At 36.5% G+C, this 243879-nt stretch overlaps 4 protein-coding genes across 7 annotated transcripts; 2 read left to right on the forward strand and 2 right to left on the reverse strand.

Moving 5' to 3' along the window:
• Positions 1-5050: 5050 nt before the first annotated feature.
• IntS6 (integrator complex subunit 6) lies at positions 5051-34763 on the reverse strand. Of its 2 annotated transcripts, XM_069505928.1 has the most exons (17): positions 34489-34763; positions 34313-34390; positions 33639-33878; positions 30798-30978; positions 25342-25556; positions 24768-24947; positions 22304-22456; positions 21311-21541; positions 20026-20220; positions 19325-19534; positions 18493-18693; positions 17136-17453; positions 16641-16746; positions 15577-15776; positions 13423-13518; positions 10411-10537; positions 5051-9494 (listed from the first exon to the last, which is right to left on the reverse strand). In XM_069505928.1, exons 1-17 carry the CDS (start codon positions 34603-34605, stop codon positions 9271-9273), a joined length of 3072 nt encoding a protein of 1023 aa, XP_069362029.1. In that variant the 5' UTR covers positions 34606-34763; the 3' UTR covers positions 5051-9270. The 2 variants fall into 2 exon arrangements, with proteins under 2 accessions (XP_069362029.1, XP_034832393.1); XM_034976502.2 differs by lacking the exon at positions 13423-13518.
• A 4906-nt stretch (positions 34764-39669) lies between these two features.
• On the forward strand, positions 39670-51210 carry Snup (snurportin-1). The gene is made up of 8 exons (XM_034976513.2): positions 39670-40034; positions 41075-41168; positions 41893-42063; positions 43166-43357; positions 44227-44357; positions 45662-45810; positions 46182-46549; positions 49705-51210. The coding sequence occupies exons 1-8, from the start codon at positions 39877-39879 to the stop codon at positions 49795-49797; spliced, it is 1356 nt and encodes a 451-aa protein (XP_034832404.1). The 5' UTR covers positions 39670-39876; the 3' UTR covers positions 49798-51210.
• A 70220-nt stretch (positions 51211-121430) lies between these two features.
• LOC117991355 (uncharacterized) lies at positions 121431-229905 on the forward strand. 3 transcript variants are annotated; one of them, XM_069506355.1, is made up of 6 exons: positions 194081-194173; positions 201957-202195; positions 216776-216942; positions 220791-220924; positions 221943-222125; positions 223423-229905. In XM_069506355.1, exons 2-6 carry the CDS (start codon positions 202130-202132, stop codon positions 223539-223541), a joined length of 669 nt encoding a protein of 222 aa, XP_069362456.1. In that variant the 5' UTR covers positions 194081-194173; positions 201957-202129; the 3' UTR covers positions 223542-229905. The 3 variants fall into 3 exon arrangements, with proteins under 3 accessions (XP_069362450.1, XP_069362456.1, XP_034834824.1); XM_034978933.2 differs by having other exon boundaries at positions 194087-194180; XM_069506349.1 differs by lacking the exons at positions 194081-194173; positions 201957-202195 and adding an exon at positions 121431-121781.
• LOC117991218 (uncharacterized) lies at positions 229864-234773 on the reverse strand. The gene is made up of 4 exons (XM_034978774.2): positions 234599-234773; positions 232650-233109; positions 231960-232093; positions 229864-230741 (listed from the first exon to the last, which is right to left on the reverse strand). The coding sequence occupies exons 1-4, from the start codon at positions 234624-234626 to the stop codon at positions 230602-230604; spliced, it is 762 nt and encodes a 253-aa protein (XP_034834665.1). The 5' UTR covers positions 234627-234773; the 3' UTR covers positions 229864-230601.
• Positions 234774-243879: the final 9106 nt, after the last annotated feature.

A 243879-nucleotide genomic window follows, 5' to 3' on the forward strand; every position in this document is an offset into this window, starting at 1 on the left:
ATTATCGCCGCCCATAAACATTTGCAGCACCAGAGGAATTGCCAATGCGTAGCCGCTCCTTCAGGAATTTGTGTATTAATTATCTAGAGCAATAAACAAATAATATGCAAATAATACATATATATTTATATAAATAAAAGGAACCTGGCTAACGTCGACTAAATACGTGAGTAAAGCCGCTGACAGATATTATATATAATGGAAATCACTCACGATAGTTTAAACGTTAAAATAAAAAGGAAAAGCTGACTGACTGATTGATCTATCAACGCATAGCTCAAACTACTAGACGGATCGTAAGATTTTTTACGCCTTTATTAACTGTACCCGTAGTACAAGATTTTACGTCTCACCAAACCAAACCAAATTCGAGAGTCGAAATACTTCCGCGTTACAGTAAACTGGATCTTAAGTGCCTTGTTTTAAAGCTCAAGTTTATCTACACTTCTACAGCCAGCGCTCCAAGCGGAAACATTGCGAAATTAAAATCAGTGGCATTGAATATTTGACTTCAATTCAAGGCTGTTTAAGTCCATTTTACTGTAACGCGGAAGTATTTCGACTCTCGAATTTGGTTTCGTTTGGTGAGACGTAAAATCTTGTACTACGGGTACTGTTATCTCCCAAAGCAACCATGATCCAAACAAACGGTCCCCCCTGTTTTGGAGACAATAAGCAAAAAAACTTTCAGCTTCTATTAAATAAGGAAGGTCTGGCACGCGCTGGCTCTCTTTCTCTCTCTATCTATAGTCTATAGCTATATAATGGTCCCTCAATCATTCGAAACACGTCTGTCTAAAATCGAGTAAACGTCCACGGATGTAAAAAACAAATTGAAGCATTTTATTTCCTTTGTTCTCATTCCGATCGGCGACGAGCCACGTCAATGTGCCATTCGTAGCGGATGCGTGTGAATCCCCGAACGCGATGAAATATCAGTAAGACCATTTTCCGTCAACGCGCACCGGTTTGATGTTGGTATTTTTGAAGCCCGACAGCGCTATAATTTCATTTGACGCGCAGCAGCTGAAGAATCATTTGATTCTAGGTAAAGGATCTTTTAAGTAGGTACCAACTATTTAATACTAGATGATACCCGCGACTTCGTCCGCGTGGATTTAGGTTTTTAAAAATCCCGTGGGAACTCTTTAATTTTCCAGGATCAAAAGTAGTCTATGTAATACCGGGATGCAAGATCTCTATACCAAATTTCATCAAAATCGGTTAAACGGATGGGCCGTGAAAAGCTAGCAGACAGACAGACAGACAGACAGACAGATACACTTTTACATTTATAATATTGAGAAGGTATAGATAGAATGGATGTACAAGACTCAAAAGGCAAGCACTCGTATTTTTCAGAAAGTTTCAACATCAATGTTAATATTATTGTTATGTAAGCACCCGTGTTTTTCAGAAGGTTTCGACATCAATGTTAATATTATTGTTATGTAAGCACCCGTGTTTTTCAGAAGGTTTCGACATCAATGTTAATATTATTGTTATGTAAGCACCCGTGTTTTTCAGAAGGTTTCGACATCAATGTTAATATTATTGTTATGTAAGCACCCGTGTTTTTCAGAAGGTTTCGACATCAATGCTCAAAACAGAAGTGCTTATTAAGTCTTGTAACCCTTGTTAACAACATTTCAACTCATCGCCAGCCCACTAGTGAGCACGGATATTTTCTCACAATGACAATGAGAAGGTAGGTCATGGTCTACCACGCTGGTCAAGTCAGTTTCGCAAATTTCAATCACCTTTAAAACACTATAGAGAACTCTTAGGCATGCAGATATCCTCACGATGTTTTCCTTCTCCTTTAAAAAATGGAAATTAACATACCTACCTACTTCCTAGAAAATATTACCTAAGTATTAGTATAAATTCCACAGGGTCTATAAACTAGGTAAGTATTAGAGAAAAAGAAGTGTATCTCAATCCCACTATCTTCTTATAAGTAGATTTTATAAATCAAGTTTTGATGAGCACTAGAGCGTTAAGACCAAAAGCTAGCAGGTTGGAAGAGCGAGCATTCACCCCAGATTCACCCCCAGATGTAACCGAAGCGAAATACTTACGAAGCTTTGAATCGTTTACTATATTTTCTGTAAAAGTGAAAAGCTTTAAACTGCAGTATTTTGGTAACAAAATTATTAGATAAATAGATGCCCACGACTTCGGCCGGCGCTTTGATTTTGCGGGATAAAAGTTACCTAGGTATGTCAATTTTCGAGATGCAAGCTACCTCTGTACCAAATTTCATACAAATCGGTTAAAAGGGTGGGCCTTTAAGAATCCCGTGGGAACTCTTTGATTTTCTGGAATAAAAAGTAGCCTATTATATTTCCTTCCCCGGGATGAGCTAACTCTGTACCCAATTTCATCAAAATGTCTTAAACTGTCGGGCCGCGAAATCGACTCTAATAAAAATTAGCACTTTAAACATCATATTTTACAAACGGATCTAGAAATCAAAAAATGATGTTCCCACATCCACAGTATTTTTAAAAGACCTATTCAACGATACCCCACACTATGGGGTAGACCAGAAAAAAAATTCATCCCCACTTTACATGTAAAGGAGCTACCTACCCTAAAAAAAAATATCACAATTTTATTTCACCATTTTGTCGGCGTGATTAATATATTTTATACCCATGCCAAATTACAGATTTATAGTACTTATAGTCTCTGAGATTAGCCGAGGACGGACGGACGGACAGACGGATGGACATGGCGAAACTATAAGGGTTACTTGTTTACTACGGAACCCTAAAGACGAGAAATCTACTTAGATGTAATCATCATCACGACCCATTGCCAGCCCACTAGTAAGTACGGGTCCTCTCTAAAAATGAGAAGGATTTAGGCCACAGTTCACCACGCTGCACGCTGGGGAAGTGAGTATTGGTAAACTTCACAAGTAGGAATCCTTTGAGAACATTATGGAGAACTTTTTATAGATTGATATCTGCGTGCTGCATTCAGGTGAAAAGGGACTAGGTATTTCTGACTAGAAAAAACTGAAAGTTGGAAAGGTCTAGTTTGAATCAAAGTGCCTCCATTTTGCATCTGACATGTTTCGTACGCGTCGGTGCTGAAAAAAATAACTTTTTAACTGTACCAAAGTTGAAAAATGGTTTTCAGTAAGGTTCAAGAGGTAAATACTTAAAATAAATGTAGGTACCTACCCATGCACACATAACGCCACATCCCGAAGCACACGTCATCAAGCCGAAATCTCTTTCTAAAGGTCGATGTATATATTCAGCCGGCTACTGTACCTACTCACTCCTTAGGTTCCTACACAGTCACCATTATTCAAGATAGGTATACCTATTTCAATCAACCTAGCAATGTATTAAAGCGTGAGGGCCCTAATTCAATGAATATGAATCTCTAAAGATAAGTAAAGTTAGGCCAGAATACTCTATAGCCGTTCCCAAATCCCTACCAAGAGCTCAAATCAGCCGATAACAACACAATTTTATTGTTAGTCTCCTCGTAGCCTAGACATTAATTTATTCAAGACGTAACTGAAAGCTGGTCCTGTTTCACGTAATAACATTTTCTGGTCCACGAGCTGAGACAAATTGCCTTCGGCGTAAATGAGTTACGAAATAACTAGCGATTAAGTAAGATACAAGTGTATTAAAGGTATACCTAATTGACTGGGTTAAAAATATAATAAGACGTTGTTTTGCTGGAAAATGTTTGGAACTGGCTGATCGTTTAAATCCTGGTCATTTCTAAATTTTAAATCGAGTCGTTTAAATTAATTATCTACCTATAGTCCGCGACAGGTCGAGATTGCAATCGGGGAAGGAACGCCCCGCACAGCCCCAGCGCTAACCCGGTGCGGGCGAGCGCGGGTGTGCGGGGCGTCTCCCCGCCTCATAGTAAAGGTTCATTCTATCTCATACCTACAAGTTAGGTACCTACATACCCAAATACAACGATCATTATAACGGAAGTTTTGGAGATAACTGAGAAGGCAGGTATGGCATCAGTTGTACTCGTTTCCTATTTAGATACTTGTAACTTTTAAGTAACTGTGAAGTTGCCAACGCTCGAATACACGCTAATGATGCTCACTTAGTGCGCATAGCATAGCGTTCGAATAGGCAATTAAGGTCAGGCCACGAAAATAAAATGGAGAAGATAGTAGAGTCGGTATAATGCTTTGGTACGTATTAATCGGTTGATAAAATTTATTTATAGGTAGGTAGTGGGTACCTACTTAGTAACGGTTCATCAATTAATTACAAAATCGGTTGTTTATTGCTGTATTTAGACAAAACTTTTTAAGATTCATTTTTATTAAATCACCAATAAGGAAATTTTGGCAGAACCCCAATACAAAAACTGTGAACTTGCTATGAGCATGGAGCTTGGATTACTGAGCTATGGATGCTTATAGTCCTACCATGTCAACCTTCATTACGTCGCGTAAACGGATTTTGAAGAAACTTGACTGAAATTGTTATTCGTAGAAATAAAGATACCTACTTGATTATCGAAAAATGCCTAAAGACACGTACACACGTACCTACTCACACACTTCACTCTGCTGTCTACTTGCATGACAAGTGGTTAACCGCCGTCAATAAAAGTGAAATGGATTGCACAAGTTTTACCTTTATCTTTAATCTTGGATGTATGAATCTAATTTGGGCAACCTCCTATTTTTAGTTTAACGCTAACCGTGACGTAACCGCCCGTCATGCAACTGGACTTTAGAGATGTGCCACGTATACGCAAAGTCTCCGTATTCATCTCCCTGCGGGAAAACATAGCATTAGATTTAGACCTGTCAATTTAGTAATTTGACTCATAGATTGTGTACAACAGAATTACCCTGATTGGCCGACGTTTGAACTGAGTTTAAAAAAGGCACTATACCGTGTTTAAAGGAGAAACCACACCTACTAGCTAAGCGGTTCATATTTTCTAAGAAAAATCGTCAAAAAACCAATTTCTTCCTCAGTTAAATAAAGTTATCTTAGCGATTAGAAAAGCGGCCCTAAAATGAATAAAACACAAAATCAAAAATCCAATAAGGATCATAATTTATTTTATAAAATGATATTTACACTTTACAATTGACCAAACGACCTTTAGCGTGACGAAGTATTCATACTATCGAACCATTAAAATAATCTGACCACATAAAATAAAACTAGCAATTCTATATAATAAAATTGGCTAATTGTGATTATTTATATTATAAACAAACCTCTCTTATTTCTGCTAAATTAATACTATTTTACTGATAGAGTCAGATCCTGCAATACTAGATCATACTAAAGGTCGTACTAGTGACGCATAAAAGCGTCCTACACAAAATCATTTCATTGGTAAGTAATAATAATAAAATCTAATATTTACAAGTAACTATTTTATTATTTACATTTTTCACAATTCTCCAGTCATTTTTTATGAATAAAGTTATATACAATGAAATTCTAAAACCAAGCGGCCACCAGCAATAAAATTTGCAGAAGTTAGGTCTGGAAATCAATTCAGTTTATACACTTGTTGCAAGTCAACATCTCCAAGTTTTGTATACTATAGCCTATCCGCGGAAAGAAGTTAGTATGGCGCTCTCTGTTACGTACAAATAATAGAGCCAAAAATCTCAGTGGGCGTTAACCATTTTGAGTCGGCAACCAATCACAAACATGTTTTCAAAAAATACGAAACTCAATTCGAAAATATATATCGGATAGGGTATGAAACTTGCATAAATTGACACCGACATGACAGCTGACAGCTAACTTCCGCAAGTTTTATTGCTCGTGGACACAGCATAGAACTCATATTGCTATAAATTATCTACATTTTAATGTGAAAATAATGTAATAATAAAAACGAATATAGGCCAAGAGACACTAAGCAATTCTTAGGAATCGAATATAAAAATAATATTATGATAGTCAGGGTATCCATTTCAGTGTAATAGATGCCTAAGAAATCTTGTGACTGTATCTAAAAATTCTACACCTTAATATTTGATGAACAAAGCTTCAGCCAAACTAAGGCAAAACCCGCAAGGGACAAGTAAGGTTCATGAGAGTTTACATATTGCCAACGTTGGTAGAATAACGATAAACACTTTAACGTCAAAGTAAATTGGACCTTAAGGGCGCCTTCAAATTTGCCGCAAAGTGCCGCGCGTATGCAACACGCCTGCGCTACTTAGTTAATCGATATAAATAAAAACTGCAGCGCTGCGGCCGCGCGTCAGTACATCGATCAAAATTATATGGATTTACAAAGCAGCGCTGCAGCCGCGCTGCCTCCGCGCAACCACTGCGGCAAATTTGAAGGCACCCTAACAGCCCTGTTTTAAAGCTCAAGTTTGTCCATACACCGGAAATCTTTCTAATAAAATCTACTGAATGACTCAAGGAACTATAGGTCCATTTTACTCTGACATTGTTGGGGTTTGACGCTCGAATGAGGGAACTCTCGGTTTGATCCTGAATCGACGATAATATGACAAATCCTAAGTTACTCAATCACGCAAAAACTACTGGACGAATTTGGAATGGAGATAGATTATACCCTGGATTAAAACATAGGCTACTTTTTATCCCGGAAAATCAAAGAGTTCCTGCGAGACTTTGAAAAATGTAAATTCACGCGGACGAAGTCGCGGGCATCAGCTAGTTTTATGATATGGGTGACGTGAAATCAAAGAAAAATAGGCTACCTATCGTCAAATGTGCTTCAATAGCTCAACAGGTGAAGGAGTGGACTGAAAACCGAAAGGTCGACGGTTCAAACCTCGCCCGTTGCACTATTGTCGTACCTACTCCTAGCACAAGCTTGACGCTTAGTTGGAGAGGAAAGGGGAATATTAGTCATTTAACATAAAATGTATGTATAATGTAATATAATGTATTATGTAATATGACGTTTTGTAACAAGTTCTTCTGTCGTGAACTATGCTCGAAAGGCCAGAATGACTACCTACTAACGCTCCACAGTTCGTTGACGCAAACAGTATCGCTCCCCGATCTCGCGCTGAAGTAACTTAGTTTGATCGTAGCTTTAAAGTCGAACTAAATAAAACTAAAGAATAGAAATACATACAACGAATGCAATCTAAATGCCTCAAAACTTGGTAACGTGCAACAGTGCCGCAGTAAAGCGATGAAGAAAAAACTTAACTAAATATAAGATCACATTAGAAAACATGTCAGTTTAATCAAATTTATAATCAATCCATTGTATAATATCGTTAACAAGACAAAAGATCGTGGTCGCCGACAAAACAGGACTTTCTATATTGTTTTTCCTATATCATTGACAAAGTTGAAGACACCAAATTTGATCTCTAGTGTGGACATGCTTTAAAATTTCATTTATAACTTAAATTTTTTAAGAATAATTTCATGCCAATGTTTTCAATTTAATCAATATAATCATAATAATAAGTTGGTATTTTCGCTAAGAGAACAAAACTGTCAATAATATACTAGAAACTTTTATTAATCTATACTAAATTATGTTATTTTATTTAATTATTGTTACAAAGCAAAAAGAAAACAATGGGAATCATTAAGGTGCATTTACATATTCGCCCGAGAGAGATACGAGTGACGAGCCGGGGCTCGAGCTACATGTTGACATATTCGTCTCAAGTCTCCTGTCGTTTTACACTCGTTTTGGCATACGCACTTACACGCGCGCTACATTTCGCACTTCACGAACACTCTACGCTCGTACGAGATGCCCGTGTGACAAAGGGCACGCGTATACGCGCGTACAATAACGCGTTTCTGACACTGATCTAACGGCACTCTAACTGGTGCGACGAGTCGCGATGGCGACTACGTACAATGTACGTCGTACATGCACGGTTATATATTTTAATACAAACAAAAAAGATTGACATAATTATGACAAGATATTATAGAGACATTTGAAAACCAAAATATTGACAGCACTACAGCAATATTGACACATATCTGGATTCTGGATATTTCAAAAATTTTGCATTAGCAAATTTAACGATAGTTTAACTAAGTATCTATAATTTATTTAAAGTCACATTGGCCCAATGCGTTCGGCAAGTTCCTTCCACTGAGTAAACGCAGAATAGCGCCAAGATTCTTTAGGGCCAATTTCACCAATATGAAATAAACTTTATACCCAGGATATAGTCGTAAGTTACTCTCAGATAACCAAATTTTAATTTCACCAAATACTTAACCTAAAAATAAATAAGATATAGATAACGAACTTACTCCTTGGATTAAATCAAACAAAATGACGTCGTACTCGTAACCATGGTAACGGTAGACAAGTAACGGCAGTATGAATAAATCGGTGAAACATATTGTAAGTTGTCCAAGAGTAAATGGAGCAGTTAGTTTCATTCTCGGCATAATTATTCTCGGATAACGCCGTCATTTGTGAAATTGGGCCTTGTGTGTGGGAAATGTTATAATATGTAAACTCGGGATAGTTTGCTGAGGGCAGCCCACCCGAGTTGGATTCGGCGTTCCACTTCTCTCATTTGGCTTTGCTTATCTAGGGTCATTTATTGACCTAAGAAAACATATTCGTCTTCCTAGTCAACCTGCCCAACCTGCTGGCCTTGGTAAATTTATGATCTATATCTGTGTTTTGACACATAAATTTAGTCTTTCCTATGTTCATTCTTGGTCCAACAGCCTGTTCGAGCATTGTCCGCAGTTTTTCAGATTATTTGGCGAAGAGAACGATGTTATCGGCGAAACGGTGGCTAAAATACGGATAAAGGATGATTTATGCTAACACGTGGCGGGCATGAGCCGTGCCACGTACGAGGCGCGGACGAGGTGGACACGGCACGGTGAAGCATAAACTGCTTCATATAAAATGTTCTTGATGTTTTGAATCCGTGCCTCGTACGTGGCACGGCTCGTGCCCGCCACGTGTTGGCATAAAACATCCCTTAATCATCCCTAAACCTCGGATTTTAATCAAGACAAGCCCAAGATAAGGGTAAATAAACAAAAAAATACACGACTTAAAAATTCTATACTGTATAATTTATTTATCCCTGGGACTTAATTAAGTCGAAAAGACGGGGTATTTCTCGATTTAAACTTCACGTCACGGGTTTAATGAATCCAGAAATCATTAAGTAAAAATTACAACCAACAAGTTCATACGCTTCAATATTATGTTGTACTGCATAAAAAAAACACACGACTATCATGTCAATTTACGTTTCAAATAGTTTAAAAGAAATGTACAATTTCACATACGCCACTAGCTATGGTTGTTCGTATTTCTGTAAAACGAATTCATCCTAGTCATACTAACTGAGGCACTGTTACCGTTCTTCTCTAGGCCCGCTAAGAAGTCCTCGAGCAACTGTGCCAGAGCTTTCCTCTTGAAGCGTAACGATTCACTAATAACATCACGTATCACTTCCTTCTTAATATCCACGGTACCTTGCAATTGTTTTAAGATTTCAAACAGTTTCGTGTAATCTGTAAACAAGAAAAAATCAACTGCATTGACTGTAAAAACCTGTAATCTTCTATCTTCTATAATATAAAAAGGAATCACTAAATGTGTTGCTCATCGCAAATCTCGAGAACAGCTGAACCGATTTCGCTAATTCTTTTTTTATAATATTCCTTGAAGTACGAGGATGGTTTTTTAATCGACTGTTAGGCGGAACGAAGTTCGCCAGGGCAGCTAGTTTTAAATAGATTTTTTTTTAGAGTGTAACATTTCATAAGAACTAGTTTATGCTCGCGACTTCGTCCGTGTGGACAACACAAATTTCAAACCCCTATTTCACACCCTTAGGGGTTGAGTTTTCAAAAATCCTTCCTTAGAGGATGCCTACGTTATAATAGCTATCTGCATGCCAAATTTCAGCCCGATCCGTCCAGTAGTTTGAGCTGTGCGTTGATAGATCAATCAGTCAGTCACCTTTCCTTTTATATATTTATTAGAATTAGATTAGAATAGCTTATGCTCGCGACTTCGTCCGCGTAGACTACAGAAAATTTCAAAACCCTATTTTACCCCGAGGCTTGGACTTTCAAAAATCCTTTCTTAGCGGACGCCTACTACGTTATAATAGCTATCTGCATGCCAAATTTCAGCCCGATCCGTCCAGTAGTTTGAGCTGTGCGTTGATAGATCAGTCAGAGCTACGGGTTCCAAAAGGGATCGTGGTAAGGGTATCGACACCCTGCCCGACACCCCTACACTTTAAAAAAGGAACCCTCATAGAATCACTTCGTTGTCTGTCTGTCTGTCCGTATGTCGTGTCTGTCAAGAAAACCTATAGGGTACTTCCGGTTGATATAGAAACGTGAAATTTGGCAGGTAGGTATCCGAAAACCGAGAATTTTAAAGTTTTCAATCCAAAAATTCCAATTGTTTCCTTACCTTTGCCCGGCCTTCGAACGGCACGGTACACTTCAGCTCGAACAGTGAGGTTGTGCTTCTTAATGTCAGTCAGTTCTTTGCGCGAAGGCTCAGGCGGCTGCAGCACAGGCGGTTCTTGTCTCTCGCTCTGAAAATTAACGAATGATTCACTTTTTAAAACAACCACTTATAACTATTACATTGTATGTGTATTCTTATATTAGTATCTTCGAATATTTATATTATTTGAAGTGTCAAACTTTTGAGTGAGATTTCTTTATTGTTCTACTTGTTTTTCATGTATAGTCCGCGACCGAGATAGCAATCAGGGAGGTAATGCCCCGCACCAACTCGGTGCGGGCGAGCCCGGGTGACGTGCAGGTGTGCAGGGCGTCCCCCCCGCCTCATACCCCGATTGCTATCTCGGCCTGTCACGTACTATAATAATTTTGCTGTGGATACAAATAAAAACGGTGTAGACGTTGGCCTCTTTGTGGACAAATCGAGGGTTCCCGGGCCTCTAACCTCTAACTTTTCGGAGTTTTAAACAATTAAATATCACTTCATTTAACAATGAAGGAAAACAGTGAAGAAACCTACAACCCTTAGAGTTCTACATAATGTTCTCAAAAGTGTGCGAAGTCCGATAATCCACACATGGTCAGCGTGGCGGACCCTTTTACTTAATAAGTTAGTAGTGACCGGCGCGGCGATGTGTTGATGATGATGATGACCAATAAAGATAGAGCCAAACAAAATATTATATTACACTATACGATTGTATTTATAATACGATTTTATAAGACGATTCTGCAAAAGAAGGCCCAATTAGTTCATTCAGTATAGATTTAATCAGGACTAGTGTGCATATTACAAGCGAAGTTTCTTTTCTCTTATCTAAGCTGAAGTTGTAAATGAGTGTAATATTGGCCCAGTCAGATATTCAAGAGGTTTTTAAGTTCTTTCTATACCTCTGAATATTTCATCACTATCTTAATTTTTACTACTTACCTTAAATTCTCGCAACTTCATACGCGTGAAACAAGATATAATTTGTATAACTTGATCACAAACCGGCCAAGTGCGAGTCAGACTCGCGCACTGAAGGTTCCGTACTACAATCGTATTTTATAGATATTTTGCACGATAAATGAAAAACCATTATGCCTAAAAACTAGCTTATGCTCGCGACTTCGTCTGCGTGGACTACACATATTTCAAACCCCTATTTCACCCCCATAGGGGTTGAAATTTGAAAAATCCTTTCTTAGCAGATGCCTTTTTTTATTTTTATTCACATACAAGTTAGCCCTTGACTGCAATCTCACCTGGTGGTAAGTGATGATGCAGTCTAAGATGATAGCGGGCTAACCTGGAAGGGGTATGGCAGTTTTTAGTAAACCTATACCTCTTTGGTTTCTACACGGCATCGTACCGGAACGCTAAATCGCTTGGCGGCACGGCTTTGCCGGTAGGGTGGTAACTAGCCACGGCCGAAGCCTCCCACCAGACCAGACCAGAAATTTAGAAATTGTAAAATTCCAAACCCCTGCTAGGAATCGAACCCGGGACCTCCCACTAATAAGACCACAGCGCTCACCACTGCGCCAGGGAGGTCGCTACGTCATAAGAGCAACCTGCATGCCAAATTTCAGCCCGATCCGTCCAGTAGTTTGAGCTGTGCGTTGACAGATCAGTCAGTCAGTCAGTCAGTCACCTTTTCCTTTTATATATTTTAAAAATAAATAAAAATCTGTTTTAGAATGTACAAGTAAAGCCCTTTCATATGATACCCCACTTGGTATAGTAATCTTACTCTGAAAGTTGAAAATAGCAATATTTGTTCATGACCACAATTTAATTTTTTTTGTGTGATGGAACCACAAATTCACGTTTTTCAGATTTTTACCCGAATGTCTGCTATACAGACAGACAGACAGACCACAAAGTGATCCTATAAGGGTTCCGTTTTTCCTTTTGAGGTACGGAACCCTAAAAAACTAATTTTGTCTTCATATCTTCATATATTTCTGTGCGTGTAAAAAGGGGTGGATAAAACGTTGACGGATGACAGAAGTTAGTGGAAGAATGAGACATGTTGTGCTGACCCCACGTATCGTGGGATAAGGTAAGGAAGAAATTATATTTTGTGAACATTAGGGTAAAGGATCGAAAATTGGTGTATGGGATCATCTATTAAAATAAAAGACTGGATCGCTGACACTTATAATAATAAATCATAAGGAGAGGTGGGTGTGTAGACTACCACAAACTCACACAACTTTCCTTTCCTTGTTTTTCCGATCAAATAGTAAGGAATCAGCCTCAAGAAATAAAATAGTGCATAGAATCGTATCTTAAAATAAAAGACGGAATCGCTGAAACTTATAATTAAAAATCATAAAGAGAGGTGGATGTAGACTACCACACAAACTCACACAGCTTCCATTTCCTTGTACTTCCGCTCAAAGAGTAAGGAATCAGCATCAAGGGATAAAATGGTGCATGGGATCATCTATTAAAATAAAAGATTAAATATCTGAAACTTATAATAAATCATGAGAAAAGGGGATTTAGACTACCACGACGTTAATCGAGCTCAAAGGGTAAGGAATCAATCAACCTCAAGGGATAAAACAACATGGAATCGTCACTAAAAATAAAAGCGCTGAAACTCATAACAAATCATAAGGAGAGGTGGAAGTATAGTCAGCGACACATCGAGATGACAATCGGGGTATGAGGCAGGGGGACGCCTCGCACACCCGCGCGCAACCCGCACTCGTCCGCACCGGGTTAGCGCGGGGGCTGTGGGGGGCGTTCCCTCCCCGACTGCCATTTCGATCTGTCGCGTACTGATTGCCACGTAAATTCACACCTTTTCCTTTTTCACTACTGTTTCCTTTTTCTTCCGATCAAAGAGCAAGGAATCTGCTGCAAGGAATAAACTAGTGCATAGGAAAGACAGGACCTCTGAAACTCAATAAGTCATAAGAAGAGGGGAATTCAGACTACCACATAAATTCACACTACCTTTCGTTTCCTTTTCCTTCCGCTCGAAGAGTAGTCGTTTTCAGCCGCGATGTCCTGTATGATGGCCTTGATCTGCAGCTCCTGCGAGTCTGCCAGCTGGCGGGAGGCAGGCAAGAAAATCGGACTCTTAAAATCGTCAAGATTTCAGAGTCTACTTAATTTTAAGGTAGGAAATAAGATCGTGGTAAAGTGGTTCCCTGCTTAGCCAGGGAAGAGAAACGCATAGGCCAATTTCCAGGTCAAAAGATAAGAAAATCTGACTCTTAAATCCGTGAGGCTGGCAGTCTACTTCATTTTTAAGAGGTGAATAAGATCGAGGTAACTGCTAAACGAGCGGAGAGAATTTTGGAGTGCAAGAAGCAAGGTCAATAGTTAAAAAACCGAACTCTGTTAAAGCCATGACGATTTCAAAGTCTACTTAATTTTAAGTGTCGGAATAAAATTGTAGTAAACTGCTAAGAGAATCGCAGACTTTGAAGTAAGAGAAGCCAGGTCAAAAAGGTAGAAAATTAATGCTCTTAAAATCGTGAAACCTACTTCACTTTTAAGAGACAGAAACGATCGTGGCAAAAAGAGAAGAGAGAGACAGGGAAGGGAAGCAAAATTAAAGGGTAAGAAATTCGGACTCTTAAAACCGTGAAGATTTCAAAGTCAGCCTAATTTTAAAAGTATTGTAGCGTCACATCGATATGACTAGGATAAACGGTCACGGTAATATACTAACCAGGGAAAAGATTCGCATATATTTTGCAGTAAGAGGAGTACCTGGCATCAAAACGTACAAAAATCGGACTCGTTTTGAAACCGTGAGGAAGTCAGAAGAGATCGCCATTCACAGTGTAAGTCGTCACACAACGTCAAACTATAGCCAGGTAGATTTGGCATGCATTACTGTCGTTGTGCCAATTAAAGGTTTAATTAAAGCGGCTACACACGACCCTAAAATCACTGGCGATATCGAGACAGTGAAATCGGGGCTGAATCGGCGATAAAATTGTCTCTACTCTACACACGTCCTTGCCTGTCAGTACGTAACCGACCGTGCTACAGACTGCTCGTTTTTCCGAAATGCCGCCGACGCTCTCAAAACAGCAGAAAATAGGAATTGTCTTGGCACTTACTACGGTGCCACCTAACCAGAGACGAAAAAGGAGGATCTGGGTTAAAAACTGGTTAATGAAACGCCATGAATTAAGCCACATGAACGTCATGAGACATTTAGAAGCAGATGATTTCAGAAACTTTTTAAGAATGGATATTGAGTGTTTTGAAGAGCTCCTCAATATGGTGACACCATTTATACAGAAACAGGATACCGTAATGCGAGAATCCATGAGTCCGAGAGAACGACTTACAGTTACTTTACGTTTCCTAGCAACTGGACAAAGCTATGAAGATTTGAAATTCAGTGCCATAATATCGCCGCAACTTATGTCGACAATGATTCCAGAGACATGTTGTGCTATCTATAATTGTTTGAAACACTTTATTAACCGCAAGCACGTCGTATTGCCGCAGCGCTCGAGCGCAGACTGCGCAAAAATCAGTCCTGATTTCGCTACACACGTCCTGACAACTCTCCCTGAGCCGATAATCGTCCCTGAATCGTGAGCTCGCCCGTAGCGATTTAGGGACGAAAAAAATCGGGTACGATTTGCCTACACACCAGGCGACTTATGATATGATCTAGGGTCCTCCCCACCGCTGTCCCGATATTGCCAGTGATTTTAGGGTCGTGTGTAGCCGCTTTTAAACGCATTTGGCCTGCACTACGCGACGCGACGCGACGCTACGCAGCAGCGTCTTGCTTCATACAAACTCACATAAACTATATTTGCCCGCTCAAGTGCGTTGACACCTTAAGTAATATTAATTTCTCTAGTGGATAGGGGGTTATCCATACTAATATTATAAATGCGAAAGTGTGTCTGTCTGTCTGTCTGTCTGTCTGTCTGCTAGCCTTTCACAGCCTATCCGTTCAACCGATTTTGCCGAAATTTGGTACAGTGATAGCTTTCATCCCGGGGAAGGACATGGGCTACATTTTATCCCGGAAAATCAAAGAGTTCCCACGGGATTATTAAAAACCCAAATCCACACGGACGAAGTCGCGGGCATCATCTAGTCTCTTATAAAGTGGCGGATGGTAGTCACCTTCCGCTTCTTCTTCCGTGCGCGCGCGGAGTAGTTGTTCTCGGCCGCGACGCCCTGGATGATGGCGTTGATCTGCAGCTCCTGCGAGTCGGCGGCGGGAGGCGCGGGCGCGGGCGGCGGCGCTGGCGCGGGCACCGCGGCCGCCTCGCCCGGCGGGGACGGCGACCGCGGCATTTTGCTGCACATCGTTGTGTAGGCATCTGTCCAAATCAAATCATCATCAACATCATCATCAATTACTAGTAAATATTCTACCTAACTTAAATAAATAAATAAGCCTTTTATTGACTGAGAACCAATACACACTTACATTATTGCACATACGTACTACTTACCTACTTAGTTGAAACACAATTTAGGTTATTTGCTTAATTCCTTATTTTTAAACTTTCTATGACTTTTCAAATACACGATTTAATTATTAAATAGACGTTTTACCTCATTAATACCTACATCAAAATATTAGAGTAGAACATTGTAACAATAATTAGGTACAATGTATTTATAATTATAAATAGTGTAATCCTACCTAACTTAACTAAAATATTTTATATACTACCTAATCTATTTTCAAAACATCAGTACGCTTATTATAAATACGAAAGTATGTTCGTTTGTTGGTTTATTGGTTTGTCCTTCAATCACGTCGCAACGGTGCAACGGATTGACGTGATTTTTTGCATGGGTATATATAAAGACCTGGAGAGTGCATTGGCTACTTTTTAAACCGGAAAATCAAAGATTTCCCACAGGATTTTTAAAAACCTAATACCACACGGACGAAGTCGCGGGCATCAGCTAGATTTATATAAAGGTTAAATAGAATTTTAGCGGAAACGGAATTAACAGTTTTTATTTATAGCCGTCCTTTGTCCTTATTAACTAAACGAGGCTCTTAATTGTTATTTCTGTGGAGACTTGTATACCTAGTGCTTTTCTCCAATTTGCAAGGAAACAAAATTTTGGCAAATGTGATACTTTTTACGTCATCTATCAATAATCTGATTGGTCGGCTGAATATGCACATAGACCGAAAGAAGGGTAGCTAAAAAAAAGATACAAACCTCCATTGAGAAATGGTTTGACGACGGGCGGGAGGTTGGTGGGCGCAGCGGGCTGTGGAGTCGAAACTGGTGTAGACGGCCCGCCAGTATCCACGTTTGGAGGTTCCTGGAATTAAGTATCCCCAATGAATCACTACCCATATTATAAATGCGAAAATGTGCTTGTTTGTTGGTTTGTCCTTCAATCACGCCGCAACGGAGCAACGACATGATTTTTTGCGTGAGTATATTTAAAGACCTGGAGAATGACATAGGTTATTCTTATCCTGGAAAATCGAAGAGTTCCCACGGGATTTTTAAAAATGTAAATCCACGCAGACGAGTCGCGGACATCAGCTAGTATTTTATCAATGATTAGATGGTACATGTACCCGCGATCCTGTTGGAGATTTCTCGATAAATCCCGTGGGAGCGCTTTGATTCACAGTTATTTTTTATGGATTCTTAAAAGCTGTAGGGGGCTGTAGTGAACCATGAAATATAGAGAAACCTTACCTCAGGCGGTCTTCCCGAAGGTAAATCGGAAGGTACAGGTGCGAGAGGGGACGCAGGTCTTCGTGCCATCGCGGGCGACAGAGGCGCTGTAGGCGGAGGTGACGCCACCGAAGAAGTGGTGGGCAAATGTGGTGGGGTCGGCGGCACAGGTGGCGTCGAGGGCCTCCGCGCGACTATGTGGTGGGGTAACGGGCCCGCTTTTCTTTTGGGAGGTGCGGCTCGAGGGATTTCGGAACCTCTCTTCCCTCCGGCGCCTGCGCCGCCGCTTCCTCGTACTGCCCCTAGCGGGTCTATATCGGCTTCGTCGACCATCATTCTCTGCAAATATATGAACATAACATTAGATTATAAATTATATTTGACTAACGCATTAAGTGACAGTTCCTGAGATTAAGAAACTAAAAGGGGAGAGAGAGGAGTTCACATATAGTCTTGTATGAAATTAATTATCTGTAATATTAAATTTAAGAGACATTTCACCGTGATTAATAGCCTCATCTGGTGACATGGCTGGCTCATTTTTTGCGCAACGGGTCATCCTGGTTGTCCAGCGCGCAGTATTCTTGGCACCATTCCACGTGGGCATGATTTGTATAGTAATTAGATAAGACTAGCTTTTATTTTTATTTAAAAAAAATTATTATGCGATGTCACTAATCCTTCGGCGATATTAGGTCCAATCGTAAAGTATGCGTACCGAAGCTTCATAATAATTTACACGTAAAAGTTAGGCAAAGCAAAAGCAAGTCCTATTGGGGAGACATGAACTTTAGGCATGTGTCCTCTAGATTTGTAGTTAGCCTTATGCACCAACATGCAAATGTGACAACCTATGATATGACATAGGGGAATTTTTGTGTGACAATAGAAAACAATGGTAGGGTAAGAATGAAAGATATTTCTTAGTAATGAATCAGTACCCTTATTATAAATGCGAAAGAGTGTTTGTTTGTTGGTTTATTGGTTTGTCCTTCAATCACATCGCAACGGATTAACGTGATTTTTGCACGGGTATAGATAATGACCTGGAGAGTGACATAGGCTACTTTTGGTCCCGGAAAATCAAAGGGTTTCCACGGGATTTTAAAAACCTAACTCCACGCGGACGAAGTCGCGGGGATCAGCTAGTCTAAATATATAAAAGGAAAAGATGACTGACTGATCCTATCAAAGCACAGCTCAAACTACTGGACAGATCAGGCTGAAATTTGGCATGCAGATAGCTATTATGACGTAGGCATCCCCTAAGAAAGGCTTTTTGAAAAATCAACCCCTAAGGGGTGAAATAGGGGCTTAAAATTTGTGTAGTCCAAACGTACGAAGTCGGGAGCATAAGCTAGTAATTAATAGTCATTACCTTGTCGATCTTAAAGGGGTTGCCGAACATGTGCTGCCGCACTGGCTGGGACTCTATCTCGCGCAGCTGCGGCGTCATGCGCTTGAGGTACTCCTGGTAGTTGCCCATCTGGGCCACCGCCATAGAGTGAGCGCTGTCCTCGTCCACCAGCCGAGTGTATGCGAGGTTCGGCTGAAGGAAGTTCGAGCGCATTCGCACCACCTGGAAACCCATATTAAAATGTGTACGTTTATATCCTCCTAAGGCCTGTATCACTTTCTGTTGACAGCAACAGAAAGTGTCAACCGAACCAGCACCTCGATTGCGGTAGAATGACAGCTACAATGTCACGATCGCATTCATCTCTGATTGGTTGATGCTCGCTTACTATTGGCTACAATGTATTGTTGCAACAAGGATACCATAAAATCAGCCAATCACAACGATTGCCATTGTAATGATGATTGATGCAGTTTTCCCGCAATCGAGGTGCTGTGGTAAATTAAACTACCTGACGATACAAAAGCACTTGTAAAAATTTACTTGCATAAAAATATATTCTATTCTATCCTATCCTATCCTATCCTCTTCTATTATATTCTAGTCTATTGTATTCTATTCTATTCTATTCTAGTCTAAAGAAGGTAACAAAACTGACCGCGACCGAACTGACATTGAATTAAAAGTACGTAATAACAGCTATTACAAACTAAAATCGTGTTCTAGGAAGCTGTCAAAATTAGTATGACGATGGATATTAAGTTGCAAGCAAAAACGAGTCCCCACAATCTGCGAAAATGTTTGTTCGGAATGGCTCGTCTAGTATGTAGTACTACATAGAGATCGTATTTACCTGATCCAATAGATCTCTCCTCTGTACATCGAAAGGGTTCCTGTAGGTGTGCGCTTGGTTCTTATGGCGACCGCGCGACAGGCCTACGACGAAGCCTCCGAACTCGTTCAACTGGTCCCGAAGAGCTGTGAACTTGTCCTGAAGACACGGATGTGTTGTCAAGTCCTTTTTGAGCGGCGAACGAGGCATTACACGAACGCTTTCTGCCACCTGAAATGTTCAAATGAATGGCATAATAAACTAGATGATGCCCGCGACTTCGTCCACGTGGATTTAGGTTTTTCAAAATCCCGTGGGAACTCTTTAATTTTCCGGGATAAAAAGTAGCCTATGTCCTTCCCCGGGATATAAGCTAACTCTGTACCAAATTTCATCAAAATCGGTTGAACGGTTGGGCCGTGAAAAGCTAGCAGACAGACAGACAGACAGACAGACAGACTTCGTCCGCGTGGAATTATGTTTTTTTAAAATCCCGTGGGAACTCTTTGATTTTCCGGGATAAAAAGTAGCCTACTCTCTCTCACACTCTCTCGTCACTCTCCAGGTCTTTATCTATACCCACGCAAAAAAATCACGTCAATCCGTAGCACCGTTGCGACGTGATTGGAGTACAAACCAACCAACAAACCAACAAACAAACACACTTTCGCATTTATATAAGGGTACGGATTAAAACACAGTACATTAATGTGTGAAATTACCTTTTGGCTGTTCGCACTGGAAGCTTTATTGATGACATCAGCACAAAGTTTCTCGAATTCTATCTTGGCCTGGTTCTTCAGTCTTTTCAAGTAGTTCAGTACGGAGAAACTCAAAGAATTATCCTGTGTGTCGGGAATCAAACTCTGGACAAGCGGAGCCGATGCACCCATTTTTGTTAGCGCCCGACGAAGTGGCTGAAAAAGATTTATTTTTACATACAGTTTTTCGTTTAAATTCAGCAAGAACCACCTCCTTTTTGGAAGTCGGTTAAAAATAGTAAACAATTTTCTAAAAACCCTACTGAAAAATCGCAATCAAGAATGAAAATGCCTGATCTTGACTTGAGCCGAATTTCTTAGAGTGGAAACGCATCGTCATCTTCATTTCAGTGGAAATGCACTCTAAGTCTAAAGTGTACGGCATGACTCAGCCTTAATTTATGATTAGCATCACTATAAGTTGCGTTTCCACTGAAGCCAAAATAAGTGGAGCGGAAACATATCTCGCCATCTGTGAGCAATAATAATCTGATAGCTCTCTTGTTTTCTTGCTACAAATTGTCTCCTCTCCGCTTGTCTCCACTTTAATGAAAACGAACGCTTAGATTTATTCTCAATCCGCTTACTATCAATTGGATTTCAGTGCACTTATAAATTGCTGAGCTAATGAGACATTATTAAAATGTAAATCGCCTTGTGAATGCGGCTTTGGCTTATCTCTGGCTAATCAGGAAGCGTATGCATTTTCTCATTAAGTTACAGTATTTGTTATTTTTGAATGGCGCGAAAATATCTCAGAAAATCATAGCGCGTCCGTCCGCTATGGGTTGTTGGCTACGCGCCATGTTTTATATACAAGGTTGGAATTGGAACCTTCTTTTAAAAGTAATAGAACTATATAAGTCCGTGGCCGCCATTTTAGTGACGTCAGCACTAGACTGAAGTTTCGAGCTGATGGTATATTTTTATTTCAGCTGACGTCAAAATGACGTCATTTCGATGTTAATGAGACATTGTTCCAGCGCAATAGCAATTTGCGGAACTAATACCTATGATAGAAGACTCCGCTCTTCCGATGCTCTTCCATAGCAATGTGGCTAATTCCATTGTACACAATCTCTAAACTAAACTAAAATGGCACGTCTATATCTATTGCTGTCCCTTTCATAATGTTGCTTGCGGAAAAGGATGGCACTAAATTTAGACCTGTTAATTTAGTTTAGTTTAGAGATTGTGTACAAGAGAATCGGCCCCAATATCAATAGAAATAAACATAAAAACCTACGGTAACGTAATACGACGGCATCCGATCCAAGTACGCCTGAAAGGCCTGCTTCCACTCCGGCGTGGGCTTGCAACGGTGCACTTTGAACAAGTCGTCCAGCAGCGGTAACAGCACAGGATAGTTATATGGTAACACGAACAGGTTCACGCAAGTCAGATTCGTAGACGCTTTCAGGTAGCCGAAGGGGTGACTCACTTCGGAGTTCTTACAACCACTGTTAGCTACGAAGACCTGGGAAATAAGAGTTGGTTCATTTATAAAACTTTGTATTAGTTAAAGTCGTTTGTATATTGTCATTCCGTTGAAATTGATAACAGATTTGCGGGCTACTACTTCGAATCGAGTTGAAATTTTGCAAACACGAGTGGATTGGATTTATACACGTATTATTTATGTTTTATACATTACACATGAATTTATATACGCTGGACCTGCAATTTTTGAAAATTGAAATGAGCCTAAAAATCTATTATCAATTTCGATGGAATAAACAAATCAAGCTAGTAAAAACCTTTTAATAAGACGAAGAAACATTATTATCACAGGCCAATAAAAATCAGTTCCGAGCAAAGCAGAGGTTTCTGAGTCTACTTGAGTGAAATTGCACTTGTCCATCTGTCATAACTTCTGAGTTTTTTTTTGTTTTTTTTTTTTATTTATTTGAAAGTAATCAACAGCGTAAATACATAATTATTATTTAAATTTAAATCTAGGTATAACAGAAGGCCAAAAGAGATTACTTAAAATTATAATTGAAACTATTTTAACAAAATAGATTTAGAATAAATGTAGGTATATACAATAATAAAATTACAACAGTGTGTGTATGCTTGTGTGTGTGTATGTATGCGTGTGTTTGTGTATGCCAGCTTGTATGTGTCGAAAGGTAGGTTCTCGATCACCATGGGCTCTTGGCTTGTGCATGTGAACTTCACTATGGGATGGGCTAAACGAGGCGACCGCAATAAGAAATGACGATGAGGAATAGCATACCTGCCAGCAGCTGGTGGGTTGTTTCCTCGCCAGTATGAACTGCGTCAAGGGACTGGGCTCCAGCTCGTATTTGTCGAAAGGTAGGTTGTCTATCACCATGGGCTCTTGGCTTGTGCATGTGAACTTCACTACGGGATGGGCTGAACGAGGCGGCTGCAATAAAATATGAAATGTGTTTACGAACAGGAAATTTTAGGGTAAAGGCATATAACCGTAGAGTCGATGCAGCATGACCTGTCTTTTTTGAATAAACCATAAAATCGTTCCCCACGACTGCGGCTTATTTTTGGTTAAATTTTATTTGATCGTCATAGCATGAATTGGAGTGACAACAACATGTACATAGGTATAAAAGCCCTTAAATAAATATAGAAAAAAACAAGTCTGAAATGTTAGAGAATATTCTAACATTGTGGGTAATTCTGTTACACACAATTTCTGAACTATATTTATTTGACCAGGCTAAATCTAGTTCTATCCTTTCTTGTTATTCTTCTTCTTTTTTGATTATATAGAACAGAGTTATAGGTGGACCAGAATCTCATGAAAAATACGGAAATGAAATTCCAAAGTTAGCAACACTGTACTCTGTGAATATCCTATGTACAGCGTGACTAGGCTCTCTTGGCACGTGAATGACATTTACAGGGGGGGCGCTGTTGGAGAACAATGACTTAGAATATTCAAACAAGAACAAAGGGGACACTTGACGGCAACGTTAGTTCCGATTTTCGCCACGCGCCAAGATAGCCTTGTAGCACTGTATATACCTACTCTTGCCTAGACCACAGATAGCACCATACAGAAGGCTTACTCCGTAAAGACATTTGAATAAATGGCGACTCTTGTTATTTCAATTGTTGGACCAAAAGGTTTGTATGCATAGTACGCGACAGGTCGAGATGGCAATCGGGGAGGGAACCACCCCGCACACCCGCACAGCCCCCGCATTAACCCAGTGCGAGAGAACGCGGGTAACGTGCAGGTTTGCGGGGCGTCCCCCCGCCTCATACCTCGATTACCATCTCGACCTGTCGAGGACTATACCTACATAATATAGTGTCTAGGATCACGTGACGATGTCAGCCCAGCCTGCCTAAACTATATACTATTTCAGAGCCAACGAGGTGTCAACCAATAGGAAAGATAGTGACTATCGCAGTATAGAATATGATGAATTTTTGGTTATAGAGGTGATATATTTATACTTATAAATATAGAATATGCAACAAGGATACCAGTGATTATAATAATTGTAATATAAATTAAATATTTTCCTTAGTCTGCCACAAAAAAACCTTGCAGTAGATAGCTGATATGAAAAACACATGAGTGCTACAGACCTCCTTATTAACATAACAATTAAATTTATGTAAATTTATGTCAGCTCTTTTAAATGAAGGACACGAATGAAATGGAGGATACTCAGCAGATTTAAGAGGCAACTATCTAAATATATAAAAGAAAAAGGTGACTGACTGATCTATCAACTCACAGCTGAAACTACTGGACGGATTGGGCTGAAATTTGGCTTGCAGATAGCTATTATGACGTTGGCATCCGATAAGAAGGGATTTTTGAAAATTCAACCCTAAGGGAGTAAAATAGGGGGTTGAAATTTATGTAGTTGCGAGCATAAGCTAGTCACTATATAAACGTTCATCGTCCGTTAGTTTGTTTAAGGCTAGAGGAACTTTAGTTCACGTCAAATCGCGGGAGCGGACGCTGTAGCGTAGTTATCCATCAAACGAATGAACACGTAGGTATACAACTTGCGCGCGATTCTACACGAACATTAAGTTACTCGCACCCTGGACTTTTTCGTGAACTAAGTGAACGTTTTTATCATGTGCATGTTATCGACGTAATATATATTCTACGAATTTTAAGAAAAGTTTCCCTAGCGTCCTAGCGCACCCCATAAAACGCAGTTTGGATTGAATACTAGGCAATCAAACTCAATCGTTTGTAGACATGTACAAGAAACACGTCTTAGAAATCAAACCCAATGTAATAAAATAATAAAATTGTTAATAGGTATTTGCTCTAATTTTAGCGTTGGAATTGTACATCTCCCTAAAACTGTGTCATAAAAAATTTAAAAACACTACGTAATTTAACACACCTTCCATTAATATACCTATTAGATGTTGTTCAGATTATACTCTAGGATCTAGATTAACTATAGTATTAAAACGAGTTACGATTTTTATATTCCTAACCTAAGGTTAAGGTCGTAAAATTAACTTGCAATATTAAATACTAGCGGATACCCGGCGTGTGCTACGCAAAAAAAAATTTTAAAAAATCTATTATTTTCCTCACCATCTTCTCATTATTGCCTTTCTAATGAAAACAGTTTCTTTCAATTTGGTACCCCATCGTGTTAGAATGGCAATCTCGTACCGGACAGCGCAGAATACCGTTTACAAAAAACACAAAAATACAATAATTATTATCTTACCAATATTTGGGCATTAGGGTCAGGCCGAAACGACTCTGGTATCGGCCAGAAACCAACGGCGAACCCCTTCTGCGCCACCGTCCGCGGCACGTAGATAAGACGCCTACAAGAGTGCCAAGCTTGCGGTGCGCTCGAGGCTTGGTTCGGCATGCCGGTCTGATAAGGACCTCCGTTCCAACGCTACAAAACCAGACAATAATGAATGACAGACAATAATAAACAAAATAAACAAAGAATGTTTTCGTGTTTTACGTAGGTTTAATAATTTTAAACCTACGTAAAACACGAAAACATTCTTACTCCAGAACAAGAATGTTTAGATGTTTCGCGATATACGATGTCGAATGCAGTTGGTCGATTACGGAAAAGCTCGTTAAAACAATCACAATTGTCATGGTTGGCTGGTTTTATGGTATTTTTGCTGCAACTGAAGCCGCCTGCGATAATAATGATCATCATCATCATGATCAACCCATCACCCACTACAGAGCGCGGGTCTCCTCTCAGAGTGAGAAGGGTTTTTGCTTTTGGCAGTCCGGACTCACCCTTAGATCTTAAACCTAAAAGTACGTACCCCGTTTCTTTCACCATCCCCGTCCAAGTCTTTGTCAGCGTCCGGGTTGATATCATCTACTTGTTCACCGCCGTCCCTGGTGGTCCCACCGTCTATGCTCGGTGGGTCGGGACCTATCTTCTCGAAGTTGATCACGACCCCGCTTTGTACCTTCTGTACAAGACTGTCGATGCACTGCATCAGCATCCGATGTGATGTGATGCAATAGGAACGACCTAGGGGCAAAAATATAGGGCTATAATTTCGACCCTTTTTGTCTTTCTTTTGTAATATTTAGTCATTTATTAGGGTTTCGTACCTCAAAAGGAAGAAAGGAAACCTTATAGGATCACTTTGTTGTCTGTCTGTCAAGAAACCTACAGGGTACTTCCCGTTGGCCTAGAATCATGAAATTTGGCAGGTAGGTAGGTCTTATAGCAGACATAAGGGGAAAAATCTGAAAACCGTGAATTTGTGGTTACATCACACATATAAAAATTAAATTGTGGTCATGAACTAATAATTACTGTTTTCAATTTTCAAAGTTAGATAACTATATCAAGTGGGGTATCATATGAAAGGGCTTCACTTGTGCATTCTAAAACAGATTTTTATGCATTATAGTTTTTGATTTAACGTGCAAAATGTCGAAAAAATACGACTGTAGTACGGAACCCTCGGTGCGCACTTGGCCGGTTTTTTTTTGAGATACGGAACCCTAAAATGGCGGTTTGCCTCGTCAATGTACGGTTGAACCAATTTTATCATCTAATCTTAGGTCAATGTTAAAAATTAAAAAAAAAAACAGAAAATTCACTCTGTCCTAAAATATGAATAAAAGATTTTTGATTTATTAATTCTTATGGCATGAAGACGAGATTAGAAATTAATATTATTATTTTTATAAAAAGAATATTAGTCATATTAAATGACTAATATTCCCCTTTCCTCTCCAACTAAGCGTCAGGCTTGTGCTAGGAGTAGGTACAACAATAGTGCAACGGGCGGGGTTTGAACCGTCGACCTTTCGGTTTTCAGTTCACTCCTTTACCGGTTGAGCTATTGAGGCTCTAATATAAATAAAATCAGCGGTAGGTACCTGATTTAATTCGTCAAACATGATTTCTAGTTCATGAATGATGATGGGGCCGATTCTCTTGTACACAATCTCTAAACTCAAGTAAAATGACACGCCTAAATCTATTGCTATCCCTGTATCCCATAATGTTGCTTGCAGAAAAGGAGAGCACTAGATTTAGACCTGTTAATTTAGTTTAGTTTAGAGCTTGTGTACAAGAGAATTGGCCCCATTATACGAGTTAAATGATAATATACACTTAAGATTTCTCGATATTTTGTTCTAAAACGAATAGTGAAATAAACACTTGAAGGTTAACGCGCGTAAAATAAGAATAACATTACTGCACACATTATCAAGTATCAACGAGAATGCCACTCAAAAAAACTTGCCCAACTGGTTTCAAAAGGGCCTAAATGTCACCCTTATTTACAGAAGAGTCTATTAGCATTATATATTTAACTCATAAAACTTTCAAGATATCACCTAAGATTTCAAACTTTATGTAGGTTCCATACATTTTAATGAGTTAGTTATGTAGGTATCATGTATGTAATGTAAATACATTATATAAGATTTACTTCATCATCATGATCAACCCATCACCGGCTCACTACAGAGCGCGGGTCTCCTCTCAGAGTAAGAAGGGTTTTGGCCATAGTCTACCACGCTAGCCATGTGCGGATTGGTAGACTTCACACAGCTTTGAGAACATTATGGAGAACTCTCAGGCATGTAGGTTTCCTCACGATATTTTCCTTCACCGTTAAAGCAAGTGATATTTAATTAATTAAAACGCACATAACTCCGAAAAGTTCGAGGTGCGTGCCCGGGATCGAACCCCCGACCTCCGATTAGAAGGCGGACGTCCTAACCACTAGGCTATCACAGCTTCTTACTATTCAGATTTACGTACTACCTTGAAAAGTTGTAAGCTTCACTATAAGAAAGTTATCTGTTGTTATTAGTTATGATAAAAATATTATGTAGGTACCTATTGCTCATACAGTCAAAATATTTTTCATCATAGTTTATTGACATTTACTGCTTAATTATTAATGATAGCCGAGAAATAAGCATTGAATTATTATGTAACTAGCTGACCCGCCCCGGCTTCGCTCGGGTGGAGTATTTCGGACTGGGAGTGTCATCGTGAAGCCGTTGCTTGATACCTAAAATATCAATTCACTATCAGAAATTCTAAAATCCCCACGATTTAGGACTTTAGTACTTTGCAGCATCAGGATTGAGGAGTTAGGATCCGAAGTTCAATGATGTAGCCTATGCTTGGTACCTAAATTATTTTTGCATCATCCGCAGTTACTGAAACATTATAGTTTAGGAGTGCTGTACCCTACATCATCAGGGTTGAGGAGTTGGGACTTGAAGTCTGAGAATAAAGTCGTTGCTTGGTACCTACAATATGAATTCACTATGAACACTTCCTGAATCTTGATAACTCAGGCGGGCAGTAACCCTGCAGCATCAGGATTTAGGAGTTGAATCCAGAATTTTTTATGTGACCACCACGAAAACTTTTTTTGTTAATTTAAAAAAATAATTGCAAATCGGTCCAGAAACCTCGAAAAAATCGATGTAGAAAAAAGAACCACCTCCTTTTTGACAGTCGGTTAAAAACCGATGACCTTGAAATATTTACGGAACAATCTTTAAAATATCCCCTTTCTAACAAAAAAAGAATGAATGAAATCGGACTACGCGTTAATGAATTACAACTCAGTATACATTTTAACTTTCATCCCCTCTCCTACGGGAACCATGCTGAATTTCGGGATAAAAAGTATCCTATATTCTTCCTCATAGTATGACCTCAAATCGTACCAAGTTTCATTGGAATCCATTCAGTAGTTTCAGCGTGATGTGCAGCCGTGATACAGACAGACAGACAGACAGACAGACAGACAGACAGACAGACAGACAGACAGATAGACAGACAGACAGACAGATAGACAGACCAAAATGAAAAAAATTACAGTTTTGGGTTCAGTATCGATTATAGAGTGCCCTCGAAAAAAAAATTTCAAATATCTTCAATGTACAGAATTTGACCTGTTACAGTTTTATTATAAGTATTGATAGGTATAATTAAGTGGTAGGTATAAGTATTATATAGTAGGTATAAGTAAAGTGTAATATGATAACCGAGAAGTAGCTATAGTTGAGTCGTTATGAACGTGCGAACTGAGTCATAAATCATTAATCGTAGAATTATGAGAATGCAGCAGAAGTCGTTATCGATAAAGGGATGCCGTTCGGACACAGGTAGCTAGGGTATGTGGTAGGGTAGGTAGGGTAGCTAGGTATCGACAAATCTTTTTTCTACTGTTACATACAGCACCAGAGCATCCGGTTCCAGTTCCATAAGGCCTGTAAGTGCGAGCGAGAGGTTAAAAATGATTTATGACTCAGTTCGCGAGTTTATAATGGCTCAACTATAGCGTATGGGATGTGAAAGGCTGAAGACAGAAATAGCTGGCAGCTAATGCTAGTTTCAAGAGAAGAGTGAATAGGCATCTTTTAGGCAACCATGCTCCAAATTAGATCTCATCATTGCTTTCCTCAAGGCATGACTGTTCTCAAGCGCAGGCCTATTTACTGGTGAAGACGCAGAATTGTCATCAAATAAAACTAAAAAAACCGGCCAAGTACGAATCAGACTCGCGCACTGAGGGTTCTGTACTACAATCGTATTTTATAGACATTTGAAACGATAAATCAAAAATTACTTACTAGATCTCGTTCAAACCAATATGTACCTACATCATATATTTTTTTGTTTTATCATTCTCTTATTTTAGAAGTTACGAGGGGGGGGGGACATTTTACAACTTTGGAAGAGTCTCTCGCGCAAAGGCCTATCCATAGATACACCCCACACGTATGGGTTTGATGAAAAAAAAAATTGAGTTTCAGTTCTAAGTATGGGGAACTCCCAAAATTTATTGTTTTTTTTTTCTTTTTGTGTGAAAATCTTAATGCGGTTGACAGAATACATCTACTTACCAAGTTTTAACAGTATAGCTCTTGTAGTTTCGGAAAAAAGTGGCTGTGACATACGGATGTACAGACAGACAGACACGACGAATCTATAAGGGTTCCGTTTTTTGCCATTTGGCTACGGAACCCTAAAAATCAGCCAAGTGTGAGTCTGACTCGCACACGAAGGGTTCCGTACCATCCGTACAAGAAATAACACTTTAATTTTTATTTTTTTATTTTCATGGCGGCCACTTTAAAAATTTAATTATTTGTAGTTACAGCGGCAAATACACATTCTTTTAAAATTCCAACTCTTTACCTTTACGGTTCACGAGATACAGCCAGTCAGCTGACAGACAGCGGAGTCCTACACTGGAATTCATAGTTAATATTGGGGCTTCTTTTGGGGACCATTCAGATGACGTGTGGTGTGTCATATTCAACCTTTATGCAATGCATAGAGGTTGACTATGACACAACACAAAATATGTCACACGAATGGTCCTCTAAAGGAGCCCCTATCTTGACTTAGAATTCTAGTGTTAGTATAGAGTCACAATTACGCAGATTCTGTTGTCTTTCTCTAAACTAAATTTAGAGTAAACAAGGAACCCTTATAGTTTCGCCATGTCCGTCCGTCCGTCTGTCTGTCCGTCCGTCCGTCCATCCGTCCTCGGTTTATCTCAGAGACTATTAGTGCTAGAAATCTGTAATTTGGCATGGGTATAAATATTAATCACGCCGACAAAGTGGTGAAATAAAATTTTGATAAATATTTTTTCTTAGGGTAGCTCCCCTACATGTAAAGTGGGGATGAACTTTTTTTTTCTCGTCTACCCCTTAGTGTGGGGTATCGTTGAATAGGTCTTTTATTTAATTACTAGATCCGTTTGTAAAATATGATGTTTTTTTTTATTAGAGTCACGTGTTCCCCCCCCTACTACATGGTAGTATATAGGAACGTGAAAAAATTCACAGCAGTAAGTAGTATATATAATCAATTTTAAAGGAAAACTATCATGGCTAAGTAGGATTCACAGGTTAAGGAGTTACATCTGTTTTTCGAGGATTGTGACTACGGAACCCTACACTGCGCGTGGCCCGCCACGCACTTGGCCGGTTTTTCTTTTTAATATTGCTAAAACACACAACATAAATAATGCACGCTACAAATTTAAACAATGGGCTCGTGACCTCGTGACCGAAAGCTAAAGTCACGAGGTTTGACAACTCTTAATTAAATTAAAAACTGTCAAACTGTGTCTGTCCTTTTCATATTACATTAGTAAGAACAGTATGCGAATACTCTAAAATTTAGTTGTACTCAGAATCAGTACCATTGGCAACCTTCGTATACCTACGGAACCCGAAAAAGTATTGAGTTCTTTTAATTACTTACCTCCTGTGACCTCACACATAGCATCAATTGGCGAGGAGTCGGATGGTACCAGACCGGTATCTCTCTCCACAGCTGGAGTACCAGCTAATCTCAGCACCAATGAGAACAGCCTTTGATCCCATCGAAATGGCTCCCTGGTTAGCTCTGAACCAGGGATTGGGCAGTTCATTGGAAGGTTGAACTAGGAAAAAAAGAAAGAAAAATTATATTACATAAAATAAAGGTAAAAAACAAGTCAAGTGCGAGTCGGACTCACACAAGAACAGTTACAAGAAATAAGACTTATTTTTTGTACGTATGTACACCGATGTTTTCGAGGTTTCTGAACCGATTTGCAATTTTTTTTATCAATAGAGTAAGTTGCCGTGGTGGTCCCATAAAAATACCTGGATCCAACTCTTTAATCCTGTTGCTACAGGGTTACTGCACGCCTAAGTTATCAAGATTCAGAAAGTGTTCATAGTGAATTAATATTGTAGGTTAAGTCCGGCTCCTCAACCCTGATGATGTAGGGTACAGCACTCCTAGACTATAGTGATTCAGGAACTGCGGATGACGCAATATTATTTTTGGTGCCAAGCATAGACTACACCATTGAACTTGGGATCCTAACTCCTCAATACTGGTGCTGCAAGGTACTGAACTCCTAAGCCGTGGGGATTCGGGAATTTCTGATGGTGAATTGATATTTTAGGTATCAAGCATCAGCTTCGTGATTACATTTCAAATCTGAACTCAAACTTGATGATGAAGGGTACACCACTCCTAAACCATAGAGATTCAGGAACTGTTTGTTCCTGGTGAAATAATATTGTACATGCCAAGCATTTCGTTTATTAATGCTCGCCCGACTTCATACATACATACTTACAAGTGTAGAAACAAAAAAATGTTTTTTACTTTGTAGTGGTTTTTGGTTGGAAAGTCTGTTTTTAATATATATATTTTTATTTAATTTTTTCATGACATTTGTTTTTATAACAGCAATATAAATAATACACATTCTATGAAAATTTTGACTCTCTTAAGACCTTTTGAACTTTTTGACCTCTTTTGACCTATTAAGGCTGGCTTTACCTATTAATCCAACACACCTAATTTCTCCTTTCCCCAAATATTACCTGGTGGAGATTGCTTTAAGCAATAAAGCCGCCTTTGCATACAATTGTTTTAATTTATAGTTTCTTGTTTTGTCTTGGTTTTTTCTTGTTTTGTTTGCAATAAAATCTTCTAGAAGTCTGCCAAGAAGTCCGACAGACAGACAGATGGACGGACAGCAAAGACTTAGTAATAGGATCTCATAGGAGGCTTAATAATGGGACCCCATTGGCACCCTTTGGGTACGGAACCATAAAAAATTTACGATACAGGGTGTACTAATAAGAAAGATCAATTTAAATAACTCTGAATGAGTAGTTAAAAAATTTACTAGGGAATATTAGGTAAATATGTTTTAACTAATATGAAAAATTTTACTTATTGGCCTTATTCCAATACCTATAATTTACCTAAAGTAATTTTGAGATTTATTTGTAGTTTCCACAAAAATCCTACTTAACACATATCCAAATGGGATGTAAGATAAGATACGGCTGATGAGTGGAGTACATGTTACATGTAACTAGTTTGTTTATCTAGTTAACAGTTAAAAAATAGAGGTAAAGTGTGTTAGTTTGGATGTAGCGGGTAATCTCCAGAACTAGAATGATCTGATTCCGAAAACTATATTTTATTGATAGTAACTAGTACTACCTACTTTATCCCAGCACACTGAATGATAAATAGTGACAAGTCGCAGGAAAAAGCAACATAGTTGTATATATTTCGCAAAATAAGTAGGTACACATAATCCATACTTCTATACTATTATAAATGCAAAAGTGTGTGTCTGTCTGCTACCTTTTCACGGCCCATCCGTTCAAACAATTTTGACGAAATTTGGCACAGACATAGCTTGCATCCCGGGGAAGGACATAGGGTACTTTTATTCTGGAAAATCAAATAGTCCTCACAGGATTTTTTAAAACCTAAATCCACGTGGACGAACTCGCGGGGATCATGAATTTAGTCGAAATTTTATTTAAGTAATTATAATTTACTTAAGTTACTTAACTATTTTTTGTGTGGTTCAAATGAAAAACTTTCTATTTTACAATTATCAGTTTCATAATATTAAAGAGTATGTACCTACTCACTTAATTATTTATTAGAGTAGATTTTATTTTTATTTATCCTACAAATAAAATGATTTCTTTTTATGGACATACTAACATGAAAAAATTACTAATACTTAAAATATCTAAATATATAAAAGGAAAAGGTGACTGACTGACTGACTGACTGACTGACTGATCTATCAACGCACAGCTCAAACCACTGGACTTTGACATGCAGATAGCTATTATGACGTAGGCATCCGCTATGAAAGGATTTTTGAAAATTCAGCCCCTAAGGGGGTGAAATAGAGGGTTGAAATTTCTGTAGTCCACGCGGACAAAGTCGCGAGCATAAGCTAGTCATGAATAAAAAGAAAATTGAGCACAAAATAATATAATCAAGAATAAATAGAACTAAAACTTAAGTACTATTTTAATCATTCCAATAAGAATTTATAATTAATATTGTTTCATATAAATACTATCAAGGTACCTAAGTAATTATACAGAATGATCTGGGAGCCCACTGTGTTACTATCCCAAAAAAACTACTATAATGGGAAGGGGCCACAACCCACAGCAAGGAGAAATATAATGCAGAGAATGTAATAAGTAATATTTAGTAGTATCTGTTAAAAAAGAGAAGGTAGGTACCACACCAAGTTATAACTTATAAAATACTTACTTCCTCCTGGATACCAGCATTACTGGACAATTTTCCTCCGTCAGTAATCACCACTATAACCGATGGTTCAAGGTAAAATGGGCATCTCCCTTGTCCATAAGTGTCTATGCCGGTTTGCATGCGATTAATATTGAGCACATCAAATGCATGCTTTAAAGCAGCACCCATTGTTGTCAATCCAAGGCACTGCAGGTTCTTCAATTCATTGATAAAAGTTGCTAAATTCTCTTTCCAACCAGCCTGCAAAAACCATAATGAAAATATCACACAACATAAATGTACTAATTATAATGTCATGTGTATATTATAATAGCTGTTCCACTAATTTAATAAATGTATTAACATTATCAAACGAAATGAAACTACAATCGCATTCCTGTGCACTCATCCTCAATTCATATTTCCCCCCAATTCGCCATTTCATTATGTACGTCCCTCGACCAATGAGCGCGCGACGAGAGCGCAGTCGCGACTCGCGAGCGATATCGCGAAGGCAGCGGTTCGTCCTGTTTACGTCGTGTATTCTTTCAATGAATTTTTACTTTTAACGTATGTTATGTTATGGATTACAGATTAGTGCATCTTGTAAATACTTCACAGGACCGACTTACACAGCTGCCTATCCAAATACTACGAGTATATCTCCAAAAACGTGTTCAATCTGATATACTAACCTTGATGTTCGCGGGTGGCTCTTCGAAAGTTAGAAGCATATATCTATCGCCTCTGCTTTCAGGAGATCGTTGCCGAACCTACGAAATAATATCAATAAATTCCACACACTTAACACGCGATAAACAAATCGATCACAAAACGAGGCGGTTTGAGGAGTCGATGACACTGCACGTACCTTTACGAACGTTTCCACAGCGCCCTTGGCTACATCGAGCAACGTTGGGCGTCCGCCCAAATAAGCTCTTTGGTTCATAGAAGCTGATGTATCTATTAAAAAGACTATAATAGTCATCTTGAAAAATTTCCTAAATATCCTTATAAATACATTAAAATATGCGCACGCTATTATGAACAAGAACAAAAATGGCTGCTACATTGTACGCAGACTCGCAAGAATGCGACCGTCCGACAGCCGCTTCGACGAGCAGCTGAACAAGCTACGCCACGAAGACTCCAAAGTACCACGTGACCTAATCATATGTTCGGTTATTCTCGGCTAGTTCTCGGCGTCCAATAGAAAAACGCTCGGCAAAGATCGTAGGTAGCGATAATATTGCTACATAAAGGAACCCGATGTCCCTAAAAATAAATATACATAAACTCAATAATAATGATTATTAAGCTGCTAGTACAAGGTATGACACCAATTAAAACATAATCTTGTTTTGCACTAACTTATGAAATAATCGAAGTGCGAGTTGTGCTGTTTAGGAATTAGTTTTAAAGTCACATAATATTTTTTTTAAATAACTAACTATATACGATTAGTTATAATATTAATCAATGGCATATAATATTATGATCAATAATAATATTATATTATTTGATGTTTAAATTATTAATAAAATATAGGTACAATATATTATAAAGAATACTCTGGGTCCAATTAGTTACTTACTTCTCCTATGTCCATAGTTTTTGTTTATTTTTACCTAGGTACATGATTAAACTTTTTACTATAGGTATTTATATATTTTTATGCACACTTCAGAATGTCTTGCTACGGTACTGCATCAAACATAGATAGGTACTTTGTTAATTATGCTTACCTACATGATTAAGTCATCATCGTTTGTCACCATATTCTATCGCATCGCTTTTGGGAAAAAATATTTTATAGTAACACTGATACCAAAGTGATGACGACATATTAAAATATTATATGAGTTTTAGGAATAATTCTTCTTTTAACTTGATAATCAAGAATATAATTATTTTTTTTGTATTTACTTACAAAAGAAACATTAAACAGGTGCATCTAAAGTCTTATGCACCTAATTTGCAATACTACTACGCAATGCATGTTTGATAAACAATGCCGCAGGGCAATGCGCGGGAGATTTAAAAAGTACCTACTAATAATTAGAACAGCTATTATTCAGGATAAAGGTAATCACGAGTAAGAACGATACTTATTCTGGTGAAAAATAAAAAAAGATTCATAATTTTTTAAACCTTACCAAACTTTAGAATCGTTGATATCTAGGACGTCAGATCCATCTAATCATGCATGAAGAGGTTAGCCCTAGAACTTATGTTTATAGTTTAGTCTGAAACTCAATCTGGATTATGAAAGGATGGATTAGTTTAGTTTATTTTCATCACCTTTTTAGCGTGCCGTACCTCAAAGGTTACTCTCAAAAGGAACTCTTATAGGATCACGTCTTCACCGTCTGTCTGTCTGTCAAGATACCCGTCCACGGTCCAGGGAATCAAAACCTATATAGGGTACCTACCTATATACTTACCGTTTGCAAATAGCAATGCCTTAATAGCACAAGTAAAGGGAAAAATCCAAAAACGAAGAATTTGTGGTTACCTACATCACAAATATTTTTTTTCAAAAGTGTTGTCTTGTACACGACGGTACGGACTACGGAACCCCTTCAGTGCGAGTCCGACTCGCACTTGAACGTGGTTTTTTATTTTACTCAAGCAGGTAGGTATTTATATTGTTCTGATTAATTATTTGGAGCTGAATTAATTTGGAATTAATTTGGAAAAAACTATGAGGTGAAACCATTACGTTCGGACTACCTACTAAAAATCGTAATGCTTTTCAGGGATCCGCGCCCGAAGGGTGCTAACGGGACCCTATGACTAAGCCTCCTGCTCTGCTGTTAGTCTGTCCGTCCGTCCATCTGTCTGTCAGCGGGCTGTATTCCGTGAACCGTATCACATCGGCGTAAATTTTAATAGGAAGGTACTAACAGAGTTTAGAGCCTCAATAGCTCAACCGGTATAGGAGTGGACTGAAAACCGAGAGGTCGACGGTTCAAACCCCGCCCGTTGCACTATTGTCGTACCTACTCCTAGCACAAGCCTGACGCTTAATTGGAGAGGAAAGGGGATTATTAGTCATTTAACATGACTAATATTCTTTTGTTGAAATTTTCACAAAATGTGTAATTCAAAATAGCCACCATGAAATTTTTTTTATTTACCTAAACTGGTTTTCCTTGTACGGTGGTACGGCACCGATCGTGTGCGAGTCTAACTCGCACTTGGCTGTTTTTAGGGTTCCGTACCTCAAAAGGAAAAACGGAACCCTTATAGGATCACTTGGTTGTCTGTCTGTCTGTCTGTCAAGAAACCTACAGGGTACTTCCTGTTGACCTAGAATCATGAAATTTGGCAGGTAGGTAGACCTTATAGCTGACATTTGGGGAAAAATCAGATAACCGTGAATTTAGGGTTAGATCACACAAAAAAAAATTAAATTGTGGTCATGAACTAATAATTAGTATTTTCAACTTTCGAAGTGAGTGACTATATCAAGTGGGGTATCATATGAAAGGTCTTTACCTGTACATTCTAAAACAGATTTTTATTTATTTTTATGCATCATAGTTTTTGAATTATCGTGCAAAATGTCGAAAAAATACGACTGTAGTACGGAACCCTCATTGCGCGAGCCTGACTCGCACTTGGCCGGTTTTTTTAAATTATAGAGTCTCGATGCTCTATTTCACTTTAGCTTTTTCCCATTGAAGAAATCCATAATGATATTAAAAATATGTGGTTGTATGTTTATACTTTATCTGTTCCCTTTTCACGGCCGGCCCATCTATAAAACCGATTTTAATTAAACTTAGTACAGAGATAGTTTGCACGCTGGAGGAGTATTTAATAATCTACTTTTTGTTCCGAAAAATCGAAGAGAAAAGGATTTTTGAAAACCTAAATCTAGACGGATGAAATCGTAGGCATCAACTCATTGTTATGATTTTAAAATTATCTTCAGACAAATGTCCTACATCGTTTTTCTATGTGCGACACGACATCGACAGTGTAGAGTGCTATACAAGTATCCTGTAAGTAATCAAATTCTAGAAAGTCGATTATCAATACTAATTACTAAAAAGAAGTATCTACCTACCTACCTAGAATATGTAAATCCACGTCTTACCTACAGTTAACCTCGAGATAAGTAAAATTTATTTTAGTGCTTAGCTATAAATATTAAAATACTTTGCATTACAGCTATACTATCTACTGAAGGTACCTAATCATCAATTAATGATGACCACTAACCACTAAGCTTATGATCGAACATCCCTGTTGCACACACCTTGCATTGCTGTTGCATTTACGCGCATGTCTAATCGCATGCGCTGTGGGTTAAACCTACCTACAAGCCCTTATTCATTATTATTAATGAAATACCTATAAACAAAAATAGAAAATATAAATTATAACTTATGATACGGATTGACATGGAATATGGAATACATCAATACTAACTAGTCCGCAACAGGTCGAGATAGCAATCGGGGTATAAGGCGGAGAGACGCCCCACACGTCGTCCGCGCTCGCCCGCACTGGCTTAGCGCGGGGGCTATGCGGGTGTGCGGGGCGTTCCTCCACCGATTGCCATCTCGACCTGTCGCGCACTATAAGTAGGTATAGTTACCTAAATTCATTTCATATAATTAGGGTTCCGTACCTCAAAGGAAAAAACGGAACCCTTATAGGATCACTTTGTTGTCTGTCTGTCTGTCTGTCTGTCGGTCTGTCAAGAAAACTACAGGGTACTTCCCGTTGACCTAGAATCATGAAATTTGGCAGGTAGGTAGGTCTTATAGCAGAAATTAGGGGAAAAATCTGAAAACCGTGAATTTGTGGTTACATCACACAAAAAAATTAAATTGTGGTCATTAATTTAAAACAAGTATTTTCAATTTTCGAAGTAATAGATAACCACCTATATCGAGTGGGATATCATAATAGGAAAGGGCTTAACCTGTGCATTCTAAAACAGATTTTTATTTATTTTTATGAATCATAGTTTTTGAATTATCGTGCAAAATGTGAAAAAATACGACTGTAGAACGGAACCCTCGTTGCGCGAGCGTGACTCGCACTTGTCCGGTTTTTATTATGGTAAGTTACCTAGTTAGGTATGTAAATTAATTTTATAGTCCATAATTGATAATTTTAATTAGGTATCTTTTCGGGATATTTCGCAATTTTACTTTATATAATATAATAGGAAAAGCTGCCCGACTGCCTGACTGATCTACCGAAGCACAGCTCAAACTTGCTGTGGTGTGCTACTGTGACATAAACATCCGCTAAAAAAGGATTATTGTAAATTCAACATCTAAGGGAGTAAAATAGCGGTTTGAAATTTGTGTAGTCCACGCGGATTTCAGGTACCTATACTACTATCTGGTTTATTATGCATTTGACTTGTGTACCGTACCTGTTGTGGATCCTTGAACGAATGTGTGTTTCAGTGGACTAGGCATAGTAATCTTAAAATTACAGAGTGATCTTTGCTTATTGCTCATAATTTTCTTAGTTTGACTGTGTCATTCTTATCCTATTATTATATTAAGTACCTATATTATTTATATTTATTTTTTAATCAAGTAATAAAGATACGGGAATAATAATAAACGCTTATAAATTTACCCTTGATTTGAGTAAAAATTTTTGTACTGGCAATCGAATATGCCAGTGGCCTCGCGGCGAACGTTTCAGAACCAAAGAGTATATATATAATCAAAACTGTCGAGTTGTTGCTGCAGGGATGTTACAACTGCCAAAAAGTATCGATATAATTTTAAATGTATTAATATCGATTTCAATTTATAATTAACAAAAAATACCGATATATCGTTACCATTTTGAAGAATATAGATGAGTGACATAACATTGCATGCTAATAGGCAGAATTTGGCGTTTTCGACACCTTCATATTTCATGTAGATACTTCGAACTATTTCAAATTGATGAATTATTTCAATTTAAAAAATGTTGATTTATCGGAAACAAAAAATCGATACATTGATATTTTTTCAAGGACTATAGAATGTCAAGTGTCAACTGTCACTGGAACCACGGAACAGTCAACTGCAGTCAACGTCAAATAAATAGGGCGCCGGTTGGGTTCCGGTTTGTGATTAAATTTTTCGTCGGTGATTAACATTGAAATTTGAAACAGGGGATTGATAATATTAAAGGAAGAATTTATATAATTTTCCAGTTATAAACTTATAACAATAAAAATTGGTCTTGATTATAATTGTACATCTAAACATAATAACACTACATAAAAATGGAAGACGACTTGGAAATTTTGGAAAAAGCGCTTTCAAATCTCGATGCTACAGAATCAAAAGAAGAGAAAAGTGATTTCGAAGGCCTTTATAAGAACTGGGGAAAAACAGGGAGTCAAGAAGAACGGAGAGCTCAGTTATTGGAGACCCAAAAAGGGTAATATATTACCTAGTTTAAATTTTGTAAACGAGATAGATTTCCGTCATACCTAGTTCACAGCAAAGTTTTAATGTTCTATTAACTTTAAACCTATGCTGTTAAAAAGTTAATGGAATTCAATTCAAGAGATAGATTTCCGTCATACTTAGTTCACAGCAAAGTTTTAATGTTCTATTAACTTTGAACCTATGCTGTTAAAAAGTTAATGGAATTCAATTCAATGGACATTTAACACAAGCTGTCTAGTGTAGATACTGAAAAGTATCTACTACACAACATGGCACAAGCCTTATATTAACACACAGGCTGATGCGTTACCTTTGCGTTACACTAACTATAGGTACGGTGGTACTGATTCTGAGCGTAAATAAAATTCAGAGCATTCGCATCTCTTTCCTACCAATGTAAGAAGAAAAGGACAGACAAACCTAATTTAATTTAGAACTGTCAAACCTTTACTTTACCTGCCTGTCACAAGCCTATTGTTTAAATTTGTAGCACTCACTAAAATTTAGTCTTGAATTTAACATTCATGTTTCACCCTTTTTAGCAATACAAAAACTAGATTGTGATCGTGACTTCGTGGGTTTCGACAGCGTGGGTTTAGGTTTTTAAAAATCCCATGGGAACTCTTTGATTGTACGAAATAAAAAGTAGCCTATGTCCTTCCCCAGGATCCAAGCTATCTCTGTATCAAATTTTGTCAAAATTGGTTGAATGGATAGGCTGTGAAAGGTTAGCATACAGCATTTATCATATTATTATTGATAATAAGATGCAGGTACTCTAAATTTAAAAACAAGAGAATCGACACCAGGTCTCATTAGTTAGTAACTAATCCACAGTGCACTACTAGCAGCCTACTTTTCATAAGGTAGTTTTTACTAAATAGGCAAGTGGCAGAAATATAACTTGCACTACTATTAAATAATAATATATTTAAGTTTATGGAGAAGACTTATATCCTTACCATGTCTATTCCATTTGCCACAGCCATATAAACCATGTCTAATGTATAATTTTTGTGACCATTGCAGTAACCGAAATAGCAAAATAGATAGATTCCGTGGTATTCTTGAACTTGTTAATGCTGTTGAAGACAACAGTAAACTATTCAAACCATACAAAAAGGTAAGTTCATGGTGTTATTATTCCAGCTATATTTTGTACACACAACATTTTGTACACAAATCTCAATGCTCTTAGTCTGGCAATCTGCACTTCGCGACCGTGGTGGATATGGCCAAACCCTTCTCATTCTGAGAGGAGACCCGTACTCAGAAGTGAGCCGGTGATGACTCTTAGCCTAGCAAGACTATTTTAACCAAAAATAGAATAGTATCAGAACAAATCTGTGAAAATTTGGCAGAGCTGCTGAATCCACATGTATATAGTTTCCCAGAATCATTACTATTCAGTGCTACAGATTCCAAACTAATAAAATGAACAGGTCTAAAGTATTCTGTCTATATATTTTCAATTAATTTGTGTAAATCTGGATGAGTATGAATAACAATTACCTGTGACAGTTCATCAACAAAACGTCGGCGCTTCGATGTCACTGGCAGGCGTCCAATGTTAGACATTTGATGTTAGATAGCCCTAAGGTTACTAGTTTTCTTTGATTTCATGTCACCATAGCTTAATATTTGACGTAATCATCAATTCACTCCATTTCACTCCGTATGGCTAACTGCTGTACACAATCTCTAAAACTAAATTGACATCTAAATCTGATGCTGTCCTTTCTCCCAGGGAGCATTATAAAAGGAATAGCAATATATTTTGACCTGTCATTTCGCTTAAGTTTAAAGATTATGTTCCACTATATCTCACATTTCTTTAACTTTTTCAGGTTCCCTATAGACCAAACATATATGTCGCTGGCTTCCATAAAACGTGCCTCACCTACAGTAATGTATTGATGTTGTCAGAATGGATGATTGAGAAGCCTAGTGATTTTGCACAGAATTGGTATGTGGTGCCCTGTCCAAAGGGTGTGAGGGTTCTTGTTGTTGCCAATAATGTAAGTTGAAACTGTATTTTTGTAGATTGATCTTTAAATAACATTAAATCTGTTGATGTTTTTCTGTAGTCTGCAGATTCAAATGAGCTGGTGAACAATAATGGTGTAATTGCACAAAATTAAATTTTAGATCAGGAGCAAAACACAGGATGTAAGGTGTAGAAACATTACTGTACTTGTACCGTTTTGATTGAAATCATGAACTTTAAACTCAGTTTTAGTTCAGTTTTAGGTTAGATTTGTATTATAGTGATCAGTCATGAAGTTTTAGGCTTAAGTTTAGGCTATTTTGCTTGAAAATAAGTTCAGATTTGTATGCATATAGTATGCGAATAAGTATTTTTATTAGAAACAAAATTATATTGTTTTGGGCACCAGCTCCTCAAATGCTTACTTGAATGGTCTTGACGACCTCCCTGGCGCAGTGGTAAGCGCTGTGGTCTTATTAGCGGAAGGTCCTGGGTTCGATTCCAGGCGGGGATTTGGAATTTTATAATTTCTAAATTTCTGGTCTGGTCTGGTGGGAGGCTTCGGCCGTGGCTAGTTACCACCCTACCAGCAAAGCCGTGCCGCCAAGCGGTTTAGCGTTCCGGTACGATGCCGTGTAGAAACCAAAGGGGCATGGGTTTATTAAAAACTGCCATACTCCTTCCAGGTTAGCCCGCTTTCATCTTAGACAGCATCGTCACTTACCACCAGGTGAGATTGCAGTCAAGGGCTAACTTGTATCTGACCAAAAAAAAAAAAAGTAATTTTTTTTTAAATTCAGATACAAGTTAGCCCTTGACTGCAATCTCACCTGGTGAAATGAAATGAAATGAAATGAAATCATTTAATTTTGCTAAATGTGAGTAGTAAATGATCGTACATATATAGATGGTCCCTTTTACATTTGCCGGTGCCTTTTACATTTTGGTGGTAAGTGATGATGCAGTCTAAGATAGAAGGAGGGCTAACCTGGAAGCTAGCCTATGCTATTCTTCAGGTCAAACTATATCCACGCAAAAAATTTCGTTGATCCGTTTCTCCGTTGCAGCATGATTGAGGGATAAACCATCAAACACTTTCTCATTATACTCAGATCCAATATTGTATGTTCCAGGGCAACACAAAATTCTACACAAAGTATGGCCATTTCAAATTTGATCGCTACACAGGCTTGCCAGGAGGCAACCCTTACAATTTTTACCGTAAAAATTGTTGTGTACTAGATTGCTTCTATCATGAGCAATCCAACACTTTGCACCTCTTGGATCTGCTTGCTTGGAATAATCAACCCATGACAGATGGAGAGGTAAGTAAATAAGTATTACATAAAATGTATTAATTTGATAGCAACCACTGCTGTTCTTTTTTCACACAAGTTGAAAGAAAGAGATGGTATGAACAAACTAAAAATAGTTTACTTTAATTTGAATTGAAAGTTAAAGCTTTGGTCACATTGAGGCGAATTCATTCACATTAAAATATATTCAGTCGCTAATGTTAGTATGCGTATCGCCGAGAACAAGTTATCTCGTTGAAGCAATCGTCCTGATTGAATTAGTTCTCGCATCCCACGTACAATAAGAGAATTTGAGCCACATATACATAATATTGAGGCCAATTCTTGCACAATCTCTAAACTAATCTGATAGATCTAAATGTATTAGTATTCCTATCATAATGCTCCCTGCCGACAAGGATAGCACTAGATTTAGACCTGTCAATTAAGTTTATGTTAGAGACTATCACATCGATTCTCTTGTACACAATCTGTAAACTAAATTAACAAGTCCATTCTAAATAATATCTGTCCCGGCTGTACTCACGTGTTTAGTCGACGTTAGCCTGACTAGTTTCGAACCCATCCGGGGTCCTTTTTCAAGAGAGTATTTTTTGAGGGGAGGGAGTTTTGACTGCGGGCCGCGCGTGCCGCTGCCGTAGAGCCCGTTGTACGTTGTGAGTACAGCCGGGACAGATATTATTTAGAATGGAAATCACTCACGGTAGTTTAAACGCTAAATTAACAGGTCTAAATCTAGTGCTATCCTTTTCTGCTTTTTAGTATGAAAAGGATAGCAATAGATTTAGACGTGCCATTTTAGTTTAGTTTAGAGATTGTGTACAACGGAATTAGCCACTGTACAACAGAATTAGCCACAGTATCAACGTTTATTGTAGACTGAATTTCGCCAATACTGGATGAAGACTCAGCTGGAGGATTTTCCTGACACAAAAACGATCAGCAAGAAAAACAAAGTTATAATTAAAATTCTTCCCATGATGCCCTGCACGACACATTATATTAGCTAGTAAGTATTATGCATTAATCAAGCTTACATTAGGAATTAGGGACAAAGGGGAATATTTAGAGTGGTAAAATATTAATATTAATATTTCATCATCACTTCCCATCAGGTGTGATTGTGGTCAAGCGTATACCTATAATGAAAACAAAAAAAAATTGCTTGGTGTATTATTTGCACTAATATGGCTTCCCCTAACAGTTTAATGTCCCTAGATTTTCCCATGTCTTCAGCGAAATAAACATTATTATTAGTGTTATCAGTAGGTAATGCTGCTCGCAAACTAATCCTACCGAGCTGCTAGAAATTTTTAGTCTAAAAACAGTAGCTTTAATACCTGAGAAAGAAAACCAGAAGAGTTCGAATTTTTAAAAACTTTTCACCAGACGAATTTGCTAGGATGGTGGTGTTAAATAACTATTTTTTTACGCTTCTCTTATTTATTTCTGTATATTAATGTAAAATAAACAATGTTAAAATAATTAACGATTTTATTTTAAGATTGTAATTGAAAGTTTAGTGATAATATTAACTAGAAGTTTTTCTAAAAAACATTCCAATCCACAATCAAGTCAAAATTGGGATATTATTATGAACAATCTATACTTCTATACTAATATTATAAAGAGGTAATGGGGCCGATTCTCTTGTACACAATCTCTAAACTAAACTAAATTAACAGTTCTAAATCTAGTGCTATCCTAGTGCTAGTTTTCCGCAAGCAATCCTATGAAAGGGATAGCACTAGATTTAGACGTGCCATTTTAGTTTAGTTTAGAGATTGTGCACAACGGAATTAGCCACATAGTTGTTAAGTTTGTTTGTAGGGGGTAATCTCTGGAATTACTGAACCGATTTTGAAAATCCTTTCACCAATAGAAAGCTATATTATTCCTGAGTGACATAGGCTATATTAGATACTCGCGGGCGAAGCCGCGGGGATCAGCTAGTTATTATATATGACTGTTAAATGACATGTTGCATCACAAAGAAATATTCAGGATATAATCAGGATATTATTTTGATTGCGGGTTTGGAAAGGGATTGGAACGTTTTCAGAAAATAATGTCCAAGTGTTAACATTTTATCTCAGATAGGTATTGCATTGTATATAAGTCCCGCAAATTGCTATTGTGCTGGAACCATGTCTCAATAACATCGAAATGACGTTATTTTGATGTCAGCCGTCTCAACGCGCATTAGCAATTTGTGGGACTTACGTAATTACGGGATTTTTAAATACAGCTAAAGTTTTACTCAACTACTTTTATTACTCCATAATGGTTATAAAGGTTTGGTTATTTTCACAGTTTGTTAAGCACATACCCACTCTTTGAGAACAATGTTCCGCCGCTGGACGGCTTATTGTTCTACCACAAGAGGGCGCACTACGTGGCGGGTGAGACGCCGCTAGTGGGCTGGCTGTTCCCTTACATGGTACCTGAGGTGCTTGGTGAAGGTTAGTCCATACTTTACTTCATTACTAGATGATGGTCTGAGAAAAATGTTCCGCCGCTGGACGGTTTATTGTTTTACCACAAGAGGGCGCACTACGTGACGGGAGAGACGCCGCTAGTGGGCTGGCTGTTCCCATATATGTTACCTGAGGTGCTTGGTGAAGGTTAGTCTATACTTTATTTATTACTCAATGACAGCTTGAGAACACGATGTTGCCGCTCGACAGCTTGTTGTTCTACTACAAGCTATTTTTACAAGCTGCACCTCGTTTTTGCTTTCATTTTCATGTCATACTAGTTTTGACTACTTCATAGAACATGGTTTTTGTTTAAAACATCCCTTCTAGCATCCAATCTAATTTCTTTATTACAGATATCACAATGCATCCCGGATACATCGCAGAGAAACCGGCTGATTATGTGAATCAAGCAGACTTTATACAGAAGTTCGAGGCCAAGTTTGCCAAGAAAAACAAACGTCGGAGCTCCAGTGCCATGGAAACGGATAGCACTAAAGGCAGCACCAAAGACCTAACACAAATGGGGAAGAGTGAGAAGAATAAAGCTGTAGAAACAAATGACAAAAACGCTGCGGCAAAGACAGACGAAATAAATGAGAATAAGACTATGGAAACAGATAACAGTAACAGTGGTGAGAAGAGAGAGGAGAAGGAGGATAAAGTTATAGAGATAGATAACAAAGAAGGCGAGCAGAAAAGCAGGGAAGAAAAGAAGAGTAAGGTATATACATCATATATTTAATACATAATCCGTACTAATATTATAAATGCGAAAATGTAGGTATCTGTCTATCTCCTAGCTTTTCACAGCGCAGTTTTTGAGTTTCCATGTGATTTTTATTTCATCCCATATACAGATATAGGCTACTTATCCCGGAAGATCGAAAAGTTAGGATTTTTTAAACCTAAATCTACGCGGATCAAGTCGCGGGCAATCCTCTAATCCTAATCCTAATCTATAATATAAAAATGAATCACTAAATGTGTTGCTCATCGCAAATCTCGAGAACAGCTGAACCGATTTCGCTAATTCTTTTTTTATAATATTCCTTGAGGATGGACGAGAAAAATTTAAAAAATTTAAATCGACTGTTAGGCAGAACGAAGTTCGCCAGGGCAGCTGGTAATATTATAAATGTGAAAGTGTGGATGTTTGTATGTTTGGATGTTTGTTACTCAATCACGCAAAAACGGCTGAACGGATTTGGATGAAATTTGGAATGGAGATAGAATATACCCTGGATTAACAGATAGGCTAATTTTTATCCCGGAAAATCAAAGAGTTCCCACGGGAGCAAATTCCACGCGGACGAAGTCGCGGGCATCAGCTAGTGATTCATAATAATTAAATCGATGACATCATTCCCATATTGAGTACTGAACTACAGAATAAAAATACAGCGTGAACTAAACTACAAAATCAATCGAAGACTGAAATATCGTATGCATATTTATTATATATTGCGTACATCTATGTTTCTTGCTTCAATGAATAGTAATATGTTCTACTCGAGTGAATCGGTAACAAGGTCATCGCAAGAGGAACGAGTTATAGCGTGCAAACAATAGGCTACTTGACAATTTTTTTAAGTTGGTCTTAAATGGTTAATATTTGTCCTATTATATCAAAAAAATTAACACTATATTTTTTTGCGCCCTAAAAACCGTAAAACTTTAATTTATAAAAATATTTTTCTTAGACAGGTGAAAACACTGTCGGCCATGTTTGGCCGATAGATTATCTGTGCTCTGACGTCATGCATTTGTAAACAACAGCATAACCACAGAGTACATTATATATACTGAGCATAACCTACCAAAGTTTAATAAACATGACTTCTATACTAGTTTACATGAAAAATATAGTAATTATCGTTATTGCATCATCCGAGAATGTAAAAAACGCATCGATAAAGACCACAGGAAAGTTGTGGATTAGAGTGCCCAGTGAAATAAATATACGTAACACGCAAAGACTTGCTTAAAGGGATCCTATATGACTAACGACTTCAACCCAAATTTATTTTTGCAAAGATCACTTTGCTGTAAGTCTTACTTAATAACTTATTCAATTTATAAAGAGAAAACGATATTTTTTTACGTTTACTATGAGTTTTTAGAAATATATAAAAACTAGCTTATGCTCGTGACTTCGCCCGCGTGGACTTCATAAATTTCAAACCTCCATTTAACCCACTCAGAGGTGGAATTTCAAAAAATCCTTTCCTAGTGGATACCTTCTCTTTACCTACAAAGAACACACTCACCAAATTTCATGTATCTAGGCCCAGCTGTTTAGATGTTTAGGCTGTGCGTTGATATATAAGTTAGTCAGGACTCTAAATTTTATATATATGGATACTACGTTAGTCCCCGCGTGACATAGGAATGACATTTCTTTGTTTACATATTTAGTGACGTCACATCATGGCTGACAGCGTTTTCTGCGTTTCAAATAAAAATAAAAATTGTATTTTTTTAAATTGGATTTATATATCCATCCTGCGTTTTTAATAATTGTTATTGATATATTTCGTTGTTTTAAGCAAAATACTATATAAATAATCATTTATTGGACGAAATTAGATATGAGTCAAGTAGCCTATACTAGCTGATTTTGAGGACTGAACTACTTCAGTGCGTCCGTCGTCGTTCTAGAAGCCCAGATTTTCAGGTCTGTTAGCAAGAACTGGCACGTTTACAGTACTCAAACAAACGTTATTTTAGATTCAGATTCAGATTTATTTATTCATTTTATTATGAAGCATGTTTAAAAAACTGATTATTATTATTTTCTGAATCTCTGTAAATCTAATTTTTAATCCTTTATAAAAAGATAACTTCCATCACTGTTTTTATTGTGATGCATGAAATAGCAAAAAACTTTAGAGTACACTATGTATTTCATAAGTTTGTCTTCTTATTATTCTTCCAGATCCAATTTTTTAAGAAAACATTTATTCTAATAAACATCTATCGGTTAACTGACGGATGGGTTTAAAAAAAACACGCTGTATTTCATAATAGTAGTAATATCAAAACAATAGCTTTCTCTGTCACGCTGATAGGCTTGGCTGTGTGCGAGAGAGACAGAGAGACTTCATGATGCGTATGCCTTGCGACCATAATACCTTGCACTTATTCACAGTTACTATTATAAGCGCAATGTGTGGAATTACAACTCTACTCGAATGGAATAAGGTCGATATTAAGTCTTCTAAAAAAAAACCGGGCTGAATTGAGAACCACCTCCTTTTTTGAAGTCAGTTAAAAACAAAAACCGACCCCAAAAAATATTATTATGGAACTATATTAACTCTTGTATACATAATATAATCGGTAATAAATTAAATTATTTTTCAATTTTTAGTGTTTGTGTAACGAAGTCGGTTTTTATTTTTTTTGTAATAGAATAGAATAGAATAGAATGTTTTTTTATTCATGTAAACTTTTTAAAAGTGCTTATGAATAGTCAGGTTTAATTTACCATAAAAAAAAAAAAATTTTATTTCACAATTTTTAGTGGCCCCATGGAATTATGCTATGACTGGTTAAAAATCTACTGTTTACTAAGCTATTACACTGATCGCGAGCAATTTACTCTTATCCGTTGAGGAGTTCCAGTATCTATCTTCGAAGATGTTCATCAGATCTTCACCAAATTGAAATGGGACCAACTTTGAAGTATACCCTTTCAAACAAAAAAAGAATTTTCAAAATCGGTCCAGGCGTTTTCGAGTAATCGGGGAACATACATTAAAAAAAAAAAGATTCCGACGAATTGAGAACCTCCTCCTTTTTTTGAAGTCTGTTAAAAAATAGTCCAGGATCGGGGAAGTAATTGAAATATATTTTATGTTTTTTTTATTATTACAGAATACGAGTAAGAGCGAAGAGAAGGCAGCAAGGAGCGTGTCAATGGACGCCGATGAAGAGAAAACGGATGCCGCTGAACTAGTGAATAAGTAAACGTTAAAACTATTATTAATATAATGCATACAAAGTAACAATAGAGACGCCATATTTGTTCTATCTGACAACTGTCATTAATATTGATAAGTAGGTATTGTTAGCAAGAAAAGTATTTTGCATAGAAAACATTTTTTTTAATATGAAGAAGAATTTCAAAAATTTAATATGTTGAAGATTTAATCATTTTCGTTCGAGATTAATTCTTTTCTAAATTTTTTTTGCTAACCCTGCCTAAACGTATCATGTTGACCGTTATAACGTCACAATATGGCGGCCACGATTTCCCCTTCTTACTTTGTATGCGTTATACTCTGTTGTTTTTTGTAATAAATTAATATAAGAGCCTTAAAGTTTGTAAACTCTAGAACACCGATCTCACATCCAACGGTCTAGTTCTGTATTCACTATCATCAATCTTTCTTAAATAGTCGCGTATTTGACCACTAAGGTCAACTATTTTTGTACGTGCATATTTTGTAAGAGATAGCTGTTTTGTTGAGCATTGTTGTTGAGATGACATTGATTGACAGAGACAACGCTCTACAAAGTCAAAATCTCATTCTAAAGGTTGATGTACATTATTTTCTGCCGCGTTCTGTACATTGACTTTGTCCAGAATTTACTTAGAGATAAAACGAGACATCTCACATGAAAGCACTGACGTCTTATACAAGTACGTTGGACTAAATCTAAATCTGTCGCGTTTTTAACTTTACTTTAACTTTGCTGTTATAAGACACAGTTAAAAATTTATATTTCTGACAAACCAAAGTCATAGTACGCTTTATAGATCATCTCAGACAAGAACATAATATTATTAAAATTTGAAAGTTCTCATTGGTGCTTATATTTTGTTTTGGTTGGGTAATTTCGATTATCATAATGTGACTATTAGAGCTGCTTTGATAGCCTTGCAGAGTTAGCATTCGTGTTATACACTTATGTTGAGTCATTATACTGTATAGTGGGCTATAAAGCTCTCTTTGTACTATGCGTCACATGGGAGTGTTCGTATAGTACCTAGAACCTAGGTAGGTATACATTCCGAAAAATTTTGTTGATTGGATTTTTTCGGTTAAATTTACCTGTGTGCTAGTGCATATTACTTTGATCTAAAAATAAAAAAATGAAAACTTTTCTGTGATTTTTGTATCGATGTGAAGGTCAACGCAAAATAGGGGGATTACTGTTCGAACATTGCGTTTTCCGCTAGTGAAAATTATTTTTTGCATATGTACCTAATTTTAGTAAGTCATCTGTTGATGTTGATTGTAAGTTAAAGTGGTATGAAACTAAGATAACTACTTACAACCGCAGCATGGTCCGCAGTAAGTTGAACCCATAATCGATAACAATAGGTACCTACTTAGGTACATTTTTTAAAATAAAAAATATAAGTAATTTCAAGATTTCGATGTTTTTTAATTAGGTACCCCCCTCCTCGCTCTCACTTCAATTCTTTAGATCATAATTATTGTATAAAGGAGTGCTTAGACACTCTCACTAAGGTAACTTGTTACGAGTGCCGTCACCTTACCCCGAACCATTACTATAGTACGCGACAGGTCGAGATGGCAATCGGGGTATGAGGCGGGGGACGCCCCGCACATCCGCACGTCACGGGTCCGCGCTATCCCGCACCGCTTAGCCCGGGCTGTGCGGGGCGTCTCCACCTCGATTGCCATCTCGACTCGTCGCGTAGGTACTATAGATACTATCTACTTACAAATATGTCTATGACAACTAGATATACACGATTCACCTTTATCTATACACTAGCTGACCCGCCCCGGCTTCGCTCGGGTGGAGTATTTCGGACTGGGAGTGTCATCGTGAAGCCGTTGCTTGATACCTAAAATATCAATTCACTATCAGAAATTCTAAAATCCCCACGATTTAGGACTTTAGTACTTTGCAGCATCAGGATTGAAGAGTTAGGATCCGATGTTCAATGATGTAGCCTATGCTTGGTACCTAAATTGATTTTGCATCATCCGCAGTTCCTGAAACATTATAGTTTAGGGTGCTGTACCCTACATCCTCAGGGTTGAGGAGTTGGGACTTGAAGTCTGAGAATAAAATCGTTGCTTGGTACCTACAATATGAATTCACTATGAACACTTCCTGAATCTTGATAACTCAGGCGGGCAGTAACCCTGCAGCATCAGGATTAAGGAGTTGAATCCAGAATTTTTTATGTGACCACCACGAAAACTTTTTTTGTTGATTTAAAAAAAAATGCAAATCGGTCCAGAAACCTCGAAAAATCGATGTAGAAAAAAGAACCACCTCCTTTTTGACAGTCGGTTAAAAACCGATGACCTTGAAATATTTACGGAACAATCTTTAAAATATCCCCTTTCTAACAAAAAAAGAATGAATGAAATCGGACTACGCGTTAATGAATTACAACTCAGTATACATTTTAACTTTCATCCCCTCTCCTACGGGAACCATGCTGAATTTCGGGATAAAAAGTATCCTATATTCTTCCTCATAGTATGACCTCAAATCGTACCAAGTTTCATTGGAATCCATTCAGTAGTTTCAGCGTGATGCGCGGCCGTGATACAGACAGACAGACAGACAGACAAAAATGAAAAAAATTACAGTTTTGGGTTCAGTATCGATTATAGAGTGCCCTCGAAAAAAAAAATTCAAAATATCTTCAATGTACAGAATTTGACCTGTTACAGTTTTATTATAAGTATTGATGATTGATTTGGGATCATAGAAACCATAGAGATGAAACGGTCTCACTATAGATAAAGCAAAAGGCCAAACAATATGAAAATAGTTATTAAGTATTAACCATCGTTTTACTACCCGTCGTCACATCCTTTAGCTTATAAGATAAAAATTCGGACGGTTATTTGCAGATCATAAATCAGACGGTATTTTCATGAGATGTGAATATTAGGGAAGAATCGTAAACCCGACCTTGTACCTACCTATAACATGTAAGTATAAAGTAAGTACGTAATAGGTACGTATCGATACAGGTCTTAGACTTTTAATGCAGATAGCTACCTAATTTGCACAAGAAATTGGAAACACATTAGGTACATACATAGTTTACTAATATAGGCAACGATCTTCAGATAAAATCATAACCTAATGAATTATTACCTACCTATATTTTTTTTTTACCGGGCTACGGCACAGCCAAAAGGAAGGGTTATGATTCTGCATCTATGTATGTATGTTTGTTTGTATCTATGTGTGTTCCACTGTAGCGGCTAAACTACTGAGTCGATTTTGACGAATGAGGTGTCAATTGGTTTGTTGTTAAGGTTCGGGTGAAATAGACTACATTTTACACAAATAAAATCGGTCTGACGGATGTTACATCCAAAAAAGTGGCCGACTATAGATATAATTTTTTTTTTTTGTTATTATACAATAAGGGTACGAGTGGGATATCAAATCTAGGAGAAAAATACTCAGTTCATAAATGTAAATATAGTGTACTATTAATATATACCAAGCGATAGAAACCCAAGTTAATATAATATTTTAGCGTTTCAAATCAAATCAAATCAAATGGTTTATTCAAAATAGGTAATGAATTACACTTTTTTCAAGTCCGTTGTTGCATTTGTAAGATAATATACCTAGTGGTGATAATTTTTAGTAGCTTTATTAAGAAGATTGTAGTCTGGTTTTAGTTTTCAACTTTTTGTGATAGGTATAAGTACCTAGGCTTACGATTGACGAGAATCATGCCTGTATTTTTGTATTTGTATTTATTTCGATTTAGACTCATTACAAGCGATTACGAAAGTCAGATCGGCATAGAACAATACAATAATAAAATGATTGTACAAAAATGGCATATTATAATCTAGATAAGTAATACTAGTTAAAGATGGCATAAAAATTATAAAGCCTGGGAAACAGAACAATGATGAGGTCTAGGTTGGAGTGCGCTTGCCTAGAAGATGCTATTTTACTATAGGCAAAAAACTGTTTTTTTTTCTATTACAATTTAGCCCTTGATGCAGTCTAAGATAAAGCGAGCTAACTTGTAAGAGATAGGTATTTTAGTTTTCGGCCCATCCGTTAAACCGATTTCGACGAAATTTGGTACAGAGATAGCTTGCATCCAGGGGAAGGACATAGGCTATCAAAGAGTTCCCACGGGATTTTAAAAACCTAAATCCTCGAGGACGATGTCGCGGGCATCATCTAGTAGATAATAATTAAGTATGTAGGATAGAAAAAATGGATATTCGAAAGCTAATAAATAGGTCCCGAACTAATAACAAAAGTAAGTATTTATCTAAAACTAACCGAGTAAAAAGATCAATCTGACGATAGTAATAGGTAGGTACCTACTCGTAGCTAGGCTCTTTTAACGGCGGACTCTTTCTGAATCACTAATGAGCGCCGTATATTTTCCTCAATTTTTCCAATTATGGCTCATATCTGGCACTAACTAGTTAGGGTCGCTAAGGAATCGTTTATTATTAGGGAAAGAAAAAGGGTCAATGGAAAAATGAGTGAACTTTTTGATCCGTAATAATTATAAATGTTAGTACCTAGGACCTAGGTACTAACATTTATAATTATTACGGATTTATATACACTAAATTTACAATTATATATGTTATATATAATACAATTATACAATAACATTTATAATTATTATTAAGAACCTAGGTCCTAGGTTCTTAATAACTTACAATCGTATAAGTTTTCGCTTGCTGGATTGAGTGTGATTTTGATGAGTAAGTAATACGTAAGCATTTTTTGGTATTATGGAAAATAATATTTGTATAAACTATCATACCTACCTCTATTTTGTAACTAAGTATGAGTAAGCGAAATGCAATAAGAACGTTTCCCAGCGTTAAAAAAAAGGGCAGATAATTTGATAATCAGTGGGGTCCCAAGGTACTAAAATGGTGACCTCGCGCTGGAAAGCGTAATGCTGACCTAGGTACCCCCAACTTGGTGGTGGGAACGACATCAAACGAACCGTTGGGAGCCGCTGGATTGAGGCGGCGCAAGACCATGGCATGTGGAAGTCCCTACAATACATGATATCTATATGTCCAGCAATAGACCTCTACTGGTTGACGATGATAATGATATTCTATATAGCTATTCGATTTCTTACATCGCGTTACAATAATATTTTAGCCAAGTTTGAAATTACTTTCAAACTCATTCGTGTAGCCTTCTGTTTAGGTAGTCATGAGCTTGTTGGACGCGACGCATCCCTAATGGTAATATTACACCTACCGAGTAGTGAAGCGAGACAGTAAAATGTCACTCGGCCGAGACAGTGCTGTGGTGGCCGTTTATATGTATTTCGAAATTGCGCCGAGCATTTGTAAGTGTTTATACCAACCGAGTACTCGGCCGAGGACACTGACTCGCCACTGTACTCGTTAGGTGTAATCGTACCATAAGTCTGCGGCCCAGGTTCGAGCGGGTGCGTCTTGCGGGGTGGCAAGCGTGTCGAACATATTATTTACAAGAAATTGGAAGGAAGACGCTCGGACGCGTCCTAATTGAGAGCAGTGAGAGAGTATGGCATCGCGCCCGCTGACCGCCCCGCAGGTCGCACCCGCTCCCACCTGGGCCGCAGACTCACTCCTAAGCACTGCGGGCGTTGGCCCACATAAAGCAATAATTAGATCTGAGTGTATACCTTGTTCCTACCGCTAATGATAGTTTAATCGATTTGTGGGTTACATACATATTGGAGGCACAGTAGGAAGAAATACTAGGTACTTATACATTGTTTACATTGTTAACAGACGGAAACACGTGTAAAAAGAAAAACTATAACCAAAAGCAAAAGGTAGGTAGATAATATAACCACCCCAAACATTTGTTTTCCATTTTTGTTCTCCAAACGATAAGTTTGCTACAGCCTACAGCTTCTTAAATATCCCTAAAGGCCTGAACACACAAAGTGCGACGGATATGAGTTATGACACGCACGTAACTTGCAAGGCAGGACGTCATAAGAATTACGAGCTTACCATTTTTTAGCAAATCACAGTACGCGGCAGAAAATAATGTACATCGACCTTTAGAAAGAGATAGCGATTTGTAGAGCATTATCTCTGTCGCTGAGGCCGACAAAATGTCACTTAGGTATGAGTGACAGAGACAAAGTTTTACAAATCCGAAATGTCATTCTAAACTAAAGGCCGATGTACATTATTTTCTGCCGCGTACTGTAAAGCTCCATACTACGTTTTTATCTGGCGGTAAGTAATGATACAGTCTAAGATGGATGCGCTAATTTAGAAAGGGTAGGTGTGGCAGTTTTGTTAAACCCATACCTTCTTGGTTTCTACGTGACATCGTACTGGAACAGTAAACGCTTGGCGGGCGGCATGACTTGGCTGGTGAGGTAGTAACTAGCCACGGCTGAAGCCTCTCTCCAGATCAGACCAGAGACAATTGCCCCTGCCAGGAACCATCCACTATAAGACCACAGTGCTCAACACATGTGCCAAGGACGTTGTCATAAGGTTGTCAACCAATAATTATTGTTTTACAAGGAACTTGAATGGGCAATAGCGACAGTGCACGATTTTCTACCTATTATTATTGGAGGGAACCTGCGCGCGCTTCGCACTGTGTGCCTCACGAAGTAGGTAAGATGTGCTCTGTGCTTGTTTCACGATTTTCAATTTCATTGCGTTACCGTGACCGCACTGTGTTAGCTTTGTGTGTCAAAGCCTTAAACACAGATAAGTGTTCAGTAGGTACGCTTATAGCCACTATGCCTAAAGTTTTTCAGACTAATATTACAAATATTTACTAAGCTCTCAACTTAACTCTTCTGAACCTCCTAGGCTCATACTGTAGGTAATTTCTTTTTAGGAGTTCCGTACCCGAAGGGTGTCAACGGTGAACCTAATAATGCTAATTCAGCCGTGCGAAAATCCGCAACTTGGTAGCTGGCGTGATCTTTATTTGACTGATAAGTCTTTATAATGGTCCGTGATTGATAGCTCGATCTACACTCGCCATGCAGTGACACTGTGTAGGTAACGTGACTTAACATCAGTTCATAGTATCAGGCTTACGCACAACAGACGGAAACGTTTAAGTGCGGAAACCAGCCCAGAATGAAGAAGAAGTATCAGGCTTAATCTTCAGCCTCGGTTTTGTGCTTTGGTGTTCCAATATACCTAGCATAGCAGGGTATTAGATGAGCATCTGTGATATTAACATGTGGGACGATGATAACAATAGAAAACTATATGCCTACCTACCTACCACACAACAACTTATTGTTCTTAGGTAGCTGCTACGGAACAAAGAATCGGCTTCATCAATTATCTCAAACCATGACCGACCCAATACTGAGCACGGGTCTCCTCTCACCAGTCACCACGCTGGCCATGTGCGGGTTGGCAGACTTTACATAACTTGAGATTTTTGTGAACTCTCAGACATGCAGGCTTCCTCACGATGTTTTACTTCACCGTTAAAGTAAGTGTTCATAACTCCAAAAAGTTAGAGGTGCGTGCTCGGAATCGACCTTCGATCCCTCGAACAGGGGGCCGCTATTATCACTATACCTATTACTTTATTACTTATGTTAGAATTATATTATCCATGTAATACGAATATTGGGAATTTTTCCGGCTAGGCTGCGTGGATATTTTCCTTTGGAATTGGTAGCACAGCAAGAGTCATTAAACAATACAATATAATTAATTGTCTCACAAAGCACTTTCTCTAACGACCGCTGTTACTGCAGAGTTCTTGCAAAACAAAGTTACTTAACATGGCTTTTGAGTAAAACGTAAAATAGTAAGTGGGTATTCTTTCGTATTTTTATTCCTACTCAGTAAATAAGTTGTTGCTCTATTTTTCTAATTTTTCTGTTTTAATACGAATGAGTTATTTTATTACGGATAAAAGTATCCGAAAGCTGTACCTGTGAGTCTCGTTAAAATAAATTCAGCTGTTTCGAAAACTATTCCGGCAAACAGACAAACAAACATTTTAAAAACAGGTGTTTAGATTTTATTAATCATAAAATATGTAATAGTAATTGGTGTCGAAGGCAGGTTTTGTATATATGTGCAAATAACCATGCCTCTTCTCACTTCTGTATCTTTCTTCAGGATTTCAATACTACAATAGACTAAATTCTTATTTTACAAAATTTTATAGATATAGGTAGATAAACGTGGATAAAGAGATAATTAACTGTATTTAGTGATTTTTTTCTATTTAACTTATCTAAATATATAAAAGGAAAAGTTGACTGACTGACTGACTGATCTATCAACGCACAGCTCAAACTACAGGACGGATCGGGCTTAAATTTGGTGTGCAGATACGAGTATTATGACGTAGGCATCCGCTAAGAAAGGATTTTTAAAAATTCAACCCCTAAGGGGTGAAATAGGGGTTTGAAATTTGTTTAGTCCACCCGGACTAAGTAGCGAGCACAAGCTAGTGTATCATAATTAGAAAAAATGTATAGGTACTTACGCAAGGCGTTGGAAAAAGCTCATTAAATACCAATTAATAAATTTCCAGATAAGAGAAAAGTCGACCAATTCCATGGGGACGAGTAGATCCCTTGTTTAATACCCTAGATTACTGCACCATTATCAACTCGGCTCGCAAAGCCGACTGAAGTAAAATGAAGGAAATTTTATCTTAATTGATAACGTATAAATATGGACTAAATTGAGGTACCCTATACCTACCTATTTGAGCACCGACTGAGAATACTTTTCAATATTACATTTCCAGGTATTAAACCAGCTTTTTATTCAAATTATGCAGATTTTGTAAACTTTAGCAAAAAATAATAATGCAGTCTTCATGATAAGTGGTCCGCTTGTGAGCGAACAAAAAATTTTAATGATACACATACTTAAATTAAAAATGCTCGCTAGAGAAATACTTGAGATAAAACTTAGACTATATTTAAAAATACCGAGAGATGGTTGGGGACTACTTTACTACAACTATAATAATATAATACTTACCTAACCAAAAGTTTAGTGACAGATTATGACTTTGTGAGGCCCGAGTCGCAACCTGATTAAATAACTAGCAATTGGTAGTTTAGTAGTTCTCTTCTTGTTAATAACTTGGCTAAAATGAACTGCTTTCACCAGGGCTAGGGGTAAGACGAGCAAAGCTATGTAAATAATGCATTTCTATTGGTGAGTTCTCAAGTTTCACACTAATCGCTTCTTCCTAGGTGTAAAGGCCGTGATTACCTACTTTGTTAAGCTCTAATATTTTCTAACTTTAAAAAATGCTTCATTAAATTAATAAGCAGTTTTTTATTTCCTGAAAAATTCTGTCGGTGTTGTAGGGTTTTAGAAATCAATAAAATACGTATAGGAAAAGTACCAGTTGACAACATAATTAAGTACGTATTTATTGAACATCAAGTGATAATAATAAATTAAAGACAGTAAACGTTGTTAAGTGCTTCAGAGACATCCGGCTCCCTTGTTCATTAGCCCACATTACCACAAAGCCCTAATGTCTCGCGAGGATTTAGTGTGGAATTAGGTGCAAGTCTAAATTTACATAGGTACCTACTATGTGGAATTGCAAATTAAAATATAGCAAACTGAATGATCTTATTTGTTTAGTGCAAAAATATGCCAAGTCAAGTGCAAGCGTCGTGGCAATCATGCAAGACTGAAGGCAATGATGAGGTCTAGGTTGGAACACGCTTGCTTATTTAAGATTCCTGTTGTACTAAAGACAAAAAGTTAGACCTATTCGTCAATCGTCGTTGTCACCAATCGATATCTTCTGCTGAACATACTTAGGTCTCCTATAGCGACTTCCACACACCGCGGTCTTGCTCAGCCTGGATTCAGCGGCTCCCTGCAACTCTTCTGATGTCGTCTGACCAACTACTACAGGGTCTACCAACGGAATGCTGCGCTTTCCGTTGCGAGGTCGCCATCCCATGAGAAATGAGATCGACTTCATCATGTCGAGCAAGCGGTATCCAATGGTGTCTCTGTGATCAACAGAGCCCTTTAATCTAGCCAACAAGCAAAACTCCAGTGTAGGTAGGTATATACGTAAAGTTTGCGTTTTTATAGTAATAGTGCAAAGTTCGTCTTATCAATTAAAATTAATCTACCGTAGAACGTTCAACTGAAGCTAAATTCATCTAAGTACCAAGTTGAAATGAGGCACTCAACTCCGGGTTCAGCAAACTTCTTGTTCAAACAACTTGAATTCTTGAGTTAAAGAAATTAGAAAGTGAAGGATTATTTGCACAGCTAATAGATAGGAAATACAAGCAGAATTACAAAGTGTTGCCTGATTTAAAATAACTAGGCAAGGCTCCGTGTTTTTGATCTATACCAATATCATAAAATATGCGAAAGTGTGTTTGTTTGTTTGTTTGTCCTTCCTTCACGCACTAAGCAACCAATAGACTTGATTTTTGGCATGGAGATAGTTGAAAGGACGGAGAGCAACATAGGCTATTGTAGTTTTTATCCCAGAAAATAAAAGAGTTCCCGAAAGTTCGGCCGAAATCTTTCATCTTAATGATCTTTATACTGCAAATAAATTAGGGTATGAGTCGGGGGGACGCTCCGCATACCCGCACCAGCGCTCGTGCTGTGCGGGTGCCGGGCGTCCCCATACCGACTGCTACGTCAACCTGTCGCGCATTACACCTAGGTATACTTACTAATCGGAAATATTATGAGCAAGCTTATCTCTTGCTTTCAAAATTCACAAAAAAGCACAAACTACGACAATTTTAAGTTCCTAATAGGTTCAACTTTTTGATATAAAAAGATTCCTATCTAAACGTTTGGTAAAAGCTGCATTACAATCGGAACAATGGATCTCAAGTTATAAAGCAAACGTCTACTTTTCCCAAATGTAGAGGGAAAAAACAAAGAGCATTTTGGTTTATTGTCACAGTAATTTTAGTCATTTAAAACTTCGGTTTGGACTTTGGAAAGATAAATTCATTAGACACAGATATCGTGAAAAGGGAGCCGTGTACCAGCGGCGGACTAAGCCCGTCGGAGGCCCAGGGCGGCATCAATACTCTCTAGTTCTCTATTGTTTATATATTTTTAGGGTTCCGTACCTCAAAAGGATAAAAGCAACCCTTATAGGATCACTTTGTTGTCTGTCTCTCTGTCTGTCAAGAAACCTATAGGTTACTTCCCGTTGACCTAGAATCATGAAATTTGGCAGGAAGGTAGGTATTATAGCAGACATGAGGGGAAAAATCTGAAAACCGTGAATTTGTATATTATATAAATATTGCTATTTTCAACTATCAAAGTAAGATTACTATACCAAGTGGGGTATCATATAAAAAGGCTTTACTTGTACATTCAAAAACAGATTTTTATTTATTTTTAGGCATAATGCTTTTTGATTTATCGTGCAAAATGTCTATAAAATACGATTGTAGTAAGTACGGAGCCCTCAGTGCGCGAGTCTGACTCGCACTTGGCCGGTTTTTTTCATGAATTTGACCTCCAGCTCCAGCGGCACTTCATGAATTAAAATTTCATTTTAAAATTAGGCAGAGCAATTCTTTAATTCTACAGAAATATTCTTATAGAACTCATGACTTTTGGGGCCTCCAACTCCAATGTAACTCATATTTACTGACATATTTGAGATTACACTAAAGGACTTGCTAAGGTTTAAACTTTAAAGGCCCTCTAGACCAGAGGCCCGAGGCGGACGGGCGGAGGAGGCGTCCTCCCGCCCTTAGTCCACCACTGCGGTGTACTTATACAATTCACTGGATAGATCAGTCAGCTTTATGCAGGCGATTCTGAAGAACTTATTAATTCAGATCAAACTTTTTGAAATACTTTGTCATTGTCACAAAGAAATTTGAACTCGGTTGGTTCAATAATCCCATCGTTTTATGATTGCCACCAAAAATATCGTGGTTCAAATTTCAAACAATGGTACTGTTACTACAGACAAGGCTATAACTACCTACCTAGGTACTACAAACAAAGTTGTAATTGTGAAAATCATTAATTCAGTACAGTACAAGATTTTATTTCACATTTATTAGTTAGTTTAGTGCCAACGTCGAAAAGGTATCGTACCATTATCAACCAATCACGTAGCAAAACTGGAAACGTTTGTAAAAGGTCGATGTGATAAAACGTACTCTTTACCTGAGATTATTCGACATTTACTAAATCCTTTATTCTTATATCGTTACTCCCAACTTGACCCTCGGGATTTCGAATCCATTTTATTTTTGTTACCTTCCTATTTGTTAAATAAACACGTTGACGTATAAATTCTATAAATTGCCATTAAATTGCCAATAAAATGCGTCTTTAAACATTTTAAATATTTCCAAAAAACCAAAAGTGCGTTAGTTTGACTATTGGTATTTTAAAAATTTTATGTGTTTTTTTACACTTAGATAAACAGCTGTGTTTAAAAAAAGCGGTGATAGCCTATAGTTGTTAAAACGTCCGCTTCCTATTCGGGAGGTCGGGGGTTCGATCAAGGGCACCTGCCTCTAACTTTTCGGGGCTAGGTGTGTTTTAAGCAATTACCTATATGTCTCTTGCTTTAACGGTGAAGGAAAACATCTATAGGAAAACTGCATGCCTGAGAGTTCTTCATAATGTTCTCAAAGGTGTGTGAAGTTTACCAATCTGCACTTGGCCGTACACCCACGCGTCACCCGCGCTATCCCGCACCGGGTTAGCGCGGGGGCTGTGCGGGTGTGCGGGGCGACTCCACCCCGATTGCCTTTTTGACCTGTCGCGTACTGTAGGTAGACTGTGCGTAAGACCTGAAATCGAGGTCTTATTAACGGTATTAGAAAAAAAAACCCATTATATTACCTATGTTTCAATTTAAATGGAGAAACAGTTTTCTATTTCAATGAGCTTGACAGCTGGATGTCTGTGCTGTTTCATTTCGATTACAGAGCTACGTGGCGATTCTATTGTATTGGATGCGCCTCTATTATCTAAATCTATAAAAGGAAAAGCTGACTGACTGACTGACTGACTGACAGGCTGACTGACTGATCGATCAACGCACACGCTGAAATTTGGCATGCAGATAACTTTTTTTTTTTTAAAGAACATTAGCCATGTTAAGTGACTAATATTCCCATTTTACCTCTCCAACTAAGCGTGAAGCTTGTGCTAGGAGTAGGTACGACAATAGTGCAACGGGCGGGGTTTGAACCGTCGACCTTTCGGTTTTCAGTCCACTCCTTTACCAGTTGAGCTATTGAGGCTCTATTATGACATAGACATCCGCTAAGAAAGGATTTTTGAAAATTCAACCCCTAAAGGGGTTGAAATTCGCGAGCGTAAGCTAGCGATTCATAAAAACTCTAATCTGGTTATCAAATGGGTGAAGATCGTTCTTATCTTGTATCTCGTGCTGTTAGTATCTGTCCATGTTCCTCGTTAATTAATACAAAAAATATCCAATACAACAAATAGCTACAATCGAAGAGTGGAAATATAAAGAGAAATATTTTGCGCTTATTATTTTTCTGGTTCCAGGTATCCAATATATTGCATTAGTGACGGGTCGCGGCACACATTGGTATCTCCTCCACACAGCTATATACCTTCCTGTTGTTACATCTAGTTCTGATAAGAATATAATATTCTAGTACCTAACACGTAGTCTATGATTGTGATTTAGTTTATTTTGTGCGTCATACATAGGACTAGTTGCAACAACATGTATCTACTTATCTTGATGATTAAGCAACGTACACCGAAGTCAGCGAGTAACTGTGTGGGAGACCAATCCTCCACTGTTGGTCCCAGTTATTATCGCTAAGTGTAACGATGTCTCATACAAATTAGGAATTAATATGAACGAGCGGAACCCGCAAGCATCTAACGTCGGGCGACGGTTTTCTGCATACATAAACTCGATACGCGCGCGTTCGCTGATCCCTAAATCAAAAACGATCCCGAATCAAAACGGTCTTAGCGAAGTTGCTCTGCAGCGCCGCCAAACTACCGAGGGCGCGTGCGACGGTTTCTGGATCATTCGACGCGCGGCGCTAGTGCTGGAGTCGCTAGGCTGCAGAGCTGCAATTTTTTATCAAACCTAAAAAGTTACCCCTTAATAAAAGTAGGTAAGTGAAAACGTAGTCACATATTATGTAAATAGAGAACAAAATAAAGTTCAAAACTAAAACCCGACTACGATCCTCTTTATAAACGCTGAAATATTGTGAAATTGTATTTCTGTCGCTTGGTATATCATAATTATCAATCAATCAATCTTCCCAAGAGCGCGCCACCGCACACTGCCTTTCTCATCCACCTACTTCCCGCTACCTTCTTTAGGTCGTCCAGCGGGTTGGAGGTCGTCCCACACTGCGCTTACCGATACGCGATCTCCACTCCAGAACACGTCTGCGCCAGTGACCATCGGTTCTGCGGCGGACTTGGCCTGCCCACTGCCACTTCTGCTGGCTAATTCGTTGAGCTATGTCAGTCAATTTGGTTCTCCGACGGATTTCCTCGTTACGGATTTTGCCCCTGAGAGAGACACCCAACGGAATAATATACTTACTATATTTATTTTTAATGAACTCAGAATTTTCTCCTCTTTCATTTGACATCCCACTCGATATACTTAATAGCAATAAAAATTTTTGGAGAACCCCACTTTTTGATGTAACATCCGTCCGTCCGCTAAATTTTTTTTCGTATAAAATGTAGCCTTATGTCACCCAGACCATAACAACGAATCAATTGACACCTCATTCATTCAAATCGGCCAAATAATTTAGGCGCTACGGTGGAACACACAAAATCTGATACAAATTGTGGATACAAACATACATACATAGACTACTAAAATCAAAACCTTTCCCTTTGGCTTAACCGTAGGCTGGTAAAAACAATGATCTATAGTGGAATAGTTCCTCCAACACTACGCGTGCATGCCAGGAGTAGGCCACTAGTTTGTAATAAAGTAAAATGAGGTGAGTGGCTGCACAGATTTGTTTCTATATCGCCGGATTAGGCTGTCTCTACAGTAAGCTTTCTTCGAACCCCAGATAAGCGGGAAAGAAATGAGTCTCCCTCTGCGTCGTATTGGTCATTGCTGAGGGTGTGACTCCTTTCTATTAATTACATTACGAGGGTTCCAAACGCGCCCTGTTCTACTACTGTCTGGTACTTTAGAATTATAACCTACTAACCTAAGTTATACAGGGAACTAGCATAAAGACAATATGAAAACCTCCAAATCCCACATTAAGTATAGGTATAAAAAGTAGGCACTAAATAAAAGTTAAAGAGCTTTTAATGCGTCGAGTTTGTGCGAGCGCGATAAAGTAAATCTTGATAGACGCGGAGCGAAGACCTTCTCTCATCCGCCAGTGAGAAAATTGTACCATTCATCATGCCCAGATGTCTCTCCTTATAGAAATTATTTCCAGAATTATATTATCTCGACTAGGAAAAAGTATTACTTAAAAGAAACCTTTAAACCTTCCATCGTATAAGGCATCGCCCTAACTTTTTTAAAAAGAATAAATATAAAGATAAATAATAATTATTATAAAACTTCAAATAGGCAATGTTCACACAATTTTATTTTATAACTAGGTTATGCTCGCGACTTCGTCTGCTGTGACTACACTTTCAAACCCTTATTTCACCCCCCCGTAGACGTTGAATTTTCAAAAATCCTTTCTTATATAATAGCTATCTGCATGCCAAATTTCAGCCCGATCCGTCCAGTAGTTTGAGCTGTGCGTTGATAGATCAGTCAGTCACCTTTTCCTTTTATATATTTAGAACATCTAAATATATAAAAGGAAAAGGTGAGCGAAGTAGTAAAGACAAATTCGTACACTTGTGTGCGTGAGCGACACAATACTACAGTACGCGCCAGAAAATAATGTACATCGGCATTTAGAATGACATTTCGGCTTTGTAGAGCGTTGTCTCTGTTACTCATACCTATTTACCTACAAAACAGCTATCTCTTTCTAAAGGTCGATGTGCATTATTTTCTGCCGCGTACTGTACCACAGAATATATAATAGTCTGTACCTACTCGTACTACATAGATATTGGCGCGGAGTCTTCCCACAGTAATACGTAGAGACCTACGACTTTTTGTTTTGAATGTGCTTTGAGCTTTGAAGCTACGACGTAGCTTAAAGTAAAAAGCGTCGCGTAGTTACGAGTACATAGCTAGCTAATTCTGAGCAATATTTCATCACGATCAGCCCATTATCGGCCCACTACTAAGAACGGTCTGCCATACTGGTCAAGTGCGGATGACAGACTTCACACACCTTTGAGAACATTATGTAGAACTAACCCTAAAAATAGTTTTACATGGCTAGTAAGGAATGCGGTACTCTTTATTTAAATTGCTATAATTTTTTATTGCTACATAGTTTTTTACAGTTTTTTTTAATTTAGGTGAGTAGGACACGTACATTACATATTTCACGATAAAGTTGTTTTAAAAGTAAGGGAAAGACTCCATCTTAGTTTACCGCTGTTATATTAATAGAGTCATTAAAATAATAGTTACCCACTACCTATAATACTATATTGCAGAGATCGAGGGCAAGCTGGTCCCTTGTTTATTACCCTAGATATGCTCCGCCCTCTAGCCGACTGGGACCTCAAGCCATCGAGATGGTAGGAAAATCTAATCTGGCCCTCATTAGACCCCACAAATTGAAATAAAGCTCCAACCTTACGAAGTATAGTATGTGTTAATTGTAGCTACAGGGTCTACATAGTGTTAATGCAGTTTTTACATAATTTCGTTGCATGTATTTTATTTTATTATTTTAACAGTATTTATATAAATATTTTCTTTTTATAAAAGGTTCATACTTATCATGGTTTTTCTCGAGAACATCAATACAGACACAGTTTAATTTTCAATTGAATATTAATCAATCTAAATGCTATGCTTTCTACTTTAAATAGAATCTAAAAACCGGCCAAGTGCGAGTCAGGCTCGCCCACCGAGGGTCCCGTACTACAGTCGTATTTTTCCAACATTTTGCACGATAATTCAAAAACTATGTCTTTCTTAAAATCTGTTTTAGAATGCACAGGTGAAGACCTTTCATATGATATCCCACTTGATATAGTAATCTTACTTCTAAAACTGAAAATACTAATTATTAGTTCATGACCACAATTTAATTTTTTTTGTGGGATGTAACCACAAATTCACGGTTTTCAGATTTTTCCCCGAATGTCTGCTATAAGACCTCCCTACCTGCCAAATTTCATGATTCTAGGTCAACGGGAAGTACCCTGTAGGTTTCTTGACAGACCGACAGACAGACAGACACAACAAAGTGATCCTATAAGGGTTCCGTTTCTCCTTTTGAGGTGCGGAACCCTAAAAATAGCGACAATGAGAACAGTAATATGTACAGTTTTTACAGCGGGATTACAAGGCGCAAACATTTCAGCACTGAGTGCCGCTTTAAGCCTTGGGTTTTTAATCTCTCCCGAGGGAAACTGTCGCGGTGCAGCTGTCACATCTAGTTGAAACAGGCGCATATATTATTTTAAACGAGATAGATGTTTGTTCACAAACAAGATGGTGATGGTGTAGTGTATTCTTACATATTGTAATATTTTGTGATTTGAAAAGATGTGTTTCTTGCCAGCTCTACTCAGTGGAATCTGTATTCTGAAACGGTGGTAGAATCACAGACGTAGCATAGGAGAGGCTAGTTGTCCTACCTTTTTTTTCTTGGGGGGGAGCAAAAAATCCCTACAGACTTCTGCCTGCTAGCAGGGTGTGCCCGTTCGTACTGACCGTTCGTATTACTTCGTGCTGGCTTCCTAAATTTCTAGCTTCTTCTTTTTCCCTCTCTTCTCTTCTTATCATTCTGGCGCTCAGCATTTGGCTATATCGTTGCCAGGCGTCTTCGCTCGACAGTAGTTGTCCTACCTGAAATAAGTAAATTTTGATTTTGATTTCAAGTAAGTAGGTACGGAGCAGAAAATACAAATGTTATACCTAACGACAATAATTTTTGTAACAGGAGTTTTAAATCTAAATTGAAATTTAAAAATGTGACTGTATTTTATTTTATTTATTAGGTTAACTTACGGCTACTTTAGCATTTAAACTACCGTGAGTGATTTCCATTATAAATAATATCTATCCCGGCTGTACTCACGTGTCTAGTCGACGTTAGCCCGACTAGTTTCGAACCCATCCGAGGTCTTTTTTCAAGGGAGTCAGTTCGCGCACGCGCCGCGGCTGTCAGGTCTACGGGCGGCGTCGCGCCGCGCGGCCCGCAGTCACAGCCGCGGCGCGTGCGTAATAATATGTATTTATTACGGCTACTTACACTAATACATTAAAAAAAATACTTATGCTGAACATATAACTTACTAAATGTATTCGCCATTTACAACACAACATTTACAAAAATATGTTACAAAACTGCAGTAGCAGACATAAGCCCTCGGCATCTACCTAACTACGGGGCGACCTTCAAAAGGCGCAAAAGCTGCACAAGGTGCTTGTAATTTAATTAAATAGACGAATTCATAGCGAAACGAAATTACATTTCAAGAAAAAGGCTATCTGTTAGAAATCACGAAACAATATATTCTTGTCGGGACGTCTTTTTGACGTAAATTGGTGTTTCATCAGAATCCATACTAATATTATAAATGCGAAAGTGTGTCTGTCTGTCTGTCTGTCTGCTAGCCTCTCACAGCTCAACCGTTCAACCGATTTTGACGAAATTTGGTACAGAGATAGCTTGCATCCCGGGGAAGGACATAGGCATATATAGACATTTTATCCCGGAAAATCAAAGAGTTCCCATGGGATTTTTAAAAACCTAAATCCACGCGGATGAAGTCGCGGGCATCATCTAGTATTTTTATAAACAATTGACGCTCAAAGCAAATTTTTATTGGTATGGAGGTGGCTTTAAGAGAAAAAGACCTTCACCGTGTTAGTAGGTACACACCTATTTTACCACACGCTTCAACAGACGAACGCGACGATAAGGTTGAGAATTGAGATCTACCTGATAAACAATGAATAACGACTGCCGATAAATCTTTCAAACATCATCCAATAGCTTTTATCTAGCCGGGGAGAGCAGATAGGATTCGTACAGAGGGAGCATTCGTACAGCAGTCATATTCTAAACTATAGGACATGTTGACGATTTGTGTTTGTGTGTATGTGAGGGCCGCCCATGTGCATAGGCTAACAGCAATGCGTAGTGGCAGTGGTGGCATGCAACCGTCAGCTTTTTTGGAATAAGTCGAGATATTTATTACTTTTGTCTTTATATGACTTAGAGTAAAGTGTACGAATCCTACCTGCTCTCCCCTAGGTACTGACTGTATACAAATACCTATGGATTGGGTTTTGTCATAAAAAGAAAGCACTCGATTCCGAGAGAAAAGTTGTGGACGACGACCTAGCTTAGCGGATAGAGTGTCTTTCTCGCTATATATAAATAAATGTACTTGCACATTCACTTTCAAGCTTTATTGCTCTACTAGCTGATGCCCGCGACTTTGTCCGCGTGGATTTACGTTTTTCAAAATCCCTCGGGAACTCTTTTATTTTCTGGGATAAAAAGTAGCCTATGTGTTAATCCAGGTTATAATCTATCTCCATTCCAAATTTTAGCCAAATCCGTCCAGTAGTTTTTGCGTGAAGGAGTAACAAACATACACACACACACACACACATACAAACTTTCGCTTTAATAATATTAGTTGGGATATATAGCCCACAACATAAATTGAAATGCATTGGTAGGTATACTATTGGTATATTATATTTATTTATTATTTATATACAAGCCAATGATGTCATGTAAAATAGTATGAGATCTTTATACAGGAATAGAAAGGTAGGTATTACATCATCATCACTAACCCATTGCCGGCCCACTACTGAGCACAGGTATCTCTGTCAGAATACGAAGGAATACATAGTTATAATTATTATATTAAGTACTTAGTTTTTAAAGACTAAGAGGTGGAGTGTAGAGTTGGCATAAAATATCATACACGATATTATTTTGCCGCCTGTCGCTTGTCGATTGGCCGAACCCTCAAAATGTTTAAAGGTGTGGTTCTTGTAGTATCCGATTAGCTTTATTTTCTGAAATATACCTGTGTTTTATTTACAGACCTGTCATAATATTACAGACCGATACGAGACGAGCTTATGTATGGCTTATATTTTTTCCGCTGAATGAATACAAATCCGTCCACGCTGTCGACGCCAGATCCCGTTGACTAAATTATTCCGACCCATAGGGAATTGACTTCGGAGTGGAAAAATATTCCTATTCCATTTTTGTACGACATACAATACGCTGTACCGTGGTTAATTCATCCAAGGCTGTAATGTAGCCTGTGTAGTTTACTGCTCGCGACTTTGCAGGCTTAAAGAATTTTTTATATAAACACTTACCTAAGTGCTTTTGAATTGTCACTGAATCTACTATTTCACTGGTTTGGAATGCTCATGCGCAGTTTGCGCTTTCCTGATTAAGATGAATTCGAAAATTGTTATTAGCTAACGACTTATTTAATAACTAGCTTATGCTCGCGACTTCGTCCGTGTGGACTACTCAAATTTCAAACCCCTATTTCACCCCCTTAGGGGTTGAATTTTCAAAAATCCTTTCTTAGCGAATGCCTACGTCATAATAGCTATCTACATGCCAAATTATTTCAGCCCAATCCGTCCAGTAGTTTGAGTTGTGCGTTAATAGATCAGTCAGTCAGTCAATCAGTCAGTCAGTCAGTCACCTTTTCCTTTTATATATTAAGATTTACCTACGTAAAATATGGTTCCAATAAGTGGTACATTGCGGTCCGACCAAGGAAGTTTTAATTATGAGTTTAAATACAGTAAGTAGTTGTATAATAATGCACATAAATATTAAATCCCCTATTCTGCAAGTTTCACAAACTAGGTAGGTACTTACTATTTAGTATTTTTGCGTACAGATCTAATTTTTAACACGTTTTTATTCATTAAATATTCATACCTGTACAGATATCATAAATTATTGATGCAATTTCTAGCTCAACGGTTGAAGGGTAAGATCATAAATCAAAAGTAGGCACCTATCTATATAAGTAAATCGTCACAAGGGTTACTGAGTTCAATATTAAAGGATCAATCGCATATAATCAGATTCACAGTTCAGCCTAGTTTTGATATTGACTAGTGAAACATTAAATTATACACACACATAGTACCTACAACTGGACAGATTCTTTCTGAAAATCAGGTCTTAGAGCCGATTTCACCAAACGTCGAGGACGAAATTGAGCGAAATGACAGTTTATGTATTGAAATTGAAAACCTTCCAAATATCAAAATTACTTTCGGATATGACTTATTTTACGTTGGTGAAATCGGCCCTTAAGAGTCGTATGCGGAAGGATCTGGGACCCCATCACATCTTTTGAAAACTCTTTCACTTATATTATGATTAATGGAAGGGTTCTTGACCCTCAGCAATAAGGAATACGACGCATTGTGCGATGGACAAAAAGTACAAGTCAACCAACGCGAAGCAACGATGGATGCAGCGCGCCTACTAAGTATTGTAGGTATCTATGAAATGGAAACCTGGCTGTATAATGTAAAGCATTTTTTTTTTCAAGTGTACGTTCTCTTGAATATTCAAATATTAAACTGTAACTCACCTTCTATTTTAACAATAATATTTCTATCCCAACGGCGAAATCTAGAACAATTCTTTTTAAAACAAACTTTTCTCAAACTGGGGTCATAGACTTGAACTTATATAAGTATACTTACTTAACTCTACCATGACAATATGGAATGAAGACAAAGAGTTCCATACACGTAAATGAAATAGCCACGACAAAATAGTGATGAAAACCTACCCAGTGCCTTGGTCTTGCGATCTCTATCGGTAAGTACTTAATAAAATAAATGAGGTTGGCGAGAAAAATGGCTTGATTGTAACTTGTAAGAAATTAAATTTTACAGGTGGAGCAAAAAAAACTGAAAGACAACTGTAATTGTAAGAAGACTGTAATTGAACAATTTTGATCGAAATCACGAACTTTTGCATCTAATTTTTGCAGAGTTTAAGTAGTTTTATAATGTTTTATTCGGAATGATCTAAATCACGAATTTTTGGCAGTTTTAGGCCCGATTGCTTGAAAATAAGTACAGATTTTTATTCAGTGGGCAAGAAACGTATGGATGAAAAAAAGAATTTTGATCAAAATGTACTTAATTACACCCTTTCGTCAGCTCCTCAAATTACATCGAAAAGTTCCTGAGAACATTCGTGACTTGCCAAAATACATTCTATAAAACTACAGTAAAAAGTTATAGAAACAGGAACTAGTTAAAACACAAAGGAAAATAGAATAATATTAACGACGTCAGAGCTGTTGAATTTATTAACACAAGGTTCTCTATCTGTATTAAAGCTATAAAGACAATCGTGTTTTGTCACGTGACATGCGGGCTGCGGTGCTGCGGCTGCCAGCTTAATAGGTTACCTATTGTATCTATGTGAATTGTGAAGTACACTATTAATTTCTTTTATTTCTATACTACCAGACGTTTTCCGCGAATTAATCCACGTGGCACTGAAAACGTCATGATTAAACACCTAGAGGTGTCAGCACATTCCCGATACTCCATACAAGCGAACTGATATTTAATTACTTCTTACTACTACCGGAACACCAGCCCGTCTGCACATGATTTGTGTGTGTTGTGATGGTACCGGAAGGTCTGAGGTCTGAGCGAAGTAAATCGAGTGGGATAAGCACAAAGCTTATCAGAGCTTCTCGCTTGCGTGCCAACAAGGTGAGAACAGAACCTAGTGACGTTAGTGGCTAGTGCGTCAGTGCCAGTAGCCGTGCCATTACGTTGCGGGCGACGATAAATTGGGGGAGTGAGTATCGCTTTTTTACCTAGTAATATTATATTAGTGTTTTGTACCTCTAGCCTCAGAGCGTTGTCATATTAATAGATCACCAACCAATATCCTGAAAAAAAGGCTCAGTCTGACTCATGTATCAAGTTCGTCAATTATTCTTTTTGTTATTCTGCCTGTCTATAACGTTACTAGCTGATGCACACGACTTTGACCGCGTGGATTTAGGTTTTCAAAAATATCGTGGGACGCTTCACTTTTCCTTTAAAAAGTAGCCTATGTCAGGTCTTTAAATTTACCCATGTAAAAAATTACGGCAATCCCTTGCTCCGTTGCGGTGTGATTGAAGGACAAACCGCTAAACAAACACACTTTCGCATTTATATAAGTATATCCGTAAAATCTAAACCCATTGAAATATATTCTTTTGAGAAAACTAAACGAGGTTATTAGTGACGGCAAAACTGATTTTCATTAAAAACTATAGTTTTCAGCTTTAATTTCCCAAACGGTAAAAGCGAAGTACCTACATTAGTAATACTAGGTCGTTACTGAAACAATTAGTCCGCTAGAGCAAAGCTAATTCCTTGCAATAACAAAATTAACTTCTTTAGCATCGAAAATTTGATAAGTTCTTTCTTGGAAATCATATCTCATCTACTTTACTAAGAAGTTACAGTTAGTTTCTGTATAATTCCGTTGATATTAATTATATTTCATCCTTCTTTGGTGTAGTTTTTCTCGTTACTTCATCGGGCAGGACGATAATTTATTCTCTTCTAGGGGGTATTTTAAAGATTTTTACATATACATTTATTATTTATTTTAAAAAGAATAATGGATGTCAAGTAATAATAAGCTATTTAAGCTATGGGCAATAGTCAATGACAAAAGATGATGTTTTTCTTCCTATGTAGGTACTTAATAATAATTAAGACATGAAACCACCCCACTGGATAGACAGACTGTAGTATTGTACTAGTCGCATTAAGCCCTGACTACAATAGGCACAAGACTGTGGATTACCTATAGAAATTCCTGAGACCTACATCCAGCAAGGGACTAAAGATTCCGACGAATCCGACAACCTCCTCCATTTTTGAAGTTGGTTAAAAAGACAATAATGATGATGATAATAGATGTTATATATTACGGTACGGTATTCGACATTTATAGGTTACTAGCTTATGCTCGCGACTTCATCCGCGTGGACTACACAAATTTCAAACCCCTATTTTACGCCCTTAGGGGTTGAATTTTCAAAAATCCTTTCTTAATGGATGTCTACGTCATAATAGCTATCTGCATGCTAAAATTCAGGGCGATCCGTTCAGTAGTGTGAGCTGTGCGTTTATAGATCAGTCAGTCAGTCAGTCAGTCAGCTTTTCCTTTTGTATATTTAGACTAGATGGTGGTCTCAACTTGGTCCGCGTTGATAATATATAATTTAAAAGTTTTTTAAACACCGCGGGAACTGCTTTTACGGGATAAAAAGTCGATATCAGTAGCCGCATTTCTTTAAAAAAATCTCTCCGCTCTTCTCGTTAATCACGCGATGCCTCAAAGGCGACATTTAAGACGATTTATTTAAAGCTACACAGCGCAAAACGGCTATATTTCATAACGTGATAACAGGGGGTTTCCTCGGTTATCGAAGAAATGAAATTATTCCGCTATAAATTTGAAATTATTTGCCCATTTTTTATACAGTCTATTGTAAATATAAGCTGCTAATATTGAAGGCAAAAAATACTGCACTATCAAAAAAACTAGCTACCTACTACATATTTCAAAATCGCACACTGATTATGAAAGTACTGTACCTAGTACTGAAAATGACTATTTAGGTAATTCGAGATAAGTATAGGTAAGTAGGTATCAATGTAAGCGGTAGAGTCCTAGTTTTTAAAACGTCAGCCTTCCTATTATTATATTCGGGAGGTCTGGGAGGTGCTTGCTAGGGATCTACAGATTCCGAGCACGCACCTCCCAGACCTTCTACCTTTTGGGAGTAATGGAAACCACCATGGGGAAACCTAGGCCTGAGAGTTCTCTATAATGTTCTCAGAAAGGTGTGTGAAATCTGCAAATCTGCACTTGGCGAGCGTGGCATTCCATGGCCTAAATCCTTTTCATTCTGAGGAGAGTAGTAGTCCGTTCTAAGTAGTAGGCCAGTGGTGGGCGGATAATGAGGAGGTGTTATATATTATTTATGAATGTTATTTACATCCCTCGCTCCCCCCTCATTAAGGCAGGTCCTAAAACTTTGCATAAAATATCCTGCGATGGCTTCACAAAAAGTTTTTTTTTTGCATGGCTGAGCAGAGCTGAAATAAATGAACCAATTTCGAAAGTAATCCTTTAACACTTCGGTAAATTTCGGCATACTAATTTATCTTTGCGAGAGGAGTAAATAAAAAAATCCACGCTGCGAAAAAGTGAAACTTCTAATTTTATTTTGTAAAAGTGAAGCGAAAATGCAAAAATTTACCACATTTTAGCCATTTCAGAGTTGGAAGAGTAATTAAGAATGCAAAATAATAAAGACAAAGTGACTTGCTAAATAGCAGTTGCGAAATTCACAGGAACCCCTAATTCTTTGAAGCAACTTTAAATTAGGTATACATATATATATGAAGTATTTTTGTATACCTACAATCTATACAGCTATATAGGCACATACAGCGAAAGAAAAGCAGACAAAATAAAGGCAAGTAGGTAATTAATTTCTTCTTAAATAAAGAATTAGGGTACGCCTTTAATTTTCTTAAGTGGACCAAAAAATAAATTTCCGAAAATATGAAACTTTTAATTTTCATAATATTTTTATTGACTGCGTAAGTATAATTAACATCTGATAATGTTTTAGATATCGGTACTGTTTATTGCAATAATTGTAGCTGCCTAACAATACAGAAGTAAGCACATTGTCATTTTGAATATTAAAAATCTATTTAGAAACTCATCTATCACTAGTCAAATCTCATTTAGATTGGACCTTCTTTCTATTTACTTAGAAGTGTGACCTAAAATCTCTGACAAAAGACATTCGTTTTTAACGACTGCCTGAGTTTATTTGGAAAATGCCCGCAATTTCATTAGTGTAACAGAAGATTGTTAGATATTAACCCTCCACTCACTAACTCCGCCCTTCGTGCACTGCGAACCACAGAAATATATTATTTCCTTTTCGTTTTATAACTTTTGTATCTCATGATTCATTTTATACCTATACTAGTTTATGCTCGCGACTTCGTCCGCGTGGACTACACAAATTTCAAACCACTGTTTCACCGTCTTAGGAATTGAATGTTCAAAAATACTTTCTTAGTGGATGCCTACGTCATAATAGCTATCTGCATGCCAAATTTCAGCCCGAGCCTGTCCAGTAGTTTGAGCTGTGCGTTGATAGATCAGTCAGTCAGTCAGTCAGTCACCTTTGCCTCTTAAATATTTAGATTTAGATTAGATGCTATAATTAGTCAAAGACCAAAACGTGATCTAAGAGTGTCTAAGAGAAACTTTCAGTTCTTCAGCAAATTAAAACACCAGATTAGATAATAGTTCCGGAGGGTGTTTTATTAGACTACTTTGTTCGCCATAAAGTCAAGACAGGTTAAGAAGGCTTCTGCGCTCCCACCCCACATCCCACAGCCTGAGAATGTTATGACTGGAACGACACTACCATGGGACCTTACGTGCGCAAACCTAGGAATGCTAGTGTTTGGCAGGCACTATTACTATACACAGCAGTCAGCACGTGGCGGACGCGGGCCGTGCCACGTACGACGCGCGGATGAGGCACGGATCGAAACATCGAAGCAGTTTATGCTTCACCGTGTGACGTTGCACGCCTTTTGTTGGCATAAATCACCCCTAAGACTATAAGGTTCTTTCGGATTTGATTTTAGAATAATTAATTATTTAACAGCCAAGACACATCTTCTTCGTATCTTTGTTAAAATAAATCACTGCGATATTTCAACAAAGATACTCTGTCATTGACAAAAAAATTCTGTTCATTCTACTGACAGTTCTACATTGTTGGAGTCACATGCACGCAATGCTCGGAGAAATGTAGTTTTAGGCTATTCATCATAATAGACAGAAGCTGGCATAACGCCAACAAAGAAATCTTTTTGCTATCAGAATTTAACCACTTGCAAAAAAGTTTTCGGAACAGAAAATGATGAATTGTATTTATCTGCCTACTTATGTATTATCTTTATATTCAAGGTAATTGGAAATAAAAGTAGTTGCTTAGTCATAAGAAGACAACAGGGCAAATAAATACTAAAGTTATATTAAAACCTACTTAGGTATATTATTAGTAGTAGTACTAATTAATAATGCTCGCGACTTAGTCGATGTGAATTTAGGTTTTTTAATCCCATGGGAACTCTTAGCTAGAAATAATTACGCATGTCCTTCACCAGGATGTAAACTATCTCTCAACTGAATTTCGTCGAAATCGGTTAAACGGTGAGGTACTGTGAAAAGCTACTAGATAGACAGACACAGACACACACTTTCTCATTATAATAGGCTACTTGACAATTTTTTTAAGTTGGTCTTAAATGGTTAATATTTGTCCTATTATATCAAAAAAATTAACACTATATTTTTTTGCGCCCTAAAAACCGTAAAACTTTAATTTAAAAAAATATTTTTCTTAGACAGGTGAAAACACTGTCGGCCATGTTTGGCCGATAGATTATCTGTGCTCTGACGTCATGCATTTGTAAACAACAGTATAACCACAGGGTTATGCTGTTGTTTACAAATGCATGACGTCAGAGCACAGATAATCTATCGGCCAAACATGGCCGACAGTGTTTTCACCTGTCTAAGAAAAATATTTTTTTAAATTAAAGTTTTACGGTTTTTAGGGCGCAAAAAAATATAGTGTTAATTTTTTTGATATAATAGGACAAATATTAACCATTTAAGACCAACTTAAAAAAATTGTCAAGTAGCCTATTGTACGCATTATTAAATTTTATGTAGGTATACATAGATGGTTTATGTAATTCATGGATGAGCAATATACCTACCTAATATCATGGAAACAATCTATTTTATGGCAGGACATGGAATTTAAGACGGATGATCATTTTTTTTTGGGGGGTAACGGGGTGCACTAACATCTTAACACCCCAAATGTCAACCTCACCTGCACGCGGTGCCCACTGCGAATCAGCGAACGAGGATATGACGACCGAAGAATGGCGGGATAACCATTTCAAATGGCTTGGCTTTAAATAGCACAGACCAGAGACGGGCAGCAGCGTCACTGGTGCGAAATGGCCTACAGCCCTGCGCTGACCAACCCGCCTGCCCAGCGTGGTCAGTATGGGCATTACTTCTAATGAGCAGCGCCAACAGACAAAGGCCCCCAGTTCCCGGCAGCCCTGCTATTCCCGATTACGGTAAGGTGGTGGGGAGCGAGTGGATGAGGAAGGCTGAGGACCGTGTTTGGTGGCGTGCTCTTGGAAAGGCCTATGTCCAGCAGTGGACGCAAACAGGCTGATGGATTGGATCATTTTTTAGCCTTGTAATATGTAATCTACTCAATAGGTGCATATACTGTCGGACACCCGTGACTTCGCATGTATTATTCTGTTGGTATTTATTTTCCAACAAACTTAAAACTATAAAGCACCTATAAACTATGCCATAGCTATCAACTACTAAAACTACTAACTATTGTTAAATAAAATATATAATACAATAAATTAAGAACTAAATTGCCTAATTACTTATAACCTACTAAGTACTTGTAAAGTTATATATATATATATAAATATATATATTGTTTTTTTTTAAAGATTATTAGCCATATTAAATGACTAATATTCCCCTTTCCTCTCCAATTAAGCGTCAGGCTTGTGCTAGGAGTAGGTACGACAATAGTGCAACGGGCGGGGTTTGAACCGTCGACCTTTCGGTTTTCAGTCCACTCCTATACCGGTTGAGCTATTGAGGCTCTAAAATCTACATTACATTATAATATCGTAATTAGTCACTACACCAGAGCGACACTTAATTACTTCACCAGGTATACTCATCAACTAACAAATATAATCATCAACGAAAGACGTTTTGGCCTATAGACGTAATGTAATCCTCTGTCTACTAACGTTCGGGCCTGATGAAGTTATGCGGTTTCGATTCCCGAGCTCCAAAGTAGGATTACAAATACAATTTTTAAAATAGGCTTATCAAAAACCCGACCTGCAATTTAGACAAGTAACAAAAACAGAGCACTCAATTCAGAGAAGCGGGGTCGATGGCAGCTTAGCGGGGAACAGCCTAATCCCGCGATATAAGAATAAATCTACGCATCCACTCCATTCAACTTTATTGCGAACGCCAGAAGAATTTTAATGGAAACACGTAAATTACTTTTGCATTCCTCAAGTTTTGAATAGACTATGGCCTAAGGCCTAAAGAGCTTCCGAGACGGTCAAGCGGCTTGACGTCAAGCCAGACTAGATAGACTATGGCCAAATCCTTCTCACTCTGAGTGGAGACCCGTACTCTGTAGTGAGCCGTCGCCCAGAGATAAAACTAGCGGGAACACGCGCATGACATTTCGCTTATGTGCCTTTTCGAACTATTAGCGCCAAATCCGCGCGGACAAAAAAAAAAAATTCTACGCGCGATTTACCACTAGATTTGTCCCTGGCCTGGCAATCTCTTTATTATTGGTGTCATGAGAATGACATCGTGTATCGCAGTGCCCAACATGCAGCTTATTTGCAAGTCAATTTCAGTTTACAGTGCACTTGCCAGTCACCAGGGCAGGGATAGATCCAGCGTTTAAATTAAGAATGTGGGATGCAGGATGTGGCTATGTTTATACCACGTTGGGGGTATTTTCAGTGAAAGTTTTTTGGGCGCAACCCCTAAGGGAGTAAAATAGGGGTTTGAAATTTATGTAGTTCACGCGGACGAAGTCGCGGGAAAAGCTAGTAAAATAATGATTTATCCCAAAACAAAGTCATGAACTCTTGTTTGCGAAGAGAAGTTTCCTTCTTGAAGAATTGCATTCTCAATGCAACGGAAGACTGCAATCTCTGTTTTCGAAAACAGCTACTCTATTAAGAGTTGCATTAGCAGTATCTGTAGTAAAATAGTTGTATAAAATCCATAAAGATATTGTCTTTGTCGTCAACCGATAGATGTCTGCTGTACTTACATAAATTCTTGTAGGGATTTCTATACGCCATGGTTTTGCGCTGTCTGGATCCAATTTGGCTCCCCCGTCACCTCAGTTTTGTCTACCCCTAGTAGATAGAGTGTGCCAACACTGCGAACTTACCGTGCCAGCACCTTGGGACCCTAACGTCTATCAGATCTTCGAACTACATGCTAAACCCCCTGCCATTTCAGTAACGCAACCCGTTAGGCTACGTCAGTTACTCTGGATCTTCTACGAATCTCTTCATTTCTGATTTGATTAGAGAGACTCCGAGCATAGCTCTCTCCAGTGTTCGCTGAGTGACTTTGAGCTCTCTTATAAGGCCCATAGTTAACGACCACATCTCGATCCCTGTGTCCTAGAGATTTTTCGCAACCCCTGCTTCGCTGTAATTGCTGCACCGTAGCGGGGTCGCCAAGGACTAAAAGCCTTGACCTTGTATCGTTCCCTATACAAGGCTTTGCTTGTAATGATAGCGTTGTTGTTCATCGTACGGTTAGACAGGTCGCACCGGTGTCGCTACTGCTCGACACCAGCCTGCGCCATTTTTTCAGTCTAAGCAATACGAAATAGTCATACCGCCATTTGTAGTTTGCCAGAGCCTCGTTTTTGTATTAGTACGGGTTGCCAAAGGTGAAGTAATCTACTTACTCGATCCAGCATGATCTAATATGAACCATCCCTATACTCGAAATAATTGTATAGGTAAGTAGTTCAGAATCTAATTAAACGTACCGGCAGCGTGAAAGTCGTTCCATAGCAAATAAATAAGTTCCAATCAAGGGTGGCTCCAGTGATCCGGAGCTCTCCTTCATTAACTCTGCCTTGTTCGCGATCAGCTCAGGAAATTAAGTTGAATAAATAATCCTCAGATATTTAATGGTTTGTTTGTATGGTTTTATGTACCGTGAGTTCGTTAAATTGGCGTTGCTAATGAACGTAAATAAATAATGATTTTTAGCTGCATTATCCTTTTGAAAATAAGTACGTGTTATTCAACGCCTCTCAAGGATATCACAAATTGCAAAATAAGTGCAATGTGCAAAAATAGAAATAATTTATTTAAAATTTATTTAATTAATAAAACGAATCTAAACAATTGAACATAAAATAGAAATTAAGTATCTGACCGAAAAATCGAAAAATATTTCATAAAAAATTACAAAAGTTAACAGGTCTCTCTTTTTTACATCATTGCACGGGTAAAGTTGATCCGTAATTGTGTGTCATCTTTTCCCCGTAAATAAGAGCTGACAAAATTCGAATTAAACCCTGATTTGAACGTTAGCATTTTTTGCCAAAAATCTAGTAAGTAGGTATTACAAACACGTTCCGCGGAGCGAGCCCGAGGTCTTAGTCAAGGTATTTAGTTAACTACGTGACCTGAAAATTTGCGACAGATTTCAGGAGCTACTCGAATTTGTAATTGTGCTGCTTTCAGCTTGGCACTAGATATTTGATTGGTACGGTCTATGACCTACAAAAAAATTGGTAAGTAAAATAGTTTTATCACCTGACTTATCTGTGTTCTTATTTTTTTATAATTTATTTTATTTAATGTCCATTTTTTACCAACGATTTATTTTTTCACACAGGGCTGATTTTGAAGTTGCCAGATAGTATTTTGCTGACGATAAATTTATTTACTATTTAACAGTTTTTGTGGTTGGTTAAGGTCAAATAGTGGTAGAGTCGTCACAGACTTCAACACAGTTTGAAATGCAGATTCTAATGAAAAGAAGCAAAGTAGTCAAGCAACTTGATGAGAAGTTATTAAAAAATTCGGCACTGCAACGCTATTTTGAATGATCTTCATTAGATACCTATTATAAAAGTCAGTATTTCAGAATGGATAACAGTAATAATTTGTCATAAAAATCTGCGTAGGCGAAAAAAAGATTACACCATAACACACCATCGATCATGTTGAGAATGATTGAACCGTATACTTAGAGTAATCTATTACCATAAAATATTATATGTGTAAATAAGTTTTTAGTCTCAATAATAATAATGTAAGATAGCGAGGTATATATGTATATAGTAAGCTGTGATAGCCTAGTGGTTAGGACGTCCGCCTTCTAATCGGAGGTCGGGGGTTCGATCCCGGGCACTCACCTCCAACTTTTCGGAGTTATGTGCGTTTTAGTTAATTCAATATCACTTACTTTAACGGTGAAGGAAAACATCGTGAGGAAACCTGCATGCCTGAGAGTTCTCCATAATGTTCTCAAAGGTGTGTGAAGTCTACCAATCCGCACATGGCCAGCGTGGTAGGCTATGGCCAAAACCCTTCTCACTCTGAGAGGAGACCCGTGCTCTGTAGTGAGCCGGTGATGGGTTGATCATGATGATGATGATAAATAAGTAATCCGAATTTAAGTTACCCTTTCTCAATGCCTCGGACTCGAAGACTACCTACGTGCCGACTACTATTACCTGCAACATCTGATAGTAATCGTTGAACAGCTCTACTTGAACGAAATCGTATTCAAGACGTACTTGCTCAAGTATACCTACTTAAGACAGGTCATGAGGCCCCCATTGTATTAGTATCTCATAAAAAGTTCACCATAAATTGATTGTGAATGAGTCACGTTCTCCAGGGTTTAAGAGTTTTGTACTTTATTTATTTTCTCACTAAAAAATTTCTTTGTAACATTTTTATGTATAAATATAGTGATAAGTATAAGAATAAAATCGTATTTCATAAATACAAATATGTTTTTATAGAAAAGCCCGCGGCATACACCCATTTATTACTCGGAAAATCTGCTTAACCGTAATCGGGATTTTGTGTGTAGAAAAGATCTTTTTTGGGATATCTAGCAGTGAGACGTTCAAACTACGTGATCGTGTGAATTTTATCAGCTATAATATGATGCATGGGTTGGAATCCGGGTGGGTCGAGGGAGCCTTAGATCTCGATAAATCATACTATTAGGTACATAAACTTGTGCAAAGGGCGTTTTCGTACATACATTGATAACACTTAGTTTAGTATGTGAGATTCAGAGGCTTAGGGGCTTGACGATATTATAAAGGTAGTATATTCTTAATTATTATCAAAATTAAATTAGACTGCGCATCAAATAGTTGGAATTTATTCCTGTTTTCACTAATAGATATCTAGAGTTACTTTCGGTAAAGTTAGCTAAACTGTGCGAAGAACTACGTAGCCGGAGTAAGTCAGCTATTATTTACAAGATAAACACTGCCCAACTTTCGATTTCAGATATTAAGTTTCGATACTAGGTAAACAGAGGCAATAATATTTGGTAAGGAGTTACCAAGAATATTGCAATACCGAAGATGAACAGCAATGCACCTCTCGAGGCCACTTCGGATAAAATGGGCTTTAAACACTGCGGTATCATTTTAAAAGGTGTGTTTTATACTTGGACGATTTAACCTATATATAACGAAATTATATTAATATATATATTATAAATATTATAAATATATTAATTATATTTATAATTATATAACGAAATTTTCATTTAAAATTTCGATAGTGAAAATGTGCTTATTAATGACTTATATTATTATATAATGTAGTAGGTAGTTAGTATAAAAATATAATATTATGTAGGTAGGCTCGGCCAGTGAACTATCCAATAAAGTCAGTTGTCTCCTAATGGTGGTTTGATTAACACCTACCTTTACATGGTGTCAGGTGTGGGGTGTGTGCTAGTAAAAGTGATGTGATACACTCGGAAGAAGTTAAAAATAATAAATAATGGCTAACGATAGTCGTGGGGAAGCCATTTGTGCGGCGATACAACAACCCGCACCATTGCGGCAAGAGGGCAACCTCGCCACTAATTGGAGAGAGTGGAAACATGCATTTGATTATTTCTTGATCGCCACGGGCAAGGAGACAGCAAGTATTAAAGAAAAATATGGGCTATTTATGCATTGTTTGGGCCAATATGGCCGAGAAATTCTTGAAGAACTCGATGTCTCGGAGCAAGAAAAAGATTACGAAACGTTATGTAAAAAGTATAGTGAGTACTGCGATCCAAAGAAAAACGTCAACTATGAAAGACATACTTTTTTCGAAACTTACCAGAACGAACATAATTTCGACAAATACTTGGGATTATTGAAAAAACTAAGTAAAAATTGTGAATTTGGATCTTTGAAAAGCAGTCTTATTTTAACGCAATTAATACGTGGGTTAAAAGATACGCAAATGAAAGAAAAATTACTAGCAAGATCGTCGATCACATTAGAAGAGGCCAGTACATGGTGTCGAGCGGCGGAGCGAGCAAGCAAGCAGGCGGCGGCGTGCGCGTCGCGCGGTCCCGCGGTCCCCGCCGCGCTCGAGCGGCTGCAGCGCGGCGCGCCGCGGCCCCGCAGGCCTCCCGCTGCTGGCGCCGGCCGGCCAGATCCCGCGGGCGGCGGGAGTGCAGGTTGGCGAGGCCGGCAGCGGAGCGCGGCAACATCTTCATATCGTTTCTTCAATGATAGTGTTTGTGAGAAGTGTAACTTGCGCCATAGTAAGAATATACGGTGCCCCGGGTTTTCAGGAAAGTGTTTTAGGTGTAATATGGTAGGTCACAGAGCACGATTTTGTACCGTGAAGTTTACGCGGGAGGTCGTCGAGGAGCCCGACTTTGAAGAGGAGCGATGGGAAGATGAGTGCAGCTGAACGGTGAGCTACTTATGTCAAATATTTCTATCGAAGCTTCGAATAAAATGTGCGATTCATGGTGCGAGACTATAGAAGTGGACGGGGTTTGTGTACAATTTAAATTAGACAGTGGCGCGGAAGCATCCGTGATGTCTTTGAGTTCCTATGAAAAAGCCGGATTCGATAAAATAAAACTAATTAAGTGCAATACTGTTTTACGTGAAATTAGCAAAAATAAGTTGCCTGTAATTGGATATTTTAATGGATTATTAAAATTTAAAGAACAAGTTTGCAATGAAAAAATTTATGTTTTAAATAATAACTGTAATAATTTATTAGGTTTGAAGGCATGTATAACTCTAAAATTAATTGCACGATTGAATCAAGTGTCTCTTGACCTCAAAAAGTATGAGTCAATATTTGAAGGAATAGGTTGTTTACCTACGGTGTGTAAAATAGTTGTCGACAAAACAGTATTGCCCGTTGTAAGTGCCTCGCGGAAAATACCAATGAAAATGCGGCCTCGTTTAAAAGAGGAATTGGAGAATATGGTCAAATTAAATATTATAAAAAAGGAAGATGAGCCCACGGATTGGGTCTCTAATATTGTTATTGTAGAAAAACCGGATAAAAAACTTCGCCTCTGTTTAGATCCGCGAAATTTAAACCAAGCCATTAAACGTAGCCATTTTCAGTTACCCACTCTAGACGAAATGGCGAGTAATCTGTCCGGAGCGAAATACTTTTCAAAATGCGATGCGAAAAAACGGGTTTTGGATGATAAGACTAGACGAAAGTAGTTCTAAATTATGTACTTTTTCAACGCCATATGGAAGATATAGATTTTTACGAATGCCATTTGGAATTAACTGTGCTCCAGAGATATTCCATAACGAAATGGATAAGATATTTAAAATGGAAGGTGTCGAAGTATTCATTGATGACATTCTAATATGGGGGCGGACCAAAGAAGAGCACGATATCAGGTTAAAAGAAGTTATGAAAAGAGCAGTAAATAGCGGTATTAAATTCAATAAAAATAAATGTGTGTTTAGTGCTAGCCAGGTTACTTTTTTGGGTCATATTTTCAGCTCAAAAGGCATTTCACCCGATAAAAACAGGATAAGTGCTATAGAAAATATGCAAAAACCGGCTGACAAAAAAGGTTTGGAGCGGTTTTTAGGGGTCACCAATTATTTGTCCAGATTTATACCAAGGTACTCGGAATTATCCGCACCTTTGCGCGAGTTGCTAGGTCAGAATAATAATTTTGAGTGGTCGGACTACCACGACCGGGCATTTAATTTATTAAAGGCAAAAATTAGTAGTGCGCCAGTGCTAAAATACTATAACCCCGAGGAAGCCGTCACCGTGTCGGTGGACGCGAGCGCGCGCGGGCTGGGCGCGTGCCTGCTGCAAGGCGGCCGGCCGGTGGCGTACGCGGCACGCACGCTCACCGCCACGGAGCAGCGCTGGGCGCAGATCGAGAAGGAATTACTTGCAATCGTCTTTGGATGCACGCGCTTCCACCAGTACATTTATGGCCATGATAACGTTACTGTTGAAAGTGACCATAAGCCACTCGAGGCCATATTTAAAAAATCATTAAATGAGGCACCGGCTCGCTTACAAAGAATGCTATTGAAATTGCAACAGTATTGTATCAAAATTCAGTATAAACCTGGTAAAATGTTATTTATAGCTGACACATTATCCCGGGCGGCGACAGAACAGGGAACCGATGAAGATGTTTGCAAAGAGGTTATGATACATTTAAATACTTTGTATGACAATGTAGAAGCCACACCAGAGATGTTAAACAAGATAAGAGAAGAAACTGGAAAAGATGGGACTTTAACGGCGGTCGGATTATACTACAAAAATGGTTGGCCGGATAATAAGAGGGATACGGATATTGCGGTGCGACAGTACTGGATGGTTCGTAGTGAGCTTCATCGGGTAAAGGGAATTCTTTTCAGGAATAATCGGGTTGTGATCCCGACTTCGCTTCGAAAAGACATGCTCAAGCGTATTCACGAGGGCCACATGGGGGTAGAGAAATGTCAGCGTCGTGCGCGTGACGTCATGTGGTGGCCCGGGATGAGCACGGACATCCAGCACACGGTACAGGCCTGCGACACGTGCCAGCGCCACCGCGCGGCCAACCCCCGCGAGCCGCTGCAGCCGCATCCCGTGCCGGATCTACCGTGGGAAGTACTAGCGGCAGACATATTTGAATTGAGAGATAAATACTATTTAGTTGTAGTAGATTACTATTCTAAATTTGTCGAAGTTCTGGCGCTACCTAATATGATGAGTTCGAGTGTTATTAATGTTTTGAAAGATATATTTAGTAGATTTGGAATTCCGTCAATTTTGAAAACCGATAACGCCGGCCAATTTTCCTCGGAACAATTCAAATCTTTTACCAATACTTGGGGTTTCACACATGTTACGAGTTCACCGTTATATCCCCGGTCTAACGGTCTCGCTGAACGGAACGTACGAACTATAAAAGATCTCATGCGCAAGTCATATGAAAGTGGAGAAGACTGGAAACTCGCACTACTTAATTTTCGAAATACACCACTTTCTGGAGAAAAGTGGTCACCGGCACAGTTATTAATGAGTCGTCGATTAAACACTCGTTTACCTTCTAGCACTTCTCAGCTAAAACCTAAAGCAGTGAGCCCGCAAGCAATGCTCGATAAACGCTCACAAAGGATAGCCCAGTATAAATCGTATTACGACAGAGGAACCAAAAATTTAATTCCATTATCTGAAAATGAGCCAGTCAGAATGAGACAAAATAATGAATGGGTCAAGTCTCGTGTTTTACGTCCGGCTCAAGGAAACCGATCTTATTGGGTACAAACTGAAAATGGTGCTGTTTACAGGCGTAATCGACAACATATAATGAAAGTACCAAGCCAAGGCAATGTTGCTAATCATACAAACATGTCTTCTGGTATCGATTGGGACCATTTAAATTCAGGGTCAACGGGCAGTACCAATACAGAAACAGAAAAAGGGCCGCAAACGGCACGGCCACCGCAACTATCGCACGCACCTAAAGTAACAAGTAGCGGTCGAATTGTGCGTCCGCCGGCTCGATTTGATGAGGAATTCGATTATTAGTTATTTACGAAACCTGTTCAATGCTTCTATTTTATTTCATGATATTATATTACTACTTATTAATTGTTAAGCTAAATTTAGATAAAATTAATGTCACTTATAGGTATTATAAAAATATCTCAATAAGTGTTATAATAATATAATGTATTCATTATAATAAGCATGCCTAAACAATTATATAGGTATAGATAGGTATTCTAAAATTGGAAGGGAGATAATAAGGTATATCAATAATAATTTTATAATTTACAATGCAATTGAAATGAACTAACAGCTTTAATAATATTATGAATGTATATTATGTCTAGGATATCAAATGTATTTCATACTTGTTCTATAAGGAGGGAGATGTAGTAGGTAGTTAGTATAAAAATATAATATTATGTAGGTAGGCTCGGCCAGTGAACTATCCAATAAAGTCAGTTGTCTCCTAATGGTGGTTTGATTAACACCTACCTTTACATATAATACAAAATAAACCTGACCGCGCAAAAGCCTACCAAACATAATTAGTAGGTATATCAATCAATAAAATGTTTTTTTCTTTCCAATCAATCATTTATTTATTGCACATTGGGTTTACATGGTAATTCCAATATGGTGTACTCTTTGTCCAAAAAAATTAAATGTAAGTTATTAAATATAACACGTATTGCCCTTACAAATTAGCAATGCAAAAATTTTCTCAATACCTGCCGCTTTTACCCCACAGCAAAATTCCATAAGACAGATATGATACTATGAAAATAAATTAGTAAACACACACGGTGGCCTATTCTATTTTTAACACGTCATTATTTACCATTAGGTTAATGTTATGTACATTCTTGGCGATTTAATACATAAATTTTATACATTTCGCGCCTATCACTAAAATTGCGTTGCTTTAATTTTTTTTTAAATGTATTAAGTACGTGAAATCACAGAAATCGACCAGTTTTATTATAAGTATAGGTAGCGAAAAAATTGTCGTAATTAATAATAACTATTCTTTACTTGACTTGAAGACGGTAATTTAGTCGTTAATAATAAAGAAAATGTTTTCATCGATATCGATAATCGAACCGCAATCACTATCGTACTACTACGTAATTTCATGCTGTTCACGCGTATTCAAATTTTAACCTAATTTGTATGTATCGAGGGTTGCAATTGTTTAGAAAAAACAAAATATAGCTCGTGAGGAGTGTGACTCGTTTCTACCGAATTATTACGTACTCAATTACTGAATCGGTAAAGTTCTCGATTGTTATTTTATTATAATAATTTATGTAATTTAATTAATAGAAAGCGTTTATTACACCAAAAATACTTACTTATGAAATGAAATTCCATCTTTTTGTAAATTTGATGTGTTTGATTTGTTCTTGCACTCACTAACGGCACAAACAGGCATTTTTCACCCAGCGTGTAAGACGTCGTCACACATCGAAAACGATTCTGACAATGACAAAATCGATTCCGCAAACAGTGTTTATAAACGCAGTGGATTAAAAATCCATTACTATTGACAGAGGGGAATAATCATGCGAGGCGCGTCCTTAGGTTAAATCGTCCAAGGTTTTATAAGACAAAACACATCTTTAGGGACTTCATATTCAAATGTGTACAACAGAACTACCGGTAAAGCTATTATTAACATTTGTTTCACCTTTGCTCTGTTATTATTAGGCAGAAATTTATTTATGCGTAAAACTTTTGTTCCAATGCACAAAGTTTAAACCTTGTCAAGTCAAAATTCTGCAAATTATTCGTGTATCTATTTAAAAAGAAAAAAGTATTGATGATATTTTCATTAGAATTAAAAGTTCAGCCAAAAATTTCCTTAGATTAGCGGTGTTTAAAAGGAAATACATAGGTACATAATATGAAATGTGTTTGATTTAATGGTCAAGAGAAAAGTAAAGACGTGAGTAGGACATTTGAGTCAAATCAAAATAAAGGGCACGTATGACGTATTATGGCATCGAACAAAAGATCCACAAAGTGTTCCTCAAACAATCACTTCCATTTTAGCTCGTGTATGATTTCATATAAACCTTTTTTCGTGAGTGGAATACTTAATATATTTAGTTACTAAATACAAAAGCTAAGACCTTATGTAAGAGATTAGGTATGTTCCGCAACTCTCCGAAAATTTACAATACCTACAGCGTTTCTTCTTTTCATATTTTCTGTGGAAAAAGAACTTTTTGTTATTTTTCAGAATTATAACAAGTGGCCTAAGAGCCACCGCGTGCCAGACCTTCTTTATTTTATAAATGAAATCTTATGTTAAATACAAGACCATAAGACAATCTCAAGTACCTAGTGCCTATACTGAAGTTAACTGGCGTTTTATGTAAAATTGTGTTCTAAATTTTAAACAGTGTGAAAAAATTAGTAACTAGAAAATGCTAAGGGAATATAAAGGGATAAAAAGTACATTTGCCCGTCTCCGGGCAAGGTACATAGATAGCTTGCAAGCTATCTCTGTACCAAACGTCAAAATCGGTTAAACGGTTGGGCCGTGAAAAGATAGAAGACAAACAGGCACACTTTCAAATTCATATTAGTAGTCGCGTGGATTTAGGTTTTTAAAAATCCCGTAGGGACTCTCTGATTTTCGGGGATAAAAAGCAGCCTATGTGTTAATCTATCTCATTCCAAATTTCAGCTAAATTCATCCAGTAGTTTTTGCGTTAAAGAGTAACAAACATACACACATACACATACAAACTTTCGGCTTTATAATATTAATTTAAATTCATATTAGTGATGTGATGGATAAACTCAGAGAAAAATAAATTTTAATCGCGTTCGCTCCCTTGCAGTTAGTTTTATTAAAAGGAGCGTGTGAAGTGGAATTAAAGTGGAAGTAGGCACTGAAGACAGTATTGTCTTTTATTTTTCCCCCGCCCATTCCACGTAATTAAACTGTCCAAGGGTGCCCTATCTCGACTCAACCCATAACCATACACCGAAGTACCAACACATTTAAGTTCTAACAGTTCTGATAAAGATAATTGACATCAACGTAGATTATACCTACATTCTAATGGAAAGCTCTGGCCAATGAATTCTTTAACGCTCATACTTCAGTTAAATAATTCGTTGGCCAGATCTCGTTTCTCGTTTTTTTTTCTTATTACTTTTCCCTGAATTTTCTCTCCCCCAGTCGAGTTTTTTTGTTATTCTTATGTTTATTCTATCTGTGAAAACTTGTCATTAGCTTTAATCTTCTTCTGTTTTTACCTATTCATTTTTTCATATTAGCTGTAAGTTTTCCTGTTAAATAAAATAAAATAAAATAAATAATTTCCTAGATAAAATAAATTAGTTTTGTATTTTGGAACAATGTAATCACATCCAATTGCATAGCATTATAAAGAAACTACGTTCGCATGGACTTAGGTTTTCTAAGAACCCCGGGGCTGCTCTTTGATTTTCCGTGACAAAAAGTACTTATACTAAGTCCGTTTCAGGGTGAAAACTATCTCGGTACCAAATATCAAAATCAATTAAGCGGATAGACCATGAAAAGATAACAGACAGACATACATATACACTTTCGTATTAATACTTGTATAGCTGAGTGCATTAAAAAGTTCATACGTACTTTGAATTAAGTACCTATAATAAAAAGGGTTAAATGAAAATACCTAATAGGTATGTACAATGAAGTACAGTACGCGGCCAAAAGTAATGAACATCGATCTTTAGAAGGAGACAGCAGATTTGTAGAGCACTGTCTCGGTCGTTGGCTGACAAAGCGTCATATGGGTATGAGTGACAGAGACAACACTCTAAAAATATGAAAGGTCATTCTAAAGGCCGATGTTCATCACTTTCGGCCGCGTACTGTAGTAGATCTATCTTGTATGCACTATCATATATCTGCATCTCTGCAGTCTCTGCATATATCGAAAAAGAATTCGGTATAATAATATTCTGGTTATTATGATCAGAATAATAAGCATGAAATAAAGTCACCTACTTCTCCTGCTCAGCATAAAAGTGCAGCGAGCGGAAATACGATGTAAATAAAAATTTATAGGTTTATGTAAATTGCGACCGTTACTTTTGATGACGTCAAGCGTAGATGGAGAGAAAAAGAATTGTGCTTCAAGTCTTATAAGACAACGAGGTAGGTAGCTGGTGAAATCAAAGAGAATGTAATATTATATTAGAGTGTAATATTATTTTTATAAACTATACTTTATGAAATTATTCAATTAAATACCTACCCGTAGCGTGCCTATAAAAATACGACAGGTCGAAATGGCAATCGGGGTATGAGACGGGGGAGGTGAACCCCGCACATCACCCGCACTCGCATGCTGTGCGGGTGTGCGGGGCGTTCTCTCCCCGATTGCTATCTCGACGCGTGGCAGACTATATGTCTAGGTATTTATTTGAGACATTTTAGATTAATCGAATATACCATATCATTGAATATACCTATGACGCAATTTCGCCGTTATATCGATACTGCAACATCTTGAAAAAAGAGACACAATAGAACTAAAATAATAATGAGGGCAATAATATTAGATTATCTCAATATTAGATTAGGTACTGACTCGTCAATGGGCAGCTTAAATTCTTGGACCTAGAAACCTCTTTTCTTCTAATATCATTGCCTAGAAAGCTAAAATTTTACACAGAGGTTCCCTTTATACCTAATGTTGAGATGGAATTTGGCCAGATTTTTAGAATTTCCCACAGAAGTGAAGCCGCGGCTGATCGCTAGTGAAAGTAATTGGCTATCGTGTTGTAGAGAAAGTCAATGTTCTAAAAATAATTTACCGTAAAAGTTGTTCATTATTGCTCACTGAGGTTCTTAAAACTCCTGATACTTACAAAGATTTTGTTGAAAAGTTTGATCTAATTGAATTAATAGGATCTTTGTTAAAAGTTAGCGGAACTTTGATTAATTTTATTTGAAATCCCATTATTTTTCAGGAAAAAAATTAAGAACGAGTATAGCCCTTGGGCTTCTTGGCGCGACTTCTATTTAGGTACACTAAGATTAAGGCAACGGAAAAATCTATACCTGTAGCGGAATTACCTGAATGATTTTCACTCATGTTTTTGTGTCTGCTTCGTTTTTTGTGAAAACAATTTATTTATTTAATTATTCAGATACAAGTTAGCCCTTGACTGCAATCTCACTTGGTGGTAATGTGATGATGCAGTCTAAGATGGAAGTGGGCTAACCTGGAAGGGGTAGGTACCTATATGGCAGTTTTTATGCCAATAAACTAATATGCCAATTTCAACTATAAAGTTACAGTACCTAGGTATAGTACGCGACAGGTTGAGATAGCAATCGGGTATGAGGCGCGGGGGCCCCCACACCTGCAGGCTCGCCCGCACCGGGTTAACGCGGGGCCTGTGCGAGTGTGCGGGGCGTCCCCTCCCCGATTGCCATCTCGACCTGTCACGTACTATAGACGGCTTCGTCAAACCTCTGTATGTAATGATACCTATCCTTACTCTTTTTTCTCCTCTGTGCTTTACCAAACGTCCGTAAAAACTTGAAACTCAAAAGAAATGACAGCAATGGCTGCAATTTGTATTCACAAAGAAAGAACATTTGCAGATAGAACTAATAGCCGACGGCACTAATTGTAGATTCTGAGAGTGTTTCCTATCACCCCCAGCTGGGCGGAACTATTCACTTTGTAATCTGTTTAACTCCTATCTAACGATGTTTGAACAAGTTTGTTCAAGTCTTTTAATCCCTCGCTGGAAGTCGGAAAATGATTTTATTTGTTATCACCGACATTTATTGTACCTACCTACGGTTAGGTACAATATGGGTACAGTATATGTCGGTGTTTGTAATACTTCAGTTCGTCATTTAATATTTTATTGAAATAAAACTTTTCATTGGGTGTTTGGGATAGTCATCTCTCTCGCAAAAGGTGAAACGACTAAGGAACAAACGTGGTAATAAAACGCCACTCAATGGCTGGGCAGCGCGTTTGTCACCCATGTGGTTAAGCGAGACAGAGTTTAAAGATGTAGAAGTTTTAAAATAAATGTGCAAGTTTCGCGTCTCAGTTATTCCACAACACTTTGAGGTAATTTTGTTTTCTCTCTGTACTTAGATAGTGCATAAGTATATCCATCCTTGCATCACAATTCACAATCTTACAAATGCGAATGTGTCTGTCTACTAGCTTTTCACGGCTCATCCGTCCCTCGGAAGGACATAGGCTACCTATACTTTTATCCCAGAAAATCAAAGAGTTCCCACGGGCTTTGTAAAAACCTAAATAAACACGCGGATGAAGTTGCGGGCATCATGTATTCACTACAGAGATACGTTGTGTCCTGGAAAAAAAATAGGTCACTTTTTATCCCGGAAAATTAAAGAATTCCAGTGGGAAGTGGCAGGCATAATTACCAGATGATGATGATTTTGTTAAAAACCCAATTTGATTTGGGGTGGTATAACTGAGCAAATTGTTACGAAATGTCAGCCAATATCAATATACCGGAACGTAAATATCACTTTGTGAGCACTGCTAAGAATGCCATCCCTCGCCGCACCCAGTATCGACACAGCAAACACGACGCGCATAAATATGCATACGTTCCTCCCTGAACGGCAGCGATCAAGAATCTATAAAAGCATGCTACTCGACAGCAGCAAAACGTTTGCTCTGTTTGCAAATGACACAAGTAAACTGCTCTTTTACTCTGCACTTTCATGTTATTTACTGTCTTTGACCTCGGATTTTTTTGACTAAGTAATTCATTAAAATATGGAACGTTAAGTAGGTGCTTGACCGAGTGCTTTCAGCTTTAGAACTGCGAAAATTTAATCAATGGGCCTTATCGTTTTCCAGTTGTCCTTGCCTGAGATACAAGTTATCTTTGTATCTTTCATCAAAATCGGTTAGAAGGATGGGCCGTGAAAAGCAAGCAGGCAGTCAGACAGATCTATAATATTATGTAGAAATCACTTCTTGAATAGGAAGCTCTAAGAAATCTCTGTTTAGAGATAAGCATTTCCAATGTGACTTAATTTATTATTACTTTGTAACTACAATTTTCACCATCATCAACCCATTGCCGGCTCATTATTATCGGCTCATCTCAGAGTGAGAAGGGCCTTGGCCATAGTCTACCCCGCTAACCAAGTGCGGATTGGCTGACGGAACTACAATTTTGGTACATGAAAAGTAAAAATAAAATAAATGAATAGAAGTATGGATGTGGATCTTTAAAAAAAGCTTAAAATCATATTTTGATGATTCCCGTGTAAATTAGATCGTTGAGAAGAGTTGTCTTGTTGAGAAACTGTGGAGAATTTTTAATTTGTATAATATATTGTGTGTGTGTGTGTGTGAAATATTGGGCGTGAAAGATTTAACTGAGTAGTTTTTAATTGGGTCTCTGGAAAACCAAAAATGTTATAAGTAAGTACTCGCAATAGAATCGAGTTGAAAGGAAATGAATTTGAAAACGAAACTTAGCATTCAGTATATTTTATGCAGAGAATTTTGGATCATTTTTTGTTAGTCTTTAAGAACTGTTTTCTGTTGTTTGATTTTCGCTCATGAAGCTACAAAATAATGTAAGAATTACTGCTGTAATAAAGTTTCACAGTTGAAACTGAACTACTTATTTTGTTGACCATGACCCATAAGTCTCGAAACATTATTCCTTGTTACATGTAGGGTACCTTTCTACCTACTAGTACTAGCTAAGGCAACCTAAGTCCGAGCCAAGGGCTTCAAGCCCAAGACCTAAGTACAAAATGTACAAACTGATATTTCTTGAAAAACTTTCCAAAAGTTTTTACAATTTTTTGGCTTCGTCTTTCATTCTCGCATGATATTATTATTATCATCGCAATGTAGGTAAGTATGTGCCATGTGGCCATGCCATAAGATGATGATTTATCAAGATTTCTCATAAATACACATAAGAAGGCGCGATCTATTGATAATCATGGAATAAGTTTAGTGATACTAATTACGCTTTACGTCATGAAAAACAAAATTATACCAAAAGAAGATATTATTTAGGGTTGTTTTTAAGGTTCCGTACCCGAAGAGTGCCAACGAGACTCTATTACCTAATACCTACTACGTCTCCACTGTCAGTCCATCCGTCCATCCGTCCGTCCGTCTGTCTGTCAGCGGGGTCAAGTGCGAATCGGGGTGTCCGACTCGCACTTGACTGATTTTCTGGTAAGAAGGAGAGAAGAAGAGTGCAGCACATTCATGTAGGAAGAATATTTTATTGATGTGATGCAAGACATGAAGTACCTACACGCTTTGATCATTACCTACTTGATGATGACAACTACTTATGACTATTTTGATCAACTACAAGAGTTTCAAACATGCAATGCATTGAGAAGATACCCTCTACAAACTCAGCTAAGTATACCTACACTGGGAAACCTCGCTTTGTTCGGTTAATTAAGTCTGAGGATAATTTTTATTGTAATAATATGTTCATTATCACAACCCATCGTCAGCTCACTACTGAGAATCAGTCTCCTGTCAGAATGAAAAGGACTTAGGCCATAATCCACCACGCTCCCGAAGACTTCACACACTTTTGAGAACTGTTATGAAGAGCTCTCTCAGGCATGCAGGTTCCCTCACGATGTTTTCCTACACATTAATTAGGTGACTGATATATTTTAATTTCTTAAAACGCACATAACTCCGAAAAGTTGGAGATGCATGCCCGGGATTAAAACCACCTGGATAGGAGCCTGACGTTTTTACCACTATCACGACTTGTATTATAAATTATAATATCTTGTTACAATAAGAAAATAATCGCCAGCGGACACTTCATAAGCGACAATTTGAAGCAGAATAATTCTGAATGGTTGGTATTGAATGGCGTAGCGCGTAGCTCGTAGCCAGTCCGCGCTCGCGGTTCGAAAGCGCCGCCCGCATTTTCTTACATTCCTACTCTTAGGACTTCTTCGACTTGGAATTCTCCGGTCAGAATTCCGTTAGAGTTTTCTTTAGTTTTAAGATACTTTGTGTTCAATTCCGTCACTTTACTTAGCGATTTGTGACTTTCCGCTAAAGCTTTCCTGCCGAAAAGCAAGTAAGTGTTAACTGCTAATTGAATTAATAAGTTTTGTTTTCCTGTTGTTTTTGTTAAGCTTTTTTCGTAGCTCTATTTAAATAATATTTGCTATCTTGATTTTTTACAATACCGACGATTTTCCCGTTTGTTAGAGCTTTGATTGCCTACATAGGTATATAAAGTATATAGTTGCAAAATTTCAGAGAGTTTCTTTTACCTACTTTTACAATACGGATATAGGTACCTACTGGTTTCCATTTGTGACTTTTCGTATAGTTTTCGCAGCAAACATGAATGTTCAATGCGGTTTATTCCATTATGATCACCTAGGGGTGATTTAAAATAGAATCAAAACATAATATCAAATGAATATTATCATTTGAAAGATCAACGTAGCAGTAGATCGGTCAGTGTTTAAGCTATAGCTTATATTATGAAACAAGATGTTCTTGAATTTCAAGGAAAGTACTCTTCAATATAAACATGTTTTTAATATAAAGAATTTTAAGTCTTTTAAATTTAAAGATTGTTAAATATTAAATTAAAGTGTTCTTAAACTTTATGATGTTCTTGAAGACTTGTTTGAATATGGAAATATTTGCCGCATATTAAATAGCGTTTCCACTTGTCTTACAACAATAATAATTGTATAAGTACATCTACGGCAAGCTCTCATATTTTGAAATGATTACATAATTTATGACTTTTCTAAAATTTATTTTGCCTAAATGCAGTGTGTTTATTTTATTGTTTGTACTAGTTTTAGCAATATTAGCTCATTTCGTAAAATTCGATTTTTAAAAAACGATTTTTTATTTTCTTGGACAAAAAATACTTCGAGGTGAATTTAGGTTTTTAAAATCGGAACTCTTTGATTTTACGGGGCAGAAAGTAATATCGTTCTGTCTCCATTGTTCCCCGGGGTGCAAACTATCTCGGCACCACTTTTTGTCAAAGTTGATTAAACGGATGAGACGTGAAAAGCTAGCAGACAGACAGAACACTTTGGCATTTATAATATAATTAGTACGGATTATACCTGTGTGTATTTCAGCATTACATGAATAAAAAGCAATAATGTTTTTAACTTGAATGTGCTTAGGTTAGAAAATAAACTAAAACCCACATCGTTACATGCGATTTCGTTCGCCTGGAATTCAATTAACATTCCTACCCTTTTTACCCTTTTGTGGAGGAATTTTTAAAAATCCTGTCTTGGTTATTACTCACATAGTTTAAAAAGTCGTTTTATATTTTTTGTAAGTTTTCTTAGTTCTTTCACATCATAATATTCATTGACTAAAATTACTTTGCCCTAAAAGTCTAAAAAAAGGACTGCATTGCACTTTTTTCTGCAATAAGTATGCATGCATATTTGAAAAAAAAAAATAAACCACCAATCTGTATTATATTTTAACGTAAATACTTAGTTTTTAGGTTGTACTTTAGTTACAGAAGACAATTTTGCTTTTGTTATAAGAATCCCTACTATAATAAATTATGAATTCTATTTAAAACCTAAATCGTTTGCGTGCACAGTGCACACACATCACGCAAAAGCTCTGAAGCGTTGGCAATTTTTGACAAATAACAACGTTGCTAAGTAATACATCGCGACAGATTAGGTACAGATTGGATTGATTATTTATTAATTTCTGCTGTAAATATTCAACTTTTTTATCAAAATATGTCCATTATAAATTCCGAACAAATGTATCGCTTGGGCTGAATTTCACGCTTCGAAAGCGAAGAAACGAGAGCTTGCTACAATCACTGGCAACAAATATATAAACAAAACTATCAGCATTAATGAAGCCCACCGTCAAATAACAGACTTTAATCAGTCCTGAGGGAAATATTCGTTCGAACACGGCTATAGTCAATATTTGCGAGTTATAAAAGCGGCAGGCTTCACTACCTTCCTAAAAATCATATAGGATATTTTTACTGTTTACAAAAGAGAATAGGTTAGTACGTGTGTTCACGCATAAAGAAATTTTTAAAAAAAACCCCAACTTCAATAACTAATAGTTACCTAAACACGTACAAAAAACAATTATTTATTATGTACATACTTACAAGAGTAAAGTTAGTTTAATACTATAATAATATTTTTTTGAATCGATGCCAATAAGGTGCCAATGTGGAGTCATAAAAAAGGTATCGGTCAATTACAGTATTGACTATGGCACAACTAACAGCAAAACCTACCCTCCAATGGACGCCATGTACTTATGGCTCACGTTTAGCCTTGCGAAGTAGCGCCTTGAAGAACAACAGCAACAATGCCTTCCTGAAAACCTTTCTTCCGAGTTTTTTGTTTTGTTTGAAGATGCAAGATTTACAATGGATAAAGTCTAGTTCTTTATGTCTCAGTTTTTCCATCCGTAGCGTACCTACAACGAATACAAATTTCTCGCATAGGTACCTACCTACCTAGTACCTAGCCTACGTCCTACATATATGCATTCAACGTAAATGTCAAAGTTGAAGCCAGTGAACAATAAACTCACATCTCAAAGATGATTAAAAATCACATCTGAATAATGAACGGATCAAAAATTATACTTATTCCACATCTTTTGAGATATGATACGGAAATTATGGCATTCTAAAACTCTCTAAAAATACACTAATGTCAAGGCAGTACCTACCTACTACAAAGATTAGAAGAAGTAAACTAAATCATATTAAAAGCCATTAAATAAACATTACACGAATAACAAAATACCCATCTTATCTATTCCATCTTATCTATCATACTAGATCATTCATTATTATTATTAACGTGTGTTATAACTATTGTCAAGGGCACACATTAGATACATATATATCGATGTCGCATTGGAACAAAACAATACAATCTATTGTTCCAATACGATGGACTTACCTGTCTCTTACCTCCCTTGGCTACAGGGTGAATAAATGGTTACCATAAATTAAATTACGAATCGATATACTTAGTCTCATATTAAGAGTTATGAAGACACGCTGCGCAAGTCTGTGGCATATGGAAATCCGTATAAGTAATGTATGACTATTGGTTGACTTTGATGATATTGATGACGCTGCGTAACGCTATGTTTCGACCGACAACCTTAATGAGGCGGCAGGCAACGGGTGAAGACTGTTTAGTGGAGCTCTCTCAAAAGCCCAATATCCAGTATTGAACGCAAACGGTCCGATGGATGTATAACTGAGTTGGTGCGCGAACATGACAGTTCAAGAGTCACATGAAGTTTTCTATATTGCTGCCCTAATTAGTAAGGTTCCATAGGGAGAATCCGTATGGCGAGACGTTAGTAAAGCAAACTGTGTAAGAACTATAACTTTCTGACTTAAGCTCACTAGTCGTACAATTAAGTTGATGACAACGCGTTCCATTAATTAGATCGCTTTAGTTTTAGTCTGTAATTATAACTGCTCATTTTGAGACAACTTAACTAATACTTTCGTTTAATTAAAACTTTTATATGTTTACTCGCATTATGGCGGCGTTTTTGGTTTGTTCTTGAACGCTCTTTGCCTTTCGTGCCCAACAATTCTATCTACAAATTTTCTCAAACAAGTAAGAGGGTAAACTGGCAAATATTGGACAAATTACATTTGTTTTTTTTCAAACAAAAATGGCGAGCAAACGAACAGGCAGGTCACCTGACGTCACCGACGATTTCCGCCACCCATGAACATTTGCAAGAATTTCCAGGGGAACCATCAATGCGTTGGCGGCCTTTCAGGAATTGATTGGTCGGCCACTTGAATAACCCCATTATTAACTATAATATACTTAGTTCCTATTCTAAACAATTCCCGAGATTTGAAGCCAGTAAATACAAAAGAGGTTGATAGTTATAATATAGTCACAACTCTAACAAATTCTTAAGACGACTTAAGTAAACACATTTTCATTAATTATGGTAATTTGGAAGTTTTTCATTTCAAACCAAAAATAATGTTTCCTTTAACGATTTCATACGAGCTTCCTTAATCATTAACCACTTAAGAATTACAAAAATAACATCTGCTCATTGGATAGCAGAGCGATGAACTTACCTAACACCTAACACGTCGGGAAAACATGAATTATATTTGCCTGCATGGTTCCTTATCACGAACGGATGACGTCAATCTTTTTATTTCGGTAAAATTCCTTGTTTACTATTTTGGAACATTATCATGAAAATATTATTATAAAAATCTATACATGTAAAAAGACTTGTCCTGATTGACTTACAGATCTGTCAACGCACAGCTAAAACCGCTATTTAAAAACCTTTAAGTTTTGATATTAGGTTACCTATTTTTACAACGCAGGCGATCATCATAGTATTTTTTTTTATGTTCACAAACATACACAAATTCGCACGAATCTGGAACGGGATTGCAGATAACACAAAATGAGTGACACGTTTACGATTATCAACTGAACACGTGATTTATTGTATCGTTAAATATCTAACAGCCGTATTCAGAGTCGCTAATCGTTACTTAAGATTGAGTTAAAACGAGACAGATTTATGTGAGAGATATAGCTCTGTCTCGTTTTAACTAAACTTAAGTAACGATTAAGCCACCCTGAGTACGGCTGTAAGGGGTTATAATGTGTCCCATTGTTATAAAACAAGACACAAAAATAACAGTTTTTAATTCTTCTAAATCAAAAAGGCATGTAGACTTAGTTCCGTTATAAACTGGTACTCAGAATCAGCAAAATAAAACATAGAATAACATAGAATGTGAGCTGATGAAACCTCGTTTAGAATATAATTTTAGCATGACATTGCACAATAAAAATTCCATTCCCAACGCGCACGTATTACTGGGATGTAATTCCAGATAACAAAATGAGTGGTACATTTACATTTCAACTGTAGAGTGGTTAAGTTCTGTCTTTAATGGATTATCCTCGTCGCAAACCTCAAAGAAAAATTATAGCACTTTTTCAAAGAAAATCCTGTTTACAAGGAAACGATGAAATTAAATAATTGGGCAAGACGTGTTTTCTTTTATTCGAGTCTCTTGCCATTTTTATTTTACTTCGTTATCTTTCGATTATGTTCAATTCAGTAGCTCAGTTTTTGTACGAAAAATAAATTAGGCCTGTTATTACAACCCTAATTTTATTACAGCCCGGATTAGGGTGGATACACGTTGGACTGTTGACGTACCGTGCTTATGATACTAACGGACACGATGAAATATGGACGAAACATATACATTATTGTACGCCAAGGTGCTAGAATGGCGACCTCGCACCGGAAGACGCAGCGTTGGAAGACCCCCACTAGGTGGACGGACGACATCAGACGAGTCGCAGGGAGCCGCTGGATCCAGGCGGCGGAAGACCGTGGCGTGTGGAAGTCCCTACAAGAGACCTATGTCCAGCAGTGGACGTCTATTGGTTGATGATGATGATGATGATGATGATGATGATGTACGCGATGTTCTCCCAAAGCCGTGTAATCGAACAGGTCATATCAGAGAGCAAGTGCACAAAATATGTACCCATGCCATGCTCATGCTCCGTCTACATTAACAACTAGCTGATGCCCACGAATTCTTCCACGTGGATAACGTCAATCCGTTGCTCCGTTATGACGTGATTGCAGGACAAACTATTCAACAAATACACTTATACGTACGGCCCTGCACATGCACGGCGTATTTACAGCCGGCCTTTGGTTTTGAATGAATCACCGTAGACCGTGCCGCACCCTTGCGTCGTCTGATGGGCACATACAGTGCCCGTAAATCGTTTTGGCGGTTATGTGAAATGGGCTAATTCCTGCGCAAATGACTACTTAGGTTTCAAAGGGGAGTTGTGCGGGGATTTACTGGAGATTACGCTTCGCACGACCTTATAACATTACGCACACATAGACTGTAAATACAGTCATTGATGTGCTAAAAAATAATACAGTACGCGGCAGAAAGTAATGTACAACGACATTGAGAAGGAGATAGCAGATTTGTAGAGCATTGTCTCTGTCGTTGAGACCGATAAAACGTCATATAGGTGACAGAGACAACGCTCTACATAGCCGAAATATCATTCTAAAGGCCAAAGTACATTACTTTCTGCCGCGTACGTTGACTCTACCGCCAAAAAGATTTACGGGCAGTGTTACTAATGACAGTTGCTTAGACGCACGGTCGACTAGTCGCCCAGGAATTAAGCAATTTATATGGAAATCGCAATGTGTATGCACATAAAGTTGCGGCGACTGCGTGCGTATACACATTACACACGGTGACTTCCATATAAATTCCAGATTCTGGCGATCCCCGTCGACCAAGTTGCCGGGCTCTACAGTGCGACAAGGCTATCTTAGCGCGTGGCGAAAATCGGAACTAACGGTGCCGTCAAGTGTCCCATTTGTTCTTGTTTGAATATTCTAAGCCTTTGTTCTCCAACAGCGCCGCCGTGTCAATGTCATTGAAGTGCCAAGAGAGCCTTGTCGCACTGTAGAGCTATTACGCACGGTCGACTAGTCGCCCGGCAACTCAGTCGACAGCGACCGTTAACCACGGCACGGCTCGTCTCAACCAGGGTATAGCATAGATTATCTCTTAAAGTTTTTTAACGTGATTTATCTATTTCCATCCTGAATATTGAGCAACTAATCTTTCTAAGATTAGAAAATAAACGTAGAATATTGGTTTGAGAAAAGTGTCGCCTCGTTAATATTTCAGCCATGACATTACCCAATAAAAATTCTGTTCGCGGAGTGAACGTGTTACCCACGGAATGTACCTACTCAATTTAAGATAGCACGAAACGAGTGGCACATTACGTTTCAACTCACTTTAACCTAACACGCGGTTAATTTCCTCTCTTGATGGTTGTATCAATTTATTAATTTTTATTTAGAAATCTCTTTTGCACACACACACACACACACACAGGTAAAAAAATACAAGATACAATACACAAAATGGTGCAAATACGACCTTATGCTAAAGCTCTCTTACAGACAACCTTTCAAGCAATTCATTGTATAATAACACCGCAAAGTGAAATTGGCTAAATTTTTTATACGGTCGCTATTTAGCGACCTATAAAATCTATTTTTAAGAAATAAAAACGGCCAAGTGCGCACCTACGTACCTACCTCAATTATTGAAATTGTCAGACATTCAACGTGATCCTATAAGGTTTCCTTTTTTCCTTTTGAGTTAAGAAACCCTAAAAACGATGGTGTAAAATTTTGAAATATCTTTTAATATGGATTTTTATATAAAATATAATAAATCCATAATTTACTGTTTACTAAAAGGTACATTAAAAAGCCAAAACGAGTTTATACTTATTTGAAAAAAAAACCAAAAATAGCGTGCGTTAACACCTAACGTATTGTTATTTGTTAGCGCCGATTGATAGCGAGCCTGCTTTTCCATATTTTACTTTTGTTTACATCCAACCCGAATGCTATGCGTAGACCCAGACTCTCGGGCGGTCGATTGTACTATGTTACTACGCATCGCACTATGCTACGTACGTAGCAATAGCATATTATTATTATCAACATAGTGTGAATGAAAACTGCAGTCTGACTCATAAGTTGCTATGCAGTTGAAGCTTAGCGGACTCATGACTCCTTCAAACTGCCCGTATATGGCCGCTCTTAGAGCAGAAAATGTAGTGTTTTAATAACTCTCATACAGATGTGGAGAAAATTGTGGGTGTAATGCACTTTGCTCCTTTTCTTTTTCATATTACCCGAACGACCCCTTTGGGATAAATATTTCACTATTATGCAAACTCTAGTAATAACTTTTATAAAATTGACGAAAAGGTATATCTATGAGTATGCTTACTCAAAAAACTTCAGTCGTCTAACCCGACCTTGCATTTACTTGGAATTCAATTTGGTTGAAGTAAAATTCATGCAAATATAGGGGAGGAAAAATCTTCGACATTCAATCTCTACTAGATCACTCACGTTGACAAATTTTATTTCCTACGAAAATGGATAAGCTAAAAATCTTTTCGCCTTTTCCAAACAACACTGAGGAGAAGTATTATCATTATGACTCAAAAAAAGAAAGTTTTACTTTTAAAAAATTAACACATTAAAAAAAACTTAAATAACGTCCAGAATAATGAGAACGATAACCTCAACAAAACATTACAATTTCTATGATAATAGGTACCTACTTTGCTTATTTTTACAATAGTATAAACATGAGCTCTGATCTTATTGCCAATACCTAATAGGTTTTGAACCATTCTTGAGTGCTATAATATCTGGTCCATTATTGCAAATCGCTGAACTATAGGTCTTGAAAAATATATATAAGCGATTTATTTAAGCAGAGTGGCGTAGCGATTTAAGCTATACAATACTAGAATATTATTAAAAAGAAAATGGCATGTATTTTGGCATTGACCTAACTGCAGGCATGCCAGTTTTAAAACTTTGCTGCAACAAAATTTCACAAATAAAACCATAGAGCAACTTCAGCAAATTCTGTCACAGTTTTGGCCGAAACGACATTCCAAAGGCAAAGTGTTCTATAGACAAATATTACTTTTTCCGCTTTATACTACTTACACCCGATAAAAAAACGCTAAATTTAGTTTGTTCTAATAAACATGCAATAATGAAAATAGTATATTATCTACATACATTTAGCTATGATATTATTATCGTGCAGTAAGTAACGATGCAGTCATGATCACGACTGTAGTACGGAACCCTCACTGCGCGAGCCTGACTCGCACTTGGCCGGTTTTTTCTTCTTCTGATTTATATTCTGTTGCGAATTAATTAAAAAAAGATTTTTTAGCAAAATGTCCATTGCAATGACCTTAGTATAATCAGCCTTACCTTAGTATAATACCAGGGTATAAAACTTAATATAATCAGTCTATTACAGCCCATTATTCCCAAGGTCTACTTAATACTAAATTATTATTATTACCATCCGATTTAGACCCTTGTAAAAGCTGAGTGAGAATATCTTTCAGGTCATTGCAATAGAAATTTTGATTGATCATTATTAAGTAATATATAAGCGATACAACGTAAATGGAAGTTATAATAATTGTGCGGTACGAAGTCTGTTTCGTGTTAAACTCGGTTTCAATTATATTATCTGCGAAAAATTAATCAACGAAAGTAGCTTTTGCGTAAGGGCGTGACGTTGGATTAAAGGGTTGATTACTAAACGATGCGTACCTAATTAATCACTTTGCTAGTGTATTAATCTGAGCCATTAGTTAATATTGCTAAATTTATATTACGAACTGCTACAATTTGGCTTAGTTGGGAAGCTGGTCTTTATGTACTGTCTCACTGAACATCTAATTTTTTATGATGGGACCAGCTGGCCCACCTCGGTTACGCTCTAGTCGAATTTTTGAAAATCAGTAGGGAGTTAGAATTTCCAAATATCTTGATATACTTCAAAGCTCAATAGTATGCCAATTTTGAATAAAAGTTTAACTATAACTTGAAGAAAAATGATAAACTTTCATACAATGCTTTCAACTCATATTTAACTCTCTTGGGGGTGTACGTAGCCTATGTCATAAAAGAAATCTACAGTCAAAATTTCAAGTTTCTAACCCCAGTCGTTTATAGATCAGTCAGTCAGGGCAAGTCTTTATATTACGTACCTATTTACAATGTAATTATGTATGTAGGTACTTACTATGTATGTATGTAATTGGTTAGTTACTATCTCACAGGCCAATCTATGCTGCTAAGCTTCATTTTAGTTTTCCTGTCAGTAAAAACCTCTAAGCTTAGTCTTATACAAAAAAATAAGGGCTTCTAAAATGAAAAGTCGGTGATATTAAGAAAAGGGTCTGGAGATAATATTCATGCTGCTGCATTGCGGATAGTCCAGTCCATAAATCTTGTAAATTCTTTCGAGACAACTATGTTTTCTTAAGTCGCATCCCTTACTGCTACCTAGTCTCAGAATATGTTATAGGACGTGAGTGAGAGTATCCAATATGTTAAATCCGGGGCTTTTAGATTCATATTCTTATGTATATCCAAGAATTATAAAATGCTTAGATATAAAGGACACATCGGTGAAATACTCGTATGTACATATTAATATTTGCATTTGGGCGCTCAAAGAACTTCGGCGAACTATTTTCATTGAACAGCTGCTGTTGACATCAGTAATTTTTCTATACGTGTTTCTCGCCATAGCGCAACTGCATATTTGTTTTTAAAGTCTACAAAATATTCGAAAATATGACGTATTATGCCATCAGAAGCGAATTAAAAGTAAACATTCAGTTGTGTGCCGAATGATAATTATTATCGAGCCTGACACTGATTCGGGGAATGAAAATAAGAGTAGTGTGGTCTAATGGCGACCCAAGTCGATAACTACGTAGATTCTTGACCTAGTGACGAAGTTTGGACTCATTGGAGGTCTGAATCATACATTTACGGCGTACAGCGTACGTTACTGGCGTGACGTGCTCTTAGGTTAGGTCTATAATTCGATAGGTTATTCGATTAAACAAAAGTCGAATTCGTACGTTCAACGATACCCCACACTATGGGGTAGACGAGAAAAAAATTCATCCCCACTTTACATGGGGAGCTACCCTAAAAAAATATTTATCAAAATTTTATTTCACCAGTTTGTCGGCGTGATTAATATTTATACCCATGCCAAATTACAGATTTCTAGCACTAAGTCTAGTCTCAGAGATTAACCGAGGACGGACGGACGGACAGACAGACGGACGGACATGGCGAAACTATAAGGGTTCCTTGTTTACTACGGAACCCTAAAAATTAATCACCAAATGTGTTGGTCATCGCAAATCTCGAGAACCGCAGAACCGATTTCGTTAATTTTTTTTATAATATTCCTTGAAGTACGAGGAAGGTTCTTACGGAGAGAAAAATTTAATTCAACCTCCCTCTCAATTTTCAAAACTCCACCCGAGCGAAGCCGGGGCGGTTCAGCTAGTTATTTATAAATAACTAGCTGAACCGCCCCGGCTATTATAGTCATGTTGCCGTCTACCTATAGCTACTTTGGCGTCTTATCACGGAAACCCAGCCATTCGCACGTAACGTATAATATGCTATTGAGCTAACTTCATTGAACTCTACAATCAACAAATTCATCATTATCATCATCATAAAGCCATCGCCCGCCTACTATTGAGCACTGGCCTCATCTCAGAATAAAAAGTTAGAGGTGCGTGTTCGGGATTGAACCCGGACAACTCGAAAAGCTACTTTTACTTTGCCGTCTGCCGAATATTCGAATAGATAATATTCGATAACCTCCCTGGCGCAGTGGTACGCACTGTGGTCTTATTAGTGGGAGGTCTCGGGTTCCATTCCGGGCAGGGGTTTGAAATTTTATAATTTCTAAATTTCTAGTCAGGTCTGGTGAGGCTTCAGCCGTGACTAGTTACCACCCTACCAGCAAAGCCGTGCTGCCAAGCGATTTAGCGTTCCGGTACGATGCCGTGTAGAAACCAAAGGGGCATGGGTTTAATAAAAACTGCCATATCCTTTCCAGGTTAGCCCGCTTCCATCTTAGACTGCATCATCAGGTGAGATTGCAGTTAACTTGTATCTGAATAATAATAATAATAAAAAATAGCTATTTTAGCTGCTTATGACAGAAACCCGCCCGGCCATTGCTCGTGCGTAATGCTATTAAGCTAATAATTTCATTGACGAACCCTATAACTAACATATTGCAATTAGTTTGAATTCAAGTTACGCCCTATTTACTTAAATTTGGTTTGAAATTCTGCCTTTACAAGGTTTTCCCTTATGTCGTTTGACGGTCATGACGTGATGTTGAACACCAATATCCACTTAAAACTCGGATATAATTATCTATGACTACACATGTCCATTACGAGAGGTACCTAATTCAATTCAGTATGCACTTTCAAATGATTTTGAACGACAATCGGGGCAATCATTTGATTTTATTAGTGCAAATTAAAAGTATGTAGGTATCTAAGTATTTTAAGTCTTCGATGTTTCAGTAGTCTATATGTTTGTCTCTGGACAACGAATTCAAAGGATAACCTAATACCAACCTCGTCTTCGAAGTAGGTACTTATAGGGAAAATACGAACTGCGTGGAAAAGCATAAAATAAGTAAAGGCTTAATAAACGGGAGCACCCGAACACGTCTTATGGGCCATATTTTCCTTAATATTATCCCAGCCCAGGCCATGTACTGAAAGGCTCGTAATACCTTGCGTATTCGGTGTAAGTTTTTACGTTTTTTCTTTTTCTATAAGTATGTAACACTACTCTTTATTTTATTTGGAGATTAAAATAACAACTTTATTCATCGAGCATACTAGCTGCCACTGCCAATATACTATAGTAAATTGTACCTACTTATAACAATATTTCGAACAATTATTGCTATTTTTAATCGACTTCCAAAAAGGAGGTGGTTCTCGATTCGGCCTGTTTCTTTTTTATGGATATTTTAGGAGTATCGAATTCTGACTCAGAAGATTTTTTAATGGTACTTGATTAAAAATTAAATAAGTGGTGTATAGGCAACTCCTGTGCACATATTTTTAGATACTTAACTGTGCCTTGTCTATCAGTCAGTCAGTTTAAGAGTATTATTTTGTGGATTTTGTTTGCTAAGTCTAGGTATATATGTGACCGTGAAATTATATCAACAACAAGCAATATTTTCTTCGTTATGACATTAGTCTGATGAATGTAGTAACTACACGTGATACGCAAACACATTAGATAATGGATACTGTACTGAAATAGCAAAACGCTCCTTCGAGTCTTATTATTCATTTATATCCTTTTCTGCCTGTATATGATCTTAGCTACTTAGTACTAAGTCAGCTCAACACGTCTGTCGCTTCAATAGCACTAATCTCGAAATGTAATAAATCACCCGCGCTCGCCCTCACCGGGTTAGCGCGGGGCGTTCCCTTCTCGATTGCCATCTCGACCTGTCGCGTACTATACCTACTGTAGCCGAACGGATTTTATTAAAAATTTTAACAATAGAATTTTATATACTAACTATATATATAATTAATACTAACTATATATAATTTTATATATTATATATACTAACTAGCTTATGCTCGCGACTTCGTCCGCGTGGACTACAAAATTTCAAAACCCTATTTCACCCCCTTAGGAGTTGAATTTTCAAAAATCCTTTCTTAGCGGATGCCTACGTCATAATAGCTATCTGCATGCCAAATTTCAGCCCGATCCGTCCAGTAGTTTGAGCTGTGCGTTGATAGATCAGTCAGTCAGTCAGTCAGTCATTCAGTCAGTCAGTCAGTCAGTTAGTCACCTTTTCCTTTTATATATTTAGATATTATAATAAAGCAAAAGTTTGTCTGTCTTTTGGACTGTACATATGTTTAACCAATTTAAACGTCCTGGGGACGGACATAGATTTCCCTTTATCACGGAAAATCGAAAAGTTCACACGAGATTTTTGAAAGCCCAAGATTCAGCCAATTTTGATGTTTAGTACAGAGATAGCTTGCCTCCCGGGGACGGACTTATAAGTATTTTTATCGCGGAAAATTAGAGTTCAGACGCGATTTTTCAAAACCTACATCCACGCGGGGAAAGCTGTGGGCATCATCTAAGTATTTATATAAAAAGAGAAACTGATTGACTAACTTATTAAAGAACAGATTCAACCGGTGGGTTAGAAATCAAAAAATTTGCATGCAGGTTCTCTCTATACCAAAGAAAGGATTTTGAGAAAATCTAGCGGATCTTTAAAAAACCAATAGCTACGCGGGCAAAGTAGTAGGAAAAAGCTTATATTATGTTTAAAAACCCTAAAGGATACCTGTATCAAACAGTGTCAAATCATTTTATGTAGTATTAATCTCTGTTTTATTTAATTTATAGCTTCCAAATAAGTTTATTACGACACTAAAACATAGAATTGAAAAATTCACATAAAACGTATCGTCCCAGCGCTGCAGAACAAGCAAACTAACCAGCAACGTTTATTACCTCGTAAACATATTCTATTCTCCACTTAAGTCTCAGTTTTTTTATTGAATTGTCCATGCTTTTTGTCGATAGATATGTAGATACGTACTTAACAAATGACTGAATACGATATCAATCACGAATTGCTATCCGAAGTTCATCGCAAAAAACCCAATGAAACTTATTTCACGCAGATAAAAGCACTAAACACATAAAAACTAAGGCTAAAGCCAGCCAGATTATTTGTATACCTATTATATTCCCATTTTATATTTTACTAGCTGACCCGCCCCGGCTTTCTCGAATGGAATTTTCGGAAACAGATGCGGAGGTGGAATTCACTAAAATCGTGAAATACGTATTTCTTAACTTTTAAGCGAAAGCTCAATTACTATAATGAATTGTATTAAGTAGGGTATGCATGATTTTGAAAAATAAACAAAATTTTATATCTTTTAATTTTTATAACTTCAAAATGAAGAACTTGTTAAATACACTTTCACTTCGTATACCTATAGCCCTCTTGGGGGTGCAGTTTCCGAAAATCCTACCTACTTTAAAAATTCCGAGATTCCTGTGGCTTAGACTGTACTGTGCATTGCTATGTAGATCAGTCAATCAGGATAACTTTTTTTTAAATGTAATTGAGCTATACTCACAGCTTCTAAGTCCTGGCATCTACGTACAGTGCGACTAGGCTATCTTGGCGCGTGGCGAAAATCGGAACTAACGTTGCCGTCAAGTGTCCCCTTTGTTCTTGTTTGAATATTCTAAGCCTTTGTTCTCCAACAGCGCCCCCCTGTCAATGTCATTCAAGTGCCAAGAGAGCCTTGTCGCACTGTATTTCACTTTTTATCTCTGTTTAAATTAATCTTCCTATCAGTGTAATAACGGTCCAGAAGCCATTATGTAATACCAAAATATAACGTAAATCCTTAAATACAAGCTCAATATGAGATTAAAGACAAAATTGGGACGTGACCGGCCGTCAGGTACAGCTCGATGTGGGATAATGAAGGATGACAGCCCGCTAATAATTCTGTAACACATCTTTTACGGACAGTCGAATTTCATTACATAAACAGTTTTCTTTGACTTCACTTTCGTATTATATTTTTGACGATCTCAGTGTCGCAGTGGGGAGTGCTGTACTCTTATAAGTTATAGGTCCGAGTTTGATTCCCGACAGGGGAAAATACCGAATTTTTGGTCTGGTTTGATGGGAGACTTCAGCCGCGGCTAGTCACCACACCCTACGTAGGTACGTACGATGCTGCTGAAAACCGATTAAAATGCCAACTTAGCTTGTTTCTGTCTGAGACTCGACTTCTCGTCTTTATCGAGATCGCCAGGTCAAGGTCTCACTTGTCATCAAATAGAAAAAGCTTGTGATAATTTTTCCCTAATATGTAAATTCGCACATTAACTTAGCCATGGTATTATCTGAACTTACCTAGTCTACTTCATATTTCTTACGCTAAGGTGCAAATTAACGGAATTCATAGCTGAATAGAATAATCTCATTTACCTCCAACATTTATATTTTCTCGTCTCAAATTATTCATGACACGCTCAAACGCTCGAAACGGAGAGTTGTCACATTGCTAGAGGCAATAATGTCTCCCAAAAAGATCTTGCCTGCGTCTGTCAATAATATCTCTTTTTGTAGCTATCTTCAAAAAAGTAGCGAAAAAATATTTGCGATTTTCTTACAAACCAATGAACCAATATTGATGATTTTTTCAATTTGCATACTTTCAAAAAGGTTTTAGCGTAAGTAAGTACATCAAGTTATCGTTCTTATGTATGAAGTTACACACATAAATGTATTAATGTGTAAAGCATAGTTACATTTGTTTTTAGTTTCTTTGTTTTTTGTCTTGTTTATGTCATGTTTTGTGTACAATAAAGTATTTCTATCTATCTATCTATGTATATTGATTGCGAATTAATGTGAACTTACGTACACTAAAAAGCATATAGTATCAATTATAATTCAAAAAACGATAAAGTAAATAAAGTTTGCATTGTAGCCCGTTGAAGTCAGGTATTCATAAAAAGAAGCGACAAACCTGTCGCACGATGCTCGCAAAATGTAATACGTTATACAAGCAAAAAATATTTATATAGAGACTTTTGAAGTCGATTTTTTGAAAAAAGAATATAATTATATATTATGGCAACTCTTACTGTAATTAATGTAACAGAAGAAAAAAAAAATACCCATAATTATAATATGTTGGTAATTATTAGGTGGGGATGCTTTACAGTCTGATGGCGTATGTGTTATTTGCACCTCTAGTAATATAGGAGTATCTAGTAATATATCTCCCGGGCTCATGATGACGATTAGTCATATAAATGGGCAACACGGGAGGAGTTTTAGGCAAAAATAAAATAAAAAGCGGTTCAAACGGACCCCCTGACAAGAGAAGAGTAATGCTCGCGTTCAGCCTGTAGAAACTTGAGATCTTTATGTTTAAAGGCTTTGTGTTTCTTATTACAAAAAAAAACTGAGTAACATATTATTATTAATCTTAACCACATAATAATAAAAAAAATTCTTGGGATAATGATGCGGTGGGCTTCAAGATCCTTTCACATATTTGACTAAGACGTCAATTTTTTAGGACTCAGTGTACAAAAATCCCTCGTCTGTGCAGGCTGTAATAATCATAATATTCATAAGAGGGAAGTGCGACTAAAGAAAAGGTGTTCTCCCAGGTGCGGAGGAAAGAAAAAAACCAAATTTGGATTTCGAATCTTGATCACCCTTCAATTTATCGGCGTATAGCAACGTTGCCAAACATGCATGTAAAATATTTTCTGTGCCCGTGAACGTTGGTTGACATCCAACCTACTCGTACGAAACGTTTTGCTCAACTTTTCTGATACAAATCGCTAAGATGTGGAATTCCCTACAGGCGTCCATGTTTCTTGCCACGTATAACCTAAATACCTTCAAGGCAAGAGTGAATAGGGATCTTCTAGGCAAGCGCGCTCCAACGTCCTCCAATTAAAAAAATTGTATTTTGGTCACAGATTTCAATAATTTTATTAAATTCAATTTTTTCCTACATGTAAAATATGAATAAGAAGGGTAAGAAAAAGTTAATTTAAGCATCTTCTAGACAAGCATGCTCCACTTTAGCACAGGCATTATTACTTGCCTGCAAGTGTGTTTGCAGCCATGCGCTGATTAAAATAAAGTTTTCTAAGCTACATATACCTACATACTGCTATTACGTTATATAGAGCTATTTAGTACGTTTCTATGAATTTTACTCGTAATTTTATCTCTCCATAAATCTTGAGTATTAATTCACGAGTAAATTCTCGGACTTTTAATTTACGAGTAATTAGTTTTCCTCGTCACTTGACAAGGTTTTCCAATATCCAATTAGGGCACAACAATCGCTACGACACTGGGCATTGCTAACCGTATTTTTGTTTTGGAATTATTTGCACGTAATTAATTATATTGTCTTGAAATAGAAATATATAAGGTATGTACTGTAATGAATTGTATCTATATATCTAAAAGGAAAAGCTGGCTGACTGAATAACTGACTGACTGACTGACTGATCTATCAACGTACAGCTCAAACTACTAGACAGATCGGGCTGGACATGCAAATAGCTATTATGACGTATAGACATTCGCTAAGAAACGATTTTTGAAAATTCAACCTCTAAGTCTAAGAGCGTATAAAAGGAATTTGAGTTGAATGGTTTTGACCAAAGTCTACCACGACCAATTTTTATGACACGACGGATATCTCTGACTTACTCATCTTAATTTAGCTACTATAATGCATCTTTCCGGTTTTTGGAGCTCTTGCGTTTATGCGTCTTGTGTGGTTTCAGCGACCGTGTGCGACCTCTTTAGTTGCAGAAAAATATTTTTTATCACAAAAGTGTTGTACTCGACAGGGAGGGAACGCCTTACACATCCGCACAACCCCCGCGCTAACCTGGTGCGGGCGAGTGCGGGTGAAGTGCGGTTATGCGGGGCGTCCCCCCGCCTCATACCCCAAGGACTATAGTAAGTAGGTATTTGCGTACGGGAAACAGTTTTATTATCACGAAACTCAACCCATTTTCTTCTCAGTTCAGCCTACAAAAGTTCTCTAAACACTGTCTTACAATGGTCTCTTCAAGAGCATCAAACCAAATGAATCGTGCGAAAGCTTTTAAGCCCATTCACGCTGCGCGCAATCCCTAGATGAAAAACTCACTCCGTCACGTCGTCGGGGCGGGCGGCCCGCTCTGCACGCTAAGTGCGCATTTTATTTAACGAGTATTTATGCCGCTTACTACTACTATTGTATCGTAGTGTTTAGATGACTAATTAGGTAAAGGCACACTTTGTTGTTAGTCTGTAATCCGTATACGGGTATGCGACAAAGGCAGCCTCAGATTTGCGGTAGCTGGGACGAGACGGAAAAAACCGTCTATTAGTAATCAGTACCCTTATTATTAAGTACCCGAAAAGAAAGTATGCGAAAGATTTGTTGGTTTGGTGGATTAATGATTTGTTGGTTTGTTGGTTTGTTCGTTTGTTGGTTTGTTGGTTTGTCCTTCAATCACGTCGCATTGGTGCAACGGATTGACAGGACTTTTTGCACGGGTAGGTATAGATAAAGACCTGGAGAGTCACATAGGCTACTTTTTGTCCCGGAAATCAAAGAGTTCCCGCGGGATTTTTAAAAACCAAATTCCACGCCGTCGAAGTCGCGGGCATCAGCTAGTATTAAAATATATTTTAAAGGGAACATTGCTTAAGGTGCGTTGGTTCCGCCGAAAGCAAATGCTATATTAACAAAATGCTAATATTAGAGCCTCAATAGCTCAACCGGTAAAGGAGTGGACTGAAAACCGAAAGGTTGACGATTTAAACCCCGCCCGTTGCACTATTGTCGTACCTACTCCTAGCACAAGGCTGACGCTTAGTTGGAGAGGAAAGGGGAATATTAGTCATTTAACATGGCTATATTCTTTAAAAAAAAAACAAGAAATAATAATAAACCATACTTAACTTTTATTTTTTTAACTCTTTTCTAAAAACACCTAGCCTACTTACTAAGTACTTGTATGATTATGGCGGGCGCGGGCCGCCACATGGTGCCGTGCTTCACTGTGCCGTGTCCGTGCACGGACGCCACACGGTGAAGCATGAACCGCTTCATATAAAATGTTCGAGAAGTTTTGAATCCGTGCCTCGTCCACGCCTCGTACGTGACACGGCTCGTGCCCGCCACGTGTTGGTATAAATCATCCTTTATTCTGTAAAATACTATAAACAGGCGAAAAAATGTTGACAACCCTTCATTGGTCTGAAATATAATACGTATAGGTACAGCTCAAAACGCTCGTCTTCAAAGTTAAAACTTAGCATTTAATTTTTCTCTATAATTATTGACTATGTATTATTTAAATTATGAAGGCATTTTCCGAAAATCGACCAGAGCGAAGCCGGGGCTGATCAGCTAGCTAGTTATAATAAAATGAAAAATAAACAGACATTAGGTGTTAAGTATAACCTCAAAGCACTTTTTCATGCAAAAGATATGTAAAGGAGGCAAATATATAAGACGCACCATCTGGTCGGTTCGTTAGCTGAGATTCGCAAAGTGAAGGCAGAGACTTTAAGCGCCATCATTGCCCATTAACCTCGTAATACGTTAAAATATGCTAAGGAGCCCCCATTTATGAAATTAATAGTTGTAAGGATCTACAAGGTCTTACCTGTACGAGGAAATTACTGCCAAATTATGAAAAGCGTCCCAAAAGTTGAAAATATTATGTTTATCTTATCGACAGTTCGATAGCGAAGTGCCGAATAACCTACCCTACTTATATGAAATACAACAAAATCTCGTCGCCTGGTACATCAAGAAAGTGTTTGTTAATCATATCGGGGCATATATAATATATATTAACATGGTTGGCAGTTCTTTCGATTTTTTCTTGTCAGTTATTAGCAACAAAACTTGCAGAAGTTTACTTCCGCAAGCTATTTCTACCGTGTAAACAATCACTTCCGCAAGTTTTGTAACTTGCTGGACTTGCCGAAAGTCACAAATGTATGTACATGTACAATATTGCTCTTAGTGTAAACAATTCTGCAAGTACTTGCGGAATAACTTGCGAGAAGTTCTTGCTAGTCTAAACCTCACTTAAGTTGACTTTTTTAAAGTTCACCATAATAAACTTGGAGAATTATTATAAGCATTGATGTATGTTTCATGAAAGGCTTTCTTTTCAGATTCCAAAGCGTGTTTAACCAGAAGCTTCATGTCTTTATAATATTTTTATGCGATTCAATCCCATTGACCTTTACCCGTTCATGGCGATCATTTCTGAGTTTTAGAGTTTTATCATTAATTTCACAACATCAGTAATCTATGGATGTACACCTTTCCTTCCTTTAACATCACTTTTTGTAAAGGTGCAAATTAAATAAATCTAAAACTATTCTATTAAATTCTAACACAATATCATTTACATTTTTAATAGTATTTACTAATTTCCTACTATACTATACTACTGTACTATATGATAATTATTAGAATATGATGAAATTCACTATTTTATAACTTTTAAAAATCAAATTCGCATGTTTTAGTAAAACCTTTGAACGGCATTTTTCATTTAATCAAAATCTAGAATTATTAAGCCAGCGTGTTCATTTTATGGATATCAATTTATTTATTTCACTTCATTTTTAGCATTTTATTCATACTGAACTAGTTTTTTAGCTCCACCACCTTTTCATATTTTATAATATTTATCAACTTAGTCGTAAGTAAGTAGAAGCAATATTTTATTTATAAAACCAATGAAGGGAAATATTGGGGCGGGCTATCGTGCGATTCATCAATGCCAGACTGAAACCGCGGAGGGTAAAAATATGAGAAAGCAACTTCCTTTTATGGCATAGGCACTCACTAAAAGTACTTTTGTTGAAATCAGTACCTAATATGGGATATCAAAGGATGCATGAGATTTTCCTTTTATTTATATTATATTTTTAGGAGGTACTTAAGTAGGAAAGAATACAATGATTTTTTAGAAAGAAAATACTTTTAGAAGTGAACTTTTAGAATCGATACTGAATCTACTACTGGTTCGAAATGCCCTCCCTACTAACAAGAACTAGCAAAAAAGCAAGCGGTTGTTCTTTTCAAATACGTAGGTATTCGATTTACAATATGAGATATGCCATGTTAGGTGTACGTAATTGCAGTTTCGTGTATGTCTGTCTGTTTGTGTCTACCTATCTGTAGCTTTTACAGCTCAACGTATGAACCAATCTGCATAGGCACAGAGTTAGGTTGCATCCTGAAGAACGGACTTAGCACTTTTTTATCTCTATAATGAAAGGTTCTTATTTACCTCAGGAATTTTAACCACCAGAATCCACACGAATCGAATTTATTAGTATCTATCAAGTAGTGAAAATATGTTCATAAAAAATTATAACGACATTTTACTTAGGTATCATGGATACGTTTATATAGTTTCGAATACCTATTCGAATTGATCGCTTGATCAGTTTACCCAGTAGAATCGATTACACCGTGCACCGGTCCCTTTATAGAGAACGATGGCATCAATCTACGTTTGAAAGTAAGTTGCTTACAATGTCAGTGTTGTTCATGTCATGCTTTTTATAGCTGTCAGTTGAATTTAATAGTTCTTTGCAATCGCTCTGCCCATTACCTACTGTGCTTGGTTTTATGCTTCCTTGGAGAATGCGTTAGTTTCGTATCGTTTTATAGCTTGAATCGCAGGTCCAATGTAGGTTACTCTTTGTAAACAAGATTTATAAAATTTTAAAGCTACCTAACTGGTATTTATCTTTTAAGTCGCTTCCGGTACAGATACATTTAAATGTTACTAGCGACCCGCCCCGGCTTCGCACAATTTCGCAAAATTCTATAAGAAATTTTGGCATGCTTTATAATTGTTAAATTATTTTGACTGACATTTCAACTCTATGGCTGCGATCTATAGAGCGCACTTTGACTTTGCTCAGGCTTAAGATTGAGTTAAACGAGACAGATTTATGTGAGAGGTATAGCTCTGTCTCGTTTTAACTCTGTATAAAGTCTAAGCAAAGTCAGAGTGCGCTCTATAAATCTCACCCTTAGACTTTGCGTACATGGTCAAAGAATGAGAACCTTAAAGCACTATAGTCTATAGTGCGCGACAGGTCGAGGTGGCAATCGGGGTATGTGGGGGGGAGGGGGGGGGGGTGACGTTACGCACACCCGTACGTAATCCGCGCTATCCCGCACCAGGTTATCGCGGGTAATGTGGTCAGGCGGGGCGTCCCGACCCCGATTGCCATCTCGACCTACCGCATAGCATACTAGGTTTAATTTTCGTAATACTGCTAAGCTCGGGATATACTGAGGGTATGAATGCCCATAATACACGTTTGGACGGTCTCGCTTTATGGCCTTTCCGATGCTTACGGAAGATTCCTCAAAGTAAATACATTTTTCTCGCATCACAAAATTGCTCCTATTATTATTTCTAGCTTCTGTTTGACATTTCGCGTCAGCAAAGCTTGTTACTTTTATGGATAGGTATCTTCTTCTTATATCTTATATATATAAAAGAAAAAGCTGACTGACTGACTGACTGATTTACCCTCAATTCAAGCCTTAAGGGGGTAAGGGGCTAAGGGGTTTGAAATTTGCGTAGTCCACGCGGACAAAGACGCGAATGGGAAAATAATATGTATGTCGGAGAACAAAGGGGATGGCCGACATCAGAAGGTAGTAATTTCAATTACAATCATTGTAATACTCACTTATCACACGTGAAAACCACTAGCGTAACGTAACATAGGTAAACCTAACCCTACCTAGCGACCGGCTCCACCATGTCCCCATACCGGCCCCAGACCAACCAGCTAACCTAGCACACCACAATTAGTTGAATTACAACAATCACGTTTGTCTAATACAAATTGGAATGATACAAAAGGACTCACCCGATAAACAACCTGTCTAGATCGCCAAAACACACTCACCGCAACCTTTTACAACCTAGTAGTATAACCTCAAACAACTGAAACCACATTAGGTCACAACGACAATGATAATAACAAAACCTACAGTACGACACACACGTATCCACTGAGAAGCGACTCTGGCCAAAGCCAAACGAATAATGTCTCGTGACAAACTGCGCATCTCATTTTATAATCTCACAGTGACGGTGGGGACGATGACGCGATGTTCAATGAGCAAAGTGTTTACAATTAAATGGCGGCGAGCCTACATGTATAAAGCGTAAAAAATTACTTCTCACGCGCCATGTTAACTTTATGCGCCATGTCAAAAGTACGATTTTAGTCCTTTACTTTTGAGATGAGGGTTGACCCATAGAGATAAAATAGCGCGTAAAAAGTCATTTTGTACGGACTATACCGCCCAATTTACAATTTTCTAGACAAGTTTAGAAGCTTTCGCTCTTCTGATATGTACTATAAATGAAAAGGAAGTAGGTAGTTACTTTAGTTATATTTACACGACTGCCCAAAAAAGGAGCGTAATGTTTCCAATGTTCATATATACTATGCATGCACCTATGTGAGTTTCATCCCATTCATTTAATCACGTGTCGTCACAGTATGAAGTGCTCAGGCCTCAGGGTGCTATACCTACAATAATTCTTTACAATAGAAATCGTGCACTCGTTCTGTGGTTCCGTATCGCATACGTGACATAGCCGGCTTCGCGAATGTACCTAGGTACGGTACCTACCTATGTTAATTAATATTGTCTTGTTGTTGCAAACGTAATCTCTAGGCTTATAGCCGGCCACAGAAATGAATGATGATTTAAATGAAAATAGTTTAGTAATCAGATTTTTTGTGAATCACAATTTAATTACGATCCAATATTGTTCAATATTCACCAATGACCAACATGATTACGTCTTTAGAAAAAATATAACTAAGTATATCTATGTGTATTCTGTACCCATATCATACCGGGAATAAGTTCCATCGTGGACAAGAAATGGGCGTCGCGAATGACATACCCTCATCATGAGCAGACATTTTTTACTGTTTAGCCTATCTTTACTAGCATTTCTAGAATTACTATGATAATAATATTATTATACCATTTATTTATTTTTGCCCGCGGTTACGTCGCTCGGCGGACGGCGTGAAATTCAGACAAGCTTTTTCCTTATTATTTATTCCTTATAATATACCTACTCACTTCAATTTCTGGAATAACAACATTACGTATATAAATTAGTAGATGATGCCCGTGACTTCGTCCACGTGATTTCGGTTTTTTTTAAATCCCGTGGGGACTCTTTGATTTTTCGGGATAAAAAGTTGCCTATATAAATTCCCGGGATGCATGCTACCTCTGTACCAAATTTCATATAAATTAGTTAAACGGACGGGCGTTTAAGATTCCCGTGGGAACTTTTTGATTTTCCGAGATAAAGTATCATTTGTCCTTCGCCGGGATGTAAGCTAACTTTGTACCAAATTTCATCAAAATCATTTAAACTGTTGGGCCCTGAAAAGCTAGCAGACAGACAGACACACTTTCCCATTTATAATATTAGTATGGATACGGATAACATGAAAATTATTATTACAAATTTTTTAAAGTCATCATTTTGTTTCAGATTCAATCGCTGCAACTTGACATGACCGAAAACAAAAAACAAATATAATAATAAAAAATGTGCCTAATAATAAAATAAAAGAAAATTAGCTTTAAAATAAAAATAAATTAGGTACGGACAAGTGATTATCAAAATGGAAATACGCTGCTGTGTTTAAAATACGATAAGTAATAAAATATTATAAATAGAATACCTATGGTTGTATATTATCTAAAAAATAAGTGAAAACATTAAATATCCATTAGTGGTCTCAATATAATGTTAGTTTAGTGTCATTTGTTCGTAAAGTGATACAACATGTTGCCAGTGCCACAGGATCGTATGTCCGGACGACGCAGCAGTTCTATTGTTAGTAGGACATTGCTGGGTCGTCGAGCCTCTGTCTACGTCACTAGCAACCAGCAGGATCCGGCTAAGGTATGTAGGTACATAGATAACTAACTTATTTGTAAAAATTGCTAAAGTCACTCTTGTAGTGTAAAAGTGTTCGCACATTACACAGGCACGACGCCAACTCCACTCAGACTCGACTCACCTGTGACTCATAATAAAATTTGAAATGTGAGCTTTATGTCGTGTTTCTTACGGTGATACAAGTTATAATAATTATTATATTCTCTAGACTGCTATAGAAACCTACAGGATTTTAAAGTACCTAAGAATATTATAGAAGCTGTAATAGCTTGGTAAAGACGTTCGCCTCTTAATCAGAGGACGGGGGTTCGATCCCGGGCACGCATCTCTAACTTTTCGGAGTTATGTGCGTTTTAAATAAATATCACTTGCTTTTGCAATAATGGTGAAGGAAAACATCGTGAGGAAACTTGCATGCCTGAGAGTTCTCCATAATGTTCTCAAAGGTGTGCAAACTGTGCCAATCTGCACTTGGCCAGCGTGGTAGACTATGGCCAAGACCCAGCAAAACCCCTCTCACTCTGAAAGAAAACCCGTGCTCTGTAGCGAGCCGGCGATGGATCGATTATGATCATGAAGTAATATTACTGCTTATAATATATACTTTGATATACAATAAAAACCGAAGTAATATCATGCCATCCGAGTTTAAGATTACTTTTGAATCACTGTTAACCTACCTAATGATTTTCTCCACACTTTATTGCCAAGGGTCAGAAATTGACGAAATCGTAATCCCAAAGGTACAATTTATGGCCCCAAGTTCCAAAGTCGATTATGGGAAGGCCTCTGCTGCCATTCCTAAAACGGGAAACAATCTTTTGTTGATCTCTGTTTTATTTATTGTGAAATGTTTGTGAAAGGCTATAACAGAATATGTTGGCATGAAGATGAGTAACGATTTCCCTTTCGATAAATATTAATGCTAGTATGATCTATGATATCTTTTTCTGTTTGTAATACATTTTTTTTTTCTCTAATATGATGTTGATGACCTATCTTGCCTAACATTATTAAAAAATCCGTTATTATTTTATTATCAAAAAATTACGTGACTACATCATATACCTCACCTACTTACCTCCTACTGAAGGTACAATCTTACTTTGCTCTGTTATGATACTCTCGGATGAAAGGCAAAACAAAAATAGATAATTTGGGAACCGGGAACAATTATTTAATAAGTAAGTATTCTTATTGCTTAATACTACCATTGAAACAGAATAAACGATTTTCTTTATACTTGTATTGATCAAAGAAGGCCCTTTTAACATAAATGATACTCAATTCAAACAGTAAAAGAGAAAATATATAAACATTTCATTACATGAATGTCTGAATTATTTTCCAATAATGTTAAATAAATCTTTTGCTATTTATATCATAAATTAAGTATAAATTATATAGGTTATTACCTCTGTCACGCTTCTGTTCACCCTTTGAAGCAAAGAAAACTAAGCCGTTATTGATCGTCGCGACGTATTAGTTATTGTACCTACAGTATTGTAATACAAATACATACTAGTATCGTATAAAAAATAATATATACATTTGGCTAAGTATTATGAATAAAGGTTTCGTCGTAGAGGTAGTATACTTTCTTAATACAAAACTTAATTACAATAAGATAAAAACACATATAGTGCGTTCAACCCTTACGCGCGGTCTAGCTCGATTTTACTAACTACTACTACTAGCTATTCTATTTGTGTGGAAAGAATAGTAACACCGATTTCATTTATTTCACAAAAACCAAATGGTTCAAACAGCGTTACCCAAATTTTCATGCAAAAATGCCAGTAGGTATTCGTAATTGGTTTTGAAATCTATTCAACTTGTTCCCGCACATGTGGCACAGCCGACAGGTGCGGCCTATTTTTTGATATACGAATACGAGATAAAAGCAAACAGAAATTATTCTGTTTCATTTTTCGTTGCCTTGTTTGCTTATTATTAAAGGAATATTTTACTTATATACTTTGTAAATGATAATTCTGTTGTAATTTTGCTTGTCTTATGAAACACGTTAAAAAAAATTTTCAGGCTCACGCATACATCCGATCCGAGTCTGTGAAAATACGGATACATAAAAACCCGTAGGTACCGAACTCGAATATTGCTTACACACTAATCCGCTGCTCGATTGCGGTAGAATGACAGCTACAATGTCACAATCGCAATCACCTCTGATTGGTTGGCGCTCGCTCACTATTGGCTACAATGCATTGTTGCAACAAGAATAGATCAAATTCAGCCAATCACAACAATTGAGATTGTAAAAATGATTGATGCTCGTTTTACGAAATCGACCTACCGGTCTTTGATCAAATTCCTAGCTATTCAGTGGACCTCTTTTACATATCTACGACATATTATGTCTGATTTGAATCCGAGGCACAACCAAGATATTTTCACGGATGTCGGAGAGAACTCGAATGACGTAGGTCGGAGCTAGTGCGTAAATTATACAAATAGTTCTATGACTACTTCGGAACGTATTTCCACGGATTCGGATCGGATGCAGTGCGTGTAATCACCCTTTCAGGGTCAATAATAATTTAATAGGTACACATTTCAGTCTTATTATATTTGACGTCTGTAAACTGTTATTTATAAGCGAGTGTGCAAATTACTATGGGTCCTAAGTAAATAATTTTATCCTAATTTAACTCAAAATTATTGAACTTTTAAGTAAAGCATGAAGGCCAATAATACAAACCAAATGAATATTTTACGTACATACTAATTGTCTCAGCTTATGTTACTTTATCAAATCTGTACAATACGCTCAGCGAGTTGCCATAATATTTATATCAAAAACTTTGTCATGTTCACTCATTGTATAAAATTTAAAGTCACGAAAAATACAGTGACATTTCGTGTTAAAGTATCAGTTTGTTCCGAATGCTTGGAGCTCATCGCTTTAAGCTAGTGCGGCTCAACTGTTCTAGTGGAAATGTCATCCATTATAAGAAGCGGTCATAATGTTCACATAGTGTTCAATTTTCCATGACACGCTAACTAAAAACACGAGAGAACAATCAAATAAATGTATTGTAAGCACAAGTACCGTATCATATTTTGTTACATAATGTGAGCTGTTTTTCAATTTTCCTCTGTTAACTTTGCTTATACTAGCTTTTTCCAATAACATGCAAAGTATGTATCCACTAGCACTGCAACCACAGCACCGAAAAGGTTCACCAGCCGTGAGAACTTACACCTGTTCAACAGCTACAACCTTTGAGCTTTTGAGGCTTTAAAATTGGACATTATAACATTAGCAGGCTTCACACACCATTGTGAACATTATTGAGAACTCGCAGGGATTTCCTCATGTCGGTGTTTTCATAACTCCGAAATGCTAGTGCTTAGGTACATGCCCGGGATCGAAACCTGGATTCTCCAATTAGCCTGGATTTGTCGGCTATTATATCACCGTACTCTCATAGTCTCATAATAATTGTTTGTTTTTAAAATGCCCAACAAAATGCCATGCGAATTCCTGGTATTTGAAATAAAACTCTGGTGATCGCTGGAAATCTGTGATTATTCGCACTGAATTTTACCGAAATCCGCAATTGTCGGTGACCGCAGGAATCGGCGAATTCCAAAAACGTTCCAATATTGGCTTCCGAGTTTCCTGACGAGTTATAAATTACTAGATGATGCCCGCGACTTTGTCCGCGTGAATTTGGGTTTTTAAAAATCCCGTAGGAACTCTTTGATTTTCAGGGATAAAAAGTAGCCTATGTCCTTCTCCGGGATGTAAGCTAACTCTGTACCAAATTTCATTCAAATCGGTTAAACTGTTGGGCCGTGAAAAGATAGCAGACAGACAGACACACTTTCGCATTTATAATATAGGTAAGTGAGTATGGAAGTAAGGATTTATTAAATTTTTTAAAACCTAAATCCATATACAGGCTTGTGAAAAATACTAAATCATTAAAACTACAAAATGAGGCAAATGGTTATTGGTATTGGATTGTGTTTGGGTAGTATAACAATAACGCTAAGTTTTTGCTAGCGTTTTGGTTACAACCTGTATATCATATTATTATTACAAAGTGATAACAACTAAGAGCGGTCCACGGGCGAACGGCACGTGAAAGAACCTAAAAATGTAATCCAGTTCTTTATCGTAAAATAATACGATACCCTAAAGCCATACAAAGCTCATCTATGATAACTTTTATCTAAATGACGGGAAATATTAGGTTCGTATCGATATAAGATTGATAAAAGCTTTATATAATATGGTTTAATCTCGATGTTCTATTGTAATAAAAAAAAGGAAGATCCTATATCTCACGGAAATGGTACCAGAAAAAGCTGAATAGCCTTACAAATAAGCAAGTTCCTCCTTTCTCATTTCCTGCCTATAGATATGCGTGTTTTATAAGATTTAATACAGTGGCAGGTAAAATAAAATGTAAATAAACTTAAAATACTAGCATAATATAGTAATTACTTATTAAATTCTAGCTGTTGCCCGCGGCTTCGTCCAGCTGGAACTGTCTTTTATGAACATGAACATGAATTTTCCAAAAATTTTCTTTTTTACAAACCTTGTCCTGACAATAACGAATACTTACAACAACAAAAAGAGCTATCCAATTCGGCGCAATTGTGCGGAAGTTATACACGTACAGATAGTCCGCGACAGATCGAAATGGCAATCGGGGTATGAGGCGGGGGGACGCCCACACACCCGCATGTCACCCGCGCTCGCCCGCAACGGGTTAGCTGGGGGCTGTGCGGGAGTGCGGGGCGTTCCCTCCCCGATTTCCATCTCGACCTGTCGCCTACTTATACATGGGTTGTCTTTTTGTTGCTAATAGCGGCAATAACTCCTACACAGCACCTATCTATATATACAATAGCACAATCCGCAGATAATTTTGCGCAAGCCCGGGAGAATTGACACGTACCTCAACCACACCACATCACAGCGACAAAAAGTGGTCAAGGAGTGGTTTAGACGTGTGAATTGTGTCGCTGCAGCTTCTTGCAGTAGCGTTGTTGGTAGTAACTACAAAATGTCGATGTGTTTACATTATGGTTACTGTTTGCAGACAGACAGACGTTGTGTTTGCGATGTGGCCGGCCACTATAGTGCGTGGTGTGGCTGGTGGTTGCATTGCGGGTGATCCACACGGTTGAATTTAGCGACAAAATGTGGTCCATGTGAATCAACTGTTTATCTAAATATATAAAAGGAAAAGGCGACTACGACTGACTGATTGACTAACTGACTGACTGATCTATCAACGCACAGCTCAAACTACTATATGGATTGGGCTGAGGCATGCAGATAGCTATTATGACGTAGGCTAAGAAAGGATTTTTGAAAATTCTACCCTGAAGGGTGTGAAATAGGGGTTTGAAATTTGTGTAGTCCACGCGGACGAAGTCGCGAGCATAAGCTAGTTTTAATACAAATTAGTGCTCGCCCACGTGTTGTGGTTGTGGCGCGTATGTTAGGTATCTCCTTAATTTTCATAATTTACTTGTCACATGCTCGAAGCACACTGATTGAAAGCGCGATATCAACGCACTACATAATTCAAGCGGTCCCTGCAGTGACTTCACACCGCTACTACAATATTAAACCTTGTGAACTGACTCGCATGTTTAACTATTCATGTGTTGGTGATTTAGGTAATGTGTGCTTACTAAAACAACTTCATAATATACCGTACAAGCTTACGAGAGCCGTAACAGTAATAACATTTCGGTTAGTAACAGTTAAACTCTATTATGTACACAGTGTTTATATATTATTTTATGGTCGTCGTGAGGCAGTGATAAGATGTCAATTCCATGAGTCCATTTGAGAATCCTAATTCCTAATCCATATCCATACTAATATTCTAAATGCGATATTTTGTCTGTCTGCTAACTTTACAAGGCCCATTGTCGCGTCGCTCGGTTTAAACGTTTTTGATGAAAGGTATAGAGATAGCTTGTATCCCAGCGAAGGACATAGGCTAGGTAGTTTTTGTCCCGGAGAATCAAAGAAGTCCCATGGGACTTTAAATAAATCCACGTGCAGGACGAAGCCGCGGCATCATGGTGTGCTAGACTTCAGTCATGGCTGATTACTACGTTGGAAAGCCATGCCGCCAAGCAATTTAGCGTTCTGTTACGATGATATGTAAAAACCGATGAATCCATACCTCTTCCAGGCGTTCCAGGTTAGCCTGCGTCCATCTTTAGACTGTATTACTTACCAAATAGGTACCTAAGTACCTATTATTTCATTTCGCGAATAAATTATTATCAATAAACGCTATGTACCCTTTTGGTTCAAATTAAACAAATCAGTTTATTACCTACTTAAAGTACGCAGCAGAAAATTCTACATTGACCTTTAGAATGAAATTTTGACTTTGTAGATCGTTGTCTCTGTCACTCACACCTATGTGATGTTTTGTCGGTCTCAACGACAGAGATAATGCGCTACAAAACAGTTATCTCTTTTTAAAGGTCGATATAGGTAGGTACATTGTTTTCTGCTACGTACTGTAGGTTCGTAAATATCTATCTAAGTAATATAAGGTTCCTGAGATTATCCGTACCTAGTAACAAATCGAAAAAATCTCGCCTATTCTTTATCTATAAATTAGATCGATAGTGATATAAAAGTCTATTAACTAACAGGATTCGTGCCGCTGCTTAAATTTCCTGTGAAACTTTATCATAACCAAAATCTTCGTTGATAGCCTCTAGAGCCTGAACGTTTCGGCGTAAAACCGTAAATTTGAAATTTTGATTCTTTTCTAAGATATTTAAATGAGCTTAAAGATCCTGATCGAAAGTTCCAGTTAAATGATTTTAGGCTACCCAAGATAAAATATTAATTTGAGTAAACTGTATAGGTAATATTAAGATTTTGAAAGCCCATTCTTTCAAATGCCAATATTAAACTACGAAGATACGCACGGTGTACAAAACTAAGTTTACATAAAAACAGGCGTTACGTTGCGGAAGTCCATGATATACAAGCCAACCACCGACACCGGAGAATCTTCAGAAGATGTAGACTCCACAAAGCCCAGTGGACGATGCTCGGGTGTCAGAGTGAAACGTACGTTGAGTTTGTTCTAGAAGATTTGTGTGTCGGTGGTGTGTATTGCTTGCTTGCCCTGCTTCTTTAGTAGGGAAGGCGGATAGAGTGTATCGAACATTGCAAGTTATACTATACAGATCTGTCTATTTTGCTGAATTATAGTGAATACAGTTTGTGGTTTCTTGTAAAATCAAGTTCATACAACCGATTCACACAAAACTATAAAGTGTTAGGGCACAATGCGAAATGTACCTATGTAATATTATATTCATTGTATCCTATCTGTGAATCCACCTCTATTCCCTGTAAAGAAATAGAGGCGGTGCATTCGATCTGCATAAGTTTGTAGAGCTTTCATTCAAGTTGTCGTCGCAATGAATGCCGGCACAGTTTGTCCCAACTTTACCCATTTAACTCTATTCGCTTGTTCTAGGCTTAGTTGCGCTTTCCTTTAAAATATCTCGTTTGTTCTGGGAATTAAAAACTTGATCAACTTCAAGCAAGTTATGTGCAACGTCGTTTACTTAATTTACAATTTTTAGGGTTCCGTACCTCAAAAGGAAAAACGGAACCCTTATAGGATCACTTTGTTGTCTGTCTGTCAGTCTGTCTGTCTGTCTGTCTGTCTGTCTGTCTGTCTGTCTGTCTGTCTGTCTGTCTGTCTGTCTGTCTGTCTGTCAAGAAACCTACAGGGTACTTCCCGTTGACCTAGAATCATGAAATTTGGCAGGTAGGTAGATCTTATAGCTGACATTTGGGGAAAAATCTGAAAACCGTGAATCTAGGGTTACATCACACAAAAAAAAAAATTGTGGTCATGAACTAATAATTAGTATTTTCAACTTTCGAAGTGAGTGACTATATCAAGTGGGGTATCATATGAAAGGTCTTTATCTGTACATTCTAAAACAGATTTTTATTTATTTTTATGCATCATAGCTTTTGAATTATCGTGCAAAATGTCGAAAACATCGTTTGTCATGTCGTTTGTGATTTTTTACTTCTAACTCTACAAGATGATGCCCACGACTTTGACTGCGCGGATTTTGGTTTTTAAAAATCCCGTGGGAACTCTTTGATTTTCCGGGATAAAAAGTAGCCTACGTCCTTACCCGGGATGCAAGCTATCTCTACAAAATTTCGTCAAAATCGTGAAAGGCTAGCAGACAGGCAGACTTACAGACAGACACACTTTCGCATTTATAATATTAGTAGGTATGGATGATTTCAAAATTGACATTGGAAACGGACCAATCAGAGACGGCCTCATAATCTAACGACCAGTGAGATTGTCAAAATATCATTGCCTTACAATATCACTATAGTGTCCCAGTGACATTACAATGACACTAAAACAAGACCGTTAAATTGTGAGATAAATCTACCGTTTAATTACCTATACTATCACTAGTGAAATTGTAATATACCTGCGACATAACCATAAATTCATGGTTTTCAGATTTTTTCCCTTATGTGTGCTATAAAACCTACCTACCTGCTAAATTTCATGATTCTAGGTCAACGAGAAGTCGGGAAGTACCCTGTAGGTTTCTTGACAGACACGACAGACGGACAACAAAGTAATCCTATAAGGGTTCCTTTTTTCCTTTTGAGGTACGGAACCCTAAAAAAATAAGTCCTACGCCAAAAGAGATTGCCCATTTTCTTAGGAACTTTGGGCCCCCCCAATATAATTGTTATGTCACCATGGTTTTAATTTTATTTTGTACACAAATAATTACCTTTTTATATTCTGCAAACGATTTCCATTTATTCACCCTGGTTATAAAGAAATCTTGTTTTTTATGTTGCTGATATTACTGGTATTTTATTAACACTTCTTCAAAATAAATGGATGTTTCCAATTCTAACTGTAATTGTGGATATTTTCAATGATAGGGTGAAAGAAAAGTCGTAATAAGACATATTATAATCGTAATTAACACATTTTTTTTAAAAATAATTTAAGTTTTGACACCGCGACGCCACAAAAGAGGGTCCGGCCCATTCACGGGCGATCTCCTTTCGATGTGTGTGTGGGAGCCGTAAATGTGAACAGTAGATATGTTTTAATTTTGCGGTAACATGAAATAGGTCATTGTTCCCAGAATAAATGGAAGAGGGCTAGCAAATGGCTTGAAAACCCGACAGCTGTTTTACCTCTCGAATTACGAGTACCTAGCTACGCCGTATACGCGTGTGTACATTTACATTGAGTGGGGAATGCGTAGGCACACAGTACATACGTCTAAATGAAAGTCTAATATAGGTGGAACAATTTACCCAGAATGTACGTTGTAACAAACCTTACTTTTACGTGCTTTTATCGTTCCTTTTAGCCTCAATAGTTCGACGCCATCACTTGCATGTACACCAGCTATTTTCCGTTTACCCGGTACTGTATCTCCTTCCACATAGGATGCCTGGAAGAGATCACTAGTGATAAGGCCGTCTTTACACCTTAACTTGATTTAAATATAAATATATAGGTACTGTTGTTTTTATATTCTATTTTGTGTGTACTAAAGAGTTTTACTTACTTATTTTCATACGGTGGAGGAAAGAATATCGAAAGAAAAAGTATCTGTAAAAAATCTGTACCTCTAATCGGTTTTAAACTAGCGAAAAACAGGATTTTGAAAAGCAGATTCATCTGAGACAAAACTTGCCAAAAACAGAAAAACTTTGTAAAAGGAACCAATTGTGCATTATGGAGTCTACATCTCCTGAGGATGCTCCGGTGTCAAAGTGAAACGTACGTTTTGTGTTTTCCAGAAGATTTGTGTGGTGTTGTGTATTGCTTGATTTTCCTATTTCTTTAATAGTGGGAGGACGGGTGGTAGGTACATATCGCATACTGCACGTTGTACCATACAAATTCGTCTGTTTTGGCGGATTATAGCGAAATTAGTAACGCCTGCCTATCCAATATTAGAAAAACCTTGCACTCTACTGAATAGCTAAGCCGTCGCTTCTTGCCTTTATTTTAAAAATTCAAGTACGAAAGTAGGTAATGCACATCGGCCTTGAGAATGACATTTCGGCTTTGTAGTGCGTTGTCTCTGTCACTCATACCTATATGACGTTTTGTCGGTCTCAACGACAGGGACAACGCTCTACAAATCTGCTATCAACTTCTAAAGGTCGATGTACGTTACTTTCGGCCGCGTACTGTAAAGAGGATATTCCTTCTGGCGTACCTAAATACTCGTGTGCAACTCTATGTCCCTTGGGAACATTTTCTGCGATCGCGTAGCCTTTATCTGCTGAGAATACAATGTTAACACAACTCTGAAACGAGTTATGGAGTGGCACTAGGTAGGTAATAAATTAAGCTATAAGCAATCCTTATTCGCCTGTAAAATTACATGAAACCTCGTTTAGTAATAATAGGTAATTATGGCCTAAATTCTTTGTCGTAAATCAGGAGAGTTTTGATTTATGGTCTAATATACATAGCCCATAAAATGTAACATTATGACCTTACAATATGATTTATGACTTCTAGACCTAAACGCTAATGATAGGTGAAGTTATTTTTTTCCGTAATAGCATTAGAAATAATAAAACTGTTATTTAAAAAACATTCTTATGTATGAATATAAATTCACACAAATGCTATCTAATTGTTAAGGATTTGTGGAATTAAATCAACAAAAATATGATAATAAATCTTTATTTGATAAAAAATTACAAAGTATATATACAATAATACATAACCCTGGTAGAAGCAATGCAAAGTTCCTGGCCCCCAAACTAAGATTCCCTGTGCTATGGGAAGCCAGTCTTTCGCCCGAATATAAATAGGTAGGTACAGTTAATGTAAATAACTTACTTTTAAATACATAAAAAGAACATAGTTACCAACTAAACATTAAAACAAATAAGTAGTTTTCTTATTAGATGTAGGTAGATATAAAAAAGAAACAAAAAAAAAACATTAATTGTCGATATTCCTGATATATGATATACTTAATATAATAGGTATGTACATACTAGTAAAGTACTAAATACGTGCCAAGTAGGTATATCTATAAATTATTATATTCTGTTCAGTACATATGTACCACTCGAAAAATATATGTAAATTCTTTGAAAATTTCAGTTTTTTTTTGATTTTAGAAATTAATTGTACTTAGTATCAAACCTTTGTAAAATAAAACCATTAACATTTCGTTTCGTTGCGTTCTTAAATCTAATGGCATTCCGAACACTATTAACATTAGCATGTCGGTGACGCGACCTTAAACTTTTAACTCGTCCAAAAGTTTTCCCTTTAATAAAATGTGATAGATAAAGTGTAGATCCACGTGGATTTTATGTAACGCCAAACTTAAAAACGCCGATAGCGTCGATACTTATACTCACAGTTAAAAAAATAACTGTTCTTTTAAAATTGTAAAATGTAAACGCTAGAAGCAAGAGAATAATTTATCTTTCATTATTCAAACGATATTCTATAAATATGTCGGCTTCTTTATGCCGCCTTTGATGCTGAGAAAACCCAAACGTGATTGATTATGCTATTAAATACGTTCTCGTACACTATGATGCCTAATTATTCATTTTATATTGCGTAGTACAAATAGTACGTATTTGTAGAGTAAGAGTTTCCAGTAACTGAATCTGTGGAATACTTACAGTGGTGAAGATAAGACCCACCTAGATACCTACCAGTGATAAAGCCTCCTAATCGGGGTATCGTCGGCTCGACCCCTTAAACAATTAAATACGAGAATGACTTGCTTTAACGGTGAAGGAAAACATCGTGAGGAAACCTGCATGCCTGAGAGTTCCTGAAAGGTCATCGTGGTGCTCAAAAGTGAGCCGGCGATGGGTTCAAATTTTTTTAGGTAAATGTTTGAGCCGTGGAACTTTAACACAACACATTATTACAGAAACCTGATAAGCCACAGACACACAAACTTTTTTAACCAAATTACGTTTGTTTGAAGCGCGCTACGAGTAGAGTCCTTTTCAGATTTTTAACTGCAAAGTAAGGTTAAACCGTTATGATCATTTCCGGACAGCTCGTGACGTTCCAGCGAAAAAAACAAGAAAGAGGGTAGTTCGCTACTGCCCTTGATAGCTCCAACTTTATCTCTCGCAGCACCGCAGTCCCGTCGTGACCACGACCCGTGCAATTAGGTTGAAATATCGACAAATAAAAACAAAAATTAATCGTGGTATGTACCCGTTTTATACATTAAAATATGACGTTATGATCACTTTCCAATATGACCACCTTCCAATACGACCACTTCACGATACAGCTACTTCCCGATACGACCACTTCCTGATATAACCATTTCCCGGTATTTAATGCTTTCTTTATCACTTTTTCATTAACCTACTATTATGAGAACTTCAGCCTTTAATTTCTGCCAATTAATATTCTCATTAATAATGTGCACAAGTGCGAAAACCTCATGTTTCGTATCGTTATGAAATACTTGATTTTATAATGATGCGGTTAAGGGAATTGCATTCGCTAATGACAGTTGCCGTTTCACCTTGAAACTAGCAATTTTTGTTTTGGCGTTTGGTTTTGGCGCAATTTATTGACATTTGATCAGCTGATACTAATTACTAACACGCACTTTTAGTACTTTAACGTACTAGGGTAAAGGACTCCAGTAAATGAACGAATACGAAACCTCGAAAAAATCGGTGTACATACATTTAAAAAAACGGGCCGAATTGAGAACCATCTCCTTTTTGGAAGTTGGTTACTAAATGCGAAAGGGTATCTGTCTGTCTGCTAAGGCTAATTTTTAACCCGTAAAATTAGAGAGTTCCCACGGGATTTTCAAAAAGCCTAAATCCACGCCCACGAAATCGCGGGCATCATTTAGTATTTTTTTATTATTTTGTGTATCTATATTATAGTCATAAATTATTTAATAATCAAAAAGAGCAAAAATAATGCGCGGTATTAATTATTGTTATACTTATATTTTTTATTTAACAGGAAAACTTACAGCTAATTGGAAAAGTAAATTGATAAGAACAGAAGAAAATTGAAGCTGATGACAAGTTTCACAAATAGAATTTATATAAGACTAGCTTATGCTCGCGACTACGTCCGCGTAGACTACATAAATTTCAAACACCTATTTCACCCCCTTAGGAGTTGAATTTTCAAAAAATCCTTTCTTAGCGGATGCCTACGTCGTAGATAGATAGAAATACTTTATTGCACATAAAAAATATTACATAACATGACAAAGAAACTAAAACGAAAAAAAGATTGTATGCAAAGGCGGCCTTATTGCTCACACCAATCTACCAGGCAACCTTTGGTGAAAGGAGAAACTAGGTGTGTTGGATAGTACTTACACGCAATACAGAAAAATGAAGTAGTAAAAAACAATATAATATAATTAATTAATAAGTACCTAACTATTTCAGTAATACATACATAACTATCATACATATACATATCTATTATAAATATCAATATATATACAATCCATAATAGTAATATATATATATATATATATATTACTCGACTACGACGACGATAGGTATATACCTATCGTCGTCGTAGTCAGTCAGTCACGTTTTCCTTCTAAAAAGTAGTAAATGTTTGTCGTATACCGTCAATTGTAACACCTACAGTTGACGATTGATTTTTAAAAAATCTAATTCTACGCGGACGAAGTCGCAGGCATCACCTAGTAGTTTATAAGTCACTTAGGACCTTTGTAAACAGCGTCATACTTACTCATAGGCGAGCAAAATCCGACACGATTTTATTCCGAACGTAGAGGGCTGGCAAAACACCCGACATTTCTTGTCGGGGCCAACACAAAATCGGTTTAAGTCAAGCGTGCATCATATAAAATGTTCTGCCACTGGAACATCCGATTAAAATCCGGGCCCGACAACCGACAAGTGGGAACCGACTCTTACGGAAATAATCGACTGTGATAGACAAACAGACGGAAGGACGGAGCAAATCGAACCATAAGGGTTCCATTTTTAGGGTTCCGTAGCCAAATGGCAAAAAACGGAACCCTTATAGATTCGTCATGTCTGTCTGTCTATCCGTCCGTATGTCACAGCCACTTTTTTACGAAACTATAGGAGCTATACTGTTGAAACTTGGTAAGTAGACGTATGCTGTGAACCGCACTAAGATTTTCACACAAAAATAGAAAAAAACAGTAAATTTTGGGGGTTCCCCATGCTTAGAACTGAAACTGAATAAATTTTTTTCATCAAACCCATACGTGTGGGTTATCTATGGATAGGTCTTTAAAAATGAAATTGAAGTTTCTAATATAATTTTTTTCCAAACTGAATAGTTTGCGTGACACTTCCAAAGTGGTAAAATGTGTGTGTGTGTGTGTGTCCCCCTGTTACTTCTAAAATACTAGAATGATGAAACAAAAAAAAATATGATGATATTACCATGAAAGTTTGCTTTCACCGAAAATTGGTTTGAACGAGATCTAGTAAGTAGTTTTTGATTTATCGTGCAAAATGTCGATAAAATACGATTGATGTACGGAACCCTTAGTGTGCGAGTCTGATTCGCACTTGGCTGGTTTTTACGATTATGGTACGGAAACCCTTAAAAACTCTTATTCATAAAAATTTGTATCAGCTGGTTTAATTCCTGGTAGTTTTTATTTATGGTAAAAACCTGTGATTTGTTCATTCACTTGAGTCTTTTACCTTAGAACCTGATTAAACCGACCGCCCCATATCGAAACCCAGTAAATGACATTTTTTGAAAAATCGTTATCTTATGTCATAATTTTTACTTCAATAGTATCTCCCATTATTGTAAGGAAAACAGCATTAAAATCTATACTTCCACATCCATATCTATACTCCATACCTACTTAATATTATAAATGCGAAAGTGTGTCTCTCTGTCCGTCCGTCGGTCTGTCTGTCTGTCTGCTAGCCTTTCAAGGCCCATCCGTTCAACCAATTTTGACGAAATTTGGTACAGCGATAGCTTGCATCCCGGGGATGGACATAGGCTACTTTTTATCTCGGAAAATCAAAGAGTTCCCACAGGATTTTAAAAACCTAAATCCACGCAGACGAAGTCGCGGGCATCCTCTGGTTTTCCATATAACAGAAATTTTGATACGTACGCGACAGGTTGAAAAAATGGTAATCGGGGAGGGAACGCCTCGTATACCCGCACAGCTCCTGCGCTAACCAGGTGCAGTCGTGCGCCTTATGACGTGCGGGTGTACGGCGCGTCCCCTTGCCTTATATCCCGATTACCCTCCCAACCTGTCGCAGGCTATATATAGTAAGTGCACCTTATACAATGAGAAAACCAATTCAAAGCCTAGTAAGTCGCTGTGACCATTTTAAAAACATAACCCATGATCTAAAATCCAAATCAAAACAGTAAAGACGTTTAATAATGCATTAAAAGTAAGAATAGGAAAGGCAATAAGCTCTATATTACGCGAGATGAATGATGAGAAAATGACAGATGGAAATCGGGGTATAAGGCCCGCACACCCGCACAGCCCCCACGCTAACCCGGTGCGTGATAGCGCGGGTGACGTCCCCACCCCGATTGCCATCTCGACCTGTCACTTACTATAGGTACATGTTAAATGTTTGCAAGGAAAATACTTTGCAAACAATAATGTTTTTTCTGCATTATTTAACAAAGTCTAACTACTAGAAAATCTACTGAAAATACTTAGTCTTAAAATAAAATAAATTAAATTATCTCCCTGCGATCTCGTCTGATGTCGTTTACAGGGTTTGGATTTTAGGCAGCCGAAATGTCACTGTTGACGCTATCAGAAGACCTAAAGCTTACGCTAGAACACAGAACTGTCATAATTCGTGTTCACTTAACCTAACGTCTCTCAGAGGGCTGAGAGGCAATAAATCTTTTTCTTATAATCCATACTAATAGTATAAATGCGAAAGTGTGTCTGTCTGTCTGTCTGCTAGCTTTTCACGGCCCAACAGTTTAACCGATTTTGATGAAATTTAGTACAGAGTCAGCTTATATCCCAGAGAAGGCTACTTAGGCTACTTTTTATCTCGCAAGAGTTCCCAGGGGATTTTAAAAAACCCAAATCCACGCGGACGAAGTCGCGGGCATCATCTAGTTTTAAATATCAATTTAATTTGAAATAGCCTTAATAATAATTATTAAGGCTATTTCAAATTAAATTATCTTCAAGTTAACAGGTTATGCCAGATGCTTTCAAATTTTTTTTTTCAAAATTGAAGAAGAAGAAGAAAGGCATAATCATCATCATCATCATCATCATCAACCGACAGACGTCTACTGTTGGACATAGGTCTCTAATAAGGTCTTCCTCATGGCACAGTCTTTCACCGCCTGAATCGAGCGGCTCCCTGTGACTCGTTTGATTCGTCTGTCCACCTAGAGGGGGTCTTCTAACGCTGCGCTTTCAGGTGCGAGGTCGCCATTCCAGTACCTTGGGAATTGGGATCGTATTTTGTAAATATATATTGGCTTTTCGAATTACGAGCGCTCATTGCCACTTGAAATGAAATGAAATTAAATGAAATGAAATTCAAATATGGATCTGACACATAGGTATAATACTTACTTAGAAAATATTACTGTCTGTCAACATAATCTATGACAACCTCACAACTAGTACGTAATACTACGATAATTTTAAAATAAATTTGAGTAGTGAGCAGGCTTCATTTTGAGATAAATAAATCCCTATTTTATTATTCAACCATTACCAGTACATATAAACACAACTTTCATTCAAAAATAATAAGTTTATAGCGTAATTTTACGAAGAAATGGATGCACACAGCTCCGCCCGCCATGAAAACCAAAAGGCTACTGACAGGATTTAGCGCCTGCAAGAAAATGAATAATTTCCGTTCGTTTTAGATTATTTAAGAAATGAAAAACATTTAGTTTAAAACCAATAATTTAAAATGATAAGATAACCTAAACATATTGTTTTGTGATGGTTTGAATTTAACACGTTTAGCCGTTAAAGAAAAAAACAACAAAACAAGTAGATCATAGCAATGTTTTCAACATCAATTCTTCAAAAAACGGGATAATTTGAACAAATGTGATATAGGTCATTATGATCTTCACAAATTGAAGTTTTTTATTACATGTATTTAATAGCTATTAATGCTTTAGGAAAGAAAATCTTTTTCTTCAAATTTACAGCATTTTCGCGATTTGACACTTCCTTTCCCCTTAATTTATAAGGTAGGTACTTATCAGGTATTATTTAGATTTTAGACCATTAGCTCTAATTCTTCGTGTTAGGGCTTTGGACACAGCTCACTGCACTGATGTTCAGGCAGCCTACCTACCCTCAAATAGGTAATATGATATTTTACACCAAGCGAGAAAAAATTTAAAAATGTATAAACAAGATACGACTAAGTAGTATAAGTAATAAGTCATCGAAAAATGTTAATTTCAGTTTATAAAATTATGTAATGAATTTTATAACTCATTTTAAAGATTTCACTTTTTTATCTATTCTATAATTAATATCCAAAACGCATGATACCGTAGCCGCCATGTTAATTCCGACTGTGACGTCACATGCATTGAAGTTGTAATGTATTTCACTAAGAAAACACCGTTGCTTACCAATCCGTGTGACGTCATGACAGCTCATGAACCTAAAAATACGGCGGGTAGCGTTTTCGCGGCGGAAATGCAAAATTTAAGTGCATTTTTATTGCAGTTATCGATTGAATGAAATTTTTGTAAATTTTTTGGTAGTTTATTATCACTTTAGGAACAAATTAAGACACTTTTCAAAAAAGGGTACAATGCCCTATTGTTTTGTTTGTTACGTCTTCTTCTTTGATTATATCCTTATCAAGTACCTAATTCCCATCTCACCAGTGAGTACGTAGAGTGCTAGGCTATGAAGTGAAATGTACATTCATACCTACTAAGTAGCTACTACTTTAGAGTTTAGGATAGCGCCATATTATTTGCTCACGTACCAACTACCAACCTTTTTGGATGACTGTTATCTTCTGGATGGATGGGCTTATACGTAGTTTGTTTTTGTGTCTGTTACCATTTTAAACAAAAACTATTGGACCGATTACACTGGTAATTTTACATAGCAAGACGTCATAGCAGATTCTTTGATATATTTTATACATAAAAAAAAATATAAACATTTATTAAGCTTTGTGCCTTTCTAAAACTAAAATTATTCTGTGGTTAAGAGTGGTTAAGAGCTATGTACGTATAGGTAAGTAGCTTTGTCGCCGGCAACTAATAGATATCCACTGTTGGAGTATACGTCTCATAAAAAGACATCAACACTCCATATTGTACCATCTTACACCGTTTGTCTCTTCCAACATCAATGGGACTCTAGATGCTCTACAGATAATCTAGCAGTTTTTACCTCTAGACTTTCCTTACTGGACAGTTTGTCCCTGAAGTACTATAATAATATGAGTATGAATCGCATAAAATACACGCATATAAAGTAACAAACATTAGGTGGGTCTATAGGTACTTACATAATACATAATTTTACACGCCAGTCATCATTAAACTAGCGGCACGCTATGATGGCCGGTTTGACGTTTGTCCGCTAATGAAGTTCCGTATTAATTGATAACGACTTTGAAGGAAATAATTGTATTACTTTATTGACGATAGTGATGTGCAGAGATTCATAAATTTTATCGAATGTAGTTTTAGGTTTAGGACTCAAAATTTATTTATTAAATTGATTTCTTAAATGTATACAAGTGTAGAAAAATCAGTTTGCACCATTTAAGGGGTGAATGTACTTGTGAATATGAACAATTTTCACTATGTGGACAAACCTCTGAAATCGCAAAAAAATATCAATAAATTTTTAAAAATGGAATCTAATACGATCGTCACATAGGATCGCTGGCTAGCACAACTACTACCTCCGGCAAACTCGCGTCAATGCTCAATGCAAAACAAAGCAGTTTCGAATTGACGTTGCTTCGAAAAGTATAAACTGTCAGTGCAATGCGATTGTGATATAGTTTTGACCTGGCTTTGGATTTCAAATATTGATACTGCATTACTGTTGACCCTTGCTCGTTAATTTGGACTCTGTTCAAGCCCTTTGTTGTGGATTTCGTCGATATGACCGAACGTACGCAGAGAACTGTTCTAAATAGTCAGACACGTGAGTTCCTAATACGCCTTCGTAACTATTTCGATCGTGAAGCTCAAAATGGAGGGCCAATTTTACCTATAACGTCAGTGGTTGAACGCGTAGCTGATGCGCTTAATATTGGACAACGAACTGTTAGACGGATAACTAAAAAAAAATATGGCGAGACTGGCACAGAAGAAAATAAACTTCACACACCAAAAAAGAGAAAACGAGCAAAACCAGTCGTAGGCATCGATAGCTTTGATGCCGATGCTATCCGAAGACATGTTTACGGCTACTATTTACAGAAGGAGTATCCAACAAGAAAAAAGTTGGTGCATTCACTGAAGGAAGCTGGATTATTCTTCGGTGGGGAAAGTTCTTTAACGAAGATTTTGAAGACCATTGGATTTCGATACAAAAAATGTAACAAACGCAAAATATTGATGGAAAGATTTGATATAGCGATGGCAAGGTATACTTTTTTACGGCAAGTGAAAGAAATCAAAAATTGGCAAAATGTTGTGTTCTTGGATGAAACATGGCTTAATGCTAACCATACTGTAGGCCGTTCTTGGAACGATGACACAGCAGCATCTACTTCCAAAGTTCCTGTAGGAAAAGGATCGCGACTTATAATTTGTCACGCCGGAACCATCAACGGGTTTGTCGAAGGTTCTCTCATGGCTTTTGCGTCAAAAACCACTGGAGACTATCATGAAGACATGAATGGAGAAAAGTTTACTGAATGGTTTACCTCAATGTTGTGTAGCCTCCCTGAACCATCTATTATAATTATGGACAACGCCCCATACCACTCGATGCAAATTGACAAGCCACCTGCCCAATCCCAAAAGAAAGCTGATATCGTCGCATGGCTTCGTAAAAATGGCGTAGATGCAAACATGAATATGTTAAAAGCGGAATTAGTACGTCTTTTAAAAGAAAACAAACCAACCAAGATCCGATACGTCATTGACGAAATAGCATTAGAACATGGGCACAGAGTTATACGGTTACCGCCTTACCATTGTGAGTATAATGCGATTGAGTTGGTGTGGGCTCAAATTAAGGGATATGCTGCAAGACACAATACAGAACCCCCATTTACCACAAAAAAAATGCTAAAATTATTAGAAGAAGCTTGTGAACATGTGACTAAAGGAGACTGGGAAAAGGTTGTGAATAGAACTGTTAAATTAATAAGGGAAGATTATGAAAGAGATGTGAAAATAGATAATATTATAGAAAACGAACATATAATTATTAATGTATGTGATGATAGCAGTGACGACAGTGAAAATAGTAGTATGGACGAATCTGATTAATTATGGCCTTTTGTGGCACCTTTTTCGGTATCTTTTGTATTCATATGTTTCTTGTGTGCATATAAAGTATGTATATTCATTTTCGTTCAAATATTCAGTTCGTTCAAATAAATTAAATAAACATATACATTTTTGTTTTATTAAACCTATTTAATCAGGTACAAAAACAAAACTTAATTGTTTTTTGTTCGAGAATAAATTGACATTCCACATCACTATTGTAATGTGTCAAACCGGCCATCATAGCGTGCCGCTAGTGTAATTATATTTTTAATTAATTTCAAAAAAATAAAACGTCATGCACTTAGATTATTATGGAAACTCCATAGGAAGGCCACAGAGTAAGGATGATATCATGCTATGTCGTCTTCGAAGAAATCTCTTCGGACTATAATAACTAGCGCCAACTAGTGGTCATAGACATTTTTATTTGCAAGTGTTGCTACATTTAAAAATTCAATTAATTTTTTAGTGGCCACATTGTCATAATCGCCACTGCCGCCATTATCCGGTAGGAGTAAGGCTAAGCGCGCACTGCGATGCGATTTTTGTCCACATGTTCAGTTCAAAATTTAATCGCAATATTATTATTCCTACGCGCACCACGATTTATTTTGCATACCACGAAAGACAGGGAGCCGAAATCAATGAATACTTACTGTACCACCATGAAAACAAGACGTGAAGAACATTTAAAAAATTATATCAAATAGAGTGAACATTTAAATATGGATTTAAAAAAGAAAATATGCATAATTATTTACTACTTAATATTACATAAAAGGAATTTGAAGAAGAAAAATACAAAACGTTACTGGGTCCATCCTTTAACAGCATTAAGGCCTCTAAAAGGCTTTTTTACGAACGATATTATTATAATGATCTTCGTGCATATAACAGGAAGTTCTTTGATTATTATCAAATTCGCATCGCACCGCAGTAACGAATATTAATCGCATGCGATTTTTCTTCGCAGTGCGTGGATGATAAGGAATGTATTTTGATGGTACACAGATTTGCGATTTTTTTCGCAACGATTTATTTTCGCTGTGCGCGCTTAGCCTTATAGTGTTCTGACTCTATGGTTGCCGCCCATGCCGCCATTTGTTTTTGTATCTGCTGTCATTTAATCCGTGATTATTTTTCTAATAATTTTGGTGTGATTTCATGTGATTTCATTGCTAATTCGCGTCGAGTTGAACTATCCTCAAAAGTGTTCAGCGCACCAATTGTTTTAGAGATTTTGAACTACGTTTTATATTAAGTACGTAGGGTTAAATTCAGTGCACAAACTTGGACGAATATGTACATTACACAAACTGTTTTAGAGATTTCGGACTTCTTTTATTAAATTTAAGTACCTATTTAGTGTTAAGTTCAGTGCACAAACAGTTTTAGAGATTTTGGACTCATTTTCATATTTAAGTATAAGTATGTAAATATCAAGATGTCAAATTGCTTTGTTATACACGGACAAGGTAAATGTTTTGATTGTTTATTTTATTAACGGCTGAATTCAAGTAATACCTAATCACTCTACCTGTAATCTGTCGATAAGTTACTTAGCAAAGTCAAAAAAACCGGCCAAGTGCGAGTCAGACTCGCGTACGAACGGTTCCGTACCAGTATCTATAATATCGGCAAAACAATCATGTCTGTTGAATGGGAGCCCCCTTAAATATTTATTTTATTCTGTTTTTTAGTATTTGTTGCTATAGCAGCAACAAAAATACATCTGTGAAAATTTCAACTCTCTTACTATCACAGTTCATGAGATACAGTCTGGTGACAGACTGACAGACAGACGGACGGATGACGGATTGGATGCAGAGTGCTAAGTGCGGATTAGCAGGCATGTAGGTTCCTCACAATGTTTTGCTTCACCTTCACCGAGCTGTGGAGTGGAAGTCTATCGGTTGAAACTAACATAATAATATAATTGTTAAGGTTTTGTACCAAAAATGTAAAAAAGCAATACTTATATTTTATTATTATGACTAAGTCTGTATGTCTGTCACACCTGCTTATTACAGTATCTACTTATGCTATTAACTTGAAATGACTATAGTTTTAAATAATGCAATGCAATTGCAAAATGTACGACTTTAAAGTGGAACATTATATGAAAGGGTTTCATTTACATTCTTATAAATAGGTTTTTATTTATTTTTAAGCAAAGTTGGGAAATTAAGGTGTAACACCCCTGTACTCAGAGGACCACATACAGCTGTCTGTCCTGTTCCTGATCTCGCTTCTAGTTGCGCAAAGATGGCCATAGGCAAAATTCGGTTAGCAGGATATTTAATTTTGAAAAAAAAAATATTTTTTTACAGTTTTGACGCCAAATGAACTGAAGCTGAAGGAAATAATTACAAAGTTGAAGAAACAAGTGCGCAGAAAACAAGATAGCAAACAAGTCTCTTAATGATACAATCAGGTTTCTTGCCACATAAAATTATTCGTGCACTTTCGGGATGATCGCATGGGTCTCGATGGATTGACGCTAATTCCCTGAAAACAGCGAAGGACCCTTAACATGGAACACAACATTGGCAGTGTCCTCTCCGAGAATTACATATTATTATATTTTGTCTCATTTGCTGTGGAGCTGGAGACCCTGAGGCCACGGCGTAGTGCCAAAAATAAGGCTAGCCATAAGTGTTATTGTTAAATAAATCATAAAAAGTATCTATTGTTTTTGTTAATTTCCTTGATCCCTCCATTTTATTAATAATAATGATAAAGTCAGTCTAATGGAAACAGTGAAAATGGTGGGAAATCAAAAAATAAGTTGTGTATTCCCAGATTAACTAGGGATAAAGTATCAAATACGTTTTCCTAGTTAATCCGATGTCACAACCTATTTTTTTTTTCCCCACCATTTTCACTGTTTTCATTAGATCTATAGTAGACATTTTAAGAGTATTCAATATAGTACGTAGGTATATACATATATATCGAGTTTTGTCTATGACCACTAGATGGCGCTGCTTTCTAAGAAATAAAATTTGACGTGAGATGTACATCTATTTCAGGTATACATATTAATCTATGGATGATATTGTTATTACTGAGAGAGGTTCGACGAAGCCGTCTAGACAGAGCCATCGTGCGGTAATGGGAGGTGGGGAGGGGGGGGGGCATCCCAGGACGGCAATAGTGATTCTGGGACATAAATTGGAAACAAAAGCAAGTCTGCACCTCATAATGTCGAAGATATGAACTTTCAAAAATCTGATCACATAGACTCCACAAAAACAAAAAATTTAAGTATGGACATCATGGGCCTTTTTAATGTCTGTCTGTTTCAATATTGAACTGAAATAAACAAAATAGTAATAAAATGTTTACTAGTGACAACCCTAGCCCCCAGAGGTTGTCGCGACATTGTCTAGACGTTGTCGGCATTTACCACGAGATCAAAGGCGTTGGACTACTGTTACTCTTTTTATACTGTGGTAAGGCTTCCTTAATTAATTATTGGATTGTATGCTGATGTTATAATTATTACGTGTTACTAAAGTCTAGTTACCTTGACTGTTATTGAAAAATATATTACATATTTGCGTTGCGTGGTATAAGTTATAACTTGCGATAAGCCAAATGAAAAGCATATTATAAGTAGACTTATACATAATATACGTCATTATAATGTGAAATGGTCATAATATTATTCCATCCAATTAGCATTAGGGCTACATTTGCATAATTGCTATCGCACCGTCTTAGTACTTACCAAGGGATACGGAACGAGCAATCTAAAATATTCAGCAATCGAGAATCGAGCAAATGTTTAATGCCGCAACTAAATTTAGTAAAGTCCATCAATACATTAAACGTACAGATTTATGATCTTAAAACGCGTGGTGATAAAAAAAAATTTTACAAAAAAAATAAAAACCGACTTCGTTACATAAACACTAAAAATTGAAAAATAATTTAATTTATTACCGAATATATTATGTATACAAGAGTTAATATAGTTCCATAATAATACTTTTTGGTGCCGGTGCCAATTAGCTTTAGCTGCGCGAATCGTCTGGACTTCATATTTTTATGGGACTCCACAATGGCACCTCATTGGCACCGACCCCAAAAAATATTATTATGGAACTATATTAACTCTTGTATACATAATATATTCGGTAATAAATTAAATTATTTTTCAATTTTTAGTGTTTATGTAACGAAGTCGATTTTATTTTTTTTGTAAAAAAATTTTATTTCACAATTTTTAGTGGCCCCATGGAATTATGCTATGACTGGTTAAAAATCTACTGTTACTAAGCTATTACACTGATCGCGAACAATTTACTCTTATCCGTTGAGGAGTTCCAGTATCAATCTTCGAAGATGTTCATCAGATCTTCACCAAATTGAAATGGGACCAACTTTGAAGTATACCCTTTTAAACAAAAAAAGAATTTTCAAAATCGGTCCAGGCGTTTTTGAGTAATCGGGGAACATACATAAAAAAAAAAAATAAAAAAAAAAAAAAAAGATTCCGACGAATTGAGAACCTCCTCCTTTTTTTGAAGTCGGTTAAATATAGAGGCATATCCGCATAAATTGAGTAAAACGTATAGTAAGTAATAAATTTAAAACTGACTGATTCATTTCGGTTTCGAACGGATGGTTAATACTAAATGTAGATGTGTATCATCCAGCTAAATCCACGCGGACTCTAATCATCTATGGCTGAGTCTGACTAGTTAATATTTAAATAAGAATGCAACTTCTCGAAAGTTGCAAAATCAAACTTTGGCGCCCGCTTTTCTTTGCGCCGAGAAGTTTGAACGAAAGCTTTTGAAACTGCATGCACTGCACGCTGAAAGCGACCGAATGTATTAAAGGTATCTTCTTCTTATGAAATAACTTTCCAAGACTGAATGTAATTATTTGAGTAGGTAGGTAGGTAGTATACAATGCATACTAATATTATAAATGTGAAAGCGTGTTTGTCTGTCTACTAGCTTTTTACGGCGCATCTGTTTAACCGATTTTGACGAAACTCGGTACAGGGATAGCCTGCATCCCGGGAAAGGACAGAGGCTACCAAGAATTTTAGTTGCAGAAAATCCAAGAGTTCCCACGGGATTTAAAAAAATCTAAATTCACATAAGCCAGTTGCGGTCATTAACTACTTGCTACTGATATAGCTTGCAGCTTGAGACTGACATAGACTAGGTACTTTTTTATCCCAGAAAATCAAAGAATCACACGGGATTTTTTAAATTTATACCCACGCGGCCGAAGCCACGGATATATTCTAGTCCTAAATAAAACTGACACTTTATTGGAGCGACAAATCACTCGGCCTGACAAATCTCTTTCCATTAGCGAGTAAATAAATTTCCACACGCTCGTATTGACATGCTGTCCCGTTACATTCGATTTGCCAACTTGATGTAAAACCGAGCACATAACACATTACCACGTGTAAAGCTTATTTCACACTACGGTATATAAATTATATTATAGTCCAGTCAAACGAGACATTCAAGATTATAATAATTCGCATAAGGCAAAAAATTGGTACGAATATTGGGAACATCAATATAAATTGATGGGGACTTTACACAATTCATTTATTACATTGGTGTTCCCAGCATTCGTACCAATTTTTAGCCGTATGCAATTTATTGTAAGCTTAAATCTCTTAAAAGCTAAAAAGCTTTAGGGTAACAAAGAGTTATTATTTTGTACACAATCTAAATAAGTATAATATGAATGAAATAGCAAGCGCCGCGATTCTTGCTGGTTCTTCTCGGTAGGAATCGCATTCCGAACCAATGGTAGATTCTCCCATGTGTAGGGGTTACAAAGAGTTATTATTTAGAATTATAACTTTATACATACACCCAAAAACCAAATATTACGAGTAGATAAGGATAAAAAATGTTATTTCCTTAGGCAAACGTTAATATTTGCTATGTGATCAAGCAATCCTTCGTATAATACTTAGGTACATATTTCGATGGAAGGCACATAAACTCGAGATTATTGTGAGGGTTCCATTATTAGTGAATGCCATGCGCTGTTTTTGCGCGTGGCAAGAACATGATAACTTGTTATTCTCCAACATGTCATGATCGTCGTTGAGCTCGCCATCGAAACTTAACTACGAATAATTATTTGGTTTATAATTATTAATTGCTTGGTGCGTGTTTACATAGAACTCAACTCGATATTATTAAACGTATGAAGTAACACTCGCAAATTCACGTAAAGTCAGGGTTTATGTAAAGACAAGCTTATCCCCGCGTGCAGAAAGACATGCGCGCTAAAGACATTTGTCTTTAATTGTATTACTTCGCTGCTGCATCAGCATTGGAAGCGAGGCTGTGAGCTTAGAGCATACACTCTGCTGCGCAGTCTCCATGAGCCTCTATCCATCATCTGGGTGTAATGTCAGTGACAAGAAGCGGTCGTTGCTAGCACACGCTATACTCTAACTAATGTATCACAATTTAGTTAATACCAAACAGACACTATTAAAACTAACACAATGCTATCAATAAACATGAAAGCTAAATTGCCTTGTTTACAAAATACCTGCCACCCTGAAGTATTTTTTCGTCGTGTAGAAACGAAAACTTTATTTTCCATTTATTTTCATTACAGTAACCTAACCTAAGTTTACAAAAAAGCTTAGGTATACATGCTTAATTTTCAAATCCAAATCAAAATATAAATCCAATTGAGAACCTCTCTTTTTAAGTTAATTAAAAATGGTATCCAATAAATACAACAGTGGACTAACTGAAGGGATTTGTACCTACGAATTTTTGTTTTTCAGTCCACTCCCAAAAGCAGGGGCTTAGCTATTGAGGCTTCAAATACTTAAAAGCAAACCGACACGTAGCCATATGGTGTTGTGTTATAGCACACATACGTTAAAGTTTTTCAAAAAATTTATAGCCAGTGTCACTCGTGATTATGTAAATATGTTCAGCCCCCCCGATTGTGTGACAAACGTATTCATCGTTATCGTAATCATCAACAAATTCTGCCCTTTAATTGGTTGATTCGCTGTTTACATTTTTTCACAGCCAATCAAAGTGCAGAAGGTGTTGACGAGTGGTTGACGATAACGATAACGATGAACACGTTTTTCTTACACAATTGGGGGGCAGGCATTTAGACGTTATGGTAGAATAAAGCAACTCACATATTATTACATACATAATAAATAATAATATTATATGAACTCTAAAATCATTACACTCCTTTTTGTGGGCAGTCGTCTAAAAATGCAAAGGTACAGAGCTGAATTTTAGCTGAAATCTCAATCAGGTTCAAGTGGGAAATCTAAAGTTTTGTACATCTATTGGCACTCCGAGTAGTACTAACATTAGCATGTCGGTGACGTAACCTTGAAGTTTTTACACATCCCAAAATCGGCCAACGCGCGAAAGAAAATTTTTTTTACAGGCGCACGCTTGACCACGACCATACCTGATGGGAAGTGATGATGTGGCCTAAAATGGGGCGCGTTTGCCTAGAAGGTGGTTTTTACTACCATAATGAGTTGCAGATAATATAAAAAGTATTATATCACCTACTAACATGATCAATCCTAGACATCGCAAAATATAGTCTGAGAAAATGTATTTGACCCAAGCGTGACAATCCACCCCGCTGATGGATTAGGATCGTTTTAATTTATGAAACCACTTTTTATTTGCTTCAATTTCAAAGTATTAAATGCTTAAATGAGAGTTCACTGCACTGAAAATAGTATGCAGACGTTATAAATTTTAGGGATTTGTTTTTGTTTAGTTAAAATCATATAAGTAAAAGAAATACATTTAAAAGCGACCGCTTATCGTTTTACTTGGCAGCAATTGAAAAGAGAAATCCAAAGTTTAGCAGATTTTCGTAAAAATGTCTAGTTTTAAAGTTACACGGATTTAAAGATTTGTATGCAAATCCTAGAACCTGTGTAACTTTAAAACAAAACATTTTAACGGAAATCAGGACTCAGGAGAACCACAGAAACAGATCCTAAAACTTATCTATGAGTTTGATTGGTTACTATTAAGATGAGAGCCAAGCTACGTTTGTTTCGAACGCAGTACGAATAAAAATCCATATCTAAATATATAAAAGAATTGACTGACTGACTGGTCTATCAACGCACAGCTCAAACTACTGGACGGATCGGGCTGAAATTTAGCATGCAGATACCTTATGACGAAGGCATCCGCTAAGAAAGGATTTTTGAAAATTCAACCCTTAAGGGGTTTTGAAATTTATGTAGTCCACGCAGACGAAGTCGCGAGCATAAGCTAGTTAAAATATACAAGGTGAAGAATGAAGGATGTTTTATTTCTTTGACTAAATCGGCACTAAACTGCACGTCATGGCTGAAAACAATTTGCTTACAATTCACTTGCATTTGAATTTTGAAATACGTAAAGCTTGCCTGCCAAAACTCCCGTTCCATTTTAGAATAGATTTACCAAGCGCCTTGCTATATAATGCTTGGGTCACTCTTTTGCACATTTGTAAGCAAAATTTGCTATATAAGAAGCTAGAAGATGCCCACTACTTCGTCCGCGTGGATTTAGGTTTTTAAAAATCCCGTGGGAACTCTTCGATTTTCCGGGATAAAAAGTAGCCTATGTCCTTCCCCGGGATGTAAGCTAACTCTGTACTAATTTCACCAAAATCGGTTTAACTGTTGGGCCGTGAAAAGCTAGCAGACAGACAGACAGATCGACAGACAGACAGACAGACAGACAGACAGACAGACAGACAGACAGACAGACGGACAGACAGACACACTTTCGCATTTACAATATTACTATGGATTACGTTTCATGGTGCAGTTTGGAGTGTTTTAGAAAACACAGTTTAATAACGTTACACATTCATAAAGGTATTTTGAGCGGCGAGATTTGAAATTATTTCCCTCTCTAACACCTTTAGCCAAGGTTGCCATTGTAATTTAAAAAACATTTTTATTTTACTTTTTTCCATCCCGCCTAAATCACATCGACGCATTTGTAGCGATACGACTCTATAGAAATAGATTAATTATTACTTATTCAAAAAATCTTTAATGTGAAATTAATTTTAAGTTGGCAACTTAAGTCTTTTAGGCTCCAAGCCAAACGTGGAAAAGCGCATTTACCAAAACACACTATTGTTGGAATCTGATATCTTGCCAAAGGTTTTTGCTAAAGAATTTTTTATTACTTAGCTTGCAGCATAATAGTTAACTAAACATGTGTACATGTTTTAAATTGCTAGATAATTACTCAGTCATCAGTACCCTTATTATAAATGCGAAAGAGTGTTTGTTTGTTGGTTTATTGGTTTGTTGGTTTGTTGGTTTGTCCTTCAATCACGTCGTAATGATGCAACGGATTGACGTGTATTTCGCATGGGTATAGATAAAGACCTGGAGAGTGACATAGGCTACTTTTTATTTCAGAAAATTAAAGAGTTCCCACGGGATTTTTAAAAAACCTAATCCCACGCGGACGAAGTCGCGGGCATCAGCTAGTAAATAATAAAAAATCAAGATGGCGAATTTTAAAATTTCTGCCATTTAAATTTTAAAAAGTAAAGTCTTACTTGCACTTCACTGGTTTTATAAAGGGGCAATAGCACCCGCATCAAAACAGACTTGAAAAGTACCATACCTACAAAAAAAACGAGATGCTTTCTTTGAGATTTATATCATTGGTTCTTTATATCATGGGAAATAAATTGGTCCACAATTAAAATGGCCGTCGGACGTTGACTGATATATACCCTCCTTACTCGCCAGAGTCCTGAGAGCGACCGAAGCGAAAAAATGAGGCACCCGCCTGCTGTCTAGCCACAAAATTTATTGGTCGCTTTAAAAGAATCTAATTTTTTGCCTTACAATTTCACTTAAATAGAAAACACCCTCATAATATCTGCCCTGTCACGAAAATCTGCGAAAATCTTGGAAGGTATAATTATAAATTATTAAGAGCGTCGGAACTCTAAGGCGACAAAATAATTTAGCGTAAAAAGACCTGAAAAATATATTTTCTTTTATGTATATAAGGGGCAAGGGCCGTTATTATTTCGGGAGCTACGTCTAGGAAATTGAGATCGTAACTTCACGCACAATGGATAATGTGACGTCAAATTTTAGACCTTTTTAAGGCATCATTCATAAAATAATTAACTAATAGAGTTACGAGTGAAATACAATTTCAAATTCATAATTATTTATTACTAAATGATGCCCGTGACTTCGTCCGCGTGAATTTAGGTTTTCTAAATTTCCGTGGTAACTCACATTTTCCGGGATAAAATGAAGCCTACGTTGTATGAAGCCAAATTTCATCACAATCGGTTGAACGGATGGGCCGTGAAAAGCTGACAGACAGACTGACACACTTTCGCATTTATCATATTAGTATGGATTTGAGATAGTCAAACAATTCGAAACTTTTAAAAGTTACGATAAATACGCAGGGTATATTCCGGCTTACCGCCATCTAAAGGAATGTTAGGTAACTACCGTAGCGTATTTCAGGAGGTTCTAGTCGGTTTCGGACGGATTCGCAGAAGCTCCTGAAAGAACCACTGTAAACAAAACTAGACAACTTCCATGTTATACTCCTAGATGTCGCTGTACATATTATTTAGTGTCAACGGGCGAACAAAAAATATTGTTAAAAATCATTTGGATATATAGATAGGATCAGCGTCAGTAAAATGTCGCCTTCGTTCGTCGCTCGATAGGTTCAGCGCAAACCAAAGATGAAACTACTTACATATTATGCATGTTCACGAACTTTTCTAATAAATAATTTAATATCGGTAGGTAAATAATAAACACGCATATGCTTACGAAAATAATGTCAGCTTAGAGCAAGCATAAACGTCGCTTGCAATGGCTTGAGTACTTTTTCGATGGGCCATAGCCCATACCGTATAGCAATTCTGGTATCGTAGGATCTCAAGAAAATCCGGATTGCGACACTGGGCAAAAAGCGTTACTTTTTATTTATGTAATCTTATTTGAATTAAAACGCAAACGAATTAAATCTTCGTAGCTCTACAAAACTAGGATTGTACAGTTTTCTCTGAAATATTAAATTCCTAGTCTTTTATTAGGCACACTCGAAACTTTATTAGGCAAGTCGAAGCAAAGTGTTACGCGGTAACTTTTCCGCAAGTTACGCTAAGTCAACGAAATCCCGGTTCAGAAAGTTCTTTGCAAAGTAGTCTTTACTTATACATTATAATGTCCCATAAGAGGCATCCAAATTGCAAACTTCTAGCCGTTTCTACTTTCCAATTTTACTATAAGTCATTACTACGAGTCTGTGGTGGTCCTAAGTTTATTTCTTAAAATTTCCACTGTAGGTATAGTGCATTCAATAAGTATTAATGGCATGTTTCCACTTGAGACCGTCATTAGCAATAACAATAGGATTCGACATGACACGTAAACAATAGGGGTAATAAACCAAACACTCATAGAGCCCATTCATTTTTAAAGGAACCGGTTCAACCTTATATATTTTGTTGCAAATCAACCAGTGTTGATACTTTTGAATTCACCCGCCACGACTTAATCCTATTGTTATTGCTAATGACGGTCTCAAGTGGAAACACGTCAGTTAATATTGAATGCACTATACGAAGTATGGCATGTTTCTCTTTTTATTCCTTCTTCATAATTTTTATTATGGTAACTTATCTCTAACCCCATTTACGTATCGTAATACATAATACCACAATATTTACTCGTGGACCTTTACTACTTAGAACTAAGTTTAATATCTCGTTATAAAAACATATTCTCAGCAACATGCAATAAATTAATCATGAGTGTACTTACCTACCTGTGGGTTTCTTTCTAAAGTAGAGCAATATACTTTCATTACTCACGCGAATCTCTACTGAGTATTTATAAAATTGTAATAAGTAGTTTGCCTGGTAATTTGTTTGTCTGTGCACAATGCACATCCATGAATGACTATGCCTACAACTGTCACCAAGCGCACAACGGATGATTTACTTATGCCAACACGTGGAGGGCACGGGCCGTGCCACGTACGAGACGCCGACTAGGCACGGATTCGGAAGATTACGAACATTTTATATGAAGTAGTTCATGCTTCCCGTGTGACATCCGTGCACGGACACGGCATGAGCATCGACTCAAAATTTGACTTATTTTACCTATCAAACAATAAATTTAAAAAGGAATTAAGAAACTATCATCGTAAAAAAAAGTAGCTAACATCTAAATATGCATGCAATCACACACTCCCACTTACACACATACACACACACACACATACACACACGCACACACACACACAAGCACACACACACACGCGCGCATACACACACACACACACGCGCATACACACACACTCACACAAGCAGACACACACACTGTTGTAATTTTATTATTGTATATACCTACATTTATTCTTTTTTTTTTCATGATTTTTACCTTTTAATGTTTAACATAATAATTTAAATACAAATTTATTAAATAAACTATTAATAAACTTAAATCTAAAAAAAACAACATTAAATTAAAACTAAAATAAATTAAATTAAATCTAAAACCTCATCGAGACCACCGCAGCGAGGCATTGTACCCAAGATGCTGGCAGCATTACCCCTTTGGATGGCCAAACTAATTCTTTGACCAAGGTAGCTGCCAGCTCTCGGGTTCCCGGTTGACTCGATAACTCTTTTCGCAATTTCTTCAAAAAGAGCTCGAGCCCCCGGGCCCCACGGCCCCAAGGTCTCCACACCAAAAGGCACGAATACGAAGCTCCCATCGAGGTTTTCATATTTGCGCCTCTTGGCCTGTTCGGCGCTGATGGCCGCTGCACCCGCCATAGAGGAGGTCGCCTGAATGTGGGATGCAGCTAAAGTGTCTACACAAGTTGCATCCCAAACAAGCGACCTGCCCATCTTCCATCTACATTTATTCTAAATCTATTCTGTTAAAAATAGTTTTAATTATAATTTTAAGTAATCTCTTTTGGCCTTCTGTTATAACTAGATTTAAATTTAAATAATAATTATGTATTTACGCTGTTGATGACTTTCAAATAAACAAAATAAAAAAATAAAATAGTAAGTTACCTAGGTTATGTTGCGAATTATTTCGTCTCCATTCAACTTCGGCGAGTCTAATGGATGTTTTTAATAAAAATAACAGAGTGTTTAGAACTCTTGTTAATATTGTCATCACTCAACAAAAGGGTCACCCGAATATAACACGAGCTTTAAGTAAGTTTAATTTTTTATGACGTTTCCCGTCATCATAACTTTTTAGCACCTCATATTTCACAAAAATGACCTTTTCTTTCCACGTGACCAAATAAATTACAGGACCCTTGGCGCCGATTCCATTTTAAAAATGGAAATGTTGTTATTTTTGCTATTCCCTTTTATCTGCCGACGTGCGTTGAGTTTCGATACAAGCCATGGTAATACACGAGAGAAACAAAATCGACCCCGATTGACTTTAATTATTCTGTAATTTATTTATAGAATTTTATTTATTTATTCGTTATCAACAGCGTACTTACAAAATTATTTTTACAATTTAAATCTAGAGTGTAAAAGTTGTACTATAGGCAAAGTAAAAAAGAATATGAGTGTCATATTGAATTAATACAGTGTATTTAATTAATATTTGGCGTTTTATTTAGGTGTACCTTTACCTATATTATATTTGAAATCTAAAAAAATATGTAAACAAATAATTTTGATACAACTTTAAACGCCGAGCGCTTTAAACCCATTATTACTCCCATAGGTTTACAGTTTACACGTATAGATACTTAATGGAACTAGTGTAGCTTGCAATGGATTTTCACATCAGTAGCCACAGAGGCCGGGGCCCGAGTGGCACATAAACACGATTGGCCCTTGTTGTTTGATTGGCGACCTGGTTGCAGCGCAAAGTTCCACATCGCCGCCTCCAATATGCTTTAATTTGTTTTAATAAGCCCATGCTACATTTCAAACTGCTTTAATTAGTAATTTAATTAAAACATTCATATGACTCACTTATATCGAAACACTGTTGTGTTTGAAGTAAATACATACCATAGGTACATACTATGATAAACAATGATCCAAAGCTTAGTCCTAATCCTAATCCCCATAATATTATAAATGTGAAAGTGTGGATTTTTGAACGGATTTGGATCAAATTTGGAATAGAGATAGATTATACCCTGGATTAACATATAGGTTACTTTTTATCCCGAAACATCAAAGAGTTCCCGCGGGATTTTGAAAAATGTAAATCCACGCGGACGAAGTCGCGGGCATCAGCTAGTTTGCTATAATCCGCTGAAACAGATTAAATCTGTATGATGTGCGTATTGCTTGCTTAGTGTCTGGTTTTTCCTGCATGTTTAGCAGTGGGAGGGCGGGCGGTGCATGTCGCATGCTGCATGTTTCACCAAACAGATTGGACCTGTTTCAGCGGATTCTAGCAAATTAAGCTTCGATTCATTGCATATCATGGATTTCCGCAAAGTACTTAACGCCTGCTTCTATACAATACATACCTACTAGATTTGTTCTTCATACCTACTGATATAAAACATCTGTATTTTTTGTTGCTCCTCCTATTTGTTGGATTTACTCCTGTACCTTGCTGTCTGACCAAATTATTGTTAAATTCGGATAGCACCGAGAGTCAGTTTCACAAGAGCGAACTGAACAATGTCAACCTCTATTCTAGCACTAATTTTGCGCGTGATTTTCTGCCCTAGGAAGGCTACGTCCAATCCTACTTAATTATACTTATTTACTCAGCATCTAAGTACAAAATCTGATTGCTTACTATACCTTCTCAACGAACGCAAAACCATTCATTCTCCCGTAACTATAACATGAAACCCGTTTACTCAAAGTATGAATTAACTATATTATTACTTTTTGTCTGTTTACCATGTGTTAGCATGGCTTCTAGCCAGTAGAGCATTAGTGTCAGGTTTCTCAATAAAAAAATAAGTAGCTCTAAAACTCCCGTCAAAGGTGGCTATTTATTACTAGCTGCCCCGGCGAACTTCGTACCGCTTAACAGTCGATTCTTTTTCAGGATTTTTTTAAATTTTTCTCTCCGTAAGAACCATCCTCGTACTTCAAGGAATAATATGAAAAAAGAATTAGCGAAATCGGTTCAGCTGTTCTCGAGATTTGCGATTAGCAACACATTCAGAGATTCATTTTTATATATACCTACTTACTTAGAGAAGATTAAGTAACAGGTGGTGTTTCACCTCGGCCGACCTCGCTGGCCACCAGGGAGAGGCGAGATTAAAAATAAATAATTGATACCCAGCTGGAGCTTCAATTTTAAAATAACAGGCGCTGAAATCGAGGGAAGTTAAGGAAGAAATTGTAAAATTGCCATTGAAACTTTTAGTATCTCGGAAGAGAACAATAGTTTTACCCGGCTATGTAAGATTTTCAGATTTTATTATTTACCTGCGCTTTTGATGTGTTGATTTAATCACCCAACTTCAGAACAGTTATGTAATAAGCAGTTTATGTGTGCTTATGTGAGTACTTAGATCTTACCTACCTCTGTTTTCTTGAAACTCCCAAAGTAATTATTAGTATTAGGGAAATCACGAAGTTTGCTTTTCCATGTTCAATTTTAGATTTACGCAATCGCCTAAATTATAGTTATTCTCGTTTTACACTAAAGCCTTAAGTACTTACACACACACACGCACACACACACACATTTTGACCGAAGCTGAAGGTGGTCGAAGCCGAAGGCAAAGGATCGGTCGGACACGACCAGACACGACTATCTGTGTCATTTTTAAGATCTCCCTGGCGCAGTGGTTGCGCTGCGGTCTTATAAGCTGGAGAGTCGGGTTCGATTACCAGCAGGGTAATTTGGAAATTTACAGTTTCTGAACTTCCTCGAGAAAATTGGACATAGATTTATTATTGGAGGTGACTTTAACGCGAAAAATACCTTTTGGGGCTCCAGATTGACTACTACAAAAGGTAGAAAACTCTTAAGTGCCATTAAAGATTTAAAATGCGGTGTAATAAGTACAGGTAAGCCTACCTACTGGCCTACAGACACGATGAAAATACCAGACCTAATTGACTTTTTTATTTATAAAAACATATCAACAAAATATCTAGACATTGATGAAATGTTCGACATGAATTCAGATCATTCTCCTATTCTCTTAACGCTAAGTGACACAATCATATATAAAGAAACCTATCCTGGTCTTGTAAACAAAAATACAGACTGGGACAGCTTCAAAATGGATTTGACTAACAATATTAACTTAAATGTGCCGCTTAAAAACTCGGAACAACTGAACGAAGAAGTAAGAAAATTTGTATTAGATATTCAGCTGGCTGCTTGGAATAATACACCAAAGCTTAGGAAAAAGCCCCAAGGAGTGGTTGCTTATCCCAAAAATATCCTTGAACTCATCATTGAAAAGAGAAGGCAAAGAAAAAAGTGGCATCATTCGAGATCTCCACTTGATAAAAGGTTGCTGAATTACTTGACTAAGGCACTAAAGAAACAAATCAAAAACTTTAATGATTCGTCAACCTACAGTTATCTCCAAAGCCTCACGAGTGAAAGGAGTACCGACTATTCACTTTGGAAAGCAACTAGGAATTTAAAAAGACCATGTATGCATATTCCTCCAATTAAAGAAGAAAATGGAATGTGGGCAAGAAATAGTGAGCAAAAAGCTAAAAGATTTGCAGAACATCTCGAAAAAATATTTCAACCAAACGAAGGAGAGCACATTGATTTTTCTACGATGGAAACAAATCAAGAAAACTCTCCCATTAAACTAGTAACGCCTAAGGAAATACTCAGTATGATTAATAAACTGAACTTAAAAAAAAAACTCCAGGATATGATCTTATTACTACAGAAATCCTGCGAAACCTTCCAAAAAAAGGAATCGTAAAATTAACGACGCTGATTAATGCAGCATTTAGAATTAAGCACGTCCCTGATTTGTGGAAAGTTGCAGAAGTAATTATGATCGCCAAACCAGGCAAACCACCAAATGAGGTTACATCATACAGACCAATTTCTCTGCTACCAATTATCTCAAAACTTTTTGAGAAGCTACTCCTCAGCAGATTGAAACCTATAGTAGATGAGAAAAATCTGATTCCTGACCATCAGTTTGGATTCAGGGAAAAGCACTCGACAATCGATCAAGTACACAGAATAAGAAATATAATTGAAAGAACACTAGAAGAAAAGAAAGTCTGTTCAACCGTATTTCTTGATGTAGCACAAGCCTTTGATAAAGTCTGGCATAAAGGTCTTGTTCAGAAACTTAAAGTATTACTTCCTCAACCATTTGCAAACATATTAGAATCATATATATCAGATAGAGTATTTCGAGTGAGGCAAGAGGAAGCTTACTCCAAACTCAAGGTGATCAAAGCTGGAGTACCTCAAGGAAGCGTTCTGGGACCTGTCCTTTATCTCCTGTACACGTGTGATCTTCCACAACCCGATCACAATACCATCGCTACTTTTGCCGATGATACTGCTATCATAGCTGTGGGTAATACTCACCAGGAGGAATCGGGAAAAGTTCAAATAGCTCTAAATGAACTACATAAATGGACGAAAAAATGGAGAATAAGACTTAACGATTCCAAGTCTGCCCATATTGATTTTACTAATAAAATACCAAAATATTATCCCGTTTATATTGACCAACAAGATACCCTATGCTAACACGGCAAAATATCTTGGAATGACTCTTGACAGTAAGCTACGCTGGAAAGCACATGTCAAGAAGAAAAAAGAAGAGCTAGAGTTACGGTACAAAAAATTGTACTGGCTCATAGGCAGAAACTCATCACTGTCAACTAAAAATAAGATACTATTATACAAACAAGTCCTAATGCCAGTGTGGACTCATGGTATCCAGTTGTGGGGCTGTACCAGAAAGACCAATTTACTAATAATTCAGCGATTCCAAAATAAAGTGCTTAGGGATATCGTCAATGCACCCTGGTACGTCAGGAATGTAGACATTCATCGCGATCTCCAAATGGGCTTCGTGGACACAGCTATTAGCAAACACGCTAAATCCCACGAACGCAGGCTCCATGAACATGTTAACGCCGAGGCTATCCAGCTCCTCGACAACACAGACCTAATACGTAGACTTAAGAGGACTAAGCCTTTTGAGCTAGTGTAGTTATAGTGAAAGTGTAGTGCTAGTGCAAATCAAAGATCACACGAACAAAGTGAAAGCATAGTGCTAGTGCAATTTAAAGAACACAAGAACAAAGTGTCTTCCAATAAGGTATCTTAACTATAAACTAAGCTAAGTCAATGGACAGATTCTTAGGTATAAGTACGTTTATAAGTTTAGGTTAATATAATATTGCTTATTAGCCTCTTTCATAGGCTAGATTGTAATGGTAGTAAAGTAAAAAAAAATAAAAAAAAGTTTCTAAATTGTCTTTGGTCTAGTCGGAGGCTTCGGCCATAGCCAGTTATCAGTTACTACTCTACCGAAAAAGATTTACCGCTGAGTAATTTAGGGTTCTGTATTCCCGTAGCCATAGTGAAGATGCCGATTAGGGGGTAGGTATTAATGTAATAAAACGGCCATATATCTTATGACCTATTCCATCGAGGTGAGCCCGCTTCCATCCTGGACTGTATTATCAAATCTCGCAGCCAAGTTTGCAGTCAAGGATTAACTCTGATTAAAAAAAATCAATGATGTGTTTGTAATCTTTACAATCTAATCACAGGACCGATCTTGATAAAAGACAAAGATTATATTATTATTGGCATTCTGGTGACCCTTGTAGAGAGTTTTTATCTACAAAATATACCAATAGAAAACCGGAATTCCATGCAAACTAAGTCGTGGGTTACAGTCAGACAGACTGACTGACTGACCTATCAACGCATAGCTCAAACTACTTGACGGATCAGGCTGACATTTAGCATGCAGATAGCTAATTACGACGTAGACATCCACTATGAAAGGGTTTTGAAAGTTCAACCCTTAAGGGAGTAAAATAGTGGTTTGAAATTTGTTTTTATATTATCTATACTTTCTACAAATGGACCAAAGATTAGATCCTTACATTACCTTAACCGCACTACGTGACCAGAGTGACTAGACCAACGCGGGCTCCTTATAACTCATACAATTTGCCAGTAAGTGCCCGAACAACTACAAACTACACTTATGCTCTAATGAGCTTGGGAGCCTTTTGTCCTTTATAATCTTAACGTTATGAATTATTATGATAGAAGTCTGTACCTATTATTCTAGTTTTTTTCACTTCCGTACCTGCTCGAAAGTGAAAACACGAGGTTTTTACCCAGAAACTGTAACTATTACTTACTATTTAAAGTATGCAAGATGTATAAAAGTTAACGTTATGTTAAATATACAGAAGTGTGAGGTAAAGTTTTGAGAAAAAATTGGGTGGGAATTCTTAAAAAGGTGAAATCTAAACTTAGAAATCGTTTAAACCTGCTCGAGTTTGAATAGGTAGGTACTTTAAAATCAAGATGTAATGTGTGTGTGAAATATTTTTTGTTTAAGAACAAAAATCAATGGTAAGGTTGCAATTTAATTGCAATATCAATATCATTTCAATTTTACCAATTTAATTTTCCAACCCCTATTGAAAAATACATACCCTTTGTAACATGTGTGGACATCTTTACATTATTTATAAGTCCTATCTATTTGCACACCGCCTACCACTAGAACGAACGGCGTGAAAATGTGCTCACGATCATTTTATATTGTGGCATTTACTGACATGTGATAGGAGGACAATAGATGGGCTCTATTTATCAAACTGTAGGTGATATTTTCATCGAAAAACGAAACATGCATGTTACATTGAAACACCAAAATAATTATGTAACCAATTTTTTTTTAACTGAATGCTAGCAAGGTAGTACTTACCAAAATTTCGATGATTTTGGGTGTCGTAGTTTATTCAACTTTTAGTAATCGCTTATGTACATTTTTTATTGCGGGTTAAGCTTGCGCTTGACAATCATACCTTAAGAAAAGCAATGATGAGGTCTAAGTTGGAGCGGGCTTGCCTAGAAGAGGCCTTTTCACTCATGCCTTGAAAAGTTATATCTATACGTGACAGGGAACACGGACGCCGAAAGGGCGTTCCAAAGTCCAAACCTTAGCGGTTCATATCAGAAACGTTGAGCAAAAACGTTTCATGTGAGAATATAAATAAAATATGTACCTACCTATTGTTTTTTTAGGGTTCCGTACCTCAAAAGGAAAAAGGAACCCTTAAGGATCACTTCGTTTCTGTCTGTCTGTCTGTATGTTAGTCTGCTGTCTGTCCGTCTGGCCGTCTGTCTGTCGTGTCAGTCCAACCTAGAATCATGAAATTTGACAGGTAGCACAAGTAAAGGAATAAATCTGAAAACCGTGGATTTGTGGTTACTATAACACAAAAAAATTAATATGTGTTAATGAACAGATAATTAGTATTTTAAATCTTCAAAGTAAGATATCTATACCAAGTGGGGTGTCATACCTACCTACCTACTTAAACAGATAATGGTCACGTTTTATAACGGTTTAGAATAACAAAGACGCCCAGTTTGATTAACCTTTTTTTTTGGTCTTATAGCACAAGTAAAGGAATAAATCCGAAAACTGTGAATTTGTGGTTACATCACAAAACAAACTCATGAACAAATAAATAGTATTTTCAAAAAGCAAAATAACCAAGTGGGGTATCATATAAAAAGGGTTTACCTATATATTCTAAAATAATTTTTAGGCATAATAGGTAGTTTTTGATCTATCGTACAATATGTCGAAAATAAATACCCGAGTACGGAACCTTCGGTGCGCGAGTCTGACCCGCACTTGGCCGGTTTTTTTATATCGTTTCGTTCGCGTTTGCTAGGAAATGTAGGAAATGTATCAATTTAGTCTATAAATGAAATATTATTGCAGATGATAGACTTTCCCTACGAATAAGGCTTGGAATCAAAAAACGCGCAATGGTAGCGACGCGACGGACGATTACGACGACGATCGACATGACTTTTATATCAGTATATAGGTGGCATAGGCTACTTTTTATCCCAGAAAATCAAAGAGTTCTAAATCCACGCGGATGAAGTCGCGGGCATCATCTAGTCAATAATAATATGTTCATCTGGAACAATGCAACTTCCAAATGATGAAAAAAATATTCGAGTTTCCAAATCCGTTTCGGTATGGTATTCAAAATAATCGAAATTACCCCTACACTGCTTGGACGTGCTACATACAGTTCCTTTTTTTAAAAATACAAATCGTAAATGCCTTCGCACGCGGTTAATATAAGTTAACATTCCGCCGTGCTGTTCTGTGTCTGCCCAGACCTTTATGGTTGGAGCCTGGAGGTAATAGCGTTTTAACCCGTTACGTGTGAACGTAATAATAAGGAAAATTTCAATTTCAGAAATTGAAATTAAAGTTGGTAGGAGATTGGAAATAAAGTTTGCACAAGCTACGCCATACCTAAAAATAAGCTATAGTGCCATCGATATGACATACTAGCGGATACCCGGTGTGTGCTACTACGGTAATAAATAAAAAACTCTTAAACCATCTTCGCATTATTGTCTTTCTAATGAAACTGGTTTTGGGGCACATCGATTGGAAGGTTTAAAGTCTATAATGGACACCTGTGTCAGATTTCAGAGAAAGATATTTTTTGTTTTATACAACGTTAATTTTAGTTAACGCAAAAACCGAAACACGTATCGAATATTTTTATTTTTTAGATAAATAATATAATTATATACAAAATTTCAAAATATTTAAAGAGTTGTCCACGAAAAACATGTTCAGTGTTCACCCCCAAGCGAGCGGCTGTGAGCGAACGGGATGGCTGGCGTTGATCGTGCGCACTCCCGCTTGCGGGGCTTGAATCAGCTGGTGCATGCGGTCGTTCAACTATGTTCGAACTTGCAGGATTTTAAATTATTTTTTGGCCAAAATATAAATCGAAGTAAAAATTATTGCAGTCGATTCTGTTGCTGATTCTGAACAAACTACTTTCAGGTTTTGCGTGTACTGAAACTAACGTTGTATATTAGGAAAGATTAATATCTATAGGGACACATATTTCGGCGAGTTGTTAACGATTAACTATTTCAAAGTCAAAATAGAGCGGTAAGGAGCTGATTCAAGATATAATCCTACCATAAAGACAAATCTCAAGGATTGAGAAACGCGGCGTAAAGATTGATATCTACGTAGAGCTCGGGCAATATCAGGCTCCTCAGTTCCTTTAACGCATCTATTAAGTCTTTTTATAGTACGATTTTTTTATATACTAGCCATCTAGCCTTTTGATGGCTTGCGTATAATTCGTGTCAACAAGAAAGGCTTTGATGTACCAGTATCCATTAAACTGTCGAAGCCTATATGGAACTTTATTTTTCGGATTTCGGATATCAGTCCCGGTGCAGTCCACCCTATACGAATCCTGTTTTGATTGATACAGCTGGATTATGAACCACTAGCTGATGCCCGCGACCTCATCCGTGTGGAATTAGGTTTTTTAAAAATCCCGTGGGAACTTTTTGATTTTCCGGGATGAAAAAGTAGCCTATGTCACTCTCCAGGTCTTTATCTATACCTATGCAAAAAATCACGTCAATCCGTCGCACCGTTGTGACGTGATTGAAGGACAAACCAACAAACAAACACACTTACGCATTAAAATAATGGTACTGATAAACGGTGATTTTTTAATCGCCTTACAATTTAGCAAAATTTTGTCCATTGGCAAATCTTCCAATTAGAAAATTGTAGTTTAAAACCCTAAACTTTTTTATCGCTAGGAAATGCGTTTACGCATCTCCCCCTGGAAGCCAGTTTGTCAACCAGCCAGCTAGTCAGCCAGCCAGGGAGGGTATGTGGGACTCGCCGACCGAGAGGCGACCGAAATACAATGAAATAGACAACGCAATCCCGCGTAGGTCGCCCGGGTCCCATCCTTCGTCTCGTCCACTATGCAGAGAGACACACGGAGACCTCCCCCCCTGCCAGGTCATCTTTTTCTTCTTCTTCTGGCATCCCTTAGAACATAAATAAGATTTTTTCTCATAGTACGATAGTATTAAAAATTCTTCTTCTCTTAAACGAGAGTTCACAACAAAATAGAAAAAATTAGTTCGGGGACAAGAAATGTTTTCCATCCCAAGATTAATTGCGTCGGGACTTTAATTTGTCTTTGCCTAACACATTATTGCTTGGCTTCTATAAATATAATTATTTATGTACTAGATATATTAAACTTGGGCAAGACACTCTAATAACCTGAAATTAATTAGGTATGAATTCATTATGTCGCCACAGCTCTAACCTTTAGATGGTGATTCATACAAACCAATAAGGTGAATAGGGGATTTATTTATGCTCAAAAAGAAGAACTTACTTATATTATTATTTTCTGTTTGTCTGTCGGTCGGTCTGTCTGTCTGTCCGTCCGTTCCATCATAAATAAAAATAAAAATATGTTCATGAACAAAATAATTAGTTAGTATTCTCAATTTTCAAAGTAAGATAACTATACCAAGTGGGGTCTCATATAAAAGGGATGTACATCCTAAAACAGGGGTTTTTTTTGCATTTTTTGATTTATCGTGCAAAATGTCGAAAAAATACCCGAGTACAGAACCCTCAGTGCACGAGTCTAACTCGCACTTGGCCGGTTTTATAATGATTTTTTCCTAAATAGTTTTATTTGAATTGAATACATATCTCAAATGGCACTTGGCAGTAAGTGAACCGTGGCCTAGCGGTCAAATACGCTCCGGGCGTGATACCCAGGGAGACGCAGGTTCGAATCCTGCCGGTTCCGCAAATTATGATATGTATTTAAAATTGTTTAGAAAAACTGTTTCTTTAATATAATAGTCTGGTAGTCTGTGGAATAATTGCGTCCCTACACTGTTGCCAAAGAAACTCACGAGACAAGTTTAATTAGTTTCGTAATGCTGTTCACTTAATCCTTTACTTCCTAACTTCAATTATTTTTCCTTTATCAACCTTGTTATACGAGTATCTATCTACGTAGAAGAGAAGAATGTGTTTTGTTTTCCTTATTTTTTGCATTCCTCCGAATTTGTCCATGAGTGTATTTGTCAGCCCAGTTTCATTAGAGAAATAGAAAACATTTTCTTAGGAGGCAATATTAAGAGGAAAGGACGAAAGGTTGACTTGGAGCACGATATGTTGTCCCTAACGACTTATTGCGCTACAACTTTTTGCTAACTGTAATGATTCGCTCGAAAATACCGAAACGTAATTAAGGCCATTCATATTTTTTTTTCATACCTATTCTCTCAAATGAGGGTGGTTTCTCGCTGAAGCCTGACCTGAGATTTAGAACCACAGAACTAAGAAATTACCAAAGATAACCTTTATGAAACTTCATTTAAGAAAATCTTATTCAATTCTATTTAAATAAAAAGTAGGTACCTACAGACAAATTCGTACGCATGGCGATTGGTGTGGCATATTATACATGTACCTAGTAGGTATGACACAGATAACAGATTTTAGCGAAGGATTTACGCACGTTTTGACACCTTCGAATGTGCTTCAAAAGTGGCAGCCCGGTACCGGGGTTGGGAGCTAATGTCCTAAGCCTCAAAACGGAACTTTTAGAGCGATATTTTAGGCAAGAAAACTTGAAGAAAACCATAAAGCCAATAAATAGTAATGTAGTAGTAGTAAATAACCATAAAGCAAATAAGAAAAATAAGATTGGGATGATAGAAAATGTGAAAACTGATATTCACAATTTCGATGCTAAACTAATCGCAGGTAAACATTTACTCGGAAACTTTGCGAACTAACTTTCCCGTATTTAGCAATCTGAGTTCTGGCTCTAATGAATTTTCCCAGCTATAAATAGCGTTCAAAATAATTGATCTTATCCCGGCTTTATGGGCTTGGTTTAAATATAGTTAAGAACCGAATACAACGCATTGTTTGCCTGAACGACAATATAATATTATCATCGATGTATAAATATTATGAAGAAACATTAAGCTAGCTCAATTTGATCGGAAAAATAAAATAAATACACAAGCTTTTAATAGATTAATCATATCGAGATAAACGGATTTCTTTTGAGATTAATTGATTTACAAAAATACTTTTAGTAAGTAGTTATGTTATAGCTCAGAATACTTAGGTAATAGAACTTTCTAGGTACAAAAGGGTCCCTGCGCACAGACGTTTGAATGAGTAACGACTCTTATTACGACGCAATAAAAAGTAATTTCAACTCACAAACACACAGCGCTGCAGCCTAAAATTTTACAAATGCCTCGTTTTCTATCGCGCAAACTATTATCTCTTATCTTTCTTATATAACAGATACTGTTACGCGAGTGCTGTCGAAGGGGCGTGCTGCCGTAGGTTGTATATCCCGGGGCAAGTGAGCCCAGCGCATTATAGTCAAAATGATCAACGATCGTTATGAACATTATTTGATCTTATCGCTGCTTTATTGACTCAATTTCATAAGTGTATGTTTTTTACCAAGGGCCATCATGGTAGGTTGTATTTTTATTTGTTGCTAATGTGAAGTTTTAAGCACGTCTTATTTTATCCTAGGATGACTAATACCTACCTACCTAGTAATTTTTTTCTCAATTCTTGATGAAGGATTTGACAAATATTTCACCATAATCTGCTTATCTAAACGGTGATGGATTATCATGGAGCTTAAGTTATTATTCTGCTAATTTAACAATACAGATCTATTAAGCGTATCGTGCGACAAGTGAGATTCAAATCACAAAAACCTTGGACTCAAATCTCGATTCAAAAGCAATTGACTGTTTAATTATCCCAACCGTAATTATCACCCACCTGAAAGTTTTCGCTTGCGGGCATTCGCACAAACCTCATGGGACATGAAACTCAATAATACCTACTATTTTCCTCAAAACCAGCCGAAAGGGAATAAACTATAAAGACGGAAACATATTTGAAACACGCAACGCGAGCTGAGAAACTATCAATTTAATTATAGAGCAAGATCCCCGTAGTGCTAGATCTGTCTTATTTTCTGAGAACAAAATGTGAGGGATAGAGTAGTCTTTGTATGTAACTTACGTTCGCTAGGTGTCGCGCGTCGTCATGTTTTTGACGAGAAACACACAAAATTACACGGGCGTCCTTACGTCAGCGCGGCTCATTTACTAAGTTGGTGGACCTTCCCAAACATTGGCCAAATAGTTACAGTAACTCCAAATAATTAAATGATTACTGTTAAATTTTTAAAGGCACGTTGCAGCATACTGACGTCATTACGCTGGCTATGATTGTATCATATAAATTTGAAATGAGTTCGCACTATTACTTTGTGCTTTTATTTTTCGGGCCTCTTTTCGAGCACTTATTGCAAATCTATATCATATCACTGATTTTTAGAACACAAATCTTGCAGAAGTTGACTTGTTGCGAGTGTGCAGCGTAAAAAGCTAACTTCTGTAAAAATTGCAGTTGGACTCAGTCACACGCCATAGCGTCGTCCCTCTACGATGTCGTGCAGTGTAACGAATTTCGTACAGTTTTTTATTTTTATTCAGAGTCAAGTTAGCCCCTGACTGCCTGCCTGTTAGCATCTGGTGGTAAGTGATGATACAGTCTACGACGGAAACGGGCTATAACCTAGAAGGGTTACCTGAAACTAGTCACGGCCGAAGCCTCCCACCAGACCAGACCAGAAATTCAGAAATAATAAAATTTCAAAGCCCTGCCAGGAATCGAACCCGGGACCTCTCACTAATAAGATCACAGTGCTTACCACAACGCCAGTCCTTACATTCAAATTTTGTATGAATCTTGTATTTTGATCTGTTCAACTAGCGTTCTATCGAGGCGCTTCACAGTGTAGAAAATATGTTTCCATCTTAATTTTATGCGTAGATAGATCTATTTCCTGTGTACAATGACCTACTTTACCGCCACCCGTACCTATCGCCTTTTGAATGGGAAAGGAAAAAATATATTGTAGCAGTTATTCATCGAGATAACGCAAACGCGAGCTTTTTGACACCTTTGCATTAGACCACGATCTTACAGCCCACGCGGACACAATATGGGATTTGGGCGTACCTACCTAACCTACGAGCTCCAGAAAATTTCTTAATCAGAGTCTACTTGTATAACTCAACCTATAGGTATACTTACTTAAACAGATGGTATAATGATATGGTCACGTTTTATACCGGTTTAGAATAACAAGGACGCCCAGTTTGATTAACCTTTTTTTGGGTCTTATAGCACAAGTAAAGGAATAAATCCGAAAACTGTGAATTTGTGGTTACATCACAAAAATTTTTTTTCATGAACAAATAAATAGTATTTTCAAAAAGCAAAATAACCAAGTGGGGTATCATATAATAAGGGTTTACCGACCTGTAGGTACATTCTAAAATTGATTTTTATTTATTTTTATGCATAATAATAGCTTTTGATTTGTCGTGCTAAATGTCGAAAAATATACCCGAGTACGGAACCCTTGGTACGTGAGTCTTACTCGCACTTGAATGGTTTTTTTAAGTAAGCGGGTCACCTGATGTTAAGTGATCACTATCGCGCATGAACATTTGCAGCACCAGAGGGACCGCCAATGCGTGGACCTGAAAACTGTGGACGTGAAACGTTAGTAAGTATTGTTTTTAATGGTGTGGGTTAAGAGTTCTTAAGTATTTTATTGGGTTAGCTGATTCGTCGTCGTCGTTGACCTACCTTTAAGTTCCTAAGACCTACTATAACAGAATCAAATAAAAATTATTTATCAGTTTCCCCAAAATTTGTTTCCACGTCTATATGAAAAAGGTCATTTGGGAACATGCCAGATAGCACGAAAAAAAGTTAAAACGTACGTCCAAATTTCGACGTGTTTGTACGGACCCTTCTTCCGTAGTACCGGCAAAACTATGCCATTAAGTAATTTGGCGCTCTAATAGGTACGATGCTATAAAGCTGTGATAAAGATATGAAATCTAACAATGACTTTGTTGTATGTTATGCCCATTCTAAAAATGTCTCTAAGAGCATTTAACTATAGGTCATCTAAATATGAAAATGAAAAAGTGCTGTTTGACTGACTGACTGATCCATCAACGCACGGTTCAAACTACTGGATGATTTGTGTAGTACATGCGGACGAAATCGTGGGCATAAGCTATTCAGCTTACATACGAAAAATTACTGTAGTAATGTGCTCTACATAATGGGTAAAATAACAATAAATTGATTATATTATTTTTATCGAAAAAAAATTAAAGGATCATTTGCACAGAGGTTATAAGATAAGAGTCACGAACGGGTATTTATTATGTGTAAAGTTTTGATCAAAATTTATTGAACCCTGACTTGACTGAACTCATTTGGTTATCAACTTGAATAAAAATTGTATTTTTTATTGTGCTTAAATCAAAGTTAAAACCAAAGCTTTAAGGGTTCTAAAGGGCTCACAACAAACTCAACCAGGTAAAAAATTAATGCAGTAGATATCAGTCGCTGTGAAGCAACACAAAAGTTTTAATCGTAAAATTTTCATTCCCGTTATTTCAAGATGCTTTTCTTGAAAGTGCCATCTCAGTTCACACAGCGCCTACTGATACAGTGAGTAGGTACCTATCTAGTCGATAATCGATAAGCAATGCACACTGTTCAACAGCCGTACTAATAATAATATGCAACAACGCATTCGTCGTTGAAAATAATATAAGAAAGATTTATTTATTCACTATTGAATCATCTACCTATATGATGGTTGTGACTTTGTTCGCGTGGATGTAGGTTTTTTTAATCTTGTGAGAACTTTCTGATTTTTCAGGATTAATTAACATGTTATTGTCTCTCTCTAGGTTCTACTTATCCATGCAAAAAATCACGTCGATTCGTAGCTCTGTAGCGGCGCGCGAAAGGAAAAATGAATAAATCAACAAAGAAACACAATTTAGCTTTTACAATATGAGTAGTGATTGTGACCTTTTCTTCACTAGGCTTTGCTCTCTGCTTCACCCGCAAGTTTAAGGTACAAGCCTCGGGCACGATATAGACACGTACCTATAACGTCGTTCAATTTAAAAGCAGCTGACTAGAGAATAAGCATGTCCACGCAAAACCGGGGCAAATCAGATAATATTAAGTATATACACCACCTCCCACTGTCCATTTTTTCGTTTTCTCCCTAAGTAAGCGTTAAGGTTGTCTGGAAGAGATCGCTATTTAGTGATGAGACCGCCTTTTTTAACTACTTTTTAAGATTTCTTTTTGTGCTTTGTGGTGCCATAAAGAATATACATACATACAAAATATTACTTTGTGATAAAAACATGATCTCATAGTCAGATATCTTATGTGGAGGTAGCATGTTCTTTCTATTAGGTAGGTATAGCTATACATAAGAGCGTTTAAACGGAAACGAGAATAAACAACAATGAATACATTCACTTGACATACGGTTCAATTCAGCAACACTTGACATTTAGGATTTATTGAAACCCTGTATTTTTATTGCCTGACTGCACTAATAGGGCGTATTTCTTGGGCAATTCATGGAAAATAAACAGCAAACTTAGGTACTTTGCTATAATCTGCAAGAAAAGGGAAATTTATGTGGCTAAGTCACAGTATATTATGCATAGCGAAACACGAAGCACTGTATGCATATTGTAACGATGATCTAACGCGTTTCCGTTACTTTACATGCACAAAAATGTAATGATTAATAAATAGCCTCATCTGGTGACAGAAGGGCTGGCTCATATTTTGCGCAACCCGGCTGTCCAGCGCGAAAATGCAGCCAGTATTCTTGGCACCATTCCACGCATGATATGTATGGTAAATAGGTAAGGCTAGCTTTGAGTTTTATTTTAATACTAGCTGATGCCCACGACTTCGTCCGCGTGGATTTAGGTTTTTAAAAATCCCGTGGGAACTCTTTGATTTTCGGGATAAAAAGTAGCCTATTGTAGGCAACACAGAAAACCTGCCATCTGTCACCCGTGAGTGGAGGTGTGACAGCGCGCGGAAAAAAAAGAGGAACGATATAAAAGTAATTAAGCGAGATATAAGTACTAGGTGATTAATTAAGCTAGATATAAACTAAGTGGATGTGACAAGTGTACCTGAATATAAGACTGTGGACATTGGAACTGCGTTTGATTCATACTAGGGTCATCCCAAGACTAATAAACCCGGATTGGAGGTTAAGTTGTTTATATCAGAAGATTGGATATGATTCATGCCCAAAAATGCGGGTCTATCCTGGAAGATGTTAAAAGTGCCTGTACAAGACGCATAGCAACATATTTATTAGGTACTTATATCGGAAATTATATGAAGAAACCTACCTGAACGAATAACAAAGTGAATATGAAATATATACAAACTGCAATGGTGCTACACTATTACTTTGGGAGTACTTGAGTAGACCTGTATCGAGTTGGAGGGCTTGTCTCCAACGCAACTACTCAAGAGATTGGTTTGAGGAAAGCACCTTGCACTGTCTGGAACAAGCAGAAGTACGTAGGTCGATGGGTCCAATGCATCCATAGGTTGTATTGAAACGGTGAATCTGTGTACTTACCTTCTTACAGTGGATGTTCATTAAAGCATGGGTGAATATTAAGAGTGCCTAATGTTAGATTACTGCATCAAAATACCTAAGTAGGTATTTGATAAGTTACAATATTACCAATTGATACTTTTAGAACAGAGTAAGTGAAGGCTATAATTATTAATAGTAAGTAGATATCAGCATTATGACTTATTTGAGAGTTCAAAGTAAGGGATTATAGTTTTGTTCTGACCGCTTTAATGGATTATTATGTAGGGACATACCTAGCCCAAGATTTGATCTATGAAGTTATAAGTAGTATTAGTATTCATTTCAAGACTGGATGCAACGCACCGTAGTACTAACACCTTGTATTTTAAAATCGAAATAAGGTAATAAGTGATATGAAATACTTTAAACCAAATAGGCACCTACCTATATTAAAGTAGAATCAAGAAAACAATTAGATTATTATGTAGGTAAGTACTTGATACATGAGCTAGTGTAGAAATATAAAAAATTGAGTTTATTTGCTAGAATGTGGTACAATTTGGTCTTAAATCTGTTTTGATCTAACACATTCAACCAATAACTGAGTGTGCAAATTATTACCTATAGTACATTATCATAGCATAATAAAATGTGAAAATTTAGAATGAATATCTACTTAACTTTATCTATCTAGGAAGTAATGTTAACAATATAATTTTATTCAAGTCTTAATTTAAATCATTCAACAATCATTTTAAAAAAAGAAATATGTACATGTGCTTTAGTTAAAAATAGAAATAATAATCTTACAATAACAACGGTCATATCTACATCAATGGGTCAATCAATGGTTTTAGTGCAAAATTTGGGTTATATACAGGGGTCTGATATAATCAAGTAGGTATGTACTTGATACTGGTGTCACTTAAATGAAATATTTCCGAGATTATTCAACTGTTACCATTTTTTTCATGTTTTGACAACTTTTCTGATGATGTCCACGACCCTGTGACCCCGACTTGACGATGAGGTCGACGAATGTGAGATGAACAAGTGGTTTTGGCCTGCATCTGTGGTGGAGAAGTGCACATAACCTTCAAGTTGTGATTGGAAGCAGTCATGTACCTGCATGGATCGGATAAGAACACAGTAACTCTTGGTGTGAGGCCTGTTGTAATGATACAAAAGAAAAAAAAGCCATCCCGGCCTGCCTCATTATGATGGAGGCTGTAACCTCAAGGTATTGTTATGTAATACAGTAATAAGAAGGTAAGAAACATCTGAATACTACTATGGTTAATTGAGGCAAATCTAGTTTACCTAGTAACTAAAATAAAGTCTTAAAACTTTGAATTGAATAGTCTCAATATGAGTAGTTATTCTTCTTTAATTAAATAATTACATACTTAACTATACACATAGTAATATTTTAGTACAATTTAAGGATAGAATGCCTGAAATATGTGTCAGGTGCATGTGTTTTCATTACCTACCATTTAATGTAAGATTTTTGGATTTGGGTCTATGGTAGGCATGGTATGGTTGTGAGAATGATAGACAGTGATAGGGAGACTAATAGAGTCGATTGCCAGATGCACCCATTGAATACCTATCTACCGACTGAATAGTCTGTATTATGTACTGACAGACATAGATCAACCCGCAGGCCCTGCATAATCAAATATGATTTGAGTTCTCTACTAAGCTACTACTGGACATAAAGAAAAGATTTTGGAAAATTAGACCTGGGGTGGATCAGCTAATAAATAATTAATTGGTCCACTAGATAAAGTAGGTAACATTGAACCTATTTTGAATCTGTAGGTTTACTTATTCGACCAAATTAGAGTTATTAAACTAGCGGCACGCTATGATGGCCGGTTTGACGTTTGTCCGCTCATGAAGTTCCGTATTAATTGATAACGACTTTGAAGGAAATAATTGTATTACTTTATTGACGATAGTGATGTGCAGAGATTCATAAATTTTATCGAATGTAGTTTTAGGTTTAGGACTCAAAATTTATTTATTAAATTGATTTCTTAAATGTATACAAGTGTAGAAAAATCAGTTTGCACCATTTAAGGGGTGAATGTACTTGTGAATATGAACAATTTTCACTATGTGGACAAACCTCTGAAATCGCAAAAAAATATCAATAAATTTTTAAAAATGGAATCTAATACGATCGTCACATAGGATCGCTGGCTAGCACAACTACTACCTCCGGCAAACTCGCGTCAATGCTCAATGCAAAACAAAGCAGTTTCGAATTGACGTTGCTTCGAAAAGTATAAACTGTCAGTGCAATGCGATTGTGATATAGTTTTGACCTGGCTTTGGATTTCAAATATTGATACTGCATTACTGTTGACCCTTGCTCGTTAATTTGGACTCTGTTCAAGCCCTTTGTTGTGGATTTCGTCGATATGACCGAACGTACGCAGAGAACTGTTCTAAATAGTCAGACACGTGAGTTCCTAATACGCCTTCGTAACTATTTCGATCGTGAAGCTCAAAATGGAGGGCCAATTTTACCTATAACGTCAGTGGTTGAACGCGTAGCTGATGCGCTTAATATTGGACAACGAACTGTTAGACGGATAACTAAAAAAAAATATGGCGAGACTGGCACAGAAGAAAATAAACTTCACACACCAAAAAAGAGAAAACGAGCAAAACCAGTCGTAGGCATCGATAGCTTTGATGCCGATGCTATCCGAAGACATGTTTACGGCTACTATTTACAGAAGGAGTATCCAACAAGAAAAAAGTTGGTGCATTCACTGAAGGAAGCTGGATTATTCTTCGGTGGGGAAAGTTCTTTAACGAAGATTTTGAAGACCATTGGATTTCGATACAAAAAATGTAACAAACGCAAAATATTGATGGAAAGATTTGATATAGCGATGGCAAGGTATACTTTTTTACGGCAAGTGAAAGAAATCAAAAATTGGCAAAATGTTGTGTTCTTGGATGAAACATGGCTTAATGCTAACCATACTGTAGGCCGTTCTTGGAACGATGACACAGCAGCATCTACTTCCAAAGTTCCTGTAGGAAAAGGATCGCGACTTATAATTTGTCACGCCGGAACCATCAACGGGTTTGTCGAAGGTTCTCTCATGGCTTTTGCGTCAAAAACCACTGGAGACTATCATGAAGACATGAATGGAGAAAAGTTTACTGAATGGTTTACCTCAATGTTGTGTAGCCTCCCTGAACCATCTATTATAATTATGGACAACGCCCCATACCACTCGATGCAAATTGACAAGCCACCTGCCCAATCCCAAAAGAAAGCTGATATCGTCGCATGGCTTCGTAAAAATGGCGTAGATGCAAACATGAATATGTTAAAAGCGGAATTAGTACGTCTTTTAAAAGAAAACAAACCAACCAAGATCCGATACGTCATTGACGAAATAGCATTAGAACATGGGCACAGAGTTATACGGTTACCGCCTTACCATTGTGAGTATAATGCGATTGAGTTGGTGTGGGCTCAAATTAAGGGATATGCTGCAAGACACAATACAGAACCCCCATTTACCACAAAAAAAATGCTAAAATTATTAGAAGAAGCTTGTGAACATGTGACTAAAGGAGACTGGGAAAAGGTTGTGAATAGAACTGTTAAATTAATAAGGGAAGATTATGAAAGAGATGTGAAAATAGATAATATTATAGAAAACGAACATATAATTATTAATGTATGTGATGATAGCAGTGACGACAGTGAAAATAGTAGTATGGACGAATCTGATTAATTATGGCCTTTTGTGGCACCTTTTTCGGTATCTTTTGTATTCATATGTTTCTTGTGTGCATATAAAGTATGTATATTCATTTTCGTTCAAATATTCAGTTCGTTCAAATAAATTAAATAAACATATACATTTTTGTTTTATTAAACCTATTTAATCAGGTACAAAAACAAAACTTAATTGTTTTTTGTTCGAGAATAAATTGACATTCCACATCACTATTGTAATGTGTCAAACCGGCCATCATAGCGTGCCGCTAGTGTAGATTACTTTGAATACCTAGTAAGTATAGGGTATGAAATATCAGGTTTGAATTAATCTAACTATGTACATACCAGAAACAGAAAGACATACAACACTCATGCTCACGAAAGTAGCCATGTGGATGTTGGAATTTTATTTGATTCTTATACCAATAAAATTTATATTAAGTGCTAGTATGTACTTTTGTTCCGTTTGCTCACCCTTGTGGAAATTATAAATTACATTTGCTGCAACCACCATTTAAGGAGAGGTGAGGTTATGAAAGGAAAATGAATTGAATCATTATTATATTAACCTAAAGTGAATTTAACTGATCAGATCAGATGAAAATAAATAAATGGACTTGAATTAAAATATTTATTTATCAGCATAACAGTGGTTCTTTCAAATGTTCTTAGAGTTTTATAATTAAAAAAGGTAAAATTATGTGAGCTATCACATTCATATAAAGTCACTAGTAGCTGACATCCTCTTATACTAATAGATGACATGCATTCGTGATTTTTAGAATTTGGAAAATAAAAATAATAATAAAATAAAAACACGTTTCCACTTCTCATGCTCGTAAGGTTCTATTTTACGCAGGCTATAAGAGGACTAAAGTGCGTTTCATGCTGTTATGCACAAGGTATTTAGAGGTAAACAACAGTCTCTCTGAATGACATATGGATGAGAAAGAATTTATGTAATTTCTATGGTGCCAGTGAACTTTTGCACTTGTATTGAGGTTGCGACCTATACCTACCTACAAACTCATTACAGCACCCTCATTTAATCCCTACTCTTTTCGGTCAATCTATAGATATGTACTTATAGTAATATTATATTGTTACATTTCCTCGCAATCGAAGTGAAAATCAGTGTTTATAACTCGGCTCAAGTGGCTTGTTTGGTGCCCTTGTTGTACAATCTGCTTTCATAAATCAAAGCCTTTAGGTACTTACTACCTCGAAAAACACACACTGAACAACAGGTTAACTACCAAGTACATCATATTTACTGTTGTTATTATTGGATTGGCTTACCAACTTAATAGATGATACTATCTGCTGTAATAATAGAAATTAGAAAGAAATACTAAGGTACGAAGTTCAATTTTTATGTACGAGTAAAGGAAACTTTAAAACATGTGTCTCTAATAACAAAAGAGAGTTACGAAGGTGTTATTAAATGAAGCGGCAATGACTGTGGCAATGTTATGTATAACAGGGTCTGGATTGTTGTATTTCTTTATATAGCCTACTAACACATAATTTTATCATATCGTTGTTTCTCGGGTATAAATAATGCACGAATAATTCGATCTCTGACTTAGGTTTAGATCTGAAATAAGAAATGAAATTGTCAGTATACAGAGAAGTGTAAATCTTAACCTTGCAAGCCCCATCGGATAAATAGTGGAGAAACGGATTCCCTACCTTTACTGCCCAAATTTTGACTAGCTATTTGACTTTGGAAAAAGGAGCTTATGAGATGCATATTTTTACTAAATAAATAAATTATTAATATAATTATTATAAACAAAAGACGGATTTGTCTCTTGTGTGTGTGCCCTTAAATTATATTAAAATTTCAAACGAGTTGCACAATTATTATCACCTGCAGACATTACACGTAGGGCGATTGTCTAAAACCTGCATCAATCATTATTGTTCTGATTGGCTGAATTTGTGCGATTCTTGTTGCAACAATGCATTGTGGCCAATAGTAAGCGAGCATTAACCAATCAGAGATGATTGCGATCGTGACATTGTAGCTGTCAAACAACCGCGGTAGAGCCCACGGTGAACTAAAGATATTTACTACTGTAGATACTCCACAAATAGTTGAGAATATCGATTTGAGTGTTGAGTTCAATAGTCTCGATAACTAGTCTTTCAAATCATTAATCAAATTACTGAAAGCCATAAAGCAAATTAAGAAGAAGATTAATCAAATGAGATATTAAGGGAGCAAACACTTAGCGGGTTTGCCATAAACGTTGACACTATAATATTCATTCTATTGACTGTACACAAATAATCGCTTCTGGTGGCTGTCTTGGGGAAGCTAATAAAAAAAAAATGGTGTTTAATATTGTTATGATATAACGTGTCATTGTTATGAATGTGATTATTATTTTTAGACTCTAAACGAACTGACAACCAGTGAATAAGAGAAAAGGATACCGACTTATGTATGGACTTAGTCCTGGTGCGATAAGCGGTGATCCCTGAGAATATTAGAAACGAATACCGACTTATGTATGGACTTACTCCTGGTGCGATAAGCGGTGATTCCTGAGAATATCTGAAAAGAATACCGACTTATGTATGGACTTATTCCTAGTGTGATAAGCGGTGATTCTTGAGAGTATTTTATGATAACCTAACGAGCAAATAAGAGAGAAGAATACCGACTTATGTATGGACTTATTCCTGGTGTGATAAGCGGTGATTCTTGAGAGTATTTTATGATAACCTAACAAGCAAATAAGGGAAACGAATACCGACTTATGTATGGACTTATTCCTGGTGCGATAAGCGGTGATTCCTGAGAATAGTTGAAAAGAATACCGACTTATGTATGGATTTATTCCTGGTGTGATAAGCGGTGATTCTTGAGAGTATTTTATGATAACCTAACGAGCAAATAAGAGAGAAGAATACCGACTTATGTATGGACTTATTCCTGGTGTGATAAGCGGCGATTCTTGAGAGTATTTTATGATAACCTAACAAGCAAATAAGGGAAACGAATACCGACTTATGTATGGACTTATTCCTGGTGCGATAAGCGGTGATTCCTGAGAATAGTTGAAAAGAATACCGACTTATGTATGGATTTATTCCTGGTGTGATAAGCGGTGATTCCTGAGAATATTTTATGATGAACCAACCGGCAAATGAGAGAAAAGAATACCGACTTATGTATGGACTTATTCCTGGTGAGATAAGCGGTGATTCTTGAGAATAGTTTATGATAAGCCAACAAGCAAATAGGGGAAACGAATACCGACTTATGTATGGACTTATTCCTCGTGTGATAAGCGGTGATTCCTGAGAATATTTTATGATGAACCAAGTGGCAAATGGGAGAAAAGAATACCGACTTATGTATGGACTTATTCCTGGTGTGATAAGCGGTAATTACTGAGAATAGTTTATGTAATATAACTTGTCCCAATTGTGTCAAAGGTTGTCTATTTTATATGTTCCAAATGAGACATATTGTTATTGGAAAATTTAATTCATGTCCCAATTGTGACATACAGCAAGTGGAAATTTTTGATTTTGTAGCAATCGTGCCAAAGGAGGGCAGCATTGACTATAAATTTAGACCTAAGAATAAGGAATCAAGAATGACAAATGGAAGGTGGCAATACTGACGTAAACAATGGATCGTATTCCGGTGACAAAAGCTGGTCCTAGTAAGAACCAACAAACGAATTGGAAAACGGCTGACGAAGCGTCTGAAAAATGACGAACAATAATAGTCTGGTAAAACCTGATTCGATAATCCCGATGCGAGTGGACGGTGATCTTCAGTATGAACTTCAGCAACTGATCGGGTCGCGATGGTGACAAGAGGGAGTCTAGTTAATTTGATGGAAAACAAGCAGACTAATTCGGGGTCGGCAAGTGGAAAGGGTGTATCCTTTTTATTAATAATAATAGATTTATCTACAGAATAGAGGTACAGAAGTAGATATCATGGTTGGAAATCACTTTACCTGTTCTAGCAGATACTCACTAATGTTCAAGGGTTACTTAAATTCAAATTAAAGTTCTTATAATTGACGTATTCCGTAATGATATATTAATTATGTCTTGCTGAATTCGGTACGTAGTAGCTAGAAGTTGTATAGACCCTTTAAAGTAGATCTAAAATGACATGCTGATTGTAAATGCTAAATATCGGTTCATGTTAATGTACATCTTCGCAGTCACTCATTGTATTACGTTGATGTTTGGTGGAAACAGCACAGTAAAGAGCAAATTCTTAAATACTATTTCAAGTAACATCTATTCCAATAGACTATATAAGCAGTTCGCGCACGAAGGCTTGCTTACTTCACTCGCTAGGTATTAATGTATGGATCGCTGATATGTTATTAAAGCGTATAAGTACACCAATGTATCACGAAATAATTTCCTACATCTTTGTCATTCATTTGTTACACACTGACACGAGACAAGCAACGGTGACCGATGCGGCAATTCACGGCTCAGCATGACGCTGGGTTGGTGCAGCGTTTGGTGCTGTTTGTCCTCAATCACCGTGTTCAAGTTAACCATATTATCATAAGAGGACGAGGGTCTCTGGCATCGTTCGTCCTTACGCGCTCAAGAATGTACAAGAATGGAAGTTTCCAGAAATCAGATTTTATTGTATGTTACATCAATTAAGTCTATAGTGCCATGAAGGACTCGTTGCTTGCGAGACAATAAAATGGGGCAACAAAACGCCGTCTGTTGCGCTCTCTATCGCACTTACGGGGCTTATGGTAGACACAGTTATGCATGCATCTGCCCCTAGTGCAAGGATGATATGGGGCATCACAGGTAACGAGTTTATAATAATACAATAATACCTTGGCTAACATCATTGTGACTTATTTTGTTATATTAATAATAGTATTTGTTGTACTACAATCGAGATACAGTCAGAGGCAGTCGTCTCAGTTATTTGAAAATATAGGATTACATTTTACACATTGTAGATCTCATAGTGATCTGTACTGTGTGTATCATTATCAATTAGTGGATTCATGTTTCTTTAAATTTCTGGAATAATATGATTATTGGGGTCTCCTTAGAATACATTGTGGTTTGTTTCGATCTTAGTACTTATTAATAATAACAACTACATTTAACCATATTATTTATCTTGACTTCGTAGACATAGGTTCAATATTCAATAACTCAATTTGATAGGTAATTATCTTTTATTGTTATTCAAGTAGAGTACAAAATATGGTCACATAATATCTGTGCCGACATCTCTGCCTTTCTGGTCTGCAAAATTATTTTACAATCATTATTCATATACTTACCGATATTGCTTAGTATAATACTACATATATGCAATTAAAGATTGGCATATTGTTTTCTTATTATTTGTTTTACGTTACATACTTATATTGTAATATATATATATATATATTTTATTTTTATTTTCAACGGTGTCAATCAGTAGGTACCACTTGAGAATAATTAAATGTCAATTCACGATAGTCAAATTGGTAATGCATGAAACACTACAAAGACATTATAATCAAGGTCAACTCATATCAAATATTCATCAATTGTATGAGAACATTGGATTATAAGATATTCTTTTAATTTATTTTTAAGTTTAAAGAAATTATGAAGTCTACAGAAGTAGTTAGGTTCATTAGTATATTGTAAAACTCTGTGATTAATTTTGTATAAAGTGTTAGTAATGGTCAATGGGATCCAACAACTCTTACCATATCTCTTAAAATGTATATACTAGTGAAAATATTGTAATTTGTGTTGCATTAGAGCATTATGTAGGATTAGAATTCATGTCATTACAGTGGTAAGAAGGAAAGGGCAAACAAACTTACTTTAATTGAAAACTGATAGTGACATTGTTTAAAATCATAGAGTACTTAGCACTCAGAATTCAAGTTGGTGATAATTCACTATCCTTCTTTTCTTTCCTCGTTGTTGTTTTGTTTAAGGTTGATTATATTTTATTCGCTTTAAATGCAAATTACCAAAGATGTTTTATAATTCTCATAATTAGTATTGCCACATTTGCCATGCAAATATTTATTCACGTATTACTAAATACAAATACAAACTTGAAGAATATGTAGTTCATAATAATATTTAAAAATTAAATTATTGATTTCACTATAATTTCCTTGTATTAAGTATTAACATAAATTGTGTTGATTTCAATATTTGATTATACTATTGTGAATTGGTTGTATACGTATATCACTAACAATAACTAGATCATACAATTTTCTTAATATCAAGCTTAAATCAGAATGACTTATAGTATTTACTATTTACTTATCTCAGTGTGATTTGTTGTGTATTTATAAGAATTAGACTTAAAGATGTTGATTGCAATGTACATAATGATTATTGATACCAGTATTTTGTAGGTCTCATTGGCACTTGTTTTGTGCACTTGTTAAATCTACCAATGTTAGCTTTGATCTGTTAGAGGAATTATTATACTAATCATATTAATTATAATATAGGACTGTTAAGGTATTCTATGTTGCTCCTATTGAGTTATGGGTATGAGGGCATTACCCTCGGATGGAAGGCCGAGTGGTCAGATATGAGGACATATCTGGAGCAGGATGGACGACTGTAGGCAACACAGAAAACCTGCCATCTGTCACCCGTGAGTGGAGGTGTGACAGCGCGCGGAAAAAAAAGAGGAACGATATAAAAGTAATTAAGCGAGATATAAGTACTAGGTGATTAATTAAGCTAGATATAAACTAAGTGGATGTGACAAGTGTACCTGAATATAAGACTGTGGACATTGGAACTGCGTTTGATTCATACTAGGGTCATCCCAAGACTAATAAACCCGGATTGGAGGTTAAGTTGTTTATACTATGTCCTTCCCCGGGATGCAAGCTATCTGTGTACCAAATTTCATCAAAATCGGTTGAACAGATGAGCCGTGAAAAGCTAGCAGACAGACAGACACACTTTCACATATTAAGTATGGATATGGATTTTAAGCCAAAAAAAGGCAGAGTTAAAATGTTCACAGAAGGTGCCGCGCCGCTACAACGACAAATAATAAAAAATCGAAAAGGTCGTCATTAAAATTTTAAAAAAAATCTTGTACCCTTCATGTGCAAGTCCGACTTGCACTTGATCGATTTTTGTTGTACTCGTATGACTGTGAAAAGACAATCAGTGGCAAAGTAAGAGGTTAAAAGTTACTTTTGAAGATTTATAACAGCCCAATGCTTCAAATAAAGTATGCGCTGGCTATCATCCAAATCGCATCACTTTACAACCGTTCGCTTTCAGAACAATATACCTAAGTACTCTTTACTCAAACAAAGCCTTTTGTAATCTGCCTTCTTTTTGCTATTATAAAATCTTAGTTAAACTAAAATCTAAAAAATTTTTTCTGATCAGTGTTACATTTTTTCATCTATTAACGATGACGGCTGAAAAAGTTATAAACTGACTATCACGCCTACCTCCGAAACTAAAAGCTATACAGAATTCATTTTTATTATATCTATAAAAAGAAAAATACTGACTCACTCATCAATACCGAGCACAAAGCCACAAACCCTTGGGCCTACGTCCAAGCTATGCACAGTAATGTAGACAAGACGTAATAGGCCCAAAGTTTTCTTTAAATTACCACGGAATCGCTGTCGCGGGCAGTCGCTCTTTTTAGGGTTCCGTACCTCAACAGGAAAAACGGAACTTTGTTGTCTGTCTGTCTGTCAAGAAACCTACAGGGTACTTCCCGTTGACCTAGAATCATGAAATTTGGCAGGTAGGTAGGTCTTAAAGCAAACATTCGGGGAAAAATCTGAAAACCGTGAATTTGTGGTTACATCACACAAAAATTAAATTATGGTCATGAACTAATAATTAGTATTTTCAATTTTCGAAGTAAGATAACTATATCAAGTGGGGTATCATATGAAAGGTCTTCACTTGTGCATTCTAAACAGATTTTTTTATATTTTTATGCATGCATGTTTTTGAGTTATCGTGCAAAATGTCGAAAATATACGACTGTAGTACGGAACCCTCGTTGCACGAGCCTGACTCGCACTTGGCCGGTTTTTATATTATAAACATAAATAAGTGCAGTATGCAAGACAATTATAGATTTAGTAGGAGTAGATATCTCAGATAGATAGATCAGATATCTAGAATTGTTTGTAAAACCAAAAAGGATTAGATATCCAATTAGTAACTTGACAGTTTGACCTATTGCTAGGTTGGTTATTTGGCTGTGTTGGCTACAATGGAATTCCATACCCGTTTCAACGCTCACATGAATTGAGCATCGAGTACCTATCGAGTACCATTCAAGTTGCATCGCTTTGAAAGCGTTTGCTAAGGCGTTTGCTTTAGGAATACAATTTCAATTTCATTGGAGCCAGGCATCTGAGTTCTATAAAATAAATGAAATACTTTACTTAATTGTGAGTTTAGTACTTAGTCTATACCATCTCACAATTTAAAAAAAACACAAACGTTACTTTTACCTCAGGTTTACAAGAGAGTCACAATACACAATCGCAAAATGTTGAAAAACCCCTGAGGGTCCTTTTTGACCTGATTCGTATTGACTTTGATATGTGTTTTGCCCTAAAAGCATTCAATAAGATACTCGCTACTTAACGAGAGAAAGCGCCTTTTAATGGAGTGTCCTCGAAGAGAAATTATGCGATTTTCAGTAATAAGAAATTATAATTTAAATTTAGTAGGTCTGCGTACACTCCAAAGTGTTCTCTCGGTGCCGATATTAGCAAAGGTAAATCGATTAACCAAATATTTAGGTACGTACCTACATTAGAATATTATGCCCTTTATGAGTTCCAAAATGTCCATTGTGCCTACCATGTTTAACAATAAATGATTTGAATATTGAGGGAGCAGGAACATTAGAAAGGTAGTTGAGAATTTAGGTAAAGGTCAACAATTCAAACATCTTATTCATAAATAATTGAAGAAACGAGCGAGACCAATAATTAATCTATGCGTTTCTATAATCTTCTGTATCAATACTAATATTACAAATGCAAAAGTGTGTCTGTCTGTCTATCTACTAGCTTTTTACGGCCCAACAGTTTAACCAATTTTGATGAAATTAAGTATAGAGTTAGCTTGCATCCCGAGGAAGGACATATGCTACTTTTTATTCCGGAAAATCAAAGATTTCTCACGGGATTTTAAACAAACCTAAATCCACGCAGATGAAGTCCGCAGGCATCATCTAATTTATATGTGTAATTTATCCATATTAATATTAAGTAGGTATAAATGTGAAAACTGAGTGTCTGGACTGCGACTGCTACCTTTTCACGGCCCATCCATTTTTAACCGATTTTGACAAAAGGCACAAAGATAGTTTGCAGGCCGGAGAAGCACATATAGGGCACATATAAGTGTACTCTTCTTCTTCTTTAATTTCAAAAACGACGCTCTTTTTGGTGTAGCTGATTCCATCTTTGCCAATCCCTGGTCGTGTTCTTCTCTGCAAGATTCATCCTTAACCTTCTTGATTTGTCTCTTAAACTTGTCGTTGGTCTTTCCGTTTAAGTCTTACTGTAATGCAAGTATCCTGTTTCAGAAGATGCCTTAGGTACCACGATTCTCTTCTATTCTCTATTGTTTAATGTTCATCATCATCATAGAATAGAATAGAATATATTTTTATTCAAGTAAACTTTTACAAGTGCTTTTGAATCGTCAACTAGTTTAATTTCCCACAATTAAACTAGTTCATCATGATCATCATAGTTTAATAATGATCAACCCATCGCTGGCCCACTACTGAGCACGGGTCTCCTCTCCGAATGAGAAGGGTTTAATGTTCAGTGCCCTTTAAATTTTATAATCACCGATAATTAAGCGAAGATACTTATCTATGGTACTTAAATAAAGTAACGAACCTTGTGCTTTTACGTCACTAGTAATATGCACCAGGTATAATCCATAATCATGCAGTCTAAAGTAAAACGATTAAAACAATACTGCTTTTACTGGTGCCTAGATTGTATTGTGGTTATTAAAACTATAATTACCTAGAATTAGTAGTACACTGCTACTAATTCTAGGTTATTAACCTAGAATTAGTAGCAGTGTTTGATCTTATCAGTGTTTGAACTTTTATTTTTGAAAAAAGTAGGTTAGGGCAAAATATTAAAATTCAGTGCAGTTTACTGACCTTACCGGTTGAGGTAAACGCGCGCAGGATTCCATTTTTGAACATGAGTGGGCAAAAGTTTGTTAGACGCTACCTTGTTACAAGATGGCGTCTTCAAAATATTTTATAACGGTTTCAATTTCTATAGTAACTACTTGTTACCACCTCAATAAAATATGGTGAACTCAAAACAGCTGTTCGGTTTGGCCGCCATTTTTGGTGGGAGTGACGTTCGAGCTTTATTTTTTCCGAAAAAAGATTTGAGTTACTCTCGAGTCCCGCCTAGTGACCTTTCATTTCAAAATTATTACACTTTTTATTTGTTTGTTCACACATTACACAAAAACCTTGGACCAATTTGTAGTATAACGCGTAAAAGTTAACTCTCACGCGCCATTTTAACATTTTGTGTCAAATTTCATGTCAAAAGTAACCTCACTTTTGACATGACAGTTGACTCATAGAGTCAAAGTAGCACGTGAGGAGTCATTTTGTACGGACTTCACTTCAACTTTGCCAGCAAATAGCTAACTATTTAGGACAGTTTTAAACGGAAGTAAATGAACTTCCCGCTAATTAGCAACGCGCAGCCTTCATTTGCGTTCAGAATATTCACCAAAGGGAATTTAAGCACCACATTTTAATGTTTTTAAGCACTGGTTCAATAGAGAGCCTTATTTGCCTTGAAATAAGGGTAGCCTTATCAAGCCTAAAGGCTTTAGGACGTACCTAGAATAATTTATAGACAATCGGATTTTCAAATAGGAATTTGGCCGTCCTACCACGTAAGTATATAAGCGACGACAGCCTAGTGATTAAGAATACGGAATCCTATTTCGAAGCTACAGAGTTCGATCCCGAGAACGCACCTCTAAATTTTCTAAGTTATGAGCGTTTTAACCAAGCCAATATACCTATCCTGCTTTAAGGGTGAAGGCAATCAACGCATGAAGTAATCTGCATGACTAAGAGTTCTCCTTCTCAAAGGTGTGTAAAGTCTGCCTATCCGTACTCGACTAGCACGGACTATGCCTAGTATGTTGGACTATGGCCTAAACTCTTTTCATTATCAGAGGAGATCCGTGGTAAGCCGGCGATGGTTTGAGATGATGATGATGAGACCATTATAATATTATCCAGCCAATCCAATATAACTGTCGCTTAGTGATACAGATCATAAGTATCGATACTTGTTGTGTTCCCTAGAACCCGATCGAGTGAATGTATATTATGTGTATATCTATTTTCCGTTAACACTGACCCAGTTGGTGCCAGTTGTATTGTTGATATAATCCGCCCGACGAATTGGAACGGAAAGTATGGAAAATATACTTGGTAAATATTAAATTAAGAGGTAACCTATGAATAACCGAGATTTAGCACTAAAATGTTTATTTAATTCCGTATACCAACCACGAAAATTTCACCACTGTCGTTCACTTCCATTTAATGTCATTATTAGTTTGTAACAGAACACAGACATATTATTATGTACAAAAAAATGCTATAGAATTTACGTACATAACTTCTAGATTTTAGTCAATTGGTTGGCGTAAAAAAGCTAATATATCTAGGTTAACATTATTACTGTCGCACTATTTTCGTACCTTACAGCATAATCAGTATAACGATGATGATGAAAATACCACCGAATCAAATCCTTAAGCAGTATTTTAAGTACTGGTGTACGGAACAACTTATTTAAAGTTTATGAATGCACCAAACTTATTGTAAATTGTAAATATTCTTCTTTAATAAAATAAATAAATATAAAAATATATATAAAAGTCATCCCTATTTCCCTTAAAGTAAAAGAAAGAGCATTAACATTGTCACTTCCCACCCATCGCAGTAAACTTGTACAACTATACTAGTACTTCGTAATAAAAATATTTTGGAGCTTTGCTGGTTATGATGACATCTCCGTTATCACGACGCCCACTGCGTAGAAGGTGATCGGTAATCGATAAGCAATGCTGAGCAATTCTAATATTATGCCAATTCGCTGCGGTCTTCGTTGTAAATGTGAACATTAAAAAGTGGCATACAATAAAAATAAATTAAGAAAAATCAATAACTGGTTTTCGAATTCAAGTCGTAACTTTTAAACAAATACAAATGAAACGCCTGCAAAACGAACACTATATTTTAGTTCGTTTTTTTCGTCGTTAGATCTCTCTACACGAGGCTTTTACTTCACGACACCATGGGTCCAATACAATATGGAAGTGTCGTAAGTTAATTAATTGTTCTTACCATTCCGTACACACCATTGCCATTGCTTCTTTATTCTTGTATAACTTTATTGTCATTTAAATATATTATACTAGATGATACTCGTGACTTCGTCCGCGTGTCCGATAAATCCACGGTTGGGATATGTGGCAGCGTGGTGCATAAATAAAAGGACTGTGTATTTACAATTATATGGGCCGTATTTACAACGTGTGCCGTATTTACATTAATTGGAACTATGGTGGAAATCGAGCCTTGGTGCTCGACAGAGGTGTCTCGGTCTTGATATCTCTGAAGTCTATCTGCGGCCCCCGGAGTTCCGAATTCAAAATGGTTCAAAGTGGCAGCTGCAAAGCGCAATCTTTGGATAACGGTTGGATTAATCTATTGGGTTTTGAAAATCCCCATCTTTGATTTTCCGGGATAAAAAGTAGCCTATGTCCTTCCCCGGGATGCAAGCTATATATGTACCAAATTTCGTCAAAATCGGTTGAACGGATGAGCCGTGAAAGGCTGACAGACAGACACACTTTGGCATTTATAATATTGTAAGTATGGATTAATTTTGACATATACCCAAAGGGTAACTCTGGTATTAACAAAAAAAAACAAACTGTAAATAAATAATGTAAGAGAATAACAAAATGTAATACCCAAAAAAGAACTCTGACACAAATCGGAGGATTTCCGATGATTTTAATAAAAAAAAAAAAAAAAAAAAAAACTCTGGTATTCATGGCTATCTGCTTACAGGGAGCTTTAAAACATTTATGCGTCGGGCGTTGTTGCAAACTGCACTACACAATCTAGTTGTTCATATAACGGAGTGACCCCGAGGGCTCTCCAAATTGCAGCACTTTGAATGCGCTTGTTTGCGCAACTAAATTACCACTACCACATGCTGACAAAACCGCTACCCATAACAGAGCATGATAGCTTTTGTTATTCAATTAATTATTCTCTTAGTGTCGCTGAACGTTTAGACCCAGATTTATGGAAAGTTTTTATGGCGGGGAAATATGTATATTGGTACTTCATTATCATCACCATGATCTATATAAAATCCATCCATCCCATCTATGTATATAAAAGAAAAAGCTGACTGACTGACTGACTGACTGATCTAGCAACGCACAGCTCAAACTACTGAAATCGGGCTGTTTGGCACGTAGATAGCTATTATGACGTAGCCGTTCGCTAAGACAGGATTTTTGAAAATACAATCCTTAAGAGAATGAAATAGGGTTTTGAAAAATGTACAGTCCACGCGGACGAAGTCGCGGGTATAAGCTAGCAGATGCATATGTGGCAAGTTGTAGAGACGTGACGTGGTTTGGACACGTCTTCTCCATAGAATATGTACGTTGTTAGAAGCCATGATGTATCAATCATGGCTTCTAACAACGTACATATTTGTTTGATACATCATAATATAATATGCCAAATTATGAGGCATGAAGTGACAAATACTTATAGTGCCATAGATTCTTTCGTTATCTCAGGTTATCTCTGCTATTTGACAACCGTTTAAAAAGTCGTTCGGTTATTACAGCAGTTTTTACGAGTTTTGTGCGTAATCAACCCGGGCAGAGTGAACGACCCGGGTTTCAAATCGATCATCTTAAGTTTTAACGCCTAGAGGGTCATTATTTTTGGTACATCTATATACACATCGGTTCTAACCTCAGCTTGCCAGAATGTTACGGACCGACTAACTAACTAAGATTTAACGCGTTGTATAGTATGCGCGACAACGTGTCTCCTTCTCTCTCTCTCTCTCTCTCTCTCTCTCTCTCTCTCTCTCTCTCTCTCTCTCTCTCTCTCTCTCACTCTGATATGGTCTCTCTTAATGGTCTCTGTTTTACATTATCCGTGATTCGCCACCTATCTTAATCTGTGACTTTAGTATTGGCGTAGATTAATATTTAATTAGTGTAAATAAATGAGATACGGCTCACGCCAGTTAGTCGTTCCCGGTAAAGCAGATTCAATTTAACAAACTTGATAATTTGTTCAAATGTCCTCTGCTATTAAGCTTGCGCGTGGATATAGATCGCAACGCGTAGAGGCTTATCCAAAGTTTTAATCTTAATAATAACCTAACTGCAATGTTATACTCGGGGCACTGAAGATAATTAAAAACTGGCTACAATAAATATTTTTTGAAAAATAAGTTTCCGCGACCATAAAATCAGCATTGGAATAGTCGTAAACCTTTGCAAGCCACTTTGAAATCGTTGATGCACGACGATTGCCGAGGGATGCTATAATTTCAAAGCTTCAAGTCAAGTATCGTTGAGCTGCATAAATTTAAATGCTCTTTAAATTTCTGCTAATTGCAGATTCAAGTAGTAGGTACTTTTGCACTTATTAGGTAAATTAAAAAACTTTTCAAGTGCGTGATAGAAATAAAAGGGTTTCGTTGTGATATAAAAAATCTCTTACTGTAAACCAAACGAAAGAATTTACTTTGCATTTAATTTAATTTTCTCTCTCACTAAGATTATAGCGCAGCTTGTAGTTTTTATCTCGTAGCAGTAGTAGTCGTGATAATTTTATATCTTAGGTATGTGCTAATTTTCTTGAATATTTTAGACTAGATGATGCCCGTGACTTCATCCATGTGGATGTAGGTTTTATTAAAGTCCCTTGTGAACTCTTTCATTTTCCGAGATATAAAGTTGCCTACTTATGTCAATTTTCGGGATGCAAGCTACCTCTGTACAAAATTTCATAAAAATCGGTTAAACGGATGGGCCTTTAAGAATCATGTGGGAACTCTGATTTTTGGGGATAAAAAGTAGCCTATGTCCGTCCCCGGGATGTAAGCTAACTCTTTACCAAATTTCATCAAAATCGGTTTAACTGTTGGACCGTGAAAAGCTAGCAAACAGATAGACACACCTTCACATTTATAATACTAGATCATGCCCGCGACTTTGTCCGCGTGGATTTAAGTTTTTTTTAATCCCATCGAAACTCTTATTTTCCGGGATAAAAAGCCTATGTCCTTCCCCGGGATATAAGCTAACTCTGTGCCAAATTTCATCAAAATCCGTTGAACGGTTGAGCCGTGAAAAGCTAGCAGACAGACAGACAGACACACTTTCACATTTATAATATTATAGTATGGATTAGTATGGATTATTCAATAATATGTAGGTAGTAATTTAAATATTGAGACATTAAACTTGAAATACTTTTGCGCTTATGAGTGTCGTCGTATATTGCAATGGACACACAGACAGACTTATTAAAAGCGAACAAACGAGCAGAAGGGACCCCTGATGCTAAGTGATTACGGGTGAACATTAGCAGCACCAGAGGAACCGCCAAAGCGTTGCCGGCTTTTGAGGAATTTTACAACGGTACTTTAAAAAATTTGTTACAGAACGCCGATTCCTATCAAGAGCAAAAGGTTCTTTAGAAAACACATTTTTCCATCTCTAATGCTCGTATGTTTTTTAATGAATTCTTTAATTTAATTACGATAAAGTAGGAAATGTGTTCATGAATTCATTATGTAAAATGAGCTTCGCCGTAATACTTTATCTATTCATACTTGGTTAACGATATTACGTTATTCATACATAAAAAAATAAAAATAAAAGTCCTGACTCACTCACTGACTGACTCATCAACCTTTGGGCCTTAACTGCAATTTTACACAGAGGTTCCCTTTCTAATAGAATAAGGCTGGATTTTTTCCATGATTTTTCGAAATTCCCACGGGATAGGGAATATAGAGGATTTGTACTATTGAATATAGAGTATTTCACTCAACGAAGCCACAGTCGAAGGTCGCATTCTATAATCGAATTTTTTTTTTTTTTATGGAATTGTTCATTAATTAAGTAGTATGGTGATAAGATAATATATATTTCAGTCAACTTACCTACTTGTAAAACTACCTGTGAGGTTTCTAAACATGCCGGTTTAGTACTTTTTTATACGTGAACTAGCTTATGCTCGCAACTTCGTCCGCGTGGACTACACGACTTTAAAACCCCTATTTCGCCCGCTTAGGGGTTGAATTTCCAAAAATCTTTTCTTAGCGGATAGAAAGAAAGAGAAGAAAAGAAAGAATTCCTTTTATATATTTAGATGCGGAATGCTTATGGTTTTCTCGTATTTGTACTCGTACCTAGTACAATTTACGCTGAAATGTTAGTCCAGTCTTATCCTCGTGGTAGGTATACGCGTAACGTTGTAAAAATTAATTATTTAAAGAAAATTAACGGCAAAGTTTGTTTTTAATTAAAATGGTTAGTTGGTAAAGTTAGAATTGAATAGTGAAAAGTTCAGATTCTTTACAAATTGCTGGCCTCAGTGCCTCAGGCCTATAATAATTAAAGCGCGCCGCAACAGTTCCTATAGTTAGAATTCTATTTGTTAGGCTTTCAACAGGTTGCGGTGGCATTTCAATGCCACCTTTTACAACTTACTGTTGCCTTTTGCCCGCGGTAAATAACTGAGTATTAGAAGATTAACTAGTGTATTGCACAACCTAGCAAACCTCGGGCTTGCAGACTGCAGCCTAGAGACTGCACAGAGGATCTTAGATTGGCAGCCAAGAACAAGCAATACCATGCTTTACTTATTTATTTTTGTAATGTAATCTTGTTTTTTTTCTATTTGAGTAAAACCTTTGACAAATAAAATCAAATCGCATTTTTTAAAATTGCATTAGACAAGAGTAAGATGAAATAACATAAAGTGTAAGGTACCCAATTATTACTTAAATGCCTACCATCCAATCCGGGCTGACAACATAGCAATCGATACGGTATATCAAGTAAAAAAATAAACCATGAATCTCATTACAGGAAGCTCTTTGTAAGTACATAAGCAGAGAACATAAAGCGCTACGTTTCTCTGATTACCTTCTCGATACGTTTCCCGCCACCTGTTCACGATGTTTTCTAAGGAAAACTCAGGTAAAGTATTTTGTCAATCATTACGGCGAGTGCGCGGGCGAGGCGGTCTGCGGCAGTCGAGAGCTGGGGGCCGCGACGACGGCACGCGGCACGCCCTTGCCTCGCGAGGCACGCGCTACGACACGAGGCACGCACATGGCACGCGTAGTTGACCAGTAAAGTGTAAATATACGAATTACAAACCGTAGACGTGACACGGTCGGAGTTTCGTTATATTCGTTTTTCTCAATAATTATATTTATATACGGATTTGATTTGTATTTTGTTCTCGCATTTTCATATTAATTAATTATTTCTATTGAAGATTTTGTAAGTTGATAACTCATGACACAGTTTATAAAATATATTACTGTCACTTTTACACTCAGTAATGCCGTTTCAGATTATAATAACAGATATAAACGTTAAATGCGATAATTCTCCTAATTAGCAATCCTAAAGTAATTGTGAATTAAAGGACATAGGTTACCTATTAATAGCATCTTTATCGTATCCCAGAAATGGGTTAGTCAAACGCCTATTATCCCTTCGTCACCAGGGACTATTTTATGCTAGTAAATCAAATAATTGAGATCTATTAGAGTAGAGACTGTCAGGATTAAATTATACCTGGGAGCTACCGATTAAAGTTTTCGCTAATTCTGACTGTAGAGTTTTTACGAGAAGGTCTAATAAGTATTATTAGCTCATTGAAGTAACTTTCTCTTAATTGCTTTATTAAAATAGCTTTGTACGTAGAGCTACATAATAATAAATACCCAAGTTCAAAGAATAAAACTTAGTTACCCCTATGTAATAAATAATTCCTCTCGAATGTTTCCTTTAGCGTGATTTTTCTTGTGACATTTCGACAGTTTATATATTTATAGTTTAATTTAATGTTGTTGTTTTTTTTTTAGATTTAAGTTTATTAATAGTTTATTTGTTAATCATTTATTATTATATATAATTTATTATATTTACGGTTATTATTAATTTTATTAATTAAATTAAACTAAGAATATTGAATTCATTTACATGAGAAGTTTAAGAAATACACAATAGGTATCTTATCCACAAATCAACTAATTTCAAGATACACGACTGAAATTCTATACAAATTTTGCCTGGAATGAACCTTTTGAGGTATAGGTCTACAAACAATGACTTTAGTAGCTCCCTTGATCAATTATTTTCGAATATATTTGAGTCAATTTTTTCCAAAAATATTTTTGTGTACGTACTCTGATTAAAAAAAATCTTTTCAACAAAATCTCACAAGCTTGGATAGTTAAAAATATGTTTTAATAAAGGTTTCAAAAATACATAAATGTCAGCTTTGGTCCTTAATTGGATATAAGTAATAATTTGTTGATAGTCAATTTGTTCATCATTTCAAAAATTAAAGGCTACGACAGACAGACAAACAGCTAGAAACACAAAATGGAAATTCCGCTCTAAAACGATGGTTTAACTTTTTCATCCGGTTGATATTATATTTTCAGAACGTGTACAAAAGAGTCTTCCTCAACTGACCAATCTGCATGCACGTCTCATTTTGTACAAAATTTTTGTTTATGATATCCACCCATCTATGCACCATGTTAAATTTGTCAGGACGTCATGACACAAAAAGCGAAACACTCGGAAAAAATTGTAATTTGAGAGTTACTAGAGTACAGATGAACTGACTTACTAACGAACACATTGAAAAATAAACAACACAGAGTAATTCTTCCGTAGTTGGATAAAAAATCTACTATTTTCTTGTGTATCTTTATCATCATCAACATATCATGACCAACTCATTGCTGGCGCACCGACTGAGTAGGTGCAGGTCTCCTTTTAAGAATGAGAAAGTTTATAGTCTACCACGCTAGCCAACCGTGGATTGGCCGACTTAACACACCTTTGAGGACATTACGGTTTCCTCACAATGTTTTCCTTCACCGATAAAGTAAGTGATATTTAATTGCTTTAAACGCACATAACATACATTAACATTACATTACATATTTCGTACATTCAAAAATCTTTTAATGTTTTATCGTTTTGTATTTTGTGTCTTTTTTGTACCTTTATTTGTATTTAAATTTATCATTAATCATCTAGTTAGTGTAAGTGGCACTGCCGCTCTAATTAGATATAAAATAAATAAATAACTCTGAAAAGTTAGAGGTGCGTGTGTGAGATTTCGATAAAGGGAGTTAAGACAGTGGGCCTTAATAGTGATGGCTAATAACATCTAATGATGACTAATCAAAGTTATCATCTATCAATTAATTGAAATGTAGGTAGTTGCAATTTTGTCAGGTAAGGCCAAATACTAAGTAATTAAAATTAAAGCAAAGCATCTGCTGTATTATTAACCAGCTAAAGGGGCATATAAAATAATTAGAAGTTAATACCCTAATGTTTACTTTTATCTCAATAGTTAAGATAATTAATTAGCAAAATTAGCAAAATAGGGTAGGTTATAAATACAGAAGTAAAACCAACCAAGTCGAATAATAACTGAATTGTATTTGTTCAGCATTGATCTATTTATATTAAAATGAATCTACCACCCATTTCGCTAAGGTGTTTAGTCATGGAGAAGAAAGGGCAAAGAAACTCCATAACACACATCTTTTAAAACATTAGAACGTTTAGTAAAGTAGTAGGTACATATTTGGTACACAGTTACAACAGGTAACCTATAAAAGGCAAATGATGCATTATAATAATAAAATATAAGAATACTTAACTTTAGTAAGGTCCGCCGTGTTTGCTCTGAGCTGAGGAACCTCACAGATTGACTGTCGATACAAGACTGTGTCCTCTCTGTCGAGGTAGGGTACTTTTATAACACTGCCATCGCAAACAAGGCGGATGTCGACTATCACATGATCTTAATATTAATCATTATTTATTTTAGGTTTGTTGACAAAAGGCATGTTGACACACCCAATTTACAATAATAGTAAGCGACTTAAATTGACAGTTTACACAACATTATTATTTCACATAATAGCTATTGCCAACTGTATGTTGACAATTAGCTTAGTATAATGTCACTCTTAGTACATTGACAGCATTTAATTTACAATGAATAATTAGTTACCAGTATTGACAATTCACATAATATTATTTATCGTATTGTCACATTCCTAAATATTAAATTAAACAACATACAAGAAAAGATAATATTTAAATCATACTCTTTCCGTACATTGACATTGAATCCGGAAACGGAATAACGATTCTGTTTTAAATATTACATCAAATATTTATTTCAGACTCCCAAGTTTACGATTAGATGAATTTTAGCATAATAATTATATTGTATCCAATTTTATCGTAATATAACACGTGCGAATAGGAGACGGATATTTTAACCACTAGACTACCACGGTTTTATATAATATAAAATGTATTTTTCTAATATGATGAATTCCTATGAATGAATTAATACCTAATTTCTTAACTGAAACCGCGTAGGGGTGAAATTGTTAATTTCCACAAACGAAATAAAAATATAAGCATGAAGTTTAATTAAATAATATTGGTGCTTAAGGCTTCCTTCATCAATTTTATGCCGTGACGAAATTAATTTCAAAAGCTTCAGACTCTTTCAGTTAAATTATTAAAACATAAAATGTGTAGGGAAATTAAATAATTTCAACTTACACAATTTGATACTTCTCATTCTGATAACGAGAGACCCCTATTGTACTGAGATTAACAAAATAATATTATTTCTGGCCTGTACCCTTTTCACTGAAATTCCAATGAAAAAGGGAATTATAACGTTTTTGATTTGTTTTGTTTGAGTTGATGTACCAACCTACCTACCAGATCCGTTATGAATTTAATTTTCAATGAATAAACTCTGCCGGATATTAAAATATCATCATTTAGGTAGCTAGAAGGTCGGTATTTCAAACAGATATTGTGGCAGATTGAACACAACACTAACTAATTTCAAAAAGAAGGCTCCTTGTATTTCACAAAAGTATAACTAACTTAATAACCACATTTTCACAAAAAATTTCAACTCAATAGAATGAACGATACGCGTAGTCAGATTACACAAACATTTTCTATCCTAATATTATAAAGAGAAAAGATTTATTTTTTGTTTATTATCGCTAAACTCTGAAATACTAAACTGATTTTAATAATTATTGTTTTATTAGAAAGCTATTATGTCCAGAAGTAGCATAGGCTATTATTATGTAAGACTAGACGATGTTCGCGACTTCGTCCACGTAGATTAAGGTTTTTAAAAATCCCGTGGGAACTCTTTGATTTTCCGAGATAAAAAGTAAATGACCATCTCCAGAATGCAAGCCTCTCTGTACCAAGTAAATGATCCCCGCAACTTCGTCCACGTGTGCTTAAGTTTTTTTCAAGTACCGTGGGAGTTCTTTGATTTTTTTCAGAACTCAACAGAAAGCCTATGGTCCTTCCTAGTGATGCAAGCTATCTCTGTGCCAAACGTCAAACCCACTAAACGGATGGGCCGTGAAATGCTAGCAGGCAGATAGACTAAGATTTAGTCTATGACTCCATAAAATGTCTAATCATTTAAGTCCCGCAAATTGCTACTGCGCGTGGCCGCCATTTTAGTGACGTCAGCACTAGACTGAAGTTTCGAGGTGATGGTATATTTTTACTTAAGTATACGTTAAATGACGTCATTTCGATGTTAATGAGACATGGTTCCAGCGCAATAGCAATTTGCGGGACTTATAACCGTGAGAAGCTTGGGCGAGTCAGCTAGTATTCAAAACAATATTCAAAACGCAATACACATTGAGACGTAGATTTTTCCTTCGCATGTGGATATCAAGGAATAAGTAATGTGCTTTTTAGCTTTTGTAGGCAGTATTTCGTTCCGTGCCAACTTTCAAATGTAAAAAATACAAACACATAACTGTAGAAACTTTTCAAGGTTATTTTTCCCAATAAAATCCATGTACTTATTTACGATCGTCCTACCGATCTAAGTTAACTTTTTATTCCATTATTAATTTGTGCCATAATATAAAATGTCGATGTTTTTTTTCTTGAATTTTTAAAGTCTACTAATAAGACCAACATGAGGTACACATACAATTACTTAATGTTTTTCAAACCCATTTTTTTATTGATTTTCCGTAGATTATTATAGACTTTGGTCAACAATATAAGCTGTGATAGCCTAGTGGCTAGGACATCCGCCTTCTAATCGGAGGTCGGGGGTTCGATCCTGGGCACACACCTCTAACTTTTTGGAGTTATGTGCGTTTTAAGTAATTAAATATCATATGCTTTAACGGTGATGGAAAACATCGTGAGGAAACCTGCATGCCTGAAAGTTCTCCATAATGTTCTCAAAGGTGTGTGAAGTCTACCAATCCACACATGGCCAGCGTGGTAGATTATGGCCCAACCCTTCTCACTCTGAGAGGAGACCCGTGCTATGTATAGTGAGCTGGCGATGGGTTGATCATGATGATGGTCAACAATAGATAGCGAATAGTGTTTTGCGCGAAATAATCATGTTTCCCTGACGAATTTCGGCTCTGTCCAATCTTATCAGAGACCACCATCCAATCTGATCAGAACCACGTCTGAGCAAACATATGTGCTCTCTCTATTTTCTCACTTTCGTAGTCCTATGGGACGGCAATCTGACATGACGGATAGAAATCAGGTACGGCACCAATGAGTATACGTGATCTCTGAGGTACGGGGGTGAAGCACAGCCAACATCCAGATCACGGCCCTCAACGAGAATTGCTTGATTATCTATCTAGCAATAATTCTCGTTTGAGGCCGGGGATACTAACCCAATAATTTTTTATCCCAACCCAGAACTCCATCCCGAGATTACAGACCCGTAGCAGTAGACCAATAACTATAGACAGGTAACAGTAGAAAAATAATATAGCTACTCTTGACGCAGTATGCCTACCTATAAGTCCCGCAAATTGCTAATGCGCTGACCGCCAAGTTAGGGACCTCAGCACTAGTGACTAGACTGAATTTTCGAGCTGATGGTATATTTTTATTTGGCTGAGGTCAAAATGACGTCATTTCGATGTTAATGAGACATGGTTCCAGCGCAATAGCAGTTTGCGGGACTTATAGTACCTACCATTTCACGACAATTCAGTTCTCTAATGATCTCCATTGTGTGTTGAAAACAGACGCAATTCTGCGAATTCCCTATACATGCGCCGCTGTATTGGGTCACGGCAACTAAGCCGTGAACACATTAATATTCGCCAAGCGCAGTGGGTTGTAGGATGTATGTATTTGTACAGTTCACCCACTAGTTCCACTTTACTACACTGCAGTGACATACATCGACTATTCTCGATACACAATACACACATCGATGTGCTTTGAAGTTTGAACGCTAACGCGACGACTTCGCGTATAAATGAATCAGACTTTATAAAATCCCTCCCGCCTGATCCCCGCCCGGCTTCGCTCGAATTAAATTTGATATATTTATGTATACATGATTATATACTAGCCTGTGCTACTCCTTAATAAAGTAGCTTTGTAATGGTGAAAGAATTGTCAAAATCGGTTCAGTAGTTTCAGAATTTATCGATTCACCATCATCATCATGATCAACTCATCGCAGGCCCACTACTGAGCACAAGTCTCCTATCAGAATGAGAATGGCTTAGACCATAGCCTGCCATGCTGGCCCAGTGGAGATTGGCAGACTTCCCATACCTTTTGAGAACATTATGGAGAACTCTTGGGCATGCAGGTTTCTTCACGATGTTGTTTATCGATTACAAACAAACAAATCTTTCCTCTTTATAATATTACTAGCTGATGCCTGCGACTTCGTACACGTGGGTTTAGATTTTCAAAAATCCCATGGGAATGCTTTGATTTTCCGGGATAAAAGTAGCCTATGTCACTCTCCAGGTCTTACTATATCCATGCGAAAAATCAGGTCGATCCGTTGCTCTGTTGCGGCGTGATTGAAGGACAAACCAACAAACCAACAAACTAATAAACCAACAAACCAACAAACAAACACACTTTCATATTTAGTGAAGTATTATAGATTAGAATAAGGTAAAATAGACAATTAGTAACGGGTCAGTGTCAGTAAGCGCTCGCAGAGCTTACTAACCTACATGCACCCTAGCTGAAAGGGTGATTTAAGTAGATTAGCAAACTTGATGTGCGAAAACTGAAAGGATTGTTGTAGAGTTTGAAACCTACGTGAAAGCGGGTGCGGGCAGCAAAGGCGTAACTAACAAATACAGTACGCGGCAGAAAGTAATGTACATCGACCTTTAGAATGACATTTCGGCTTTGTAGAGCGTTGTCTCTGTCACTCATACCTATGACGTTTTGTTGATCTCAATGACAGGGACAATGTTTTACAAAGCAGAAATGTCATTCTAAAGGCCGATGTACACTACTTTCTGCCGCGTACTCTAGGTACTAACGTGAGACTTCTAATAAAAAAAGCGAGTCTTGAAAACTTGATATTTAATCACTATCATCATCATCATCATCATCGCCATCATCATCTTGATCATTATCATCAACATAAAAATCATAATCATGATCATCATCGTCATGAAAAATAAAACATAGATAAACAAAGAATCATGACGATAAGCATGATGATCTTGGTTATGGTGATCATCATCATCATTTTTAGTTTATCTGTGTTTTATTTTTTATTTATTCACAAATTTTACACTATAAAGTTACATTTCATACATTTCCTAGGAGCATTTACGAATTGTATGGAATGCCTAGAAATTGTATACAATGCCTAGAAAATGTATGAAATGGTAAACGATAGATTACATATTTTATACTTTGCCAAAACAACCCCATTACTTCATGGAATAGCTAGGTATCCTATAGAATGACTGAATTACATACACTGCCGGTAACATCTACATTATAACGTAATAATAATTTGCAAAATAATTATACTCGTAGTTTATTTTCACAACCGTAAAAAGATGCACAGTATTCAATCACTTCGAAGCCTTTAAAAATAGGTTAGGTATAAAATATAAAATGGAGGTGCTGCGGACTGTAGATATAACCACCGGTAGTGTAAAGTGGAAATGACATTTTCCGAGTGATCGAAGTTATGTACGCAGTGCGGCATGGCGGGGCCCATTCGACACCTCTCCACTTACCACCACGAGCCTCCAGAGCCCAATGCAAGCTCGGTAAGTCAATCAATCCATACTTTACTTTTGCAAGGGGTAGATTTTCACTATAGTCTGCTTATAGTCTAAATATACAAAAAGAAAAGGTGACTGACTAACTGACTGACTGATCAACGCACAGCTCAAACTGCTGGACGGGTAGGACTGAAATTTGTCATGCAGATAGCGTAGACGACTGCTAAGAATTAATGATATTTAAAAATTCAACCCCTAAGGGTTTGAAATAGGGTTTAGAAATTTGTGTAGTCCACGCGGACGAAGTCGCGGGTGTTATATTACGATAGAATTGGATACATAATTATTATGCTAAAATTCATCTAATCATAAACTTGGGAGTCTTAAATAAGTATTTGTTGTGATATAACAGAAACCGGAACAGAAACAGGAACCGGAAACAGAATCGTTATTCCGTTTCCGGATTCAATATCAATGTACGGAAAGAGTATGGTTTGAATGGTATCTTTTCTTGTATGTTGCTTAATTTAATATTTAGGAATGTGACAATACGATAAATAATATTATGTGAATTGTCAATACTGGTAACTAATTATTCATTGTAAATTAAATACTGTCAATGTACGGAAAGGGTATGATTTAGATAGTACCTTTTCTTGTATGTTGTTTTATTTAATATTTAGGAATGTGACAATACGATAAATAATATTATGTAAATTATCGATACATATGACTAATTATTTATTGTAAAGTAAATACTGACAACATACTAGGATTGACAGGATATGGCTGGATTTAAAATACAGTTATCTATAGAAATTATGTGAAATAATATGTAAATCATCAATAGAGTATGGCATTAATTAATGTAGTAAAACAATAATAAGTAAACCGTCAATACATGTTGCAAATAATATTATTTAAGTAAATTAATAATAATGTCAACAATCTCAATGTTGGTACAATGGTACCTAGTACCTACCATTGTACCAACATAAATAATTAGAAAAGATGTCATGTGACGGTGACCTGTGGGTTTGTTTACAATGAAGAGAGGATAAAAACGGGACACACATCGATAAACGGGCAGTCTCGTATAATAACTCCTTCTCGTGTTAACTACAGCCTTAGTCTAGTGAAGTGATGTGACTTCAGAGTAAACAAAGGCAGAGTTACTAAAGTTAAGTATTCTAATATTTTATTGTAATCACTTGCCTTATAAAGGTTTAGTTATTATAACCATGTACCAAATATGTTTAGATATTATGTTATGTATTATGGAATGTTGTAATGCTTTTAAAAGATGTGTGTTGTGGAGTTTCTTTGCCCATTTCTTCTCCACAACGAAACACCTTTGGAAACGGGTGGTAGATTCATTTTAATATGAAATAGACCTATGCTGAGAAATACAACAAAATACAGATAGGTCTATAAAGATTCAAGTATTAAAGATCTTTCAATAAATGATCAATTATTATTCGACTTGGTTGGTTTTACTTCTGTATTTATAACCTACCCTCTTTTGCTAATTAATTATTTTAGACATTGAGATAAAAGTAAACATTAGGTTGTTAGCTTCTAATTATTAGAAGCCTGTTTAGATGATTAGGATTCTTACTTTGAAATAATACAGCAGATGCTTTGCTTGATTTTTAATTACTTAGTATTTGGCCTTACCTGACAAATAATTGATAAATGATAACTTTCATTAGTAATCATTGGATTTAATTTGTCATCACTATTAAAGCCCACTGTCTTAACTGCTCTCTTTATCTAAATTTGACACGGGCATAAGTTAGTTTAAGATATATGAATATTCCAGTCACATAACTCGAGTCCCCGTGAGTATAACTTCACGAGGACTAGAAATGACAGGTGTTTAAAGAACTGCTGGACATAGGTCTCTTGAAGGGACGTCCACACGCTACGGTATTGTGCCCACCTGAATCCAGCGGCTCGTTTGATGCCGTCAATTCACCGGGGGGGGGGTCTTCTATCGTTGCGCTTTTCGCTGCAAGGTCGTCATTCTAGCATTTTGAGTCCTGAAAGTCTATCGCGTTTTTCAACTAGTTATGCGCCTTGCTAATTGCCACTTCAGCTTTGCAACTCGTTAAGCTATGTAGGTTACTCTGGTTCTCCACGGTCTTGTTATTTCTGATTTGATCACTTAGAAAACCCCCAAGAATATATTTTTCCATCACCCGCTGAGTAGCTCATAAAAAAGCTCACAAAGAAATATTAGGTACAATAAAATTCAAGTATAAATCTTTCAGTAAAATATAAACCGCAAAATGGGTAGGTACATGAGTGGCATATTCTACAGCTGTGTTTAAAAATTTCACCATATCCACAACATAAAATTCTTACTAGCAAATGGCAATTCCATCGCATCATCAGAGGGTATAGTAGGTACTTTACTGCATATCTCAATAAGCATCGTGGGTATGTCTCTATTATGTCGTAAAATTTACTAGTATTTTATACCTCGAAACGATACGATAGCACTTCTTGTTTTTACCTTTCTAATGGACTTGGAAAAATGTTTTATTCATTCATTGTAAGTATTCAAATTCAGCATATTTCAGCTCGTAAATTTTTCGGTATTTTAGCAGGCACTACACTAACATAGGTATGGCAGGTAACCTAACCTAGTAATTATGTTTGTGTTTTAGGTTCATTTTTAAACTAAAGCCCGAAATAAAATATAAAATGAGCTGAGTTTGTTCTCATACCTGGGCGCGTTAGGAATTCTCGTTAATTAATTATCACCACTATATCATCCTACAAATCCAACAATTGACTATCGAAACGAGTACAATAGTACCTACTTTGAATAAATGATTTTGACTTTTGAGTGACGGCATCGCGACAGCAATGGGTGGGTCTAACTAAGATATTATTTACTAGAAGTTGTAATACAAGGGAGAAGTTTCAAGAGTATATTATGTTGTATGCTTTGCCTATATGGAGTTTTATAATATATTTGAGTAGTTATTGTTCTTATTATTGTGATATATAACCTAACTTGCCTCTCGGAGTAATCAACAAAACTTGATCGTACTTCACCTGACGGAGAGTAATAATATTATTAACATTAATGATATTATTCTCTGGTGAACTATTTACAAATTATAACCATAACAAAACTCGATCTCAGTGTATATCAAATATACCTATTATATCTTATATGGTAGGACGCTTAGACCTACCTACTATATAAAATTTATGTATATGATAGTTAGTACCTGCCTATTGGATAGTAAATTCTACTTAGTATAAAATGGTCTTTGAAGTCAGAGAATATTACTACAGAAATCAGAGAAATCAGAGATAAACTTTTCTTTTAAACTTTAAAAGAGAGTACATATTAAATCAGTTATACTAATTACCAAAATTACTTAAACTTGTACTTTGTAACTATCTTAAATACTCTGGATGAATAACTTAATAGGGATCTAAAACTAGCGCAAGATCACGTCAAAAATGTTGAGGGGATGCTTGATTTAGTTGAAAGTTTGTAACGCGTAAGCATCTTCTGCGTGGTCTGTTAGGTAACCTATACCTACCTGCTAACTGTGCGACGGTGATTTCGCTTATAATAAAAAGTTATACCTATTTAAACTTTAGCCATCTTACGTTCAAAGCTGCCAAAAAATATTGAACTATGTAAAAACTAAATATTAAGTAGGCTATTCTGCCGCGAATCAGTTCGAAGTAGAATATCAGATGACGCGTGTTTAAAACGATGTCTTCGAAATTAGTTTTATAAGTTACATGATAAAAATAAAAATAATTGAAAAAGCTGCTGTTTTTTTTCTATAATGTTCCTACAATAGCAATAATAAAGGTAATCTGCAACACCCACCTAAAATTTCGAAATTATGAACCTACCAGCTATTTATTTTGCCATAGTCAGACATCGCAAGAGAGCCGCCATACCAAATTTTAACTTCTGTCAAATTCCTTTTGAAAACTCCCTACGGGCAAGGTCTAGATAGATAACATCGAAAACTTTTGCTCCAGAATTCCTAGTTTTAATATATAGCCCTCAATTTTATCAGAGGAAACTCTAGTACTGGACTCCCGCAAGCGTTAGCTGATATAACTTTGTCAATCAACTACTTTTAGCTTCCTCATAAAGCTTTGTGGTCAAACTCCTAACTATTATTACTATTTGATTTAGAAAGTTTATTAACAGCAAAGTAGATTTATTTCAAGTAAATAGGTATTATGAGTAGATATTATCACATATTTAACCTAGATTTTAATGTACGTAAATGACTAAACAGCAACTACATAATATTTCACTCTATTTTATAACTCTACTTATAGGTAGGTAAGCTAAACGGTGATTTTCATGTTCAATTCAATATAATTCAATGTAGGACTATCATATAACTTTTGAACCCCCATTTCCTTAGGGGTGAGTTTTCTTGAAGCCTTTTCTCAGCTGATGTCTACGCCCTAGAAGAAACCTTAGGCTTTATAGTTCCTGAGATTTCGTGATTAGTCAGTGTCCAGTGAGTGGTATATCGCTTTTATATATGTGTGTAGAATTTAATTAAATTTCAGTTTAATCAATATGTGAAATTAGTAGTTTTGGTTCCTACCAGAAATTCAGCCAGTTCAGGAAGTGAGTGACTTAATTCGATTTGTGTAACAGAAACGATTGCAGGCCCAATTGGGGTGAACTGAAATTGTACTAGAACAGGCAAATATTGCGATTGTTGTACATACTTACTTAAAAATTTATAAGAATATAAGGAGGTCAGCAATGTATACTTCAAGGAGGTTAGGCTAGTACAAATATGTTTATGTATTATACAGCTATTTTTATTCAGGTATGTTTAAAATGTAACTTCCAAGCTGACTATGGAGTAGGTATGCGGGTATGTAAAACGTCGAGGAATTTTCCTCGATCAATCATTTATATGGAAAATTGTTTGCTCGTAGACCACTGCTACGACTTATTGGTATGGGCGTACCTGTGAAAAGTCTACGAGTGAATCTACGGGTAAAAGATTGAATACGCCCATTGCCCACTCTAGCTATATAAGACAACTATATAAGCCAGCTATATAAGCTTATGCCCGCGATTTCGTCCGCGTGGACTACACAAATTTCAAACCACTGTTTTACCCCTTTAGGGATTTAACATTCAAAAATCCTTTCTTAGCGGATGTCTACCTACTTCATAATAGCTATCTGCATGCCAAATTTCAGCCCCATCCGTCCAGTAGTTTGAGCTGTGCGTTGATAGATCAGTCAGTCAGTCAGTCAGTCAGTCAGTCAGTCACCTTTTCCTTTTATATATTTAGATTTATATCTGACTTAATAAAAATTATCAAAAAATGTAAAAAGCCTTAGATTAAACATAAATCACTTGCATAAGCTAGTTGCATAGAGTTAATATTTTTAATTCAGATTCAAGTTAGCCCTTGACTGCGATCTCGGCTGATGGTAAGAAATATGTAATGCAGTCTAAGTCTGAGATCTATAGACCGTACTTTGACTTAGCTTAGACTTAAGTTTCAGTTAAAACGAGACGGATTTATGCCAGCGATATAACGCTATCTCGTTTTTACAGCAAATTACGCTCTATAGATCTCGGCCTAAGATCGAAATGGGAATTAGAAGGGGTATGGCAGTTTTAGACCAATACCCCTAATAGGCTTCTATGCGACATCGTAACGGAAGCTAAATAGCTTGGTGGTACAACTTTGCCGGTGTAACTAGCCACGTCCAAAGTCTCCCACCAGGCTATAGGCAAGAAACTATTTAGCAGTCATGAATTTCCAAAGTTCCCCTGTCAGGACTCAAACACAAGGCTTTCCACTTGAAAGAAAACAAGCGCTCACCACTGCGCCATCGTATTACAGATACTAAGGAGTACAATTTTCCCGCAGTAAAAAGTGGTCTGCGTCCATTTGAAATACGAAACGAGATGAGGGACTTATGTATCTCAATGCACACTATCTCCGCACCAATTTTAATAAAGACAAAAAAGAAGTTAATAAGCGGAAAGACGGAGAAACAGAAATAGTTACATTCGCATTTATAATTATTATGGTATGTACATATGTGTCAAAAGTAAATATGAATTGCCTAACCTCCGCTTTTTAATACCAATAAGTATTTACAAGCTGATCGACGCATTCATTTCAAAACCTACCAAAATAATCATAATAATTTACTATCTAAATGTCCAAACATTTTCATAACAATGTCACGGTCATTACTTTTAATTTCCTAGGACAACTAATGTCAGCAACTAATGTGGCCCAAACGAAATCCATTTTATATGATAATATCTGGATAGTATCAATCCATTATGCGCCTTTATCCAAAACTTTCGCGTGACAAGATCATAACTGTCATTTCCTGATACCATTTATTAGAATATAATGTCACATAAATGACAACTTTTCAGTTTTATGGTGATCGCATACCTACTGAGAGACGACAACACACAATGCACAATCAAAATAAGAATTGCATAAGTCCGTTATCAAAATAAGAGTTCCGAGAGGTTTTGAGTACTGAAAATATGAGTGATAGGTTCAACGGCATCAATAGCATCGTAAAATGATGACGTCAGCAGCTCTGGCAAATCTTGTAGGTACCTTCTGCAAATCTCGCGGTTCATAACATAGTATGCGATAAGCATCAGGTATTTGAATGCACGATATCACGCTGCGATAAAATCACTTTGAAACGTGAAAGGATCCAATTCAAATCAATTACGTGACAATAATAAAATTTCTGATTTATGGTAAAATTTCAGTAGGTAGGTACTTAGATAATGAGGTACTAGAAACTTTTGGATTTTTGGGCAAAAAGTAGCCTATGTCCTTTTCCAGATTGCAATCTATATCTGTAGGTACCAAATTTTGTTAAAATCGGGTTAATGGAGGGGCCATCAAAAGCTAGTAGACAGACAGAACGAATAAACAGACAAACCCTTTCATTTATATTGTGTGGATAAAAATAATTTTTGGATTGAACCAATGCTATTGGTAGCTATAGCCGTTATAAAACTGTATGACATTGTAGAAATCGAAACAAAATAACAAAGAATTATTGAAAACCATATATCAATAGATATGTCACGTAATATTTTTGTGATAGGTATCACAAAACGGCCTCTTGCATTGACACAGACAAAGCATTTTCCAACAAAAAGGCTATTTTCTTCAGAACACTCATTCCATACTTTCTGATGCCTTTCTATTTGAACTATAAGCCTCCTACCTGCTTTGCTTCTACATCAGGCATTGTATATTCGCATAAGTGGGCTTACCATTTTATACATTAATTATATGATAATAGGTATATATTATTTAAAAAAGAGTAGGTGTTAAATACGTACATATATCAAAAGTGAAGACTTAAAAGTAAAACATTTTGTTAACATTCCATCCCTTCTACTCTCATGAGTTTTAATCTTCTGTCTTATTCATAACCGAGCACGATTTATAAGCCATGTAATATAGTGAACGTTACATATTTATGATATTATTAAATGTGTAAGTCTATTGTCATATACTAAATTTGTAAGTGTTGTTTGTAAGTTTTATATTAATAAACCTTACTTGTGATTAGTTCTGAACGAAGGTAGAACTTGCATTGAAATTTGCTAGTGTTTAGATACTACATTTAGACTTTATATTTAGAAATACATATTATTGCATGCCTTACTTACTCAGTAGAATCTTCAGTCGATACAGTAGACTGTAGTCTCTAAACATCGCAGGTGGCCCAAACTATGATTGACTCTAGGCCGAGATCAGCTCTAGAGAGTACGTACTTTGAGTTTGCTCAAACTCAAATTACAGTTGAAACGAGAAAATTTTAAGTCAGAAACAGAACTGTTTCATTACGTTCTATAGATTTAGCTTAGGACTTCATTATGAAAAGGCATACCAGTTAACAAAAAAAAACGTTAAAACCCTGTTCTTTGTCCGCACTCGCCCGTAAAATTTCCGAAGAACTGAAATAACTTTAGGGGAATCGAAAGGATCGTTTGTAATTGATTTTATCTTCACTGAACATAATGTAGTGAGAAATTAGAGGAGCGGATAACGACCCATTTGCAAAACTTTCGGAGTTTCATCAGTCACCACACTTCAAGGACCAGCCTGAAACTTCTTGTAAAAAAGGTTAACTAGGTCTTCTTTAACCCAGCACGTTGTCTATTTAACCAGGGTCTTATTATTATTTTAAACAGATTTTACAGGCTAATTTTATTGTAAGACATGTACATGCAGACCTCCGCAACCGATTGTTTGATAGGTAAGAAATGGTGGCAGGAAAAAATAAGTGATTAGTTCCCATGCTAAGTGCTATTAGTAAATTTTTAATTATAAAAATTGTTAAGATCAATTTCAGGCATATCACTTTACTGCGTCTTATTTTACATTAAAAAAACGTTAATTACAACTAAGTTGAGTATTTGCTCTAACCTACTAACTAATAGGAGTACTTACTAAATACGAGGTACGAAAAGATCATAACAGCTTTTACATTTTTAACCATTATGTTGGAAAATTTAAAAATTGGTCAAGTGCGAGTCGGACTCGCACACGAAGGGTTCCGTACCATCGTATACGAAATAAACTTTTTTTAATTTTCAATGTAGCCATTTTGAGATTTTTACCATTTGTTGTTATAACGGCAATAGAAATACACATTCTGTGAAAACAACTCTCTACCTATTACGGTTCATGAGATACAGCCTGCTAACAGACAGACGAACGGACGGATGGACGTATAGACAGCGGAGGTTTAGTAATAGGATTCCGCTGGCACTCTGCGGGTACGGAATCCTAAAAAGTAAACAGACGATGATTCATCACTATTTAAATACAGAAGTCAACTTTTGTTATCGTATTCGTATGTTATAGGTATCGTTATTTCAAGCATGATTTCAATTAGGTAAGCGTTATTTTAGGTAGTATAATATATTAGTAGATACTGCGTAGACACGAGCTTCTTATTTCGTTTATCGTAATCACGTCATTAAAATATTTTTGTATGATATCGATATCGTGAAGGTATAATTGATGCGTTACCAGAGCTTTGTTCAGTACTTGGTATTCTCTATGGAGACGTTATTGGAAACACAAATTAATTTCAGTCAATGCGAAGCTCTTGAGCGCTATTTCGTTGCGTAATTTTTATTACGATTTTTATAAGACGTAAAAACACGTCATTAAATATTTTTCTTTTGATATTTATGCCGATAAAAATATATGTGTAATCTATATATATAAAAGGAAAAGGTGACTGACTGACTGACTGACTGACTGACTGACTGATCTATCAACGCACAGCTCAAACTACTGGACGGATCGGGCTGAAATTTGGCATGCAGATAGCTATTATGACGTAGGCATCCGCTGAGAAAGGATTTTTGAAAATTCAACTCCTAAGGGGGTGAAATAGGGTTTTGAAATTTTGTAGTCCACGCGGACGAAGTCGCGAGCATAAGCTAGTTTACCTATAATTAGCCCAAAAACCCGTGGAGAATTTTGAAGATATGTTTTCTCAAAAGTCGGAGTTGGTGTGACTACCACACTATTAGCTACTGGACCTTCTTACCTATCGTGAGAAATACGGAAATACTAGTTTATGAATCGGTTGCATAATGGATGGTATTAGAACAAGAGTTGTGAGTTTAAAAAACAAGTCATTGGCGAGTTTTTTAACAGTATCACACGAGTGTTTTAATACCCAATTATGTAGAGTTTCATACACTACTTTATCTAAACTCATATTATTTTGTGTGGTGCTGCGTGGTGGTGGTGCGTATTGCTTGCCTGGTGGCTGCTTCTTCCTGCATGTTTAGCAGTGGGAGGGCGGGCGGTGCATTTCGCATGCTGCATGTTGCACCATACAGATTCGACCTGTTTCAGCGGATTACAGCAAATTAAGCTTTTGGTTCATTGTATATCATATTATTTTAAAATCCAAACCATAAATTCTTGGTAACTTATTTTGTCAAAACTCATAAGCTTTTGCCGACATGGTTTAAAAGTTCAGAGCCGTGAAATGGTCGAAACTGTATTGTAATTGAAAAAAAAATATTTTATTACATTATTTTGCAATATTTGCATACCCAAATAGTGCTCTAATGATTTTTTTATACTGAAGTATAGTATTAAATAAAGTAAGCCAATATGTGACACATATTGATTTTATAATTAGAATTTTAAAATATGAGAGTAAATAAAGTGTATCTTCTGGTACTGGTATCACTGTTACTTCTGGTATTAGTACAGTTGGTACTAACACGGAAAAAAAATAAAACTATCGCATTGATTTTCTTATTGTTTCGACTTGCTTCTGACATACTTATCTAGTATTTTTATCTACAACTAGCTGCCCCGGTGAACTTCGTACCGCCTAACAGTCGTATCTTTTTCAGGCAATTTTTTAGTTTTTTCTCTCCGTAAGAACCATCCTCGTACTTCAAGGAATATTATAAAAAAGAATTAGCAAAATCGATTCAGCTGTCCTCGAGATTTGCGATCAGCAACACATTCAGCGATTCATTTTTATATATAGAGAAGAAGAAGATAGCTGCAGCGCGAGCCGCTTTGCAATGCATGCCACGGCATTAGCTACTAGCTTGTCACTACTCATAATGTGACAAATGCGAAAGTGTGTTTGTTTGTTAGTTTATTGGTTTGTTGGTTAATATTCTAAGAAATCACGAAAATCTGTCGCTCCGTTGCGACGTGATTGAAGGACAAGCCATCCTTCAATCACGTCATCAATGGATCGACGTAATTTACAGACCTGGATAGCGACATAGCCTACGTCCTTTAATCCCGAAATATCTAAAATTTCCGCAGGATTTTTAAATTTAAATCCATGCGAACATCGCGGGTATCTGCTAGTATGACTAAATAATAAATGACGCATGTTCACTGGAGCTACCAACCCTCAAGTTGTGTCGTGACAAATTCTAGTTTCGCGTGACGAGATCACAGCCCGTCATAACTTCTATTAAGCTCGTTATCTAACGCTACATAAATCACATTTTTATTCGCTTTTTGTGGAAGCTTGAACTCATACATAGTACACAGACACAAGGTATAAACATTCATGATCAACCTAGTGATCAACCCATTGCCTACTATGTCGAGCGCGGGTCGCCTTTCAGTATGAGAAGGGCATAGGCCGTAGTCTGCCACGCTGGACCAGTGCTGATCGAGTATAGACATTAAACCTACTTTTTGAAATTCGGCTTCGCCAGGGTGGGCTTACCTATTTCATAGAGAACTGTGAATTACGACATATAATATTAACCTTCTCGAGAAATTATTAGTGAATTACATGATTGAAAGATTTTACATCCTACGACATATTATTCCGTACAACAAACTACAGATACACAAAGAATACGAGCATTCACTGGTATTTAAGTATTATTTTTACACGAAGAGTAAGTAGATAACTACATAAACTATTATAAAACAAATAGTAAACCAACGCTTTCTCTATATATTCGAAAGCTTTAAATCAACGCTTCTTTCTAGGTAGGTATGTTCCTTCGAGTTTTTCTTGTATTACTAGGTATCCCACACTTATGTGTTGGGATCCAACTATGTATGCCAACTCCCAGCGATCAAAAGTACCTACTTACCCAAAAACGTAATTTCTCTCAATGTAAGTATCTATAATATAATGTCACAAAGATATTTATGTAGAACATACATGTTTCAATAAAAGTCTTTAAATAAAGCATGCCATTAGGTATATGTTAGGCGGCTCACTACTTGTCAGCGAATAACAAATCTTGTTCTCTAAAAGCAGAAAGCAGCTTTGAAAGAAAACAGCATGTTAACGTCCCACTGTACTTTCAGTTTCATTTGATAGAGGGATTTAACTTGTACTCACTGCCTTTTCTAGACAGTTTTTTTTTAAATAAGGGCTTGGTACATCAAAAGAACTTCTTACAAGACACGACTTGTCTGTATCTGCATGGTAATTAGAAATTTTTTGATTAGATAAGGGCCTTTGAATTTCTTGGTGTAACTAAAATGGCGGACTACAGTCCGCCATTTTCCTTTGTCGAAAATAGCGGCCACGCATACCTAAAACCTATATGTATTAATCAATAGCTGGTATCAGTACAACTTTGATAGCTCATATCTCAGAAACGTCATACTTTGGAAGAATTAGTCTCATACAATACTTGTTTGTATTGATACCAGCTATTGATTGACAGATTTTATGCGTGGAAAAAAAGAATAGGTAGGCCAGGCTCCATACTAAAAGATTCAAACCCCTTTGGCCTTCCATGTTACGCCGACGAAGAGACCAATCACCAAGACCAAGTTTGTATAAATTACCAGCGCGTCACTAGCTATATGTGTTTTTACTATCACTGGGCTGTCCTAATATCCTAATCCTAATAATAAGTATTATTTGAATATTTCGAGGATTGTTTCTCTTTCACGTTACAATGACTGAACCAATTTGACTGGGGATAGAGATAGCTCATATTAACCGGACTTAACATATAGGCTACTTTTTATTAGATGTCACAGAATCTCACAGAATATTAGTCGAGATAAAGAATTTTTTACGTTAGCTAGGTATGTGGGTAGGTACCATCAAAAAAATTAAAAATCTCTATACATTGTGAAAGTAAGTTGTAAAATTTAAACATTATTATGCAATCTAAATATATAAAAGGAAAAGGTGACTGACTGACTGACTGACTGACTGACTGACTGACTGATCTATCAACGCACAGCTCAAACTACTGGACGTATCGGGCTGAAATTTGGCATGCAGATAACTATTATGACGTAGGCATCCGTTAAGAAAGGATTTTTGAAAATTCAAACCCCAAGGGGGTGAAATAGGGGTTTGAAATTTGTGTAGTCCACGCGGACAAAGTCGCGAGCATAAGCTAGTCACCATATAAAAACGAAAATAGAATTCCATATTTCTGTGACTTTGTTTATATTTTGTGAAAATATATCAACTGTATTATCCAGTTCAAAATCAATATTTCGATGATTCTTTGTTATATTGTTTTCTCTACAGTTGAAATATTATTCAAGGGCTGTGATGTCGTTCAAATGCAGTGGAGTAGTACTTCAAACAAGAGTTGCCTTATTACTAGCGGCAACGATGTACTGCAAAATGGCCTCAATCTGGCTGGCGTACAAGGGGACCAGTCGTACTCTTTATCAATCACTAGCTTATACCCGCGACTTCGTCCTCGTGAACTACACAAATTTTAAACCCTTATTTTACCCCCTTAGGGGTTGAATTTTCAAAAATCCTTTCTTAGCGAACGTCTACGTCATAATAGCTATCTACGTGCCAAATTACAGCCCAATCCGTTCAGCTCAAACCACTGTTTGAGCTGTGCCTTGATAGACCAGCAGTCAGTCAATCAGCTTTTCCTTTTATATATATAATACTTAGATTAGATTAAATTAGCTTCACTCATTAAAGATCAACTTTTCAACGGAATTAGATTTTCTACATATTCGCAGGATGCGATCTGTTAATAATATAAAACTCAGCAGCGTTTTATTTGGTTGTGAGTCCATATTCATGTAACCAATACCCAAATGATGATTCTGAGGGCATGGACGATTTGAATTCGTTCATTAACCAAATGTAAAGTCATAAGCAAGATTCAGCCTGCTCAACAAAATCCCATAACAAACAAAATATCCACTGCATAGCAGGAAAAAATAAAGAATAATCGGATAATCTAAACCTGTCACAATTTATGGCTGGGAACGATTCAATAATCGCAGCGGGCTTTTTTATGAAAGATACAAATTAAGTCAATCAGCAGTCGGTCACAGACAGGGTTGGCAAGCACTGACTCAATTAGCGTTTGCTACTCAATTGCCGCAGGGCTGCCAACGCGTCATTACGTTTCCGACTGATTTCCATGTTGATGTTTGTAAATGTATAGGCGCTGATCACATTTTATCGATAATATGTATGGTACGCGACAGGTCGAGAATTCGAGATGCACAATCGGGGTATGAGGCGGGGGGACGCCCTGCACACCCTCACGTCACCCGCGCTATCCCGCACCGTGTTAGCGCATGCGACCCAATCGAAGCATGACGGTAAACTTTGCATGACACGATGTTATACTGGCCGCGCGTGTACACGTGTACTATTTGTAAGCAACTAAAAGCACTGCCCCTACGTGCGCTTCTCCTTATAATGCTATCATACAATTTCCTTCATTACAACTTCTAGGAGCCGTGTTGGACACAGCCCATCGTACGTTGTGTGTGCATCTTGCTTTATGCAGGATTGACAACGCAACTATAGTGCGCGACAGGTTGAGATTGCAATCGGGGTATGAGGCGGGGGGACGCTTCGCACACCCACACGTCACTCGCGCACGCTCGCACCGGGTCAGCACAGGGATTGTCAAGGGAAAGAATTTGTATGTGAAGAAGTACCTACTTATAGGTAATTGAAAAGTCCATCGTAACTTTCGAGCCAATTAAACGAATGTGAAGCTAATTAAGTAAAATTCTAAAGTAAATACTGAAACAAACAAGGAGCACTGCAGCAAATTGCAGTTTCTGCAACCTCGTAATTAACGCTGCATTTCCGTTGTTTCAGCTAATAACGGAGATAAACATACAGCTGGCATTGTTCCGCGACCTTCTGATTCACATTGGCCAGCCTCACGACTGTCCCGAGCTGCGCGAGAGGGTGCGACGTCTACGCCGAACTTGCGTAGAAGCAACCAAGCAAACCAGTCAATTAGTTCTGCCAGCCTCAAAAAAGTAAGTTGTACCTATATATAATAACTAGATGATGCCCGCGACCTCATCCGCGTGGCTTTAGATTTTTAAAAATCCTGTGGGAACTCTTCAATTTTCCGGGATAAAAGTAGCCTATGTTCTTCCCCGGGTTGCAAGCTATCTCTGTACCAAATTTCGTCAATATCAATTAAACGGTTGGGCTGTGAAAAGCTAGCATGCAGACAGACACACTTTCGCATTTATAATATTAGTATGGATAATTGTGATCTCAGTAACAGCCCGTTCCTGCTTATCCGCTGTCGGGCCCGGATTTTAATCGGATGTTCCAGTGGCAGACAATTTTATATAAAGCTATTACAATTTGTTTGAAACTCATTTTGTGTCGGCACTGACAAGAAATCACATTAAACGTTCTGCCACTGGAACATCCGATTAAAATCCGGGCCCAACAGCCGACAAGTCGGAACGGGCATTGGCACCGACCCCAAAAAATATTATTATGGAACTATATTAACTCTTGTATACATAATATATTCGGTGATAAATTAATTTATTTTTCAATTTTTAGTGTTTGTGTATCGAAGTCGGTTTTTATTTTTTTTGTAAAAAAAATTTATTTCACAATTTTTAGTGGTCCCATGGAATTATGCTATGACTGGTTAAAAATCTACTGTTTACTAAGCTATTACACTGATCGCGAGCAATTTACTCTTATCCGTTGAGGAGTTCCAGTATCTATCTTCGAAGATGTTCATCAAATCTTCACCAAATTTAAATGGGACCAACTTTGGGAGTATACCCTTTCAAACAAAAAAAGAATTTTCAAACTCGGTCCAGGCGTCTTCGAGTAATCGGGGAACATACATAAAAAATAAAAAAAAATAAAAAAAAGATTCCGACGAATTGAGAACCTCCTCCTTTTTTTGAAGTCGGTTAAAAACTCTCAGACACACGCGTCCCGGGCAGTTGCAATCGCGCGTTGCTGTCGTTGCGCTTTAGATCCTTATGTTCATTGTTCTCTATGGTAGTATAATAAAAACTTCAGTAATAAAACAGAAGCCTGACCAAATGTTAGTTTAACTTTAAACCAACTGAGGTTAACTTTCCGGTACTGCAAACTCATTGACATTCCGGAGCGCATGTAGGCCACGACCCGGTGACTTGTTATACTTTTACAATTAAAATGAAAAGTGTACTTTTAAGCTGATATTCTATAATATTAAACAAGTCATGGATCTTGCTCGCTAAGTTGTAAAGTCAGTAGGTACTCATTAAAAAATGTACAAAAATAATGCGAAGGAACACACTATTATTAGCCTCCTAAGCAACGTAAATTAACAAAATTGTGCTGTGAATATAAACTTACTTTTAAATGCGCAATGATGGGTCACTACTCACTACCCATTGGCGCGACGCCAATCTCACGCTTCTTAACACTTCTATACCTACTTATTCGGATTTCTGTGGTGAATAGCTATCATCTAAGAAAACACTTATCTATTTTTTTAGCTATTTGGGGTGGTTTGTTTTTAAAAGTGGACGATGTGACTGCTAAAAATTTTCTCCTTATTTTGCTGCTTCCTATAGGTTGTAAAAACTTGATCATAAACCTCAACTCTAGGTAGGATCTACTTGTTTATGAACATATTAAATAGGAAAAACACGCAACAGTCTCTTCCAAATTAAATATAGAAGAAAAACTACAATGGCAAAAGTTTTCCACTCAACGCTTGAACTAGAAATATAAAAGTAGTAAAAATGACCATTTGGGTGGCTTTCAACTGCTGGAAAGAGGCCATTTGCCGCTTTTAGATCTACTATCCTAGAGAAAGACTAGAATTTTTAAACGAAACAATGTGATTTAAACTTTTCATTACACAATATAATATATAAATATAAATATATAAAATACAACAACATAACTAGACAAGAATTTTTAATATTGCCAATGAGTTTGTGGTGGGCTTCTTTCATACCAAGGCCCGTTTTAAGTTTACGAACTACTTAATCCAAAAAGCAAGATATCAAACAGACAATTTGTTATCACCGTCGTGATACGATGGTGTAATAATTAGGAACGATTCAAATACATTTAAAAGCTATTCGAGTACAATAATTTTGAATCTTAGCAAAAATTGTGTTCAATTGTGACTTGATTCAAAAATTACGCTTATTGATGGCTGCTACAGAACTAGTCATTCTGATTTTTTGTGGTTCATACATTTTTATTATAAATAATATATAAGCAATGAGTGTACAAACTTTTATGTAATCAGCTAATAGGTCAGCTATATATAGTTAACATTTATAATCAAAGAGAATTATGTAATACTTGTAGTGAATACAAAAATGACAAAAAAGCGGCGTATCAGACTTTTCTCATTAAATTCTGAAATGTTCACAATATTTTGCTATTGTACGTAAAAACATAAAGAGGGAGGGAGATATAGAGATTGAAGCATTGTCTCGTTGAGAATAATTTAAATCGCGGAGGCGCAAATGAAGGTGAGAGGCAATAGCGGCATTGCAGTGAGCTGAGAGGAAGTCAAAGTTTACGGACGTGACAATGCGTCAGCTTGGTTGATTAGCTTTTGTGTGTATTTGAAAATGAAAGATTATAATCAAACAGAAGTTTTACAAATAGTGGAATGAATACCTTTTCGTCGGAAGTCCTCAGAAACAGCTCCGATTTTGATGATTTTTTATTTTTAGGATTCCGTACCTCAAAAGGAAAAAAACGGAACCCTTAGAGGATCATTTTGTTGTTTGTCTGTCCGTCTGTCGGTCTGTCAAGAAACCTACAGGGTACTTCCCGTTGACCTAAAATCATGAAATTTGGCAGGTAGGTGTTATAGCAGACATTCGGGGAAAAATCTGAAAACCGTGAATTTGTGGTTACATTACACAAAAAAAAATTAAATTATGGTCATGAACTAATAATTAGTATTTTCAATTTCCGAAGTAAGATAACTATATCAAATGGGGTATCATATGAAAGGTATCACCTGTGCATTCTAAAACAGATTTTTATTTATTTTTACGCATCATAGTTTTTGAGTTATCATGCAAAATGTCGAAAAAATACGACTGTAGTACGGAACCCTCGTTGCGCAAGCCTGACTAGCACTTGGCCGGTTTTTTGATATATTATTGAAAATCAGAAACCTTTTGAAGCGGGGAAATTATTTTTAATATTTTTCAAACCATATTTATACACGACGTCCAGTAAAACGTTATGGTCTCTTTGAGAGGTTCTAGAGGAAGTCAAATGCTATCAAATGTTTCTTAAACACCATGGGCATAAAGGGCCCGTTTTTAAGTTATTGATCGTTTTGTGTTTCTCAGAAAAATACGTATTAGTTTCTTTAAAAATTAATTTTATAAAAAAGGAGGGTATATTATCAACTTTTTATTAAGTTCCTAAGTAGTAGACATCTCAATTAATTATTGTGAGTACATACTAAAATAAAAATAATCCTTATAGTTAGGTTCTCCGGTAAGGGCTCCGAAATAATTTAGGTATATTGCTAAAATGCTATTTATCTTAAAAAAATTACAGAAGTTCTTGGCTTGCAGATAATCTCCAAAACTTCTACATATCTACACATTCTCAGTTATCTAATAATATCTAATAACGTACAAAAATCTAAATAAATCAAAAATTTGCCGAAGAAATGCAAAAATATGAGCACAACGGAGAATTTTCTTAATCCTGAAATTTTTCACCATCTTCTATATTGGCGTGTGGAAGTGCCTACAAGAGACTTACGACAGCAGCTGTCTATCGGTTGACAATGATGATAATGATGATAAAATATTTTGTACCGCTTGTTGCCTTATGAACATTATTCTCATCTTTTCCTATCCAGGTCAACAAGCGAAGGCTGCGCAGACCAGCCCCAGTTGGTGCTGCTCTACTTTATGTCCCAACTACTCCTCCGAGAGCTTGCCAAGTGCCACCGGCTCGTGCAGCTCGTGCCTATGGACATGACTTCGTACTATGGTAAATAAGAACGAATCAACAAACATTAACCTTTTTCTACTGTTTTGAATACTTTGCCTAATCAGAGTCCGTAGCAATAAAAAATTTTGTTGTGCGCCTAATTCATCGAAAATCAAACGCGCACATGTATTTTAGTCATATTCGACTTATTTACTCCGACCGCTTTTTCCAGTTTTGTGACAAACATCAAAGAAATTTTTGCCGCATCGTGTTTTATTGTAGACGTTCACCCCATTTCCAACGCGCACAGAACGACATATGAATGTATTGGTTTTATGTATGTTAATAAATTTAATGTTGTAACTTTTTTGAATATAGACACTGCCTAGTTTCTTTCTGTTCTTCTCACTAAGGTATCGGCATCCGATCCAGTGGTAGACTCTTTTAAAAAAGAATTATAAAATACTGATAAATTAAATAATGAGAAACCATTAAGTTAATGAATATTTACTTCTTGAATGTGATTACTATAAATGAAACAGGCAAGCGCGCTCCATTTTAGGCTGCATCATCACTTGCCACCAGGTCTAAGCCAAGCTAGTCTATAAATAAATAAATAAAACATTTTATCTACTTTGGGTTATCTTTTATTTCACTTATATTTAATTTAACATTAATAATTACTAACAAGTAATTAAGTATTTAATTACTTAATAACAAGTAATTAATTAAGTATTTAGTTTAGTATAACAAAAATACTAAACTAAACTATGCATTAGGTAATTGTCACCCTTGCTCAATCACAATTACTGAATTCCAAACCCTTGCTAAATATTAAAGGTCTTATAGATTACCTTCTGGCTATAACTCTTTCATCTTTTACACAGCTGGAATTCCTGCACAGTAGATATAAACTAAAATAAAAAAAAATTAAATGCAAAAATATTTACGTCATATACAACGCAATTTTATTGTTCTACAACATGATATACATCGGACAACGTGGTATTTTAATTAGATAACTTCACATATTTTATATTTTAACTCTACACCATTGACAGTACTATATTTTTTACAGAAAACCGTGCGGGTCCCTCGAATTTCGGTAACGTGATCAGTCAGATATTGCTGTGCAAGCAGATCACGCCTGACTTCAACCAGGAGGAACTATGCAGCATCGCCAAGGACACGCAGGAAATCACAAGGATCGTCAACGACATACAGGAGTACCTCCCTCAGCACGAGAACCTTAATCATCTAGGTAAAGCTGTTTGAACACCCTTCTTTTTTGGTAACGGAGCGGAAATGTCCTTAAGATATGCGACCCTCTAGGGAAGATATCGGATTAGGTATATAGGATTTTTACCTATTAGAACCACCTCGGTGCTCACCTTAAGCAGAGTAAATTTATCTGCCTTAAGCGCATCAAGTATTTCAAAATTTTGCTTTAGAAGGTACTTACTCATTTAACCCTATAAGGGCTGGTATACCTACTACTAAAGTCACACTTGGCCAGTCTTTTATTTAGCCACTAAGACTGTGGCTTAAAAAGTGCTTAAGTATAGTTCAGGCATACGATAAATCTTAGTTTATTGGCTGGATTTCCCTTTCCTTAATAATTGCCTCTAAAATCTAGAGATTAAAAGTGATGCCTGTATACAAAAAGTTGCCACAGATTTAACATCATTATTCGCAAAATGCAATCATAATAATGCTTCCATTTTAATGGCTCTTATTGCATACCTACATCAGTATTTTTATGCAGTTTCTAAATCTCTCGAATAGCTAGGTCATAATGTTATCTTAAACTAGCTTATTTCCGCGAGTATCGCGTAAACTAGGTACACAAACAAACCTCTTAGGGGTCGAATTGGCAAAAACCCTTTTTAGCGGATGTCTACGTCATAATAGCTATCTGCATGCCACAGCCCGATCCGTTCAGCAGTTTAAGCTGTGCGTTGATAGATTAGTCAGTCAGCTTTTCCGTTTATATAATCATTCAATATACTTGATAGAATCAACCAATATGGACTGTTTATTTCAAGTAGAATAATATTATCATCTTCAAGTGCTATAATCAAAACTATGTTGATTGCGAGTGCATTACGCACCTAATAGCTCCCCAAGGCATAGTTCACAGATCAGAGAAATAAAGCATATCCTCCATTTACATGCTAGTATTACGAGCTTTGTGTAGGGTGTGAAACCCTCCAAGGATATTAGAAACATATCAAGGAAAATAAGAAACGTTTCTTTATTTTCCCCACGCACGACATTTACATATTTCAATATTTCTATGAGGTATATCCCACATATACGACAGTTTTATGCGTTCGGATATCGAGTTTAGATATTTTGTTCTCCTTATTATCTCTAAATATTAACACGTATTTTTTCTCTACACGCTAACACATATTATATACACACCCTAGTGTTACCAGATATATTTCAACGGCGTATAGCGTTTCGAGGCAATCTGTAATAATAAATCGTGTAAGTAAGCTACCATGTCGTAGATTGGTTAAATCAGCGCCAGTATAACCTACCTTTTGTTACAGAGACTACTGTTGCGCTTAAAGGCGACGACGTTAACGGTCTATGGAGGAACAAACGAAGAGGATCGCTCTACAAAGGCATGGGAGTGCTTTGTTGCATGTCGCGCCCCAACTACCTCTGAGGGTGACATGTATCGCCTACGCGGCGGCTGAGAGTCACAGATTAAATTATACCAAAGAACTTATAAGATAAAATACCAGTGTAACAATAACAAAAACTTCAAGTGTTCATAAACTGTAAGTGAACGCGTTTAACTAAGTAGGAGTAAGAAATGATTGATTCATCAAGAGTAGAAATTAAAGGGTCCATTAGATTGCGAAGATTAGCGAAGCAACATGTGCTAGTTATATTTATGTTTTAAATACGTTGAACCTTCAAAACTAAAGTAACCTAATCCAAAATTCATAAATATTGAATTCTGAATTATCGATTCTGGTGCGCAATTAACGTCAAGATCGACTTTTGAAAGATTAAGATTGAAGTATCTCTTTAATGGCGGTAGTCAGTAGTCATCGATATAAATCAAAGGTAGGTGAACCGATTTGAAATAGCGTGAAGCATATTTCTGTATTTTTGGAGTGGGACACTTTTTTGTTGATGGTATATTAAAGCATAACATCTAAAGTAAATGTTTCAGTGAATGATATCAGTATAATATTATAATAATAAATTATTGTGTAAGATGCACGATATGCTTAAATCTAATAAATGAGATATTGTGAATAGCCTGGAGTGGGATCAATTGCGTTAAGTAGATTAATGATTAAACTTTATGTTGCACTAATTAGGCTGGGCGTAATTGGCTTCAACGCCTGAGCATCTAGCTGCTTTTGCGGCCATAGCATCTAAAAAAGAAGCTCAAGCTTCTCTATGGCAGCTATTAAATGCTCAAATGTTTCCATTCAGATGCCCCAGGTGGCCCTGCATCAAGTTAGAGGAGAAAGCAATTCTCCTAAAGGAGAATCACCAGCAAGTTGATCGGAGCATGAGCCACTCAGCTCGAAGCTGCGTGTACGTGGATAAGTTGAAAACTCGTTCCACGCCACGTATAATGAGTGGAAATTGAGCCGCTCAGCTCCCAGGTGCGAACACTCCTTTAGCTGCTAAAATAAATCAGGCGTTTATCAATACCGTATCCTGATTCTGGGATCACAGGATTTCAAGAACATCCGGATACATTGCAATCTTGTCAATACCACAGATTATCAATTTTCATCAATATTTTCCCTATACAGGATCATGGTATTGTGTATCGCGTGATGATATTGATAGTGTGATAGGCCTCAATGTGCGAATAGTACATGCCACATAAATACAGTCGCGAGCAAAACTCACCTACTTGTGATATATGCTACGAGCGATCTTAAGAACTATAATGACTAATGAAGAATAATGAAAATGGCACCATTTCTTCATTGGTCAATTAGTTTTTTAGATCACTCGTAGCAAATTATAAGTACCTAGGTGATTCAATGGTTTTGCTCGCGAGTGTACAATAACACAGTGGGTGGTATTGTGGCACAGATCTAGGGCGAATGCTACACACTCGATCTAGATCGGCGATATTTGGATCGAACCATAGTCTTAATAAACTAATAGACCTCTTATAACTACTTTTTTACCGTGCATTACCTATACTCACACGCGTACACCTAAGCACAGCAAATGGCGCTTGTTCATAAGGCATGAATTACTTACACCAGCGAATATAATCTCTGCGTACACTCAATAGCAATAATTAGTGTAGATTACCAACACTAATTATCACTATTGAGCCGATCTAGATTGGGTGTGTAGCATCCGCCCATGTGGTATGCGGGATCTTGCGAGACAACATTTTGTAGCGCGACACGTAGCATCCGCCACAAGGGTCACGTCAGTTTTGTCGCACGGCAGCGCAACTCAGGGCCCGACGGCGAATACTGAAAAATTAATTGGCCATTCTAATATTAAGTGGGTACTTTGACTTTATTTTCTAGAATTCCAAAGATTAAATAAATCGTTAAGGTTAGGTAATTAATTACCTTTTAAAATTCTTTCCAGTATTCGGAGGTTAAGACGCTAATGTAGGCTAGCGGAGAGCGACTACACAAGCCACCTATCCTGCTTATTGTATCTAGATTCTAGATGGTACTTGCATTAGCAATTTTTTTAACTAATTTTTATCATAAAGCTAATAAAAGACTTATTTACATAATATATAAATTATAAGTACCATGATTATATAAAAATCTTAAGAACATTGATTTATTTGATTTATATATTACAACGATCGTAAAACAAGTAATCTAATCTGAGCAGTATACAAATGTCAAAATCGGTCAAACGTGAGTTGGATTCACACAGGATGGGTGCCGCACCATCGTACAAGAAATAACATTGCATAACGTGATTGAAATAACGTGCAAACTGTGGAACCAACTCCCATCGGCGGTGTTCCCACTAGATTATAACATGGGGTTATTCAAGGGGCGGACCAACAAATTCCTAAAAGGCCGGCAACGCATCGGCGGCTCCTCTGGTGCTGCAAATGTTCATGGGCGGCGGTAATCACTTAACATCAGGTGACCCGCCTGCTCGCTTGCTCGCTATATCTATTAAAAAAAAAAAAAAAAACATTTTTTATATATTAAATTTTCATAGCGGTAATTATGAAAATTTTAGAATTTGTTCTTATAGCGGCAATAAAAATACACATTTTGTGAAAATTTCAAGTCTCTACCTACTATGGTTCACGAGATACAGCTCGCTAACAGACGGACGGACGGAAGAACAGATAGATGGATGGACGGACAGACGGACAGACGGACGGGCAGCGAAGTCTTAGTATTAGGGCCTCGTTGGCACCCTGTGGGTACGGAACCCTAAAAAAACAGATCTCAGCGGGCTTGTGCCTTGGCTGTAGGTTTCGATCACTGTATAATTTATGTTTTAATCTCTCACCTTGTAACAGCTTATAGAAATCGTTTACGCCTGAAATACACAAAACGCGCGACGAATTGTATAGAAACAAAATATATCTCGAAGTCGAAGCACAACTGTCATCATTCTACAGCGTGTGGCGGTAACGAACTATATTATATTATTAAAACTTCGAGGAGCCACGTTGGGCACATTTCGTCGCGCGTTGAATGTGTTTCAGGCTATAAAACTTCAAAAGCTATGATTTTTGAAGTCTACCTATTATCATCACGCATGATAAAACAATTATATATTGATAATAATTTTGTCAATTGAACATGATACAATTATTTTAGATCTATCAACGTATATACCTATTTGTTCTACGTTATAACTATTATTGTACTTATACATTTTAAATCAATATTATTTAAAATTACCATTTCCATATTCTCTGAATAAATGATATACATGAATAATGATTATAACACAAATATCAAGTTTTTCTATAATATTTAAGTTAAATAGTGAAACTATGTCCTATTTTCTCGTCTTCCAACATCAAATCTAAAGATGCAAAAGATCTCTTAGACATTTAATTAATAAATACTGAGAATTATAAAAGTCACCTTACCCCTAGTTATAATATTACATATATAATGTTATTTAAGAAAAGTTTATTAATACACTATGCCAGCAGATAACCTGGATAAGATACAAGAAGCCTATAAATTTAAGCTACCTGCTGATATAGTTTAATTATGATCTTCATTTAGTATTTTATCTAAAAAAAATCAGAGACTCCCTTTGTACTGATTCTCACCGTACACCACTGTTCTTTGTCCTAAATTAAATAATACAAAAGCAAATTATTTATTTATAGAGTCGTATTATTGTGCCTGATGATTTGTCCATTATTTATATTTTATCATAAAGTACGCTTATGTCCAAAATACTTATGTTTAGATCAAAGTTAATAAATATTTAAAAGTTGTTTTATCTGCACAATATTATTAGATATCTATTTATTTAATATTTTTGTAACGAAGTAAATTACAACATAACTAAAGGTGAGTCTATATTTGACATGATTAAATGTAAGAAAACATCGTTATATAACAAGTTTAATAGTATAAACGCGTTATAAAATATTTTGCGACTTTATGTGTAACTATAATATTATCATGAAGGTAAACCTTAACCAACATATTATTGTAAATGTAGCCATAAATTGTGAAGTGTATAGCATTCTTTATTCAATGTCGCCACGCGTATTATAATATTAGGTATATAGGGTATATTACGTGTAAATGTTATATTACAAACAATGTGAACATATTATGATAACAAAGTTAGTTACGAGGTATTATAGTCTGGACTCACCTTTTAGTAGATAGTCGACTTAAAATAAATAATCATGAACTATTCCATACTGACGACTGCAAGTCAAACCCGGAATGCTTTGTAATTGTATTTTTATTTTATTAGTTCTTAAGTATGGCCTAGTCAAAATTAGAGTATAACTTAGCTTGCATATTCTAGTCAATTATTGTTTAAGTCCCAAAATGTAATTATCAAAGGATCAATTACTATTAATATTTATATTTACTTAGTCATGTAGGTAATTAATATAATTTAAATATTGACATTTATTAATCTACAGAAGTATATTTAATTAGATATAGATAATAATACTATTTCATTCAAGAAGTTATATGAAACACAGTATTTACCATTTAAATATTGCTTTAATAAAATTTTACACGTGATTCACTGTTGCGGTATACTTATCAACCGTAATATCTACTTAGATCCATTATATTGAGAGCATGATATTATGTATTAATTGTAAAACATGAACGGTACGTTCAAGACGTTATATCGGACAAAAATATCATGGGGTTTCCTCTATTTTTTAGGGTTCCGTACCTCTAAAGGAAAAACGGAACCCTTATAGGATCACTTTGTTGTCTGTCTGTCTGTCTGTCTGTCTGTCTGTACGTCTGTCTGTCTGTCTGTCCGTCTGTCTGTCAAGAAACCTACAGGGTACTTCCCGTTGACCTAGAATCATGAAATTTGGCAGGTAGGTAGATCTTATAGCTGACATTTGGGGAAAAATCTGAAACCCGTGAATTTAGGATTAGATCACACAAAAAAAATTAAATTGTGGTCATGAACTAATAATTAGTATTTTCAACTTTCGAAGTGAGTGACTATATCAAATGGGGTATCATATGAAATATCTTCACCTGTACATACTAAAACAGATTTTTATTTATTTTTATGCATCATAGTTTTTGAATTATCGTGCAAAATGTCAAAAAAAATACGACTGTAGTACGGAACCCTCATTGCGCGAGCCTGACTCGCACTTGGCCGGTTTTTATTTCTGTTTACTGTGTATGATAAAGTTGGGTATATATTTCTAAGATCATGTTCAAAGTTTAAAGTGTACCTAAGTATTGATTTGTGAATTTTTTTACCCAGTTGCGTAAATATACAACAAGAAAATAAAATGTGGTCGTCAGTCAATCAAAGTCCAACATTGTTGTACCCATTTACTCGATATTAAACAATAATCCTCTTTCACGTCACTTGCAGAAGGGTGCGACCCGGGCTTTCGAATCGTATTTCCTTACATAAAACTTGGAATGTTTGTATTTAACCTATCTCTTAAGGAATTACCTTGAAACCATGGCCGATCAAAAGTAAATTTACAAAAAAATATTTATAAATATATATCTGCTCAGCAATCTTAGCGTCACCATGGTACAAAAATATAGTATCTAACGTTAAATCGTTAACAGGCAAAGAAAGTGTAATACTGTATTAAAAAATTAATTTAAATTAGTTTTAAATTCATATTTCAAATTTTAATTGAAATTGAATTAATTTTTACAATGGTTACCGAACTATAAAATGGAGCTGTACAATTTTATTGCTTCATTCCCATTCGTTGCTCTCAAATTAAAACATCGTAGGCTCTGCTGAGCGCGAAGTATATTCATAAAAACCAATATATTTTGTGTGCGCAAACAACAGTGCGAAGGGAATGTCATTAATCAGCACAAATATAATATAGGATTCACACTAATTGTAGAACACCAAACATTAATAATGCACCATTTCACATATTATTGTATATTGAAATTGTTTAATAGAAAGGGCGAATTTAGAAATATGTTACAATAGTAGATTGTGATACAATGGTGGAAAGTTGGTTATTGCAAACGAGCTGTCATTAACAAGCCCGAGCCGAAGGTGAAGGTTTTTTAATGTCACGAAGTATTTCAAATTTTTCATTATCGTTATAGATTTTGTCATTAACAGATAAGAGAAAAATATTTAAAATAAATCAATTTTCTCAGGAAATAATATTTTTTATTATCCTAGATGTAATATCACTGATTTCATATGGATAAATTAATCTTTCTTCATAATACGTCGCCCGGTAAATAAAATGTATAATTATGGGAAATTCGTCCTTTTTATAAAATACTTCAGATATGTATAAATAGTATTTTAGTTTATACATTCATTACATAAGTAAATTCTAGTCAAACTATTTATTAATAACTTAATAGAAATTCAAATTTTACATACATAGGTACCTACTTAATTGTAATACAGGAGTAAACTATTTATATTGATGCACTTATTAAAGTGATGACTGTGATATACTCTTAATAAATTATAGAAAACATGCATTAGTAAAGCATTTAAATCCATAATGAAGTTTTATTATTTTATAATTTAATCTTACTTATATTACAAAATATGTGAAAGTCTAGATTGTCTGAATGTCCACGAAACTATGACAACCGATTTGGCTGAAATTTGGAATGGGAAAAATGTCAGAGGCTACTTTTGAAATCCAGGATTTTCCTCGGAATTTTTAAAACCTATATCTATGTGGATAAATTAGCGGGGATCATCTAGTCTAATAAATTATTAACCTAACCCACATATTAAGCTAACATCGGACGTGAAACATCTGCCTACAATATTAAGTAAGTAGGTAAAAATTAAAGTTTGTTTATAATTTTATTATAGTTGTATTAAATTATCTAGCCGTTGTCTACAACTTCATATGCTCGATCTGAATTTATCTTTAGATATTTGTCAAGATCGGTGCAGCGGTTAAGTATTAAAAAAATAACACTTACAGTTTTGCATAATTATTATACACAATTAATTACGAAGAACTTAAAGATAAGCTAAAATGATATTGTTATCATTTTCTAGGTAGAAGAAAAATTTTAAACAACAGAAAGTGCTACTTATTCTCTCTCAAATATATCGCCACGATGGCCGATGTAAGGTATTGGAGTCCGACCTCCACCGCCGCCGCCGCCACCGTATTCTGCTCGGGATCTCTTCGGTTTGGAATCACGCTCTATTGAACTTTTTTCCTCATACTCTGTAAATATGTAAATAACACATCTCATTAGTTATTGAAAATAGAATGTTGTAAAATTATTATTGAGGCAACAATGTCAAATGCTACGCCGCACCGGTGCAGTGCTACGCTTGAAAAAGTAGGTAACTGAAGTCCATACTTCCTAGTGACTTCTTACTGAGTGATTCTGGAAAAATCTGAGTAGAGAGAACCCCGCGCAGTGATGGCAGATAGCCTATTATCACAGAACTACTACTACTACTATGGTGTTAATTGTGAAGAAGATGCAACGTGACGCCAAATCGATAGTCTGAAAAATATGACTATGTCCACAATTCACGATTCTATAAAAAAACCGGCCAAGTGCGAGTCAGACTCGCGCACCGAGGGTTCCGTACTCGGGTATAATAATAATAATAATAATAATAATCTTTATTATCTTCTTAATAAAATATACGTAATAAATCCTAATTTCCACAAAACCAAACATTCACCGCTATCCAACAAGTTAATCTATTGATGTAAATTGTTCACGATGAAATATTGAGGGTATTATCGCGTTCATGTAAATTAACTCCAAATCACGATTTTCATTTTACTATTCGCATGCCAAAGGCACTGATAAGTAATTTAATTATGCAATCTAAATCAGTTCAATTGAAAATGAAAATATAAAAGGAAGCCTAATACCATATAGGTAGAGACCGAAACAATTTTCTTTTTAATTTTTATTGCATATACTACATGCTGAATTTGAATGCAACTTGGCATACTAATAGCTAATATTTTAAGTTAACATTTGGGACATATCTTATCCCGAAAACGTTGGGTTTCCTTAGGAATAGGGAATGAACATTTTTGTCAATGTTGGTTTATAAAAGGTTCATAACTCTGTCAAATATATGAACCGATTTTGACAATGCTTTTTTCCAAAGGATGTACTGTCAGGTCCTAAAAGATTTGAAGAATTGGAGATGAAGGGTGGAAGTAGTTTATTTTAAAACTAGTTTAGTTCTTGACTCACTTATTGCGGGTAATAAATGGATTGAAATATAATTACGAAACCATTTGGTGAAAAGTAGGTAGGTACTGTACAAATTCTAAAGTCTGTCCACGACAAAAGTTTTGCTAAAGTCGTCTACAATAATTGTCGTTAAGTCTGCATTTCTTTTAATTCTGAAGTATCAAAAGATCTTCAAGCAAAAAAGAAAGCATAGTCATTAAATGATGTTTGCTTACTTTCGTTTGAATCTCGCATTCGTCTTCGATTATTATCTTTTACTATGAAGCCTTTATATTGACGTTTCTTTTGGATACGATCTTTAAGCGAATACTTTCTTGAGGTGCTAGGTTTTGCAAGTACTGATGATACCCTAAAAACATTTAAATATTAGCCACTAAAAATTAAAGTAAAGGTGTAATTTAATTTATCACAACCGGCATTCAACATCATTATCAACCCATCGCCGGCTCACTACTAAGTACGGGTCTCCTCTCAGATTGAGAAGGGTTTGGCCATAGTCTACCACGCTGATTACGGATTAGCAGACTTCACAAACCTTTGAAAACAATATGGAGACTTCTTAAGGCATGCAAATTTCCTCACGATGTTTTTCATCACCGTTAAAGCAAGCGATACTTCATTGCTTAAAAAGCGCATAACTCTAAAAAGTTAGAGGTTAGAGGCGACCCCGGGATTGAACACCCGACCCACGAATAAGAGGCTGATTACTTAACCACAATGCTAACTAGGCTATCACACGTTACTACACAATAAAGTTCGATTTTTAAAGAATCTGGAACGATTTAAAATTCCGTTACTAAGTACATAATAAACATCGTTTAAGTATTTAGATCGATTTTTAAAGAATTTGGGAAGATTTCAAATTGTGATACCTACCTACACATTTTCAATTTTTTTATACCTACATGTTGCTTAGATTTTTAACATCTGACTCAGTTATATCAGCATCTGGATCAAGTACTAAGTAGACTTTAGAGTAGTCACCAAGATCATTAACACCATCTTCTTGTTCCTTGTCATTCAAAAGATAATTTTGTTTCCTTGGAGTATAAACTGACGTCAACCACGCAGGCTTAACATACAGAATCTGCGTCCACGGCCAATATCGATGCCTATCCTTTCGATATTGTTCATTCATGAGAAGTTCCTTATCTTTGTAAGGGAACCCTATTTGAACTTGCGGACTTCGAGCGATGTTTTCAAGCAATTCTTGAACATCATCACCATCGTATCCGTCCCTCTCTAGTGATTGATCCAAAGGCGAACGTTGAAGAGAAAAGCCTTTTCTGTATAGCTTTGTGTTTTTTATGTCGGAATCCTTCATTCCATTTATGCTGCTTATGTAGAATATAGCCACTGCTATCGCTATAAATAAACAAATAAATTAATAAATAAGTGAATTATCATAAACTAGCTTTAGCCCGCGACTTCGTCCGCGTGGACTACAAAACCCCTATTTCACCCCTAAGGTTGAATTTTCAAAAATCCTTTCTTAGCGGATGTCTACGTCATAATAGCTATATGCATGCCAAATTTCAGCCCGATCCGTCCAGTAGTTTGAATTGGGCGTTGATAGATCAGTCAGTAAGTCACCTTTTCCTTTTAAATATTTAGATTTGTGAGACATAATATTGTAAGCACAAAACAAAGTGATTTAGGGATAACTTGGGATGGAATTCGGTATAAGTAGTTCTAGTTTGCTACGATAATAATCTTTAGTTTTGTAGATATGATAAACGGTATGAATATATGAATAACCTAAGCTTCTAGGCAAACACAAAGCTAATAAATTATATATTCCCAACACAACAGATTTAATTAAGATGTTACTAAGTTACCATTGGTAGATAGGTACATACGAGTAACAGCTGATTCGACTAGGTAATAATGCGCAAACCACTCAGTGATTGGAAGTTAGGTACACTGTGGTAGTACCTAACTGGAAAATTGGTTTAGTTTTCTCATGTCACGTACTTGGAGCTAAAGAAACTCTGATTAATGGCTACAAATGACTACACACCGAGCAAGCGACATTAGTATGTATAAGTAGGTACCTACCTAAATTTAAGTTAATTGATAAAAAAAATTAGGGTACTCAAATATAAAAAGTAACTCAGTATAATATTTTCGATAAAAATTACAAAACCTCAACATATTTTACTCTTAATAAGATTACCCAGCTAAGCTTTCTTTATCCTTTAATTTAAGGGAAAATAGGGTCCTCCAAAAAAGTAAACAATATTTAACCCAGCGTAATAGAATTGGTATAAAAGCTTAAGCACATTTCAGATTCATTTAAGAGCTTTAGACATGAAGACGTACATTTTAAATGAGGATTTTAAAGTAAATCCCCTGAACTTAATCGGATAACTTAGGTATACTTTCAATGCATTAGTATGAAGTCCTGAAAGCCAAAAGGTTACGATTACGAGTACTTTGTCCTTTGGTAACTTAAAATACTATAGGAAAGTATTTCAGACCAGTCCTAAGCTAACCAAACCCACAGGATTTTCGTAAAAAAATTATCTTCACCGTCTTCAATCGTGTCCTCTCAGAATGAGAAGCGTTTGGCCATAATCCACCACGTTGGCCGTCACGAAAAATATACTCTTACATTAATTTACTAACAAGCTATCTGCTAACATATTTTGTCCTGATCACACCTTTAACTTTTTTTAATTAAGTAGTTATAGCCAATATATTAATTACAACGGTAACAAAGTGTGCTAAAATAATGACTGTGACAGGTAGAGGACGAGGTAATTCCATAAGACGTGATCCGTATATTGCCAGCGCAAATGGAACAACTAAAAAACAAGATTAACTAATATTAAAGTAGGAGTTTCTTACTTACCTAAGGAAAACATCGCTAAAGCAGACATTGAGTACGGTGCTAAAACGAATTGTTGGAAACAACTCTGAGTGTAATCAGCGCGAATTGCTCAGTTTCCACGCTAATTTTCAATTTTCATTTTCTCTTATCAAATCCGAATCCGTACCGTTTGCATAGTTTATGAACCAAGTATACCTACCTACATATCTACCCAAGTGAAAATGTCCGGTAATAAGGGTTGATATGCCTTAATTTAATCGTGCTGTATCTATCATGACCTGTATATTAGGTACTAGCTTTTGACCGCGACTGCGTCCTCATGGGTTTAGGTTTTTGAAAATCCCATGGGAACTCTTTGATTTTCCGGGATAAAAAGTAGCCTAGTAGTTTCCTGCCATGTACCTATAACAAAAAAGGTAAGAAGTGAATAGGCTTCTTCCTAAGCAAGCGTACTATGCATGATTTTCGTCAAGTGCCAGCTTATCTCGCATTTAAAAAAAAATACATTCCAATTTCACGTTTTACTCAAGAAATTATTCCATGTGCAAGACTCAAGTGAGAATGTTAAAATTAAAATGATGCTAGGAATTTCCGCATAAGTAGATATAGATTTAATGTAACTACCTACTTATTTCCTTTCAAATGCATGAATTTTCGTTCACTCTACTTTGTGTCTGTTGCAATTTTGCGGTTAGACGCCGACTAGCGGCTTAATTAAATCTGTTGCATTTGATACAAATTCTTTGAAAAGCTTTATGTTATCTTGCGGTAAAATTATTACTAGCTTACTACTAGGTAGGTATATACCTACTTTTAACTTTATCATTTTGTTGGTTGAAACTTGACTACGGTGAACCAAAAGATAGGTAGATTAATATTATACTTATTCCTTATTATTTCCGTAATTATTCATCCAAGTGTTTTCCCCTTTTGGGCCGCAATTTTGATAAAATGTCGTTCGGCCTTGTCTTATTTTCCGCCACAGCTACCAGAAATTCATCCAAGCCAGAAACTAATATGGCAGATACTGGCAGATATGACGGATGAAAGCAAGAAAAAAATATAAGTGGTAGATGCAACCGACTATTCGAAAGTACTTGTAAAAGTTTATTTGAATAAAAAAGATTTTTATTTTTATTTTTTAAGACAAAAATAAAGAGATGATATAAATTAAATAGGTAATCGAGTTTGTTACAAAATAATTCTCTATATCAATGCCAAATAAGCCTTATTTGATATCATACTCGTTTTTTTTATTAGGCATCTGAATACCTTATTTAATAAGGTATAGGTAAGGTACGCAAGTAGGCCATAATATGTAGATTTCTAATTAAAAATTAACCGTTCTACCACAGCGTTATCTTTAAAAGAGTTGCTGTACCTAGTCGAGATTTAGTTTTTAACCAACTACTAGGTATAGAATCAAACTTAACGGCTAGTAAGATCGAAGATTGTTCACATATTTTAAACATATTAAGTTTGAAAATCTTCAGCCATTAATCGTAAAACTTAAACTCAAACAATGTTGGTAAACTTCACCCCGAAACATCTACCCTCTCGCGATATTGTACCATAGACAAGCAGCTGATTGATGAGTACCTATTTCGGAGACTTTGTAGATAAAATCAGTTTGTTTAGTTTGTCATAATAACGCCTATCGCAGACAACCTATAATAATAGATCTGACAAAAGTCGGCAAAAATAGAACAAGGGATTACCTAACTACTTTATTGCTGACGTCCCAAAAAAAGCAGTCCTACAAAAAGGTATAAAATCGGAAGCCACCAACACCGCTCTTCATGTTTCACCGCCTAAAGACGGCCATTATCGAAAAAATCCAATGAAAGATTAGCAAAGAGGTGTTACAGAAATATCAGAAGGGGTAGAGTTGCAACTTTGACCCTTCATTTATTCTATAGAACAGGTAAGCCGACAAATGCGAAGTGCGAGGCTGGAGCACATTATGCACGCTGGTATTTTAGCGTGAATTCTAAAATATCATAATAATCTGAAATTCTGAAAACATCGGAAGAATTGGGTTTTATTATATTAACATAATTTTAGATTTTAGGTACTTTTGAATACTCTGTTAGGTTTTTAAAGTTTTATACCTACCTAAATCTCAGCAATAATTTGCCCTACTGGGGGAGTATTTTAAATTAATAAGTGACTCGCTCCTTCTTCATATTTTTTAAAGAATATTAGGCATGACGTAAGCATGACTTACTCGTATATAGGTGCCACTTTATAATTGAATTAAAGAACACTCTCAGAGCTTAGACCGTTAAGAAGTCTGAGGTCGAAAGCCCCGGGATTGAACCCACACATAAGAAATCAATGCGTTAACTACTAGGCACCACTTGTTCCTTTTTATAAATTAGAAAATAAACTGCATAGCTTAAGTACAAAAAGCTAAAAAATAATGCACCTAGGTGTAAAGTGCGCTCAATTCGAGATCGATGCTGTGTGGCATGGTACATTTTGGCGTGGCGAGGTCCAACTCGTCTGCAGAAATTAAAGCTTGTATACGCGGACATATTTTATTTTAAAACTACCTACCTACATTTGTTCATAATAGTTACACATCTAGAATATTAGACTAAGTATTAACTACAGAGGAATGTGCAGTGCTCAGACAAGCCGCCAAGCGCTTACGAGCATGAAGAAACCAATATTGTAAGCGTTTTTTCTTTTTGTGTGATAAAATTAAAAAAAAAAAAAAAAAAAAATTTGAAATCAGATTCATCCTGGTTAGCTATTTTATTCGTTGAAAAGCCAACCTTAAACAATACGCTGAAAAAGCTCGCTATATTTTCCATCAGACATGAGGCGAATAAAAAACAAAAGATACTTTCCGAATTGAAACGTATAGTGGTGGACGCCTGCCAAAACGCATTTGCTGCACTCTTCGAATAGATTTCGTATAGCATCTCTATAAGTATATTAAAATGAATCGCTGAATGTGTTGCTAATTCTTTTTTCATAATATTCCTTGAAGTACGAGGATGGGTCTTACGGAGAGAAAATTTAAAAAAAATTGAATCTACTGTTAGGCGGTACGAAGTTCGCCGGGACAGCTAGTAGAATATAAAAATGTGAAATATGAATTTTAGTTTACTTTGAATATAATATAATAAATAATATTTTTATTGGCCAAATCATTGCGAAAAATCAATAAAATTAACGACATATGAATACTCTGTTTTTTAGGATTATTGATTCAATAAAGGAATTTATATTGCAAGCAAGAACATAAAGATAGATGTCTAATTACATTTGACAACATTGTATTGTAATGGATGACCTACAATTTACAAAGTTGTTTGACTCAGAATTGATGAGGAACTTTGATACCTACTATATGAATCAACTTCAGTCTCTGACTGCTCAAAACTGCAGATGTGTTATCTTTTGTTTATCTTTTCTCTAAATAGTAGGTAAGTACGTATCCATTAAACTAATCTCATGTTCGTCTGTCTTTTGCTTATACTTAACTTTTAAACTTCTTGGAGAATTTCAGTGTGATTTTCGTAATCATTTAGATAATTTCATGAGGAAAGTGTATACCTTTGCAACATAGTTACATTTTATTTTGGTCTTTAGCCTTGGCCTGCCGTACAAAGCCAGGGCGAGTCACCATGTTTTGACAAATGAAACTTCTAGGTTGACCTATCTAACATTTGCGATAAACAGAAAATGGAAAACCCTGTGGGAAATCAAACAGTGTCCAACTTGGCAATCGATTTTGAATAATTTTATTATTTTCACACACTCGATTTGCCTATGAGAGGTTGAAATTCAGCAAACTTATTATAAAACTGTAATTAGATTTTCTTTTTTATAATTTTTGTCTGACTGACCACGCATCACGCTGAAACTACTGAATGGATTTGAATTCAACGTGGCACGCGTACTTATATGTACTACACTACTAAATGTTTAGGATATTTTTATCATTTAAATAAGGTTACGATGAGACGAGGAGGGCCTTTTCATCATAATACCTATAATGAATTTGAAAAAAAAAAATTTGCCAGCAGTTTCTCAAAATATGCATAATAATATTTGACAGGATATTTCAGAAGTGCCCAAAAGCATATTTTATAGAACGAAATACTCTAGAACTCATTTATCTGCAATAAAATATTATAAATTGCGGCACAGCAGAGTTTTCCGTGTTAAACGTCCGTTAACGCAAATGTTCGTGTAGGATCATTAAACACACACGCCAGGTTCGTTGTTCCACTGCGCGGCACGGTGTTGCCCCTGTTTCACTTTGCATACTAACATGACGTTCCCCCTTTTTTTACGGGCATTACATTTTTACGGGCGACGTAAACGTCGCCCGTAAAAATGTTTGTTGAACGAATGAATACGTTTTGGAACTTAGGAATTGTTTAATTTTATAAGTAACTAGATGATGCCCGCGACTTCGTCAGCGTGGACTTAGGTTTTTGAAAATCCCGTGGGAACTCTTTAATTTTCCGGGATAAAAAGTAGCCTATGTCCTTCCCCGGGATGCAAGCTATCTCTGTACCAAATTTCGTCAAAATCGGTTGAGCCGTGAAAATCTAGCAGACAGACAGAAAGACAGACACACTTTCGCATTTATAATATTAGTTATGATTCTTATATTCCATTGTCCTTGGTGACATTGAGAAATTTTCGACCTTCATCGATATTCAATCGATATTTTAATGATTTGGGTTTTTTACTGTGGTATTTATTTATTTATTTTTATTTTTCATGTACCAAAATTATAGTTATAAAGCTATCATTAGCTGCGCCTTAATAGCTTTTTATTTTTTTCATTATAGGCAAACGCTTGACCATAATTACACCTGATGGAAAGTGATGATGCGGCCTAAGATGGAACGCGTTTACCTAGAAGGTGCCTATTCACTCTTGTTTAATAATTTTTACTGAAATTAGGCGAAAATTTTAATTACTTAGTCTTGGAAGATCATCATATAAATAAAGATAGATTTCTAATTACATTTGTATGTACCTACTCTCTTAAATAATGAGTAAGGAAACTTAGTACCTACGCTCTTAAATAATGAGTAAGAAAACACTGTCATTAGTCTTGACTTTTGTTATAATAAGCGTAGTGTAAAGGCCAAAAGCTTTTGTTTCATATTTTCACGTTCCTCTGAAACTAATGACCTACAACCCCGAATTCATTGTTGCAGAGGATTTATATTTAGTATATGGTACCAATGTTTTACTAAAGGTAAAAGGACAGCTAGCACATCTAGCCCTTTGTCTCTAAGTAAAACTCAAAATCTATTTTCGTTCATACTACACTAATTATGTCAACAAAATATTACAATATGAACCAATTACATAAATTGAATCATATGAATGTGGGACGCAATGTGCATGTTGTCATATCAGGGGGACACCATCAAGACCGGGAGCTGCAGCAGAAATAGCTGAAAACGGCAAGTGGCGCTATTATGCCTCTCTTATCGAGAGTTGTATTTTTGTTCCGTTTGCCGTGGAGACCCTGGGGAAAAGTCTGTCATTTTTCAAATTATTCCCTGAAAATTTTGGTATTTAGACTTTTCAAGTTATATCCGTGAATTTGGTGTTTGAGCTTTCGGTTAAGAACGAAAAATACGTAGTTTCAGTATTTTTGGAAATTCCATCCCTTCGCCGATTTTCTAAAATTCCACTATGAGCGAAGCCGGGGGCATCAGCTAGTGTGTTCATATATAACGACACACCTTCCTATTTATTGGTATCTGAACTGACTGAATGTCGGAAATTAACCAGTAGATTGATGTTAATCGAAAGCCACATGCGATAATTTCTCATTGGCACGGTGCTTAACGACGCCAAATTCGATGAAACTCTTAATTGAACTATTTCCCTACGGAAACTTGACCCATTAGCAAATCCTCCATCACTCATCGTCTTTTCAAACGATAAGTTTAGAGACTTCTACTATAGAACATAATCATTATGACATAGTACTACGTACCTACTGAGGTTTCTTGCAAGGATTTCCACAGGTGTAGAAAATGATGTGAATTACAAAAGAAACCATGTTATGTCTATGAATATTTAGGTTTATTTTTAAAATCTTAAAGATATTATAATAGTTTTTTATACATAATATACCTACAAATTTTCTAGATCACCTCTCTGGAGCTGTAACTTCATCATAGACATGTGCACTGTTACATTTTTCGCAGATCATTATAAAATTCTGTAACAAAATTAACAGTAATTTAATGCAAATCCTTAATTTCTAACTCAAAAAATTAGCAAATTATTTTAGCTATTTAAAGTGCGGTAAGTTGAGATTACAGACCAGTTGGGTCTGTAATCTCAACAATTATTAACAGTCATGATCCAAAAACCAGGGAGACAGTAGAGATATTATTCAAAAGTGAATATTTTTTCAGGCAAATTAAAAATTGAGTTAGGTAGGGAGGTAAATTACCATATTGTACTGTTGCCGTAAAAGATCCATAGCCGTATGAAAGTGATATTCCGACTTCCCACCATGTTTCTCCATGAGTAGCACAGACTTCCAGGCCAGTTCTTCCATCTGAGCCAACGTGGTAGGTTCCGTATATTTCAGTTCGTCACGGCGTCGACCAAACCTAGCTCCCCAGTTGTGATGGTTTCGAGGAGGTAAAGGACCACGGACATTGGCTATTTCCGCCACGGGTCTCCCTGCCTGATCGTTGGGACGTATTAAATTCACCATTACTATAATATTACTCGTATATAGGTACATCAAATCTAGATACTTCTTATGACAACTCTATCACGGATAATGAAGTAACGAAAGGTATCCCGTCTATATACTCAATTTTAAGATATTTAACTAATTATTTAACAAGCATTAAATTACCAAAACACATTATTTCATTAATTAGAATTCTATTATTTTATTATAATTTCTTATTAAGTATCATTATTTAATTGGTCTATACTTAATTTAGGGAAATGTAAGACCTAACAATTACCATTTGTCCATGTTTTAAAAAAAACCGCTAATTATTTGTTCTACTAATTAGACTGTTATTAAATTTTTACAAAGTAAACAATTTGTAGGACGCTGTTTAACAATGTATTATGAGGAATAATATAATAAGTCCGGAGGATAATTAACAAAAGAGGTGGATATTCAATTCACTGAGATTCTTTCCAAATTAGCACCAATTTAGTAATTTGTCCACTTAGGTATACCTACCTACTTTCGTCTTTCATACTTTCTTTCATCAATCTACTCGGATATTTTCCAAAATACTACCTTACTTCTAAAGTGAAGGATAGGTACAGTAATGTAATTGCAAACATCGATGTTTGTAGAGTTCTCATTCCGTAGCGAAGAATATTAAGCAATTCAGTTGCGACACTTTATGTCGAAAAGATGGGTCACATCGCGTCAACTCTGGCGCTATGTGCTTTGGGTAAATACTAAGTTTTGAGATTGATCTTAAATGTACGCTGCCTGTCCTGATAGAATTACCAAGCGATTTTCGTAGCAAATGAGAAATCTTCGCAAGTAGCTTACCGTATTAATATTGTGTTAGATACAATATTACATATTCACCTACCTAAAATTTATATTATGAGAGCGCTAATTGCCAGTATTTTTCAGGAATTCTAATTACCCTTTCACGACTAAAACGTTAAGCGATATGGCACTATAATCTAACGCCAACTAAAAACAATTCATGGAACATCAATGTCATTATTAATTAATGCACTGCATTATAAAAAAATGCAATGCAATCTCTTGATATAATATATTCTGTTTTCTGTAAATATTTCGAGAAAAAGCTTCAACTAATTAAGCACCTAGGTGAAAAATTAATTTTTTTGAAATAAATTTTTTATTCAATTGTCCGAAATAAACATTTTTCCGAGGCAACGTTTCAAGTCGGCGCTTTGTTTGATCTCTTCTTGTTTTACCAAAATTCAAATTTGCATTTGGAACCTGAATAAAGCATTGCCTCAATTATTTCGCATTTATAATTTTCAGAAACCAGGTCGAGGGTGCTTTAGACAAGAATAAACTTGAAAAGTTATGCATAATAATTTCCAAAATAGGTAGGTAGGTATACATACTTATTCAAATACTTATACTAACTGAATATTTTCAGTTACAGTTAACCGTTAGGTAATCTCTTAAAATCCTAATACTAAGAAAAGCGTTTTCCTTGGCGGACTTTACTTCAAACCTCTCTTTTTGTCTTTCTGGCGAGGCGAACAGGTCGACACACCCGTACGTCATCTGCGCTATTCCGGGTTGCGGTCCCCACCCCGATTACCGTGTCGACCTGTCGCGAACTATAGGTAGGTACCTAGGTACAACATTGGGAATTTTTTATGTTGACGGTGGATTTGGGGTAAAATCGAACTTCAAGTGGTTACCCTATTTTTTATACCTATCCACCTAATGAAAATTTTGCACTTTTTTATATTTACAAAGGAAATAGGCTTAAAAGGGCTAAATAGGGCAGGAAGTCTTACATTATAAAATGTATTGTCCTGATTTATAAACTTAATTATGTAATTAGAGCCTCAATAGCTCAACTGATAAAGGAGTGGACTGAAAACCGAAAGGTCGACGGTTCAAATCCCGCCCGTTGCACTATTGTCGTACCTACACCTAGCACAAGCTTCACGCTTAGTTGGAGAGGAAAAAGGAGAATATTAGTCATTTAACATGGCTAATGTTCTTATTAAAAAATAAAATAATAATAATAAAGGCTTTTCATTTATCAATTGCTAAGTGCTCTGAAATCAGAGTAAGTACTTATTTCAAAAAACTTTAGGGTTTAGTGAGGGCGAAATTCTATCAAAACGAAGGTAGGTAAAACCAAAATCGTTAGTGGAAACACTGTTTCTGAGTAGGTAAGCAAACTTGTGTAAATACGTAAATACCATTATTAATACTTAATAGGTATTTCCTGCATACTATTACTTATTATTATTAATAACATTTACCTATCTATTGTTTCTTTGAACACCGCCGTATAGCTCAGTTGTTTGCAATGTGCGCAATAAAATGAAACGTAAATTAAAAAATTAAAAAAAATTAAACGAAAAGCCTTTCAACCGTGATTTTGCGTTGAATAAATTTATTGCCCATCTGGTGTGAGCGTTCTGAGCTTAATGATTATTATTAACTTAATAAATCCATCTATATGTACCTAGCATACCCTATAGGTTTCTTGACATACAGACAGATAACGAAGTGATCCTATAAGAGTTCCTTTTTCCTTTTGAGGTATGGAACCCCAAAAAAGCAAAAGGTGACTGACTGATTTATCAAC

The sequence above is a fragment of the Maniola hyperantus genome, chromosome 2 (assembly GCF_902806685.2).
Source record: "Maniola hyperantus chromosome 2, iAphHyp1.2, whole genome shotgun sequence".
Taxonomy (NCBI): Eukaryota; Metazoa; Arthropoda; class Insecta; order Lepidoptera; family Nymphalidae; genus Maniola; species Maniola hyperantus.

Excerpts from the sequence above, each read along its gene's own strand:
- IntS6 (XM_069505928.1), bottom strand. The coding sequence starts at position 34,605 with ATGACTATTATAGTCTTTTTAATAGATACATCAGCTTCTATGAACCAA. Across the intron at positions 16,747-17,135 it reads CTTCGGGAAGACCGCCTGAG|GAACCTCCAAACGTGGATAC; the intron begins GTAAGGTTTCTC and ends ACTTAATTCCAG. Across the intron at positions 15,777-16,640 it reads CAAACCATTTCTCAATGGAG|ATGCCTACACAACGATGTGC; the intron begins GTTTGTATCTTT and ends TGATTTGGACAG.
- Snup (XM_034976513.2), top strand. The coding sequence starts at position 39,877 with ATGGAAGACGACTTGGAAATTTTGGAAAAAGCGCTTTCAAATCTCGAT. Across the intron at positions 41,169-41,892 it reads TATTCAAACCATACAAAAAG|GTTCCCTATAGACCAAACAT; the intron begins GTAAGTTCATGG and ends TAACTTTTTCAG. Across the intron at positions 42,064-43,165 it reads TTCTTGTTGTTGCCAATAAT|GGCAACACAAAATTCTACAC; the intron begins GTAAGTTGAAAC and ends TGTATGTTCCAG.
- LOC117991355 (XM_069506349.1), top strand. The coding sequence starts at position 121,662 with ATGTTGCCAGTGCCACAGGATCGTATGTCCGGACGACGCAGCAGTTCT. Across the intron at positions 216,943-220,790 it reads GTTCTGCCAGCCTCAAAAAA|GTCAACAAGCGAAGGCTGCG; the intron begins GTAAGTTGTACC and ends TTTCCTATCCAG. Across the intron at positions 222,126-223,422 it reads CGAGAACCTTAATCATCTAG|AGACTACTGTTGCGCTTAAA; the intron begins GTAAAGCTGTTT and ends CTTTTGTTACAG.
- LOC117991218 (XM_034978774.2), bottom strand. The coding sequence starts at position 234,626 with ATGTCTGCTTTAGCGATGTTTTCCTTAG. Across the intron at positions 233,110-234,598 it reads TTTAGCGATGTTTTCCTTAG|CGATAGCAGTGGCTATATTC; the intron begins GTAAGTAAGAAA and ends GTTTATTTATAG. Across the intron at positions 230,742-231,959 it reads AATGCGAGATTCAAACGAAA|AGTATGAGGAAAAAAGTTCA; the intron begins GTAAGCAAACAT and ends ACATATTTACAG.